Source organism: Mobula birostris, chromosome 6 (genome assembly GCF_030028105.1).
Source record: "Mobula birostris isolate sMobBir1 chromosome 6, sMobBir1.hap1, whole genome shotgun sequence".
In the NCBI taxonomy this organism is placed as follows: domain Eukaryota; kingdom Metazoa; phylum Chordata; class Chondrichthyes; order Myliobatiformes; family Myliobatidae; genus Mobula; species Mobula birostris.
In genome coordinates this window covers 136,607,569-136,848,592 of record NC_092375.1, presented here as the reverse complement: position 1 = coordinate 136,848,592, position 241,024 = coordinate 136,607,569, and the positions used below count along the sequence as shown (strand labels likewise).

The 241,024-nt window shown below is 40.4% G+C and overlaps 1 protein-coding gene across 8 annotated transcripts; it reads left to right on the top strand.

Annotated features, from left to right (window-relative positions):
• The first annotated feature begins 33,294 nt into the window (after positions 1 to 33,294).
• On the top strand, positions 33,295 to 239,783 carry raph1a (Ras association (RalGDS/AF-6) and pleckstrin homology domains 1a). Of its 8 annotated transcripts, none has more exons than XM_072261415.1 (16): positions 33,295 to 33,416; positions 134,522 to 134,641; positions 140,892 to 140,994; positions 149,837 to 150,384; positions 160,964 to 161,041; positions 171,238 to 171,312; positions 178,923 to 179,000; positions 183,791 to 183,950; positions 191,603 to 191,724; positions 193,860 to 193,925; positions 198,717 to 198,860; positions 202,121 to 202,231; positions 216,486 to 216,584; positions 216,899 to 217,019; positions 227,321 to 227,472; positions 230,874 to 239,783. In XM_072261415.1, the coding sequence occupies exons 2-16, from the start codon at positions 134,522 to 134,524 to the stop codon at positions 232,836 to 232,838; spliced, it is 3,942 nt and encodes a 1,313-aa protein (XP_072117516.1). In that variant the 5' UTR covers positions 33,295 to 33,416; the 3' UTR covers positions 232,839 to 239,783. The 8 variants fall into 8 exon arrangements, with proteins under 8 accessions (XP_072117516.1, XP_072117513.1, XP_072117517.1 ...); XM_072261412.1 differs by having other exon boundaries at positions 171,238 to 171,348; XM_072261414.1 differs by lacking the exon at positions 33,295 to 33,416 and adding an exon at positions 94,514 to 94,532 and having other exon boundaries at positions 171,238 to 171,348.
• The last annotated feature ends 1,241 nt before the right edge of the window (positions 239,784 to 241,024 follow it).

Below are 241,024 nucleotides of genomic sequence, written 5' to 3'. Positions count from 1 at the left end.
ACTGCTCTAATCTGAGCTTTAAATTCCATATTTTCTTTCACACAGAGATCAATTCTGCCCAGGTATATAACAGCTCTTGTTTCAGCCATGCTTTTGTTAACTGTGGACTTGACTATTCTCTCTTGTGTAAACTTGAGTGCTTTTAAGTCTCTGCCGTTATTCTGCTTGTACTCCTTACCCAAAACCATATGGTTACTGACATAAGATGACTCCCAGTCTAAAAATCCATTAATTTCAAAATTCTCCATCTTACCAGGCCTCATTAAGTTTATCCCTTCCTTCAGTACAGCCTCGTATAGTCCTGTGAGACAGCCCTGTCCTTCCAATTCAGTCCAAGGAAACGTTTGAAATTTTAATTGATGGTTGGTTGTGCCTCCAACTGCTGGGTTTCCTTCTCTAAAGTGTGCTTGAAATTGCTGCTAAAACTTAGCATTAACCAAACTTTTGCTTACCTGCCCCAGAAAGTTAAAAGTTCTCCTTTACATGTGGCCTTTTAGGGCATCCCAAGCCACCTAACAGAAGTAGTGTTCAGGTATGGTCGCTATCCCAATGTAGGGAATGCAACAGCCAATTTACACACTGCAAGTTCCTGTAGGATGGTGTAGACTGGAGTCAATTCCATGGTGTACTGCATCAACAAAGTAGAAGACCAGGAATGTTGGTAAGTGGAGGATTTTGACACGTGGGATGGAAATGCTGGTGTTGTTTTTGCTTAGTGAGATTAAAAGAAGCATGGCTGGCATCACAGTCCTGTGGAATGCATATCCTGTGCCATGTTGGAAGTCCGGCTGTTGGAGTTGGAATCGCCGCTAATGTCATTGCTGATCATCCAAGAGGCTGTGTTTGATGGATAGCATGTTTCAGAAGCTGCTCACCCTGCAGCTCTCGATACCACAGTCATATTTCCTTTCAACGTGGACTTGGTGGGTGAAGTGGCTTCCTCCAATGCTCAGTCTCAGATCAATCCCTTTCTTCCACTTAATTCTCTGAAACTCACTCTCTCAAATTAATCTCTGGTTCTCCCGCCACTGAGCACACTAAGAATAATTTGGAATAATGCAGAGAGAAACTGTATGCAGTCACAGTGAACATGTGAACTCCACACACACCTGATGTCAAGATTGAGCCAGGATATCTGAAGCTGAGAGGCAGCGGTTCCCAGAACTGGGCGACGGTTAGACAAAGTAAAAGCGGGATGTATTTCAGAAGACTCAAGAGGGTATTTTGTTCTCTGGCCAATATTTGATACTGAATTCTGATGAGAGGATTCCCCTGAGGAGTGCAGCTACAACCCAAGACCGTTCCAATACAGGTAGCTTGGGTGCACAAAGAGAGAAGAGAATGGTTCAGAGAACAATGATTATAGGAGATATAATGGTTATGTGAGCAGACTGGTGAAGGTGTGCTATCTTTGATCCTCACACCATCACTGACCAGCCGCTGAACATTCATCTGCAGGGGTCAGATGAACAGGTTGTGTCTGGTGACCTGGGTGGATAAAGGGTTGAGATCCTGCAGGCTGAGTTTTAGTTAGTTTAAAAAAGTGATTACAAAGCAGAACCCGGGCTGGGGTGGGGTGGGGGGGGGGTGTAGAAATCGATGGACTAACCTTGTTGTTACACATCAGTGAGTATAGAAGTGCAATGAAATATGAGGCTGGAAAGGTGATGCAGAGGGGAGAGTTTCATACCACTGAGGCTTTGGGAGCAATTGTTGGGAAAGCTGGGTATCAGCCAAATGAGTTGCACTCAATAGGACTGTGGCCAATATCTTCATGAGTAGGCTTGTTAATACTGTTGGCTGAGCAGAAGAGTGAAAGCTCAGACATTGAGCAAAGAATCAAGTGAGAAAAGCAATGCTGGCAGTGGAAGGCAGAAAATGAGTGACAAAAATAGGGAAAACAAAGTCTATCCTGACTTAATGGTATATACCTAAATACAAGGAGCATTTTGGATATGTCAAATGAGAGTACTGGTGAGCACCTGTAGGGTTTGATATTTAAGTCACTATTGCAACATGGCTTAGGGAGGTGGGACTAGAAGATTAACCTTCCTGGTTACAGGTTTTTCTGATGAGAGTTGTGTTTTTTTTAATGTGCTAGTTGTATTATTGGTTAAAGCAGAGAGAAAATAGATATTTCAGAAGGATCAAAAGAGACTGTGTAGGTTGAACTAAGGTGAAGAATGTCGACAGTGACCTCTAAACAATCCAAAGCAGATGGAAGAGTAAATTTGTAAATTAATTATCAAGAGCAATGCACAAGGGGAACAATGGTGACAGATTTGAATTACCCTGGTGTTAACTGGAGTGCATTCAGTGTAACTGCTATAGAGACACAGAATTTGCATTGCCAGGGATCTTTCTTAGCCAGTATGTAGCAGGCAGAAATGGCAGTGGAGAGGGACAGTGATGCAGAATACAATTCTGGGTTTAGGATTTAGTTCAGGGATTGAGGTAGGCGGAAAGTGTAGTTCTGTGATAGTGATATTAATTCAGTTAGAATTAGAAGTTTTAGTTTACAGTTTAGGGTAAATGTGTTCACATTCAATGGGTGGGACGGCAAACCTACAGCCCCTAAATGATGTGTGTAGAAGTTCAAATGAAAAGGGAAACTTATGTCAGATAAGGGAGAGTATAAATAAATATTGAGAAATGAAACCTATTTGGTTTTGATTTTACAGGTACATTAAGAGTTTTGAAAAAAGGAAAACCAACTGGGAAACTTTGTGTTGGAGCATGGATGTGAGCCAGGTTCATAATGCATATTTTGTGTCTTTCACTTAAAAAAGGAGTTGAAGCTGATGCGGTAGTCATGCAGTTGAATGAAATAATGGATGAGATAAACATGATGAAAGAGGAAGTATTAAGGGATTTAGCATCTTTGAAAACGGACAAATGACCAGATTCAGGTGAAATATATCTCAGTCTCTTAAAATAATCAAATGTGAAAATTATGAAGGCTCTGACTCTAATTTTCAAATCCTCCCTGGTTACGTGTTTCATGCAAGTTATTGGAGAACAATTAACTTAGTACCACACACAAAATGCTGGAAGAACTCAGCAGGTCAGGCAGCATCAGTGGAAATGAATAGATCGTTGGCATTTCAGGCTGAGACCCTTCATCAGGTCTTGTGATTTGGAAATCTGCAAATTTCAGATCAGGTCATCTGCAGCTTTCTTGTGTTTAAAATTAACATAGTACTGTCATTAAAAAATGAACAAAGGGGTAAACAATCCTGGGTGATGAATAAACTGCTGAAATCCATTCCAAAAGGCAATATAAGCCTTAATGTAGAAGGATGTGGTTAGTGAGGAACGGTCAACATGAATTTGGTGAACATGAGAAACAGAAACAGGAGTGGGTCATTCAGCTCCACCATTGGATAACATCATGGCTGATCTTTTACCCCAGCACCATTGTGCTGCATGAACGACGTAACTCGTAATGTGTAAACACACACACACACGCGCACCCCTACCCTGCCAAGTACTGTGTAAATTTTGTACATTTTACTGTGATTGGTTCTCAGCTCAAGTATAACACTCTACTTTCAGCACAACATCCCATCTTCCTCCAGCATCCCGGAGACCACACTTAAACACAGTACTCCAGAGCAATACACACAAAATACTCTCTAGATTCCAGAAAAATAAGAAGTGATGTTGCTAAAGTGTACAAAGTTCTTATGGAACTTAGGGTAGATGCAGGAATGTTCCCCCTTGCTTAGGTTATCTCAAGCCTAAGTGGGGGAATAGTGGACAAATGAGTGTTTACTGATTTAGGACAAGAAGAGAAGTTGTTTCTATGGCTGGGGTTTTGGAATTCTCTACCCTAAATAATGTTGAAGACTCAATGGCCCAGAGGTAGATTTTTGTATATTAAGGGAATTGAGGGACATGGGGTTGGTGTAGAAAAATAGCACTGGAGTTAAGAGAAAAATCTGCTGTTATTCCAATGGATGACAGAGCATGCATGAGGGGCTGAATGGCCTACTGCATTTTCTGATGTTATTTGGTATGAGTAATGCAGTTGATGTGAAAGAAGAAGTAGAATATACAAATGTCAAGATATTGACTGATGTAGAGAAACAAAGGGACCTTGGAATGCATGTCCACGAGTCCTTAAAGGTCAATAAGGTGGTCTAAAAATAGGTAAAGATAAAATTAGTTTTACTTGGCACGTGTACATCAAAATGTAGAAACATGCAATGAAATGCATCATTTTGCGTCAATGACCAAAGCAGTCTGAGGATTGTGCTGGGGGAGCCCACCAGTGCTGCTACGCTTCCCACAAAACAACTAACCCTTTCCACATTCCACATTCTTTGGGATATGAGAAAGTGCACAGAGTCACGGGGAGGATGTTCAAACTCCTTACCAACAGTGGCGGCAATCGAACCCTGATCAATGATCGCCCGTGCTATAAAGTGACTGCCCTAACAGCTATGCTACTGTGCTGCCCTTACTGGTATAGGGGATGTTTTACTGGCCGAGGTAGAGGTAAGAACAGGAAGGCTGTACCACAGCTTGAGAACTGGTTACATTATGGGAAAGATGTGAGAGCACTGAGAGGATATAGTGGGAATTTACCAGTATTTTGCTGGGACCAGAGAATGTTTAATTGTTAGGAAAGATTGGGTAATGAAAGTCAGTCTGAAATGTTAACTCTTATCTATCAATCGAGATACAGTGTGGAATAGGGCGATCCAGCCATGCCGCCCAGCCACTCCCAATTTAATCCTAGCCTAATCACGAAACAATTTACAATGACCAAGTCACCTAACAACCCGTACGTCTTTGGATTGTGGGAGGAAACCAGAGCACCCAGAGGAAACCCATGTGGTCACAAAGAGACCATACCAACTCCTTACAGGCAGCGCAGGAATTGAACCCGGGTCACTGCCAGTGTGATAGCGTTATGCTAACCACTACGCTGTCATGCCACCTTCTCTCCCTGGATGCTGCCCTAGCTATACTTTGCCGACATTTTCTGCTTTTATACTGTGGATAACTCCTTTGCTCTCTTCTGAAGCCGTGTCTGGCAGTCTCATGTCACTGCAAGGAGCTCTCAGCTTAACATATGCCTGTAGGTTAACTCCTCTGATGGTGCAATCATTGTGTGGGTTTCTACATGCTCACACTTGCCAGCTTCAACATAGCACCTTTTGAATTGAATTGACTTTATTACTTACATCCTTCATATACACGAGGAGTAAAAATCTTTTCATTACATCTCTGTCTAAATGTGCAATGTGCAATTTATAGTAATTTATAATAAATAGTATGCACAACAGGATAGTCAATATAACATAGAAATACAGTTGTGTCAGCATGAATTAATCAGTCTGATGGCCTGATGGATGAAGCTGTCCTGGAGTCTATTGGTCCTAGGTTCAATGTCCATTTAGGAATTGGATGGCAAAGGGGAAGAAACTGTTCCTGAATCACTGAGTGTGTGCCTTCAGGCTTCTGTACCTCATCCCCAATGGTAACAATGGGAAGAGTGCATGTCCTGGGTGGTGGGGTTCCTTAATGATGGATACTGCCTTCCTAAGGCATTGCTCTTTGAAGGTGTTTTAAATATTATGGAGGGTAGTACCCATGACAGAGATGACTAATTTTACAAGTTTCTGCAACTTCTATCTTGTGCAGTAGCCCCTCCATACCAGATGGCAATGCAGCCTATCAGAATGCTCTCCATGGTACATTTGTAGAAATTTTCGAGTGTTTTAGTTGACAAACCAAATCTCTTCAAACTCCCAATGAAATACCGCCACTGCCTTGCCTTCTTTATAGCTGCATCAATATGTTGTGTCCAGGTTAGGTCTTCAGAGATATTGACACCCAGGAGCTTGAAATTGCTCACTCTCTCCACTTCTGATCCCTCTATGAGGATTGGTTTGTGTTCCCTTCTTTTACCCATCCTGAAGTCCACAATCAGCTCTTTGGTCTTGCTGATATTGAGTGTAAGGTTGTTGCTGCGACACTACTCAGCTAGTTGGTTTATCTCGCTCCTGTACGCCCTTTCGTCACCATCTGAAATTCTGCCATCAGCAAATTTATAGATGGCACTTGAGCTGTGCCTAGCCACACAGTCATGGTAGAGAGAGTAGAAGAGCTATTGCTGCAACAGTTAAAACTGAAGTCATAACCACCATGATCTGTCATCATCTACATTGTGAAATTTTAATAGTAGATTTTAAGGACATATACATTTTTTGAATGAGGCCAGACTGTATCTTATCAGTCTGGTTCTTTGTAACCTTGGTCATTTTCCATCAGTTGCGTAATGTTGGGAAAATACTCCCTTAGATCAACAGGCTATTTAATTAATTTATTTATTGGGATACTGTGCGGAATAGGCCCTCTGGCCCTTTGAGCCGCACTGCCCAACAATCCCCAACCCCCGCCCCCGATTTAATCCGAGACTAATCACGGGACAATTTTCAATGACCAATTAACCTACCGACTGGTACGTCTTTGGACTATGTGGGGAAACCGGAACACCCAGAGGAAACCCACATGATCATGGGGAAAACGTACAAATTCCTTACAGGCAGTGGCAGGAATTGAACCCATGTCTTTGGTACTGTAAAGCATTGACCTAACCACTATGCTATCATGCCACCCCTGTGTACTATTGTAGTGTATAGTCTCCAAAGCAGGTCCTCAGTTTGTGGTTTTGTCAAGGAGCCTTTGGTATTGGTATTGGTTTATCATTGTCACATACAGTGAAAAGCCTTTGATTTGCCTGCCATTCGGATAGATCATGTCATAACACACACACACACACACACATACATATGCTGGAGGAACTCAGCAGGTCAGGCAGCATCTATGGAGAGGAATAAAGAGCTGACATTTCGGGCTGAGACCCTTCATCAGGACTGGAAAGGAAGGGAGAAGAGGCCAAAGTAAGAAGGTGGGAGGAGGGGAAGGAGTACATGCTGAAAGGTGATAGGGTAAGCCAGGTAAGGGGAGGAACAGAGGTGGGTGCAGGAGAGGGAAGGAAGTGAGAAACTGGGTGGTGATAGGTGGAAAAAGTATAGGGCTGAAGAGGAAGAAATACTGTGATACTAAAACTACTTGGGAATGAGATGGGGTTGGTGACAGAAGTCTGTGTAGGGGAACACTTTGCATCTAGTGACCATAATGCTATTAGTTTCAAGGTAGTTTTGGAAAAGGATGTGTCTGGTCCTTGGGTTGAGATTCTAAGTTGGAGAAAGGCCAATTTTGATGACACCAGAAAGGATCTGGCAAGTGTGGATTGGGACTGATTGTTTTCTGGCAAAGGTGTACTTTGTAAGTGGGAGGCCTTCAAAAGTGAAATTTTGAGAGTACAGAGTTTGTATGTTCCCGTCAGAATAAAAGACAAGGATAATAGGTTTAGGAAGCCTTGGTTTTTGCGAAATGTTGAAGCCCTGGGTAAGAAAAAGAAGGAGGTGCATAGACGGTCTAGCCAAGCAGGTTGGAATGTTATCTTGAAATTGTATCAGATGTTAGGCTTAATGAGGAGTATTGTGTCCAGTTTTGATCACCTACCCACAGGAAAGATGTCAATAAGATTGAAAGAGTGCAGATAACATTTACAAGAACATTGCAGGGACTTGAGGACCTGAGTTATAGGGAAAGCTAGAAAAGGTTAGGACTTTATTTCCTAAAATATAGACGATTGAGGGAGATTTGAAAGAGGTATACGAGGTTATGAGGGAGTAGAGATAGGGTAAATGAAAGGCTTTTCCCACTGAGATTGGATGAGGCTACAACTAAAGGTCATTGGTTAAGGATGAAAAGTGGAATGTTTAAGGGGAACGTGAGGGGGAACTTCTTCACTCAGAGGGTGGTGAGAGTGTGGAATGAGCTGCCAGCGCAAGTGGTGGATGCTGGTTCGATTTCAACATTTAGCAGAAATTTGGATAGGTACATGGATGGGAGGGGTATGGTCTGGGTGCAGGTCAATGGGACTAGGCAGATTAATGATTCAGCATGGACTAGACAGGCCAAAGGGCCTTTTTCTGTGCTGTATCGTTCTATAACTCTGACTCTTAAGAAATCAGATAGGAGAGGAAAGTGAACCATGGGTGAAAAGGAAGGAAGAGGGGCACCAGAGGATGGTGATTTGCAGGTGAAGGGAGAAGAAGGGGTAAGAGGGGAGGCTGAATGAGGAATGGAAAAGGAGATAAGGGGGGGGGGAGAAATTAACAGAATTTCTAATAGAGGTAGTAAAAGAAAATGCAGAATACAGAAAAAGCGCAGGTTAACAAATAAAATGCGATGAGACAGACTGGGAGATCAAGGGTTTATCTTTTAACATATGAGAGGTCCATTCACAAGTCTGATATCAGTGGGTTGGAAGCTGTCCTCAAGTCTGTTGGCACCTACTCTCAGACTTTTGTATCTTCAAGACACGGAAGAAGAGAGAATGACAGATGGGAGGGGGTCTTTGATTATGTTAGCTACTTTAAAGATTCAAAATTGTTTAATGCCATTTCCTGTACACAAGTATTAAGGAGAATAAAATAAGAGTTACTCCGGATCTGATGTAACACAAAGGAAACTCAGTAAGATAAAGAAAACTTTCAAAGTAACTTTATTATCAAAGTACAGTACATGTATCACTATACACAGTCCTGAGATCCATTTTCTGGGTATACTCAATAAATCCAATAACCATAATAGAGTCAATGAAAGACTTACCAACAGGGCGGACAACCAGAGTGCAAAAGACAACAAACTGTGCAAATACAAAAAGGAATTGAAGTAAAAATAAATAAACAATAAATATCGAGAACATGAGATGAAGAGTCCTTGAAAGTGAGTCCATTGGTTGCAGGAGCATTTCAATGATAAGGCAAGTCAAGTTATCCCCTTTGGTCCAAGAGCTTGATGGTTGATGGATAATAACTGTTCCTGAACCATGTGGTGTGAGTCCTGAGGTTCCTGTACCATTCTTCCTGACGGCATGATCTGGGTGATAGGGATCCTGCTTTCCTGTGACAATGCTCAATAGTGGGGAGGGTTTTACCTGTGATGGACTGGGCTGCATCCATTACCTTTTGTGGGATTTTCCATTCAAGGTGTTTCCTCTCTGGGCTGTGATGCACACTCCACCACCTATCTATAGAACTTTGTCAAAGTTTTAGATGTCAGGCCAAATGTTCACAAACTTTTAAGGAAGTAGAGGCGCTGCCATGCTTTTCTCCTAATTGTACTTACAGATACCTGTATGTGCTGGGCCCAGGACAGGTCATCTGAAATGATAACACCAAAGAATTGAAGGTTGCTGACCCTCTCCCCCTCTGATTCCCAGATGAGGACTGGCTCATGGACCTCTGGTTTCCTCCTGAAGTCAATAATCAGCTCCTTGGGTCTTGTTGACATTGTTGAGGCACCACTCAGCCAGATTTTCAATATTATGTTGCAATGCTCAATAATTTAAAAAACCACAATAAATATAAATACATAAAATATTGCAAGTTTTCACAATAAAATTACGTTGTTGTGCTTTAAGTTTAAGAAAACCATAACAACACATTTATTGAACTCCAAAACCTGAACACGAAGCGAGCCAGAAGTCCTTTACGTAATTACCTCATCACGTCAGACCAGCCCCTTAAAATGAACCCCATCCTAACATCAGTAATTGTGAATTATGTATGTTTCCATCAATTACATTACCCTACAATAGCTTATATACAGTACTTTGTATGTCCATAAAATTATGCTAGACACAGGAGTGTCTGTACATAAGGTGACTGACAGGATATTAGAAAGTAGTGGGTGGGTGGAGGTGTTGATCAGCCTTACTGCTTTGGGAAAGTAACTTTTCAGTATGGACTTGGTGTGGATGCCACATAGCCTCCTCCCTGGTGGGAATGGGACATACAGTCCATGAGCAGGGTGGGAGGGATCATTCATACTGTTACTGGCCCTTTTCTAGCACCTTTCTGTATATATGTCCTTGATGGTGGGTAGGCTGGTGTCAGTTTGCTCCATTGTGGAGCCTTCCTGGCTGCCATGGTACAGTTTCTGTACCCTGCAGTGGTTCAGCATGTTAGGATGCTCTCTACTGTGCATATGCAGGATGACATGAGTATGGCTGTGCACAGTCCAACCCTCTTGCCTCTCAGGGAGTAGAGACATTGGTGAGCTTTCCTGATTGTGTAGAATGTGTTCTGAGACCATGAGGCGTTGTACAAGATGTGCACTCCCAAGAGCTTGAAACCATTTGTAGTTTCCACTGCTTTGCTGCTGATGTAAGGCAGAGTGTGAATGATGCGGGTTCTGCTGAAGTTCATGACCATCTCCTTTGTCTTGTTGACATTGGGGAAGAGGTTATTTGCCTGGCACTCGGCTTTGAGCTCTTCCACCTCCTCACTGTAGGCTGGGAAGTGGGAAGTGTAGACGGACCCAAAATGTTCTTTGGTGAAACTGAATAGTCTGTGTGTTTGCTTTGATATTGCCATCCTGGATATGTGGATTGAGTGGCTGATAATGCAGACACTTGCAGAATATGAACACAAGATGCCGAGCAACACACACAAAACGCTGAAGGACTCAACAAGCCAAGCAACATCTGTGGAGGGGAATTTTCTGTCTGGGTAGCCTCCGGCCTGATGGACTAAACATTGATTTCTCTAACTTGTGGCGATTTATTTCCCCTCCCTCCCTCCCTCCCTCCCTCACTTTTTCATTCACCATTCTGGTTAGCCTCTCACCTCTCTCTTCTCAGCTGTCCATTATTTTCCTCTGATTTCCAACCTCCTTCCCTTTCTTACGTGGACCACTGTCCTCTCCTATCAGACTCCTTCATCTTCAGCACTTTACCTCATTCAGCTAACCTCCCAGTTTCTTACTTCATTATCAGTCCCCGTCCCCCATCCCCCCGCTCACCTGCCCGTTAATACTCCTTCCCCTCCCCCTTCCTATTAATCTGTTTTCCGTCCCCTTCCTTTCTAATCCTAACTAAAGGTTTTGGTCCGGAACGTGACTATTTATTCCCCTCCACCGATACTGGCTGACCGGCTGAGTTCCTCCAGCATTTTGCGTGAAGGACACTTGCAGGAGTTGCTTCTGAGGAAGTCACATTAAAACCAGCAGATGGAGCCTTCCCCTCGACTGCAGAGCAAGCGAGCGAGCTCGGGTTTACCGGCTTGAGCGTCTTCGTTTTCTTCCTCTTTCTGTTGAGTGGTGCCTATGTGATGGCGAGGGGAGGAGGACTGTGACAGCAATATATATATATATATATATATCCTTGTTAAAAAAAGGTATCCTTGGTTGGAAGAATTAAAAACATTGTAGGTGCACGAGTAGCCCATTGGTTAGGTTACTGGAATAGCGGCTAGAATTTGATCCCGGGACACGAGTTGAAATCTTGCTGTGGCAGCTGGGGGAATCTAATATTGAGCAAATAAAAAAAATTGTGTTTTATAAAGGTGATTTTAAAAAACGATAGAAGTAATAATGGATCTGCCAAATGGTTGTTAAATTTAATCTGGTTCTCTCGCGTGCTTCATCGAATAAACATCCATATCTGGGCCAGCCTATACTGTACTTGACTCCTGTGCGGTTGACCCTAAGATGTCCTCAGTTTACGATGATCAGGGTTGCACGTTGGTATTCCCGGCAAATGGCATGAATGAATAACAAAACAAAATGGCTCCGTGCGGAAATCAGTATGCACCTGAATACTGCATACTGCATACAGATTGGCATTGGTTTGGGATTTCTGATCAACTTTTGTGATGTTGAAAGATATAACGGGGGCAAAGTATAATCACAGGCTTATTATTGGGAAGAGTTTAACAAAGGAAGGCTTTGAGAAGTTGAAAAGCAAGACACTTCCGATGTTGGAAATCTGAAATGAAATTGATTAGTTCTGAAGAGGGGTCATTGGTGTTAGTTCTATTGCTCTGTCCACAGAAACTGCTTCATCCTGCTGAATATTTCCATTATGTTCACATTTTGTGCTTAAGTTGGTCTTCATTACTGCAGATGGCCTAACAGAGAGAGGGGGACATTTTGAAGGTGAAATATTGATTGTCGTTCCATTAGAAACCATTGTTGGAAGCACTGTCAAAAGATTAGAGAAGTGATTTTTCAACTTCTGACCCATTTTCTCAGATTCTTGTGGAAAATTCTTTGCTTCAGTCCTTCCCAGAGTGCATTCCTTCACTTTAACTGTATGTTGGTTAATATATTGTTGAGCTAAAGAGTTTTGTTGCTTTTGCTGTAACTCTCCAGTCTGCTCTCACCTTCACATGATCTTTTCAATTCCACAATCTGTAGCATGTGTTACGTGTACTACTATGTTTTACACCTTGGTTGGAAGAAATATTGTCTCATTTCTATATATAGTTTGGTTATGTACATGTACTGTATATAGTTAAATGACAATAAATGACTTTGGGAAACAGGCTTTCCACCACAAGCCCATGTACTCCCACACCTACCCTGATCATACTTTCTACCATTCTACTTTCTTTAAAGACTTAATTCTGTTCTCTTTCTGATTCTCTGTCATATCTGCCTAATTTTTTATTCTTTTTCTCAAAAATGGATTCCCTTCAATTAATTGAATTGATAAAGTCCCAACTCTTTTGCTCTCTACTAGCTTACATACCTTGGCTCCCTCCTCACTCCAACACCACAGAAACAGGATGAAATTCCCTTCGTATGTGCTGTCCACTTACCACTCCCGACAGTTAATGCAGACATCCCAGAAGTTCCGGGAGTCTCCCACATATTGATAGCGGCTCCCTGACACCCGGAAATTATATACAATATCCTGGAAATCGATTTTTTTGAGGGGGACGGCGAGCATCCTGATTGGTCTCTCTTCGTGCTAAGTAGACCAGTTTTCTCTGTGGCGGGCTTTACAGTCGACCTCAAAAATAATGACAGTGTTGCTCACTGCACTGTTTGCAACAGTGTCTTTTCTATTGCCCATGGTGGGTTAAGGCTGTAAAAGACATGTTGAGGTGAGTTTAACAGGTGCCATTCGTTCATTAGCATAGCTAACGTTATTTTAACTATCTGGCTGGCTGCTCAGGAGCTACTCTATTGATGTCCTATGTGAAGAGGCCAAACTCCCTGTAGACTTGCTTAAAGTTGTAATAGAATAAGCATGATAATATAATATAAGTACATATTTTAATGTCACATTTTCTGCATATACCCAATCACTAAACAAAGTATTACATGCACCCTTGGAGATCAACCGGGTGGGGGGGGGGGTGCTACCTCCCTGAAATGAGTTTTTGCAGGGTGGGATGTCTGGTTAATGGATTCTCTAACAGTTTCCAACAATCTCAGGTGATGTGATTTCATCTTCTGTTCTTCTTCTCTTTCACCATTTCAGGATTCTTACAACCCTGCTGACATCCATTCCTCCCCCTACCCCCTTCCTCTGCCATGTTCTTATGCAATTGCAGGAGGGACATTACCTGTCTTTTCACTTAATCTCTTCCCAGTGTCCAGGATCTCAAACACTTGACAACTATGAATTTCTTATATTGTACTTAATCTTCATGACCTGATACACAGTGAGAAGACCAAATCTTGTTTAGTTTCATCTTTTCAGAGCCTTCAGTCTGTATATGTGACTGAAACTCCACCTGCTGGTCATTTCAATCCTCTGTCTCACTACCCTCTGCAGTTGGCCACCCACGTGTTTATAAATTCAAGTTTTGGTATCTCTTCCTCCAAACAAGCACTTTAGTTTTCTGCTCGCAACATTAAGTCAATAACTGGAGATTATAAGTAATTACAACATTTTATTTCAAGTTTTCAGTCATAATGTCGCGCCTTCAGAATTTCAGTTATTTTACATATAATCTCCATCTTGATCTTTTTTTAGTTAACTTGCTTTGTTCAAAAGTTTAAAGGTTCATTTATCACCAACGTATACAACTTTGAAATTCTTCTTCTCCAGATAGCCACGAAACCAAGAAAGAAAAGAATGGAGGCATGATCATCAACCCCCAAATCCCTCCTCCCCGCACAAAACACCCATAACAGAACAGGCACATGGACCCCCAAATCCCTCCTCCCCACACAAAAAACCCATAACAGAACAGGCACATGGACCCCCAAATCCTCCTCCCCACACAAAACACCCATAACAGACAGGGACATGGACCCCCAAATCCTCCTCTCCACACAAAAAACCCATAACAGAACAGGCACATGGACCCCCAAATCCTCCACCCTGCACACAAAAAACCCATAACAGAACAGGCACATGGACCCCCAAATCCTCCTCCCCGCACAAAACACCCATAACAGACAGGGACATGGACCCCCAAATCCTCCTCTCCACACAAAAAACCCATAACAGAACAGGCACATGGACCCCCAAATCCTCCTCTCCACACAAAAAACCCATAACAGACAGGGACATGGACCCCCAAATCCTCCTCTCCACACAAAAAACCCATAACAGAACAGGCACATGGACCCCCAAATCCCTCCTCCCCGCACAAAACACCCATAACAGACAGGGACATGGACCCCCAAATCCTCCTCCCCACACAAAACACCCATAACAGACAGGGACATGGACCCCCAAATCCTCCTCTCCACACAAAACACCCATAACAGAACAGGCACATAGACCCCCAAATCCCTCCTCCCCGCACAAAACACCCATAACAGACAGGGACATGGACCCCCAAATCCTCCTCTCCACACAAAAAACCCATAACAGAACAGGCACATGGACCCCCAAATCCTCCTCTCCACACAAAACACCCATAACAGAACAGGCACATGGACCCCCAGATCCCTCCTCCCCGCACAAAACACCCATAACAGAACAGGCACATGGACCCCCAAATCCCTCCTCCCCACACAAAAAACCCATAACAGAACAGGCACATGGACCCCCAAATCCTCCTCCCCACACAAAACACCCATAACAGACAGGGACATGGACCCCCAAATCCTCCTCTCCACACAAAAAACCCATAACAGACAGGGACATGGACCCCCAAATCCTCCTCTCCACACAAAAAACCCATAACAGAACAGGCACATGGACCCCCAAATCCTCCACCCTGCACACAAAAAACCCATAACAGAACAGGCACATGGACCCCCAAATCCTCCTCCCCACACAAAACACCCATAACAGAACAGGCGCATGGACCCCCAAATCCTCCTCCCCACACAAAACACCCATAACAGAACAGGCACATGGACCCCCAAATCCCTCCTCCCCGCACAAAACACCCATAACAGAACAGGCACATGGACCCCCAAATCCTCCTCCCCACACAAAACACCCATAACAGAACAGGCACATGGACCCCCAAATCCCTCCTCCCTGCACAAAACACCCATAACAGAACAGGCACATGGACCCCCAAATCCTCCACCCTGCACACAAAAAACCCATAACAGAACAGGCGCATGGACCCCCAAATCCTTCTCCCTGCACACAAAAAAATCAAAAACAAATCATGCAAAAACACAGAATTTAAAATCTATGACTGAAAATAAAAGTCCATAGTCCAAGCCAGTCTCTCTTCTCCAGCAGCAGAGCGATCCCACCGGAGATCAAATGGCAGTCTCCCTTCTCCAGCAGCAGAGCGATCCCACCAGGGATCAAATGGCAGTCTTTCTACTCCAGCAGCAGAGCGATCCCACCAGAGATGAAAAGCCAGTTTCCATTCTCCAGCAGCAGAGCGATCCCACCAGAGATCAAAAGCCAGTTTCCCTTCTCCAGCAGCAGAGCGATCCCACCAGAGATGAAAAGCCAGTTTCCATTCTCCATCAGCAGAGCGATCCCACCAGAGATCAAAAAGCAATCTCCCTTCTCCAGCAGCAGAGCGATCCCACCAGAGATCAAAAAGCAATCTCCCTTCTCCAGCAGCAGAGCGATCCCACCAGTGATCAAAAAACAGTCTCCCCTGTCCAGCAGCAGAGCGATCCCACCAGTGATCAAAAAACAGTCTCCCCTCTCCAGCAGCAGAGCAATCCCACCAGAGATCAAAAGGCAGTCTCCCTTCTCCAGCAGCAGAGCGATCCCACCAGAGATGAAAAGCCAGTTTCCATTCTCCATCAGCAGAGCGATCCCACCAGAGATCAAAAAGCAATCTCCCTGCAGGTATGATATTGTGGCCATCACTGAGACCTGGCTAAAGGATGCATGTCTCTGGGAGCTGAACGTCCAAGGATACACGGTGTATTGGAAGGATAGGAAGGTAGGCAGAGGGGGAGGTGTGGCTTTATTGGTAAGAAATGATATTAAATCATTAGAAAGAGGTGATATAGGATCGGAAGGTGCAGAATCTTTATGGGTTGAGCTAAGAAATAGCAGGGGTAAAAGGACCCTGATGGCAGTTATTTATAGGCCTCCAAACAGCTGCAAGGATGTGGACTACAAATTACAACTGGAAATAGAAAAGGCTTGTCAGAAGGGCAGTGTTATGGTAATTGTGGGGGATTTTAACATGCGAGTAGATTGGGAAAATCAGGTCAGCACTGGATCTCAAGATAGAGAATTTGTAGAATGTCTGCGAGATGGCTTTTTAGAACAGCTTGTTGTTGAGCCCACTAGGGGATCAGCTGTACTGGATTGGGTATTGTGTAATGAACCAGAGGTGATTAGAGAGATTGAGGTGAAGGAACCCTTAGGAGGCAGTGATCATAACATGATTGAGTTCACTGTGAAATTAGAAAAAGAGAAGCCGAAATCTGATGTGTCGGTATTTCAGTGGAGTAAAGGAAATTACAGTGGCATGAGAGAGGAACTGGCCAAAGTTGACTGGAAAGGGACACTGGCGGGAAAGATAGCAGAGCAGCAGTGGCTGGAGTTTATGCGAGAAATGAGGAATGTGCAAGACAGGTATATTCCAAAAAAGAAGAAATTTTTGAGTGGAAAAAGGATGCAACCATGGTTGACAAGAGAAGTCAAAGCCAAAGTTAAAGCAAAGGAGAGGGCATACAAGGAAGCAAAAATTAGTGGGAAGACAGAGGATTGGGAAGTTTTTAAAACCTTACAAAAGGAAACCAAAAAGGTCATTAAGAGAGAAAAGATTAACTATGAAAGGAAGCTAGCAAATAATATCAAAGAGGATACTAAAAGCTTTTTCAAGTATATAAAGAGTAAAAGACAGGTGAGAGTAGATATAGGACTGATAGAAAATGATGCTGGAGAAATTGTAATGGGAGATAAGGAGATGGCAGAGGAACTGAACGAGTATTTTGCATCAGTCTTCACTGAGGAAGACATCAGCAGTATACTGGACACTCAAGGGTGGCAGGGAAGAGAAGTGCGCACAGTCACAATTATGACAGAGAAAGTACTTGGGAAGCTGAATAGGCTAAAGGTAGATAAATCTCCTGGACCAGATGGAATGCACCCTCGTGTTCTGAAGGAAGTAGCTGTGGGGATTGCAGAGGCATTAGCGATGATCTTTCAAAAGTCGATTGATTCTGGCATGGTTCCGGAAGACTGGAAGATTGTAAATGTCACTCCGCTATTTAAGAAGGGGGCAAGGAAGCAAAAAGGAAATTATAGACCTGTTAGCTTGACATCGGTAGTTGGGAAGTTGTTGGAGTCGATTGTCAAGGATGAGGTTACAGAGTACCTGGAGGCATATGACAAGATAGGCAGAACTCAGCAGGGATTCCTTAAAGGAAAATCCTGCCTGACAAACCTATTACAATTTTTTGAGGAAATTACCAGTAGGCTAGGCAAGGGAGATGCAGTGGATGTTGTATAATTTGGATTTTCGGAAGGCCTTTGACAAGGTGCCACACATGAGGCTACTGAACAAGATAAGAGCCCATGGAATTATGGGAAAGTTACATACGTGGATAGAGTGTTGGCTGATTGGCAAGAAACAGAGAGTGGGAATAAAGGGATCCTATTCTGGTTGGCTGCCCGTTACCAGTGGTGTTCCACAGGGGTCCGTGTTGGGGCCACTTCTTTTTACATTGTACATCAACGATTTGGATTATGAAATAGATGGCTTTGTGGCTAAGTTTGCTGACGATACGAAGATAGGTGGAGGGGCCGGTAGTGCTGAGGAAACGGAAAGTCTGCGGAGCGACTTGGATAGATTGGAAGAATGGGCAGAGAAGTGGCAAATGAAGTACAATGTTGGAAAGTGTATGGTTATGCACTTTGGCAGAAAAAATAAACCGGCAGACTATTATTTAAAAGGGGAAAGAATTCAAAGTTCTGAGATGCAACAGGACTTGGGAGTCCTTGTACAGGATACCCTTAAAGTTAACCTCCAGGTTGAGTCAGTAGTGAAGAAGGCAAATGCAATGTTGGCATTCATTTCTAGAGGAATAGAGTATAGGAGCAGGGATGTGATGTTGAGGCTCTATAAGGCGCTGGTGAGACCTCACTTGGAGTACTGTGGGCAGTTTTGGTCTCCTTATTTAAGAAAGGATGTGCTGACGTTGGAGAGGGTACAGAGAAGATTCACTAGAATGATTCCAGGAATGAGAGGGTTAACATATGAGGAACGTTTGTCTGCTCTTGGACTGTATTCCTTGGAGTTTAGAAGAATGAGGGGAGACCTCATAGAAACATTTCGAATGTTAAAAGGCATGGACAGAGTGGATGTGGCAAAGTTGTTTCCCATGATGGGGGAGTCTAGTACGAGAGGGCATGACTTAAGGATTGAAGGGCACCCATTCAGAACAGAAATGCAAAGAAATTTTTTTAGTCAGAGGGTGGTGAATCTATGGAATTTGTTGCCACGGGCAGCAGTGGAGGCCAAGTCATTGGGTGTATTTAAGGCAGAGATTGATAGGTATCTGAGTAGCCAGGGCATCAAAGGTTATGGTGAGAAGGCAGGGGAGTGGGACTAAATAGGAGAATGGATCAGCTCATGATAAAATGGCGGAGCAGACTCGATGGGCCAAATGGCTAACTTCTGCTCCTTTGTCTTTGTCTTATGGTCTACTCCAGCAGCAGAGCGATCCCACCAGAGATCAAAAGGAAGTCTCCCTTCTCCAGCAGCAGAGCGATCCCACCAGAGATCAAAAGGCAGTCTCCCTTCTCCAGCAGCAGAGTGATCCCACCAGTGATCAAAAGGCAGTCTCCCTTCTCCAGCAGCAGAGCGATCCCACCAGTGATCAAAAGGCAGTTTCTATTCTCCAGCAGCAGAGCTATCCCACCAGAGATCAAAAGGCAGTTTTCATTCTCCAGCAGCAGAGTGATCCCACCAGTGATCAAAAGGCAGTCTCCCTTCTCCAGCAGCAGAGCGATCCCACCAGTGATCAAAAGGCAGTTTCTATTCTCCAGCAGCAGAGCGATCCCACCAGTGATCAAAAGCTAGTTTCCATTCTCTGGCAGCAGAGTGATCCCACCAGTGATCAAAAGCCAGTTTCCATTCTCCGGCAGCAGAGCGATCCCAACAGAGATCAAAAATCAGTCTCCCTTCTCCAGCAGCAGAAATTAACATCTCTTTCACATTACACAATCATTACTATAATTATTTAATCTCTCCTCACCTCCTTCCTTTCATACACATTCCTGTCAGTTCTCTACCATCTTTTTCCTCTTCTTTTCATCATATAAATTGCTTCATCTACAATTTTTTCAATTTTTGATGAAATGTCATTGACTTCAAATGCCAACTTTGTTTCACCCATAGATGTTAACTAACAGGCTGACCACTTCCAACATTTTCTGGTTCTATTTTAAATCTTTCCATGTTCTGCTCCTTCAACTTTATCCTCTTTATCCCTTAAATATAAAAAATGTTCACACCATAAGTGGGTGATCCTTTAAACTCATGAACTGGTTCCTTAAACGTCACTATAATCTTTATTTCTTCCATCCATTAAGAAACCCCCTGAAACTAATTATTACACGGTGGTTCATTTCCAACTTTTTTTCAATAACACAACTATGAAGCATCTTGGGACACTTTACCACCTTAAAGGCATTTCATAAGTACACAGCAATGCCATTTAGAAAGCATTATTATAGATCTTTGGGAGTCAAAATGAGAGGAGCATTGTGTAGGATGTTAAAACTCATCGGGAATGAGTAGGTTAGTGGAATTAAACTGGGCTGTCTACTGAAGACAAAGATGAGTGAGCTGATGGGTGAACCTAAATCGGGATATTTTTACACAGGTTAGGATAAGATCTTAGAAGGAAAGGGGTGGGGCCAGACAACAGGATATCGACATCAAAAGTTTTTACAAATATGGTAAGAGCCTGGAAGATTAAACATCTTGTACAGGCAATTACATCAGGAAGTGGCAGATTTGCTCGGGCTTCATTCCTGTCCTGATGAGACAGATAAATTTCCAGAGATATAAGCAAAAAAAAATTAACAAATAAGGAATTAATTTGACAGATAAATGAACATTCCAGATTCCTTTATCACACAGGAGGCCATCGAGTTTATTCAGACTCATTGAACAATCCTTTTGTCTCTTTAATGTTCCAGGCAATGTATTTTCCCCACATTCTCATCAATTATACCATTACCTACACTAGGGAAAATTCACAGTCTTTGTTTAAGAGGAAGGGTTAATTAGCAATCTTGTCGTGAGAGGCCCTTTGGGTAAGAGTGACCATAATATGGTGGAATTCTTCATTAAGATGGAGAGTGACATAGTTAATTCAGAAACAAAGGTTCTGAACTTAAAGAGGGGTAACTTTGAAGGTATGAGACGTGAATTAGCTAAGATAGACTGGCAAATGACACTTAAAGGATTGACGGTGGATATGCAATGGCAAGCATTTAAAGGTTGCATGGATGAACTACAACAATTGTTCATCCCAGTTTGGCAAAAGAATAAATCAAGGAAGGTAGTGCACCCGTGGCTGACAAGAGAAATTAGGGATAGTATCAATTCCAAAGAAGCAGCATACAAATTAGCCAGAGAAAGTGGCTCACCTGAGGACTGGGAGAAATTCAGAGTTCAGCAGAGGAGGACAAAGGGCTTAATTAGGAAGGGGAAAAAAGATTATGAGAGAAAACTGGCAGGGAACATAAAAACTGACTGTAAAAGCTTTTATAGGTATGTAAAAAGGAAAAGACTGGTAAAGACAAATGTAGGTCCCCTACAGACAGAAACAGGTGAATTGATTATGGGGAGCAAGGACATGGCAGACCAATTGAATAATTACTTTGGTTCTGTCTTCACTAAGGAGGACATAAATAATCTTCCAGAAATAGTAGGGGACAGAGGGTCCAGTGAGATGGAGGAACTGAGCGAAATACTTGTTAGTAGGGAAGTGGTGTTAGGTAAATTGAAGGGATTGAAGGCAGATAAATCCCCAGGGCCGGATGGTCTGCATCCTAGAGTGCTTAAGGAAGTAGCCCAAGAAATAGTGGATGCATTAGTGATAATTTTTCAAAACTTGTTAGATTCTGGACTAGTTCCTGAGGATTGGAGGGTGGCTAATGTAACCCCACTTTTTAAAAAAGGAGGGAGAGAGAAACCAGGGAATTATAGACCGGTTAGCCTCACATCGGTGGTGGGGAAACTGCTGGAGTCAGTTATCAAAGATGTGATAACAGCACATTTGGAAAGCGGTGAAATCATCGGACAAAGTCAGCATGGATTTGTGAAGGGAAAATCATGTCTGACGAATCTCATTGAATTTTTTGAGGATGTAACTAGTAGAGTGGATAAGGGAGAACCAGTGGATGTGGTATATTTGGATTTTCAAAAGGCTTTTGACAAGGTCCCACACAGGAGATTAGTGTGCAAACTTAAAGCACACGGTATTGGGGGTAAGGTATTGATGTGGATGGAGAATTGGTTAGCAGACAGGAAGCAAAGAGTGGGAATAAACGGGACCTTTTCAGAATGGCAGGCGGTGACTAGTGGGGTACCGCAAGGCTCAGTGCTGGGACCCCAGTTGTTTACAATATATATTAATGACTTGGATGAGGGAATTAAATGCAGCATCTCCAAGTTTGCGGATGACACGAAGCTGGGTGGCAGTGTTAGCTGTGAGGAGGATGCTAAGAGGATACAGAGTGACTTGGATAGGTTGGGTGAGTGGGCAAATTCATGGCAGATGCAATTTAATGTGGATAAATGTGAAGTTATCCACTTTGGTGGCAAAAATAGGAAAACAGATTATTATCTGAATGGTGGCCGATTAGGAAAAGGGGAGGTGCAACGAGACCTGGGTGTCATTATACACCAGTCATTGAAAGTGGGCATGCAGGTACAGCAGGCGGTGAAAAAGGCGAATGGTATGCTGGCATTTATAGCGACAGGATTCGAGTACAGGAGCAGGGAGGTACTACTGCAGTTGTACAAGGCCTTGGTGAAACCACACCTGGAGTATTGTGTGCAGTTTTGGTCCCCTAATCTGAGGAAAGACATCCTTGCTATGGAGGGAGTACAAAGAAGGTTCACCAGATTGATTCCTGGGATGGCAGGACTTTCATATGAAGAAAGACTGGATGAACTGGGCTTGTACTCGTTGGAATTTAGAAGATTGAGGGGAGATCTGATTGAAACGTATAAAATCCTAAAGGGATTGGACAGGCTAGATGCAGGAAGATTGTTCCCGATGTTGGGGAAGTCCAGAACAAGGGGTCACAGTTTGAGGATAAAGGGGAAGCCTTTTAGGACCGAGATTAGGAAAAACTTCTTCACTCAGAGAGTGGTGAATCTGTGGAATTCTCTGCCACAGGAAACAGTTGAGGCCAGTACATTGGCTATATTTAAGAGGGAGTTAGATATGGCCCTTGTGGCTACGGGGATCAGGGGGTATGGAGGGAAGGCTGGGGCGGGGTTCTGAGTTGGATGATCAGCCATGATCATAATAAATGGCGGTGCAGGCTCGAAGGGCCGAATGGCCTACTCCTGCACCTATTTTCTATGTTTCCAACCTACTTGTCTTTGGGACATGGGAGGAAACCAGGTACCCACAAAGAAAGTAGCAAACTGCAAAAATATGCATCTAAATATAGGTAGGATTTAATGGTTTTTGTCCAGAAATTGTTAAAGAAAGATATAGCAATATTTCAATGAAAGCCTTCCAAAATACCTCATTCAAGAATCGTCCTTACGATTTAAAAAAACCTCGCCAATAATCACGTCCATTGCTTTATTCACAGATTGTCATCTTTTGCACACTGGTTGATCAGTCAGTTGGCATGGTCTTTCATTGATCCTATTCCTACTGAGCAGGCCGGCAACAATAACTCTGTATATGACATCATTTGAATCCCCACTATCTGTCTCTTAGCAATTGAAATAGATGAGAGAGAGATTAGAAAACTGTGGACAATGTTCCAACATGTTGTGATTGCGAAGTGCATACAAAGACCAAGCGAAGTGTGCACTTTGAAAATCAGAGAATATTTTAATTGGTGAGGAGTCAAGATACTTAAATATCTAAGAATCACTGTAAATATATAAGAATTTGACAAAAGGAAAGTCAGTGGATTACAAATGCTTTCAATTGAATTCTGGTTAAATGTAGCAAATAAAAAAAAGAATCTCAGTGGGTGAGGCAGCCTTTATGGACGGTAATAGACAATTCCACCTCCCACCGCAGATGCTGCCTGACCTGCTGTATTCCTCCAGCAGCGCGTTTTTTTACTCTAGATTCCAGCATCTGCAGTCTTTTCTGGCTCTAGTTGTGTAAACCTCTGGTCTAAATTGTTGATGAGGCTTGCGTTTGCTTTCGTAGACGATTGACTGTCCTAATTATGCTCAAAATTATTAAAGGTGTTGATTGATTCGATAGTCTGAGGAAGATGGAATTGGATTAGTTGGAATGCAAGGATTATAGGGAATGGTTTAGCGAGTGAGGTTAACCTAGGCACGGCGGGCTGTAAATGGGTTTAGACCAGGCTGATCATGAAAAATAATACAGTGCACATTTTGAATCAAATTCCAATTCCAATGGAGTGCTGCAAATACGAAATTATAACAAAAATGATGGAAGTACCCACAATTCCAGACGTGCTAAGTGTTTACAGCATTTTCTGTTTGTATTTTAGTTTTACAGCATTTGCAGTTTTAAATTTCACCGACACAGTGCCAATGTAGTTCTTTCTATGACCACTTAGAGTCGCCAGTGAGTGGCATGGGCGTGACTGTTCTTGGGGCATGCGGAATCTGTGCTGAGCAGAATGCTCCCAATTATTTTTAAAAAGGTTTGTTTCGATCGTAATCTGGAACTAATTGCTGCTCAGTTGCAGTCGTTTGCAGAAGTTTGTGCAGACTGTCCGTTAGGCATGAGTAAAATCTTGAAAACAATTATCTGCAAGTAACACGCACAAAATGCTGGAGGAACTCAGCAGGTCAGGCAGCATCTATGGAAATGAATAAACAGTCGACGTTTCGGGCTGAGACTGGACTGTTGCTTTGGATTTTCAGTTTCTGCAAAATTTCTCATGTGTATAATTATCTGCAAGGTGTGAAGTTGATAAAATTGGTTTCTGGCTTAAAGAGAATGAAATCAAGTTAGGAGGAGATAATAAAAAGAGTGGGTAACGGAAGTATTGGGGTGGGAGAGTTTGAGGGCGTGCCTATGTTCTCTCAACTTAAATTTAGAAAGAAGATACTAAAGGACGGAAGTTCCACAACTTGTGACAGGAGAAAAACTGCCTTATCATTATTTATAATAGGCAGAATATATTTAAATGTTTTAATTCTGAAGGCTTTGGTGTTCTGAAGGATAACGAATGAAACTGTTTAGAAATATTTTTAACTTCCATAACTTGTTGCTGTTAGTCCAATTAGATTAGTAACTTCACAGGCCAAATGTGTTTGTCTCGTCAGTCATGTCATTGAAATGCTAAAAATGCTAACCTGCGGAAAGACTGAGCACTTAGAATGGTTTCTGCTGTGGCCAGGTGTGTCAAAAAGTGACTCAGCCTCCTACCAAAAGACTGCAGTTCACGTAGGCGTGATTCATCCCAATTGTCCCGCTGGTTGAGAAAGAAGCTGTTTGATCATCAAATGAAAGCAATGTGCTGGGAGCTTGCTGCTATTGCACAAGGGAGGACAGTCATACTTAAAGTGGTCTGTTACTGATGGGGGACTACACCTTAGATTGTTAAAGGTAGCAAGGCATCCTTTGAATAGGACAGCTCTGAAGCTTGAAATATCTGGGGACAATTTTATTTAGCCCTCCCGTCTCCCTCCCCCCCCCAGCCCAAAAACAGGTTGGTATTGAATGAAAAGTGGTGATATTTGAAGCATATTCAGAGAACAAAGCAGCCACATCTGGGTTCAAACAATGGGATTCTGGATCATCACAAATAACCAGGTCATTGAACTCTGAAAGAATTTAACACGGAAGAGGTAATGGTGGGGATAAACAAATGCTTGGCTGTTTCAAATTGTATTTCATCTTCCTCAAGCTTCAACTTGAGCAGGTCAGGGTTGGAGTAATTGATGCCAAAATTGATAGGCGAGGATGTGTTTAACTCGGCTTGGACATGGAACATTAAATGTTTCTTTCTTCCCAGATGTTACCTGAATGTTGTCAGTATTTTTTTCCTGGATTTCCAGCATATGCAATTACCTATTTAAATTAGTCATTGTCCCATCTGAATAAAACTTGTCGTCTGCAGCTGTTGTTTCATCTCCCTCTGCTGAACAGTGCACAAGGGGGAGCTTGTGTGGATACCGCTGTTACCTTCCTGGTGCTATCTGTAAAATGACACTCTAAAGAGTTATTGTGCTGTACTGCTCAGAAGTGGGCCCTTCGGCCCACCGTGTTTATGATGACCCTGTTGCCATTCTACACTTACCCTTTCATGCCTTGCCTATTTCAGTATCTGTCTCGATGCTTCTGAAATGTATCTGATTCCTCCACTCCCTCCAGCAGTGCATTTCAGATTCCAGACCCTCTGATCCTCTTCGAAACTCCTCCCTCTGATCTTAAACTATGCCTTTTTGTTTTTGTGAAGCTGCGGCTGCGCATGTTGGAAGATCCATCAGGGTGAGTCTTGCGCAGGTCTAGTAGTGGGGCAGGTGAGAGGGGCTAATGTCATGGGGGGGATATTATGGTTTCTGTCACAATAGTCAGATTCTCTGCTGCTTTTAATTCTGGGGAGAGTAGTGTGTTCCTCCCAGATGTCATATGATCAGAGATGCATCAGATAGCTAGGAGCAAGATTGCTACGAGGAGAGCTAGCTGATAACCAGGTCATAGACGGGTACAGAATGCACATCCGTTATTCAGAGCCATCTGTAGGCAGTCTTGGGTTCATGTTGGTGAGGGTGTCCAGAATCCCAGTCTGCTGCAATTTCTACGTCGTTGTACAGTGGGAAGTACTGCAACAGGAGAGGGAATCAAGGAGATTCATGCTGGCCTTCATAACAAGGGGAATTGAGTATAGGAGCAAAGAGGTCCTTCTGCAGCTGTACAGGGCCCTGGTGAGACCACACCTGGAGTACTGTGTGCAGCTTTGGTCTCCAAATTCGAGGAAGGACATTCTTGCTATTGAGGGAGTGCAGCGTAGGATCACAAGGTTAATTCCCGGGATGGTGGGACTGTCGTATGTTGAAAGATTGAAGCGACTGGGCTTGTATGCACTGGAATTTAGAAGGATGAGAGGGGATCTGATTGAAACATATAAGATTATTAAGGGATTGGACATACTGGAGGCAGGAAGCATGCTCCCACTGATGGGTGAGTCCAGAACCAGAGGCCACAGTTTAAGAATAAGGGGTAGGCCATTTAGAACGGAGTTGAGGAAAAACTTTTTCACCCAGAGAGTGGTGGATGTATGGAATGCTCTGCCCCAGAAGGCAGTGGAGGCCAAGTCTCTGGATGTTTTCAAGAAAGAGATGGATAGAGCTCTTTAAGATAGTGGAATCAAAGGTTATGGGGGTAAGGCAGGAACTGGATACTGATAGTGGATGATCAGCCATGACCACAGTGAATGGCAGTGCTGGCTCGATGGGCTGAATGGCCTACTCCTGCACCTGTTGTCTATTGAGATTTGTGACTCTGCTCTACATGTTTTATTTATGATGTACAGGCATTGATTATTTGTTCGTTCCTGAGGATGAATTTCTGCCTTAACTTGCTGTAGGAAGTTTGTTGAAAGTACCTCCTCACTCTTGTTGGGCAGGGAATTCTGTTTCAACCCAGTGTAGTTCCAAGTCAGGATAGTATTTGAATTGAAGATAACTTGGGGTGGTTCAGTAGCGTGACACTATCACAGTGCGAGGGACCCGGGTGCAGTTCCGCTGCTGTCTGCAAGGAGTTTGTACCCTCTCCCCATGACCATGCGGGTTCCCTCTGCATGCTCCAGTTCCCTCCCACCCCCACAATCCAAAGATGTATGGGTTACTAGGTTAATTATTGTATGGGTTACTAGGTTAATTGATGTATGGGTTACTAGGTTAATTGGTTACCAAGGTGTCATTGGGCTGCGCGGACTAGTTGGGCTGGAAGGCCCTGTTACCATCCTGGATCTCTAAGTAAATAAACTAAAGGACCTGGCTGTTGGCGTTCAGGAGTGGCGTGTGAGGCCAGTGTGGAACCTGCAGATTCAGCAGGAGGTGTTCAGTGGAATAGTTGAGTGGGTGGGTGATATGGGAGGAGGTGCATTCCCATATCACCCACCATTTTCACTTGGCTGCTCTCGAAAGCAGAGGTTCACAATGCCACTGTTGCATCTCCTCCTCCGCTCTGAGCAGTCGTGGGCCAGGAGTTCCCACCATTTGGTGGCAGTTTCCCAAGGAGGCTGGTAAAGGATGCGCTGGGATGCAGCAAGTGCCAGCAGCACAGTGGGAGACATCTCACTGCCAGCATCAAACAAGACTAGGCAGTGGCTGCAGCCTGATCTGATCTTGTGAGGAGGATCCCCATCAGACCCCTGGACAGTCTCCACAATTGGAAACTTGGTTGGCCATGTACTGTGGCTGGTGGAGCAGATCAAAGGCTGTGACTCCTGTGGTGAAACCAGTTGCTCTATCACTCTCCAGCCTCACTTCCCCTCACCTGTTACCCGTTCACCATCAGTTGTTCAGCTACCTTGTCTGCAGCCTTGGGCGGCTTCACTGTCTGAGGAATCTAAGGCCAGTGAACATCTCCACTTCAGGCAATATGAACCAGCTGAAGATTGTCAAGTTGGGTGCTACCTCAAGAAACTCCAGCAGCAATATCCAGAGACTGGGATGACTGCCCAAAAATGATTATCAACTCCCTTCGTGTTAAACTATGACTCCAGGTATAAGCCAGTGGAGATATTCTGCATCACTCCCATTGGCTTCCTGTTTCACTAAAACCCTTTGAAGTTGCACTTGCTTAAATTCTGTGTTTGCTGCCTAGAACAGTCATTCTCACTCAGTTCAGGAACTCAGTTCTTTACTGCCTGTTTGGACCCAGCCTAGAGTATGTTCTGGAGCCACAAGGTCCTGGTGAAACCCAGACTGGGTGTTAGCGAGTGGCTTGCTGATGCATTACCTGCTGCCTGACAGCTTTGTCAACAAAACCTTTATTGTGGTACCTTTCATACCTTGCTGACGTTTCAGTGAATGGCTAGGAGCCCACATCCACACCTGAATCCAGCTCCTGACTGGTGAAACCTACCCAGCTCAGTACCTTCCCACTGAAAGTGGCGAGCTCTGTCTGAGAAAACACTTTGACAGCCAGCTAAACCGTGCTCTGAGGCTGAGGCTTACTGTCTGTCGAAACCGTTACGAGGTGGAATGTTTGTGAATGTGTAAGTAGTTGAAGAAATATGTAAATTGGCGTGTAAACATGCCAAACATGATTGAAGTGAATGGAGTGACTGAACTCTTGGTGTCTTAACATCTGCAACGTTGGCATCTGGATTTCCCAGAGTTACTGCTGAAAAACAGGAGGAAGTTGGTGACCCACCAGGAATCCAGAGACAAGTCAAGGTCAAAGTAAATTTATTATCTAAGTATGTATATGTCATCATAAACTGCCCTGAGATTCATTTTCTTGCAGGTATTTACAGGAAAATAACTGCAATAGATTTTATGAAAAACTATACATAAACAAGGACTGACAAACAATCCATGTCCAAAATAAGACAAATTGTGCAGATAGATAAACAATGCTGAAAACCTGAGTTGTAGAGTCCTTGAAAGTGAGTCTGTGGGTTAAGGCGAGTGAAGTTATCCATGCTGGTTCAGCAGCCTGATGGTTGAAGGGTACTAACTGTTCCTGAACCAGGTGGTGTGGGACCTGAGGCTTCTCTGTACTTCTTGTCAATGGTAGAAGCAAGAAGAGAGCATAGCCTGGATAGTAGGGGTCCTTGATGATGGATACTTCTTTCTTGTGTTCAGTGGTGTGGAGGGCTTTGTGTGTGATGGACTGCTCTGCATCCACCACTTCCATACCTGGGCATTGGTCGTTCCATATCAGGCCGTGATGCAACCATCCCAATCGTGCATCTGCAGAAGTTTGTCAAATTTTTGGATGACATGCTGATCTACTGTACTGAAACTCCTAAGAAAGTGGAGGCACTATCACACCACCTTTGTGATGGCATGACTGTTGGTGAAAAGCTGGAAGTCCAGATAGGGGGAGGCTGTCAAAGTATATCATTTAAAAAGTCGTGGGCAGATATGTCGAATGAAAGAGCGAAATAAAACGTTGACCTTTCTATCTGGAGACCTTAGGCAGGAGTAGAAATTCTACTGAAGGGCATGTCTAGAGCAAGCTGAGGAACTGACAACAGTCTGCGTAACACACATTATGAAAGAGTTGAGCATAGCTTCACCTGATAACTTGATGCAAAGGATAAAAAAAGTGTTACACAAATATGGCTATATCCATTGGAATCTAAAAGATGGAATTATGTCCGTCAAGATATTGACTACAAACATAGGAGCAGAAACATACTCTCCATGTCCACTCTATCTAGGCCTTTCAACATTTGGTAGGTTTCAATGAGATGCCCCCCTCATTCTCCTGAACTCCAGTAAGTACAGGCCCAGGGTCATCAAATGCTCCTCCTGTGTTAACCCTTTCATTCCCATAATTCTAGTGAACTTCCTCTGGATCCTGTCTATCCTTCCTTTGATAAGGGCCCAAAACTGTTCACAACACTCCCAAGTGTGGTGTTGTTAATGCCTTTTTAGAACCTCAGCATTACATACTTGCTTTTATATTCTAGTCCTCTTGAAGTGAATGCTGACATTGCATTAAGTTATCTTCAGGAAGTCCTGCACTAGGACTCCAAGTCACTTTGCACCCCTGATTTCTGAATTCACTCCCTGTAGGTAAAAGTGATTTTTTTTTTTTTTTTACGGAATCTGTAGTTTAGAACCAAGAGCTATAATCTAAAAGCCAGACTGTCCATGAAGTGCATGTGCAAAGTTTGGGACTGTCCAATGCTAAGGGAAATTGATGCCAGTTCAATTGTTGGTTTTCACCATGGGTTTGATGGTAACTGCTCTGGAACAGGGGTTTGCAACCTGGGGTTCATGGACCCCCTTGCTGAATGATATTGGTCCATGGCATGAAGAAGTTTGGAACCCCTGCTGTAGAGCATGTGGTGGGGTGGGGGGGTGGAGGTTATCTGGAGATAAACCACTGAGCAGCTGTGATATCAACTCGGGCTGAGTGTAGATCCCTCCGGACAGCTATATTCACTGGTTTCTCTGATTTGCAACATAGTGTTGTTTATGCTTCTGTTCAAAATGAATAACCTTGCAATTTTCTACATTAATTCAGCTTCCTTCTTGACCTTGTGCTTCACCAGCCATCCCTTTGCAGCTTTACAATGCAGAAGCATCTAAATGCAGGTACTAACAGCAATTGGGAAGGCAAAAGTGAGATTAGGAGGAAGCAGGGGCAGAGAGAAGTGGGTGTGGAAAATCAGGTGGAATAAGGAAGGTTTGGGAGAGCAGAGAAAGACACGAGGGTGAATGAAAAGGGACGAGGAAAAGAGTGCAAGTAAAGAGGGGAAGGTATAAAATGCAATGGGCGATGGGAAAGGCAGATTGAAAGAGGAAGGTGAGGGAATCTGAGGGTTCAGATTCAAGGAAGAGGGTGTGAGCAGGAGTATATGTGGTCAGAGTGCCTCCGCATGTGTGCTGAAAGATTCATACGTATATTTAGCCTGTCCATCAGAGTTTTTGAGCCCCTCTGATATTGGACAGAAGTCTCATTGTGTCAAGACTATGCAATAACTAGAGGAGTTGGGGGCAGCACCATAACATAGCAGTTTGTGTACTGCTTTACAGCACCAATGAACCAGGTTCAATTCCTGCCTCTGTCCGCATGGAGTTTGCACATTCTCCCCATGGCCATGTCTATTTCGTCCGGATGCTCCGGTTTCCTCCCACATCCCAAAGACGTACCAGTCAGGGTTAGTGAGTTGCGGGCATGCTATGTTGATGCTGCAAGTGTGGTGACACTTGGCAGCAATTCCTCAGACTGTGTTGGTCGTTGATGGAAATGAAGCACTTCACCGCCTGTTTCGATGTACATGTGATAAATAAAGCTAATTTAATCTTTATATTAATTTGTGAAGGGATTCACAAACAGGCCTCAACCCCAAGCACAAGTGATGGAGAGGCAACATAGCTTTCTTCTGTTCTCACTGGACATCAGTTGTTCATAAAGATTGTGGTGTTGGACCATTGATGGCTTTTCCTGTAATTTAATGTGGCTACATTTAACCCTTCATTTTTGCCTGTGTATAGACAGAGATTTTTATTGAACTGAGAGGAGAGTGGAATTGATGGATTGAAAGTATGGTGGAAGCAGATTTTCAAAAAAAAACCCACGCAAAATGGAATTGAGTAAATGAGGAATTATCAGGTGGGCAGTGGGGAAAGAAAAGTGGCACTAATCTCAGAGCTGGCCTTTTGTTTTGAGGATTACTCACAGGGCCAGCATTTATTGCCCATCACTAATTGCCCTTGAGAAGGTGGTGGTAAATTACTGCCTTGAAGGGTGGGGGGGGCGGGGTTCATAGTTCCAGTGAAACTGCTTCACACTTTCCATGGTCCTGTCTCAGTGTGGAGATTCTCTTTGTGACAGTGCGAGCTCTCTCCCTAGGACATACTTAAAGGCACATTTATGTGGAATACATGTTGCATTGATATCTATTACAAGAAACCTGGCATCTCCACATAATCCCTGCTATGGAATGAGAATATTAACATCAGTTTGAAGAATCTGGGTGAAAATGTCTACATACAGAAATGATCACAATAGAATCCCAGTAGTAAAAGAAGAATTGGATTTTTTTCACTTCACTTCTATATTTCTTATGTAGAATCATTGATAACTAAAGACCTTAGAGCTTATAATGGGTGGTGTTAGGTACAGTTTCATTCTTAGTAGAATTTAATCTATTCAATATACATATACTGTAATTTATTTTAACTTTTTTCATCTAGATTATGTATTGCATTGAACTGCTGCTGCTAAGTTAACAAATTTCACGACACATGCCAGTGATAATAAACCTGATTCTGATTCTCCTCTCTCTCTGTATTTGAATGATTCCCTTGTTGGATTTCATCAGTTCTAGGTTAATGATTGATTAACAGTTATGTACTCCAGCAGTTTATTGTTAAATATTGTTATTCATTCTACGGAATCACAAGGTTAAAATTTCTTGCAGCTTTTCTCTGTTGATTGCCAAAACCATTTGGAATAGATAATGAAAGTTCAAATGATGTTTATCAGTATCTGATGGACGCCTGTGTCTTGGAGTAGTGAAGCCTAAATAATTTTTAAATACTGTTTTATCGCTTTGGTGAACGTACCGAATGTTCCCTATTGATGTAGTTTCAGTGAGATTTGACGATGTTGTATTTTCAAGTTGGGCATTTTATAGTCTGGCAATTGCTCTATTCCCCGCCCTGCCACTGGACTTTGCTTGTTCTTGGCGTCCAATTGCCTGAAGACCTTCAGCAATCAATGGCTTTCTTCCTATTGCTCCAATGTGGCTTTCAGTCCTGTCGTGAGCTGTCTGCTCCTCCCGCCGCCGCAAGCGTGCTGGGACTTGTTAACACCGTCTGCAGGTACCAATCGTCACGCAGATACAGCATACCCTCAACCCTTCCTATCTCTCCAATCTCCTGCGCTCCAACTGCTCCCTCGGGCATCTTGATGCAGTGTCTCGATCTGAAATGAGATAGCCCCGGAGCTGCTGCTCGACCCGCCGTGTTCATCCGGCAGCTTTTGTCTTATTCCACATTCCAGCATCTCCAGACCCCTGTGCGTTCTTGACTGGTGCGTAAATCCGAAGTGTGGCGATCACGCCCCAGGCGTTTCCTTCCAGCAGCTCCCCACCCGCCCATAACCAGCGCCGTGGCGGCGTTGCCGTTTTAAGGGGGGAGGGGGCGTGGCCGGGCGGGGGCGCGCCGGTGGCGGAGGGGTGGCAGACCGGAAGTGCCGCCACACAATAAGTCACTTCGGCCGGAGCGCGGCGCGGCGCGGACTGGACCGGACCGGACCGGGGAGAGCGAGGCGGAGGCGGCGGCGGCGGGGACAGGCAGGCGGTGAGTGGAAGGGAAGAGGGTGGCCGCCGTTTGGTGGTACGGGGGGTGGCAATGGGGATGTGGCGGTGTCTGTGGCAAGCCACACATCCCACCCCACCCCACCCCACCCAAAAGCCAGTCCCTGGGTCACCGTGGCACAGATCTACCGGCCCTTGGCGGCTGTGGGACGGAGATCCTCCGGCCGTCGGACACCGATATTTCTCCCCGGCCGCGATGTAGTGACACCTCTCCCTCCCTACGTGGGCCACTGAGGGACGGAGACTGCGGCCTCTTTCCCGGCTCACCGAGAGACAGACTCACCGTCCCCGGTCCGCTCCGGACACCACAGATATTTCATCTCCCACCCTACATCCCCCCACCCCCACCACCACCTCCTTGGGCCAGTTGAGGGTCCTAAATCCCGCACCACTGACAGACGGAGACCACGCCACCCGTCCCCAGGCTACTGAGGGACAAAGATTTCCCCCTTCTTCCCCGGTCACCGAACTCTCTCCAGTCGCATGGGGCCTAAGTTCTATCTCTTTCCAGGCTGAGAGGCTTCCGTTCTCTGAATCACTGAGGGACAGATTTCTTCTTTCCTAGTTTCCTGCACAAAAGAGATTTGTTTTCCTCCAACACCACCCCTTCCCTCCGGCAATGAGAAATATTTCACTTCTTTTTTCACTCCCTTTCCCCCCATTCTGAGCTCTTGTGGGACAGTGATTCTTCCCACCCTCTCCTAGTTTTCTGGCTGCTAATGATCAGTTTCCCCTCATACACCTCTGAAAAACAGGGATACTACTTTTCCCCTTGCTACTCACCCACAGGCAGCTGCTGTGGGGCAGAGGATTGTCCCATCCTTGCATCACTGAGCTGCCTCCAATTACTGAGGGCCAGAGATGGTCTAGCCCCACCCCTCCGGGCCATTGGGAGGCAAGGGATTCCTCACCTCCACTCCCTGGGGTACAGAGGGACAGATTTTTTTCCCAGCTCACGTCTCCCTCACGTGGACAAATATTTCTTCACTTCCTGGACCACAGATGGGTGACTTCCTTTTTTTCCCCCACCCCTCCCCCCACTCAGGCAGAGGCTGTTTTCCTTCTGTCCACGGAAATTTTATTTATTTATTGAGATACAGCATGCGTGGAATAGGCCCTTCTGGCTCTTTGAGCCCATGTTGCCCATCAACCCCTGATCTAACCCCTAGCCTAATCACGGGACAATTTGTAATGACAATTAACCTACCAACTGTGGGAGGAAACGGTCACAGGGAGAACGTACAAACTCCTTACAGGCAGTAGCAGGAATACAAGAGTTTCTTCTCTCATTTCACTGAAGGGCAACATATTGCCCTTTTCATTTCCCCCCACGCACCCAGAACTGAGGGGCAGAGAATACTCACAAAGACAATGGTGGTTGAGGTGATATTTACAAATGCTCTTTATCAGGAATCACTGGATATCATTGACCATTCTTTGGGGGTGCTAATGCACATCTTTTGCACACCCTTCCACTAAAAGCCAATGACAGAGTGAGCTCTGCCTTCCTGACACCACAGAGGAACTTGTCTCAGTTGATTGAATGAGGTCACTGCAAACATGCTTCTTAAATTAGACAACTGCACAACTCCAAATGCAGTCGTAATTGTTGGAATAACTGCGGTAGGAAATGGCATGGGGTGTGTATCTTTGGCAGCCCTGGAAGCAACTGTCTTTGGTCACAATCTGCAAGTCACAAATCTATTGAGTACAATAATGTCAAACATCTGTTACACATCCAGAAAAAGTGATTCCAATTTACATCTGGTCCTTGGGGTTGTTGCTTGGAACAAGAAACACTTCAATTGGCTGTGCACTTAGGCTAGAGGCTCAATTCTGCTAACTGCAGATCCAAGAGTTTTGGAACTGTTTTGGCTCTGTGGGGGTGTGGGTGATCTAATATTTGCAGTGTTCATTATCATGATTGCTTAAATAGAACTTTTTTTGTCAATTTATTCTTCAGGTTTTGAGCTTGGGTTGCATAGTTTACTTTGAAAATAAGTTTGATGTTGTGTTCAAGTTATTTTCTTAATATTGTCAATGTCAATTTTGTTCCTCCCTCATTTGAAATCATGGCCTCAAACTGAGGTCCAGTTTTTCAATTGCTAGTCAATGTAGTTTTGTTTTGTGCTTAGCAAGTTACTGGCAGCGCTAATCGCAATCTATCCCGAGGTGATGTTTACAAATACTCTTTACCAGGAATCACTGGATTTTATTCAGGAGTAGATTGTGGACTGACTTTCCTCCAGTATTATCATAAATCTTCAGTGGGAGCGTAGTATTTATATCATTCTAAAATCTATAAGGAAAAGAAATTCTATATATTTAATATGTGGTCAGCTGTATTCAACTTTGGCTCAACCGGAGTAGCAAAAGAGTGGTAGTCGATGGGGTTGTCTCTCCGAATGGAGGTCTGTGGCTAATGTATGATGCAGGGGTGTAGTGAACAGCAAGGAAGACTATCAAAGATTGCAGTGTGATCTTGACCAGCTGGGAAAATGGGCTGAAAAACAGAAGATGGAATTCAATGCAGACAAGTGTGAGGTGTTGCACTTTGGGAGGACAAACCAAGGTAGGACTTACACAGTGAACAATAGGGCATGAGGAATGCTTTGGAACTGAGGTATCTGGGAATACAAATCCTTAATTCCTTAAAACTGGTGTCGCAGGTAGATGGGGTCCGCCTATGCTTTTGCAATGAGGGCACGGACTACATGAATTGGGAAGTTATATTGAAGTTGTACAAGGCATTGGTGAGGCCAAGCTTAGAGTATTGTGTGTAGTTTTGTTCACCCATCTACAGGAAAGATTTTAATAAACTTGACAATTTCTAAGGATGTTGCTTGGACTTGAGGACCTGAGTTACGGAGGAAGGTTGAATAATTTAGCACTTTATTCCCTTGAATGCAGGAGAATGAGGTGAAATCTTGGAGGTATACAGAATTATGAGGGATTATATATGGTAAATGTATGCAGAATTTTTTCCTTCTGAGGATGGGTGAGACTGGAACTAGAGGCTATAGGAATAGGATGAAAGGTGAAATATTCAAGAGGGAACTTCTTCACTCAGAGAGTGGTGTGAGTGTGGAACAAGCTGCCAGCGTAAGTGGTGGACATGGGTCCATCTATAGGTGTACTGTAGAGAGCATTCTGATAGGCTGCATCGCTGTCTGGTATGGGGGGGCAGGGGGGCTACTGCACAGGACTGAAAGAAGCTGCAGAGGGTTGTAAATTTAGTCAGCTTCATCTTGGGTACTACCCTACAAAGTACCCAGGACATCTTCAGGGAGCAGTGTCTCAGAAAGGCAGCATCCATTATTAAGGACTTTTCTCACTGTTACCATCAGGTAGGAGGTACAGAAGCCTGATGGCACACACTCAATAATTCAGGAACAGCTTCTTCCCCTCTGCCATCCGATTCCTGAATGGGCATTGAACCCTTGGATACTACTTCACTTTTTTTAATATACAGTATTCCTGTTTTTTTTGCACATTTTTAAAATCTATTCAATATACATATACTGTAATTGATTTACTTTTTTTTTCTTCTGTATTATGTATTGCATTGAACTGCTGCTGCTAAGTTAACGAATCTCACGTCACATGCCGGTGATAATAAACCTGATTCTGATTCTGAATTGTAACATTTAAGATAAGTTTGGATAGACACATGGATTAGGGGCTTGGACAGATATTGTCCAGGTGCCGGTGGATGAGACAAGGCAGAATATTGGGTTGGTATGGACTAGATAGGCTGAGTGACCTTTTCCTGTGTAGTATTCTGACTCTAATAATGCCCTTTATTTATTAACAAGATAGAAGTTGACCAGATAGAAATTTTATTTTGGTTTGAGTATTTCCATTGGGTCGAAGTTAATGTGCCTCTGATTTTAGAATTTATTATTTGTGTTTCTAATCTTTAACTTTCAATGTGTCTAACCTCTTGAGAAGTTTCCCTTTAATAGCTTCAGATTCTGATTTGCATTTGAAAAATTACTTTTTTTCAGGTCGCATAGCAGCAGTTTTTGTATTTGAGAAAATGTTTTTCCTATATTTAGCCTGTACTCTTGCTTATTTCCTCTTGTAAATTACACTCCTCATTTTCTTTCTTCCCCTGGAGGTGGTAACTGGTCCCACAGGGGACGGCTGTTGCATTTTCCCTCAGCAGTTCATGTCTCAACCTGGATGATGTGTTATTGGGATATGTGGGTAAAAGCTTTTCTTATAATTGTCCTATGAGTTATTGATATGTTTTATGTGCCTTTTGAATGGAGAAGGATATCTTTCCCATTTCAGAAGGCAGTTGAGAATGCATCTGTAGATACTTAGTCCAGATTGGGTAAACAAGGCAGATATACATAAGGCCATAGCGATCCAAATTGGTTTTTACAATGGTTCTGGTCTGTGCTGGATTTTTTTTATTCTAGATTTTGCATTTAATAAAAAGCTACATTGGAATGTGAAATTATCGAGACCTCTGGTTTTCTAATTAGTATAACCCCAGTGCTGTCATACTTTAATAAAGTTTGAACTATGATTTTTTATTTATCCTTTTTTTTTCAGTCATGGCATTAAGGTTAGTTCCTGAGCATGTAAAACCTTTATTTCTGACTGTAACCAACTTGATTAAAGTAAGTAACCAAAACCTGGACATACTATGCTGTTCAGATATTTGTGAAATTGTGGCTTTGGTCCCAAAATATCTTAGCCAAAGAGGAAACGTTTTGCATTAATACAGCATCTTATTATTGACTATGCTTGCTCCAAAGTTCTTAATAGAATGTAAAATAGTGTGTAATTACTGTTGTGGAAATGCAATTGGTCACTTGCAAGTAACATTCTGATAACGATCAGGCAATCTGATTTTGTGGTGTTGATTATGGAGCAAATATTTGCTAGCTCATCTGGATTCTGTTCCCCATGATACCTGAGAGGGTAGAGGGTTACGTGTACTTCAGCGGACAGGATTCTGAATATTGTAGCATTTCCTCGTAAGTGTCAGTTCAAACTTTGTGGGGAAATTAGTTCTGTATCAAGTAGTGGATTATGATTTTTTTAAATTGGAACATCTAGGAACAGTGCAATTGATTTCTTGCAGAGTTTAGTTGGGTAGATGTGGAACTTTCTTCTCCGGTAGGGGGTGTTTAGAACCCTGGGGTTCACAGTCTCAATGTAAGGACAGAGCTGAGAAAAACTTATCTACCTAGTAGAGTTTAGAAAACTCAGTTACCAAGTATTTTCAAGACAGATTACGGATTATTAGATATAAAGATGTATGTCATTAGTGCAGGAAAGTGGTACCAAATAAAAGATCAGCTAAGATCTTGCTCAATAGCAGGGAAAATGTGAGCAGTCTGATGACATCTTCTGTTTTTAACGTTGCATGGTGGAGCACGCTGTGACTTTAAAAACTTATTGTGATGGGAGTGAGTGGCTAATAGAACATTCTTGCAGACTCTTGGAGGTGAATTCACCAATATGCTAAAAATATGGACTTTAAAAATCAACAGAAAATTTTCCTTAGTGTCATCACTGACTTGTATATGCTACTGATAATTCAGTCACTCTTATTTATGAAAAAAATGTGCTATTTCTAAACCACTGGCAATTTCCCACTGTCTTTTCTCAAACAGTCTCAATCCATTTTAGTATAGCCAGATTTGAAATCCAGAGCAACTCAAAGGCCTTTCCGATTTTTGGTATTAACTTGCACAAGGATTATCTTGGTTTGTTTGTAGTGCAAACTGTATTTGTATTCATCCTCTTCTGACAAAGTGATGAGGTAGAATTGCTGAACGATGAGGTCTTGCAATGTGCTGATCGACATTTGGTTATTAAGGGTGATTGGTGTTTGGGGAAATTGATAGGTAATATATTAGATTTATAACATGATGTATTATTTTATACCTTTATATAAACTAGAATGAATTTTATGTTTCAGAATGGATTAAAGGAGTTTGAAATGACAGGAAATTTTCTTTAAGTAGGAAATACCACATTACTACAAAGGATAGTGACTTTTGAGGCATCATTATTGGTGTTTTGCAGTGATGCTGAAGAGCTCCAGAATAAGTTTTTTTAACTTTGATGTCATTGACTGGGGTTTACAGTTGCATATAATTGGTGACCGAAAGTTCATATTGCAAGATATTTGAGCAAATCTCAAGATTTATCACCCATATGTAAATGCCACTATCTTGCAAACTGTCTTTTAAATGTTTTATGCGCTGGTAAATTGTAGTGATTTTGGGCAGTGATTGTAGCAAATAGACTGAAACTACACTGGTAATATTTTCAAGACCGAGTAGTCTATTGCTTGGAAGTAATATGCAAGTTCCCATATGCTGGCTAACTATGCCAGCTTTGGGGTAGGACATTATGACTTCGAAAACTGCTAAAGTCTTAATAGGATATTGATAGTGGGGACCTAGCAATGGTTAAATATTGAATGTCAAGAGACATTTGACTGTCTTTTGTCAGTGACAGACATTGGTTGGCACTATGTATCATATGGCTACAATTGTGGGTGATGCTCACAAACTATCAGGTTGTCGCTCTTCGGCAGCCCGTCAAGGTTGAAGGTGACTTGCTTCTGAGCCAGTTCTGTGGGATCCAAGTTAGTGGAAGAATCCATATGGGATCACAGATTCTGCAGTAGATAGGGGAGGCAGTGCTTGACCAAAGGGTTGAATTGTTTGGGATAATGTTCGCATGTTTTCACGCATTCTGTATGGCCTCTACATGCTACTGTTGCCACAATTTGGTGTTTAGTATCAGGCATCTTTTCTACCTTGAGTGATCACGCAACAGGGAGTTCCACAAGTTAGATAGGTACTATATTCATCCCAAAGGAAATTACAGTATCACAATAGCATTAAAAGTGCACCGATATAAATATTAGAAGTGAAGTAGTGAAGTAAAAAAATAAGTTACCACAAACAGTCTAACAGGAGGGGTCATCGCTTCCCCATCTGTAGGTTGACTCGTTATAGAGCCTATTGGCTGATGATAAGAATGACCTTGTATAGCGTTCTTTGGAGCAGCACTATTGTCTTAGTCTATTACTAAAGGTGCTCCTCTGTTTAGCCACGGTGGATGCAGAGGGTGAGAAACATTGTCCAGAATTGTTAGGATCTTCCGTAGGACCCTTTGTTCTTCCACAGCCTCCAGTGTGTCCAGTTTGACTCCTATAACAGAGCTAGCCTTTCTAATCAGGATGTGGAGAGTTGCATGGAAGCAGTGTAAGTGGTACTTCTGCAGTGCTATGAAGTGACTACTTTAGGTTATGTCTTTGAAGCGTATAGGAGGATGTGGATTACTGCCACTGATAGGCCATGAGATTGGCGCTGGATTGCATCTCTGGGAGGAGTTAAAGATGATTAAGGATCTCTGCAATGATTGATTTCTTGGAGAAAGTAAGAAACTTGTTTGTCATTATCCCAGTCAGTCTTGTTTCTTTAGCTTTGTCATTGTTTTTGTATCTTTGTAATCCCCTAGCCTACTTTCTTCTCCAGATTGGAGAGATGAGATAAAAATTTGTTCCAGAAGTACTTTTAGTACCATGTTCTAGTACTTTAGAGATTTTGTTAGCTCCATGTTCTTTGAAGGTAGCAAGATTAGTAAGTAAGAGAGTTAAGGAAAAATATGTGATGGCTGAGCTATAAATTATTAGAGTGGGCAGATCAAGCTTGAGCTCCATAAAGCATTGGGTAGACTGACGCAGGAGCGAAGTGTACAATTTTTTTTACCACTTTATAAGGTGTTAGAATCTAATTCTTCTGAATAAGTATGGGCCTATTTTAGTCAACTCTCTGCACAATTAATCTTCAGGAATTATTCTGAAGAATATGTACAGCTATTGACAATATCATTTTGGAGTGAGGGCCTCCATCAGCCAGAGTTGACCATGGATATTGTGTCCTAGCTGTCTAGATACACAAGCCTGTGTCGTACGATATGGAGAGCAAGCTGTTGCCCATATAGCAAGCTCCTTCTCTGCATGCATCGGATGAACCCAAAGGAACGGCAGAAACCAATACAGTTTAGTACCAGCAGTGTCGCAGGAGTTGGCAGTCAGCTTTGAACTCAATGTAGGATTGCCGTAGGGACTCCAGCTCCGGCCTCCGGGGGAAGGCTCAGGAGCTTGAAGACTCGTACGGCCAGATTTGGGAACAGCTTCTTTCCAACTGTGATAAGACTGCTGAATGGATCCTGACCCAAATCTGGGCTGTACCCTCCAAATACCCGGATCTGCATCTCGGTTTTTTTGCACTACCTTACTTTCCATTTTGCTATTTTCTGTTTATGATTTATAATTTAAATTTTTAATATTTACTAATTTTTACTATTTTTAATATTTTGTATTTGTAATGCAGGGAGTGGGAAGCGCAGAATCAAATATCGCTGTGATGATTGTACGTTCTAGTATCAATTGTTTGGTGACTATAAAGTATTTTTCCTTTAGTTCAGTGTTTACTCCTGAAGCCTTCCCCATGAGTGGGTATAGCCACAGAGCACTGGAGTTTTGAAATCAGAGTTTTCCTTCAAAATGAACTGCCAACCACAGCTGACAAGCCCCATCTGCCAAAGCAACTGGCTTTAAGGTGCCAGTAATCCGCTTTTGCCCCATCTCCTTTTAGTAGAAACTATTTTAGTAGCTAAGCCATGCGTAAAGGCCAGGAGCTGGACTTGGTTGTCAGAGGCTATTTGAGGTGCCATGGAAGCACTTAATAGGTAGTGGGAGCTTGTCCCCATTACCACCCCTGGCTATAATAATCTTAAGGAACCTTTTGGGGTGAAGACCAAGGAATTTACAGAATACAAATGGCTTAACATTAGTACTCTTAACTCCCTTGCACTAAAAGGCCATCATACTGCTTAAACCAAAAAAAAAGATCAATAATGATTTATTGCAAATCTGAAATAAAATTTGTGCTAGAAACACTCAGCAAGTCAGATATCTTTGGGAAGAGAAGCAGCATTTTTGATTGAACATTCTTTATCAAATTGGTGCAAATGAGAAAACAAGCTGATTTTAAGTTGTAAAGAGGACGGAGATGAATAAGCAAAGGACATATCTAAAGTTAGGTGAGGCCACAATTGCTTTGGGAATAAGTTATAAATGAGATCATCTATTTGATCATTTAATGGGGGCAGGTCTGAAAGAAGAATGCAAAATTTCTGAAATGAGGGCACAGAGAGTGAAAACACAAAGGAATGAAAAAGTTGAGAAATTCTGTAACGTAGGATAAATTTGGCAGGTCGGACTATGGTGGTGGAGAGAAAAAAATAGCTGGTATCACAGATGGGCTGATGAGTTCTCACATGAACAGGAAAGTGAATTACTTGAAGTAGTAGAACTCACAGTAGAGCTCCATCTTGCCTGGGTAGAAATTTGAGGTGATTTCTTCAAGCTTACATTAGGCATTGTAAGGAGAATGCCAGAGGGCACAAAAAGATGGATCTGAATGAGTATGGGAAGGAGAATTAAAGTGTTATGCATTAGGAAGCTTTGCAAAGCAGTCCCTCAATCTGCATTTGATTTCTCCACATTATGACTATTGAGTGCTGTGCACAAGATTCGGAAAAATGCAAATGAATTTCTGCTTCAACTGTTTAGGTCCCTGGACTGTCTGAAAGGCCAAACGTAAACAGGCAGATGTTGCATGTCCTGCAGTTGCATAGGAAAGTTACAAAAGAATGTGAATGAATGGTTAAGATGGAAGAATGGGCCAGCATGTCACAAAGGGAATGGTTTCTTTGAAAATTCTCTCTGTTGGTATCTAAATTGCATACTTTTCCAATCAGTTTTGTGTTACCAACGATCATAAGTGAGTTGCACTCAGTCCTTTCATTTATTAACATAGATTGTAATTTGCTCAGGCTCCAGCCCATTAGGATCGAGACAGACTGCCAATTTGAAACTGAACTATTTATTTTCAATTTGTATTCTGTCCAAGAGGCAGTCCTCTAATTATAGTCCCCCAATCCTAGGAGTTCTTTTGTGCAGTCTCAAATCACTCAGATTATTTCTAGGTTGGGACATCTTAATTAGATGACCATTGAGGCAGAGAGTGAGTGAGAGGGCACTTATGAACATTGAGAAGAATGAGATGTGATATTATTTCTTTTGACTTGGAGAGTGAAGAACTTGAATGTGATGAGTTATTTAGTAATGAGGTAAGGTTTTTACAATTTTTAAAATATCTTCAGAAATCTCATCTCAGAGGGCTGTGGATGCTCAATAAAATATTCAAGGGCACTGGAGGAATGGAAAGTTAGGGGACTGATGTAGGGATGTTGGAAATTAAAGATTGCAGGTTTGAGGGACTACATAAATTTAAAATGTGAAATTCCACTCATCTAGACTTGTAGAGTTTAGTTCCAGAGCAAACCAAAGAGAAATTATTTATGAGTCTGGATAATTTCTGTCAGCAGGCGTTTCAACAATGATTTGAATTATGCTGCCTCAGCTAGTTTAGTGTTGCCCAGAATGCTCAGCTGAGGAAAAAAAAGTACAATGAAAGTAGTTAAAGACTAAAAATTCACTTGATAAGTTTTAATATTTTGTTGTGTATGATCTTAAATGTTTGAAAAAACTAACTGGTGATTCATCACATAGAATTGTCTTAAAATATTATCCATTTTCTCCTCCTGCTTGCAATCCCAGGTATTTTTAACTCTCTATCTGACTCTCAAGATGTGCTGCTGTTTCTCCAAGACCATATGGAAAATAATATTCATTTATGTAAAATTGTTTTTAGAATATAATGATTTAAATGCAACTTAGAAGCATTGAACATTAGTAGTTTGTAATTTTGTACACTGTCTACTGTGTTGAATAACAGTACTTAGAAAGCTAGAGAAGCTTTGGTTGAGCAGTAAATAGAATGCAATTGGTGTTGAGACCAAAGTTCATTATAGTTATACTTCAGTTAAATATGCAGTCATCAAAGAATGGAGATTATTGTTCTTAAGTAAAGACATTCCTTCATTAAGAAAGAAAGGCTTTACAGAAAAATGTCAGTGAAAATTTTGTAAATCAAAGCTTTGTAAATAGAGAAATAACTGAAAAAGGATCTGGTGCTTTCCCAGTGTACATGACACGTAACCTCTTCTTGGGCTTCCAGCTGGGTACTGGTATTGATTTTAACTAATGTATCTAATCTAATGTATCGATGATAAGCACCATCATCTTCATTGGGTATGGTGCCAAGGCACGCCAAGTCCGGTGGTATATATACTCAACTCTCGTCCATTCCTCCTGATTGGTTAGTCCTCAAACAGTCAGGTTTCCGCTGTCCCGCCTTGTTTATAAAATTGTATTCCAGTTCTTACCCAGAGCGAGACCTTCATCTTTGTTAAAATTTTTATTCTCTAGTTTTATTTCAATGGCTTCCTTCACCAGGTGGTCCCAAAAGTCCTTGGCACAGCGCAGTAGTTTTGCGCTGTCAAAATCAATCCTGTGGTCATTGTATATGCAATGTTCTACCGCTGATTTCTCCAGATAACCCAAACGGATACACCTCCTGTTCTCCTTGATGCTGGTTTCCACTATGCACCCTGTCTGGCTGATATACACTGCTCTGCATTCATAGGAAATCCCAGGTCATCTTTGGTGTAAGCTGGGATTTAAGCTTCCTTATGGTTTTGTGGTTGGTATTAATCCGTTATTTATTCAGAATCCTGACAATCCTTCCAGAAACCATGGGAATATAGGAAAGAAGGGCAATAGCTATGGGTTCTTGATTTTTCCATCGGTTCTTTAAGGGCCCCAAATGATTTCCTTTGCCTTATAGCCATTCTGTAGGAACGTTGTACGTAATTGTCTTTTTTTCCTCGTGGTGATTCTCCGGGTCAGAAATAATTTTCACATGGTTAAAAAGAACCACTCTCTGTTGGGAGACGTGATGGTGACTGTTATTGTTGAGGTACAAGTCTGTGTGAGTGGGCTTCTGATAGATGTCGTGCCTAAGGCTACCGTCCAATTTACTTTGTATTAGAATGTCCAGGAACAGGAGGTAACCATTCTTCTCCATCTCCATGGTAAATTGAATGTTTGTTTGGAAAGTCCAATAGATTCTGGACAATCCTGCCTTCAAAGTTCTACAGCAGGATCCCACGGATTTGATTGTGAGGATGACCTCTGCTTTACTGAAGAAATTCAGACTGCCAACAGACATATGCAAGACCCTTCTACTTCAGGTACTGGTGCCATCAAGACTTTACAGGCTCCATAAGATACACAAGGAAGGACCCCCCCCCCCCCCCCCCCAAAGACCTATCATCAGTGCAATAGATTCTACGATTTACTCCCTTTGTTGGGGGCTGTGAGCATTACATCATGAATTCAACCGACTTTGTAAAAACGGTAACCAACATGCAGCTGACCCTGGAGGACTTGATGGTCAGTTTTGAGGTGGTGTCCCTGTTCATGAGAGTTTCCATTAAGGACACCTTGGTTCTCCTGCAGTTAAGGTTTGAAAGGGTACTGTTGATCTTTTTGAACACACCCTTACATCGACGTACTTCCTCTCTGGGGAGAACTACCATGAACAGATGGAAGGAGTAGCCATGGGGTCGCCATTGTCGCCAGGTATTGCTAATTTCTACAATGAGGACTTTGAGGAGGGGGCACTGAACATATCGCCTTAATGCCCCAAATGCTTCTTTGATGACACCTTTGTAGTGTGGCCACATGGACTCCAGGCACTCCAACAGTTCCACAACCATCTGAACATCCAAACATTCAATTTATGATGGAGATGGAGAAGAGTGGTTGCCTCCCGTTCCTGGATATTCTAATATGACGGACGCGGGACACGGTGCCTTGAAGAAAACTAATCACACGGACTTGTACCTCAACAATAACAGTCACCATCATGCCTCCCAATGTAGAGCCGTTCTTTCTACTTTGATTAACCATGCGGAAACTATTTCGGACCCGGAGTGTCTCCACAAGGAAATATGATTACACATGATGTTCCGACAGAATGGCTACAAGGTGAAGGAAATCAATCAGGTCCTTAAAAGGGCTGACAAAAAAATCAGGAAACTTAACAACTAGCAGGAGCCCGTCACTACCACCTGTCTTCCCTGTACTCCACGGTTTCTGGAAAGGTTGCCAGGATCCTGAAGAAATAGCGGATTAATACAATCCACAAACCTGTAACCTCAAATCCTAGCTTATGTGGATCAAAGATGACCTATGACTCAGGACAACTGGCGTTTACAGGATTCCCTGTGAATGTGGAGCAGCGTATATCGGCCAGGCAGGGCGCACAGTGGAAACCCGCATTGAAGAGCATAGGAGACGTATCCCTTTGCGTTACCCAGAAAAGTCAGTGGTAGCAGAATATTCCATACGCAATGACCACAGGATTGACTTTGACAGCACCAAATTACTGTGCCGCACCAATGGCTTTGGGACCACCTGGTGAAGGAGGCCATTGAGTAAGACTAGAGAATACAAATTTTAACAAAGATGAAGATCTTGCTCTGAGTAAAAACTGGAATATGATTTTAAACAAGATGGAACAGTGGAAACCTGATTGGTTTGTTCCGCAAATAATCAGGAGGGATGGACGACAGGAGTTGAATATGTATACCACCAAACTAGATGTACCTAGGCATCATCCCTGGTGAAGAAGTTTGTCATGGAAACGTCAGTTAAAATTGACACACGTATCCAGCTGGAAGCCTGAGAGGAGTTTATGAGAGAAATAACTATTACAATTTTGAAATAACTATTACCTTTTTTAGCTAGAGTCATTTCAAAGGTTCTAAGGTACAATTTAATGTCAGAGAAATACAATGTACATTCTGAAATGCCTTTTCTTCACAACCATCCACGAAAACAGAGGAGTGCCCCAAAGAATGAACAATAGTTAACTGTTAGAACCCCAAAGTCCCCTCCCAGCTCTCCTCCCTCCCATGCGTAAGCAGCAGTGAGCAACAATCCCCCCTCCCCCCACCTGCAAAAAAAAAAGCATTGACACTGCCATCGAGCACAGAAGTGTGAGCAAAGCAATAGCAAAGACACGGACTTGCAGTTACTCCAAAGACTTTGCGTTTCACCCGGTATTCAACATACCACAGGTTCTCTCTCTTCCCTAAAAAGGGAGGAAGAGGTGTCTTCATTTTCCCAGCGAGCAGGGAGACATAACAAACAACTTGCTGGTTTATGATGTTAAAAGTCTGTTACGTTGCTTTTTTTTCGAGCTCCGTACCTGAAGATTGCAAAGATCCAGGGTCTCCAGCCACACAGTCGCAGATAACCCGACTCTCCTGAAGACACATGGGTCTACTGTAACTCCTTCAGAGGCAATTATGTGCTTTTACAATGTGGGAAAACCCTTATAGACAGCATAGTGATAATGGTTTAGTTACTTTTCTGTACTTGCTCGATAGGATCTTGATTTGAGTCCTATATATTGGTCTAGATCTTGTGTCCCTTGAATGTGTTTGTAAAACAATGGTGTAAGTTGCTGAAAAATAGGGAATATTAAATTGACCCTGAAGTTTTTTCTTGCAAGCTTCTGTTCCTTAATCATTATTTCAGAGTCTTGTTGGTTGCTTGTACATTGAGTCAGTTGCTTTCTATAGACTTTTGACATTGAAATATATTTAGGATTAAGAAAATGGCAAAATATCAAAATCCTTATTCTCCTTAGGATTGAGAATGATTTGCCTCTCCTCCTGAGCATTCTGAGGCGAGTGTTGGGACCAGCAGTTACTACAACAGATGGGCCAGGAGATGCTTTGTAAATTAGAAATAAAAACAAAAAATGCTGGAAATACTCAACAGGTCAGGCTTCATCCATAAGAGCAACAGCTACTGTTTCAGATCGCAAACTCTTCATTAGAACTGGAAAGGAGACAAAAAAAACTTAAGCTGCCGAGGAGGTGTATGTGGGTATGATAGTGTAAAACCAGGGTGACCATGGGATAAGCTGTAAACAAGGTTTTACCTATCAGAAACCTTTTCCCTCACCCACCCTCCGTACAGTTTAACAAATTTGCTTTATTTTCTCTTAGTTCTGATGAAGGGTTTGACTTGAAATATTAACTATTTTTCTTCCCACAGATGAGGATTGGGCTGCTGAGTATTTCCAGTATTTTCTGTTTATATTTAAAATTTCCAGAATCTGCAGTTTTTATATAAAAATCTTACTCATTTTAAAATAAAACTGCTTTAAAACTCATTTTCCTTTGAGAACCATGGCTTCAAATCATGTTTAAACCTGGTTGGACTTAAAGAACATTTTAGCCGAATTAACAAAAAACCTGTTGTGAATATTATTTTCTCATGTTGTTCATGTTCAAGACAAAGCAATCATATTTTGGATATGTATTTATGTGAAGTAAAGGTTGAGATTATATTTTCTGACAATGTGTTATTATTTTCTTTTCACCTTTGTTCTGGTATTTTGTTTATTAAAGTTTAATCAGCTTTTTAGTTGGTGGCAAAATTTTCCTTTTCCATTGTGTGGAACCAAGTCTCTTAGAGCAACAAGTTTCCAGGTTTACATAAGAATGTAAGAAATAGGAGCAGGAGCAGGCCATTGAGCCTGCTCTGCCATTCAATAAGATCATGGCTGATCTGTCCGTAAACTCAGCTCCATCTATCTGCCTTTTCCCCATAACCTTTAATTCCCCTACTATGTAAAAACCTATCTAACCGTATCTTAAATATATTTGGTGAAGAAGCCACAACTGCTTCCCTAGGCAGAGAAATCCACAGATTCACCACCCTCTGGGAAAAACAGTTTCTCCTCATCTCCGTCCTAAATCTTCTCCCCTGAGTCTTGAGGCAATGTCCCATAGTTCTAGTCTCACCTACCAATGGAAACAAGTTTCCTACTTCTATCTTATCTATCCCTTTCAAAATTTTGTATGTTTCTATAAGATCCCTTCTCATTCTTCTGAATTCCAGAGAGTATAGTCCCAGGTGACTCAATCTCTCCTCATAGGATAACCCCTTCATCTCTGGAATTAACCTGGTGAACCTCCTCTGCACTGCCTCCAAAGCCAGTATATCCTTCCTCAAGTATGGAGACCAGAACTGCACACAGTACTCCAGATGCAGCCACATCAGTACCCTGTATGGTTACAGCATGACCTCTCTGCTCTTGAATTCAATCCTTCTAGTAATGAAGGGCAACATTCTGTTTGCCGCCTTAATAACCTGTTGTACCTGCAAGCCAACTTTTTGCGATTCATGAACAAGCGCTCCCAAGTCCCTCTGCACAACAGCATGCTGCAATCTTTCACCATTTAAATAATAATCTGCTTTTCTGTTATTCCTTCCAAAGTGGATGATCTCGCATTTGCCAACGTTGTATTCCGTCTGCCAGACCTTGTCCCACTCACTTAACCTATCTATATCCCTCTGCAGACTCTCCACATCCTCTGTACAGTTTGCTTTTCCACTCAGTTTAGTGTCATCAGCAGATTTTGCTATGCTACACTCAGTCCCCTCTTCCAAATCATCAATGTAAATGGTAAACAGCTGTGGGCCCAGCACCGACCCCTGCGGCACCCCACTCACTACTGACTGCCAACCAGAGAAACACCCATTTATACCAACTCTCTGCCTCCTTTTCTGAACAAGTTTATTATTTTATATGCTATTTAAAGAAATTCAATGTGATGTCATAATTGAATTTTGAGTTTGGACACCATTTAATATCACAATTTATTTGTGTTTCCTGTATAAATGTATAGATTGCATAGTTATTTACATATTTACATGGAGAAGTAATTTTCCATAAGGTTACTTTCTTCTGTCATTATTCCTTTCATTTTTATCACTCTACCTTTTGCTGTTTGAACATGATTAATGTGACTCAAAGCAATGTTAAACCCACTTAATTCTTGCATGGAGGTTCAATTAAGTACTTGGGGCATCATGGGCTATTCAGCTTTCAAGGTAATGCATCCTCGAGTCTTTGCATAACTACTTCAGGATTGTGGGAATTCAGCAGGCTTGGTGTACATTTGATGAACTGGTACATTTTTGAGGGAAGTCAACTAAGATTGTGCTCTATCTAGTCCACTCACACAATCTTTTCATGGGTTTTCCCATGATTACCTTTAACTTTTGAGATTTAAATGATTAATTGATTTGGAGGTTCAGCTTCCAAGACAATGTTTTAAGATGGAGCTCTGATTAGGTCTTACCAACATCTGAGACAATCCTCATAAAACTAGATTGGTTAAATGGCACTTTTGTAGGTGTTTTTAAAAGAAAGTTAACAAAATATTACGTTAAAATATATTCATTCTGTTAGTTTAAGGTAGTTAACTGAAGATGGAAAAATTAAAAAATTACCAACATACATTTAACACTTTCATCAAATATCAAGTTCTTCCAATGAATGAGGCTCTGCTACTTATGCCAGACTTGGCTTGCATAAAGTTGATGACTTAATACCAAGTGCCTCTGACCTTTAGTCCTGCATGTCTGTTTTCTGTTGCTGGACTTGGATGCACTGCCATCTAGCTTCCAGCTTATCACTTGCTCTCAAGTATCTCAAAAGTTCAAAGTATAGAGTAATATTTATTATCAGACTACACAATGTCAGCACATATAACCCTGAGCTTCTTTTTCCTGTGGGCATACTAGACAATTCTATAGAATTGTAACTATAAGCAAGATCAATGAAAGAGCAAGTAGAGCATAGAAGACAAATCCTGCAAATACAAATATAAATAAATAATGAGAACATGAAGTAGCAAGGTAAAGAGTCCTTATAGTAAGATCATTGGCTGAGGGGTAGTAACTATTCTTGAACCTGGTGCTGCGAGTCCTGAGGCTTGTACCTTCTACCTTGATGGCAGCAGCAGGAAAAGAGCATGGCATGCGTGGTGAGGATTTTTGGATGCTGCTTTCCTACAATAGCATTTCACGTAGATGTGGTCTATGGTTGGAAAGGCTTTACCCATGATATACTGGGCCAAATCAACTGCCTTTTGTTGGATTTTCCATTCAAAGGCATTGGTGTTCCCATATCAGGCTGTAATGCAGCCAGATAACACACTTTCCACTACACATCTATAGAAGTTTGTCGAAGTATTTGATGTCATGCTGAATCTCCATAGACTCTGAAGGAAGTAGAGGTGCTGTTGTGCTTTCTTTGCAATTACATTTATATAATGGATCCAGGGCAGGTCCTCTGAGATAACGACACACAGGAATTTCAAGTTACTGACCATCTCCACCTCTGATCCTCCAATGAGGACTGGTTCATGGACCCAGATCTGGTTTCTCTCTCCTGAAGTCTATAATCAGTTCCTTGGTCTTACTGACATTGAGTGTGAGGTGGTTGTTATGACACTTCTCAGCCAAATTTTATATCTCCCTTTGGTATGCTGATTCATTACCACATTAGATATGACCCACAACAGCGGTGTCATCAGCAATCTATACACATGCATCAAATTTAAGAGGTGAACTACTCTGCAGGAAGGATGTTGTTTGTGGTTTTCTAACACTGGCCAGGGTAAATGTGAGTCAGACCTTGTAAAACACTGGTACCTATGGTGTAGAATTAAGTAGGCTCCTGCTCATTCTCAGCGCCAGTATTGGTTTTATTTTCTTCTGATGGTTCTCACATGAAATTCTCTTGACCAATATTCAGTTGCTGATATAGATACTTTATTGATCCCAAATGAAATTACAGTGTCACAGTAGCATTACAAGTGCACAGATATAAATGTTAGAAGATAAGTAAGAAAGAATAAAAAAAAAGTTGCCTTGAACATTCTAACAGGAGGGTGTCATCCCTTCCCCGGCTGCAGATTGACTCATTATAGACCCTAGTGGCTAAGGGTAAGAATGGCTTCGTAGTGCTCTTTGTCTGTTAATAAAGGTGCTCCTCTGTTCAGCCAAGGTGGCATGCAGAGGGTGAGAAACATTGTCCAGAATTGCCCAGATTTTCCATAGGGTCCTTTGTCCTCCCACAGTCTCTAGTGTGCCCAGTTTAACTCCTATAACAGGGCGAACCTTTCTAATCAGTCTATTGAGCAGGAGGTTGAGCCTGAGAGGAAAAATGGTGGAGCAGACCCAATGGGCCAATTGGTCTAATTCTGCTCTGACATCTTACGGTCTTATTATAGGAAGGTATCTTCATGAATTTGTAGTTATTAAATGCAGTTATGTGTCATGTGTTTTATAACATAGGACAGGGGTCCCCAACCTTTTTCGTATTGCAGACCGGCTTCATATTGACAATATTCTTGCTGACCGGGGGGGTAGGGTTGCCAACGTACAAGAGTAGTAGTCAAATATGTTGGGTTTACCCCGAGAAAGACTACAATGACCATGAAGCCTTGCGCGGGCACCAGTACGCATGCGTAACTTGCGCATGTGTTTACGTGCCAATTTCTTAAAAATTGTTTTTGACGATTCTGCTGGCGGCGGCGGCGGTGGGGTGTGTTAATCACGACCGGAATATAGGTGAAAAGTGACTAATACACTCAATTTCGTTTCTAAAAGGGTTTATCTAACAAATTTAATATTAAACACACAGCGCATATTTTCCTCGCATGAATATAGCGATAAGACAATTATCAGGGGAGGACGGGAGCTTGAAGTGTTGAACGAACTTCCAGTAGAAGTGGTAGAGGCAGGTTCGATATTATCATTTAAAGAAAAATTGGATGGGTCTATGGACAGGAAAGGAATGGAGGGTTATGGGCTGAGTGCAGGTTGGTGGGACTAGGTGAGAGTAGCGTTCGGCACGGACTAGAAGGGGCAAGATCGCCTGTTTCCATGCCGTAATTGTTACATGGTTATATAAGTCACTTATAATAGCATCATAACATTTTAAGTAACGTTTGGATATCAAACACAGTGCATATTTTCCTCATATGAAAATATAAAATCATTGCAATGCACCAATATCGCTGAATCAGTGGGAGCCCTGGGCTTGTTTCTCTGCAACAACACGGTCCTATCGAGGGGAGTTGGGGGACAGCGATACTCGAAGGGGGTTCCTTATGTCCAGTCTATTCCGCAATTTAGTTTTCGTTGCATTCATTGCAGAGAATATCTCAGGATATTCGCCCTTGACTTTGATCCAGAATGCCCGCAGAGATGTTATGTCAAACATATTTCTCAGCCTGCCGTTATTTGCAAGCTCGAGGAGTTGATCTCCTTCCTGCGCTGACATGGATGACGCGCAGGTAATGACCTCGCGTGCGTTCAAGCTCAACAGTAAGCGTGACAGAGAATGAGGAAAGGTGCAGCTGACTCCTATCGCCAAGTCATATTGTTTCTTCGCGGCCCGGTACCGGTCCACGGCCCGGTGGTTGGGGACCGCTGACATAGGACATAGAACAGCACAGCATATTGCAGGCTTTTTAACCTACTCCAAGATCAATCTAACCTTTTCATCCCACAGAGCTCTTCATTTTTCTTTCATCCATGTGCCTATCAAAGAATCTGTTTTCCTTCAACAGCATTGTTCATAGTTTTGGAATTCATGACTAACCCTCAACAATTACCACCCCTCAACCACCAGGCTCTTGAACAAAAGGGGATAGCTACACTCAGTTAAGGACTCGTACATTATTATTTCATGCTCATTATTTATTGCTATTTATTTATATTTGCATTTGCACAGTTTATTTACAGCTAGTTCCTAATGTTTACAGTTCATGATTACTGCTCTATAGATTTGCTACGTATGCCCACAGAAAAAGAATCTTAAGGTTGTATATGATGTGTATGTACTCAGATAATAAATTTTACTTTGAACTTTGGCTGGTATCGTTTTCACTCTTGATTTGCAGTCAGGCTGGGCTAGTAATATATGTGGAAAGAACAAACCAATAAATTTCATCATAAAACCTTGGTATTCAATGGAGCCCTTCCACAACCAATTATGATAAGGCAGCCTGCAGTACTTGGGAGTGTAAAAGTTGTACAGGGCGGTGTAATACATTTGAGGTGAATGGGATAACAAGTACCACCTTATTACAATTAGAGGTGTTACAACACCCTACAGAAAGCTTCATAAGTCATTTCACATTGATTTGTTATAATTTTGAACAAATATATACAATCTGGCAGGACCAAAGGTGGAGCACTGTGGAAGAGCTGTAGGGCAGGTGGCAGAAAAGGAGTGCCGGGGCAGGAGGTGGCATGGGTGCAGACACACTCAGTCCTGAGACATCAGGCAGGGTCATTTAATTCCAAACAATTGGTTTATTGATCATTACAGAATGTCTCTCCCAATCCCTCCCCTCTCCCTTCCCCTTTTCCCAACCACGATTCCCTTCTCCCTGCCCCCTTCCCCCTTCCCATTCTCAGTCCACAAAAGGATCAGGTTTATCATCACTCACATATGTCATGAATTTTGTTGAGGCATCAGTGCGGTGTAATACATAAAATTACTACCGTACTATGCAAAAGTCTTAGGCACCCTAGCTGTATACATGTACCTAAGACTTTTGTACAGTAGTTTTTTTTTGGAAACAAATAAATTAAATGTTGCAAGATTAGTGATTTAGTTTGTGGACTGATTACATCTTCCATTGGCATTTAATTCTCTGATTTGAGCCGAGCAATATTTGTTTATAGGTTGAGTTTTTAATCACTTAAAGATTATTTCCCTCTGTCTCCCTCCCTTGCCTACAGCGTGTAATATGTAAGCACAGAATCAACTTCCACAAGTTTTAAAGGTGGACTTCTCATCACCATTTCACGTGATACCTTTGTGGCCTATTTGTGATCAGTTTGATTATGATTTAAGAGTGAATGAAAACTTTGTGCAGTTAGAAATGTTTTAAATTCTGAAGTATAATCACTAATTCCATGCCACGTCATTCTAATCAGGAGTGGAATTTCATTTGAGTTGAGTCTTCAGTTCTGCATCTAATCCATCATTAACGTGGATTAATTTTAGTTACATGGCATTGCTCGTCTATAACCGTAACAATATTGTTCTATAATTGAAAGTTAAATGTTTCTTTTTTACCTTCTTATTTGGAAGCTTAGTTAATGTAATCATTATATGTGGACATCTAAAATTCTCCATGTATTTCATGTAGTTGGACAGAAACCTTTAACGTGTATAACAACACATTCATATTGTTGAAGGAACTTGTTAGGTCAGGTAACACCAATGCAAATGAATAAACTGTGATGTTTTGGGCCTAGACCCTGTATCAGGACTGGAAAAGAAGTGGGAATAACAATGGGGGGGGGGGTAGGGAAAGGAGAACAAGCTAAAAGATGATGGGTGAAGCCAGGTGGGTGCGGGGAGGAGAGATGATGGAAGAAGCTGCAAGGTGATGGGTAGAAAAGGTAAAGGGCTAGAGAAAAATCTGATGGGTGAGGGGAGTGGATCAAAGGAGAAAGGGAAGGAGGAGGAGCACCAACGGGGAGCTGAAGGCAGACAATGATAAAAATTAAGAGACAGATGATGAGAAGAGGTAAGAGGCCAGGGTGTGGAATTGAGTGGGGGGGGGGGAACTACTGGAAGCTGGAAAAATCGATGTTCATGCCATCAAATGGACGCTACCCAGACAGAAATGAGGTGTTGCTCCTCCACCCTGAGAGTGGCTGAGTGGCTTCATGGTGGCAGAGGACATGTCAGAATGGGGATTGGAATTAAGATGGTTGACCATTGTTTAATTCTGCTTTTTTGTGGACGGAGTGTGCACAATTTTCATTGCTCTTCATCCCAAAACTCGTAAGCAATAATTATAGCTGGTAAAAGTAGTTCTTTCTGACAAAAACATTTATTTAGTTATGGAAGTGTTGTATTCCATTGCGAGTGGGAATGCACCTTGTGACCCTAAATTTCTAGCTTCTAGGAGCTGTGGAAATTGAAAATGTGAAACTCAACCATCTTTCACCATTTGAACAGGCATAGTGTAAAAATCCAATTAGATTACAGCTGATCTGTATCTTAATCTCCATTTGGTTCTATAATTCAGTAGGGAAAATTATATTTTCCATTGGCCTTTAAAGTGAATATTTTTGTCTTTGATTCTGAAAGGAGAATCTCACTGCTTCCTGCATGAAGCTTAATCAGAAATAGAAGTGGGCCAAGCTCTTGATTCTCTGTTATTCAAAATGATAGGCTATCTTGGGTTTCAAGTTTATTTTTCCCCACATAATCCCTCCTTTTAAAACTATCATAACCAAGGCAATATTTGAATTAAGCAGAGCTTATTAACTCATGATACAATGCTGGTTTCATCATTAGAGTGGTAGGCTGCAGCTTATTTTCTCACTGATTTGCTGTGATGTGTTTTGGGAGTGCATTGGAACATCTGAGTATTGAAATAATGGAAGAGAATTACTCAGTCAAGTTTGCAGATAGTGTTAAGTGGCACGGTAAGTAATATTGATAGGAAGTAGATGTGCCAAGGTCATTAATTGTGCATCAACAAAATTGCAGATGAGATTGCATGTGAATAAAAATTGAGATTAAATAAGTGGAGTTTAGAATGAGGTAATCTCATTGAGACACAAGACACTACGAGTAACTGACATTGTGAATACTGGAGGGACTCAGCAGGCCAGGCAGCATCCATGGAAAAGGGCATACTGTAGTTGACATTTTGGGTCGAGACCCTTCATCAGGACTGGAGAAAATTTCTAAGCATACTAAGAAGCTAGAGAGGTTAGGATTGGGGACCAGTCATTTAGTCAGTGTTATATAGCACAGGAGCAGGCTCTTCAGCCCATTGAGTCTGCACCCACAATTAAGCCCCTATGCATACTAATTCTGAATTCATTCCCTTTTATTTTTCCCATGTTTCCATCAACTCCCCCTCCAGGTTCCACCATTTGTCTACACACCAGGCACAATTTAAATTTGCAAATTAATCTCCTGACTTGCATGTCTTTGGTATGTGAGACGGGGTGGGGTGAAATCAGAGCGCCCAGAGGAAACCTATCCAGTTATAGCTAGAATGTACAAACTTCATGCACAGCCATGATTCAACCCAGGTTGCTTGAGTTGTAAGGCAGCAGTTGCACTAGTTGTGCAACAGTACTGCCCTATGACTGAATTAAGGAGGAAATTTCATTGAGGATTGTGAGTCTTTGGAAGTTTATCTAAAAAGGGCTGTGAACGGTGAGTCATTCTGCATATTCTGAATCTGTCTTGCTAAGACTCTAAGATCTGAGGCATCGTCTAAAAGAAAACGAACATCCCTTTAAAACTGGCATTTCTAAAGCTAGACGGTGCTGTATCCGTGGAATTGATTGCCATAGAGGGCTGTAGAGACCCAGTCATTGGGTGTATTTAAGGTAGAGATTGATAGGATCTTGATGGGTAAGGGGATTAAGGGTTATAGGAAGGCAGGAGAATGAGGTTGAAGAATATTAATTATAATTGAATGGTGGAGAAAACTCTGTAGGTGGGATGGTCTAATTCTGCACCTATATCTTATGACCTTGTGGTAGATTTTTAAGAATATAAGAAAATAGGGGGAGGGGTTGGGGTTATAGGAAAGGGCTTTGAGGCCTGTATTTAGATTAATGGTGGAGCAGGCTGGAGGAACCATAGCTATTCTTTTATTTTCTTATTCTCACTTAATGATTAGTTTGGCATTGGGAAGGCATTTGCTGGTTTCAAAGATCTATTAAAATGTCCTCATTGATTTTATTTACCTTTTATAAAAATTGTATGTATTATTCTCAATGATTGAGTAATTGTATGCACTGCCTACCTTCAAATTTCACAAGAGACATGCAAAGCCTCGTGCTAATAATTTCACTTCTTCTGATGCTTGTTGAGTTTAGAATATAGAACACTATAGCATAGTCTTGGTCCTTTGGCACACAATGTTGTGCCTGTATTTTATTCTATTTGAAAATCAACCTAGCCCTTCCCTCCTACACAGCCCTCTTTTTCTATTTTCCGAGTGCCAATTTAAGAGTTTCTTAAACGTATCTTGATGTATCTGCCTTTATTTACCACCAGCCCTGGCGGGGAGTTCCATGCACCCACCAGTCTGTTTATTTAAAAAAAACTTAACTTCTGACATGTCCCCTAAACTTTCCTCCATCACCTTAAAATTAAGCCTCCTCACATTTGCCATTTCTGCCCTGGGAAATATATCAGGCTATTCACTCAATCTATGCCTCTTATCATTTTGTACACCTCTGTCTAGTCAACTCTTGTCCTCCTTCACTCCAAAGAGAAAAGCCCTAACTTACTCAAGCTATCCCCATAAGACATGCCCTCTAATCCAGGCAGCATCCGGGTAAATCTCATCTGCACCCTCTCTAAAACCTTCTCCATCCTTCCTAAAATGAGGCGATCAGAACTGAACACAATTTTCCAAGTGTGGTCTAACCAGGGTTTATAGACCTGTGTACAACACGGCTTGTGAACTCAATCCTCTATTAAAGCACATGGTATTGGGGGTATGGTGTTGAAGTTGATAGAGAATTGGTTGGCAGACAGGAAGCAAAGAGTGGGAATAAACGGGACCTTTTCAGAATGGCAGGCAGTGACGAGTGGGGTACCGCAAGGCTCAGTGCTGGGACCCCAGTTGTTTACAATATATATTAATGACTTAGATGAGGGAATTAAATGCAGCATCTCCAAGTTTGCGGATGACACGAAGCTGGGTGGCAGTGTTAGCTGTGAGGAGGATGCTAAGAGGATGCAGGGTGACTTGGATAGTTAGGTGAGTGGGCAAATTCATGACAGATGCAATTTAATGTGGATAAATGTGAGGTTATCCACTTTGGTGGCAAGAACAGGAAAACAGATTATTATCTGAATGGTGGCCGATGAGGAAAAGGGGAGGTGCAACGAGACCTGGGTGTCATTGTACACCAGTCATTGAAAGTGGGCATGCAGGTACAGCAGGCGGTGAAAAAGGCAAATGGTATGCTGGCATTTATAGCAAGAGGATTTGAGTACAGGAGCAGGGAGGTACTACTGCAACACTCAAACACTCACAACACACTGGAGGACCTCAGCAGGTCGGGCAGCATCTTTGGAAAAGATCAGTTGATGTTTCGGGCCGGAACCCTTCGTCAGGGCTGTAGAGGAAAGGGGCAGAGGCCCTATAAAGAAGTCCGTGGAAAAGATCAGTTGATCGGGTCATCCATTGCATCCGGTGCTCCCGGTGCGGCCTCCTCTACATGGGTGAAACCCGACGCAGATTGGGGGACTGCTTCGTCGAGCACCTCCGCTCCGTCCGCCCGCCACAACAGATGCAGACAGAATCTGCATCGGGTTTCACCAATGTAGAGGAGGCCGCACTCGGAGCACCGGATGCAATGGATGACCCGATCGACTGATCTTTTCCACAGACTTCTTTATAGGGCCTCTGCCCCTTCCCTCTACAGTCCTGACGAAGGGTTCCGGCCTGAAACATCAACTGATCCTTTCCACGGATGCTGCCCGACCTGCTGAGTTCCTCCAGCGTGTTGTGAGTGTTGCTTTGATCCCAGCATCTGCAGATTATTTTGTGAGGTACTACTGCAGTTGTACAAGGCCTTGGTGAGACCACACCTGGAGTATTGTGTGCAGTTTTGGTCCCCTAATCTGAGGAAAGACATTCTTGCCATAGAGGGAGTACAAAGAAGGTTCACCAGATTGATTCCTGGGATGGCAGGACTTTCATATGATGAAAGACTGGATCAACTAGGCTTATACTCTGGAATTTAGAAGATTGGTGGGGGGGAATCTTATTGAAACGTATAAAATTCTGAAGGGATTGGACAGGCTAGATGTAGGAAGATTGTTCCCGATGTTGGGGAAGTCCAGAACGAGGGGTCACAGTTTGAGGATAAAGGGGAAGCCTTTTAGGAAAAACTACTTCACACAGAGAGTGGTGAATCTGTGGAATTCTCTGCCACAGGAAACAGTTGAAGCCAGTTCATTCGCTATATTTAAGAGGGAGTTAGATATGGCCCTTGTGGCTAAAGGGATCGGGGATATGGAGAGAAGGCAGGTACAGGGTTCTGAGTTGGAAGATCAGCTATGATCATACTGAATGGCAGTGCAGGCTCGAAGGGCCAAATGGCCTACTCCTGCACCTATTTTCTATGTTTCTATTCTGCCTTCAAATTCAACCTTCCAGAATCACTTCACATTTTTCCAAGTTGAACTCCATCTGCCATTTCACAGCCCAGCTCTGCATGCTGTCAACGTCCCATTGTAACCTTCAACACTATCTACTACTCCACCAACCTTTGTGTCATCTGCAAATCTGGGGGTCATCAGCTTTAGTTAAAAAGAATTGTTGGCTAGATTCTTAATTACAGTTGATTCTGGTCAGTTGGGCCATTGGTTAATTTGGGTAACCACTTGTTTGAGACAACTCTCAGAGAACATAAACCAATCGAGAAAGTACCCTTTGTTTATTTGAGATAATATACCACTCTACTGGTGTCAGGAGATTTTTGCCTAGCAGTTTCTAAGTCGCATCAGATGCTTGCACTTGTGTGGCTGTTAAACACTAGAGCATGCTTACGGTGAACAGTTTTTAAAGTAGCATAGGTGCGTGCACATGCGTTCAAAAAGCAGTGATTTTTATCACTGATAGTTGGCGAGAAATAAGCAGCAAGACAATTCAGAACTGTTTTGTTCATGATGGTTTCAAGCATTCAGGCTTGGTGATGCCAAAATAGCTGGGAGTGAAAATCAAATAATTTCACTACTTTAACAAGTTAGGAACTACAAAGAATTTAAAGGTAATGGCAATCATCTTGAATGTTACAATGAAAATGAAAATTTGGAGGATGCAATCATCAATAGCATTGTATGAAGGTATTCCATTATCTACACGAGGTGCCTGCGCTAATTTTGTTCATTTACACTCAATCAAAAGAACGCGGCAGAGTACAGGTACACTGGATATATTCCTTCAATAACAATTAGGAATTCATACAGTTTAACAGTACCATAGTAGTATTGAGAGTGTTGTAATTTGTTCTGTATTTCAATTAGATACATAATTTGTTATTCAGTTAAATAGTAGTAGTTATACTTTTTAAACTATTTCCATGAAACCTTGGCTAATTAGGCAGCCGGTTAATTGGGCCAAAATATACTGGTCCCAATGTGTCCCAATTAACTGGAATCCACTGTACTTTTCCTTATCAGTAGATTTCAGTGTTGAAGTTCATTAGTAAATTGTTCTTAGAACTGCAATTGCACAAGCTGAGTTCCTACATACTAACTCTGTTCCATTGATTAAGAAGGAGTGATAAATTTCATAACTGTGTTGCACTTATTTCAATAGTGTTAGCTGTAGCTAAGTGAGCAGTCTGAGAACACCGAAGGTTTAAGTTCCAGTTCTTAAACTTGAATGTGTTTAAAAACAAATCTCTCTCCACACATATGCAGAACTAATTGCATATGGTCAGAATGTCTATCTTCCAAATGGCCAAATTTCTCCTACTATCTATCTGTCTACCTTTGATAAGGATCTCAGCACACTGTCGAAGGACAGGAGAGTTATCCCTGATATCCAACCAATAGTTTTACTTTCCAATCAACATCACTAAAACAGATCTGATATGAATAGGAATATGAATATCACATGACAGTCATAAACACGAGATTCTTCAGATGCTAGAAATTCAGAGCAGCACACATAAAATACTAGAGGAACTCAGCAGGTCAGGGAGCATCTGTGGAAAAGAGTACAGGCAACATTTTGGGCCGAAACTTCAGCAGGACTGGAATTTTTAAAAAAGCTCAGGAAGTGGGGTCGAGCGTGCATGTCCAGGAAATGGGGGAGATGTGGATGAAGGCAGCATCAATAGTGTGGAGTAAGGGAAACCTCGTTCAGTAAAGAAGGAGGGATATGTCTGATATCCTGGAAAGGAAAGCCTGAAGCTGGGAACAGATGTGGTGGAAATGAAGGAACTGAGAAAAGGTAATAGCATTTTTACAGGAGAAAGGATGGGAAGATAGCTGTAGGAATTGGTAGGTTCCTGAAGGTATCAAAAGACAATTTGTCTCCAGAGATTGAAAGGAGGGAGAGAGGTGTCAGAAATGGGCCAAGTGAATTTAAGGGCAGGAAGTTGATGAAATTGATGAGCTCGGCATGGGTGTAAGAAGCAGCAGCAATCCAGACATCAATGGAGAGCAGAAATGGTTGGGGAGCATTACCAGGGAAGGTTTGGAACATAGACTGTTCCACATAGTCAGCTAAAAGGCAGGCATAGCTGGGGCCCATGTGGACCTTGAATTTGGGGAATCTGGGAGGAGCCGAAGGAGAGATTGTTGAAGATGAGGAACTTTTCCGCCAGATGAAGGAGAGTGGTGGTGGGAGGGATACCGGTTGGGTCTTTTGTCAAGGAGAGAAAAGTTTCAAGGCCTTCTTGATGGGGGATAGAAGTGCATAGCAACTGGACATCCATGGTGAAAATGAGATGGTTAGGGCCAGGGAACTAAAAGTTGCTGTGGAGATTGAGAGCATGTTTGGTGTTGCAGATGCTGGTGGGAAGGGACTGAGCCAATGGGGAGAGAATGGAGTCGAGGATCACATGACAATGTTGTACACAAATGTTCTGTTATGTAGGTTGTCAGTTGTACACAGACAACTTTGTACATCAGGACTTTGAACCAGTTAAGGAAATAGAGTACTGGAGCAAAAACTGCAACATTTGGAAGTCTGAACAAAACTTGAAATGTGAAATAAGAACAGAAAATGCTAGTAGCATCTAGCAAGTCTAGCAGAGTCCTTAGGGAGAGAAACAGTCACGTTTCAAGTTAAACTTTGTCAACTTGTTCAAAGGTTCATATATTATCAAGTTATACAACTCTGAAATTCTCCTCCAGATAGCCAAGAAAGAAAAGAACAGCTGTACAATCATCAACCCTCAAATCCCTCCTGGCACAAAAAAAATGAACAAAAATGGAACAGGCACATTGACCCCCCCCCCCCCACAATACGCCTCCCCCACACACAAAAAATGAGAAAGATCAGGCATAAAACACAATATTTATTTTAAAAAACCTATAAGACTGAAAAAGAAGCCTCTAGTCCAAGTCCATATCCAAAAATCAGAAAACCTGGGGAGCATACTCCGTCTCAATAGCAGAGTGATCTCACCAGCAATAAAAAGGCAGTTAACCCTCTCCGTAGCAGAGCAATTGCCCCTCCCCCTGCCCCCAACGATTTTTTAAAAAGGCAGGCAGCTGGCTTTTCAACCTCCCTCGTCTCTTTAGTCGGCGAAATGGGAAAATGGAGTCAAACATCGGCTCACATCCTTCTTGCCACAAGGTTACCGTATGCTGCTTCTGCCTCCCGGAATCCTCTCGGAGACCGCAGAGCACTGAAACACCCAAACGATGTCAAAACTGCAAATCACAGACTCCAACAGTTCCAGCATCACTTTCAAGATGAAAAAATTTAAAAGACATGAAAGAAGTGAAATATATAGTTTCATGATCTATCCGGAAGATGTGGACCGAAGGAGCGTTGCACACAGGCACCATCTTGACTAGTGTACAGTATCAATGTTCAGTCTTATAGATTTCTTGAAGTTCATGAATCTGTTGTTGAGAAAACAATAAAGTTGAAAAACTGATATCCTTGCTGTCACTTCAGTTAATGTTGCTCCATGGTAAAAACTAAGGCATTTCAGATTTCCAGACCGATCAATGAATTCCATCTCTGTGGGCCAATGTGCAATACAGTTTTTCATTGCCTTTAGCTTAGTTCATGGAACATCTAGGAAAATGAGTAATGCTAGTGCTTTGTGAAATTGTTCATATTTGATAATTCCATCCCTGAAATAAATCGGCGAAAGCAAATATTACTGCTATTTCCTCTTTTGTAATTTCCTGTAAAATACGAGACAGGATGTCACTGATTTCATTGTAACTGCTGATTAATTCCTTGGATTTTGCTGGTCAGGGGTGGTTAAAGGCAATCCATCATCTTGTTCAGTCAGAGACCAAGGTTTATGAGAATGAGCTGATAACAGTTGGTGTTATTTAAAGCCTAGGTGACTTGCTGAAGTGGCAGGTGTGGTGAAATTGGCAAGGAATTGTTGAGAGCAAAAGAAAATTATTGCATGAAAGCTTTGAAGCCAATGCAGTATATATTATTAATATATTTCTACTCTTTATAATTTAAGCAATTAAATTCTTTTGAAATTTGGGCAGTTTATGCACTTGAGTTTTCAATGTGTAGCATATAACCATATAACAATTACAGCACGGAAACAGGCCATCTCGGCCTTTCTAGTTCGTGCTGAACTCTTACTTTCACCTAGTCCCACCGACCTGCACTCAGACATAACCCTCCATTCCCTTCCTGTCCATAAAGTTATTCAATTTAACTTTAAATGACAACATCGAACCGGCCTCAACCACTTCTGCTGGAAGCTCGTTCCCCACAGCTACCACTCTCTGAGTAAAGAGGTTCCCCCTCATGTTACCCCTAAACTTTTGCCCTTTAACTCTCAACTCATGTCCTCTTGTTTGAATCTCCCCCACTCTCAATGGAAAAAGCCTATCCACATCAATTCTATCTATCCCCCTCATAATTTTAAGTACCTCTATCAAGTCCCCGCTCAACCTTCTACACCCCAAAGAATAAAGACCCAACTTGTTCGACCTTTCTCTGTAACTTAGGAGATGAAACCCAGGTAACATTCTCCATAATTATATTGAAACTAATGGCATTGCGATCACTGGACCCGAAGTGCTCCCCAACACATACCTCTGTCGCCTGACCTATGTCATTCCCTAACAGGAGATCCAATACTGCCCCTTCTCTAGTTGGTACTTCTATGTATTGCTGCAAAAAACTATCTTGTACACATTTTACAAACTCCAAACCATCCAGCCCTTTTACAGAATGGGTTTCCCAGTCTATGTGTGGAAAATTAAAATCTCCCACGATCACAACCTTGTGCTTACTACAAATATCTGCTATCTCCTCACAAAATTGCTTCTCCAATTCTCGCTCCCCATTAGGCGGTCTATAATACACCCCTATAAGCGTTACTACACCTTTCCCATTCCTCAATTCCACCCAAATAGCCTCCGAAGACGAGTCCTCTAATCCAGCGGTCCCCAACCACCAGGCCGCGGACTGGTACCGGGCCGCAAGGCATGTGCTACCGGGCTGCGAGGAAACGATATGATTTGGTGATAGGAGTCAGCTGCACCTTTCCTCATTCTCTGTCACGCCCACTGTTGAGCTTGAACGCACGTGAGGTCATTACCTGCGCGTCATCCATGTCAGCGCGGGAAGGAGATCAACTCCTCGAGCTTGCAAATAACGGCGGGCTGAAAAGTATGTTTGACATAACATCTCTGCCGGCATTCTGGATCAAAGTCAAGGGCGAGTATCCTGAGATAGTCAGGAAAGCACTGAAAACGTTGCTTCCATTTCCAACATATCTCTGCAATGAATGCAACGAAAACTAAATTGCAGAATAGACTGGACATAAGGAACCCCCTTCGAGTATCGCTGTCTCCCACCACCCCTCGATAGGACCGTGTTGTTGCAGGAAAACAAGCCCAGGGCTCCCACTGATTCAGCGATATTGGTGCGTTGCAATGATTTTATATTTTCATATGAGGAAAATATACGCTGTGTTTGATATCCAAACGTTACTTAAAATGTTATGATGCTATTATAAGTGACTTATATAACCATGTAACAATTGGTTGGTGGTTGTTCGTCCATCGTTGACGTCGATGAGGACCTGGACACCATTATGATGGTGTCGAGACTAGCGTGTGATTTGGATTTAAGTGAGGGAGAGTTGCGCAGCGTCAGCCTCACTCTCTCTTCCCAATTCCCATCTGGATCCAGTGGCAAGACAGAGTCTAGACGGCTGGAGATGGGACTAGGTGCAGTGGATGACCAGGACGTCTTCTGTGTCTTGTTCTGCTCTACACGTTCCACGACGCTTGCAGAGACCTCCTTCTTGACAGTTGGACCTTCCATTGGTCTCATCCGCTCAATCCGCCGGAGTCTATCTTCACATGCTGGGATAGACAACTCCCTATCACACTGAGGGTTTGAGACCCGTCAGCTACCCTCACCTGGTTTAGCCGGCTTGTCGAAGCCGTTGCCCGGGGTGTGGCCGCTGTCGCATGCAAACAGCTACGGGGAGCCACAGGTGAGAGCTGAGTGCCAGGTGGGGACCAAAGGTGGACTAACCGCCCTGAAAAGGACGCGACATGTTCCCCCACCAGAGGTGCTACCCCTCCCTGACACCCCATATACCCCAATTACGGCATGGAAACAGGCGATCTTGCCCCTTCTGGTCCGTGCTGAACGCTACTCTCACCTAGTCCCACCGACCTGCACTCAGCCCATAACCCTCCATTCCTTTCCTGTCCATATACCCATCCAATTTTTCTTTAAATGATAATATCGAACCTGCCTCTACCACTTCTACTGGAAGTTTGTTCAACACTTCAAGCTCCCCTGTCCTCCCCTGATAATTGTCTTATCGCTATATTCATGCGAGGAAAATATGCGCTGTGTGTTTAATATTAAATTCGTTAGATAAACCCTTTTAGAAACAAAATTGAGTGTATTAGCCACTTATCACCTATATTCTGGTCGTGATTAACACAGCCCCCCACCGCCGCCACCAACAGAATCGGCAAAAACAATTTTTAAGAAATCGGCAGATAAACGCATGCACAAGTTACGCATGCGTACTGGTGCCTGTGCAAGGCTTCATGGTCATTGTAGTCTTTCTCGGGGTAAACCCAACATATTTGACTACTACTCTTGTACGTTGGCAACCCTACCTGCCCCCCCCGGTCGGCCAGTCTGCAAGGATATTGTCAATATGAAACCGGTCCGCAGTACGAGAAAGATTGGGGACCCCTGCTCTAATCTATCCTGCCAAAGCACCACTGTAATATTTTCTCTGACAAGCAATGCAACACCTCCCCCTCTTGCCCCTCTGATTCTATCACACCTGAAGCAATGAAATCCAGGAATATTTAGTTGCCAATCACACCCCTCCTGCAACTGTGTTTCACTAGTAGCTATAACATCATACTTCCAGGTGTCATCCATGCTCTAAGCTCATCCACCTTTCTTACAATGCTCCTAGCATTAAAATAGATGCATTTAAGAAACTCTCCACCTCTTACTCTCTGTTTATCCCTAATGGTGCAAACAACTTTGTTATCTTTTTCTTCCTTCTCCCATACATTTTCGGTCTTAGTGCTCCCGTTCTCTGCCCCCTGCCTATCCTCCCTCACACACTGTCTACTAGCTTTTTCTATTTGTGAACTAACCTCCTCTCTCCTAGTCTCTTCAATTTGATTCCCAACCCCCAACCATTCTAATTTAAAGTCTCCCCAGTAGCCTTCACAAATCTCCCCGCCAGAATATTGGTCCCCCTAGGATTCAAGTGCAACCTGGCCTTTTTGTACAGGTCACACCTGCGCCAAAAGAGGTCCCAATGATACAGAAACTTGAATTCCTGCCCCCTGCTCCTATCCCTCAGCCATGCATTTATCCTCCACCTCATTCCATTCCTCCTCTCACTGTTGCGTGGCACAGGCAGTAATCCTGAGATTACTACCTTTGCAGTCCTTCTCAACTCCCTTCCTAACTCCCTATAGTCTTCTTTCAGGACCTCTTCCCTTTTCCTACCTATGTCATTGGTACCTATATGTACCACAACCTCTGGCTCCTCACCCTCCCACTTCAGGATATCTTGGACGCGATCAGAAACATCCCGGACCCTGGCACCAGGGAGGCAAACTACCATCCGGGTCTCCTGACTGTGTCCACAGAATCGCCTGAAGGACCCCCTAACTATCGAGTCCTCAATTACTACTGCCCTCCTCTTCCTTTCCCTACCCTTCTGAGCTGCAGGGCTGGACTCTATGCCAGAGGCACAGCCACTGTCGCTTCCCCCAGGTAAGCTGTCCCCCCCAACAGTACTCAAACAGGAGTACTTACTGTCAAGGGGCACAGCCACTGGGGTACTCTCTAGTACCTGACACTTCCCCTTCCCCCTCTTAACTGTGACCCACTTGTCTGCCTCCTGTGGCCCCGGTGTGACCACCTGCCTGTAACTCCTCTCTGTCAACTCCTCACTCTCCCTGACCAGACCAAGGTCATCGAGTTGTAGCTCCAGTTCCCTAACACAGTCCCATAGGAACTGCAGCTTGGCGCACCTGGTGCAGATGTGGACGTCCGGGAGGCTAGGAGACTCCAGGACCTCCCACATCCGACATAGAGAGCAACAAGCTGCCCTCACACTCACACTTCCCCCTTTCCTCAAATAACAGGAAAAATTGAAAACCAAACCTACTTTGCCTCGCCCATTTCTGACTAAGCCCATTGAGCCAAAGCCCTTAAGCTTTCACTCTGTTCCCAGCTCACTCTGCTGCCCGCAAAATGACGCTGCCCGCTGTATAAGGCTGTGTTCCTTTTAAACCTTCCGTGCTTCACTGCCCGACGTCACACGCCTGCGCAGTCCCGCCTCTCTTAACTCCGATGATGATAAGAAAAAATCAAAATGGCTGCCGCCGCACTCACACTCCGATGCTCAGACTTCCTTCTCCGAATACATTACTGAAAACTTGTTTCTTTTGTCTCCACCCTTGTGAACTTGCTTTTCACGCCTGTAAGAATAGGATTGCCACCTCGTTTCATAGCTTTCTGTTTAAATGGCAGGGGTCATAACTCTGTGCTGCTTAAATTCAATGGACAGATTCTTTATGAAACCGAAAATGTGCTCCATTTTAAAGTTTTAAACTATTAGTTTTCCTTCTCACTTAGTCCTTCAGTGTGCATTGGGGAGAAATGGGATCAAAATTTCACCAACGTTACAGCTTTCCCATTTTTCTTGGGGCTGTTGATTATAACTATTCGAGAGCAAGAATTAAAATACTTCTCTTGTGATTAAATACTGCCCTTATTGAAGTTTAAATGCTAAAACTAGATGACATAGGGATTAAATTATATATTTGTTTTGACTTAATATTCAACTTCAAAAGTTTCCAGTGTTAAATTTGTACCTGCTTAAAATTAATATGGTTCATAAAAGCCAAATATTGCGGTTGCTCTTGTGTTCCGACTTTTTTCTAAATGCTTTTCCCAGCTTTCTCAAACTACAATAAATCTGACTCAAAATCATTAGATTATTATTGGTCATTTTGAATAAATTGGAAGCTATTGTCATCTTGTCCCATTGAGTGGCAAAATTTCTAAGCAAGTTTATAACTCTTTTAGATAATTTTGATTTGTAGTTACTACTAAAATTACTATTCAGTCAGCTCTTTATTTTCCCCCACCCTCTAGCTTCCATTCCAGCCAGTTATTTTACCATTTTCATTGAATCGACATCCTAAGCTAATGTTCCTGTTAAGAATCCTTGTGATGGAATTAGTTATATATTTGAATATTTTATTTGCAGCAAAAGAATTGAATTCCTGGGTTGTGTTTTTGAACGTGCAAAAAGAATAATGTAGATTTGTTAATATCCATCAAAGATAAAACATGATGAATTGAGGTCTGCATTTAATTCCCCTGCGGTGAAACATGCATTCTTTCAGCAATGAGTACATCGTGCTTGTTGCATGGTTTCAGAAGAGAAATTAGTGATTGGACATCTTGGTTGTGCTTCTATTGAGAACACTTATTCATGGGTTCAAGAAGGGTCATGTGAAAAAATAAGCAAACTTCCAGTGCTAGAATGGAATGTGAAGCCTCAGTTTTTTTTCTCATATTTATTGTTACTGATATTATAAGCATTTGTATAGGGTATGCTTCCTTCATGTTTTAGGTGCCTGCAGCACATTGCACAGATTGGGATTGGTATGATCCTGTGGGTTTTTGGATCAGAGCACAAACGGGGCTCCCAGGGTTCTAGTATGGCTGTGAAACTGGCTGCCAGGAATGTGAAAAATGCAGAGCATATTAGTTTGAGATTAGCGGTCTAATTTTTTTTTTTGCTTTACCCTCCACATTCCATTCTGATGTATTTCCTTTGTGAGGCAAGACAGTTGATAGTGGTGGATGTACTTTATGATTACAGAAAACTATAATAATAAAGCTTGATTGTTTCCCTGTATAACATTGCAGGTATGTGTATCTTGCACGAGTGTTAGCATGGTCATTTTTAATTTGCTGAATTGTAAAAAATGGTGTTGTGGCAGTGTGTGCAGGGAAGTTGAAGAGAGAGCTAAGCAAATCTATATTCTCACTTTTAATCGATATCAGTTAGGAAATGAGAACCTTATTTAATAAGAATCTTTTTCTTATTTAAGATTTCTAGCATATATAGTTTTCAAATCTGTAGAGATAATGAAGAACCAATAGAATGGTGTTTTTTGAATTTTCACAATGTCTTCCAAACAGTGCTATTCAAGATTATTAAGCAAAATTCTAGATTCATAGTATTGCACAGCATGGAAACGGTCCATTCAGACCAACTGGACAATGGCAACCAAGATGCCAATCTCAACTCATTGCATTTGCAACTTTCCTAGTTGATCTAGATCTAATTGCAAAGTTAGGCAACCTTCTTCCCTATGATTATGCCACCAATTTTGGTCTCCTCTACAAACTTACTAATCATTCCATTTGCATTCTTATCCAGATTATTAATATATATACGACAGACAATGAGACCCATCACCAGTCCTTCTAGCACAACACTAGTCACAGTCCTCCAATCTGAAAATCAACCCTCCGTTACTACTCTCTGCCTCCTACGCAATTGGCTAGCTCACCCTGGACCCTTTGTGGATTGGTCTACCATGCAGGACCCTGTCATAGTCTTTGTTAAAGCCCAGGTACTCTTGTCTGTTGACCCATCCTCATTAACCCTCTTGGTACCTCTGCAAAAAAAAAAAAAATTCAATCGCATTTGTGGAACAGTATCTCCCATGCCATATCCCAAACCCATACTGAGTATCCCTCATCAGTCCTTGTCTTCTGAAATGCAATTAAATCCTGTTCCTCAATTCTTTCCAGTAACCACTGACATTAGATATTAGAGCAAAGAGGATAGGATTAATCAGAGATAATATACTGGTATGGATTGATGGACTAAATATGGATAGGATTAATCAGGTCACCATTTTTGGGAGGGGCGGATAAGACAAGTGAGGAGTTGGAGGGATTTGTTCTGGAACTCCAGCAATTCATTTTCTACCAAGGCTTTGAAGGAAGGGATCAAGGTACAATTTATCCACGTTTGTTGACTGAAGTGGATTGGAAACAAGAATAGGATAAGACTGTTGGTTAACTGATTCTCTCCTATTGTGTTCGTCATGAGATATGTTGGAAAAGAGTCTACCGAATGAAGAACATTTCGGCTTAAATTGGGCTGGGGTTATATGATGACAGTTTGGGATTGGTTTAATAAGAGATATAGCACAGTAACAGGCCCTTCTCGCCCAATGTGCCTGCTTTGCCCAATTACACTTGTGACCAATTACTTAGTAACCTTGCCATCTTTGCAATTTTGGGAGGAAACCTGAGCACCCAGAGGAAACCCGCGTGGTTATGGAGAGAACGTGCATGCTCCTGTGGACAGCAACGGGAATTAAACCCTAATCTTCTAGTGATGCTAACCACTACACTACAGTGTTCCTGGTTTTTTTTTATAGTTTTTTTAAAAATATTGTGGAGATCTCCAATAGAACTTCAGTTTTCTTGGAACCAGTGAGAGCACAGTGCCATAATTGGACCAAAAACTGGACATTTCCTTTGGTTGGGTTTAGGGGCAGTGGGGGGATGGAGTTGGAGAGAGGAAAACATAATGAAAGAGTTGTGATTATGGATTATGAGGAAGGGCAAACTAACCTTGTGCTTAACCTGTGATTCAGGGCATGCTGATAAGGAATGGGAGTGTTATTAGTGCAGGCTTGCTGCCAGGAATGTCTGACAAATACTTCTATGTTGTATTCATCTATCCTGAGTTTTGCAATAATGTTTAAAGTTGAGCAGTTAAGTAACTTTACATTTTCATCCAAAAATAATCTATTGCTTTCCAGACTTTTTTGATTTGTCTTACTGATTGTCAGGTCTTTTTAGCTTTTAAACTTTTTTGTTTCAGTAAGGTTTCTTTTCACTTAAAATTCTGCCTAAATTTATTTTATGCCCTCACAGAATCACTGACTGGTGCACTGCTTCAGATTAATGAGCACGCTTAAGTTGTTTCACCTTTGAGACACCATGGCAAATTTGATCCAGTCTATGTAACCTCTATGCATTTTCTGAAAGAGCTCACTGAAATGGGGTGTGTCTTGAATGCAAGCTGACTTTATACATTTCTATTTAAGAAGAATGAGAACTGATTCCATTGAAATGTACAAGGTTCTGAGAGGAAGTGGAGGGACTGCTGCCAAGGTCCAGCACTTACCCACTGTTTTATGAAATATTTATTTTAAACTTGTAATGGCTGATTATTGCTAAATGAGAATGAATGATCAAGTTCTTGGATGATGTTCACCTTTTATTTTCTGCGTGTGTGCAGAAATTTACAGGAAGTAAATAGATTAGTATTTTGTTTCTATAGTTGGTAATTAATTTGTGTTGTCATATGCGCAGTAGTGAGGGCGCAAGTGTCGTGATATAAAAACAAAAACGAATGTGAGGAGGTCTTGTGACTCCTTACAAACATTATCCACCATTTAATATAATGGCTAATCAAGTGCGTCACCCAGTTTTTGTCATTATCTCGCTATCTGCTGATTTCTTGACTTTTCTAAAAAAAAAACCTGTTGATCTTGACCTTGAATTGAGTTGGAAAATGCCCAAGAACTACTTACTGTCTAGTGCATGGTCTTTTGCCTCAGTGATTGCCCCTCATTTCACTTTATCTCATGTTGCTCTAAATACACACTTATCTTTGAAACAACACTGACAGAAGATCACAGATGTACTTGATATGATTCAAACTCTTATTTGCAAACACAAGGTACAAACTCAACTCACACAGTATGCTACCCTTGAGAACACAAGTCATGAGGTCATCACTTCCATTTTCTCGACAAATTGTATAGCATTGGTTCGGAGCCATTCAGGAACAGGGGTATGTAGAATTGATTGCACCTGACAGTTCGAAGACCTTGGTCCCTATGTGGGTCTTTATAATCAAATCTCATCATTTAACCAGGCCTCTTGTCATTTCTTACTACCATGGTAACGCCCATCCCTTCTGCCCATCATTGGGACCCTAGATAACATTGGAGATGTCATAGCAACACACACAAAATGCTGGAGGAACTCAGCAGGCCAGGCAGCATCTATGGAAAAAAGTACAGTCGACGTTTTGGGCCGAAACCCTTCGGCAGGACCTGTACTTTTTTCCATAGATGCTGTCTGGCCTGTTGAGTTCCACCAGCTTTTTGTGTGTGTTGCTCGGATTTCCATGTGCAGATTATCTTTTATTTGTGATTGGAGATGTCATAGTGTGTACCCTTTGTTCCTTTCTTGTAACAACCAGAGTGCCCAATTAAGCCTGTGAAGCTTTAAGAGTTAGTAAAGCCAACTGACTTCCCAATTTATCACTGCTGCTTTCAGAAGCCAAGAGAATAAAAATTTTTAAAAAACTGCAGATGCTGGAATCTGAAATAAGAGCAGAAAATTTGGAAACAGTCAGCAAGTCAGGCTATATCTCTGGACAAGAAGTGGTTAGTTTTCAGTTGGAGAAAAAAAATGGTATTCACAATATGGTGTACGTTTACATTGGAGAAACCAAACCAGATTGAATAATCATTTGTAGAGTGCCTACATCCAGTCTGCTGGAGTGACCATGAACTTTTGTTGCCTTCCACCTTAATTCCCCATCCTACACCCACTTTGATCTTTCTGTCTGTGGCTTCCTGCACTATTATAACTAAACCCCACAAAGGCTTGAAGAACTATACCTCAAATTCTATCTGGGTACAGTGTAGCCAACTGAACTTGATTTGAATACTCAACTCGGGTCTTTCTTTGCTCATTCTTTCTTATTGGAACTGGCCACTTCTATCTGCTATCATTTTTGTTCAGTTTTCCTTATTTATATAGTCTGGCCCGTTGGGTGTGTCTTACTGCCTCACTATTAACACACAACACAGAGAAGTCATGGAGTAATACAGTAAGGAAACTGGCTCTTGCTACACACTAATTGCAGCATCCTCCCTATTAGTCTCAGATCTCAGCATTCAACTCTGCAAGCCCCTTCACTAATGTACCTACTCAAATGCCTCTTAAAATTTACGATTAGACTCACCTGGAGACTTTGGCAGCACATTCTAACTACTCGCGATTCTTTGTGTGATGAGCTTGCTTCTTGGTCTGTTTTAAGTTTTTTTTTTAACCTTGTTTCTGTGCTGCGTCTAGCTGTGGACTCCCTAACTCTGAGGGTGGGGAGAGAGAAGATTATCATTGTTCACCTTATACCATTCATTTTTATAACAACAACTTGAATAATTGCAACATAATGTTCCTACTCTAAAACTCAATGCCCTGACTGATGAATACTAATCACCTTCTCCACCGTCTATCTCTGGTTACTTTCAGTGAACTGTGCCCTTGTACTCCCAAGTTCTTCTGTTCCACACCACTCACCAGTGCCCTACTATTCAATGTGCAAGTCCTATGCTGATTTGACTGTCTAGAATGCATCACCATTCACTTATGTAAGTGGAAATCCATTTGCCACTTCTCAACCTGTATTCCTAACTGATCAAGATCTCTTTACAATTCATTGTAACCTGCTTCATTACCAATAAGGCCCCCTAATTTGCTATCACCAGCAAACTTGCTAATGAATAACAGAGGTCCCAACTCTGCCCTGGGGTACCCCACTAGTCAGAGAATCAGCATCTAACCGTCATAGTTTCCTATCACTGAGCTAACTCTGAATACACCTCGCTAGCTCTTTCTGAATCCCATGCATCCTGACCTTCTCTTCTTGACTTGTAAAAGGCCTTACTAAAGTCCATATAGACAAAATATACTGTCCTACCTTCATCTTTCCCTGAGTTACATCATCAGAAAATAATCCAAAAGATTTGTTAAACATGTCCTCCGACGCACACAACTATGCTGACTATTCCTGATTAGCCTAGACTATCCAAGTGATGATAGATATTGTCCCCCAGATTTTCTTCCAGTAACTTTCCTACAACTGAAGTCAGGCTTGCTGGCCTGTAGTTCCCTAGCCTGTCTTTGCTACCCTTCTTGCTGCTTTCCTGTCTTCTAGCAACATTAGTTACCCTCCTGTCTTCTAGAACTTTGTCGGTGGCTAATGACGGAGCAAATATCTCCTTAAGGTCCTCTGTGGTTTCTTCCCTGCCTTCCTGTAAGATATGAGGTGCACTTGGTCAGCCCACCTTAGTGCAATTCAAGGCTTAACAAGTTTGTAAATGTGCCCATTACCCAATTTGGACTTGCCCTATTAGAGATATTCCCTTTGTTCCACCCTTACTCCCTTACCTATCCTACTGAAAAGTAGCTTGTTTATCTCTTCAGTTGTGATGAAGGGTCTTGGATCTGAAATGCTAACTGTTTCTCATTTCACAGATGCTGTCTGACCTGTGAAGCTGAAGGAATGTTTTCTCATATTTCATGCTGGATTGGTTTATCTTGTAGTTGTGTCTATTTCATGGTTTTTAACAGCCATAGATAGCTTCTCCAAACAATTCTGCATGTGATCAATTATTGCAGCAGATTAACTCTTGTCAATTAACCGTCCTTGTAGGTGGTTACTTTCAAGTGTGCATATTGAAAGCACTGTCCATTTTCCTGTTCTCAGATGATGCTTTTATCCCAGGAATCAAAGTAGTAGAAAATAAACTGCTGGAGGAACTCAACAGGTCAGGCGGCATCTGTGGAGGGAAATAAACAGTCAATACCTCGGTTTGAGTCTCTTAATCTGGACTAAAAGATAGAGGAGAGAGAGCCAGTATAATGAGGAAAGCATGCAGCAAGAGTGATCAAGCGATAAGTGGATGCAGATGAGAAGCTGTGATAGGTAGATAGAGAAGGGAGGAATAGTAATAGTGATAGTCGCTGGAAGGAGAGAGGTGAAGGCAGCAAAGGCAAGATTGATGGAATCTGATAGGAAAGGTGGGCAGATGGGAAAAGTAGATGGAGGGGACCCAGTGGGATGAGTGTGTGGATTATGGGTAGATGGGGTCGGTAGAAGAGGGGTAAGCAACAGGAGGTGGGGTTTGTTATGTTGGATGGATGTAGGAGGAAATTGATTGTTTGCGGGGGGGGGAGAGAAAAGGGATGGATGGGGCAGATTACCTGAAAGTGGAGAATTCATTATTCATACCATAGGGTTATAGACTACCGAGGTGGAATATATTAGGCACTGTTCCTCTTGTTTGCTTTGAACCGCACTGTTATGGTAGAGGAGTCCAAGGACAAGACAGGTTGTTGTTGTTCTTTCGTTGGGAAGGAGAATTGAAATGGCTAGCAGTTGGGAGCTGCTAAAGGCAATGATGGATGGAGCACTGTAGAGCTTGGTAAATCTGTGGCCTAGTTTTCACTTTGCTCAACAATTTAGAGGAGACCACACAGAGAACATCAAAAGCAATAAACAGGGTTGGAAGAGATGTATGTGAATTTTTACCTCACCTGGAAGGACTGTAGTAAATTTGTGCAGTATTAACATTAATGGAGGCTAGAACTGCTGAAGAGGCTCAAAATGAGAACTCAAAATCTTATAGAATTTGTGCTGTCTGTCAGCCTCTAATAGTTTAAAGGCTGTTCTTTAGAATGAATGTTGCAGGATTTTTTTTGTTTCTCTTTAGATTACAGTTACAGAAATCCACTTGTGAAATGTTGGTCTAGGCCAGGGATGGCCAACCTATGGCGCATGCACCAAAAGTGGCGCATTGGATGATTAAAAGTGACGCATTGCACTCCAGTGATAATAATAAAAAAGTAAGCCTACTCATGCAGAAAGTATTAACCAAAAACCGATTTGTAGAAAAAAATCTATAACAAGAATTCAAGTAGCTTAGAGCTAGAAATGGGTTTTACTGAGAATAAATCTAAAATTTAGCAATGATTTTTAGCGATTTTATTATTTCGTGCTCATCTTTTGGCGAATGTTATCTTCTTTCACATTAATGTTTTTAATTTTTAAAAAATGTTCATTGAGTCAAACTAGGAAAGAAGGACTTTTGTTCTGCAGTCGTTCAATACACGTTTGATACCTGTTTGATCCTGAGGTGCCAGGCGTCTGCACCAGCGGTGCGTCGCGGGTTTTTGCCAGTCAGTTTACAATTGACACTCATGCACTAAGGAGTTGTGCTTTGTTTGTCCTTTGTGAACTTCTGCAGTTTTTTACTTTTTTTGAAAATTAAGCCTTGTTTATATATTCAGTTACCCATCACAGTGCAAAAGAAAAGCAGAAAGTGATAGCATGAATTCAATGAACAGTGGGAAAATGAGTTCTTATTTATAGCCGGTCCACCAGGAAACCGTTGTGCATTGTTTGTGAAAACACTTTCTCACATAATAGAAGACATGATCTTAATAGACAGTATAAAACACAACATCAGACCGAAATAGAAGGAAAACTGAAGCTAGTGCTTGGGTCTGAGTTACGGAAAGAATATGTGATTAAGAAAAAGGAAGAAATCAAAGAAAGTCAAGATATATTTGTTAAAAGTGTCATTAAGGTAAGTAATGTTTATCTTGTTTTTATATTAAATCAATATATCATGTAAAAATGCTAAATATGTCGAAATTAACATTTTTACAAGAATTGAGTGAGGGTATAGGAGTTGTATGGCGCATCTGAACTTATGCGTGAAAAAATTGATACGTGGAATGTAAAAGGCTGGCCACCCCGGTCTAGACTCATGGATTCTGAGTACATATGAGTGCTGGCAGAGCCAATTTCAGGATTTGTACTATAATTTATATTGCTCTTTGGTCGTTTTCTCTTTGTAACTAATTGAATTTGGGTTTACGTTTTTGTTTATTCAATTTAATTAATATTTCCATTGGAAAATTGGAAGACTTTTGAGTGAATGTATCATAAAAGTTTATCAGGTGTTGGTTGTTAGCTCTGGCATCCAATGATGTTGATATTTTGAAGTTTGCAGAGCAAGTTAATTGTGTTTAACAATTCATTATCTTCAAACAAAAGACAGAAATTTTAATTATCATTTCAAGTATCTAATAGAGCTTAAAAGGTTGTGTGACACTCAAGGGATTGTTATTTCAATTTATTGTAACAAAAATTATCTCAAAAGAGATTTTCAAAATTGACAATTGAAATCCACAATTTTTATGAAACCTTGGGATCTTGTGAAATGGTAATTATTTATTTGCACTACATGGGACATAAGAGTAGTTTGTAAGTACTTGAAGTTGTCATATCAGTGATTTTTAAAGATTATGCAGGAGTAGGTTTCAGAATTGCTTTCTGTGCAGAATCACAAATCATGCATGTTAACAGATTTTTGTGGTTAACTGCTTGTGAGCTGCGGAAGTTTCTGACTGTCTCCTGAAGAAATGGTGATTTTTGCCTCATTACTACCATTGAAATGGCAATATCTTGCCCATTGTTTAAAGAAATTCTTTAATAATCAAAAGATTGAAATCAAAACTGGATGTCACAGAAAGTACTTCCTATTAACATCGTAAACCAGCGAGTTATTTGTTGTCTCCCCTCTCACTATGAAATGGAGACATCTTTCTCTCCCTAATAAGGTTTGTGGTATGTTGAATACTGGGTGAACGAGCAGTCTTTGGGGTACTGCAAGTCTGTGTCTTTGCTGTTGCTTTTCTCACGCTTGAGTGCTCAGTGGCAGGTGCCGATGTTTTTTTTTGGGGTGGGGAGGGCGATCGTTGCTTGTTGCTGCTTATGTACAGGAGGGAGGGGAGCTGGGGGAGACTTTGGGGTTCTAACATTTAACTGTCATTCATTCTTTAGGAACACTCCTCTGTTTTTCTTTGATAGTTGTGAAGCAAAAGCATTTCAGGATGTATATTGTATACATTTCTCTGACATTAAATGTACCTTTGAAACCCATTACTGCATTTGGCTACCTGAAAGTATAATACTCTGGCATTTGGTAACCACTAAACAAAGTTTGTTTGCAGTCTTATGACATCATATGAATTCTAACTAGCATTAATTATTTTTATCGTTTTTTATAGACGTCTTTGTTTTTCTCTTCTCTGTATAAAGTTCTCATTTATCAAAACTGTTCAACAAGGTTTAGTCTATAATTTTTTGTGGGAAGTGACGTGTTGTCTGCTGCTTTTGCTGGCGCTTGCTGCAGTTGTGGCTGTTGAAGTGCATGTTTGGCAAAAAGTTCCTAATTGCAGGTATGGAATCCCTAATGAAAAGCTTTAGAGAGATGAAGGCATAACTGTTTGCATTCAGTGTTGAATTTAAAAAGTAACTTTTCTCTTTGCCAGATTTTTGTCACTTGAGAGCATCTATTTGTAAAGGAGATCTTGTGTTAGGTGAGGACAGATTTCTGTCAGTTTAAAGAAGTGTTGCCCGTTCTCCAGTAAATTAGCTGTTCAAATGCTAGGGTTAGAAGTTTTAACTATGGGAGGGTTAAGTGCTGATACTTTGTGGTTTAGATTATTGTATAGAGGAGTGTGTACAATAAGTTACGCATTTACTTTGCATAATAATTTCTTTAATCTTGGAATACAGTACAGTACAGACCCTTTGGTGACCCTTTAACCTGCTCTAAGATCAATCTAACCCTTTCCTCCCACATAGCCCTCCATTTTTCTTGCATCTGTGTGGCAAGTGCCATTCTTTCTTGTTGCAAGAATTACTAACACTTGTTCTTGGGTTCCAACAACCTAATTCTAGAATGGCAGAGGAGAAGTGGAATGTTCTAATTTTCTAAGAGTTCCATCAAAAATTCCAAAATAAGGAAATAAGTTGAATCTCTCTTTAATAAGGGATGGTTCATTCTTTTGTCATGGAGACTAACTTGTGACAATGTGAATATATACACATTAAAATAAATGCACAATGTCAAATATAATGGTTACAAAAATAAGAAAGGGTATGAAAAATGATGGCATGTTATCTGTGTCGTCTGCTTTGACTAGGATTTCTTTGCATCTGAGGAAAGAGAGTTTGTGCAATCAAGAGATGAGTATGATGCAAGGTTCTTATGCAGGAGCCCTGATTCAGGGTCTCGACCAGAAACATCATCAACACCTTTCACTTCACAGCTGCTCAGCCCACTGGGTAACTCCAGCAGATTGTTGCAGATTTTAGAATCTGCAGTAGCTCACACCTCTTGAGATGATTATTCTCTAATCGGGGAAAATAGTTGCTGTAGACCATACAAGTGACCAAATTCTTAAAGTATCTAGTAGCCATTGCTCTTTGTGTTCCAGTAGCTGATCGCCTCCACACAGTAAACGAGAGACATAACTGAAAGCTGCATTTGTTTAAAAGAGCAGCAACGTCATGGCACAGCAAAATAAAACTGCAGACACTGGAAATCTGGAAAAAAATGCACATGGAAACATAAACATGTCAGTTGGCATCTTTGGAGATGGAAATAAAGTTAACATTTAAGATTGGCAGACCTCAATATACTGGCAGTTTATTTTGTACCATGGGGAACTCTGGGTTGAAAGGCTCTCTGATTTAACTTGAACAGTTTTTACATTGCTGCACCCATTTCAGGTACAAATATAAGCACATTGTGCCCATGGTCAGCAAAAAAGGAGAGCTTTTTAGATCGTTGCTGTATTCTAGATCTTAATACTTACTCTTCTACAACGCTTCAGGTGTTCATCTGAGTAAAACCTTTATAGAAAACAATGCATAGGCCACCTCCAACTTTTTCAGCCACAAGTTGCAGGCCCCCCCCCCCCCACCTCCCTGTGGCTGGAAAAATGTTTCAATGTCCCTTGAATCCTTCAATTGTTTATTTTAAACCAGTGGCCTTTTTAATTTCACTGTAACTATATCAGGATCCAAATCACATGGTGCAGAATATCAAATTTCTCATTTGGCTTGTGTTGCTCCATTTATGTTGTTGTTGGTCGAATGAAGATTGATGGAGGGGGACTCAAGTGGCTATGCATTTGAATATTAAGGATCAACAGATGAATCTTAGTTCCTTAGACTGTATGGTACCAGTACTGCTTGCCACTCACCAGGACATGATCAAATCCTATTTTGCTCTATGTAGACATTTGGTATCACCTGAAAATGTAGCTGTTGCATCAAAATCTAATTCAGTGATAATACATCACAAAAGCAACGCACCAGGCTCTGATCCACTTCATAAAGCTTTCCAGATGATAAGTCACTTAACCTTCAACACTTATGCCTTCCCAGTGCTTTTGGAAGTTGCAGATAGGTCTGTTCTCAGTTATGCACTGGTGATATTGTCTTCAATGATGGTCAGTTGGCACACCTGCCAGCTCTGTGCCTCCACTCTGTTTTGATCTCCAACATGGTCAGCCTGCATTTTTTAAAAAAAATCATAAGTAGTTGTGGGCTGGCTGGTGACACAATGACACCGGCGTTGGACCCGGGAGCGGAGGTTCGCGGGTTCGAAACTAGTCGGGTTCACCCCCGCGCATGCTTTCCATCCGTGCTGGGTTGAGTGTCGAGATCACAACTCGACCTCGTAAAATAAAGGGAAAAATATTGCGAAAATGTCTGTGTGAGGAGTGGTGCACCACACAGTCTGTCTCTCTCTGTGTCTCTGTGTCTGTCTCTGTCTCTCATAAAAAGCCATGAAAAAGACATAATCAAGCACGCACGCACACAGGCACACGCCAAAAAAAATAATAAGTTGCAGTTTTCACGCATCATTAGGAATACTGAAGATGTTTACTTTAGTCCTAGCCAAAATTTTCATACAATGACACTACTTCTCTTTCGTATCACTGTTTCAGACTTTACCAGCCTAACTGCAGTGTTAGCCCCAACTTCCAATACAAACATTCTGCTATCTGTGCAGTGTTTCTGCTGTTGAAACCCTCCATCTATCTTGATTGACCCAGCTGGTGGCGTAGTGGCATTAGTGCCGGACTTCGGGACGAAAGGTCCCGAGTTCGAATCCAGCCGGCTCCCCTGCACGCTTTCCATCCGTGCTGGGTTACGAGCTGGTGATCTCTTTGGAAACTCACCTGGCAGAAGGCAATGTCAAACCACTGCTGTAACTTGTCTCGTACGTGGTTCCCCACTACGTCAGAGAGGAGTGGAGGGAAATCATCCACTAACCGGAGAAACTCCGGATGTGACGTACCTTTCCTATTTGATTAATTCATCCCTTCTTTGCTCTCCAAAGCCGTGAATTTATCTAAAATGTTGACTAAATCACATTCACTATTCTATTCATCTGATTTGTATTAACTAGCCATCACATTTTTTAAACCTACCATTTGCAGCCATTTCCTTTAAATATTTCTTGCATTTGATTTGCATCTCTGCCATCTGGTTGAAATGAAATAGGCTATGTGATATTTTTTTTCAGTATTCACATTATGAACAAAGGGCATTTAAACATAACAGATCACTACTTGTAACATTGAAATAATCCTCGGAAGTTAATCAGTATTTAAAAATAATATTGTACTGTGATCTCCATTATGTTTGAGGAGGGGCTGAGAATACAAATTTTTTTGCAGCAAACGGTCAAATGTGTATTTATATGAGAGAAAGTGTAAAACAGAGCTGCCTGGTTAACTGAAAATCAAATGAATAAAACATATTAACATTACGAGAAGTTTCAAAAGAGAGGCCAAGAGTAAAGATGAGCAAGAAACACAAAGAAAGCAGGATAAATTCTGCTAGGGCCTATCATGTACAAAAAAGAAAATTTACTTGTGGAGGTAAAGGGCATGTTGATGTTTACATTAGACATCTAGAAAAGAGATGCTGTTGTGTCTCAGCCAAGGAAGAGATCTTTGTAAGGCCCAGCAAAGGGCTCTTCCTTTGCTGACACCAGGTAGCATCAAGATAGAGGTTCAAGACACACCAGCTGCTCTTAAAAGGAACTGTAATAGCATTGAAGAAAATTACAGAACACTGAGTGATGAAGGATAGTTTTATAGATTAATAGGATGTCTACAGTGGAGTTCCCTAGTGGTCATTACTAAAAGCTGTAGCTGATTTGCACATTGGTGTACAAGGTGCAGTTTCTAAATTTGCTGATTCAGTTTCCCTGAAGGTGTTGTAGACTGAGAAAAAAAAACTGAGCGCAAGGAGATGCAGACAAGCTTATGGAATGATGGGATAGGTGACAAGAATGGTGGTACTGACAAATATTAAATGTTAAATTTGGGTCGGAAAATTATTATCAACTAGAAGGTGCAGTTGTAAAAGGAGTTCAGGAATAGATCAGATGGTGTATATATAAATGGTTTATTGATAGTGTCTAGACCAACTGACAAAGTGGTTTTTAGGAAAAAATATACATCATCCTGGGTTTCCAATAGTTGTAAAGTGGAAATGTGTGTAGGCTTGGAAAATGCAAAAGAAATTTACCAGATTAATTCCAGGGATGGGGTGTTTAGTTATGTGAATTGACTAGAGAAGCTGTATGCACTTTCCTGGGAGTAGATCAAGTCTGTTAGAGGTATTTAAAATAGTTAAATTGATTATCAGAAGGAAGATGAGGGGAAATGAATTTTATGTTATCCTCTCAGCAACCAGCTGTAGCAGCTGCATGAAAACTTCCTTTTTTAAAAAAAAAAGATCTGTCTGCTCGAGTAATTCAGGAAGCATTGATTGTTGTGGTTGCTCTTGACTTATCATTCCTGGTCCAGTATTACCAGAAGTGGTTAGAACTCTTCAGAACAGTTACTACAATGTGACCAAGCTTATCTGTTGCAGAAGTTTTGAAGAGTAATTCAAACCAGTAGAACTGCTGTCTCATTGTTCCAGTGACCCAAGTTGAATCATAATCTCCAGTGTTGTTTGTGTGGATTCTGTACATTCTTCCTCTGATCATGAGAGTTTGCTCTGGATACTCCACTTACTACCCCTCCCAAATATGTTCTGTTACAGATTAACGCCACTTGTGTATAGGGAAGTGGTAGAAGTAGGGAGTGTTGATTATTGTGAGGTTTTTAAGTGAGCCAGTATAGATTCACTCTGCCAAATGATTGTGTGCTTTGTCCTAGGGTAATATGAAATACAGCACTTTTTATTCTGTCAGAACTGAAGAGAAAACATGGGGGTGGGGGAGCCTATGGAGTTTTTTTAAAGTTTGGTTTGAAGCAAATGCTGGTGCACAATGTATTAAATATAACTACTATGTTAATGATTGAAAGTTACTGGGGCTGTAACATCAAAATACTTGACAAAAATGGATTTCATTGTTAGCAAGAATGTGAATTTAAATATTTCAAAAAGCTTTAAGTTCTTAGTTCCCTCAAGTGAGTTATGTGTGTTCGTCCATCATTGACGTCGATGAGGACCTCGACATCATTATGATGGTGTCGAGACTAGTGTGTGATTTGGATTTAAGTGAGGGAGAGTTGCTCAGCGTCCGCCTCACTCTCTCTTCCCAATTCCCATCTGGATCCAGTGTCAAGACAGAGTTGAGACGGCTGGAGATGGGACTAGGTGCAGTGGATGGCCAGGATGTCTTCTGTGTCTTTTCCTGCTCTAGAGCAGGAGTGAGTTATAAGATCTGATTCAGGACCTCAGCATTCATGGATTTGTTTCCTTTGAAGTTATGCAGATCACAAGTCAGCTTCTATAGGCAATCTTATAATTCACTCCAACAACCATTTGTATCTCAAAGGCAAGAAGGGACCAGAAGTGACAAATTTTAAAGTAATTGTAAAAACATGAAATGTAGAAGGGGGGATAAGTCATTTGATTGTTCACGCCTGCAGTAGTTTCAGATATTCAATTCTGCCCAGAGAAGAAATTATTAGCTCTTTCCTAAATGGCTCACTTCTTGAGTATGTGACCCATCATTCTGGACACCTGAGCAAGGGGAAACGTCATCTTTTCATCTACCCGGGTAAGCCTGTTTAGAACTTTATACATTTTACTGCTATCACTTCCTGTTCTTCTGAGCTCAAAGATATGGGCCCAGTTTACTCCATCTCTCATACAACAAACCTACTGTTCCAGGAATCAATTGAGTGAAGCATTGTACTCCCTCTTATGCAAGAATATCCCTCCTTTGATAGGGAGATCAGACCTATATGTAGTTATCCAGGATCTGGTCTCACCTGTGCTCTTGTCACTGGAGCAACAAGTCTTTCGGTTTGGACTCAATTCTCCTGCTATAAAGGCTAATGTACCATTTGCTTTTCTAATTGTTTGTCATTTTCTATGTGTTAACTTTCACCAGGTCTCTTTAAGCACTAACACCTTCTAATTTGTCAACAATTAAAATTAGGGTCGTGTCTTTCTTTCAAACCGAAGTGATGACCTCGTTTTCCTTGCATTGCATTCATCTGTGTATATTTGAAAATTTCAATTATGTTTTAATTGTATGCTTATCCATTGAATATGCTGATAAACTTGTGACTATTTTTTATGTTCTGGTGTTTTATAATGATTCTGTTGAAAAATGTGTTGGAAGTTCCCTTTGAGACTACTGCTCTGTGACCCCAACAGCAATGTAATATCTCTGAATGTAATTATAGTTTGTATATACTGTATTTGTTTGTTTTTCTTCATTCATTTTAGATGTCAAGTTTGAAAGTGGAACTTCTTAAGTACTCCCTCCCTACCCCTTAGTTCAGTAATAAATAAATGATGAATATGAAACTTGATAAATTATGAATATGAAACTTGATGGATGGTGGGCTTCTGCCACTGGATATCCTGAATACTGTGGAAATGAGAGAGAGTAGAATTAGTACAACCAAGTCTTGTTCTTAACTGAATAAACAGGAAACCCATAAGATTATACACTAAATGCTATGAGTAATGGCTAAAATTAAGGAAGCGTCATACTAGGAGGTCACAGTCTCTCTGGAAATTCCTGTGAGCTTAGAAGCAGCAGTCTCACTCACATCCTCATCATATCCTCATCCTGTTCAGAACAGGATTATTTAAAGTAAATGTGCTAAATTAATATAAACCAGTCTTGAATCAATCTTGTTGACACCTTGATGTCTGTTTGTCTTCAAAGTGAACTTTGGACTACAAATCCACTCTATCATTAAGACTACCAATTTCCACCTCCACGACAATGCACTTGACTGTTCCAGCTCCAATGGGAATCAACAAATATTCCCCTGTACTAGTCAGTACAGTTGAAATCCAGTCACAGATATGGATACGTCAGTAAGCAACATCGTTTCAAGATGTTTTTTTAAAATTGTGTCGATACTCAAAATCAACAAATCTCAGATGGCAGACTCGGGTGCCATTCTCCTTTAAGAAAGTGGGAAGTGGGGACGCCACACTGGTCAATAGGTATGCTTGAAGCTTAGAGACCATAGACTTCCACTCCTGAATCTCTGGACAATAAAACTGAAGACCTCAGATCGTGATTAGAGGAACATCAGGGAGTGTTGGACGCAGTATTGCAGCCCATTAGCTTCACCATTCTCCACAAAGACAGGACAGCTCAGTCTTAAAGGCAGAGGAGCTGGAATATGGTGTTTGGTTAACTCTTCATGGTGTACAAACTTGGCGGTTCTGTCTTAATCCTGCTTGTCTGCCATGGAACATCTAATGGCCAAATGTCCATTTTATCTGCCAACGGATCTTTCTGCTATCTTCCTATTAGCAGTGTACATTCTGCCTCAGGATATCATCAGGCAGGCACTGAAGGAGCTGAGTAAATTAATCAGCAGGCACAAAACTGTGCACCCTGATGCCTTTCCTATCATTGTGGGAGAATTCAACCAGGCCAGCTTTAAGTGCCTGAATAACTACCACCAACCTATCACCTGTGGAACCAGAGGAGTCAACACACTTGACTATTGTTATACCACCATCAGGAAGGCTTACTGTGTCATCCCATGTCCACACTTTTAAAAGTCCGATCATGACGCTGTACTTCTACTCCCAGTGTATAGGCAGAGACTAAAGACAGTAGCAACAGTGGTGAGGACTAAGAAGGTATGGTCAAGGGAGATGGAGGAGCACTTACAGGAATGCTTTGAGTTGGTGGATTGGACAATATTCAGTTATTCACCTTTGAGTCTGAATGAATATGCCACAGTGTCACCGACTTTATCAAAACCCGTGTAGAAGAGTACATGCTGGACATGCCCAAACCAAAAGCCATGGATGAGCCAGGAGATTCATAGACTGCTAAGGGCTAGATCTGTAGCATTCAAGACTGGTGATCCAGAACTATACGAGATATCCACGCATGATCTATGAAAGGCTATCTTAAGAGCGCAATAGGAATTCTGATTGAGGTTAGAGATGCAATAGGATGTATGTCCGTTCTGGCAGAGTTTGCAGGCCAGTACTTCATACAAAGTGATGCTTCACTCCCAGATGAGTTCATTGTCTTTTATGCATGCTTTGAAAGGGAGAATAAAACTACACCTGTGCGAATCTCTGCAGCATCTGATGACCGTGTAATCTCTGTCTTGGAGGACGATGTCAGAACATCTTTCAAGAGGGTGACTCCTCGTAAGCTGTCAGCCTGATAGGGCTCTGAAAACCTGTGCCAACCAACTGTGAGAGTGTTCAAGGTCATTTTCAATCTCTCACTGCTGCGGCTGGTGGTTTGCACTTGCGTCGAAAGGGTGATAAGCATACCAATGGCCCAGGAAGTGCAGGGAAAGCTGCCTCAACGACTTTCACCGATTTGCTGTCACATCTACTGTGATGAAGTGCTTTGAGGGGTTGGTCATGGCTAGAATCAACTCCTACTTAAAAAGAACCTGGACCATTGCAATTTGCCTATCGCCACAATAGGTCTACAGCGAATACAATCTCACTGGCTTTCCGTTCAGCCTTGGCTCACCTGGACATTAGTAATACTTGCGTCAGGGTGCTGTTTATTGATTACAGCTCAGCATTCAATACAATCATATCCTTATTTCCAATCAGCAAACTCCAAAACCTGGGCTTCTGTGCCTCCCTTGGCAACTGGATCCTTGGCTTCCTCACCAGGAGACCACAGTATGTGCAGATCGGAAATAACATCTCCACACTGGCAATCAATACTGGCACACCTCAAAGATGCGTGCTTAACCCACTGCTCTACTTTCTCTATACTCACAAATTTATGGCTAGGTAAGCTCAAAAGGCATCTATAAAATTGTTGATGTCACAGTGATTGTTAGCAGAATTTCAGATGGTGATGAGGAGGTATATAGGAACAACATAGATCAGCTAGTTAAATGGTATCACAAGAACAACTTTGCATTCAACATCAATAAGACCAAGGAATTGATTATGGATCAGGAGAGGGCACTGGAAAGATCATACACCAGTCCTCATCAAGAATTCACCAGTGGAAAGGGTAAGCAGTTTCAAGTTCCTTGGTGTCAGCATCTCTGAGGATCTATCCTGGGCCCAACATACTGATGCAATTACAAGAGAGTCATGACACCAATTATATTTCATTAGTATGAGGAGAATTGATATGTCACCAAAGACACTTGGTATGTCACAAATTTTTACAGATGCACGGTGCAGAGTATTGCAATGTGCTGCTGCCGTAAAACAACATCTTTCAGGAACAGCTTCTTCCCCTCTACTGTATGATCCCTAAATGGACGTTGAACCCATGTACACTACCTCACTTTTTAAACTATATTATTTCTGTTTTGCACTATTTTTAATCTTAAGTACTTAATAAACATATACTTACTATAACTGATACTTTTTTCCCTTTTATGTTATGTATTGCATTGTACTGCTGCTGTTAAGTTAACAAATTTCATGCCACATGCAGGTGATGCAGGTGATAATAAATCTGATTCTGACATATTTCCCAACATATGCGAGTGATATGTTCTTAAAATTTAATACCTGATTCTGATTGCTACCTCTAATAGGTGAATCAATATTTATCACTCAACCTGTAACTAAAGACCTTAACTGTTGACAGATTTGCATTTATTGGTGCACCCTAATTAGTATTTCCTACAATACTACAGTAATTGTAATTCCCAAGTCGTTTTATGGCTGTAATGCACTTTTGGATGTTCTGTGGTTGTGAAAGGTACTGTGTACACATTTTTTGTGACTTAGTATTAAATTTTAAGAACTCTGCAAAATATTTTGTGATGTTAAAGTCACAATAAAGTTTACCATTCTTCAAAATATTTTCTTTCTGTCCTGGCACCCAAAATGCATGTACTTTCATTTAAGTTTGAAACTTTAAAATGTAATGTTGGCACCACCTTATTTTCTATTATGGGAAAATAACTCCAGGGAATGTGCTGTTACACTTTAGTTAATCCTGTACAAGTTAGTTTAGAGGTACGAGAGAGCTAAAGTACCTGTATCTATTCCCTGAGCAGTAAATATTAAATAATGTTCCTTAAATGATTTTTGAAATGAAGAGTAAATGTACAAAAGAACATTTGGGTGTAAGATATGTACCACCAAAAAGGCAGGCTGTGTCCTTACCATCACTGAATTGTCCATCAGGAACAATTTGGTGTTACCATTGACCAGAAACTCTACAGAATCAGAAGCGCAGGTACTGTGGTTACACGGACAGACTAGACATTGGTTATCCTACAGTGAGTGACTTGCCCCCTGACAGCCCAATTACTTTCCACCATCTACAAAAGGCAAGTCAGAAATGTGGCATACTCCTTATTTGCTTGAGTAAGAGCAGTTCCAGTAACACTCAAAAAGCTGAGCACTCTCCAAGACTCAGCAGTGTGCCTGATTAGACTTGTCCCACCACTCAAAATTTATTACCGTCACTACTGATGCAACATTACAGCAATGTGTTTTCAACTTTCCAATTGACTAACTTTAATCAAATGATTCACTCAAGCAACCTAATAGTATTAGGTTCTGGTCTACAGATGCACAATTATTAAAGCAGTAGAGATGGTCATTGAATTTTGCATCATCATCTGACCCATTTGAGTGTCATTGGCCAAACTTTAAAAGCCATTTATCTACAGTACAACTGCATTGTAACTACTCACTTAGGTGAGTCTGACTGTACTTTGCAACCAGCAAGGCAGACAAGGACTTCAGGTGACTGGAAACATAAACACTTGCCATTCTGTTCCTAACATTATGAAAATCTCATTATCGGATCATCAGGTCAAGGAATAGCTCACCACCACTTCTTTCAAGAACAAAAAGAGATGGGTAATAAATACAGGGCTTTCTGGCAAGCCTTTTCTCAAAAGTTGATTTAAGACATGTATTTTTGTGCTATCTTCTTCCAGGTACATATCACATTTTAAAGGCTTTTATGTTTTTTATTGCTGATATTCATCTTTTCAGCTCAAATTTAACAGGCTTATGACTTGTGAAATTTCAAAATCTTCTCTAATTTGTGATCTAGTGATGCAAACGTCCTTCATTGCACATAAAATCTGCTACCAGTGAGGTGTAAGAGGTTGCAAAGCTACGTTTTTGTGCCCTGAATTTGTTATGTTGATGTCTAGAATGGAGTCTAGGATTTTCTCAATATTGGATTAACCTGATATATAAATAACTTGCTCTCCCCATATCCTATGATGCTCAAAAAACTACAATTGACACTTTCTAAAGATTTCCAAACTTCTACTGTTCTTTATAACAAGAGTATTTAACAACTTAACTCTTGAAAGCTTTGTCCTAATTTTTAGAGTGCTGGTATCTCCATCTGCAAATATTCTTCCATCTCTCCTCATTTGCCTTATCAATGTCATTAAATGTTTTCAAAATTGAAATCACTTTTATTCAGGCCCTGAATGGATGTCCTCACACTTACCAGCAGTGAAATTAACTAGTTCTGCCACAGATTTTGCTGTTTGCCTCATCTAATGGTATCTCTATAATTTTATACAACCTAAAGTGGTGCGTACTGATGTCATGAACAAATGTTGATTTCTCTAATATCAAATAGTCCATTTACATATATAGTGCTATTAGTAGACCTAACACACATTCTTGGGCATCTTGATTGGAAGATATTGCTAGCTAAGGAAACTCTAGAATTAATAATTTGGTGGCAAGGAACGTGTAGTTTAAGATAGTGATATAGCAATACGACAAACCTTACCTAACTCTGAGAGATCCAGAGATCCCTGGTGGAACCCAACACTTTGATCCAGGGTTGGGTATTAGCTTTATTAGGTTTGGAATAGTCTTATTCAGTAAACAGCCTAAATATTATTAACATCTATCTAGAGTGATCAGAATATTGAGTTCCATTGCAGTTTTCGAAAGAAAAAAAAGTGAAGTTTCTCTTGACTGGATTACTGTATGGATACCAAATTATCTTGAAAATTCACAAATTTTCTCGGATGCAGAACTGATTTTTTAAAAAAAAAGTAAGTTAGTTGTAATATAATGTAGACACAAGATTCTGCAGGTATTGAAAATCTTGAGCAACAAACAAAATGCTAGAAGAACTCAGCAGGTCAGGCAGCATCAATGGGGGGTGATAAACAGTTGCTGTTTCTGGCTGAGATTGAAGAGGCTTAATGAAAGGTCTCTGCCCAAAATATTAACTTTTTATTATTTGATTTTGTTAGCTGTCATGCTGAACTGATTTTTAAAGAAAAGGTGTTTGTAATATGCAGACGGCAAACTGACTGCAGTTAAATTTTTAAAAAACTTGGTACTTACCATTTGCTTGTAATAGCTTTTAAATTGCACTTCATAAAAGTAGCTAGATTACTCAGCAAATGCTTAGATGAACAAATGTGGTATTCCTTTAATATTTTCAGTTCCTGTTGCACAACATGGAGTATGGCAGATTATTTTAAAAACTTGAAGGAAAACTTTCTTCCTACTTTCTGTTGAAGGAACTGTTTGCTCATTTTGGATTCAGAAAGTGCTGCTGTTGTGAGAAATCACATTTGAAAATCTTGCCACACTGGGCTATTTCATAGTTTTTTCCTATGAGGTTTGAAAATCTCAAACATCACATAGGAAATGCTTTGAAAATAGCTTTTTATAATTTTTTATGAACTATGATATCATTCTGGCTTCATGCAATAGATTGAGCACCATTTCTGTCAACACCTCCAAATGATCAAAGGTATATACATGAAGGACAATGGATTCACAAATCTGGTGCATAGTAGTTTTGATTGGTGGTCTCCTGTTGTTGGTGTCTTTTTTTTCCCTTAATTTTTCTTCTGATTTTTCTCAGGGCAAGAGCAAATTTATTGACAAGGTGATGTCATGCTGCTTTTTCTGATGTTGTAGTTTAATAAAATAGCTCACACACATGAGTCAGCCACATTCATTTGAAAAATAGTCTCACTTAGGCCAGAGCTGTTAAAATGCTGTCTTTTTTTCCGTAATAACATGCTGTGTACATATATTTCTCACTCCCCACCCTCCTCAGCACTTGGCACATTAGGTAGCTTTGTAACGACAATCTGACAGGTTCAAAGCCACTTAAAGGCACTTCTCCTAAAACTTAACTATTTTTTCTTTTTTTTAAAAAAGGACTGAATTTTGTATGTCTCATTGTGGTTTAATTCGTGTTCTCTGGTCATCTAGGATACCAACACAATATAGTATCATAACCCCTTGTTCAGTGAACCAGCAGTTTCTTTTACCTATTTTGCATAAGAAGGCTGTATCCAATCATATCCTCCCTGCTTCTAGTGGCATTTTTGAACTTCGAAGTTGTCATGTGAAGGTCGATTATAAAGGTGTTGAGCTGACCGGCTCCTGTGGGAAGTGTTTTATTAGTGGATTTGAGAGATGAAGCAGCTGGCGGAACTGCTTCTGAGAAATTTAAAAGTTTTCACTGTATAGTGTTTATGAACAGAAATTTATAATGTTCTGTGTATTGTCCTCTCAGAGAAGTAAAGCATGAGCTTTAAGATTATAATATGAATCCTTGTCAAATTCATAAGTATACTGCAAATATATTTGCCCTCTGTTAAATTCTGAATCCTTCTGAAATTTGATTTATTGTATTGTACTGTTTTGACTATATTGATTTTGTTGCCCACCATGTCAGCAGTGTCTTCAGGAAAGCTTTGGGAAGTTAATAATCTTGATTTATTGCCTGTCGTTTTGCTGACAGTCATTTGTCAATTTGTTTCTGCAAGTGTTTTTGACCTTCATATATAAGCAGCATTTGATTTAAGTGTAAAATGAATGAATTAGCTTGATAGATTAATTGAAAGGATTCCGGAACGCAGTTTGAGATTTTTTTCCCCCTGGAATGCTGTGTACTCTGAGTGACCTAATGTGTGCACTGTATGGCATCTGAAGTTGTCATAGATTTGTCTCATTAAATGCACATGCACACATACTGCATCTTTATCTTAAAAGTAACATTATGGCATCCCCTTGTGTTATGGCACTTATTTGCTGTGTTTGTTCATGTTGCTGTAGAATCACAAGGTCCATCACCCGGGTCATGCTGTCTTCCCACAATTGCCATCAGGAAGAAGTTAAGGAGTCTCTGCATTCGCACCACCAGGTTCAGGAATAGTTATTAACCCTCAACCATCAGGCCTTTGAACTGGAGGGGATAACTTTACTCAACTTCACTTGCCCTATTACTGAATAATTGCCACAATCTATAGACTCACTTTCAAGGACTCTTTATCTCAGGTTCTCAATATTTTATTGCTTTTTTTTCATTGTTCTAATTTTTTTTTGTATTTGCAGTTTGTTCTCTCTTTCACACTGGTTGCCTTTTTGATGTAGCCTTTCATTGATTCTATTATAGTTATTGGATTTATTGAGAATACCTGCAAGAAAATAAATCTTGGGGTTGCTTATGATGATATATATGTACTTTGATTATAAATTTACTTCAAACGAGCTTGAATAAGCGCAGAATTTAGCTGGACAGTTCAAGGAAATTCTGAACGCACGTTCGAGCATCTGTTGACTTCAGCCAGATGTCTTCTATTAAAATTAACAGAGACAAAATGGCCAGGATTCCTTCACCAAATATTGTTTCCTGCTGGAACAGGGGCACACACTGATGTGGGAAAATTGTTACTGTGCAAAGCAGTGAAAAGCATGAAGCGTTTTTGTAATTGAATCCTCATATGAGTCAACTCCGCTAGAGGGAAGATGTTGGAAGAAAGCAGGTCATTATTTGGCCCATGATGCCTTTGCTGACTCTTGGGGAGTACCATAAAGGTAATCCACTTTAAAAAAAAAACTTCTAACAACTTAGTACAAAAGATTTATTTTCTCCCTTATTACCAACATAGTAAATGGAAGTATTTTTCTTGTACTTGTCAAGACAGTTCAATTTGTATAAGTTCTATATGACTATTCTTAACATGTCTGGAGTAAAAAAAAACTGCAGTGTTTCTAGTTACTCCTTGCAATTAAACCCCTTCATTCATGCTTTTACTCCTTGATTTATGAAAGGGATGCATTCCTGACAAATATTAAGTGAAGTTCACAAGTTGAAAAGTCTAGCCAAAATGCATTGTTGGAATTCTGGCATTAGGTATTTCTATTAATTTTAATGTCAAATATCTTCATAAGTGGAAGACCATTCCTCTCAAAGTATGACATAGCGAAAGTTTATAGATCGAACATTCGTAAATCAAGGAATACCCATATATCCAAGTAAATCTTCTCCAAGTTTATCCTCTCCTTGGCTTTGATGTTTTTGTACATTATTAGAGTCAGATTACTTCAGCACAGAAATAGGTTGTTTGGCTCGACTAGTCCATACCGACCCAATCTTCTTCGTCCCATCTACCTGCACCCAGACCATATCCTTCCAAGTCCCTTCCATCCATGTACCTATCCAAACTTCTCTTAAACGTTGCAATTGAACCACACTTGTGCCACCTTCTGAGTGAAGAAGTTTCTTTCCGATTCCTCTTGAATATTTCACCTTTCACCCAATTCCTATAACCTCCAGATCTATTCTTATCCAGCCTGAGAAGGGAAGAAAGTCTACGTGCATTCCCCCTATCTATAACCTTCATAATTTTGTATACTCTATAAGATCTCACTTCATTCTCCTGTGCTCCAAGGAATAAAGTCCTAAACTACTCAGCCTTTCCCTATTACTCAGGTCAAGTTCTGGCAACATCCATGTGAATTTTCTCTGCATTTTTTTTCAAGCTTATTGATATCTTTCCTGTAGATAAGTGAACAGAACTGCACACAATATTCTTAAACTCAGCCTTGCCAATGCCTTGTACAACCTCAACATGACATCAGAATCTGGTTTAATATCACTGGTATACTGTATGTCGTGAAATTTTGTTGTTTTGCGGCGGCAGTATATTGCAATACATAAAATTATAAACTACAAAAAGAGAAATGGGTAAAGTAGTGAGGTAGTGTTCATGGGTCCATTATCCATTCAGAAATCTGATGGCAGAATGGATGAAGCTGTTCCTCTCCCCGGATCTCCTGTCCCATGATCCTCTCGTAGCCCCTTTGCCAATCACCTGTCCAGCTCTTGGCTCCATCCCTCCCCCTCCTGTCTTCTTCTATCATTTTGGATCTCCCCCTCCCCCTCCCACTTTCAAATCTCTTACTAACTCTTCCTTCAGTTAGTCCTGACGAAGGGTCTCGGCCTGAAACGTCGACTGTACCCCTTCCTAGAGATGCTGCCTGGTCTGCTGCGTTCACCAGCAACTTTGATGTGTGTTGCTTGAATTTCCAGCATCTGCAGAATTCCTGTTGTTTGCATGTCCTGGGGGATTGGTTGGGGGGGGGGCGGTGCCTCAATGATGGATGCCACCTTTCTGAGACATGTCCTTTTGAAGGTGTCCTGGATGCATGATGAGTTAATCCCAACTCCTATACTCAGTGCCCTCATTATGAAGGCCAATGTGCAAAAAGCATAGGTAGACCCTATCTACCTGTGACACTAGTTTTAAGGAATTAAGGATCTGTATTACCAGATACCTCAGTTCCAAAGCACTCCTCATGCCCTATTGTTCACTGTGTAAGTCCTACCTTGGTTTCTCCTCCCAAAGTGCAACACCTCACACTTGTTTGCATTGAATTCCATCTTCCATTTTTTCAGCCCATTTTCCCAGCTGGTCAAGATCATGCTGCAAGCTTTGGTAGCCTACCTCGCTGTTCACCACGCCCCCAGACCCAGCACTGATCCCTGCCTCATTCACTAGTCATAGGCCTCCATTCGGAGAGACAGCCGCATCTACTACCACTCTCTTGCTTCTTCACTTACGCCAATGTTGGATCCAACTGACGACATGTTAATAAAATAAATGGAATTTATTTTGTTTTTCCTCGTAGATTTAAAATGATATAAATGCTACATACCCATTAAGTGTTATGATAATGCTGGAGGAAAGAAAGTCCACAATCTACTCCTGAACAAAATCCAGTGATTCCTGGTTTTTAAAAAAAAAAGTATTTGTAATCATCTAGGGATAGAATGTGATTAGCCCCTGCCAGTAATTTGCTAAACACAACTTCTAAGCTCAAAAAAACTACACGGTTGAGATGCCCATTGACTAGCCATCAAAAAACTGGATCTCAGTTGGAGGCTGTGATTTCAAATCAGCAAGGAATAAAACTGGCATGGACAATATTATTGTTCCCGTTGATTTACAAAGAAGTGTGCCTGTCTAAATAATGCAAGGTGACTAACATGGTTGGAGAGGATTAATATTATGTAAAAGTGCACCTTCAAAAGATTCTTAATACATTTTTTAAAACACCTCTGTTGTAAATGTGATGTATAGATCATATCTTATTTCTTCAATGCAATCCAAGCAGATGTTTCACCGGAACTTTAACCACTATTTAAGCAATCTAGCAAAAAAAAAAACAATCTTACTGACCAAAGTTGGGGAAATGAGAAAGTGTTCACTTTTCTAAATTGTACTATGCCAAGTTTTACTTAAATGATCAGCCATAGGTGAACTATCCCCAAAACCATATGTTATGGTCATTGAAGAATAATTTGGAAGCTGTGTTTGGAATCTGTGATGAACTTTATTAGGATAGATTTAAGGGTAATATTTAAGGATGCAAATCATTAAGAAATTGGATATTCTGAAAAGATGGCCTTTGGATAGGATAGAAGGATGGACTACTCATTATGAATAAAGTAAGTTAACTATGGAAATCATTGATACATAAGACACACTGTAGGCCACTGTAGAAGGTTCTGGAAGCCTGAGGAAAGTGACCAAGGTTATGGACTACATCCATTCACATCAATGGATCCTTGTAAAGTTGGTAGATTCTGGGGAAGGGTGGGTTGATGGTGGCAAGAGCAAGTATTTCCTCTACCAAAACAAATGAACATCAGCAAGATCTTGGATTGACCAGTCTTGCATTGTATAACTAGGGATTAGTTTTGATAAATCCTGTAAATTCACTTCTTTTCTGCACAAGATGTGAAATTGATGATTGTGCAATCTCCAGTTCCATTCCTGATACCTCTACATCTGAAGCAGTTGCCCCCTGGGAGCAGCAGGGTCTAGATGACATTCAGGGCTGCTAAGAGACAAATGAACACTCACACAACTAAAGTGACAGGCAAGCAACATTAGCATTTGAGAGCCTTTGACACTCAGCATCAATATCACAAGTCCCCATTGTTACAAACTAGAAGTTACCATTGACCAGAACAAAATGGCGTAATTTTGTTATCAACACTGAAGCCTGCAGCACCTTCAACTTGGTCAGTTCTGACCACAGAGTAGTGTCAATGCAAGTGAGACTGAGACTGAGCCTGCGGCAACCCAAAGCCACAGGTCCCAAGGAGAAGGTAGACTGGAAGGCGTTCTCCTCTCAACCTGTTCTTCAAGACCAGTACACAGTGGAGGTGAGAAATCGCTTCAGCCCACTGGAAAGGGAGGAGGAAGAGACTGCCACGGACCGCTATCAACAGCTCATAGACGCACACACAGATGCAATAAAGAGTTTGCCTACTGTGAAGCGAATCAAGAAGAGCTGGATCTCGAAACATCCTGACGTCGTCACAGCAAGAAGTGTGGTCAATGCTTGTCATGCTGAACTTAGAAGGAGCGAAACAGAAGAGCTAAGAGACGAGTTCAAGACAGCAAAGAAGAATCTCTTTGCCACCTACGACCGACTAAAGGAAGAGGAACTAGCTGAGAGGATTAGAGAGGTAGAGGCTGCTAATGAAGACAAGCAGCATGGAGATGCATGGCACCTAGTCAACAAGATCAGCAGATGGAAGAAGTCCCCATCAGGTCAAATAAGTGGTAAAACAGCAGAGGACTGTGTCCAGACATGGTTTACCCACTTTAAGAACCTGCTGGGAAGCCCTCCAACTATCACGGAAGAAGAGGAGGACATACCCACGATACTAACACAAGTCAACATCGATGATGGCCCATTCACCATTGAGGAACTGAAGAAGGCCAAATATGCACTCAAACAGGCCGGGAGTGCTGGACCAAATGGGATACCACCAGATGTCCTGAAGAACTGTGACCTGGACGACATCTTGCTGGACGAATGTAATATGGCACTGATGGTCACTCTCAAACATTATCCCAGTCCCCAAGTCTGGATCACTCATGAAGACAGATAACTACCATGGTATCAGCTTGCTCTGCATCTCAGCAAAGCTATACAATCAGATGATCTTGAATGGGATTCGCACCGCCATTGACCCTAAACTAAGGTTCAATCAGAATGGTTTTCAACAGAAGTGCACACAGTAATGCAAATATTTTGCTCTCCATAGAATCATCAAGGAAGTCAAGAAGAACAACCTGCCAACCGTGCTTACTTACATCGATTTTCACAAAGCTTTTGACTCCATTCACCAAGGTAAAATGCTGAAGATCCTGAAAGCATACGGAGTTCCAGACCATCTACTGAGAGCAATAGAGTCCAACTATACCAAAACCATGGCGAATGTTGTATTACCAGACGGAGAAGCAGCAGTGTTCGAGCTCCTAGCTGGAGTGCTGCAAGGAGACACTCTGGCACCCCACATCTTTATAATCATCCTTGATTACGCTTTACATCAAGCTACCAAAGATCATGACAAGCTTGGTTTTACCATAAAACCAGGACGTACCAAAAGGGTCAGACCAGTTACGCTCACAGATCTCGATTTTGCAGATGACATAGTCCTGCTCTCTGACCAGATGGAGGAAGCACAGCAGCTACTGACAAAAGTGGAAATTGAGTGCAATAAAATTGGACTTCACCTAAATGCTAAAAAGACAGAGTACATGCTGTTTATCTGCGATGAAGGTACTCTCAAGACCGTAAAGAATGATACCATTAAGAAAGTCTTTGACTACAAGTATCTCAGGTCAGGAATGATGAGTTCGGAGAAGAACATAAAGATACGGAAGGCGCTGGTGTGGAGGGCTGTGAACAACATGAAGGAAATCTGGAAGGCGAACCTGACCAGAGGGCTTAAAAAGAGGATCTTCATAGTAGTCATTGAGTCCATTCTCACGTATGGATGCGAGACGTGGACACTCACCAAGACTATGAGAAAGTCTCTGAATGGTTGCTATTCATGAATGCTCCGGATGGCTCTTGACATGAGCTGGCAACAGCACATGACGAACGTTGAGCTCTATGACGACCTACCGATGCTTACCACTAAAATCAAGGCGAGAAGACTGCAATTAGCAGGGCACTGTCTATGCCACCCCGAGCTACCTGCCAGCCTAGTCATCATATGGGAGCCCAAGCATGGGAGGATGAATCCTGGGCGCCCCCCCCCCCCCAAGACTATGGTCAACACGCTCCTAGAAGACAGAGGCGCAGCTAATGTAGATGAACTGAACACACCGATGAGGGAGAGGGAGAAGTGGAGAGTCCGTCATCGTGCCCAATGCTGGCCCCCTAGGCCTGAGTCGACATAGTAGTAGTAGAAACCCAAGCAGACCAGTCACATAAATATGGTGGCAACAAGAGCAAGTCTGAGGATGGATATCCTTTGGTGAATGACTCGGGTCCTTACAGCCCAAAGTTTTTTGAAGGACTTCCCCCTGATGGTATATGGAAATAACTTCACCAGGACTGTCTGCAGCTCAGAGTTGCTCACCATACCACCTCAAGGGCAATTTAAGATAGTCATTAAATGCCAGCTCCTCTGGCAATGTCCAGATTGTGAAAAAAACCAATTCAGATTATCCTTGCAAAATCTGAATGGTTCAGCCAACAGTATAGGCAGCTGGTAGTGAAGTGTGAGACTGGAGTACAGAAAATAGGTTTTGAACTAACTCAACAGAATTGCTGGTGATCGTTGACAACATGGTCAGCATGAGGGTCTGATTATATTTTCTCTCTGTAATTATTTACTAGTGCCAATCTAGTGACCATTCTTCCTCATCTCTCCAGTTCAATCCACCCAGCTGTTCCAAAAGATGAAATAGTACTGCACACTGTGTGGGAATTCCTGGTACAATTCCCACCCACATCATAGATTGCAGCAGTAATGCAAGGTAGGGGTCAGGAAAACTGGAAAGACATGGAGTGTACTGGTTTTTGTCTGTGCAAGTGGATAAAAGAGCATTGCCTGATGATCACTGACCAAGTGAGTTGTGGGCACTTACCAAGTAGGTGGGTTTATTGCTAGCTTCTGAAGATCCATAAAGCTATTTATGAATAGCTCCACTGTTGTGGTTTAAAAATAGAAATGCAAGCTGTTTTCTTTAAAATTTCATAACCAGAACACAGCTTGCTTTATATAGGCAGGTGACAGCTTTTCATAAATGTACTCCAAGTATACGTTTAATCTGTGAACTATTGTTAAGTCCCTATCAAGGGATAAGTGAGTATGATTATTAGCTTTATTTTCAGTCATGTTGTTGTAGCATGCTCTTTAATTTTTTGACCCAGATGAGAACACTGGAAATTTAACAAAAACAGTAAACTGGAAGCTATAATTGAATTTCAATTTGGTGTTAAAGGGCTGAAGGGGAGAATGATATATTTATTAGTTGTTCCACTGGGCAGCTGTTTAAGTTTTAACATGAAAGGTGTCATCCAAAATGTTAACCATTGCTTTGGGATATTAACAAACCAGCAACCTTAATTTCAGCTCTTCAGCATTCAGTTTGTTTCTTAGTATTTATCATTTAATATTGCCTGGTGCCTAAAATCAGTCATGGTTAACCAGTGGTGATCTTTGCCTTTCCTTTGGGCAGCAATGTGTAGCTACAAAGACATACTTTGAGTGTCCTTTCTCTCAAGCTCCCCACGTAGGATGAATGATGTAGCTTTCCAAGCACGTGACTTTAAGCAGTCTGGAGAATGCTAAAAGCAGTTATATGGAATGCATCTTTCAGGAATCCCTCTGATTTCTTCACAATTGCCAGAAATGCACATTGGCGACTTAGATTTTTTTTGTCCTCTTCTAACAAGATGTATTTGGATTTGCAGAATTTATTGATCATAAGCCACATTAATCCTTAATTATGCTGTCACAGGAATATAAAATGTTTTTGAGATAAGATGGTGGGCCATTTCTTTAAAGGTACTATTCTCTTCCCCTGTTTTAGGACATTGGGCAGTATCCGAAAGAGTGCTCCTTGTTAGATTCAGAGGACAACCATTTGATTTAGCAATTATACAGGTATATGCACCAACAACAGAGGGAACAAATGAGGATATAGATAAATTCTATGAGGAGGTTGAACAAGCAAAGAATGGATGCAAATCTCAAGATATTGTTATTGTCATGGGAGATCTAAATGCTAAAGTAGGACAAGGTGCTGATGGAAATACCATAGGAAAATTTGGACTAGGGGAAAGAAATGACAGAGGTGAGAAATGGGTAGAATGGTGCAAGATGAATAATCAGGTCATTATGAATACCTACTTTAAAAACCATCCAAGACGCTTGTGGACCTGGAACAGTCCAGGTGATAACACCAGAAATCAAATTGACTTTATTACTATAAACCAAAGATTTAGAAACTCAGTGACGCAATGCCAAACATATCCAGGTGCAGACTGTAATAGTGACCATAACCCAGTAGTATGTCATGTAAAAGTAAAACTTAAAAAAACTAAAGAAGCAAAAACCTGAACAATCCCTTGACTACTTGCAATTAATTAAAGGAGAAAACTTAAGACATAAATTTACAATTGAAAAGTAAGGAACAGATTTCAAAGTCTAGAAATAGAATCTGTTGCAGGTGATAGCAATCATGTAGAAATGAAATTTAACTATCTAAAAGATGCCTTGGTAGAATCAGCAAAGTCAGTGATTCCTAAAAAAGAAAAAAGCACAAAGAATAAATGGATGACAGATGAAATCAAAAATCTAATGGAAGAAAGGAGACAGAAGAAAGCAAATCCTATAGAATACAAGTCCTTAAATAAAAAAGTTAAAAGCTTATGTCAAAAAGCCAAAGAAGAGTGGTTAAACCAGGAATGTGAGCAAACAGAAAGAATTCTAATTACTGATCCAAAAAGGTTACATCAACAAATCAAGAGTATCACTGGTAAAAAGCTCCTCTGTTCTTCAGGTGGATGTTTGAAAGCAAAGGACAGTACCATTATCGTCCTTATGAACAGATGGACTGAGTATATTCAGGAATTGTTTGAAGACGATCGAGGCGAAAAACCAGAAATTAAGAAAAACATTGAAGATCCAAGTATTTTAAAATCTGAAGTTCGTAATGCTAAAAAAAAGATGAAGAAAAGAAAGGCAGCAGGTCTTGATGAATTAGTAATAGAGCAAATTATTGCCCTTGAAAATTATGGAATTGAAAAACTTACTGATTTAATCAATGACATTTATGAGATGAGATGAAAAAATCAGTGTTTATCACTCTTCCTCAGAAACCTGGAGCAATAGAATGTGAATTACATAGGACCATAAGTTTAATGAGCCGTATCACCAAGATACTTCTAAGAATTTTGATGACGAGCTAAAAGTAAGATACAAACTGAAATAGGTAAAGAACAATGTGGTTTTGTGAAGGACAAAGGTACAAGAAATGCAATATTGATGTTAAGGATACTATCAGAACGAGCTATTCAAGTGCAAATAGATTTGTTTGTTTTATTGACTACACAAAAGCATTTGATAAAGTGAAGCACAATACGTTGTTTGAAACATTACAGAAAACTCTAGATCTAGATTCGAAAGACCTCTGCCTAATCAGAAATCTGTACTGGGAACAAACTGCCGCTGTAAGAATAGATGGAGAAGTGAGTCAGTTTACGAAAATCAAGAGAGGTGTTAGACAAGGGTATGTTTTCTGCCCTGATTTATTTAATGTGTACAGTGAAACAATATTACAAAAAATAGACATCTTGAGAATCAAAGTTGGTGGTGGAAACATAAATAATTTCAGATATGCAGATGACACTGTGTTAATTGCAATACGGAGGAAGAACTACAAAACTTAATTGATATAGTTGTTGAAGAAAGTGCAAAAATGGGTCTATCTATCAATTGCAAAAAGACAATGTATGGTGCTATCCAAAAAGAAGGAGAATCCTGTCTGCAGGTGGAGAATAATCGGGGAAGACACAAAACAGGTGCAGAACTTTTGATACTTAGGAAGTTGGGTGACATCAGATGGCAGGTGCGACATGGACATCGAAAGAAGAATAGGGATGGCAAAAGACACCTTTACGAGAATGAAGAGTATACTGACCAATACTAAACTAGGCATGACAACCCGCCTCAGAGTACTGAAATGTTATGTTTATCCAGTTGTTATATAGCTCAGAATGTTGGACAGTATCTAGTAACATGAAGAAATGAATTGAAGCAGCGGAGATGTGGTTTTTGAGGAGGATGCAAAGGATATCATGGACGAAACGAATATCTAACGAGGATGTCATGAACAGAGCAAGCACAAGAAGAGAAATAATGTATGAGATCATGAAAAGGTAACATAACTTCATTGGATATGTGATTAGGAAAAAGGAGTTAGAATGCACGGTAATTATGGGAAAGATTGAAGGGAAGAAAGCAAGAGGAAGACAAAGACATGATGATGGAGACAGCAGCCAGAGAACTGGAAATGGAATACCAACGAATTGATCCACTTGACCCGAAACAGGAGTGTGTGGGCCATGGCAGTCAAAGCTCAAACTGGGCATGGCACCTGATGATGATGATGATGATGATTCTCTTCCCCAATATTCAACTTGCATTGCATAAATGCAATATTACAGAACTGGTTAGATGTGCTGGTTAGTTGTAAAATATCCGCTTACTCCATATAAGTGGCCAATAGAATCAAAGGAGAATTGGTGGGTGTGTCTGTGATGGAACAAATTTCTGGGAAACAAGGAAATAAAGAGTTGGGAATGACACTTGGGGGAATGAGTAATTCAAGTGAGGTTTCAAATTGTGATAGATTAGGTTGGTATTGATTCAGGTAAAGATGTTAATATAGGCTTCTATAAAGTAGCAACAGATTTATTGATAGAAATTCCACAAAGCAAACAATTCAATGCTATTGCTCTTAGAGGAACAATATCCTCTTGTGTTGCTGGGTACCTACCATAGTAACTATTAGAACTATAAAACATGGCTAAATACTATTGAAGGGCAGTTTGTAAGAGGCTTAGGTGGATGGAGGTAGACGAAGAAATTAGAGATGGGGAAATATGAGAGGTTTTGTAAGGATTATGTTATGTAAGGGAAAAATCTTATTGCAGCAGCATCACAGACACAGCATCCTATCAGTGTTCACAGGAACAACTTAAACATACATTATACACAATTTTTACAAGAAAACACAATTAGAACAAAAAAATCAAAGGCCATTTTAGTGTAAAGTGGATATTGTGTTGCTTAACTGTAGTGATTAGGGTTTTTCCTGGATGCCAACTTTATATCGTAGGGTATTTAACTATGAGAGTGTTAAAAACAATCACCAGGATTGGTGAAGTTGTGGACAGTAAAGGACTATCAGTGAATACTGTGGGATATAGATCAGTCACCAGATATGGGCAGGAAAGTGGTAGATGGAGCTTTGTTCATGCAAATGTGAAGTTGCCCAATAGGAGGTCAATTAAAAGGAGAAAGTGTACAATAATAGCAGGCCCCTTAATAGTACTGCTGCGGCACAGAAAGATCTTGGAGTCCAGGTCCATAGTTCAGTGCAAGTGGATAAGATGGTAAAAGTGGTGACGTTAAGTATCAGAGTAAGAAAGTCATGCTTCAGCTAAATGAACTTTAGGTAGACCACTCATGGAACATTATACAATTATTGGTCATCCTATTATAGGAAGCATGTATAGGAAGAGGGTGCAGAACAGGATTACCAGGATACAGCCTGGATTAGAGGGTGTGGCCTATAAGGAAAGGTTAGACAAACTAGGGTTGTTTCCCCTGGAGCAGGGGTTCCCAACCTGTTCTATGCCATAGACCAATACCATTAAGCAAGGGGTCTGTGGACTTCAGGTTGGGAACTCTTGCCCTAGAGTATCAGAGGCTGAGAAGAGACAGGGTAGAGTATTTCTTAAGTTGAGAGGCATAGGTAGAGTAGGCAGTCAAAATCTTTTCTACAGGGTAGAAATATTAAACACCAGAAGCATGCTTTTAATTTAGGAAGGTTAAAGGACATGTGCGGAGCAGTTTTTTTCTTCCCTTGCAGAGATTGACAGGTGCCTGGGATAGGTTACTAGAAGTAGTTGTGAAGTAGACAATTTGGTGGAGTTTGACGCTTTTAGATAGACACATGAATATGGAAGGATATGGATGAAGCACAGGAAAAGGACATTTAGTGTAAATTGGCATAAAATGAACCAAATGGCTTGTCCAGTGTTCCATGTTCTAATCTTAAATTTCATTGTGCAAGTAGTCTGGCTTTTTCCTACTCAAAGCTATTCAGTGTGACTTCAAAGTGTGCATGTGTGGGCTGTGGATGAAGAAAGTATTGTGCTGTGAAATGTTAGCTACCCCTATGATTTACTGAATATTTGTTGTTTCAAATTGCATAAAAGAAATGGTTACTTGAGTGTATTACAAGAGGGTATTGTAATGTCCAAGTACCAATATTAGGGCATGTAAGAAAAAATAATGCAGTGAAAAAGAAATTTCACCAACACTTTTGGGAGACTCAAGATGACAGTGCTAGTGGGTTTTCACCATGGAAACAGGCCATTTGGCAGAACTTGTCCTTGCTGACCAGTGGGCATCCTTGTTTATTCACAGCATTGTCAAGCACATGATCCATACCATTTCATGCCAAAGCAAGTCAAATATTCAAGACTTTGCATAAATTTCTTGAGGCACTGCATAGATGCAAAAACCCCTTATACTAAATCTTCAATTTAGTGTCAATATATCACCAAAAATAAAATTATTTCTTCTGATGTTACTAAAATAGATTATCTACTTAACACGTTGTGAGGACTGACCATTTTACCATGGTTTTGAAACACGTTTTTTTTTTGCATCTGATTCAACTATAAGACCTTATGACATAGGAGCAGAATTAGGCCAGTCAGCCCATGAGACTGCTCCACCATTTGATCATGGCTGATTTATTTTCCCTCTCAACTAATTTCTGTTGTCTTCTCCCTGTAACCTTTGCCCTTAACGAATTAAGAACCTGTAAACCACCGCTTTAAAAATACCCAGTGACTTGGCCTCCACAGCTGTCTGTGGGAATGAATTCACCAACTTTTGGCTAAAGAAGTTCCTTCTCATCTCTATCCTATAAGGACATCCTTCTATTTCTGAGGGTATGCCCTTTTGTCAGAGACTCTCCCATTATTGGAATCATTCTGGGGTCTAATTTGTTGTTATCAGTTAGTATCTCTGCAGATGATTTCATAATACTGCCTGTAAACACATCTTCTTTTGGCATTTGAAAATCTGGAATTTGTTTTTGATAGTATTTCATCAGATAGCCTGGTGTTTTGCTCACTTTGACTGTCAAAACATGGAGGCACCTTCATGAACTCCCACAGCCCCGATGACCCTAATGTTTCAGTCTCTGAGGTCAACGTGAGAGCGTCCTTCATGAGGGTGAACCTGTGGAAAGCATGTGGCCCAGATGGGATATCTGTCAAGTACTAAAGACTTGTGCTGATCAACTGGCTGGAGTGTTCAATGATGTCTTTAACCTCTCCCTTCAGCAGTCTGACATACCCACCTGCTTCAAGTAGGTTTCAATGATACCGCTGCCTAAGAAGAACATGGTAAACTGCCTCGAAGATTGTCTTCCAATAGCACTTGCATTCAATGTGATGAAGTGCTTTGAGACATCATGGATGAAACATATCAACTGCTGCCTGAGGAGTGACTTGGATCTGCTCCAGTTTGCCTAACTCACAACAGGTCAACAGCAACTGCCATTTCATTGGCTTTTCACTTAACCTTGGAACATCTGGACAGCAACAATGCATACATCAGGATGCACTTCATTGACTACAGCTTGGCATTCAATACTATCATCTCCTCAAAACTGATCAATAAACTTCAAGCCCTATGCCTCAATACCTCCTTGTGCAACTGGATCCTTGGATTGGGAACAACATCCCTTCCACAATTTCCAGCACAGATTCTTTTTGTATTTGCAGAGTTTGTTTTTTTGCACATTGGTTGTTTGTCCTTTTGGGGGCATTCTCTCATTGATTCTGTTGTGTTTCTTGTATTTACTGGGATGCTTACAAGAAAATGAATATTAGGGTTGTATATGGTGACATATATGTACTTTACTTTAAACTTGTACTTTGGAGTTTTGCTTTGATACAATAGTTTGTAATGTTTGATCATATCTGAAGGAGAGTTTGGAGAGGGATTGGATTTTTTGTATTAATCACTGTATGGCTTCCTAATGAAGAGTTCAGGTACCATACCTGGGGATATTTGCATAAAAAGTAAGATTTTTATAAGTCAGGTCTCCCATAATCTGGAGGCACCTGTTATGAAATTAAGTTCGAAAGAGATGTACGTCAATCTGAGAATGAGGCTTTCAAACTAAACAATGGAAACAATGAAGGTGTTAGAAGAGGTTATTGTGGCAGGTTAGGAAACTATTAAAGTTTGTGACAGTAGGCAAAATTACTGAAGTCATATTAAATGAGGAAAAGGTATAAAATTGTTTAGTTGAAGCATTAGGCTTAGGATAGCCAAAAAAATTGATAAAAAATAGGAAAATAGAATATGAAAGGAACTAAAGTGAATCAAAAATAGAGTGCTTCCAAAGAACAATTGTGATCCCTTTCAGAGAGAGACTTTTTTGATATAATGGGGAGTAAAGAAATGGCTAAGGAATTAAGGAGGCATTTCAAGTATGAACATTGATTTCCCTAACTTTTCGGAACCACTTTTCCCTCCCACCACCCCCCTTTCCATTCCCCATTCTTGTTGCCCCCTCTGCCCTTGTTCTGGCATCTAGAGGCACTGTTTGTGTGGTATGCAGTTAGTTTTGTATGAACATCACTTGCTGTTTGTAAGCAAGTTTTTATATCATTTCCTGCGTGGGATAATTTGGAATTCAACTTGAAGCACGCACAGTAGAAAGACATCCATCTCCATCCACTCTTTATTTGCCCTTGAAATAGCAATATCTGTGCGTCTTAAGCTTTCTTAATATTGGGAAACATCTAGGAGATCTACTTTGAGGTACTATTTTTATCGTTTATTACTATTAAGCTATCATTGCACCACAAGTTCACTGTGGTCTATATGACATAGTTACAGAATGTTGGTTAACACTGATTGTGAGAATAATCAATATTATCAGTATATTCAGGTGTGCAGCCATTCTTCATTGAATTTAATATGTGTCTTATCTTTCTGCAGTTTCTCAAGTTTTTTCATTAAAAGCCCTGAAGAAAGATTCCGTCTGGGTGTTAGGAAGTTGTTTAACCCCCTGCCTAGCTTTGTACAGTAAACACCTTCTCTTCTCAACTGCCCATCACTCACTTCTGGTTCCCCTCCTCTTTCCTTTTCTTCCATGGTCCATTGTCATCTCCTGAGATTCCTTCCTCTTCAGACCTTTACCCTTTCTACATATCATCTCCCAGCTTCTTACTTTATCCCCCTTCCCCTTCCCCTTCCCCTGGTGTCGCGTATCACCTGACAGATTCCTACTCCTTCCCTCTCCCAACCTCATTATTCTGGCTTCTGCCCCTTTTCTTTCCAATCCTGATGAAGAGTTTTGCTTGAAACCTCATCTATTTATTCCTCTCCATAGACTTCCTGAATTCCTCCAGCATATTGTGTGTGTATTTTGTATTCGTGGAAGAAGCCACAAAGAACTTACAGAATATTGCATAATCAAGAGTACAATGAACTTGAGAAAATAATATGGGTGAAAAGATTTATTGTACAGGTCGACCTTCACTAATCTGACTACCTGTAATCTGGTTCCTTCGATAATCCGGTGCTGATTTCAAATTTTCTACGCAACTGTTAATTTCAAATTTCACGGGCCACCATACCAATCTGCTGCTCATTGTTTTGGTTGCACTAGATCTGTTCATGTGTTGGCGTGCTCTTTTAAGCACAGACAGGCGATTCCTGCTTGTTTTCCTGCATTTATTAATATCATTGGCTCTTTTTTAGCCCCAATTATGGGCCCAGTGAGCAAAAGAAATGCATCTCGTGCTGTGAAGCACAAACACTGCACATTATTCATTAAAGATAAGGTTGAACTCTTGGAAAAAACTGGACAGTGGTGTATCGGTGAAAAGCTTGTGCAAGTGTTACAACATTGGCTCTTCCACAGTGTACAATATAAAGAAACAGAAGAAAAACTGCTACATTTTTTTGCTGATAGTAGCTCAAAGAAACAGATGTGTGTAAGAAAAACAATGAAAGATAGAAGTTCGGAACTAGATAAAGTGCTGATAACATGGTTTTTAACCTGAGACTTTCTATTGACGGGTGAATTGCTGAAAGGATTAGAGCAACGATGTTTTATAACTGAGCAAGAAGTAATGAGTGTTTATATGCTGCAGGATAAGCTAATCAGAGACAGACCAAAATATATGGAACAGCTTACCTTGGAAGATATGTTAAAAAAAATGGCTAGAAAAAGTGCAAATTTTCGACTCCAGTGCCATCAACTTCTGCTCACCCAGATGTGCTGCCACCAACGTAGACAGTTTTTGAAGAAACTGTTGTGCCAGTTTCAGCACCAGTTCCTGATGCTTCACTCATTTTTCAAGATGAAGATGTTGATGATCCTGACAACCCCACACTTGCAGACATGTAACTTTGCCTGAAGGTTTATTAAACATCTCACTTTAGAAGCAGAAGTGCTCAACTTTTCTGGATAAGATAATTCCTGCACATTTACCTATATGCTTTACTTTATCTGTGCCTGTACAGTATATTACTTTATTAAAATTTCACTTGCTACTTATTTAATATTTCTGTTTCATTATTATCTAACTTGTACTGATTTACATGATATTTTAAAGGTATGATGAAGCAGTTAGCTATTGCTTAATGTGATCCTTCTGTAATTCGGCATTTCCACTAATCCGGCACTCCTCAGGTCCCAATGGTGCCGGATTAGTGAAGGTCGACCTGTAAAAACGAATTAATCTTAAAGGTTCCATGTTCTAAAAGTTTGAAAGGCACGGCTGTTAGCAAAGTTGGTGCCCTGATTATCATCTTCTAAATTCTTCATGTTCCAAAATGGCTGTTGCAGATTGCATGCTAGTAAATGTGGCTTTACTATTCAAGAAAAGGCATAGAGAGAAACTGGATAATTACTGATGTATTAGCCAACAGCTGAACAAAAGAATGTGAGCAGAGTTCAAAATTAAATTTAAGATGAAAAAAAGTTTGACCCATCTATTTACATTTGTTGAGGATGTATCTCGTTAAACAAATGAAGAAGAACTAGTGGATATAGTGTAGTTGGATTTTCAGAAGGCTTTTGACAAGATCCCACATCCAAGATTAGTGAAAAAGTTTACAACACCTGGAATTTGGGTAATATACCAACAAGAATTGAGAACTGGATAATATGCACAAAATCTTTGAAGTTGGTTATGTGCAAATCCTGCATGACCATAAGACAAAGGAGCAGAAGTTAGCCATTCGACCCATCAAGTCTGCTCTGCCATTTTATTATGAGCTGATCCATTCTCCCATTTAGTCCCACTCCCTTGCCTTCTCACCATAACCCTTGATGCCCTGGCTGCTCAGATACCTATCAATCTCTGCCTTAAATACACCCAATGACTTGACCTCCACTGCCTCCCGTGGCAACGAATTCCACAGATTCACCACCCTCTGGCTAAAAAAAAAATTTCTTCGCATCTCTGTTCTCAATGGGCACCCTTCAATCCTTAAGTCATGCCCTCTCGTACTAGACTCCCCCACCATGGGAAACAACTTTGCCACATCCACTCTGTCCATGCCTTTCAACATTCGAAATGTTTCTGTGAGGTCTCCCCTCCTTCTTTTAAACTCCAAGGAATACAGTCCAAGAGCAGACAAACGTTCCTCATATGTTAACCCTCTCATTCTCGGAATCATTCTAGTGAATCTTCTCTGAACCCTCTCCAATGTCAGCACATCCTTTCTTAAATAAGGAGCCCAAAACTGCACACAGTACTCCAAGTGAGGTTTTACCAGTGCCTTATAGAGCCTCAACATCACATCCCTGCTCCTATACTCTATTCCTCTAGAAATGAATGCCTACATTGCATTCGCCTTCTTTACCACCAACTCAACCTGGAGGTTAACCTTAAGGGTATCCTGCAGGAAGACTTCCAAATCCAGCTGCATCTCAGAAATTTGAATTCTCTCCCTATTTAAATAATACTCTGCCCGTTTATTTCTTCTACCAAAGTGCATAACCATACACTTTTCAACATTGTATTTCATTTGCCACTTCTTTGCCCATTCTCCCAATCTATCCAAGTCTCTCTGCAGACTCTTGTTTCCTCAGCATTACTAGCCCCTCCACTATCTTTGTATCATCAGCAAACTTAGCCACAAAGCCATCTATTCCATAATCTACGTTTGTAAATCGTTGATGTACAATGTAAAAAGAAGCGGGCCCAACACAGACCCCTGTGGAACACCACTGGTAACGGGCAGCCAACCAGAATAGGATCCCTTTATTCCCACTCTCTGTTTCCTGCCAATCAGCCAACGCTCTATCCACGTATGTAACTTTCCCGTAATTCCATGGGATCTTATCTTGTTAAGTAGCCTCATGTGCGACACCTTGTCAAAGGCCTTCTGAAAATCCAAATATACAACATCCACTGCATCTCCCTTGTCTAGCCTACTTGTAATTTCTTCAAGAAATTGGAATAGGTTTGTCAGGCAGGAAACCATGCTGAGTTCTGCCTATCTCATATGCCTCCAGGCCTTTGTGCTGCAATCTACCATGAGGCAGCCACATGATTTGTTTTCTTCCCCTTTGTTGCTTGAAGGAAGAAGATTTGGACACTTAACTTCTCCCTGAGCAATACTAAAGAGACTAACCAGTAAAATTTAGCTGGTTGCTCACTGAAGGGATTTTGGCTTGTACATTGTATAGTATTCATTTGGTATTGTACTAAAATGTGTTTCACAAGCAGCAAATTAGCAGCTTCTATTTGTTCAGTAGCTAGCCCATGGTCAAAACTTGTATGAATTCTGTTGAGGACTGTCCATTTTCTTTTAACTGAGGAGTAAGTAATGAGGTGTTTGTTGTCTGAATTGGATGAATTCTACTGTTTTTACCTGGACTGAAGTGTTTTTTTGCCACAGTACAGATGTTAGCTGCTATTTTGTGGTGCGGCCGGTTTGTTTCAAAGTGTTTTATGTCTTCATTTTTGCTTTTTGAATTGAGATTTTCTTTGCTTGTGATTATTTTTCTAGTAGAATTGCACTGAATGGTAGATATGGGCCTGCATAGTTAGTTAAAGTGGCTCAAGGTTCCCTGTCAGAGTCAGTTGGATATGGATTTAAGTGCATGTCTATGAACTTTGTATGTCAGCTGTAGGACTATACGAGGGAGTAGTTTTCAGCAACAAAGCGTGTAAGAGTTAATATTGCATTGTGGAATATTTAGCTGTATTCCATGATATAGTAGTGTTTCCCTCTTTTTTTATTTCTAGGTTAGGAACAGTGCAAGAGATATGGGAAGCATCCTAACATATTCAGCTGTTGACAAGAGGTCAAACGGGAGCCTCTAGGTCTTTCCCAATATGCTTTCTATTCAGGTAGAATATTAACACAGCTGCTTCATTTTTCTCCTCTTCATATTCCTGCCAAGTCTCCATTCCCCTTTCAAGCTAGTATATAATGTCTTCCAAGGGTACAAGATCTAAGTTAATCTATTGAGGATTAGTTATTGAGGGATATGGATATCAAATTCTTCATAGCACAGAACAACAAATTTATTTTTTGTTGTTCAATAGCCTTAAATCCACCCACCACCACTTCTTAGTTCGCAATAATCATTGTGTTTGTTCCCTTCAGAACGAAGGATAATGAAATATTGACTGCATATTGTGTTGAGTAACACTGTAGGATTTGGAACTGCTGTTGTCTCTTGCAGTAGTTATCTATTGTAACTTATAGTAATTTTTATATCTTGTGCTGTACAGCTGTCACTAAACAGCAATTTCACGACATATACCAGTGATAATCTTGATTCTGATTCAGAAAGGGCCTGGGCAATTTCTGAAGTTCATCTATTGATGGTTACCACTGCAACCACAATGTGCTATTGCTGGAGGGAGTGAAGCTCAGAAGAGGTGGCTGGTGTTAAATTGGCAAGGTAACCAGAGGCTCAGGGTCACTCCTACAGACCGAGCATAGATACTCGGCAAAGCAACCTGCATTTAGTTACTCCAATGAAGGGAGGGCCATATCCTGAACACCAAGTACAGCTTTGACTGCATTCCATAAATTCTGGGCAATATTGGAGAAGGAATTGGTTGCCTTTAATTATTAAATTGAGGGGCAAGGTTGCATAATTCAACTGCACAAAGTATATAATACGTTTTATTTGTAGTCCTATTCCCCAAATTGTGCATAGTTTAGTTCAAAATTTTAACTGCATTTTATCTGAAGCAAATTCCTATATATTCAGTATAATTTTCCTCTTTCTTGCAACTTTGATTCAGTAAGCGAACGAATTTTTAAGAATCCAACACCTGTGAGCATGCTAGATATTAGCCTATGATTAATTCCAGCTGTTAGAGCATAGAAAAGAACAGAAACATCTGATAGGACAGAACAAAGATAAATGATCTTAAAATCTACATTTGAAAAATAACTTGTTTCTCCATATACAAGTGAAAATATTCCTGGCTAAAGTATTTCCCCAATGTTCCAGTTGACGCAATGCGTTGTGCTTCTGGGATTTGCGCCAGGATTCTGGATGAGGAAGTCGTTTATTTCTGTGAATAAAATCATTTTAGGGAGCTCTGGCAATCTTTTGAGAGAATTGGCAGAAATTTGCTGGTTAACTATGTTGATTATAAAGTGTACGTGCTGGGTGGAGCTAATTCTGAGTTTCCTGTGAAGAACACTGAGGATGGAATTTTGAAACTCAACATTCTGTAGGTGGGATCAAAATGCGTTTGGAAATGGTGTTATAAACCAGATTCTTCAGATACTGTAAATCCAGAGTAATACACACAGAATGCTGGAGTTACTCATCTGGTCAGGCAGCATCTATGGAGAGGAATAAATAGTAAATGTTTCAGGCCAAGACCCTTCATTGGGACTCTTGTTAAATAATTTAACCATTCTTTTGGTGCATCATGTTATATCTGGTGCTCATCTCTGTTGAAAGTGTTACAGCTGTGCACTGGCTTTGAAATTTACAGCATCTTGTGAGAATTTACATCATCTTTCATCCTTTGGCATGAAAAGTCTTACACTGAGATATCCAGGCCACAAATGCAGTCACTAGTTAGAGATGACATACCTTTTGCACCAGATTCTAATAAGCAGGTTGATAGGATAGGTTCCATGACTTAGGGCTTGTAGCCATTGTTGCACTTTGTCCTTTGAGATATTTAATAACTTTGATTTGTATAGCACGTGGCCAAATAATGCAAGGTCTATGTAGATTCTGTTAAGGTCTGTCCATTTTCTTCAGCAGTAAGGTTTGTGATGAGCTATTTGTTGCTTGAACTATTCTTGTCTAGATAGAGTGTGTATGTCTACAACATACTCTTTTGTAGGCTGCTCTTTTGTGGTATAGTCAGTTTGTTTCAAATATTTTTGTGATTTTACCTGGTCTTTTGAATGGCAAGATTGCTGTTGTTCAGAATGTTTCCATCTTGAATTGCAGTAATTTGCAAATACTGGCCAGCAAAGTTAGCCACTCAGTTAAAGTGGGCTCAAGGCCCCCTATCAGACTGCATCGTGGCATTTAGCTGCTTATCTACGATATTAGTGTGTCAGCTGCAGAACCGTGGGAGAGAATAGTCTTCTGCAACAGAGTATTGCAATGTGGAATATTTGGCTGAGTTCCGCATGATTAACCAGAAAAATTCTGGACCATATTTTACCCTTTGTTCTTTCATTTTGGAATGGAACAGTATATAAGAGGCCCATTTGGGATGTCCCCCATGTATTTAGATGTTGATTTGAGGGCAGATGGGAGCTCAAGTTCTTTCTCGATGTGCTTTGCATTCAAGTAGAATGTTGACTCTACTGCTTTATTTGGGTCGGGCCACAAGCACCATGTTTGGAAATAGTTATTTCAATAGGTGAAAGTCACTTGTGAGCATTCTGCTTGCTTTTTGTGACTCAGACTGATGCTGTTGTTAACAGCACAAAATTGTTAGCATTGGTGTATGTACTGGGATATAGTCAAGGCATATCCACTGTGTAAATGTTGAAAAAGAGTAGCATCGGTATTGATCCCTTAATGAAGCTGTTGATTTTTTTTGGAGTTTTTTTGCCAAGATAGGGATGGAATTTGCAGATATTGAAGCTGGATCACTTTTTATTGAAAAGCAAAAGAAAAACTGCAAATGGTTTAAATCAAAATATGAATAGAAAATACTGGAATTATTGACCTGAAATACTAAGTTTGTTACTCTTTTCACAGAAGCTGCCTGATTTTTCTGAGTAACTCCAGTATTTTCTGTCGTCTTTCAGTCAAAATTGAAGCCTGTTTATTTCCTTTAGTTTTTGTCGAAGTATCACACCAATATAAAATCAAGAATTGAATTTCTATCATAGTTCTCTCGAACAGAAGATATTTTGGATGATTTATGAGATTGAGTGTGGACACTTGGAAGATCAGAAAGTAAAAGCACATTACAAAAGGACGGGAATTGGTAAAGGAAACTTTGATAGCCAGGTTGTAGCGAATAAGAGTAGATGAAGGGGGTTGTATGAATATGACTTCACCACTGGACTAAAACCCTCTTGATACAGATTAACTTCAGTACCAGGGCCCCCCAATGCCACTTTCAATCAAATGCTACCTTCAAGCTGGATTCTGAAAGTGTCATCTCACTCCAGAATTCTGTGTTTTTGTCCATATTTGGGCCAAGGCAGATCTAGACAGAAATGATCATGATGAAATCCAAACTCTGCATCAATGGCAGTTATCATTGATACTATTGTTAGTGACACCTTACATCACGTTGCTTATAATTGAAAGTAGGCTGATGGGAAGATAATTGAATTTGTCCTGCTTTTTGTGATTAGGACAGAACAAGGGCAATTTTCCACCTTATTGGGAGGTTGCTATTGTAGCTGTTAGAATAATTTATTTAGAGGCATTAATGGAGAACAAAACAGCTTAAATGTTGTCTGAGCAACACACACAAAATACTGGAGGAACTCAGCAGACCAGGCAGGGTCTCCGACAGAAACATCGACAGTTTACTGTTTTCCATAGATACTGCCTGGCCTGCTGTGTTCGTGCAGCATTTTGGGTATGTTGTTTGGATTTCCAGCACCTGCAGATTTTTCTCTTGTTTTTAAATGCTGTCTGGCCCTCTTGGCTTTGTTGTATCCAGTTCGCACAGCTGTTTCCTGATTAAATGTAGCCTGAATTAAATTTGTTGAAGATTTTCAAATCTCAAAATAAAATGCAGCAATGGAGGATTGGTTTTGTTTACATGCTAGCCTATTTTAGTTGCCGAAATTTGTCTTTGCTTAATTAAATTTTAAAAAGCTGAAGGCATTGAATTCTTAATTAATGTGTTGAGAAAAAAAATCTGATTTCATATCATGAGACTTTATGGCTAGAGCTGTTTGACTGCATTGACTGATTCATTGAGTGGAAGACAGTGGTGTGAAATCTCTTCTCACAACCTCTAGTAAACTGGTTGATGGGTATTTGAACTCATGCCAATTTAGAAATGTTCTGCTTTGTGTGAAAGACTGCTATTATTGGTCCACAGACATTGATCATAATCCTACATCCTCTCGTCCCTGTTTCCAACCATCTACTGATGTAAGAATGTTCAAAGCAAGTCCAACTGCTGCACTGCCAGTTGAATTAGTTGCATAGTCCTGAATGTTGGTTTATATCATCTATAATGAGGTAGAACAAGAAGCTTGTTGTGCCTTGGTTTGGCTGGTTATGATTCAGAAAGCAAATAGATTTATGCATTATAGCTGACACGCAGCCAAGCTGCTGGCAGTTAGCAGTGAGTTGAGCATTGCTTTGTGCCAGAATGAACAAGGTTGGTGTCTCATATGGCGTGACTTCTCACTTTTTTAAACCCACGTTGAATTTTTTTTACTCAGTTCAAGGAAAGTGGAGAAATTTTACAAAACGCCTCTTCATTGGAGATAAAGGAAAAAATCTTTCACTTCCCTTCCCAATTACTTATTTTCAAAAAGATTTGTATTTGTATGGTTTATTTCACACCTTCAAGAGTTAGCAAAGTTGTATTTGCCTAGTGAAGTATTACTGGTGTATATTATTTTACTGGGGAAATTTAGTTATTTCCCGTAGAGCTGTGCAACTGTCAGTGGCCAGTTAAATTGATTGGGGGATAAAGATTCAGAGAGTTCCTTTGTTGTCCTTTGAATAGTGGCATCTTTTCATCCACCTCAGACTGCAGATTGGGTTCAGTTTTATGTCTTGCCCTCTGGTGGTGCTAGATTTATCCTAGACAGTTTTCTTTGATCATGTAGTGGATCCTTAACCCCTGATCTTTAGACTTGGAGGTAGGGATGCCAGCACTGAAGTAAAGCTGCTGATTCTTACATTGAACTTCTCAGCACGCAGTTTACATGATTTCATTTAGCATGTATTTGAAAGATTAAATTGTGTTGACCTTTCCTTTCCATAGACTTCTCTTTTCCTTAGAGGCATTAATTGGCTCAATGGGTATTAGGGACTGTGACTTTTTATCCATGAACTTAATGATGGCATCCAACAGTCTTGATGTAGAGATCATTATCCATTTTGGTGTTTGTCTTGTGGAGTAACAGATGCTCAGTTACCAGTTAGTTATCGATACTGTATAGCAGTCGAGCAGAACTTTTTTTTTTACTTTGCCCATCTCATCTTTTCACTCCTCCCTCCCCTTCCCACCCATTTCCCACCAGCTTTCATTGTGGGTTGAATTCTTAGTTGATTGAAATAAAGGCAGGTCTGGCTTTGTACTGCAGCTTCCGAACAGTAGCTTCCATGTTCTTCAGTACAGTGAGTATTCTTATTTTTGAGCAAAAGGCTGAAATATTCTTAAAATCTTGAAGCTACATTTAACTATTTGAAGGAAAGATCAAAATAAACCAAGGTTATAAGCATTTAATTCTAAACTCTATTATACGTTCCTCTTCATTGAAGATGAAAGAAGCTGCCTGTTAGGCTAAAAGGTTATATATTTCACTGTTAGTTCCAAACCTTTATGTTGTCTCTTCCATTTTAATGGCTTCCTCTACTAGCCCATCTTCCAATCATGCCCATATTTAATAAACAGTTTCCTTTAATTCCTCTGCCACTTTGGAATAGAATCTAAATGGGATTAAAGATTCCCGTTGAATACTAGCATTAACAAGTTTATGGTTAATTCAAAGCCTGTCAACTCATTTGTAGTTCATCACAAAGTGCATTGGAAACAACTACATTTGAAATTTAGAGATGATTTTTGCTAATACCAATTCAATTGTGAATGATAGCATCACAAAATATCAATTTGATTTCTTTATGACCTCTGAGATGGCGTTTGAGATCAAACATTCCATTGTCATGAAGTTTGAAAATAATTGCTGTTTTAGGGCTGGTTATTAGGAGTTCCACACATGTTAAACTACTTTGTCAATCTAATTCTATACCACTCCATGCTGTCTCTGTTCATGATCAGATATGAGCTACGGGAGACAGCAAATGAGGTGCCCCATTACAATGGGAAAAGTGAGGTTAGGACCTAGAGGATTTCAGCTCACAATAAATAAGTAATAACCCCTGCAAGGGCTTTCAGACAGTGTTATAAATAAATACAAACTAAAAATACGAAAGGATGTACATTGTTCAATAAAGTATCCTTGGGCATGTATTAATAGAAGTGATTCCTTGTCAATTTCTAGTGGCCTCTTGCAGTGAAACTAGCAGTCTGTGTTCTTAAGAGCAACACACATCAAAGTTGCTGGTGAACGCAGCAGGTCAGGCAGCATCTCTAGGAAGAAGTACCGTCAACGTTTCAGGCCGAGACCCTTCGTCAGGACTAACTGGAGATGCTGCCTGGCCTGCTGCGTTCACCAGCAACTTTGATGTGTGTTGCTTGAATTTCCAGCATCTGCAGAATTCCTGTTGTTTGTATTCTTAAGAGACAATGTTTTCTGATGTTTTCTGGAAGTGGGATTTTTCCCACTGAGAGCATTTTTTCTGCTTGTCAACTTTTAAAAACAACCCCTTAAGTGGTTCTTTAGTTCCTCACTATGTAATGCAAATAGTGTTCCTTAATTCATCAATCATGTTATATCCCATCCACGTCTAGAAAATGCATTATAGCGGAGCTACCCTCTGTCATTCCTTTAGTCAAATATCATTCCTTTAGTCATTCTTGTAAATCCTTTATGGGTGTTTCCCTTCCAGCATTTTCATGTCTTTAAAAAAAAACAGTACCCGATATTCAGTGCAATTATTGTTGTGCTGAAAGCATTGATTTAGAAACGTTCATTATAATTTCTTTTTTTCATTTCAGGACTCATGGCTTCTTGTTCTCTGCCCATCTGCAACATTCTGTATCTTTATTGCCATCTATTTCATCTGCCATTTGTTGCTGTGCTGTGTGTTAAAGTTTGAAATTGTCCTAAATAACTATAACTTATCAATGTCAGGAAAAACAGTGTTTCTAACGCTGATCCCTGGGGGAGCGCCACTCTATTATCATATGGGAAATAAAAAACTCTCCTTGATGGCTTCTATGAAGAATTTCATACTGTTGTAGATGGCAATATCTTCAGAAAGCTCCTGAAGAACCTTGCCTAATAATTAGGTTTTAGTCATTTTGCACACAGTTATGATTTTATCTATCATTTCCATGGCTGTGTAATTCCCAACTGGATCTCCATTTTATATTCTGCATCCCGTTCTTCTGATGCATGCTGGGGTTTGTTTATCCTGGATTATTTTATTAGATGTCTAATGCTTGCTGCTGCTTGTGTAAATAGCTGTTATTTATGTGTTAATGGTGGCTTGCTATTTAACTGTTTGGCTCCACAGATGGGTCCAATTTGATCATTACCCACCATTCTCATATAAATCCTTTGTTAATGTGAGTTTACAATCAGGAGCAGGGCTGCTGAAATTTTCTGATTTTTGGTCCCCACCACTCTTTTAACGTGTGACACAGTTCTTCCGTTGATGCTTTTGTAGAAATTACAAACTGTTAATAGATTTGGGAGATTGTTGCCTGTGCATTGCAGTGCCACACTGGTTGATGAATACTATTGGGGACAATGTTGTGAGCAGGAAATAAGATGCTGCATGATTTATAAATAAACCACATTTTGCAAGTGAAGCTGATGCTTTTTAATCTGAAATTGCTTTGTTTCCAGTAATGTACATACTTTAAACTCTGCTGAGTTTTATTAATACTCTACAAAATATTGTGGTATTAAAATATTTAATAGGATGAGTCCTCAGGGCCAGATGAGATATACCCTACGTTACTATGGGAAGTGTTGGAAGAGGTTGTGATGATCTTTGTGTCCTCAATGTCCAAGAGGAGTAGTACCAGAAGACTGGAGGTTGACAAGTGTTGTTCCTTTATTCAAGAAAGGTAATAGGGATAATACTAGGAATTATAAACTGGTGAGTCTTGCATCAGATGTGTGCAAACTATTGGAGAAGATCTTAGAGACAGACTTAAAAGCCTTTGTAGAATCACAGTCTGATTAGGGTTAGTCAGCATGTCTTTGTGAGGGGCAGATTGTGCCTCATAAGCCTGATTTGAATTCTTTGAGGAAGTGTATGTTGATTTTAGTAAGGGGTTTGACACACATGTTCCCCATGGTAGGCTTACACAGAAAGTCAGCAGGCATGGGATCCAGGGAAATTTGACTGTGTGGACTCAGAATTGGCTTGTCTACTAAAGACAGAGGGTGGTAGTAGATGGAGCATATTCTGCCTGGAAATCGGTGACCAGTGGTGTTTGTTCAGGGATCTGTTGTAGGACCCCTGGTTATTGTGATTTTTATAAATAACTTGGATGAGGTAGTGGAAGTGTGGGTGAGTAAGTTTGCAGATGATGTAAAAGTTGGCAGTGTTGTGGATTCTGTTGAAGGTTGTCATAGGTTACAACGGATGTAGAGTTGGGCTAAAAAGAAAAGGTAGATGGTATTCAGTCTGGAAAAAGTGTGAAGTGATGAGCTTTGGAAGGTCAAACTTGAAGGTAGAGTACAGGGTTGATGCCAGGATTCTTGGTGTGGAGGAACAGAGGGATCTGAAGGTCCACATCCATAGATCCTTCAAGGTTGAGGTGCGTGTTGATAAGGTAGTTAAGAAGACATATGGTATGATGGCCTTCTTTACTCAGGGGACTGAGCTCAAGAGCCGGGAGGTAATTTTGCAGCTCTATGAAACTCTGTGTAGATCACACCTGTGTTCAGCTCTGGGCACCTTGCAGGAAGGATGTGGGAGCTTTAGAGAGGGTACAGAGGAGATTTACCAGGATACTGACTGTATTAGAGAGCATGTCTTATGAGGAAATGTTGAGCAAGCTAGGGCTTTTTTCTTTGGAGGATAACAGATGACTTAGTAGAGGTGTATAAGATAAATAGCATTGATAAAGTGGACACCCAGTGCCTTTTTCTCAGGATGGGAAGAGCTAACATGAGAGGGCATAATTTTAAAGATGATTGGTAAAATTGAAGGATAGAACATAGAATAGTACAGCACAGTACAGGCCCTTCGGCCCTCAATGTGGTGCCGACCCTTAAACCCTGCCTCCCATATAACCCCCCCACCTTAAGTTCCTCCATATGCCTGTCTAGTAGTCTCTTAAATTTCACTAGTGTATTTGCCTCTACCACTGACTCGGGCAGTGCATTCCAGGCACCAACCACTCTCTGAGTAAAAAAACCTTCCTCTAACATCCCCCTTGAACTTCCCACCCCTTACCTTAAAGCCATGTCCTCTTGTATTGAACAGTGGTGCCCTGGGAAAGAGGCACTGGCTATCCACTCTATCTATTCCTCTTAATATCTTGTATACCTCTATCATGTCTCCTCTCATCCTCCTCCTCTCCAAAGAAAAAAGCCCTAGCTCCCTTAATCTCTGATCATAATGCATACTCTCTAAACCAGGCAGCATCCTGGTAAATCTCCTTTGTACCCTTTCCAATGTGTCCACATCCTTCTTATAGTGAGGCGACCAGAACTGGACACAGTACTGCAAATGTGGCCTAACCAGAGTTTTACAGAGCTGCATCATTACCTCACGACTTTTAAACTCTATCCCTCGACTTATGAAGGCTAACACCCCATAAGCTTTCTTAACTACCCTATCTACCTGTGAGACAACTTCCAGGGATCTGTGGACCTGTACCCCCAGATCCCTCTGCTCCTCCACACTACTAAGTAACCTACCATTTACTTTGTACTCTGCCTTGGAGTTTGTCCTTCCAAAGTGTACCACTTCACACTTCTCTGGGTTGAACTCCATCTGCCACTTCTCAGCCTACTTCTGCATCCTATCAATGTCTCTCTGCAATCTCCGTCAATTCTCTACACTATCCACAACATCACCAACCTTTGTGTCGTCTGCAAACTTGCCAACCCACCCTTCTACCCCCACGTCCAGGTCGTTAATGAAAATCATGAGAAGTAGAGGTCCCAGGACCGATCCTTGTGGGACACCACTAGTCACAACCCTCCAATCTGAATGTACTCCCTCCACCACGACCCTCTGCTTTCTGTAGGCAAGCCAATTCTGAATCCACCTGGCCAAACTTCCCTGGATCCTATGCCTGCTGACTTTCTGAATAAGCCTACAGTGTGGAACCTTGTCAAATGCCTTACTAAAATCCATGTAGATTGCATCCACTGCACTACCCTCATCTATATGCCTGGTCACCTCCTCAAAGAACTCTATCAAGCTTGTTAGACATGATCTGCCCTTCACAAAGCCATGCTGACTGTCCCTGATCAGACCATGATTCTCTAAATGCCCATAGATCCTATCCTTAAGAATTTTTTCCAACAGCTTTCCCACCACAGACGTAAGGCTCACTGGTCTATAATTACCCAGACTATCCCTACTACCTTTTTTGAACAAGGGGACAACATTCACCTCCCTCCAATCCTTTGGTACCATTCCTGTGGACAACGAGGACATAAAGATCCTAGCCAGAGGCTCAGCAATCTCTTCCCTCACCTCGTGGAGCAACCTGGGGAATATTCCGTCAGGCCCTGGGGACTTATCCGCCCGAATGAATTTTAACAACTCCAACACCTCCTCTCCCTTAATATCAACATGCTCCAGAACATCACCCTCACTCATATAGTCCTCACCATCATCGTTCCCTCTCATTGGTGAATACCGAAGAGAAGTATTCATTGAGGGCCTCGCTCACTTCCACAGCCTCCAGGCACATCTTCCCACCTTTATCTCTAATTGGTCCTACCTTCACTCCTGTCATCCTTTTGTTCTTCACATAATTGAAGAATGCCTTGGGGTTTTCCTTTACCCTACTCACCAAGGCCTTCTCATGCCCCCTTCTTGCTCTCCTCAGCCCCTTCTTAAGCTCCTTTCTTGCTACCTTGTATTCCTCAATAGACCCATCTGATCCTCGCTTCCAAAACCTCATGTATTCTGCATTCTTCCACTGACTAGATTTTCCACCTCACTTGTCACCCATGGTTCTTTCACCCTACCATTTTTTATCTTCCTCACCGGGACAAATTTATCCCTAACATCCTTTAAGAGATCCCTAAACATGGACCACATGTCCGTAATACATTTCCCTGCAAAAACATCATCCCAATTCACACCTGCAAGTTCTAGCCTTATAGCCTCATAATTTACCCTTCCCCAATTAAAAATTTTCCTGTCCTCTCTGATTCTATCCTTTTCCATGATAATGCTAAAGGCCAGGGAGTGGTGGTCACTGTCCCCCAGATGCTCGCCCACTGAAAGATCTGAGGTTATAGGGGAAAGTCAGAGGTAAGTTATTTTTTAACGCAGAGCGTGGTGGGAACATGCTCCTAAGGATGGTGGTACAGGCATTTAAGAGGCTCTTGGGCACATGGATGATAGAAAAATGGAGGATAATGCAGAAAGAAAGAATTAGACTGATCTTGAAAGATCAGCACAACATCGTGGGCTGAAGGGCCTATAATCTGTTGATAAACAATAGATAAAATAGTGCATTTAAACCAGAAAATGTATTAGAAATCTGCTGTCACAAATGCCTTTAGGTTACAATATTTGCAGTAATCTGATGCCTTTTTTGTAATGGGTATCAGAGTTCTGCAGTTGAAACTAGTAGGCAAAGGTTTCCAGGTTATTAAAAGCTGTCATTTACTCTTCAAGAATTAATTTCGTTCTCTTAACGCCTGCAGGTTTCACTTCTTATCATACAGGTTTCAAAAACATTGCTTTTATCTTCAGTTAATTTGCCACATGACCCGGTGAGAGGCGGGTGGGGGGCAGGGAGAGAAGCAGGTTGATGGGATAGATGAAAAGCTTGTACCATATTCACGGGGGAAATGTCAAAAAGTCTAGTCTACTTCAATATTGAAGGAATTACAGTGAACTCATAGTGGAATTTGCAGGTTGTTGCCTTTGGAAATTAGAACTAGTCTACAAGTAATAGATTTTAATAAGTGGAAAAGATTGCACTTTTCTATCATTCCCTGGTTCACACTTATTTTCATTTAATATTGTCACTTGGCGCAATAAATGGCATGAAACTTTTAATTTGCTTTTTCTGCTGTCGTGATTGAAATGGTTTAAATTAGTTCACTACTGGGCTGACAATTTCACACTCAAAGAAACTAATCATTTAAAACGAGGAAAAAGAAATAAATCCACTCTCAGAGATCAAAAATATAGAACATGCTAGAATGATACGGAGAAGAAAGAGTAACATTTTAAATGAAATTTAGCAATATAGAAGAACAAAAAAGAGTTGAATTATGTATATTTAAAAAAATAGTTTATATACAGGAATTGATGTTCATACAAAATGGAATGCACACAAAACGTATACTGAGCCGCTAGAAGCCAGAACAATGAGTGTGCCCAAACTGGTGATAATCTGTTTTAAAAAAAATCTCTTGGCTGCCGTAGTAAATTTGAGAAGAGATTATCATTGATAAATGAAATAGTAACAATAATTGTGGACTTCTGTTTTAAAGGAAAAGGATGTTCTGTTGCTTACTTACTGTTAATAAAAATGAGACAGATTGAAATAAATGAAGTATTTTAGAAAACCTATTGAAATTATTAAAATTAATCTTTTAAAGTCAATTAAAAATACGGCATTTAAAATAGTTACTGTTATAGTTACCTTTTACTATCCAAATACTAAGGTATACAGCATATCTGCATGGATTTCAAAACGTATCATCCAACACGTTCTTGCATCCATCTAGTTTGCGTCAAGCTGGTGTGTGACGTTTCCGGTGCAAACATCTCGCCGCTCTTGGATTGCTTTTTAAAAGAAGTCCTTTGGCAGTAAAGATATAATCATTATGTATCTTATTACGGGTGGGGTTTAAAGAACTGGGCCGGAACTGCATACCACGTGTGAACAACTTTTGCACATGTCATAGGTTTGCCATCCATGATAGATGTTGGAACCCATTCTTCTTTAATTTTGTCCTGCACTGCAGGGCTAATGTTGGTGTTCAGTCCTGTTCAACTCCTATTTATTTTCTATTATGATATAATATAACTTGTGAAAGAATTAGGGATATTGCTCCTTTGGCCAGCTTTTTTTTAAAGTTGCCATATAATTTCTTGTGAAGATCTGCTTATCCCAAGTTACCCTGAAAAGGCGCTGGTGAGCTACCTCCTTGAACTGCCCCAGATGAAGTACTTTGAACTTGATGAGCAGCTGAAAATATTTAAAAGGCACAAAAGCAAGTTGTCCCAGTATGAGATTAGTGCTACTTATAGGGCAGATCAAATATGGACATTAGCAGTGGCTATGTAGGAGATTTTGCTGATACCAATAGTAAACAAAAAAGGTAGTGGGCAATTGAATTTGTGTATCCTGAATTATTAATACAGGTATCAGGGTCATTAGTCCAGAAATGGTACCATTGACAAAATCTGTTGGTTAACCATAAGACACTCTAGTGTCTCAATTGTTAAGATGATACAGCTAAGCCATTGGTAGTTAGTTATGTTATGTTCAGTTCTGTTCTGCACTGATTCAATTGGTTGTGACTTGAGTTTCAGAAACAGAAGCATATTTTCCAATACTTCTCAACTGTGAACACTAAATCAACCTAGGTTTTTTTTCTGCCAAGTAACTCGTGTTATAAAGTATTTTATGTCTGTAGGTGAAATTGAGATTTGCCTTCAGCTACCTGGGCCCTTATCTTTGAACTTTTTTTGTTTAAACCTGTTCATCCATCCACATTTATTTCCATTTGAAGTTGTTTCCTTAAATCTATCACTATGATTAAGTACTTCACCTATTCAGTTGTCTCCTCTATGGATCCGTATCTTTTTGGTTTAATTACATCTCTTTTTGATGTGTTTGAAGTAGTATACAAATAAAAATTACTGTTCTAGGTCTGTGATTTGATACTTGAATGCCAGAGGGTAATAGCTGCCCCTGGAATTAAGCTCCTACACCCGTCATCAGTCCATAGCTTTGACGTGGTTCAGGGCCAGGACTAGAGGAGAAGTGGTAATGGGGTAAATGTGCGAAGGACTAAAGCCTTCCTCGATGCTGCTATTGAGTCATATCTGTTTACAACTACTTTTATTTACAATGTGACACGGTTATTGACCTTTTCTGTTAACTTTGTTTCTCAATACTCAGCTGCTAAATGTATTCATCACTTTCTGCTTTGTTTCAGTAGTCCAGTGTTTTGGTTTTGAATGTGAGAAGTGTTTTGTCGATCGTAAAAGAGAAATCTAATCAAACGTGTTGCTATTATACTGATGTTGCTGTTCATTAACTTTTAACTCTATATTGTGGTAAATTTAAGAGATTTGTGCAGTATTATCAGCTTTTACGACTTGGTATGTCGAACAAATGTTCCTTTTGACCACATTATTTAATTCCCTTTGCAAGTCAGGTTGTACGTTATGAATATAATAAACTGAGGATTAAGGCTATCGAGTATTTTCTTTGAATCCAATGTTTTTCAACAATTTTGGAATATTTGCAATTTACCGTTACAATTTTGGAATGGATTATACAAATGACTAAAAGCAGGCCACATTTGAGAAAGCCAAGCAACTGTCTTCTGAACTTTGTGAGGAATTTAGAATGTTTGATGGAAAACTCCAACTGTTGCCCACCAAGCAGTCACATTTATTTAAGTAAAGATTCAGCTCAATCTGTGATGACAACTTAATAGATTCTTGTAGAAATTAGACATCAAAATAGATGGTGATTAATTTTGGACACAATAAAGTTTTGGACAAATTAGGATTTCCTCCTCCTTGCTACCTAAAGTTCAAATACCAGTTGCCAAAATAGTTTAAAAGATGGGAGTAGAACCATATATTTCATGAAGTTCAGCTGTTGGATTAATTGTGCCTCAAGTATCAGCTACTTATTATTAGTAGGACTTTGTTTTTCTATGATTGAAGGCGCCACCGTAGCTTAGCAATTAACGCAACACAATTACAGCTCAGGGTGTTGGAGTTAGGAATTTAATTCCAAAGCTGTCTGTAAGGAGTTTGTACATCCTCCCCGCAAACCCCTGGATTGTATGGTTAACCTGTGTGGAATTCCTTGTCTGATAGTGCATATGATGAAAACTGAAATGCTGCAGTAAAAAAAAAGGTAATATATGGGCCAAAGCATCTCTGGAAAGAAAAACAGGGTTAACATTTTGGGTTGATTGACCCACCATTGTGTGCATTGACATGGAGCACTGTCGCAGGAAATCCGCATCCATCATCAAAGACCCTCACCATGCAGGTCAAGCTCTCTTCTCATTGCTGCCATCAGAACAAAGGAGCCCCAGGAGCCACGCCACCAGATTCATGAATAGTTATTACTCCATCACTTAGCTCTTGATCCAGAGGGTATAACTTCAACTTCATTCACCCTATCAATGAACTGTTCCCATAACCAATGGGCTCGTTTTCAAGAATTTTCCATCTCATGTTCTCAATATTTACTGCTGATTTATTTATTATTTTCTTTTTGTGGTTGCACAATTTATTGTCTTTTCCACATTGATTGGCCTGTTGAGGGCAGTCTTTCATTGATTCTATTATTTGTATTTTTTGTGAATGCTCACAAGAAAATTAATCTCAGGGTTGCAGATGATGATGTGTACTTTGATACAAAACTTACTTCGATCTATTGTCAGCACTGAAGAAGTTAAAAGCCAAACTTATCAGAAACATTTGTACATTCTTCACCCTTCTCACTCTTCTGCGTCCTAAAACTTGCTTTATCTCTTAACTTCTAATGTTGATGAATTGAAATTGCTTTGAAACATTAACTTGGTTTCTCCTGCACAGACTTTGCCTGAAGTTATATTTTGTGTTTTATTTGGCAGAGGATTCTTGAATTAAAATCTTTTCAGCTAATTAGTTTCCTATCTGGTTCATGTTCCCTCTCTGACTTTGATGCATTACCTATCATTACGGGCAGAACCAAATTTGGTAACCTGTGAAGTCACTAAGTTTGAGCCACTTTCTGTCCATTGATGTCATGCTTTTCACAGGATTAGCCCAAATGTCCTTGATCTTTATTTATTTATTTACTTGCTCACTCATTTTCACATATGGACACAGTTGCGCGTGCACACACTCACACAGAGACAAATATGAAATATTGTAACTTTTTGCTCATTAAGTGTCGGCATCTCTTTGAGAGGAGGACTGGTAAATTTTGTTTTGATGACATTTGGATCAGGCTGACATGAAGAGATTCCCAAAGGAGTTTGTGGTCTTGTTTTCTTCATAAGGTGCTGCTTTACGCACCCATGCTGAGTTTGAGTTCATCAACTTTGCCTCTTAACTTCCACCTGCCCTTAAATTCAGTTGGTCTATTCCTGACACCTCTCTCCCCTTTCTCGATCACTCTGTTACATTTCTGGAGACAAACTGTCCACTGACATATTTTATAAACCTACCAATTTCCTATGCCTATCTTATACCCCCTTCCCACCTGTTTCCTGTTTAAAAAAAAATCCCATTCCCCTTTCTCACTTCCTTCATCTCCACCACATCTGTTTCCATGATGCCTTTCCCTTCCATGACATCACAGATGTCCTCCTTTTTCAAAGAACTGGGTTTCCCTTTCTCCACCATTGATGCTGCCCTTACCCACATCCCCTCTATTTCCTCGACATCTGTGCTCACCCATTCTTCCCACCTCTTTAACAAGATAGTTCTTGTCCTCACCCCATGAGCCTCAACATCCAACTCATCATTCTCTGCAACTTTCACCATCTTCAAAGAGATCCCATTACCAAACATAGCTTTAATCCCCTCCCCCACTCCCCATTTTAATTCCTATCCCCACTCCCGTTTGACATGTTGGCCCGTGGTCTCCTCATCTGTCACGATGACGCCACTCTCAGCGTGGAGGAGCAACACCTCATATTCTGTATAGGTAGCCTCCAACCTGTTGGCATGTACACTGATTTCTCCTTCCAGTCATTATTATTTCACTTTTTGTCTTTTCCCCTATCCTTTCTCTTTTATGTTCCCCATTCTGGCCTCCTACCTCTTTTTCTCACTTGCCGGTCATCTTCCCCAGTGCTCCTCCTCCTCCCCTTTTTCCCTCTCATCTCCTATCAGATTCTTTTTTCTTCATCCCTTTACCTTTCCCACCCACCTGGCCTCACCTATCGCCTTCTTGTTGGTCCTCCTTCCCCATGTTTTACTGGTGTCTTTCTCCTTCCTTTCCAGTTTTAATGAAGGGTCTCGCCCAAGATGTCAACTGTTTATTTTCATAGATGCTGCCTGACCTCCAATGTTTTGTATGTCTTTCTCTGGATTTGAGGCATCTGCAGAATCTCTTGTGTTTATGGTAAATTTGGTCTTCCCTTTGAAATTGTTCATTTCATTGGCAACTTTTTAACTGGAATGATGTGGTAGAGATGGACCTTTGGATGTATATGGCCAGTCTTTCTGCAAAGTGCAGGGTTTAGCCCTTGTTGATTAGCCTTCAGTTCAAAAGTGATTTCACAGCATTAATGATTTTAATTTACTATGCAGCCTATTCTGTCCATAAGAAATAAGAACAGCTAGAGTAGAGCAACTCACTTCTGATTTTCTATGGCCATTCTTATCCGAGAAAAGGTGGTCTAAGAGTCAGTTGCTAGTCCCTTGTGTAAGCTGTCACTTTTCAGGTATGAGCCTAGCCTGTAAGTAACAACCTAATCTGAAACCCATTCAAGGATATTTTGTGTAACCCGTAGTTGTTGTCTCCTGCTTAATAAATCTTTTTTTTGAAGTAACATCAAAAGCAAATAGCAACTGTTTCTCTGATGTCTCTTGAAAGGATGTCTTCAATTTTATAGTGACTTTCATGAGCTGTGCAATGTCCCAAAGCAATTTACACTCAAAACAGTAAGTATAGTCACCCGTGTAACCTAGAAAATGGAATGGCAGGAAAAAGCAAGAAATTCCCACAGCAAAATGTGATCATGAAGGATGAAAAAAACATGGAGATATTCAAAATCTTTCTTTTTCAACCTTTTTTTTAAGTTTCAAAATTAATAAACATAAGCAATAATAGTAATGATACAAAGAAATTGGGGATTACATTAATAACAGTTAACATGTACAAGCACAGATTCCAAGTAACAAATATAGTTTAACCTCCCAATCTCATAGTAACTAACCATGAAAAAGATATTTTATAAAGAGAGAAAACCCCTTAAACTAAAAAAAAACAAAGATTGGGCTGTCATATTACATCGACTAAAATTATTATTTGTCGTTAACTCCGCTCCTCTATACATGAACAAAAAATTACTACAAAGGATTCAGAAAGGGTCAACTTACATCATATGGAAATATTGAATAAATGGCCTCCAAGTTTCTTCAAATTTAACCGAAGGATCCATAGTACCACTCCTAATTTTTTCCAAGTTTAGGCATGCTATTGTTTGGGAAAACCATTGAAATATAGTGGGGGAATTAGAATGTTTCCATTTAAGTAAAATGGATCTTCTGGCTATTAATGTGACAAATGCAATTAGACAACAGGCTGACAAGGATAAATGATTAGAGTCTATCACTGGTAGTCCAAAAATTGCAGTAATAGGATGAAGTTGTAAATCAATATGAAGAACAACTGCAATAATATCAAAAATATCTTTCCAATATTTTTCTAGAAGAGGACAAGACCAAAACATGTGTGTCAAGGAAGCTACCTCAGAATTACATCTATCAGAAACAGGATTTATATGGCAGTAAAAACGAGCTAACTTATCCTTGGACTTATGAGCCCTGTGAACCACCTTAAATTGTACCAGGGCACGTCTGGCACACATTGAAGAAGTATTAACTGGTTGAAGAATTTTCTCCCATTTCTCTGTAGATAAAGATATTTGAAGTTCTCTTTCCCACTCATTCATAATTTTATCAGATGTACCTAGACGTATTTTCGTAATCAGATCATAAATAATTGCTTTTAAACTCTTCTGATAGGGGTTTAAACCTAAATTTTTTTCTGTAACTTCAATTTGATGCAATATCGGAAAGGTAGGTAAAGTAGCGTTCAGAAAGTTTCTAATCTGTAAGTATCTGAAGAAGTGTGATCTAGGCAAATTATATTTATTAGACAACTGTTCAAAAGACATAAAACAATCATCCATGAATAAATCATGAAAACATGTTATTCCCTTTGTTTTCCATAGAAGAAAAGCTTGATCAATTCTAGATGGTTGAAAGAAAAAATTAGATATAATAGAACTTGACAGGATAAATTTGTTCAATCCAAAACTACTAAACTGAGCAAATAGTCTTATTACTGCAGGAATGGATTTCTCTGGGTTAGAGATGTATAGTAACAGGTCATCTGCATATAGTGATACTTTATGCGTCCCATTCCCATGCATAATGCCAAATATATTAGGTGAATCACGAATAGCAATTGCCAAGACCTCCAGGGCAATATCAAATAGTAAAAGGCTTAAAGGACAGTCTTGTCTAGTACCTCGAAAAAGCCTTAAAAAAAAAAGGGGATCTCTGATTGTTGGTAAATATAGCAACCAGAGGTGTATGATATATCAGTTGAATCCAGGATATAAATTTTGTGCTAAAATTAAATTTCTCAAGTATATTAAATAAATATTCCCATTCAAGTCTGTCAAATGGCTTCTCGGCATCAAGCAAAATAACACATTCTGGAGTTTTAGCTGAAGTAGCGTATACAATGTTCATTAGGTTCCTAACATTAAAATGTGAGTAACGATTTTTAATAAATCCTGACTGATCTTCGGAGACAATTTGTGGTAGTACCTTTTCTATTCTAGTTGCTAATAGTTTGGAAAAGATTTTAGAATCCACGTTCAACAAAGATATAGGTCTGTATGATGCACATTAAGTGGGATCTTTATCTTTTTTAGTAATTAAAGAGATGGATGCTTCATAAAAGGATTGTGGTAATTTACCTACAGATAGAGCATCTTTAAAAATTCTACGTAATCAGGGAGAAAGTAAGTCTGAAAAAGATTTTAAAAATTCAACTGTATACCTATCCGGGCCAGGTGCTTTACCAGAGTTCATTGAAAAAATTGCTTTCTTTATTTCCTCTTCAGTAATGGGGAGAGATTCAAAATCAAGAAAGAGAATTTTAAAATAATGATGTTGTGTAATTGGGAGTTAAAAATTAATCTCTGTTGTTAATGGTGCAAAGTTTACATTGTTGGCAGTATTTAGACGACATGACGTATAAGCAGGGTTGCAGAAGCCATCAAGGGGAAATAAAGAAGTGTTTTAGGGATGGAATCCTTGAGCTGTGAACTCGGCAGTGTAAGATAACTATTACACTCAAGGCCCTGACTCCAGCCAACAAAAGCTCTCTGGGTTATTGAGGCTCACAAGCCTTCAAACCCCACGACAAGATTGTGGTCCTTTTAAGGTAGGTAACTGGTAGCAGAATAATTAAAATCCAGCATACAAAAAAGGTCAATTTAGTAAAGCACTTTTGATCAAACAATGTTTCTTAAACTGATTTGGCTTTTTGAGAAGATATCAAGTTTGACCATGCATTCCCAGCCCCTTATGTACAGGATTTTCATAATGTAGTTTGATTAATAACCCAGATGTATTTCTAAAGTTGTTACTGAATTTGGTACCATCACACGTTTGGGTTCTTATTCTAAATGATCATTTTCTGCACTTGTTTATGATCAAGTTCTGTTTATTGCATCTCTCCTTAACTTCCTGTGCTCTAAAGGGAAGAATCATAGCACTTACAGGATCTTGATATTTGTGAACCATGTATGTTAGTGTGATGAGTTTGAAACTGTTGGCCTTTTTCTGCATTTATCCGTGGTTGAGCGTATGAGTGAGTTAATTCTAGGTTGATTTGTACCTCTCAACTTCCTTAAAAACTGCTTGTAGAAATGGTAGGTTTCAACAGCATTTGGCAATATAATTAATCAAGCATTTAGTTCTTTGATTCCTTGTCGAGCATAGAATTGCATTTTTACATCTAATTGTTGTTTTCCCATCTGGTTACAGATGGATCAAACGTCCGATGAAGATGTGGACCATGCTGCAGAGGAAGATAGTGATAAAGAGGACCAGGACTTGGATAAAATGTTTGGTGCCTGGCTCGGTGAACTTGACAGGCTCACTCAGGTAATTAGATGGCATATAGCTGAGGGTCTGTGTACCAGTTTTATTTCTGAGATGCAAACAATTATAGTTAGTTGTATACCGGTAGTATCATAGAAACATATAGGAAAGAAAACAACCCTTATGGCTCACCTCATCCATGTTGACCGTGATGCTTATCTATGTTAATTCTAATTTCTATGCTTTCTGTAAACATACCTGTCATACCCCTTGCATTCGCATATGCCTTTTATAACACTGTAAGACACGGGAGCAAAATTAGGCCATTTGGCCCAACAAGTCTGCTCTGCCATTCCATCATGGTTGATTTATTATTCCTCCCAACCCTATTCTCCTGTCGTCTTCCCATAACCTTTGATTCTGTCTCCTTCCCGGAGCCTATCAACCTCCAGTTTAAATATATTCAGTTTGGCCTCCACAGCTATCTGTGGAAATGAATTCCATAGATTTGCTACCCTTCGGCTAAAGACATTCCTCATCATCTCCGTTCTAAAGGGACGCCCTTGTATTCTGAGGCTATGCCCTCTGTCCCTAGTCTTACCCACTATAGGAAACGTCTTCCTTACGTTCACTCTATTTAGACCTATCAATATTTGATAGGATTCAATGAGATGCTTCTCTCCCCCCTCCCCCTGACCTCCTTCTAAACTCCAGTGAGTACATTCAGAGTCATCAAATGCTCCTCGGGTGCTAACCATTCCATTCCCGGAATCATTCTTGTGAACTTCCTCCGGACTCTGTCCAATACCAGCATATCTTTTCTTGGATAAGAGTCACAAGTGCCGTAAACCCTCAACATTACATTCTTGCTTTTATATTCTAGTCCTCTTGAAACAAACACCACCTCTGATTTTTAAATTTTCTCCGTTTCGAAAATAGTTTATGCCTTTATTCCTTTTACCAGAAAAGCATGACTGTATACTTCCCTACACCATATTCTATTTGCCACTTCTTTGCCCATTCTCCCAATCTGTCTAGGTCCTTCTGCAGACTCCCTGCTTCCTCAATACTACCTGCCCTCTATCTATCTTCGTATCGTCCGCAAACTTGGCCATGAAACCATCAATTCTGTCATCCAGATCATTGACATAAATGTGAAGAGGAACAGTCTTAACACCAACCCTATGTAACACTAGTCACTGACAGCTAATCAGAAGAGGCCCCCTTTATTCCCACTCTTCGATTCCTACTAGTCAGGCAATCTTCCATCCATTCTAGTATCTTTCCTTTAGTACTGTTTTCTCTCATCTTGTGAAGCAGCCTCATGTGTGACACCCTGTCAGAGGCCTTTTAAAAATCCAAGTAAACAACATCCACTGGCTCTCCCTTGTCTTTTCTGCCTCTTATACCCTCAAAGAATACAACAGATTTGTCAGGCAAGATTTCCCCTTAAGAAAACTTCAACTTATTTTACCATGTGCCTCTATGTGCCTCAAAGCCTCATCCTTAACAATGGACTCTAGCATCTTCCCAAGCACTGAAGTCAAGCTAACTGCCTATAATTTTGTTTTATCTGCCTCCCTCTTCTTAAAGAACAGTGTGATATTTGCAATTTTCTAGTCCTCCAGAGCCGTTCCAGAATCTAGTGATTCTTGAAAGATCTTTATTAATGCCTCCACAATCTCTTCAGCAAACTCTTTCAAAACTCTTAGGTGTAGTCCATTTGGCTCAGGTGACTTAACTACCTTCAGACTTTCAGCCTCTCAAGCATATTCTCCTTAGTAATAGCAACTACACTCAATTCTGCCCCCTGACACTTTTGAATTTCTGGTATACTGTTAGTGTCTTCCACAGTGAAGACTGGCGCAAAAGTGCTCATTAAGTTTGCCCACCATTTCTTTGTCCCCCATTACTACCTCTCCAGTGTCATTTTCCAGGAGTCCGATAGCCACTCTTGCCTCCAACAACAAATGCCGCGCAATCAATCTCTGTACATCACTTGTTACAGATTTGCAGTCAGAAATCACCCATTCACCACTAACTTTGCCCCCTGTTATCCAGTCAAGTTTAGATCCAGTTCATCAACACACCTCGAATCTCGTGTCATGACCTTCTAGACCAGGATTTCCCAACCTTTTTATGCCATGTCCAATACCAATTAAGCAAGGTGTCAATGGTACCCAGGTTGGGAGCCCCTGCTCTAGACCCATCTATGATGCGGCACCTTGTCAAAAACCTTATTAAATTCCATTTAGCCAACATCTACCACCTTGAGTTCATAAATCTCCTTGGTTACCACTTCAAAATCAAGGAAATTTGTATGACGTGATCTCCCCTGCATAAAACTACACTGACTGCTGATTAGTTCCTGTCTTTCCAAGTGAGCATTAATCCTATTTTTTCCAACAGTCTCCCTACCACTGTGTAAAGCTTACTGGCCTTTAAGTTTCTAAACTTTTTCCTACAGCGCTTTTTAGCCAAGAGAATATCATTACCTAGTATGTCACCCACGGCTGTTGAAGAAACTAAATTTTTGTGTCAAAGTCCCAGTGGCAGTCTCTTCCCTTAACATCCTGCGATAGATCTGGTATGACTCTTGAGATATAACCACCTTAATTTGCTCTAGTATTTCTAGCACATTCTCCTTTCTTATATACGAAGGGTGATTGATAAGTTCATGGCCTAAGGTGGAAGGAGTCCATTTTAGAAAACCTAGCACATTTATTTTTCATCCTAGTCCCCTCCTGCATGTACACACTTAGTCCAGCAGTCGTGGAGCATACGGATCCCTTATTTGTAGAAGTGGTCCACAGCAGGGGTGATTGATAAGTTTGTGGCCTAAGGTAGAAGGAGATGAGTTATACAGCTCTCGTTACATGCGCATGCAGTTCAACTCTGTGTGAAAATGCAGAAAGTTTGAAGTGAATAACTCATCTTCTACCTTAGGCCATGAACTTATCAATCACCCCTGCTGTGGACCACTTCTGGAGGTCCAAGACCCCGACTTATACAAAGAGGGGATCCGTATGCTCCACAACCACTGGACTAAGTGTGTAAATGTGCTGATTTTTCTAAAATTGACTCCGTCTACCTTAGGCCACGAACTTATCAATCACCTTTCGTAGATCTGTTCCAGATTATGAGCCTATGCCTTCTCTTTACTTTCTAACTTTTGCATTCTTCTCCCTGGTGAAAATTGATGATAAGTATTCATTTAAGATCTTGTTCATATCCCCTGGCTACATACATACCAAGTGACTTGTCTCTGAGGGAAGCTATTCTTTCCTTGGCTCCCAGTATTCTTTCCAGTAGAATTCGCCTTAATCCTGATTGTCAAATCATTTCATGGCCCCCTTTTTTTTCCTGCTAATTATTTAAAGTTTTTTCCGTTATCCTCTATAAGCAAGTGACTTGCCTGATAACAATTTCCTACCTCTGACAAAGGTTTCCTTTTCCCTGTTCAAACCTTCAATCAAGATTGCCCAAACTTGATGTCTTTAGCTTCCTACCCTTACATGGACAAGCTGGTTCTGATATCTTGCTATCTAGTTTGAAAACACCTCCCATCTATCAGATGTTCTTTTCCTCCAGCAGCTGCTTCCAATGTCTTTCCCCAATTTAGGGCCCTGGCTCAAGGACCAATTTTACTTCTTTACACAAACAAGAGAAATCTGCAGATGCTGGAAATCCAAGCAACACAAAATGCTGGAGGAGCTCAGCAGGTCAGGCAGCATTTGCAGAAGAGTACAGTCGATGTTTCGGGCCGAGACCCTTTGAGACCCTCTTTACATGGTTACCTTGAAGTTCAACAAACTATGGTCACTATTCCAAAGGGTTCCTCCACAGACATTGCAATCACTTTCCCCTTGCTTCTCTAAATAAGATCTTGTAGAATCTTCTCCCTAGTTTACTTCCCTGTATGTTCTCCATGAGAGTTTAGTTGCCAATAATCAGTAATTTGAGTGATGGGTCCTCTACTCAGGACATAAGATTTCCAAATAAAGTACAGTTCCTATAAACTAAAACGACATACCAATGATGCAGACAAACAAATCGTCCATCATTGAAACCAAAACAAAGAAATGGATTTCAGTTCACCCTATGTTTCTTGATGTTCCTTATACCATTCCTGATAAGTCTAAACTGCTCTCAACATTTATACTCTTTTTCTACCACTTGAATGACTTCAAACACCTATGATATTTGCTCAGATACATTTTAACACAAAAGATCTAAAAGCATCTTGGAGACATAGATCTCAATGCTGTGAAGCTACTTCCTTGAGTACATAAAACTCCCAGCATTGATAGATCAGTTATTGACATGCTAAATGATATTATCCATCTGGTCTACAAGCTTCTTTGAACTAAAACAACCTGGAGTCAGCTTGACTGTTTTGAAACAAGCCAAATTAAACAATCCATTGTCCTGTACTGCATCTTTCAGCAGCAAAAAGCAGCTGCATTGAGTTACTACAGATAGAGCACATGTGCTATAATCAGAGGTTTTTTGAAAAGCTGTGTTTTTAACTTCAAGCCAATTACTGCTTACAATTTGCATGTTAAGAACTGAAGACTGACTTCCATTTATGACCAGAAGTCAAGCAAAGCAATATTAATTAAAAGTTTACTCATCTGTTTCTGATCTTTCAAGTGGCAGTTGCTGTGTTTAGAAAGTGAGATTAGCAAAAAAAAAGTAAATATCCATCACACCAGCTGGAGAATTTGTTGCTAATCACTATTTGGGGAATTCAAAAAATCCCAAACAGGATGTTCTGGTAGATAGTAAATGTATAAAATATGGTTATTAAATATAATGTAATTGGTTATCAGTTACATTCATTACAATTTTGTCTCCAGATAAGCTAATAAAGTGAAATGTCTTTTAAAGGCATTTAAAAGACATTTGTTCTATGTTTAGCTAATATACGCATTAATGTTATTCCTTCCCAATTAGTAATTAATGTGCAGCATAATCAAGCTTTTAAACTTCCCATTTGTACTTCAAAGACCCTGTACATGTATAATATGTTTTAGAAGATAATTTGACATTAGGCCTAGAATACTGTTCAGGTAATACTACTAGGGTGAGGAGATGGGTGGCATCTAGGTGGGGTGTTCTGGGCAATTGGGGAGAGAGTTGTTGGGGAAGAACACTTTATAAAACTCGATAAAGGTGGACCATTTTGGATTAGTCCAACTTCTGCAAATTAAACACAATTTCTGGCTGTCTCTCTTCTGTACTTTTGTATTCTCTCGCCTAGGCTTGCTGAATTTACTTAATGTCCTTCTAACTGTTGCTATGTTTTTGAAGTCCAATTATCTGCTTTCCAGTTGTTCAGAGATCTAAATGGTTTAGCTTTTGACTCATGAGGTGCAGATGGCCACCTTCCCCTCCACACATCGGGGCCCAGGGTTTTCGCCGTGCACCTGGATAGAAATACAAAGTGGAAAATCTTTTGCTGATCAGTACTCAGAAATACAAAAACAAATTCAGAACTGTAAGTTCTGATTTGGAATTGGAACTTTGGGCTGAGATGCAGTTTTAACAGTATTGGGACAATCCATAACTTCTAAGTGTGAGATGAGTAAAATTGTGCTGGCAGGTTATTCATGGAGTCATAGAACACCACAGCACAGAAACAGGCCCTTTTGGCCCATCTGTCTGTGCTGAACCATTAATCTGCCTAGCCCCATCGACCAACACCCAGACCATATCCCTCTCATCCATATACCTTTCTAAATTTCTCGTACCATATCCTCTGAGTGAAGAGGTTCCCCTTAGATATTTCAGCTTTCACTCTTAACCCATGACCTCTAATTGTTCTTTTACCCAATCTCAGTGGAGGGAGAAGCCTACTTGTATTTACCGTAACTGTACCCCTCATAATTTTGTGTACTTCTATCAAATCTCACCTCAATCTTCTACGTTCTATGGAATAAAGACCTAACCTATTAACCTTTCCCTATAACTCAGATCCTCAAGTTCCACCAATATCCTTGTAAATTTTCTCTGCATTCTTTCAATCTTATTTACATCTTTCCTGTAGGTAGGTGACCAAAAGTGCACAACACTGATACTGGTATATTAAGCTGTCTAACATCTTTCTGTCTTGAGTTACTGAAAATTAATCATGAGTCAGAATTTTGGTGTTGTTGAAACAATATCATCCCTGCGCTGAATTAAGTTATGTTGTGATTCTTCAGAAGTAAGGTTTACCTTTACACAGCATAAAGCAAAATCCCTTCAGGATTATTTCCAATACCTTATAATATTGATACTAACATTCGCCCCCACCTCTTTTTCTGATCAGAGCCTGGACACCGGGAAGCCTGAAGAGCTAAAGAGGTCCCCACTTCGACAGGAGACCAATCTAGCAAACTTCTCCTATCGGTTTTCAATGTACAATCTGAATGGTAAGGTTTTGGGGGAGAAAGCAATTCAGAATGGAATTGCTATCTTGGTTTTGTTTGACAGTCTTTAATTTTGAGAGTGGTTTGCTAGATTATATAAAAGAATGATGTATGACTGAATTTATTTGCACTATTCCTGTCTGATGATATCCTTACTTGAGTTCAAACAGTGCACAACTATTATGGTATGCTGACTGAATGTACATTTCAGCTTAATGCAGTAGATAACATGACAGTTTCTCACTGATGTTTCTGGACATCCTGAGTTTTGCTCTTGGAGTTGACATTATTGCTACTTCCACATTTTCTCAAGAACGGACAGTACAGTAATGCTCATTACATATGGTATCAGATCCCTTTGCTTGAGTTTGAACGGACTTGAATTTTATGTAACTATTTTGATAAACATGGGGGCGCTATGGAGCCACGAACCAAGATGGCAGCTTAACATGGAAGCTCTGTACAACCTTGCACTAAACAACTTTAAAACCCTAAGTTAACGATACCAACTGAACTTGGGCTATGGTCAAAAACAACTACAATCAAGGACTGTGATATCTTCACCCAAAAGCGCGGCTCCAAAAAATCGAAAATCAACACTCCATTGATGAAGCAAGACTAGGAAGTTTCCAGCAACATGGCAGAGCTAACGGCAGTGCTAGCTGAACTAAAGTTACTTTGCTCTGAGTTTGGATCCAAATTGGACAGTATAGATGACCTCCTGGGTAAGCTGGCCCCCTCTGTCGGTGCCTTGGAAAACAATATGTCAGAGGTGAAGCGAAATGTTGCTTCTAATACCACACGGATGGTAGAAGTGGAAAACAGAATAATGACAGCAGAGAAGCACGTGGAAAAGAACAAGGCTGAACTAACCAACGCCATGAAATGAATCGCCTACCTGGAATCCAAGACTGAAGACCTGGAGAATCAGAGTCGAAGGAAAAACTTGCAGTTGTTTGGCCTCCGGGAGGGTGCTGAAGAAAACCAGCCACTGCTGGAGTTCATGCAAAACATGCTACCGCGCTAGCTGGAGCTGGACACCGACAGATCCTTCATTCTAGAAAGAGTTCACCGAACTCTAGCACCGGTTCTCATTCGGTTTCTGAAATTTCAAGATCAGGAGTTTGTTTTCCGCTCCACTAAACAGCGTAATATTACATATGAGGGGGACAAGCTTTACTTCACTCAGGACCTCTCAGCTGAGACCATGTAACAGCGAAACGAGTTTAACATGGTCAGAAGAGTGTTTGTCGAAAAAGGAACTTTCCGCTGATTTCAACATAATCCATGCAAGATGAGAGTCCTCCACAATGGGAAAATACACCTGTTTTCATCACCAAAAGAGGTGGAAGATTTCTATCGAGGACACGCCTGAGGGGTCTGATTAAGGCAGTGGTGAGACTTATTTACTTCCATACCCATGAGAATCAGCTGATACTGACTGCTTAACAGGTATAAGCCGACACTGAGTCCCAGAAGACATCTTTCTTTTTCTTCCTTTATTTTTCTTTTACTAGAACTGCCACTTCAGCCTCTTTTATTCGATTCTTGAAAAGATACTGTATTTAAGAGGATGTTTATACTGCCAGAATAGCTTCATTATTTTGCCTATTTTTATTATTTACAACATTTTTGTTTGTTGAAACCTTAATTCTGTTGAGATGGGACTCCATGGACCTGAATGAACATTTATAATAGGCAATACTGGCATACAGTTCAGTGGCTACTTTGATTTTATTTTTATGCTAAGTAGGTTGAGTATATGATGTTCAAGACATAATAAGGTGCATGGTTGATGGACATCACTAGTTGCCTATGGAGTTAGGTTTGCGTAGTGTAGCTGCTCCTCCATAGAGTGGATCAGCACAAGCTCTATGGTTCTTTGTTTTGAGTAAGGGAGGGGGAATTCAAGAGTTCAAATGTCTGTGTAAATGTATATGTGTTTTTTGTTTTTCTGTATATATGTCGTGCACCCAGCACAGCAGTAATATTCCTTACTCCTTTTTCCTGGTATAATTGACATGTACTATCTATAGAACAGACGAGCACTCAGAATATCTTTAATATAAAAGTCACGAGCTGGAATGTTAGGGGATTAAAGAAGTTAACCAAATTGAAACAGGTTATGAATAGGATCAAACAGCTGAAATCCAAAATAATTTTTCTTCAAGAAACCCATCTGACAGTTTCAGATATTAAACTGGTGCGGAATAGATGGCCTGGCCAACTATGCGAGAGCTGTATTTATTCTTATCCATAGAACAATACCATTTCAAATTATGAAAACAATCCAATACTCAGTTGGAAGGTATGTTATTATGCAAGGTAATATCCTCTCTTTCACATTAAACCTAGTCAGTATATATGGCCCAAATGAGGACAATCCTAAACTTTTTGAAGAATTCTTCCTTAATTTGTCTGCTTTACGAGGCTTTTATATCATTGGAGGAGACTTTAATTGCACTTTAAGCCCAGAAATGGATGGCTCTACAGGCTGAGATACCTGTAAGGCACAAACTAGAAAATTACTAAAACAATACATTGTGGATATAAATTTGGTTGAAGTATGGAGCGAACAAAACCCTGGCAAAATAGAATACTCTTGCCATTCAAGTAAACATAAATCTGGGTCTGGTATTGATTATTTTCTTGTCTCAAGAGAGCTGTTATCAAAAATTAAAAGTTGCTGGTATGATAGCATAGTAATAAGTGACCATGCTGCTATTTCATTAAGTATTCATATGGAGAAATTCATTCACAGTTCCCCTAACTGGCGATTTCAGGTGAGATGGCTATAAAACCCAGACCTTGTTAAATTTGTGGGAACTAAAATAAATAGTTATTTTGAGTTAAATACAGATCAAACTAGTGCCAGCATGAGATGGGCGGCATTCAAGGCATATATTAGAGGAGAAATCATCAGTTATACAAGCTCCAAGTCCAAACAACAAAAAACAGAGCTGGAAACTTTGGAAAAACAAATTAAAGCTTTAGAGATAGAATTAAATGAAAGGGATGATCCAACAAAACAGAGATCTGCTATTTTTGAGAGCCAGATATAATAAATTATCTGCTGATAAAGCTACAAAAAGTTTAATGTGAAGCAATCTTATTACGATCAAGGAGAAAAAGCTGGGAAACTTTTGGCATGGAGCATTTAAAAAAATACAGTCTGATAGAGCATAAATAAAGTAAAGGCATCCGTTAGTCTTGCGAGACCATGGATCTGCGCCTGGAAAGTCTTCACCCTCCTGGGCAAGGTTGTATGGAAGACCAGCAGTTGCCCATGCTGCAAGTCTCCCCTCTCCACGACACCAATGTTGTCCAAGGGAAGGGCATTAGGACCCATACAGCTTGGCACCAGTGTCGTCGCAGAGCAATATGTGATTAAGTGCCTTGCTCAAGGACACAACACGTTGCCTTGGCTGGGGCTTGAACTCACAACCTTCAGGTCGCTAGTCCAATGTCTTAACCACTTGGCCACGTGCAATTAGAGCAATTAACAGTATAATAACCTCTTCAGGAAGCCTAACAGTAGACCCATTGGAAATTAATAACAGTTTTAGAGAGTTTTATGAAAATTTATATAGATCAGAATGCCCCCAAGCCTCAGAAGAACGGGACATATTAATCAGTTTCAATTCCAGACACTGACAGAAGATGCAAAAAAGGAGTTAGAGGTTAAACAATTGAAGAGTGATTGCAGGCTATCCAAAATATTAACAGTGGTAAAGCGCCAGGGCCTGACAGCCTACCAATTGAATTCTACAAAATATTCCAAGAAAAATTACTAGTCCCACTCTTAAATATGTATGACGAATCTTATCGGAATGGAACTCTCCCACCCTCTTTAAGGCTGGCAATGATAACGCTGATCTTGAAGCCAGGCAAACCTCCTACAGAATGTTCCTCATTTAGACCGATATGTCTAATTGGATCGGACACAAAAATACTTTGTAAAGCCTTAGCAAGAAGATTGGATCCTTATATCCCATATCTAGTTCATAATGATCAGAATGGTTTTGTGCAAAAACGCCAAGGATTCCATAACATTAGAAGAGTTCGTAACATAACTCATGAACAATTTGATGCTAAAGATACAGCAGTATTATCACTGGATGCTCGGCAGGCCTTCGATAGAATAGAATGGCCATATTTATTTAATGTATTGCCTAGATTTGAATTTGGAAAGAACTTCCTTAAATGGATTCAGATTTTATATACAAAACCAATAGCCAGTGTCTTAACAAATAGTATAGTTTTTAAACCAGTCATCTTGGAGTGATCTACTCGCCTTTGTCACCGATATTGTTTATACTGGCCATAGAACCCCGGCTGTGGCAATAAGAACACAGACAGGCCCATCGGGCATCAGCTAGGAGAATGGGAACATAGAAGACCCTTATATGCTGACGATGTGATTCTTTTCTTAACAAATTTATCCATCAGTATTCCAAACAATGCAACAGATTGAATTGTTTGGGCAGTTCTCTGGTTATAACATTAACAACTCAAGATCATCAATACTATTTTTGAACAAAGAAGAAAGACTGAAACCAGTCATTAAAAACCCCATTTATAAATGCAAAGGAAGGATTTACCCACCTTGGTGTCAAAATTACCCCTGAAATTAAAACGATCATCCCAACAAACTATGACCCACTAGTGGACGAAGTGAAAGAGACGTTGGATCGATGGATAACAATGCCCATATCAATGATTGGCCGTATAAACATGATCAAAATGAATATATTACCAAAATTTCTCTACTTTTTTCAATCACTCCCTCTCCCACTGCTAAAATCATTTTTTGATAAGTTTAATAGTATTTTTAGTAAATTCATTTGGAAAAATAAAAAATCTAGACTGAGATTTAGGTTGCTATACCTGCCTTATGAAAGGGGAGGGCTACGGCTCCCGAACCTGAAATGGTATTATTGGTCTGCTCAGTTATGTCCTGCAATGTTTTATTTCTCAATGGAGGCCCTTCCAGCCTGGGTGAATATTGAACAGGTATGAGTACCAAACCTCCCATTAAAGCTCTATCTGTACTCTGCAGACCCAAGAAATCTGGAAAGAACAACCGAGAACCCTTTCCTCAAAAATCCTATTGACATCTGGTGTAAAGCACATCAGCTTATTAAAGATACTCCTCCCATCTCTCGCTTCTCCCCAATATGGGACAACACAAACTTCAGGGCAGGAAGAGCAGATGGTGGCTTCAGAATCTGGCCAGACAAAGATGTGCAGAAAATAGAGGACCTTTATATGAATGGTAATCCATATTACACTTGATCAATTATGTCAGAAATACCATATTCCTAAAAAAAACTTTTAAAAATATTTGCAACCGAGACATTTCATATTATCAAAATAGAAGCATTTAATATCTGAACCAACATTATCACATCTTGAAAATCTTACACATCTAAACCTAAAGGGGAGGAGTCAGATTTCTTTATTCTATACAGCTTTGATGTCATATGATAAGGAGTCCACCATTGACAGGCTAGAGGCATGGAGACTGGATGTTCAAGAGGACATACAAGAAACTGAGTAGTAAATGGTATGCTTAAAAGCCCAAAAAACAATCAATTAACACGAGAATGAAGCTATTACAATATCAGTGGTTAATGAGAATTTATATTACCCCAGTCAAACTAAACCGTTGGACCCCTGACATCCCGGACACTTGTGTTAAATGTTTAGAAGAAAAGGGTGCTCTGTTTCACTGTGTATGGGGCTGTCCTAAATTTAAAAAAATACTGGAAAGCAGTTGTTCAGACTATATCTGAGATTGTTGGAGTAAAGGTGCCTCACCAAGCAAAAATATGTGTACTAGGAACACAAGTCCAAAGAACTTTACTGTTAGTCCAAAACAGTCAACTTTAATTGACTTTGGACTCCTACAGGCCAGGAGGATGATAGCTTTATCTTGGAGAAAAATGGATATACCTTCGATACATGTATGGGTGAAGGAGATGGCATCTTGTATTATATTGAAGAGACTGACTTACATAACTAGGGGAAGGGCAGGAGAATTTGAAAATGTGTGGAAACCTTTATTGGAGTTTCTTGGACGTCAAGGTGCACAGTCATTTTGAAATAGCTGTGTGTTGGTGAGTGCTTCTACGGTTTTTTTCTGATGTGTTTTTATTTTATTTCTTTATTAAGTATGTGAAATGATATCTCTCTTTTCCTTTGATTGTGAAAAACATGAAGACATGTTTCACTATTCAGTTTAATTATTATTATTGTTTATTTGTATATGTGAAATATATGTAAAATTCAATAAAAATATTGTTTTAAAAGTTTAAAAAACTATTTTGATAAATGTAATTTTAGCTACCCTTAGCTGCACAAGTAGCATCACACAATGTCAATATCTTCTCTGTTGTTGGTTAGTTGAGCAAATCAATGCAGAAACCATCATTAGTTTCCCACAGTCCTGGACAAGGGAATGAAAATGAGCATAAATCTGAACTATACATTGGATTCTAGATGAATACAAAGAGCTGATCAAATAACATTTCTTTGTTGCTTCATCTAGATCCCAGAATAATTTTAACTTTGAATGATTCCTCATGTTCTCTCTCTTGTGTTTGCTTGCAGCGTATACATAACATATCTCTTGCACAGCCAAGACTGCGTAAGGAATTTTCCTTTCATCTATTTGCAAGTGCATTTTGCTGTCAAATTAGGGTCTGGTCCTCTGCTTTTGCCTCTGATCTATTTCCTACTACTTTTTTAATTTTCATCATTTTTTAAATTTATTGAGATGAAGTGCGGAATAGGCTTTTCTGTCCGTTTGAGCCACACTGCCCAGCAGTCTCCCAATTTAACCCTAGCCTAATCATGGGACAATTTACAATAACCAATTAACCTGCCAACCAGTACTACTTTGGACTGTGGGAGGAAACCAGAGCACTTTGAGGAAACCCATGTGGTCATGGGGAGAACGTACAACTCCTTACAGGCGGTGGTGGGAATTGAACCCGAGTTGCTGGTACTGTAAAACATTGTGCTAACCACTTCCCAAGCCTTTGTCAATTCAGTGCAACCATTCTTTGATTCCTGCCTCATATTTTCATTGGAATCTGTTCTTTTTCTCCCCCCTTTTGTCATAATTTCTTAAGCAGGTAATCTGGGTGTGATCATGTTTCAGCAAGAAAGATGAAAGTTATTGTAAGTTCTCAGCAGATCAGGCAACATTTGCAGGTGGAGGAACAGGCAAACGTGGTGGGAGTTGGGTGGGTGTAGGATCTCACCAGTTTCTCTTGAAATCATGGAACTAAAATACTTTCTGCCCCTTTGCTATATGCTATATTGCTGAATATTTCAGAAGCTTTTACCTTTATTTCAGCATCCATAATATTTTACTTGTATACTTGAGAAGGACCATTAAATGTAAAGCATTCTGGGGTGCCCTGAAAGATGCAGTGCAAATGCAGGATTTTACTCCTTTAAATGTCAGGAAAACCCATAACCTTTCCCTTTGGTGTCTGAGGTAAACACCAATCTTTAGCTGCTGATACAAATCTGCATTTCATGTCTTTCCTAGTATTCTCAAAGCATTTGCCTTTGCTTGTGACATAGCTATTTGGAGCAATTTCACATAGGCTGTCTAGTGACCTCTACTGAAAGCTGCCTGTATTTGTACCTACTGCAAATATAAAATGAGCTTTGGCTGTCAACCTTTCTTACCTTTGTACTTTAGTCTCTGTCCCCATTTTGAGCCACAGACTGAGAATGTTGATATTTATCTAAGAAAAACTGGCCAGATGACTGAACATGTGCCTCCACTGAGCAAAACACAAGAATCAAATAGTGTGAGGAAATTGAAGATGAGAATAACTTATTGTCAATGTAATTTTTGAGGCACAGCATTGAGGTGGATGGATGCTTCCCTACACAGCTTCCCTAGGGTTCTCCCCGCTTGTTTAACCTGAGGTAATTCTGTTACTACTGCCTTGTGATATGATGCTTATTATTGGGTGGGGTAATGAGCAACTTTCTCTCCTCATTCTATAAGCTTTGTACAAACATGGGCTTGTTTTCCTAAGCCGCTACTTTTCTACTTATTTCATATAAGATTAAAAACTCTGTGACATAAATGTCAGCCTCTGCTTCATTTACCCACCCCATCCTACCCCCATTCTCTGTGCTTGTCGAGATAAATTCCCTAATTGATGCAGATCCCCTAAAGTTTCAAGGTTAGAGGAATATAGATTTAAGAGCATTATTTTTCTCAAAAGGGCACAGTTCGAATCAGTGTCCAGCTCACTTCTCTGTGTCAGCCAAGTATCCCCCACCTGAGCCTGTCCCATCTGCCTGGGTTTGACTCGTCTCCCTCTCTTCTCGCTGCCAACATTGGGCAGGTGGTGCAGGAGTGCTGGGTTTGGGAGTAGTTGTTGCCCTTCACCCATGGAGCTCCTGGATCAGCTTCATTTGCCATGGCTATGGACTCATTTCAGGGACTCAGTGGTTCATGTGCATTATTTGTTTCCTACTTTTATTGTTTGCACAGTTTGTTCTTTTTTCACGCACTGGATGTTTGTCGGTCTTTGTTCTGTGGGGTTTTTTTTTGAGGATTCTATTGTGTTTCTTTGTTTTGTGGCTGCCTGCAAGAAGATGAATGTTGAGGTTGTATATGGTATACATATTTTAATAATAAATCTACTTTAAACTTTGAGCTCACTCCAGAAAGGACTTGTCCAATCCAGACGCCACATTTCTACCTCTTGTTGAAGTTTGTCAGAAGTCAGCATAATTTCTGAGGATTATAGAAACTTACAGGAGCATCTTTTTTCTTTGTCTAATTTTGTATGTGTTGTGTTTCTTTCAGAGGCTCTGAGCCAAGGTGATGGAGTGGATCTGGATGCACTCATGGCAGATCTCTGCACTATGGAACAGGAACTCAGCAGTATCAGTAAGGAACCCTCCAGACAAGACAGTATGAGAAAATCCCTCAAGGAGGTGGTACCTGGTCAAGTGCACAGCAAAGAAACCAAACCAGCTCAGAAACAGTCCATTAATCAAGCAACTTCTAAACATGGAAGTTTGAAAGGATCTTCAGCCAGAAGCCCGAAATCTTTGCATTCCAACCTTTCTCTGGATGATATCACTGCTCAACTGGAACAAGCCTCCCTCAGTATGGATGAAGCAGCACGCCAGGCCAGCACCATGACACTCGAGATTAAGCCCACTGTAACCAGTCAGCATCGACGAGCAGGCTCAGCTGGCACCGTCAGTGATGTAGATATCCGCTCAACTAGTACTTCATCTCGATCCAGTATTACCTCTGCTACATCAAGCCAGGATTCGTTGGACATTGACAAGGTTACTCGACCACAGGATCTTGATTTGAACCAGCGAGGACAACCGGCAACAGAGGTATTGTCATGATAATTGCTTCTGTTTATTTTGTTATGCCAATTTGTTACATGTAAGTTTGAATAGTAATTCTTTTTTGGAACTATATGACATTTATAAGGAAAAACAAGTTAAGAGTTCAGGCAGCCTGCTATCCTTGGTGTTACCATCTCTAAAGCAAGATAATTTTTTTTTAACCTAATATTTCTGTTGTCATACTGCTTTTCCTGTATCCCAGTCCCTTCAAGTTTCTGCAGTTTCTCTTTGTTGCTAATCATATGCTTAAAAATCCAATTAATCAGTCTACAGAAATTGAAAGAAGTCACTGATACAGGATGTTTGTAACATGGATTTGAATGTATACATCAGCTGAGTTTGTGCCATTAAGGTAGAGCACAGTTTTGTCTGGAGATGGCATATCACTTAAGTTTGAAGTTTGCATCAACTTAGTTTCCCATGTCTTGGTGCAACTAATGTGCCTGGTTTATTTGTCGGTCTCTGCCTCAATGAGTGCAGAGCACTATGTGTAGCTGCATCATGAATGGGGAGAAATTAGCTAGTTTGTAATTATGATCATGATTCAATAATACCAGGATGTCAAGCTGAGGACAGATCAGACTCGGCATTGATACCTGTATGATTAATTGTAAAATTACAAAATCATAGAATAAGCCAACATAATAGCTGAGATTTGGTTCATTGTGCTGGCAACTTGAAACAACTATTTCTTTGCTCTTTCCTCAAAGACCTACACCATCTTCCTTTTCAAGTAAATATTAAGCTCCCTTTGGAAGATACTGCTGAATCTTTGTCACTTCATATCATTTCCAAATTGCAAAATGGTGTCAAAAGAATTCTCCTGTGCCTTTTAGTTCATTCACTATTTACTTTAAACCTTTGTGCTCTGATCACTTCTCATATGCCACTAGAACTAATAAATGCGAAACCTGTATCAAACCTTTCCTTAAGCTTTTGTTCCAAACAAAATAGACTCTAATTCTTCAGCCTTTCCATGTTTTTCATTCCTGGTATTAAATATACTTTGCAGCTCCACCAGTGCCTTTGCTGTCCTTCATAAGTATAGGCCCTGGACTGATGTTCAGCTGGGAACAAGTGAATGATTTACCAAGATTTAACATAGTTTTCTTGTGTGCCTGTATGTAGCAAGACATGAACAACATGTAGACAAAGGCTTGTGTCAGGCAATGACCATCTCCAATAAGAGACATTTTATTGAATTGAATTGACTTTATTAGTTACATCCTTCATATACATGAGGAGTAAAAATCTTTACGTTACTTCTCCGCCTAAATGTGCAATGTGCAATTTATAGTAACTAATAAATATTATGTACAATTGCGTCAGCATGAATTAAGTAGTCTGATGGCCTGGCAAAGGAAGCTGTCCCGGGGCCTGTTGGTGCTGGCTTTTATGCTGTGGTCCCATTTCCCAGATGGTAGCAGCTGGAACAGTTCGTGGTTGGGGTGATTCAGGCCCCAATGATCCTTCAAGCCCTTTTTACACACCTGTCTTTGTAAATGTCCTGATTAGTGGGAAGTTCACATCTACAGATGTGCTAGGCTGTCCACACCACTCTCTGCAGAGTCCCGCGATTGAGGGAAGTACATTTCCCATACCAGGCAGTGATACAGCCAGTCAGAGTGCTCTCAATTGTGCCCCTGTAGAAAGTTCTTAGGATTTGGGGGTCCATACCAAACTTCTTCAAACATCTGAGGTGAAAGAGGCATTGTTGTGATGTTTATGCCAAAGAACTTAAAGCTGTTCACCCTCTCAACCCCAGATTCATTGATGTCAATAGGGGTTAGCCTATCTCCATTCCTCCTGTAGTTCACAACCAGTTTCTTTGTTTTTGTGACATTGAGGGAGAAGTTGTTTTCTTGACACCACTGTGTCAGGGTGATGACTTCTTCTCTGTAGGCTGCCACATTATTATTTGAGATTAGGCCGATCAGTGTAGTATCGTCAGCAAATTTAATTAGCAGATTGGAGCTGTGGGTGATGACACAGTCATGGGTATACAGAGAGTAAAGAAGCCCTGAGGGGCACCTGTGTTGAGTGGCAGAGATGAGGGAGCCCACTCTTATCACCTGCCACCGATCTGACAGGAAGTCCAGGATCCAACTACACAAGGCAGGTTAAGGGCTGAGGTCTCTGAGCTTCCTGCTGAGCCTGGAAGGAATTATGGTGTTGAATGCTGAACTGCCAGTCTTCCATACAACCTCTTCCAGGCCTGTGCCCTGGAAAGAGACTGAAGGAAAACTTTCCAGGCGCAGATCCATGGTTTCGCGAGACTAACGATGCCACCACCACCACCACCAGTCCAAGAACAGCATTCTCACATAAGCATCCTTCTCCAGATATGTAAGGATGATATGTAGAGCATAGCTATTTTGTTGTCTGTCGATCGGTTGTGTTGGTAGGTGAACTGTAGGGGTCCAGTGTGGGCGGTAGCATGCTGCAGATGTCGTCCCTGACCAGCCTCTCAAAGCATTTGCTTATTATTGAGCTGAGTGTGACAGGATGCCAGTCGTTCAGACATGTTACCTTGGTCTTTTTAGGTACAGGAACAATGGTGGATGTTTTGAAGCAGGAGAGCACTCTACACTGGGAGAGGGAGAGATTAAAAATGGCTTTAAATACACCTGCCAGTTGTGCTGCGCACACTTTGAGTACCTGTCGCGGGATGCCGTTTGGCCCCACAGCCTTGCGACTGTCCACTCATTGGAAACACCTGCATAATTGGGCCTCAGAGATGATCAAGCTGTAGGTCACATCAACAGCTCTCCTCAGGGGCTAAATGTTGGCAACATCGAATCGAGCATAAAAAAAATTTAGCTCGTCTGGGAGAGAGGCAGCGATGTTGGAAACTCCACTGCGTTTAGCTTTGAAGTCTGCGATGGTGTGTAGAACTTGCCATAAGCTGCGTGTGTTGTTGGTGGAGAGTTGTGTCTGAACCTTGTCCCTGTATTGTCGTTTCACTGCCTTGATGACTTTGCACAGATTGTAGCTGCATTTCTTGAGTGCCTGCTGATTACCGGCAATGTAAGTGTGTCGCACGGTAAGTGCTGCTCACACGGAACTGTTGATACAGGGTTTCTGGTTTGGAAAGACCCTGACCGATTTCTGGGGGACAACATCCTCAATGCACTTCCAGATGAAACTGTGACCCTATCCGTGAACTCAGAGACATCCTCAACATGGAAGACATTCCAGTTGACGTCATCAAAGCAGTCCTGTAACATGGAGGCTGATTGGACAGACAAACAGTGGATGGTTTTAACTATGGCCGCCTCGTGTTTCAGCTTCTGCCTGTATTTTGGCAGCAACAAGATGGAGGAGTGATCCGATTTTCCAAAAGGGGGGGGGGCGCGAAGGAGCACCTTGTAAGCGTTGCGGAAGGGAGAGTAGCAGTGGTCGAGTATGCTTTCTCCACGTGTGCTCACCTGGATGTGTTGACAAAATTTGGAGAGACTTTAGTCAGCGATATTCTGTTAAAGTCACCAGCAACAATGAAGGTAGCCTCCAGGTATACAGTCTCCAGGGTGCTGATGGTCTTATACAATTCCTTGAGAGCCAAGTCAGTATCAGCCTGTGGTTGAATATACACAGCTGTGATAATAACTGCCGTGAACTCCCTAGGCAGCCAGAAACGTGTACCCAGCAGCACCAGGTACTCCAGATCTGGGGAACAAAGGGACTTGAGGGCATGCACATTCTGGGGGTTGCACCAGGCATTATTGACCATTAAGGAAGCCACCCTTCTTTAATATTCACTGGAATTACCACCATTAAGCTCCCCCTCTATTAATATCCTGAAAAGATGGCCATTTATCGGAAACTCAATGGGACCAGTTACATGAATATTGTGATTTATAAGACCAGGTCTGTGGCAGGGTATCCTTTGATAAATGACTCATCTCCTGGCTCTGAAAGCTTTCCATCATCTGAGACATGTCAGAAGTGTGATAGAATATGCTGAGTGCTGCTCCAAGAGTATCCAAGAAGTCTAAGATCATCCAGGTCAAAGTAACTCTCTTGATTAACGCACCATCAACTTCCTCAAATATCGATACTTTTCTGAAAAGGGATCCAGTGCTTTCCTGACGTATATGACAAAGAAAAGATGGCAGAGTTTGTCATCGAAATGTCAGTTAAAATCATTACCTGTACCCAGCCGGAAGCCCAAGGAGAGTTTATTCATTATTTTTTTTTGTTACGAACATCCATTAGTGTGCACATTCACAAGATGCATCATAAAAACAGCAACAATAGGATTCTTCACCAGCACCTCTGATACCCATAACTCCTATTCCCTAGGACAGTGGCAGTAGGGCACATGGAAATTTGTTGCCTTTCCTTCATTACCTCTGGGTCAAAGTCCCAGAACTTCTGAAAAAGGTGATCACACAAAAAATGCAGATATACAAGAAGACAAGCATTTTCTTCAATGGTAATTAGAAATTGACATTAAATGATGGCCTTGCCAATGATACCCACATCCTGAGGTTTTGTAACAAAAAAAAATTGCCACTACTTTTTCACTGTTTGCTAAATTCTGTGTTGCATTTTCTGAATACATTGGAAAAATATCTTGCATTCCGTGAACCAGATCTCTTGTTTGTATCAAAAAATACAATTATTCCTAGTAGTGAACCCCATGGGCCTGAACACTTCCCTCCAGTTTGAGAAATATGCAGTCACCATCACAAACAAGAGAAAATCTGCAGATGCTGGAAATCCAAGCAACGCACACACAAGGCTGGAGGAACTCAGCAGGCCAGGCAGCATCTATGGAAAAGAGTACAGTCGCCGTTTCGGCCCGAGGCTCTCAGGAAATGCTGAGTTCCTCCAGTATTGTGTGAGTCAGCATCACTCTTTGCTTTCTATGCTGTTGCCAATGTTCAGTACACAGAACCATTGTCTCATGAATCGCATGGGCTTCAGTTTTGCTAACATGTCTAGTTTCTGTTAAGTTGAAAGTCCAAACACAGCAGCTTAATGTGCTTGATGGAAAAAATGAATATATGGACAGTCAGTATAAATATCTATGAACACTGACCAAGCCTATCACTGCATCATTTCTTCCTGTGATAACAATACATGTGAGTCTGCTCACCATGAGCTGCTTTCTTTGAGCTGTGTTCAAGAGAGCTAGACAATTTGGATTTCTATTCCTTAGAGTTTAGAAGAGTAAAAGGTGACTTTATTCAAACATATAAGATCCTAAACATTGACTTAATGTTGAAATGTTTTCATAATGGGGAAATCACTAACAAGGAGACATAGCTACCAAATATGGGGCCAGTAGTTTACAACTGAGTTGTGTAGAAATCGGTGTAGATGCCAGTGAATCTCTAGAATTCTCTGACACTGTGATTGGTGGAGGCCAGGTCATTTGACGTATTTAAGGTAGAGATAAGATTGAAGGAAATGTGGAACTGACGCAGAAGAGGAATTGAAGTCAGCAGAGATCAGCCTTGGTCATATTGTATAGTACGAAAAGTGACTTACTCGTGGCTCCTGTTTTCTTGTCGCAAACACAAGGAATTCTGCAGTTGCTGGAAATTCAAGCAACACACATCAAAGTTGCTGGTGAACGCAGCAGTCCAGGCAGCATTCACCAGCAACTTTGATGTGTGTTGCTCCTATTTTCTTGTGTTTGTTTTCATGTGAAAAGTGGATCATGTTCTTTGTGTGTTAATGTGATAAGCCTTTAAAATTGTTATTTACATTATACAAATAGACTATAGCAAATCAATGACATTGAAACAGTTTTATTTAAAAAAAATCCCTCCACTCCCCTCCTTCTATTCCCCACTGTGGCCTCTTACCACTTCTCACCTGCCTATTACCTCCCTCTGGGCCCCCCCCCCTCCTTCCCTTTCTCCCATGGTCCACTCTCTTCTCCTATTATACTCCTCCTCCTCAAGTGCTTTATCTTTCCAACCCACCTGGCATCACCTATCACCTTCTAGCTAGCCTCTTTCCCCTCCCCCCACCTTTTTATTCTGGTGTCTTTCCCTTCCTTTCCAATCCTGGAGAAGGGTCTCTGTCCAAAACATCATTTCCATGTCTCCATAAATGCTGCCTGGCCTACTGAGTTCCTCCAGCATTGTGTGTATGTTGCTTTGGATTTCCAATATTTGCAGACTTTATGTCTATAAATTAATACTGGCTCACACCCAGCTGGTGATTCGTGGACCTCACCCTCTTCAAAGCAGCAAAGCAGAAATTGAAGAGTCATTTCTCAAGTACACTCCATGAGCATCAAACTTGAAAGTCTTATTAATTGGAGTCACAGATAATGTAACTACTTTACCCCATTGTGCTGTTTATTTTTGTTAAAGCAAGTGATTCATCGTGCAAAATTATGTTAACTTGATCTTCTACTTAAAAGGGAGAAAGGCAAGGAGAAAGAATTGGTGTTTAGTTGTGAAACAATTTGTTCTGAAAAGGGCATTTGCAAATGTAACTATTCTGTGGTGATCTTTACTGGGTTTTGTAATTTAATCTGACCCTGCCCCCTTCAAGGCAGACTGAGTGTTGTGCTCTGGTTTATTTTCAGCAGAGAGGATCATCAGATTATGGACTGAAGTCTAGCTGTCTGATTTTGTCTATTTTTTCTCTCCCTTTCCTACCCAGAAGGAAAATGCCTTCTATAATTTTGTTCATTCAGAGTTAGCATCAAATACTGCCTGGTCAAATTCACTGCGCTACTTTTGTTTAAATACTTCAATCTGTCAATTTGTTTTTGGATCAAAATTTACCTTGTTTATGGAACCTGGCTATGTGCAAATTATCTGCATTTCGTTTTTATTTATACCTCAGCATTATGTAAGAACTTCCTGGGACTCTGTTGCATGACATGTAGGATACAATATCTTAGCTGAGTTGAATACATAATATCATACTTCTGTTTTAAAAGGAGATTTTTTTTGTCCATGTTGCGTAGTCATAATAACTTGATGGCTCTTTATCTCAGTGTGAACAGAAGTGTAAATTGTCCTTTCACTTTATTCATTATCTTGTCTTTTCTACAAAACAAGTAATCTGGGCAAAGAAAAATTCATTTATGCTAAGGGAGCTTGTAAAATAGAAATCTGCTTATAATTTAAAAAGAATACTATCTACAAATAAGTAAATCTAAAATTTTCTATGATGTCATTACTTTGACAGAAAAATGGCAAACTGAGATGCTTAGGAGGAGGAATATTTCTATGGCCCATACCAACTTGACTGAGCTTTAAACCCACTGAAATAACCAAGCAAGCTACTCAGTTTCATCAACCTCTAGTGCACGAGTTCCCAACCTGGGATCCACAGACCCTCAGTCCATGGCATAATAAAGGTTGGAAACCTCTGCTCTCAAGCAATGGTTAAGAGTAACAGTCCATCACCTCTACAGGCCAGTGAAATGGACAAAGAATGGCAAAAGCTACATCCTGAATATAAAGTTTAATAAATGACATTGTAGTCTCTTCTGTCAGTGCACCCCTCTTCAAAGCTGTCTGGTAGGAACATGGAGTAAAACCCTGGTAATATTGAAAAAACAGAAACATTTACTGCTATCTTTTTGGCTTGCAAACATTAAACTCGACAACAGCAAAAATTATTGATATCTGACTAAATTACCTTTGAGCTTTGAGAGGGTGGTAGTGAATCTAAATTAATATCAAGTTATTTCTTTGAATTATAGTTCTGCAGTGTATTTCCTGGACGCTAAATGGTGGTTGAATACATGACTACAAACTGTATTCAAGATTATTTAATGTCATTTCCAGCACACAAGTGTAAAGGAGAAAGAAATCATTGCTATTCCCCGTCATCCTTCGTTGCCCACTGTCTATATTGTCCATACAAATATTAGAATCCATGTTGATTTTCCCCTTCTTGGTATTGGAATAATGTTGTTTGTGGCACTTGGGTTGGGATAGAATAATGTGAGGGGAAATTTGGAATCCATATGGGACCTCCTTAGCTAGCGATCAAGCTGCTGTGTATTTTGCCAGATTGCATATCAGAATTTGAATTGGACATGGCTGCCTCTATTGATTTAGTCAACCATGGTGGTACTTTGATAAATCCTAAATGCTGAGAAGAGTTTAGAACATTTTGGATGATTCACTCAGAGAGTTCCCAACCTGGGGTTCACCGTCTCCTGGTTAATGGTAAGGCTCCATGTAACCTCTGCTCTTTAGAAATCAAGTTTTGTGCTGAATCATTGAATGATCAATGAAATTTATGCTGAATCATTGGAATTGGGCAGTCTGCAAGGGAGCTATAAGCCCAAATATCGAAATGGGAGAAAAAGAATTGTTCACTTGGAGTGATAAATATATAGCAAAATTATGCAAGTTGGTGGTAGCGAATAATATGGGAGAAAATTGGGGAAATTGGTTAGATATTGAAGGAGATATTACAGTTATCCCCTCAATAGTTAGATATTGCAATTAAGATGCCTAACTTTGTCATAGTTCAGAAAACTATCAAGACTTCTGCATTCTCGCACAGTATATACTAATAAGGTGAGGGACATTATCAAAGAATGACTTGTAAAGTAAGAGGAAGTCTGTGACAGCTCAGCTGGATCTGGCAATTCAGGGCTATCCAGCTGTGGCAAGTAGCAACTGTGAAATGAGGTTTTGGATTAGTGCCACAGCCTGAGATGAGCCATTTGAATAAACCATACTACATATATTTAGTAGAATAGTTCCTGGAGCAAGGGAATTCTGATCTCCAACAGAGAAAGCTAGGCTGTTTTCCTTGGAGTAAAATAGATTGAGAGATGATTTGTTGGAAATGTATTGAGGGGATAGGGATATATTTTTTGTGAATGAAGAGTATTCCCAGATGATTCAGATTGTAGGAGGTGAAGACTTGTGAAGGGCAAAGGTAATTGGGATGTAAGGAAAAACATTTTTTTACATAAAGAATGATAATAACTGAGAACTCTGATTCACTGAAATAGTGTAATTAGATCAATCCAAAGAGAATTAGAAAGGTAATTGAGGGAAATTAACCTATAGGTTATGGAGAAGGAACAGGTAAATAGGACAGAATGAAATACTCTGCAGGAAACTAGTTTTAATTCCCTCTTGCCTTTCTGCTTATCCTGGCCTCCATCATTCCCTATCCTACTATGCCCAACAGGCACCTTAGGCGGTCCCAGTTCTCGCACCCCAGAAGGCAGTGCTATCATAATAAAAAATTGGACCAATTTAGCCTGTTTTCTCTGGGGTTCAGCAGAATACAGGGGGATCTCACTGAAATGCTCCAAATTCTGACAGGACTAAATGGGCTGGATGCAGGGTGAATATTTCATTTGACTGAAGCTGTCAAAAACTAGGGGTCATTATCGGTTATTTAGAATTCAAATAAGGTTTCCTCCATCAAAGGGTGGTGAACTTGTGAATTATTCACCACAGAAAGGTGTCACTGTATGTAAGAAGGAATTGAATAGATTTCTAGACATAATCCTGAAGCATAGGTGAAGAGAGCAGGAATTGGACAGTTTGATTTGAATGGTGCAGTACATTTGAAGGGCTAAATTGCCTCCATTCCATTTTCTAACACTCATTCATCTCCTTCCTTCTATTTCCAGTATTTACTTGCTTTCTCTGGAAGCCACTTGCATACCATCTTCATTTAATAAGCAATTGTTCTGTGAGGAAGCCAAGGGTTTTGGATTTGTTCATCACATGTTTGCATTGTTGAATTTTTCATTTGTTTTGTAACCTGATATTTTAAGTGTGTCAAAAAATAAGACTCTAAGAACTGTCACCATCTTCCTTAAAGTATATTCCAAACACTCATGTAACTGGAAAGTATAAACATTTCCTGAAAAAATAATTCCAAAGAACCAAGATAAGAATGTTTCAACTAGCTGTTTTATTGACTGGTAAATAATGCTCATACCTTTATTTCATAACAGTCCCCAGAGAAGTGAGAACTTTGATTCTGTGCGTGGAGCAGACAGATGGTTGGCAATAAATTAAATGAGATCATGGGGCCCTTTGGTGCATATACAAAGTGAAGACTATGAAACTGTTCATGCATCAACCCTGTACATTAGGGGGTATATTCACCAAAGAACAGGCGGAGCAGAGATGTAGAATATTGGCACTCAGGATATGAGATGCAAAACTATATAGAAGCATTCTGCTCCGACAACTGGTCACCTTGTCATGAAGACAGTTGCGGGCAGAAATCTTGAATCTACCAAACCTTAAATAAAAGTGTCTTCTATGTTGTGTGATGTCCACATCTGAGTTAGTGTTAGACAAGTTAATTGCAGTCTTAACACTTTAAAACATTTTTGAGTTGCACTGTAATACCTAAGGAAGGAATATTTGATGTATTTTTCAAATTCATAGGTATATAATTGTAATTATGTATTGTGATTGACTCATACAAATACACGCTTGTTTAAGGAGCAGCTGACTGATTCAGAAATTATCCCCTTTTCCTTCTCCTCTGCACCCACAGTGTAAAGAGTCTTGATTTGTTTCCTTTTGCATGATTTTAAACAAATTTCCTTCCCTGCTTTTTTTCCATTCCTATTTCCCTTGCACCTCCACAGCATGTTCCCTCGAATCGGCACAGTAAACAGGTCAGACGTCATCTTGACTTTATGGAGGAAGACTTGGAGCTAAGGACTGTAAGTCATTACTGTAGTGCATTTGTGCATGGTTTTTCTGTAATTTTCCTTCCTCGCATGCATTGGCTTTTCTACTGTCCCCAGCTTATATTATTTGTTATTTCACACAGCTCCTTTCTTACCTGGTATGGTTCTCATTAAATAAATCAGTAAAAGTTATCAGCATCTGAAGGAGAAATTCACAGTTCTGACATACAGATGCTTTCTCAGGCTCACTTAAATTAAAAGCCCCTGCTTTTAGAGAGCTACAACATTGACAAAAAATTAGAATCTCTGAAACTTCTCCAAAGAATAAACAAAGGGGATAAACATCCCTTTGTTTATTCTATGGAAATGCACTAATGTAGAACCTTGAGTTTAATCTTTCAGAAGAGTTATCTGAAGAAACCTCTCAATTTATTTGGATTTCTCTTTCACATTGGTAAATCTCCTGGCTGCTTTCTTCAATTATGCATCCCTAACTTAGTTTTACAGATGAAGAATAGCCACAAAAACAGCAGCAGTAAATTCATGGCTTTAGTAAGGGGCAAGAGAGACAAGAAGCTCACTGCCGTAAATAAGTAAAAATATTTGTAGCTGCATTATTTTTATGATTTTGTATTTAATGAAGTGGCATGTACACCTAGGATTTTGATAATTAGCAAATAAAAGATGATGTGATCATTTTGTTTCTGTGACTTGTCCACAGTCATCTTTACAGTTTAATTAGTTGCTATTGGTGTAATTTCAGAGATACTGTGCCAATTTGCACCTGACAGCATTTTTCTTGTGTCTCAAATCACTGTTTCTTAGCCAAAAATGTAACCCTTTTTTCAATGTCCTGAGAGGCAAATCCAGTTCAGTGGAAGTGATGTTCCAGGTGTTCCTGAATGCACAGCCTTTCCTCATAAGTGTGCTGAGAAACTTTGCCGTTGTACCAAAATAACTCCTTGCTGCATTACATTGTGAAAACGGAGAAACAAGTTCAGCCTATCTTAACTCCTGATCAGCAAGCACTGATTTCATTCACCAGTTCAATTGGAACTGCATATCCTTCAACTTAAACCCTTTGAGATTCGAAGGTACAAATTGGAACAAATCCCAAGTCCTTTTGTAAAAGCCGGGCTCAGCAGAAATAGTTTTTTCCCATCCTTGTAACAATTTTGTTCAATACAGTAATGAAAGCCACTATATGCTGCTTAGCAACAGTTTGCAGCCATAAAGCCAATTTATAAATGTGCCATAATTCCTTTCTCAATAGAGAGGCTCTGAAATGATCTGCAAGGGTAATTTATGATGACAGATTTAAATCATTTTTTGATTTATTATTTACTTAAGTGCATATTTCTGTTTTCTTCTACTGTGCATATTGATAACTGACAAACCCCACTTAGGTACCCTGCCTAAGGAACAAGATTACTCTGAAATTGATATCAGTAAAGCCAAAACTCAGCCTTGTCATGTCTATGTATGCAGTTTATTCAGACAATATCAATTTGCATTTATAAAATAACAATGCTGAAAAACATGATCAATGCATAACAGGCAAAAAAAATTAGAAACTAAAAGGTTTCCCTTTAGGATCATTTGAAGGAAGGGGTATAGGGAGAAAACACATCTTAAAGCCTCAGTGGTTATATCCCTGGCTTTTAGTGATTAGAAATGGAAGATTTGGAGAAGAGTGGAATGGGAGGTTGTAGGTCAGGTGGAAATTACAAAAACAAGTGCAGAGAAAGCAATAAGGCTTTGAACACAAGGATAAGAATTTTCAAATATACTTTTGGTGGACTATAACAGGAACCAGTGTAGAAGACTAGGCTCACTAATGATTAATGAGTGCAGATTGGCACATTTACATAGGCTAGAACAGTGTTTCCCTACCCTTTTTAGCCCTTTTATACTATGCACTTTCATACTTGCCAATGCCTCTGTAAAGCTCCTTCATACTTGCCAACACCCCTCTTAGGTACAATATACTTTCCGGCACCCCCATAGTGTAAAAACATGTCTACCATATGCTAACATAAGAATGATTCTGCTTTAAATTTGTATTTGTCTTTAAACCTAGCTTACACAGTACCTGTGCACTGTACAGCAGCTTCAATATCAATTTGATCCTTGAGCTTGATGGTTTTTAGCAAGAGTTGAAATATCTGGTTCAAATTATTAAAGCAAAAGCCTCAAGTCCCTACACAACAATATCCAAGTGGTTTCCATTTTTTGTAAGTATGTCGCTCACTGCACTGAAGCCTCTTTCAACAAGGTAGGAGGATGGAAATGTAATGAAGAGCAGTTTGGCGCTTCTCCAAAAACCAGGAAACTTAATATGACAGTGTAGCCACATACCACAAAAGATGACATTTTTGAAAAGCGTTTTTGCTTCTTCATTCTGAATTTTGGTAATTTCTTCTTACAAGTTCCCTTCCTGTTCTTCCACCTTACAAAGAAATGGTTTAATTACCCAGCCTGGATTTCCAGGTCATTCAAATCCTTGAATTGATTCTGGAAATTCTTCTTCAGCGATTCCAGATGTAAGCAGTACTCTTGCAAATCACTGTCTGTGAAAGAGAGTGCCATATTTTCCATAAAGGGGAACTGTGAGAACATTCTTCCTTTGATGTTTTGCTTATATATTTCCAATTTTCTGATAAAAGTGGACACTGTACTTTTTGCCTGGATTAAATTGGTATTCTCACCCTGCAGTTTCATATTTAGATTATTAGTTTTGTCACACATTTCGGCTAAGTATGCCACATCTCAACTAAAAGTTCAATCTTGTTTCCCACGCTCTTGTCCACTGAGCAAAAAATCAACCACAGTGTCATAAAGATCAAAGACATGTTTTAAGCAGCAGTCTTTTGACAGCCAAATGCACTTCAGTGTGAAGAAGCAAGTGTTCAAACTTTACATCATTATCTTGACATAACTGGTGAAATATTCTGCTATTTAATGAATGAGCTTTAATCTTGTTGATAGCAGATATTATAAGTCATTCTTGAAAACAGTCGCTTTCCGAGGTTTTTGGATGCTAGGTGTTGACAATGACACAATGGATTGCAAATAGACTTGAAAATTCTTTCTTCGTAAATGCATCTAAACCAGCATGATGACCCATTCTATATGGTGCTCCATCTGTTGCACAAGAAATCATTTTCCTAATCAAAATACTTTTATCCTCAATATACATTTTGAACATGTTGTAGATTGATTCTCCGTTGGTAATCGTTTTTCTCTTTTTTACAAAAGAGAATCTCCTTGAACATCTCAAGGAATCGTCAGAGTCGGCAAGTTCACTGATTGGCTCTAATTCACCGTTTTGTTCTGGCCAGTGCTTTATTGTTCCACGACTTGTTTTCTGTGGATCTGTAGAGAAAGTTGAGAGGGTGTACTTGATTTACCGACTGTTAAATTGCATGAATTTATTCCATGTCACAAGTCAAGAGGAACTGTTGGGCATCCTGGTTGCCAATTTATGCATCCCCAATAATGTCTGTTTGGTTGGTAAGGGCAAATGAGATTGCTGAGTTTCAGATGCGTTGTGATGACATGTGCTCACCATCTGCAGAGCTGTGATTCTTTGTGTTCCAGTGACTCATCCTTTTTTTTGGGAAGTGTCTGCTCTACTAACGGTCGGACAGATCTCGTGTCCTAAGTCAGGGTGCCGCTTACTGCCTGCACCCTGCCACATCCCCCCCCCCCCCCACAAACATCCCCAGGAATCTTGAACGCAACTGGCCTACAGATAAAGTTGATAAGCCTTGTCTGTCAACAAAGCCATACCTGAAAGGAACTGGATAAGATCTGAAACCTTTCCACACTGTATTTTGGTTCTTCTTTTTTTGCTTTTACGCTCATCTGCTGAATCTCTAAGGAAAGCTTGGGAACAGGTTTTATTTTGGTTTGTGTTGTAGCAGTGTGAAGTAATTTGTTTTCATGTGCAATTTTAGAGAAAAGGTAAGCCTGAACTTGGGGAAATGATGGCAGTTCTTTTTTATTGGTGCCAGAAATATTTAGTTTTTGAAGAAACTTGGGTGAAGGGTCAAGGCTCATTATTCAGAAAAAATACTAAAGATGAATTCAAGATGAGAAGTGGTGATATGAAGTGAAGCTAGGATTGAATATTAAAATGCTACATACTGCAGGCTTGATGGGCTGAGAACAGAACACAGAGCGGTACTGCATAGTACAGGCCCTTCAGCCCACAATGTTGTGCTGAACTTTTAACCTGCTCCAAAATCAATATAAAGTGCAAAAGGAAAAGATGTTTCTTCACGTAAACACGAGGAATTCTGCAGATGCTGGAAATTCAAGCAACACACATCAAAGTTGCTGGTGAACGCAGCAGGCCAGGCAGCATCTCTAGGAAGAGGTATAGGTGACGTTTCGGGCGGAGACCCTTCGTCAGGACTAACGGAAGGAAGAGCTAGTAAGAGATTTGAGAGGGGGAGGGGGAGATCCAAAATGATAGGAGAAAACAGGAGGGGGAGGGATGGAGCTAAGAGCTGGACAGGTGATTGGCAAAAGGGATATGAGAGGATCATGGGACAGGAGGCCCAGGGAGAAGGAAAGGGGAGGGGGAACCCAGAGGATGGGCAAGGGGTATAGTCAAAGGGACAGAGGGAGAAAAAGGAGAGAGAGAGAGAGAATGTGTGTATATAAATAAATAACGGATGGGGTACGAGGGGGAGGTGGGGCATTTGCGGAAGTTAGAGAAGTCAATGTTCATGCCATTAGGTTGGAGGCTACCCAGACGGAATATAAGGTGTTGTTCCTCCAACCTGAGTGTGGCTTCATCTTTACAGTAGAGGAGGCAGATCAGAATGGGAATGGGATGTGGAATTAAAATATGTGGCCACTGGGAGATCCTGCTTTCCAGTGTGGTCTCACCTGGAAGTACTGTTGGGGGCCCTGAATGGTTGCAAGAGATGAGGTGTAGGGCCTGGTGTAGCACTTATGCTTACAGGGATAAGTGCCGGCTGGGAGATCAGTGGGGATGGACGTGCGGATAATCGGGCAGTTAAGTATGCCACAGTACCATATAGACCAGATCAATTAATTGCATTTTTCCTGTGAAAAAGGAATCACTGAAATATTTTGAGTATTTACAGTGATCTGACAGCTTGGTAGTATGTGTTTGGAATTTTATTTTAAATTCTCATTCCTAAATTGCTGCTGGGATTTTAATTGTGTTCTTTTGATGATTGGTCGGTGAGCATGTTTGCATATATGCTCCTTATGAAAACACTGCTTTTGAGTTTAAACTGCATTTTATTTGTCTTAAGTGTATTTTCTGCCTTGATTGAACTAGAAAATATTTACTTTCCAAATACTAAAATGACTTCTTTTTAACTATTCTGAAATGTAAAAGTCATAACCATTGTGTTGAGCAGTCCTGTAATCCTATTGTCAGACCTAATTGCCTTACATTTATTTAATAAGTGCAGTGTGAAATAAGCAAGGTAATTATAGCTAATGAGCTTTGCATCAGTGGTAAGGGAATTATTGGAGAGAATATAGAGATGCATATTTTGTGGGCAAATCCCATTTGAGTTTTTTGAGGAGGTACTGAGAAGATTGCTAAAGACAGGACAATGCACATTGCATGGCATTGGGAAAGGCACTTCATGAGGTCTTGAATGGCAAGCTGATTCAGAAGATTAAGGTACATAGAAAGTAAGGTGAGTTGCTGAATGGATCCGTAATGGGCTTGGTGATAGGAGACAGAGGATAGAGACCAAAGGATGCTTTTCTGATTAAAATTTTGTGACTAGTGGTGTACGGCAGAGATTGGTGCTGGGATCCTTGTTGTTTGTGATGTGTAAATGAGATAGAATTGAATGTAGGAGGTATAATTAGTAAAGTTGCAGATAATACAAAAGTTGGTGGTGTTGTGGATAACAAGAAAAGTTTTCTAAGGCTGCAAACAGAATATGGATGAGATGAAAAGTTGGATGGAGCATTGTCAAATGGAATTTCATCCCAGCAAGTGTAGTGTTGATGCATTTTGGTAAATCAAATCAGGGTGGGACAAGTATCATAAATGACAGAGCAGGAAGGAATGTTGATGAACAAGGTGGTTCACTATTGTTTAAGTCCATAGTTCCCTGGAAGCGGTAGATAGAATGATAAGGAATTCATGTAGCATGTATGCCTTCATAGATTGGGTCCAAGATTATAAAAGTTGGGAAGTTTTTTTTGCAATTTGCTACGATACTGGATGGACTGTATTTTTGTTGTATTGTGTGCAGTTCTGGTCCCTACTATAGGAAAGACGAATGCACAGGAGATTCACCAGGAGGTCTTCTGTTATGGGGAACAATTGATTAGATTGGTGATATACAAGAAATCCAGGTATGACCTATGGAAAGCTGTTTTTTTTGGGGGTGGGAGTGGAATACAACAGTTACAGTTGAGGTTTGAGACGGAATCGGGTGCACATCAGTTCTGGCAGAGTTTGTAGGCCATTACTTCCTGCAAGGCAAAAACCAACATGAATGGCTGTGATGCTTCACTCCCAGCTGAGCTCAACGCCTTTTATATACGTTTTGAAAAGGAAAATAAAACATCTGTGCTAATACCGAAACATCGAGTGACCCTGTGATCTCTGTCTTGGAGGACAACGTCAGGATATTTTGCAAGAGGGTGAACTGTCTCAGGGCATCAGTCCCTAATGGTGTATCTAGTAGGGCTCTGAAAACCTGTGCCAACCAACTGGCACGAGTGTTTAAGGACATTTTCAGTCTCTCACTGCTGCAGTAGGAGGTTCCCACCTGCCTCAAAAGGGCGCAATCATACCAGTGCCCAAGAAAAGCAGGGTGAACTGCCTCAATGGCTCTCCTAGTGGCACTCACATCTGCTGTGCTGAAGTCATTTGTGAGGTTGGTCATGGCTAGAATCAACTCCTGCCTAAGCAAGGACCTGGACCTGCTGCAGTTTCCCTATTGCCACAATAGGTTTGCAGCGGATGCAATCTCACTGGCTTTCCATTTGGCCTTGGATCACCTGGACAGTAGTAATACGTACGTCAAGTTGCTGTTTATGGATTACAGCTCAGCATTCAACACCATCACCATCATGCCCTCATTTCTAATCAACAAGTTCCAAAACCTAAGCCTCTGTACGTCCCTCTGCAACTGGATCCTTGACTTCCTTACCAGAAGATCGCAGTATGTGTGGATTGGAAGTAACGTCTCCTCCTCACTGACAATCAACACCAGCACAGCTCAAGGATATATGCTTAGCCCATTGCTCTACTCTCTCTACATCCATGATTGTGTGGCTAGACACAGCTCAAACGGCATCTATAAGATTGCCGATGGCACAACTATCGGCAGAACTTGAGATTGTGACGAGGAAGCGTACAGGAGTGGAATAGATCAGCTGGTTGAGTCGTGTCGCAGCAACAACCTTGCACTAAATGTCAGTAAGACCAAGGAATTGATTGTGGACTTCAGGAAGTGGAAGTTGAGGGAATACATGCAGTTATCATTGAGGGATCCAAGTGGACATTGTGAGCAGTTTCAAGTTCCTGGGTATCAACACTACTGAGGATTTGTCCTGGGCCCATTGAAACAATTACAAAGAAGGCACACAGCAGTTATATTTCATTTGGACTTTGAGAAGAATTGGTATGTTGCCAAAGATGCTTGCAAATTTCTACACATGTACCATGGAGAGCATTCTCACTGGTTGCATCACTGGCTGGTATGGAGAGGCCACTGCACAGCATCGGAAAAAGCTGCAGAAAGTTGTAGAATGTGATATCTCAAAAAGGTGGCATCCACCATTAAGGATGCTCATCACCCAGGACGTGCCCTCTATTCATTGCTACCATCAAGGAAGAGGCACAGGAACCTGAAGAGAGACACTCACATTTCAGGAACAGCTTCTTCCTCTCTACCATCATATTTCTGAATGGACAATGAACCCATGAACACTACTTAAGTATTTTTCCCCTCTTTTTGCACTGCTTAATTTTCCTTTCTTGTATGTGTGTGTGTGTGTGTGTGTGTGTGTGTGTATGTATATATATGTGTATTTATATGTGTGTGTGTAGTAATTTATATTATTATGTGTTGCAATGTACTGCTGCTGCAAGACAACAAATTTCACAACGAACAGTATGCCAGTGATATGATTCTGCTTCTCTTTCCCATGGTAGGAATACCAAAAACAAGAGGTACAAGTTAAGGTGAAAGGAAGCAGCTCAAAAGGGAACCTGAGAGGAAAGTTTTTATTATACAGAGTGGTTGATGACTGGAACTCACTGCCAGAGGAGGTGGTGGAATTAGATACATCACTTTGTTCAAAAGACATTTAGTCATGTATTTAAGTAGGTAAAGCGTAGAAGGTCATGGACCTGAAGCTGGCAAATGAGATCAGTGTAGCTGGGGGGAGGGGGCAGGTAAGAAAGTTTGCATTATTGTGGTTGGCTGAAGGGCCCATTTCTGTATTGTACATCTCTGTGACTTAAAATACTGGAATAAGTGTTAATTTTTATCAGTTTGCCTTGTCACAGTTGGATTAGGTGTTGGGTTATAACTGGTTTGCAGGGTGAATCATTGACCATAATCTTTCCTCTTTGCAATTCCTGGAAGGGCAGAGTAGAAAATGTGGGCACTGAGCAAATAGAACCTTTTTAAAGCTTGTAACTATTTTAGACTCTAAAACTATATCTAATATGGTGAAAACAGTTTTCTGCTTTGCTCATAACCTGATTTTAAGAAGTAATGATGAGCACAGCATTCTTCAGAGTTTTGATTAAGCAGTTGGTGTCTTTGCCTTGAATGTTTAATCAAAATTCTGAGGAGTGTTGTGCTCATCATCACTTCTAACAATTAGGTTATGAGCATATGTGCAGATATTGAATTATAATTTGTTGGGCGTTACTTAATGATTCTGTGAAAGGAAAAGTACAAAAATACTATGTCACAGCCTTTGGCTGCAGCTTTGTACTGTGTAGTTTTTTAAAAATATCCCATACAATAGGATCTTAGCCTCGTTATTCAGTTTTATATGTGGCTTGGCTGAAAAAAATTAGTTTTAAATGCTCAAAGAAAAAATTGTTAATTATTCAAACTCGACACTCAGTCAGTTTATTTCTCTGACACAATAACTACATCATAGGCAAGATGAAGAGAGGATTGTGATTATTTTGTTTGTGTTTTTTTGTGTTTCATAAGTGAGGTAAATGGTCCTATCTTTCCCATAGTTTGGTTCTGTTACAACAAAGGGACACGAGCTAATTTGAACTCCAAAGCCAAACATCAAAAGGGCTGCATTGAACATTTAGGATAAGAATTATGCAATATGGAGCAAATTCCCAAGTGTATTACATGTTAAATGTAAACCATTAATCTTCTCCTTGGTATATAAATGTGTATTTTTGAAACTGCATCAATTTCTGCCCCCACTATCCTTATTTCTCCATGTGTGGCTTAGTCACAAATCCTTAACTATCAGTTAGTCAACAATTATTCTTGGAGTCCATCATATTAACATTACCAAAGCATTGTAGTTGAACACATCATTCACTTGTTGGAGTTTCCACTAAAGACTTTTGAATGATGTCCATTCCTTACTAGTAATAAAGATACGTGGAGCTAAAATAGGTTCTTGTATGATGTATATGTTTCAAGTTAAAATGTCTGTGTTCTACAGGTTGTAGTGCAAAGCTTGTGAGTAAGCCAAAATGAATATTGGCAGTTTCGCTCAAATACTTGGCTAATGATTGTTTCTCATTAATGTTTTAAAAATAGTACACCAATAGATAAAATTACATGCCAGATAAATGCAGATGTTTCATATCCTAAAACATCAAAATGGCCTTCAAGTTAGCCACCAATATACTCAAATCTTGATCCCTTATCTTTGAAACAATCTAATGTACTTCATCTTTTGTTCACATCCTTTTCCAAAGTAGGATTATGACCCCCTAATATACTTAACTGAATAACATGTAAGGCTCTATCTGAATCTTTTGGAAGAGTGTTAAATATTATGCTGTATATTGTAATGTTCTGGTAAAATGTATGTTGAGTGCACATGATGTTTAAGGAATATATGAATGTGTTATAAAAAGTTGATACCAAGTAGTTTGCTGCTGAATTGCTTTTCTGTAATGAGTAGATTTCTTTTTATTCTATGCTTGCACACTTCATTTTTTTAAAAATCACTGCACTGATTTATTTCTCTCTTTCTTTATTTCCTGCAACAAGCATTCCTATCTGGACAGGGAAACGTCAATCATTTTGAGAAACATAGCTGGAAAACCTTCTCATTTGCTGACCAAGGTGAAGCGTATCTTCCAACCTGCATGTGATAAACCTGTAGGTAGAATGAATAACCCTGTGGACTTGTCACCATCCCTTGCCCTCCTTAATATATAACTATCAAAGAATCCTTTGATTTTCCATTTCCTCAGCCCCATGCAATTTATTGATCAAGCTGTTGAGACTGGTTATACCCAGCCTTGTGTTCTTGTGTCTCTACTAGTAATTGACTTATTTGTTAACTCTTTCTGTTTGTGAACACCCTTCCAAAAATAATGTGAAGCAGGCTTTGTCTTGAATTCCTTTTTGTATATGTGCATTTTGGGAACGTGCTACTTAATTGGGTAGCTGCATGAGAACATCATGAGTACCTTGCATGCAATCCCTTTGCAACATTTCAGTGAACTTTCTAGATAATTCAGAAAGAAATTTTTACGTGGTCTTTGTAATCTCTTCAGTCCTTGTTTTACTGTTCTTCGAACCTATGTTAAATTAAGTGCAAGCTAACAATACCAAGGAAGTGACAATATGCACTGCCCCAATGAAAAGAATCAATGTCCAGCCAATATTTTGCAGCATCATTTAAATTGAAAATAAGCTTAGCTGACTGTTGACATTCTGTGAAATTTATTATAGCTAACAAATTTGATTCTCACTTAACAGAGCCTATTTTTTTTAATGACTACAGGAGAATTTTAATAATTTTGAAGCTGGTGAAGATATGTAGATTGTTTATTGGTTTGGCATGTTTCACCAGAAACTTGGAATTGGTAATTTTTGTATGAAGTTATATCAAATATTTTGATAAGAAGGCTGCAGAAATGCGAATCCAAATGGAATGTGGTTGGGCAAATATTTGACATTTTCTGACAGCAACTTCATAAGGTGTCCCTAATGAAATTTAGAAATCATGAATTTTCACTCAGTTATGTAATTGTTTTCTTGCAATTCCATTTCTTATTCACCAGGATTCCTTGAAGAATGGGCATTGTGAAAGAGATCCATACACTGATGAGTATTTATTGATTAGAGAAGTTTTAACTTGAATATAGATGATAGATACAGAACCAGGTGTTTTTTTGTTTCAAGCAACCAACATGGCTACCTTGATTGCCTTTTTGGGTAAAGGCATTGTGTTGTACTGCATCAGACAGACCAAAAGCTCAGGTTTGACTCCAAGTGTGTAATGAGTTAACTGATACAGCTGGAGAACAATTCTGATAGATTAGCTGGTCCAGACTAATAAAATAAAATCAATTGAGTCTTCCAAAAGAGGTTGCACATGCCGAGGTATCAAGTGAGGTTAAGACTTGGCTCAGTCCTATCAACCCTATAAATATGTTTTAGTTTCCAAATGACCAGTAGGTTGAGACATTAGAGGATAGCCAGCCATTGTGGATGTGTGTGTGGTGGTTGAGGGAGAGAGGAAATTAGAGAAATGTCTCTTACACAGGAACAGGCAAATAAGCTTGTGGATCTTGTGCAGCTCTTTACATTCAATTTACCCACTGTTTCCCATGGCCCTGCAACTCATTCTCTCTCTTACATACCAATCTAATTTCCTCTTGAAAGCACAGATTCTGTTTCCACTAACCTTATGGTAGTGAATTCCAAATTAGAATTATTGCTTTCTTTTACCTTACATCTTTCTTTTAATCTTTTGCCAATTTTTAAAAAAATTAAATTAAATTAGATAGGACCAATTGAAGACAAGTCTCCCAGAGGAATATCTTCACAGCAGGTTAAAATAATCCAAACCTCAATTTAACTAAAGGGTTCTGATGTCTCTGAACCTTTGCATGATTTCCTTTTACTTCCCTGTGGTTCATTCCCTTGTGTGCATTACACAAAAATATCCGATGCCAGTCAGCAACCTATTCCAAAGCTTCTGCTGAATATTCCCTTGGATCTATTGCTCAAAGGTAATTTGCCTGGTAAGTAGACTGTGCTTGCAGTAAAGCCCTTGCCTTTTAGTGACTCACCTGGCTACCATATGAGCATCTGTGGATGTGGAGCCCATATTTTGGCTCCAGAATAATATTCAAAGCAATTAAAAATGATTTGATAGCTTTGCATAGAAACCTACAGAGGACCATCTTTTGAAAATTGTTTTGTTTGAGCAGAGTACTTAGTAAATCTGATTGCTCATAACAGCTACCATAGCCAGTTTAGTTAGCACTAGAAGAATTCTCTGTATGTACAGTTGATTAATTTGTACTACTGGGCTAGGGAATGAAGTGCTTTGCAAAGCTGGTGATGTTGTACATCAGTCTCCCAACAATCTTGACTCACTGCAATACACCTACTGCTGAAACAGCTCCACAGCATGCACCATCCCCTGGCCCTACATTCATTCTGTTGCGTCTGGATAGTAAAGTCTATGTTAGACCATTGTTTATTAACTGTAAGTTCACCTTCAATACAATTATTACAAGCAAACTCATCTCCAAGCTCCTTGACAAGGGACTCAACACTGCGCTTTGCAACTGGATCCTTAACTTCCTGACCAACAGATTGCAAACAGTAATTCCTCTGTCATGATTATCCTTAACACTGGTGCCCTCCAAGGCAGCTTCATCCTCAGCCCCTTACTCACTCCCTGTACACTCATAGCTGCAGTGACAGCATGGACAAGTCCTGCTCTAACTCCATTTACAAGTTTGCTGGTACCACCATAATGGGAGAATCTTAAATTACAATGAGTCAGAGTACAGGAAGGAGACAGAGAGCCTAGTGACATGCTGTCATGATAAAAAACCTTTCCTTCTATATCAGCAAAACCATAGCTGGACATTGGCTTCAGGATGTGGGAGTGGTGCAGAAGCTCTTGTTTACATCAGTGCTGCTGAGGCTGAGAGAATTGACAGCTTCAAGTCAACACGCACAACACGCTGGAGGAACTCAGCTGGTCGGGCAGCATCCGTGGAAACAAACAGTCAACGTTTCGGGCCAAGACCCTTCATCAGGACTGAAGAGGAAGGGGGCAGGGACCCTTCCCACCCTCCCCCCACCTTCTTTATAGAGCCCCTGCCCCCTCCCTCTTCAGTCCTGATGAAGGGTCTCGGCCCGAAACGTTGACTGTTTGTTTCCACGGATGCTGCCCGACCTGCTGAGTTCCTCCAGCATGTTGTACGTGTTGCTTTGACCCCAGCATCTGCAGAGTATTTTGTGTTTACGACAGCTTCAAGTTCCTAGGAATGCACATCACCAATAGACTGTTCTAATCCACTGCATTGACGATGTGCAAGGAAACACTATTTCCTCTATTATTGCTGCCTCTATTGTTTTTCTTTGTATTACCTGAATACACTGACGTAATAAATTGACCTGTATGGATAGCAGATAGGACAGCTTTTCACTGTTCCTTGGTACATATTTAATTTACAAACCAATTTACCAATTTTATCTTAACATGTGGGAATAAAGATTTTACAGATCAGAGTTTACCATTTTTTCTTTGGCTCCTTTATAAGATCCTTGCCTCTTTGTAGGAGCTTGACAAATCTCTAGACGGCTTTCCTTGTTCCCTTTTATTTAATCGTAAAGAGGTGCTGCTTTGCTGATTTCATCAAGATTAGGAACACATCAGAAGAGATTTTCCCCCCATCTTTAACTCAAAGGTGTCCAGTCAAGAACACTAGAATTTTTGGTGAAAAGTCATCTGTATGAGGCTTTATTAGCCTTGCATTGACAGTGTTTCATCTGTGAGTAACACAAGCCTATTTGTGTTTTTATTACAGTGTTTCACTTCCTTCAGCATTCTCTTTGAGCAAGTTTGTTATGTCTCCTTTCCTCCTCCAGCATAGTGAAAATAGTCTCAGCCAATAATGATTTCCCTAATCTTGCCTTGTTATTAAGGCTAGCAGAGTTGTGCCAAGGAGCACACACTGGGGGAGCAGAAATTTGTTACACAATAAGGGGAAATGGATTATGATGCAATTTTATATTGGTGATAAATGTTTCAGTTAGGAAAATGGGATAGTTATCTCCAGAGATTCTGTAATTGTTAGCACAGCAGGACTTGAGTGTTTGCATTTTCCTGATGGAATAATTCAAGTTTTTCAAACTGTACCTCTGTTCAATGAAATTAAATTTAAACAAAATGTAAATTAGGTTAGATTTAGATCATGCAACTAGCTGTGTGTTTGCACCAGCTGTTTGACTTGTAAAAACTTGCAGGCAGTAGTTGGAAGGGAGTCTGTGGCTGGAGTTCTGCTCCAGAATTTAGCTACATAATTTTAGAATAAGTTATTATTTTTGAAGCAGTTGGTTTCCATCGTCCATTACGTTGACTGACTTTCAAGTTGGCTTAGAAGTTAGCTTCGGGACGTTTTCGACATGCCACCCCCCCCCCCCCCCCCAGTTACTAGATCCAATTCTTTGCTCTTCATTTGTTTAAATTCAGGAAAGATTAGGATTGAACCCACTGTGGATTAATAAACATGGTTGATTTATGTTCAGGTTATTTGATCTCAACTTAGATGACTGTGGGGTTGCTGAAATAAGCCTTGCTGTCCTTGTACTTACTGGTAAGGGGGGATGTAGAAGCCCTTTGGAAAGTGGAACAAGCTCAGTTGTATTGTGCTACTAATCAAAGAGTATGCCAACGCAGTGAATAATACTATGAGGTATTTAAAAATAATTGCTCACGAGACCCTATCCAGCTTGCTCAGAGGAAAAGGAAGAAACTTAACAAATCATTAAGATTCTGTGGGTTGTGGTATCTTTCCACAGTAAAAATCTTTGAACTGGAAACATGTTTTAAAATGAAGTCACTATGATTCAATTGTGTGAGCATAAAATCTGAAGTACAAAATTTAAATTGCAGTATAAAATGATATAGGCTTCTCTTTTGTGAATATTTTTTTAAATGGTGAAATTAGTCATAGTCATACTTTATTGATCCTGGGGGAAATTGGTTTTCGTTACAGTTGAAAGCATCAGTAGGTCATCATACGTCGAGCTCTCTGACAACCTACCAATACAGAGACCCTTTCAGTGGAAAGGTATACTTCTCACCTGTTACCTGATCTTTCTTGTGTCCCCTCTGTGTTTTGCTGATGCTGCAGCCTAGCTCAATGGATGACAGAGCTCAGCCTTTAATCCTTACGCAAGACAACCTAGTCAACAAGTCAGACATCCCACCCTGCAAAAACTCATTTCAGGGAGGTAGCACCCCCGACCCCCCCCCCCATCGACCTCCAAGGGTGTATGTGTTACTTTGTTTAGTGATTTCGTCTAATCTGTAAACCAAGTTGGGTATATGCAGAAAATGTGACATTAAAGTATGTACTTATATTATCATGTTTATTCAATTACGACTTTAAGCAAGTCTACAGGGAATTTGGCCTCATCATGTAGGACATCAATAGCGTAGCTCCTTTGCAGCCAGCCAACTAGTTTAAATAATGTTAGCTATGCTAATGAACGAATGACACCTGTTAAACTCACCTCAACGTGTCTTTTACTGTCCTAACCCACCATGGGCAATAGAAAAGTCACTGTTGCAAACAGTGCAGCGAGCAATACTGTCATTATTTTTGAGGTCGACTGTAAAGCCCGCCCACAGAGAAAACTTATAGGTCTACTTAGCAGGGGTCCAGAATCGTTTTTGCACCGCAGACCAGTTTAATATTGACAATATTCTTGCGGACCGGCCAACTGGATGGGGGGGGGGGGGGGGGTGTTAATCACAACCGGAGTATAGGTGATAAGTCAATCGCAACATAACATTTTAAGTAACGCTTGGATATTAAACACACGGCATATTTTCCCCATATGAACATATAAAATCATTGCAAAACACCAATATGGCTGAATCACTGGGAGCCCTGGGCTTGTTTTCCTGCAACAAGACGGTCCTATCGAGGGGTGATGGGAGACAGCGATACTCGAAGGGGGTTCCTTATGTCCAGTCTATTCCGCAATTTAGTTTTTGTTGCATTCATTGCAGAAAACCTCGCTTCACAGAGATATGTTGGAAATGGAAGCAACGTTTTCAGTGCTTTCGTGGCTATCTCAGGATATTCAGCCTTGTCTTTGATCCAGAATGCCGGCAGAGATGTTATATCAAACATACTTTTCAGCCCACCATCATTTGCAAGCTCGAGGAGTTCATCTTTTTCCCGCACAGACATGGATGATTCACCAGGGACCTGCACTAATGGGTCACGGACCCATTCCTTTGCTTGTCTCGGGTCACTGATGACCTCACGTGCATTAAAATTCAACAGTGCGTGAAAGGGAATGAGGAGAGGTGCAGCTGACTCATAGCGTTTAATATCGCCAAATCACATTGTTTCCTCGCAGCCCGATGGTTGGGGACCACTCTTAGCACGAAGAGAGACCAATCAGGATGCTCACTCTCCCTCTCCCTCTCAAAAAAAATTTATTTCCGGGATATTGTCTATAATTTCTGGGCATCAGGGAGCCACTACCGATATGCGGGAGACTCCTGGAACTTCTGGGAGAGGTGGGATGTCTGACAAGTGGTCAGGGAAACCCCGCCCCCTTTGCACTTCTTAAGAACTCCAGTGAGATAGGTCAGCATAGTAATCACTTTAAAGATCGTGGAAAGGATAATAGAACTATTGCAATATTCTGATCCTGGTTAAATTGTTGCCTTACCTTATCTGTTTGGCGCCAAAAACTTGTTGACAATTCTCATTTAATCTCCTTTGAGTGTTGAGATTGGACTCCTTAGAGACTTCTGGTCTTAAGCAAAATGCACTGAAGTTAACAGTTTACAATGTAAAAATATAAAATTCCCATTGTGCTGCAAACTGCCTGCACCTGCTATATCATAGGGTGGCTAACCGGCAGGTGATGATTGAATGTTAACAGTTATTTTTTAAAGCGGCCAGATTTTATTATTTCTATGAGTGACGGTGTTAAGAAAGCAATCTGTTGCTGAGGTTTTTATTGTTCTTTGCTTAATTAGGTTCTCAGGTAAGAGCTTGAGTCATGTCATCAAGGTAGCAGAGCAGTCTTTTGTGACCTGGGATTACTCATTATGATGGGTTTATCCCTGAATTATCCCAGCTGTTGCTGTCAACCATGCATAACAAAACTGCTTTAAGCCAAAGCTCTGTCGTTATACCTCTCTGGAACATGCAGGTAAGGCTATGCTGTGTGATATAAAAGATGGTTTACAAGAAAGAAAATGCAATGAAACTGTTTATTCTTAATGTATTTTACATATTTTATTTGAAGGGCATTTAAAAAAGAATCAGATTACAAAATAGCACAGCTTTTTTTCCTCTTAAATGTGTATACTTTGGTTAACAGCAATGAAATTTGTTCCCTTAGAGTTATTGATGGAACAAAAGAAAGCGTTTTGGCAAAATTTCTCCTCTTAAGTATTTTGTTTTCCAGTATATTTTATACAGGGGGAAGCCTAGAATCAACGTAATGACCATTTGAGAGAGAGAGAGTATACAGTTTCGTGTCATCCCATTCAAGTTCTTGTCTGATGCTGCAAGATTTGAGGATGTTGATTAAAATGACTCCTAGCATAGTTATGACCAGTCACAGGAAGTTATTTTCCCTTCTGTTGTCAGTTTGTAGGGTTCATTCTGCAAGGAAATTATGGTGACTTGGTTTGTCTTCATTTGCTTATTCTATTTCTACAGGAGGAGCAAGCTGCAAGACAAAAAGCAGAGAAAATCAGGGTGGCACTGGAGAAGATCAAAGAGGCACAAGTCAAAAAGGTAAGGGGTGGTAAAGAGCAATGAAAAGATCTGGTTGCAAAGTATTAAAGACAGAATTTTGAAATGATCCAACAGGTTGTTCAGCATCAGCAAAGAAATATTTAACAAAAATTCTTCTTACAGATACTAATTGTAAAATAATTTGGGGATACATGTTGTCTGAACAAACTTTCATAATTCCTAGACCCTCTGATTGTTTGGGATTTTAATTTCAGAAAGTGAATTTGATTTGATAACATGAATTAAAATTGAAAATGTGAAAATAATATTGATACTAGAACATAAAAAATGTTGGGTTATTATCTTGGATTATCATAAAAAATTCCTTTTGGTTCACCTTGAGGGAAATCCACCATCCTAATGCAACTTTGTCCACGTGTATCTTCAATTACACGCCAATGTAGCTAGTTCTTAACAACTCTGTTAAGTGGCCTTTGAAGCCACTCAGTCTACGATCATTATTTTCAGGACAGGAATGAAAATATTATTCTAATCTACCATGTTTGATCTTTTGGCAAGGGTATTTAACATTCAGCAGAGGGAACAGTTATTTCTCTTTTCCCGAGGTAAAACCACTCATTTAGGGTGGTAGGAGAAAGTACTCATGAGGTAAATTACCACACCAGCAATTAAGAGCCTGGTGTGATAAGAGTTCAAAGCCCACTGTGATAGCTAGGTCATTCAATTAATTAATGGAGGCTTTTGAAAGGATGCAGAAGAGATTTACTTGGTAGCAATCTTGGGCTAACACTGCTCCCTCCTGAGGCATCAATTTGGACAAGGAATCTATGTCAAACTCTGGGCTCTAAATGACAGGTGAAGAACATCTGTGGGTTTTAAGGGCTTGAAAAATGTTTTCACACTCACTTGTCCATGTTTCTGGGTGCTTACAAGCCTCCCAGTAACATTAGTCAGTGGTGCAGCCAGAGTGACGAATTAGGGAATGAACCTTTGAGGACTTCATTTCCTTCTTGGTGTGAGGTCGAGAACTGTTGCATATTGCTTCCTGTTTGTCCACCTGTGCTCGAACTTCTCCATGGCCCAGCTGGTAGCCAAGGTATCACTCTTGTCCATTCACATTTTTGTAGATTGAAGGTGAGACCGGCAGCAAGAATATTTCCCAAGATCCAGCGCAGATGGTCCAGGTGCTCTGACCATGTCTGGTTTTAGACGACCATGTCATCTAGGGAGGCCACACTGCAGTCCTCACAGCCTTGGAGCACCATGAAGACCAAAGGACATCACAGTGAACTGAAACAGACCCAGAGGTGTGCGGAAGGCATTGAGGGGTTATGATTGGTCATCCAGGGAACCTGCCAGTAGCCCTTACAACGGTCTAGTGTAGTAATGCAGTTTGCCCATCCAATCCTTTCTAGTAGATCGTCAATGCGGGGCATAAGATAAGCATCAAAAAAATAAATGGCATTCAGCTTCTGGAAATCAATGCAAACTATCAGGGTGCTATCCTTGGGCTTGATAACAATAGGACGGCTCCACTCAGTATACGAAGACTCAATCTGTCCCAGCTCCAGCATAGTCCAAATCTCATGCTTCAGGGTCCCCCACAAATTGCTCTGGCATTCTGTAGCAGTTTTGACGTACTGAACCTTGGCCAGGTCTGATCCTGTTGGAATGTTTTATGACCTTTGTCAGTCCTGATCTCTGCTGGAAGAGGTGTGAAAAATCAGTAAATACTCTCTGCAGCTCTACTGGTTGGTGGCTATCGAGATGGGAGAGGTCAACCTTTCACAACCCCTTCCGAGTCATCATCAATGGGTACATCATCTGTACAAGTATCAACAGAGGCAGGAGAGCCATATGTTTACCATGGCACCATTGCCGACGTGACTCTCGAGGCCTTTTGGTTCCTCACTCACACAGACTAGCATCATAGTCAGGCAGTGATTGCAACCCAGTCATTGCTTTGGTTTTAGCTTGAATTATGACAAAATAAGGAACAGCACTATCTATTTCTGGAGTAACAGATGGATGTGATTGCCTATTTTCCTTCCCCAGTAACTCCTGTAACATAGGCAAATCTCTCCCCAGAATCATGTCAATTGGTAGTTTCTCTAGCACCCCCACTTTAATCAAATACTTGTCATCCAGCTCAATAATGAGGGGCTCAGACTTCCAGTCACCATCTACACATCAAACAGGTGTTTAGTGACTGTTGTCCACACCAAAGGCTTTTCTTAATAAGTGACAGTTAGCTACCAGAATCTAAAAGTGCTTTTACAGGTTTTCTATTTACTTGGATTATTATAAACATACGTTCTTTTTCCTCACGTTCTGCTTGTTTTCCAATACCATACTCACAGTCATTATTATCATCACTGCATTCTCCCTCTCTTAGTACATAGCACATACCTGACGATTTGGGCTTTTTGAGCAGACATACAATGGCTGCTGATAGTGGTAGCAAATAAGTTTTAGAAGAAACTACCAAAAGTTCTTTGCCCTTGTTTCTTTTACAAAATTGCCCTGAGAGTTCCTTGGAGGTTTAGTGTCTCCGTTGCTTCTGAATGATGGGCATGATGGCACCCCCTTGTGGGCACTGAGGTATTGCAGAGCAAGTAGGGGTCAGGATAGTCGTTGGACCTGTCTTCATCCATTGCAGTGTAGGCTTCCAGAGCTTTACCCATTAGCGGTGGCACTACCTGGTAGGCCCACTCCTCCTCTGGCCATCACTATATCCAGGGCATCCCCTCAAACCTGAGGAGAACATCATCACCTTATTGATAAGAAGGCAACTTGGAACCCTTTCACGGGCTCTGGAATTCCTTTTTAAAAGCATCATCTCTCCTCTGCTGGGCAGACAAAGTGCCTCTGAACAGATTTTCCAGGGAGGGTTCGGAGGTGGTGCCTCATGAAAGCCCTCCTGTTTCAGACCTGAATTTGGCCCTGGGCTGAAGTTCTTCCTCCTCTGAGGTCTTCGCTGTTTCCAGATATCTGCTTTATTTTTTAACCTCCGGATTTTCTTAACTTGGAACTGCAATCCTGCTCTCCCTTGAGTTGAACGCATGCCTTTGCGAATGGTCATCCCACCACCGCCACCAAATGTTAGGTACGTGGGTTATGACCGAAGGAACAATGTGGCTGGAGATACTTAGCCCTTTAGTGCAAGGGTGTTTATTAGGTGCACCAAAATTCAAACTTACAAAACTTAGCGAAAATAGTGAAAAGGAAACTGACAATACTTACAAAAAGATATCTACCAGAAAACACAAAAATAGCTCTGTACTTATTCTTCCAGTGTGAACTCAAGGCAACCCCATCTTTCCCCCTTACAGAGGGCAAATAGCTTTTTTTAGGAACTGGGACATATCATCTTTAATTACCAACAAAGTTAATACGATACATGAAGTAGAATATGAAGCACCCCACAATGTAGTTTCAATCTAAACTGAATAAAAGGATCTACCTTAAATATAATATACAAATAACATGCACAATTACATATCACTGCCACTAAAGAAATAGTTTACAGGAAAGGCACCATAAAGCCCCCTGAGTGCATCAGCTTGATTTAGGACCCATCATGTGACTATATCGGGGAAGACATTGACCTACACACACACACAGCGCAATGACAGTAGAATGACAAGGCAGTGTTTGTGTGCGTGTGAATACGCATGTGTAAGGAGAGCATTTACCAAGAACTCGTTTGTCACAACAGGTCAAAGGGCCTGTTCCTATTTTATACTTTTTTAAATGTTTCTAATGTCTGTAAGGTTTCAAAATCTACTGTTCTTCTTGGTGGTCCAGTTTTAAATGGTTCTGCAAGCTGTTGGTTCAAGGGAAATTAGAGTTGGACATTAAGTACTGATCTGCATCAAATATTTTGTGCTAAGAAGAATAATAAAGTATGGGAGTGATGAGGGGATTGAGGGGTGCCACTGTTGCTCAGCAATTAGCTCGACACTGCCACAGCTCAGGGCGTCAAAGTTTGGAGTTCAATTCTATCATCCTCTGTAAGCAATTTTTTACATTCCTTCCCGTGTGAGCGTGGGTTTCCTCTGGGTGCTCCAGCTTCTTCCCGCAGGTAAAGACTTACTAGTTAGTAGGTTAATTGGTTATTGTAAATTGTTCTGTGATTAGGCTAGGGCTAAATCAGTTGGTTGGTGGACTGGAAAGGCCTGTTCTACACTGTATCTCTAAATAAAGTAAAATATGTAGTTGGAATGAGAAATCAGAAGATGATGTGATGCTTTCCTGAGATGTGTCAGTCTACATTCATTTTATCCAGTCAGATCACATCTCTTTTTCAACCTAGCAGGTCGAAAGAGCTGTTGAGTATACCAGATTTAACATTGGTGACAATCTACATTTAAAACAGTTTTTGATCACCGAGGAATTGCATATCATACTTGGCTGTAATTGGGCAACTTACTATACTGCCTGTTTTGCTTGAAAACTTGTAAGCCAATAAACCTAGAGTAGCACAAGCAAGAACATTATTGGCAATCTGAGAGAAAGTCCTTGTGAATTTGAAAGCATACGTGTAACTGCAGATACTGGGGAGCCAACTTGAGGTCTGTCATTCTTAATCTTTCATTTCACAAAATATGTTGACATGATTTGTTATATTTTTTGTATATTAAAAATGGAGATGATCAGAAATGTATCTGTTGCTGTGAGAATAAGGTACAATGCAAAGAATTAGCAGCATGACTATCACTTTAGGTTGACTTTTTTACTGGAGGGTATTTTTCAAATGAGTTGATATTTGGAGGTAATGAAATAGAAATTCTAACTTTCTGATTAACTATTTAATTTCATCCTTGCAGCTGGTGATACGGGTCCACATGTCTGATGAGAGTTCCAAAACTATGATGGTTGATGAAAGACAAACAGTCAGGCAGGTGCTAGACAACCTCATGGATAAATCGCACTGTGGATTCAGCTCAGATTGGTCATTAGTTGAAACAATTCCAGAACTTCAAATGGGTGAGTTAGTTGTGTTCAGTGACCAACTTCAGTGTTCAACTTTCTAATTAGATAAGTGATCACTTTTCTCAAAGCTATGTACTCATCTGATGCTTGAGTCTTTCAATATTCAGAGTGCCATCGGAAATCTGAACAACTGACCTTGATTGACGTATGAACTCAGTTCTAAATGCTCCAGCCAGTAAAACGAGTCTCTCAAAATTTACCTGTGCAGAATCTTTTATGTCGGTGGCCCTTCCAAGAATCTACACTGGTACCTCATGTCGTGCTCAGGATATTAGCCAGGAATGAGAACTGTAGTTGAATTCACACTTAATGGGGCCTCTATATCATTATAGATATAGGGATGTAGTACTGACAGTGGTACTGTATCAGTTATGAGTGCTGGAAAGTTGGTGCAAATTCCTGCAGTCTTTGTTGCTGTGTAGGGAACCTGGTACAAATAATCACTCATTATATATTATGGAAGAGCTGCCTGTCAGATCCATTGATGAATGATCTGGCCACTCAGTACTGAGATGTATGTTGTGGCTGGTAACTTGCAACATCTGCCTCATTATAAGATTGTTTGAATCTTGCAGTCTTTCATCACGTGTACGTGATGAAACCTGCTGCTGACCCCACCATTCCTGCACAGCTCTCTGCAGCCCAGAGATTTTTCTCTGGTAACCAGATCAATGGTGATCACTGGCTGTTGAGCGTTTATGGCCAAACAAGCAGAAGAGGAAATAGTTTCCATTACATCCAGCAGGAGGTGAATAGAGCAATTGTAGAATCTGGGCAGTTTGTCAACATATGAAGCAAGTTCTGCCAGACTCTAGCAATGGCTCTCATTCACCATTGTTGGCCAGGATATGGACCTGAGGCCCACATCTTAGTAATGAACAACTAAACCACTTGCCCTTATGAACCTTTAGAGGCAGATTCTACATACTTAGAAGCTTATTGCTGTGTGTATCCAAATACATGGACTGGAAGATCAAGAGCCCTTTTAGCAGAATTGGTGCCAAGTTCAAAGTCAATTTATTATTAAAATAATTATATGTCACCATATACTACCCTGTGATTCATTTTTCTTGCAGGCATTCATGGTAAATAGAAAGAAACACGATAGAATCAATGAAAAACTGTACATGACAGAGGGACAAACAACCAATGTGCAAAAGATAACAATCTGTGCAAATACACAAAAAGAAAATAATAAATAAATAAAAATAAATATACACTGCTTGTAAATGTGCTCAGTAGTGAGGAGGACTTTACCTGTGATGGACTGGGCTCTATCAACTATTTTTGTAGTTTTTGTTTCTGTTCAAGGGCAGTGGTGTTCCCATACCAGGCATTGATGCAACCAGTCAATATATTTTCCATTGACCATCTATTGGAGTTTGTCAGTTTTAGATGATATGCTGAATCTGTGCAAACTTCTTAAAAAAATGAAAAAAAGAGAGACCTCCATGTGCCATGTTTGTAATAGCAGTTATATGCTGGACCCAGGACAGATCCTCTGAAATGATAATGCCAAAGAATTTAAAGTTGCTGACTCTCTCCACCTCTGATTCCCTGATGAGGACTGGCTCATGGACCTTCAATTTCCTCCTCCTGTAGTTACTAATCTGCTCTTTAGTTTTGATGACATTGAGAGGTTGTGTTGTGGCACCAACCTCCCTTCTGTACGCTGATTCGTCACTACCTTTGATTTGGCCGACAGCAGTGGTGTCATCAGCAAACTTAAATATGGCATTGGAGCTGTACTTAGTTTCACAGTCATCTGTATAAAGTGAGTAGAGCAGAGGGCTAAGCATACAACCTTGTGGTGTTCCTCTGGTGATAGTGATTGTGGAGGAGACGTTGCCAATCCGAATTGACTGGGTTCTGCAAGGGAGGAAATCAAGAAACCAATTGCACAAGGAGGTACTAAGGCCAAGGTCTTGGAGGTTATTGATTAGTTTTGAGGGGATCATAGTATTGCATGCTGAACTGCAGTCAATGAAGAGCATCCTGATGTTTGCATCTTCACCGTTCAGATGTTCCAGACCAGAGAGCCGATGAAATGGCATCTGACGTTGACTTGTTATGATGGCAGGCAAATTGGAGAGGACCAAGTCTCTCCTCAGGCAGGAGTTGATGTGCTTCACACCAACCTTTCAAAGCCCTTCATCATAGTGAATGTAAGTGCTGCTGGATGATGGTCATTGAGGCAGGTCACCACATCCTCTTGGGCACCGGTATAGTTGAAGCCTGCTTGAAGCTGATGTGTACCTCAAACTGCTGAAGCGAGAGGCTAAAGATGTCAGTGAAGACGCCGGCTAGTAAAATGGCACAGGGCTTCAGTAATCAGTCTGGTATTCTGTCTGGGCTGGATGCTTTCCATGGGTTCACCCTCCTGAAGGATGCTGTCATGTCAGCCTCAGAGACTGAAATCATAGGGTCGTCAGGGGCAGTGGTAGTTTGTGAAGGTGCTTTCATGTCTCGATGGTCAAAGTGAGCATTAAAGGCATTGAGCTCATCTGGGAGAGAAACCTAGTGATCACATATGTTGCCTGGTTTTACTTTGCGGGTTCCACTACCTGCCACAGCTGTTGAGCACCCTTCAGTGATTCACGTTTGGTCCGGAATTTCCTCTTCATATGTGACATGGTTTTCTGGAGGTTGTACCTAGACCCCAAAATCTGAGAACTTTCTACAGGGGTACAATTGAGAGCATCCTGACTGGCTGCATCACTGCCTGGTATGGGAAAGGTACCTCCCCTAATTGCAGGACTCTGCAGAGAGTGGTGCAGACAGCCCAGCACATCTATAGTTGTGAACTTCCCATGATTCGGGACATTTACAAGGACGGGTGTGTAAAAGGGCCCATGGGATCTTTGGGGACCCAAGTCACCCCAACCACAATCTACTCCAGCTGCTTCCATCCGGGAAGCGGTACCGCAGCATAAAAACCAGGACCAACAGGCTCTGGGACAGCTTCTTCCACCAGGCCATCAGACTGATGAACTCACACTGATTTGATTGTACTCTATATTACATTGACTGTTCTATTTATTATAAATTAATATAAATTACTATGATTGCACATTTAGATGGAGATGTAACATAAAGATTTTTACTACTCATGTATGTGAAGGATTTAAGAAATAAAATCAATTCAATTCAATTCTTGCATTTTACTTGGTTGCTAGACTTGAAAGTCACTGATCATTTTCTTGTGAGCATACTCAATAGATCTATAGAATAATAACCGTAACAGAATTAATGACAGACCACCCAGAATGCAGAAGACAACAAACTGCGCAAATACAAAAAGAATAAATAATAATAAATAAGCAATAAATATTGAGAATATGAGATGAAGAGTCTTTGAAAGTGAGTTCATTGGTTGTGGGAGCGTTTCAGTGATGTGGCAAGCGAAGTTGAGTGAAATTATTCCCTTTGATTCAAGAGCCTGGTGGTTGAGGGGTAGTTGATGGTTGAACCATTCTGAACCTGGTGGTGTGAGTCCTGATGCTCTTGTACCTCCTTCTTGATGGCAGCTGATTTTCAACCTCTCTCCTATAAGCTGATTCAGCCTACAACAGCAAACATTGGAGCTGTGCTTGGCCTCACAGTCATAAGTGTGCAAAAGTCTTAGGCACCCTAGCTTATATATATGTGCCTGAGACTTTTGCACAGTACAGTAGCTCTTAATGTTGTTGCGTAATTTTCAAAACCAGTCTATAAATGATAATGAAATGAAATCTTAGTTTAAATTAGCACATTTTAAAAAGCTGTGGATTCTGAGATCTTAGAGCAATATTGCTCATTTATTGTCAAATTCATATGCACACTCCACTGGTGGGTCTTAAGACCGATCAAACTAAATATTTTTGAAAATTACTTAACATGGGGAATGATGTGTGAAAGGATATTACTTAGTTTAGATCATAAATATCCTCATCACTCTGCTATGCAATAATGCACAATCATCACCGGAGCTGCAAGGCTGCATTCCCGAAAACAGGCTACTCAGATTGTTAATGGATGTTCCTAGCTATATTTTGGCTAAGAGAGTTTCCAAGACAGATCAGTGTTGTTATAATAAATCTTGTCCTTGGGATTCAGGACATGATTATAGTTTTATAATTTAGTTTCTAGGAGAGACAGTTTGTTTTTACTCAAAGCTAAGATTCTATCTTTCTTTACTTTGTAGGTCAATGTTGTTCAGCCTGTTAACATTTTTAAACACATTGCAGGTCTCTATTATGTCATGTGTATACCAGAAATCCAGGGCAAAAGGTGGTGGATTTCCATGTCTTCTCCAAATTTAATTACAGAGTGACAAGGGAAGTTAAAGATTGAGAAACACATTTTGCAAGAGAATTGTAATAAGCCAGGTTAATACTTACAACCTTTTGGGAATGTTTTATGGAAAGACAATATAATTTACAGACTTACTTTTGCCTTTTAGCCATATTCTTATCGGTCAGTGATGGTCAGTCTTGCTTTCCCTGCTGCATTCTTTCACTTCCCAGTAAGCTAGAGTCGTAGAGTTCAGATGCAGTTAATTCAAAATAATTTAGCAACTGTGGTTCTCCTAATAAAAACCAATGATTTAATAAGGAACCATATATAAAACACCTGACATCATAGTGGCAATGGAGCTCATGCAATAATTCATTGAAGTAACCTGGTGTCTGTGTACCAGATACGTTGCATTAAGGGGAAGAAAGCATACATTTAAACAGATTAACGATTTGTAATGGTCTTATTCCATGGTGCTTCATTCAGTCTTCAGAAGTTATAGCAAATGCATGTGAAGGTGATAATGGGAAAAGTCTTTACAAAGTTGGACCACCTTGTCTATAATGGACGATATGACCCCACTGCTGAGTGTCAGGTTGCTTGGAATGCTCAAGAGAATCACCAACTTTATCCAAGATACCAAGGCAAACAAAACTGAAACTTTATGCTGTACTATATTCCTGCCAAATAAATATAAAACTTCAATGATATCCCCGTTATCCATGATAATGTTCTAGTCTATACAATGAATATCCAATAATCAGAACTGTCTGTCTAGGTACCATATCCGATGCGGACTTTGGTGACCATGGTTTTCCATATAGATCTATCCTTCGTTTTTTGGATGACTTCCATTTCCTCCATGTGTAGCCACCTGGCTATGCTTTTGATGTACATAAGCCAAGGTCTTCCTCTAGGTTTGCTCCCCTCAATCTTTCCAGGGAGTATGAGTTTTTCTAGTTCGTCTTTCCACATAATGTGTCCTAGGAATCTGAGTTGCCTTTCTCTTATTGTTGGTGTGAGTGATCGAACTGCTTGGGCTCCTCTGAGAACTTTTTCATCTGATGTGTGTGTGGTCCATGGTATTTTTAACATTCTCCTGTGGAACCATAATTCAGCTGCTTCTAGTCTCTTTTCCATTGCTGGAGAAATGGTCCAGCATTCACTTCAATAAGTCAGGACACAATAAATGTAGCACTGCAGCATTCTGTTTTTAGTGTACGTGCTCATCTTTCTGTCTGTTAATATGGTCTTCATTTTTTGGAAAGCTTCTTTCGCCATTGCTATTCTGTATTTAATATCTGTGTCGCACCTGCCATTACTTGTTATTAGGCTGCCAAGATATTTGAATTTGTTGACTTGTTTGATGTTTGTATTTCCGATCTTGATCACGCATTGTGGGATGTTTGTCTTTCTGGAGATGACCATGCTTTCTGTCTTCTTGGTGTTGATTGAGAGGCCTCTGCGATTACTTTCTGCTGCCACTATAGTGAGTAGTTCTTGAAGTTTTGTTCCTGATTCAGCTATTAGTACGATGTCATTAGCATATCTGATGTTATTTATATTCTGGCCTCCAATTGTGAACCCTTTGTCTTTGATACTTCTCAAGATATTTTCACTATACAGGTTGAGTAAATCTGGCGAAAAGACACAACCTTGCCTGACTCCTGTAATGATATTCACATACTCACTCGCTTCTCCTTCTATTCTAATGGATGCTGTCTGGTCCTAGTATAAGTTTCTTAAGAAACGTATATCTTTCCCATCTATGTCAAGATCCTGAAGTATTTCCAGAAGATCCTGCTGTCTGACAGTGTCAAAAACTTTTGTATGGTCAATGAAACATAGGTAGATGTCTTTTTGTACCTGGATGGCTCGTTCACAGATCATCCATAGCATGAAAATTGCATTTCTGGTTCCAGTGTTTTCCACAAAGCCGCATTGTTCTTTACTGATTTCTGGTTTTACGCAGCGTCTTGCTCTCATCATGATTACTCTGAGAATAATTTTTGCCACGTGGCTCATCAGGCTTATTGTACGATGTAACTCACATTCTGTTGCTCTCTCTTTCTTTGGAAGTGTGATGAACACTGATTTACTTAAATCATCAGGTATCTCCCCACGATCATAGATTTCATTTGCTATTTCTGTTATTTTCTCTATTCCAAAATCTTCTAAGGCCAGTATCATTTCAACAGCGATTGTTGTCTGGACCAGTTGCTCTGTTATGTTTTGTTTTATTTATGGCTGCTCGAATTTCTTCTTTATGTTCGGTTTTTCTCCTCTTTGGTCTTCAAAAAGTTCTTTTATATATTCTGACCATCTGCTTAGGATTTCCTTTGTTCATAATTAAGCTGCCATCTTTTGCCTTGATGCATCCACTTGCTGAGCAAGGTAATTTCCCCGTTAGTTCTTTAATTTTATTGTGCATCAACTTTGTTCCAGGGTTATGGGCTTGTAACATTTCTATCTCTGAGCATTTCTCATTTAGCCATCTGTCTTTAGCTTCTCTGCATTTTCTTTTTATTGTCTTATCAAGTTATTTGTATTCTTTGCTGTCTCTTAGTTTGCTTGTCTGTTTCTGTTGCATCAATTGTATTATATCTTCAGTTATCCATTTCTTCTTACTTTTCCGTTCTTTTCGTGGGATGGTTTCTTTTGCAGCTACAACCATGGATTCCTTCAGTATGTCCCAGGAAGATTTGCCTCCTTCATCCTGCAGCAATCGAAAACGGTTTTTCACCTTGATTGTGTATTCTGTTTTCAGATGAGGGTTGTTTTGTAGTTGTTGATAATCCAGTGGTTCTGATTTTACATTTGAACAGATTAATTTTTTGTATCGGTCTTGTTCTAATGTGCTTTGGAGGGGGGGACCTTAATGCTGCATTTGTGGTTCATATTGAGACCAGTTTGCTTCAGTGAATTCTTGCATGAGCTCTTTCTAGTCCAGATGAAGGGTCTCAACAAGGAATGTCATCTATCCATTTCTCTCCATTGATACTGTCTGACCTGCTGACTTCCTTCAGTGCTTTGGATGTTGCTGCTGGTTATGCATTACCTATTAAAAATTCACTGTGTGTAAAGTAACCTGAAAGCTGAGTACAGGATTGCTTTGCTGGACAAGAAAGGCAAGAGTTTCACTTTAACCTGACCTCAGGCTGGGACAATAACCATTGGTATACAGAAGCCATTGCACTGCAGCATTTCCAGACAATTTTAGTTGTGTAAGTTTGAGAAATGAAATTGATCCCCAGTTTTTTGGACAACCTCTCATGTGCAAAATGTAACATTGTGTTTAGGATGGGAGATTTAGATGTAGACTTGTGCATTCTCTCGGTCTCCATATAAGACCCTTATTTTTTCAATTATAGAAAGGATCTTTGAAGATCATGAAAATCTGGTGGAGAACTTGCTGAACTGGACTCGGGACAGCCAGAATAAGCTCACGTTTACTGAACGCATTGAGAAGTATGCTCTTTTTAAAAATCCACAGGTATGTAAAGCTTCTAAGGAAAATTTTAGGCCTCAATTGTTCTGTAGTATTACATATTTTGTTCTTGTTTGGACCACTGCCATTTATTCTACAGTCCATTTATCATCCGATTGATGGTCCTAAATTATTTCCAAGCTGCTTGCAAATAATTTTTGTATTACTGGTAAATCTAAGTCTTGAATTGTAGAGTTTAGATGATTTCTATAAACCACATGGGCTTTGCATCCTCTTTTTACATACCACTGTCCAAAAATTTTGACTGTATGCCAGTCCCAATGTGAGGACGTGCACATGGTTCTCAGCAGAAGCTTCAGTTTCCAGTGCTGCTTTACACTAGAGTCCAGTTGTGACTACTTCTACCAGCTGTGCTGCTGAGCTCTTCATAGGTAGTCTCAGGCTGGGAAGTCTGCATGATTTGCTTGCATGCAATGGGCATAACAGACTCCATATCTGGTGAATAGGAAGCATTGGCTGAAGGAAACCCTATGCAGTGACAAGGACATGCAAACTGCACACTGATAGCACTGGAGATCAGAATTAGAATGCAGTCTCTGAAGTTGTGCCACTGCACTGACCCTGAACTAGACCATGCACTGACCCTGAACTAGACCACCAACAGCAGACCGTACCTGGGGCCTCACTGGAATTAACAATGTGACTTGGGGGCAGGCAGCCAATTTTTTATGGGGCAAAAGGCAAGTGATCTTTCACTGTGGCAATTGGTACTTTCTCTCTCATCTCAAAGTCCATTTAATACTCTATAGATCTAAAACCATTTTAGTCTATATGCATAGACGTGAGCATATAGAAGTGAGTACTTCAGCATCATGAAAGCTGTGATTTCTTGAAGTGGCCAAGACCGGTGCCTTGCCTAATTGTTCATTTTTGTTTTACTTTAATAGCTTGCGCTCAGATACAGTGGGACTTAAACAGTATTAGCTCCATTGCGACAAATGTCATTAATGCTGCTCTGTGTGGAAAATTTGTTTTCAACAAAACTTGCTGCTGTTTCACCCTCATGCATACTGTCCTCTTTTCTGATATAACAATTGACATAAAACACACTAAAAATGTACATTTGTGCATCTTGCAAAACATTCCAGCCGATTTAGCAGCTGCAGTGTTGAATGGAGTCCAATTTCACAGTTCAAGAGATCACACTAGCATTTATACAGCAGAACTCTGACACACTGTACTCATGATGCTCTTCAACTTCAGTCCAAGTAATTCCCATTTCAGTTTACTTTTTGAAGTACTTATCTCATTGGTATGCTGTATATCCAATTGAGAACTGTATTTAATTACACAGATTCATTTCAGATGACCGAAGTACACTGCACCATTTGAGAAGTTAACATTGATACTTGGGACTCCAGGTGCATCCTGTTGTTATCTTATTAATATGCTTTCATAAACCCTAAATCACTTGAGGGTGAAGGAAATCTAATTCATCTGTGCAGCCCCTCGAGAACAGACTTGTGTGTTTCCAGATATTCAGCTCTTTTCCTCTCCTTGTCTTCCAAATACTGTACATATGTGAGGCTTGTCTTGTGTATCACCAAGCCTCCATTGTATGTCAAATTTAAATTTCAAACTTACTAATTTGCATACATTTCAGTGATGAACTTTAAACTTATTATCGAGTAATATGGGAGCAGCATTGGGAATTAATTTTTTTTCAAACCTTGAGGACCTCAGAATCTGCAAGAAAGAAATGTGAGTACTAATAGGACTGAAAGGTACGATTGTTCACTGCCAAGACTCATGCTCCAAATTCCTCATCAGTCACTCTTTGGACACCCCAACTATGTCCACTCCAGAAGGCAGTCAGGAAATTCCCTTTACAAATGCATCACTGCATTTTATTCTTCTCTGCTTCCCTATCCTCATGTTCCAAGATGCAGAGCAGTGGATGCAGGCTAGGTGTGATATCACTGTCTTTCTCAGACCAAGCTCGGAAACCAGCTGAATATTGTGGTCTCACTTGGTACAAACCCACTTTGTCAACTGTTCTTGGAGCATGGGACTGCACTGGGTACAGCAGCAGGTAATGGGTCTCAATGCATTAATGAACTGCATTGTAGAAATGTTTCACGTATGTTTGTATCTGCATTAATGAGTTTTATTCATAACAGAATTATCTACTGGGCAAGAGGGAAAACTCTGAAATGGGAGACAGAAATAAAGAAGCATTACTTGAGGTAAGTCAGGAGTATAAGTTAAGTTTCTGAATTATCAGGGTAATTGACGTTCATTTTGTAACTGACAGTCAAGGATTGATCTTTTTAGACGGTCAGACCTATGAGCAAAATTAGGCCATTTGGCTTCGCCCATTCCATCATGGCTGATTTATTATCCCTCTCAACCCCATTCTCCTGCATTCTCCCTGTAACCTTTGTGCCATGATTATTCAAGAGCCTATCAACTTCCACCTTAAATATACCCAATGTCTTGGGCTGCACAATTGACATTAAATTCCACAGATTCACCACCCTCTGGCTAAAGATATTTTTCCTCATCTCTGTCCTAAATACTGAGCTGTGCTGTCTGGTCCTAGACTCCCCTACTGCAGGAAACATCCTCTCCGTGTCCACTCTATCCAGATCTTTCAATATTTGATAGATTTCAGTGATAATTCCCCCCCAATTCATCTAAACTCCAGTAAGTACAGGCCCGGAGCCATCAAACTCTCCTCATATGTTAACTGTTTTATTCCTGGGATCATTCTTGTGAACCTTCTCTGGACCCTCTCCAATACCAGCACGCTGTTTCTTAGATAAGGTGATAATACTGCTCACAATACTCCAAGTGCGGTCTAACCAAAGCCTTACAGAGTATCAGCTTTAAATCCTTGCTTTTGTGTTCTAGTCCTCGCGAAAGAATGCGAATGTAGGATTTGCCTTTCGTACCACCAACTGAACCTGCAAGTTAACCTTTAGGGAATCCTGCACATTGACTCCCAAGTCGCTCTGTACCTCTGATTTTTGAATTTTCTCTCCACTTAGAAAATAGTCCACAGCTTTATACCTTCTACCAAAGTGCATTATATTTCATCTGCCACTACTTTGCCCATTCCCCCATGTAAGTACTTCTGTAGACACCCTGCTTCCTCAACACTACCTGCCCTTCCCTCTATCTTCGTATCGTCCACAAACCTGGCCACTAAGCTATCAATTCCTTCATCCAAATCATCGATATACAATGTGAAAAGAGGTGGCCCCAACACCAACCCCTGTAGCACATCACTAGTCACCAGCAGCCAACTAGAAAAGGCCCCCTTTTTTCTCACTTTTTGCCTCCTGAAGGTCAGCCAATCTTTTATCCATTCTAATACCTTTCTCATAATGCCAAGGGCTCTTGTTTTGTTACACAGCCTCATGTGCAGCATCTTATCAAAGATCTTCTGAAAATTGAAGTAAACAACAGCCATTGGCTCTGTCTATCCTATTTGTTATTCCCTCAAAGACTTACAATATATTTGTCAGGCAAGATTTCCCCTTTAGAAAACCGTGCTCACTTTGGCCTATTTTATCATGTGTCCCCAAGTATCCTGAAAACTCACACTGATCAACAGACAACGACCCTTTTGGGTCAAAGTGAAAACAGATTTCTGCAAAGTGATCTAAATTAATTATAAACATAAAACACAAAATAATTGATTGCATAGATTCACCCCCTTTAATATGACACACCAAATCATCATTGGTGCAGCCAGATGATCTTAGAAGTCACATAATTAGTTAAATGGAGATCACCGTGTGCAGTCGAGGTGCTTCAGTTGATTGTAGTAAAAATACATCTGTATCTGGAAGATCCAACTGCTGGTAAGTCAGTATCCTGGCAAAAACTACACCATGAAGACAAAAGAGCACACCAGGCACTTTTACAACAAGGTTATTGAAAAGCACAAGTCAAAAGATGGATACAGGAAAATTTCCAAGTCACTGAATATCCTTTGGAGTACAGTTAAGTCAATTATCAAGAAATGGGAAGAATATGGCACAGCTGTAAATTTGCCTAGAGCAGGCCGCCCTCAAAACCTGAGTGACCGTGCAAGAAGTGGACTAGTGAGGGAGGTCACCAAGGGACCAATGCTAACTCTGGAGGAGTTGCAAGCTTCAGTGGCTGAGATGGGAGAGCCTGCACATATAACTGTTGCCTGGGTGCCTCACCAGTCATAGCTTTATGGGAGAGTGGTAAAGAGAAAGAAACTGTTGGAAAAAACTCACATGAAATCTCGGGTAGAGTTTGCCAGAAGGCATGTGGGAGACTCTGAAGTCAGCTAGGAGAAGGTTCTATAGTCTGATGAAACCAAAATTGAGCTTCTTGGCCATTGGACTAAACACCACACATAATCAAAAGCACACCATCCCTACTGTGAAGCATGGTGGTGGCTGCATCATGCTATGGGGATGCTTCACTACAGCAGGCCCTGGAAGGCTTATGAAGGTGGGGGGTAAAATGAATGCAACAAAATACAGGGAAATCCTGGAGAAAAACCTGATGCAGTCTGCAAGGGAACTGCGACTTGGGAGAAGATTTGTTTTCCAGCAAGACGATGACCCGAAGCATAAAGCCAAAGCTACGCAGGAATGGCTTAAAAATAACAAAGTTAATGTCCTGGAGTGACCAAGTGAGAGTCCAGACCTCAATCCACTGAGAGTTTTTGACTGGTCTTAAAAAGGGCTGTGCACTCACGATCAATCCCCATGCAAACTGACAGAGCTTGAGCAGTTTTGTGAAAAAAAAATAGAGACCTATCCACGCAGACTCAAGGCTGTAATTGCTTCCAAAGGTACATCTACTAAATACTGACTTGAAGGGGGTGAGTAATTATGTAATCAATTGTTTTGTGTTTAATAATTGTAATAAATTTAGACCAATTTGTAGAAATGTTTTCATTTTGACACGAGTCTTTTCTGTTGATCAGTGTCAAAAAGCCAAATTAAATCCACTGTGATTCAATGTGGTAAATCAATAAGACATGTAAGGGCTTAATACCTTTTATAGGCACTATACCTTCAGACTTCTCAGCTTCTCAAGTATCTTCTCCTTAGTAATAGCAATGACACACCTTGACACTCGCAATTCTGGCATTCTGCTAGTGTCTTCCATAGTGAAGGCAGACGCAAAATGCTGATTCAGTTTGCCTGCCATTTCTTTGTCGCCCATTACGACGTCTCCAGTGCCATTTTCCAGCAATCCAATATCTTGTTTTGCTTTTACTGTTAAATATCTGATGAAACTTTTTGTGTCCTCTTTTATATTATTGGCTAGCTGAATCTTAATATTTTCATCTTTTCCCACTTCATGGCTTTTTTAATTGCCTTCTATTAATTTTTTAAAGCTTCCCAATCCTCTAACTTTCCACTACTTTTTCCTCTATTATATGCACTCCCTTTTGCTTTTAAGCAGTCTTTGACTTCCCTTGTCAGCCACGGTTGCCTTATCCTCCCTTTAGAATATTTCTTCATCATTGGATATATCTTTCTTCCGCCTTCCAAATATCCCTCAGAAACACCAGCCATTGCTATTCTGTCATCCCTGCTAGTGTCCCTTTCCAATCAACTTTGGCTAGCTCTTCTCTTGTGCCTCAATAGTTCCCTTTATTCCAATGTAATACTGATGCATCTGATTTTAGCTTCTCCTTTGTAAGCTGCAGGATGAATTTTCTCATATTATGATCACTGCCTCCTTAGTGTTCCTTTACCTTAAGCTTCCTCATCAAATTTGGATCATTACATAACACCCAAACCATGACTTTGGAGATGCCCACAACATCATACCTACCTTATTCCTTGTATTGAATGCATTCAAATATAGCACCTTCAGTCCTGTATTCTTCACCCTTTTTGATGTAGGCCTCCAGTTACACATTAACTCAGCCCACTAACTGCAATTTTGCCCAGTAATCTGCCTGTCCTTCCTCACAGTCTCACTACATACTGCACCTACTTGTATACCAACTGCCCCATCCTCAGCCCTATGAGTCCAGTTTCCACCCCCCACCAAATTAGTTTAAACTCTCCCCAACAGCTCCAGCAAACCTGCCCATGAGGATATTTGTCCCCCTTGGGTTCAGGTTTAACCTGTCCTTTTTGTACAGGTCATGCTTTCCCCAGAAGAGAACCCAGTGATCCAAAAATTTGAAACCCTGCCCCTTGCATCGGTTCTTCAGCCACACATTCATCTGCCATGTCACCCTGTTCCTACCCTAACTGACATATGGCACTGGCGGTGACTCGAAGATTACCAACCTGGAGGTCCTGCTTTTCGGCTTTCTGCTGAACTCCCTATTTTCTCCCTTCCCATCTACCTTCCTTTTCCTACCTTTGTCATTGGTAACAGTACGCACCATGGTTTGTACACCCATTAGTCCACTCAAGCAATAGACTTTCCATTTTATCCATTATTGGATACTGACTAAGAGAGACCACTTTGCTACGAGCAGAACCAACAGTAACATCGGCAGCTTTCAAAATTCTTTCTCTCTGTGTATAAATAGTGTGAATGGTGGACGCAGGCAAGTTCAATGCGCGGACAATGTCCTTACTTCATTCACCACGATAGAAACGCTTAATTGTGTCTAGTTTTACGCTAAGTGTAACACCCTTACGAGCTCTTTTGGGCTTTTCCGATACCTTAGAACTCATCTTGCTAACGGATGCACAAAATAAATCCAGATAAAACACGTGTTTAAGCATTGCCGGCTAGAATGCAGTTCTGGAGGAGGAGCTTGGCTGTTTGGGCGCGCGCTGCCTTCTTTCATAACAGTGAAAGCACCTGTTAACAGGTAACTGTTAACTGAAAACAGGTAACAAATGTAGGTCTTTCGTAACAGCGAGGTGTCATAAAGCGAACGTTCGGAAAACGGGGGCCACCTGTACATGTTAAATTTACATGCTTCTAGCAGCCAGACTAGGTGATTTGCTGTTCCTGCATTTTGATCTTTGCTGTGCATGGATTACTCTGATTTTTTTTTTGAACTACAGGAATTTTTCTGTGGAAGTTCTGTGACTGTTCCAGAGATTGAGGGCTTACTTTGGCTGAAAGAAGATGGCAAGAAATCATGGAAGAAGCGTTATTTCCTACTCAGAGCTTCTGGAATCTATTATGTTCCAAAGGGAAAAACAAAGGTAATTTTTTTTTAAACTGACGTTCATCTTTGTTAATTAAAGATGTGGCAGCTGATTTTGGGAATGCTGCTGAAAACACTGCAACAAATCCCACCATGCCTTGTGTTGTATTCTGTGATGTTCTTGACTTTAGACATTACACCTCCACTGGTAATTATTTGGAATTATCTGACATCCGAGACTGCACGATCCTGAATTTATTAACATTAACCATTTTCAGGAAAGGTGAAAAGAGGTGGGAGGGGCTTGTCTGATCTGGGAAAGGAGTATAGTTTTAGAACATGGAATGTGGATATTATGAAGTACAGACATCCCACCCTGCAAAAACGCATTTCAGGGAGATAGCACCATCAATTTGCGGGAGACTCCCAGGAGAGGTGGGATGTCTGCAATAGAGCAGCTCCTGAGCAGCCAGCCAGCTAGTTTAAATAACGTTAGCCATGCTAATGAACGAATGACACCTGTTAAACTCACCTCAACATGTCTTTTACTGTCCTAACCCACCATGGGCAATAGAAAAGTCACTGTTGCAAACAGTGCAGCGAGCAACACTGTCATTATTTTTGACCCCTATTAGGCAGGGGTACACTTTAGGGTAGTCTGGGGTGACGTACATTTTATACTTTCTTTGGAACACTCTGCCATGGCGCGCTCTCGCTCGCGCTCTCGTCGCTCGTGCCCGCTCGCTTTCCCTCCTGCTCGCTTTCTCTCTTGCGCTTGCGCTCTCTCGTGGTCATTCGCGCGCTCTCTCTTGCTTTCTCTCGCTATCAAAAAAATTGATTTCAGTGATATTGTATATAATTTGCGGGCATCAGGGAGCCACTATTAATATGCAGGAGACTCTATATGCGGGGAACTTCCGGGAGAGGTGGGATGTCTGGAAGTAATTACCTTAAGACACTTCATGGTGTTACAAGTTAAGGATTTGATTAAAAGGAAGATAAAGGGGAAGAAAAATATGCAGGAATAATGGGAAAATCAAGGGCTAATTTTAACTGAGGTAATTCTTCAATAAGAGTCTTGCATAACATTAGAATGAGATATGTGTTTTAAAATATATATTAGTCCAATATGTGGAGCTCCCTACAAGTAAATGAATGGTGCCTCAATTTCAAATTTCCCTGTAGCTCTATAATTCTACTCTAAAATTCATTTCTTCCCGCACAATGATGCTCTGAATAGTTGGCCATTCACTGATAGATTGGAAAGGAATATACTAGTCATAGAAAAAAGTACATTTAGAGGGATACGGACAGTTCTCTGTACTTGTGAGCAAGAACCGTGATGACTGTGTTGTTTGCCTGGGGCCACCTTTGTGGAATCTGCATGGACTGAAGAGCATTTTGGAATGGGAAGGGAAATCAGCAATTGTAGTGTCCTGTCTTTGGACCACTGACATAGGTAGGACACAGAAAGTGGTTCTGCTGAAATAATGTAAAAGGCCAGAGTCCAAATAAAAAGGTAGGATCACAATGAAAATCTCTGGTTTATTACATGGGCCATGTGCAAATTGGCGTAAAGTCAGAGAATTGAATGCCTGGCTTAAAAACTGCGATGGGAGAAGCTGGTTTCAATTTTTGAGGCACTGGCAGCAGTACTGGGAAAATGAAGATACTTTCCTCTGGGATGGGGTTCATTGGAATTGGGATGAGATCAGTATTCTGACAAATGAAATAATCGGGGCTCCAGATAAGATTTTGGTCAAGGGAAATTTAGAAACTTAAAAAGAAGGAACAAAGCAGTAGTGAAGCTAAGCAAAATGGTCAAGGAGAACTAGAGTCAGTCAAAAAAGGATAGTGCATGGAAACACAAGAATAAAATGGAAAAGTTGCAAAACTATCGTTATCTAAATGCATAGCAGCAAGGGAGTAAATTAATAGTACAAGCATTACTGAATGTGTATAGACATCCCACCTCTCCCGGAAGTTCCGGGAGTCTCCCGCATATTGATAGCGGCTCCCTGATACCCGGAAATTATATACAATATCCCAGAAATCGATTTTTTTGAGAGGGAGAGCGAGAGAGAGAGAGAAGGAGAGCAAGAGCGAGCACCCTGATTTGTCTCTCTTCATGCTAAGTAGACCTATCGATTTTCTCTGTGGGCGGACTTTACAGTCGACCTCAAAAATAATGACCGTGTTGCTCGCTGCACTGTTTGCAACAGTGACTTTTCTATTGCCCGTGGTGGGTTAAAATGTAAACAGCATGTTGAGGTGAGTTTAAAAGGTGTCATTCGTTCATTAGCATAGCTAACGTTATTTAAACTAGCTGGTTAGCTGCTGAGGAACTACTCTATTGATGTCCTACGTGATGAGGCCAAACTCCCTGTAGACTTGCTTAAGGTTGTAATAGAATAAACATGATAATATAATATACAAATACATATTTTAATGTCACATTTTCTGCATATACCCAATTTGGTTTACAGATTAGACAAGATCACTAAACAAAGTATTACATACACTCTTGAAGGTCGACCGGGGGTGGGGGGGGCGGTGCTACCTCCCTGAAATGCAGTAACAAGTCTCAGCAGTGTCTTTGAATATTTTAAGGCAAAGGTAGATAGGTTCTTCAAGTTCAAGTTTATTGTCGTTCAGCCATACACATGTATACCAGGAAACGAAGCAACATTCCTCCAAGGTGCACAGTACAGTACATAACTCACAAATAGCACGTAAAGTAATATTACCACAAATAAATTAACAAATAATAAGATATATTCCAGAATAGCGATATTTAGTATAATGTGCATTTATTACACAATCCAAAATGTAAACAGTATAGCACTGCCCAGCACCTCATACATGATGAGATCTGGGTGGTGGCATGGTAGTCTTGTGGCCTGGGGGAAGAATCTGTTTTCCCTTCCTAACAGTCTTTGTCCTAATGCTCTTGATAAGAGAAGAAAGGGTATTGTAGGTTAACTTGGAACAAGTTGAGGTTCCAATCACTTTAGCCATATTCTTATTATCAATACTCTTAATCTGTATGTTAAAAAATACTTGTGAGAAATGACCAGCAAAGTAGCAACAGTAACTGAACATTTGGTTGTTACGAAGCTCTTCATCAGTGACCTCTTAGAATAAGTTTCAACCACGGATCTCCATTTAACAAAAATAATCATTCCACTTAGGAATATGGAAGCTTGTTTTCTTTTTCCTTTTCCTTGCCCATATAAGCAGAAACAATTATTATCGAAGTGTTTTCATTTTATATTTAAGAAGTAATATTGTAGACATTGATACAATTCTGTTTTTCAGACCTCTCGGGACTTGGCTTGTTTCATTCAGCTAGATCATGTGAATGTGTACTATGGCCAGGATTATCGAAGCAAGTACAAAGCCCCCACGGACTACTGCTGTGCACTCAAGGTGAGATGAGAATCTGAGGTTGAAATAGTTTCAGACTGTGGAGAAACACAGTCAGCTCTTTTGAGTTTATACAGTACATCCAGTAATGATTATTCTGCACCTTGGCATCTGAGAATGTTCAGAAAAATATTTAGGCTGAGATCCAACCTTAGTCCACTAATGTTGTTATTGGGCCATTTAGAACATGAACATGAAATCTCAGTATTTGAATTCCATCAGTGATTTGGAAAAGAGTTGGGGGGGGGGAGTGCTGAAGTTAGCTGTAAATTTCAATTTGATCTTTAGGATTGGAGCTGAATTGCTATTGTGACTTGTCATCACTGTTAAATTGAACTCTGAAACTCACTCATTCTTTAATCGTACGGTGGTGAGCATTTGGTCCATAATGACAGATGAGAAAACTTGTTAAACTAAACAACTGTTTTATTGTGATAAACACCAAAACAGACCGGGCACCATGACCCGGTGAGAGAAGAGCTCAGTCTCACGTAGACGGGAGTGGTGACCATCACACACCCCAGTTACAGTCAGGGTGACCCACAAATACACAAGCGAATAACTGTACAACCCACGCTAAAATGTAAGAATAAATGAACTTGAACCTCCCACCATAATCCCACAAAAGCATTTTAACACAAGAACGATAAACAGCATTAGTCATTGAAGTGCAGGGCAGGATGTCGCACCCCCCCCCCCCGCCCCCCAGCAGAGATATCACAGTACTTCATTTTACTTGTGCACAAGGACAACAGCATGTCTCCTGTCACCACACTGCTCTGAAGCTAGGACAGAAAAATGCTATTTTTATACAGATATTGGCCACTTGGTAAACTGTGCATGTTTGAATTGCTTACTTGCAAGATGAATCGCCATTCACAATGTAGGTATTAAAAGTCAGTAGAAGCTACAAGCTGACAACTGATTTTACTTTGAAGTTAGTAAAGGAAACTAAAGGACCACAGTGCAGATTGCCAGTATCATGTAGCGCTATAGCAGTGTTAGCAGCTGTTTTCTCCCACTCTGACTCCTATCAGGGACAAGGCAGCGTAGCATCAATGCCAGGGCCACCAGACTCAAAAACAGCTACTGTCCCCAAAAGTAAGGTCAATCACCCTCTAACCTACCCCTCCACACCCCCAATTGCCTCTACTTGGTCATTTCCTGTCAGTCACCTTAGGTACAGACACTTCTGTGCCTAGTGTCACTTCTTGGACATACAATCAATCTATGTATATAAGCTTTTTTTTTATTATTGTGTTCTCAATATTAAATGTTTTGCTTTGTGGTACACTGGATCCAGAGTAGTAATTATTTAGTTCTCCTTTCTACTTGTGTATTGGAAATGACATTGAACAATCTTGAGTCTGTGCTGAAGCCATGTAAATGCTTTCACATGCCAGTCTGGCAGGTCCCCAGAACGGGAACACCACAATCCAGAAACGCTCAGTCTCCATAGTCCTTCAACAGCAGACCCATGCAGTAGGATTTAGAGAGCGCGTAGGCAGGTGGTACATTTATGGTACTATGTAGGCCAGGTAACAGCAACTTCTCCATGAATTTAATTCGGGCCAAAGAGCCCCTTTGATTTAAGGGCTACTGCTCCTGGCAGCCAGTGATGGGCCTGGCAGCTGCACACATAGTTAATACCATTAACAGGATTCAGATGCCTGGCCTGCTGAGCTCCTCCAGCATTTTGTGTGTGTTACTTAGGAGTTCCAGCATCTGCAGATACTTTTGTGTTTATGGTTTATTGTTACCTAAATCCAGTCCTGTGCTCTGTATGTAGTTCTACTTGTATAAATCTCACTACAATTCAGGGGTATAGGCCACATTGCAATCCACCTTTCGAATGTGTAGGCCCTCTCGAGCATGCCCAAGAGCCTGACCGGTTTGTACACAAGACACATTCATAACTAAGGTGAAGAAAGGTGTTTGGAGTGTTAGTGTTATGGGATACTTCTGCATTTAGGCAGAAAACAGATGCCCAAATTACCCAAAACTTATAATGCACAGTCATTACTTCAGATGACAAATAACAAAGATCAAGATTTCAGCCCATCAGTACTTCTCATCAAGGTTCTTTTGGCCTGATCTGGTGGCACCACTGCCTAACGTGTTAGGCATGTATCCACGTCAGCTCTCATTTGGCCTTTCTAACACTTCTTAGCAAAGGAGTCAGTTCGTTTCTTCCCTGTGGTCATTTCATCATTCCAATTAGTACCAGCCTTTTGTTATTAACATCTGTAGTAAGTAATTGAAAAGCAGGAAAAGATTCACTGTGTTTTATCGGCGTTCCAAAGAGGTGAGAAACCCACATTTTCATAATTGGCCATTGTCATGTGTTACTCCGAAAGCGTAAAGCGATACCAACTGCAAGGTGCAGGCTTTTGTTAATTTAAACGCTTGAGCAGAACAGGAAGGAAAATAGCTGTGCTGCTTTAGCTGCTACTGTACATGAATTGCACACCACATATCCACTAGGATTTTCCCCAAAGAAAATGACATAAAACTTACATCACATGGCATTTTACAATCGGCATTCTGATCGCTGCATCACTGTCTGTTTTTTGGGGGGGGGGGGCTACTGCATAGGACTGAAAGAAGCTGCAGAGGGTCATAAATTTAGTTGGCTCCATCATGGGTACTAGCCTACACAGTACCCAGGACATCTTCAAGGAGTGGTGTCTCAGAAAGGCAGCATCCATTATTAAGGACCCCCAGCACACAGGGCATGCCCTTTTCTCACCGTTACCTTCAGGAAGGAGGTACAGAAGCCTGAAGGCACACACTCAGTGATTCAGGAAAAGCTTCTTCTCCTCTGTCATCCAATTCCTAAATGAGCATTGAACCCATGAACACTACCTCACTTTTTAAATATACATTATTTCTGTTTTTGCACGATTTTTAATCTATTCAGTATACGTATACTGTGATTGATCTACTTATTTATTATTAATTTTCTCTTCTATATGTATTGCATTGAACTGCTGCTGCTAAGTTAACAAATTCCACAACACATGCCAGTGATAATAAGTCTGATTTTGATTAAAATACTGCAATCTCTTAAGTACAGTTCAGAAAGAGATATTTAAAGTAAGATTCAAGATTGTTTAATGTTATTTCCAGTATGCAAGTGTAAAGGAAAGCCAAGTAATTGTTACTCTAGATCCGATGCAGCACAAGAATAAACATAGTATGATTTTTAAAAATAAATAAACACAATAAATATGTATAAATACATACAATAGCTTATGCATAGCCCAGTTGTGTGTCCATAAGGTGACTGACAGGATCTAATAAAGTATTTGAGGGTGTGGAGGGATGGGTTAGTGGGTGGAGGTGTTGCTTGGATAAAGTAGCTATTTTTGAGTCTGGTGGTCCTGGAGTGGATGCTATGTAGCCTCTTCCCTGTTGGCAGTGAGACAAACAGTCTATGAGCAGGGTCGGTGGAACCCTTCATGATGTTACTAGCACTTTTCCAGCACCTTTCTGTATGTGCTGCATGTCCTTGATGGCAAGTAGGCTGGTGCCAGTGATGCGTTGTGCCATTTTGACTACCTGTTGTAGAGTCTTCCGTACCATGCAGTAATGCAGCTTGTCAGTATGCTCTCTATTGTGCATCTGTAGAATGATGTAAATATAGATGTGCATAGTCCAGCCTTCTTCAGCCTCAGAAAGTAGAGGTGTCAGGGAGCTTTCCTGATTGTGTAGAATGTGTTCTGGGACCATGAGAGGTTGTGCAAGATGTACACTCCTAGAAGTTTAAAATAGTTCACAGTTTCCACTACTGTGCCGCCAATGTAAAAAGGGGTGTGAATGGTGGGAGTTCTGAAGTAAATAACCATCTCCTTTGTCTCGTTGACATTGAGGAAGAGATTATATGCTTGGTACCTGGCCTCAAGCTCTTCTACTTCTCTCTGTAGTCTCACCGTTGTTGGTGATAAGCCCCACCACTGTCATGTCTTCAATGAACTTGACAATGTGATTACTTGGGTGTTAGGCCGTGTGGTTTTGTGTGAGCCAAGTTGCAGCCCTGGGGAGGCACCCATGTTGAGGATGATGGGGAGGGAGAAGTGGTTGTTTCAACTGCATAGTCTATGGTACTGGAGTCTACAGTGGAAGCGCAAATTGCTACCAAAATTGCCTTGACACTGAGGAATCTTCGAGCCCAGTGGCCAGGCTACCCACAAACAAAACGTACCTCTCATGGACATCCCCATGTTTTTACCCCCACCGTGTCTCCCGTCCCATTTCCATGTATGTTAACATGAATCAAAGAACTATATAATCATCATTTAGTATAGCTTTATCTAAGATATATCGATGCTGTTCAAAACAAAAATAATACCAGTCACAAGTGAGTCACATGAACCATATGGTGGAGGAGGTGTTGGAGTTGTTAAAATACATTAGGACAGATAAGTCCCCGGGGCCTGACGGAATATTCCCTAGGCTGCTCCACGAGGCAAGAGAAGAGATTGCTGAGCCTCTGGCTAGGATCTTTATGTCCTCGTTGTCCACGGGAATGGTACCGAAGGATTGGAGGGAGGCGAATGTTGTCCCCTTGTTCAAAAAAGGTAGTAGGGATAGTCTGGGTAATTATAGACCAGTGAGCCTTACGTCTGTGGTGGGACGTTTACACATGAATTTTTAGATGTTCATTAACGATGAGACTACAGAGGGTGTGCCTCAGGGATCTGTTCTGAGACCCCTACTCTTCGTGATTTTTATAAATGACCTGGATGAGGAAGTGGAGGGATGGGTTAGTAAGTTTGCTGATGACGCAAAGGTTGGAGATGTTGTGGATAGTGTGGAGGGCCGTCAGAGGTTACAACGGGACATTGATAAGATGCAAAACTGGGCTGAGAATTGGCAGATAGAATTCAACCAAGCTAAGAATGAAGTGGTTCATTTTGGTAGGTCAAGTATGATGGCAGAATATAGTATTAATGGTAAGACTCTTGGCAGTGTGGAAGATCAGGGGGATCTTGGGGTCCGAGGCTATAGGACATTCAAAGTTGCTGCACAGGTTGACTCTGTGGTTAAGAAGGCATACGGTGCATTGGCCTTCATCAGTCGTGGGATTGAGTTTAGGAGCCGAAAAGTAATATAGGACCCTGGTCAGACCCCGCTTGGAGTACTGTGCTCAGTTCTGGTAGCCTTGGAGTGACGGAGGATGAGAGGTGACCTGATAGAGGTGTATAAGATGATGAGAGGTACTGATTGTGTCGATAGTCAGAGGCCTTTTCCCAGGGCTGAAATGGCTAGCATGAGAGGGTACAGTTTTAAGGTGCTTGGAAGTAGGTACAGAGGAGATGTCAGGGGTAAGGTTTTTATGCAGAGAGTGCTGAGTGCGTGGAATGAGCTGCCGGCGACAGTGGTGGAGACAGATTCAATAGGATCTTTTGAGAGACTCCTGGATAGATACATGGACCTTGGAAAAATAGAGGGCTGTGGGTAATCCTAGGTAATTTCTAAGGTAAGGACATGTTTGGCACAGTTTTGTGGGCTGAAGGGCCTGTATCGTGCTGTAGATTTTCTATGTTTCTATTGTCTTTTTTTTATGAATGCCAATCTGCAGTGCAAGGGGAAGTATTTTCTTAGAATTTCTACTCGATCAGTTCCAGGTACATTTAAATTAACATATCGCTCTTCCTCTCTATACCTCTCTGCCTCCTGTCTCCCGTAGTGCTGTTGGGAGCTGTGGCAAGTCATCGGCTGAAGCTGGCTTCACTGAGTACTCACGAGGCACCACTTGGCTTGGCTTTGTGATAACTGTGTCTGGGGAGGTCAGGGGTACAGCAGGTTCTCGTCATTCTAGTTCATCCTCAGACTTTAGTGCCAATTGTTTTTACTTCAATCACTGAAGTAGGCACTATTATACTTGTATTGCTGTTGAGCACCTCCGTTTATTCTGCCAAAGGCAGAATTTCCTCATGGCCAACAATTTTAATTCCTATCTCCATTCCTGTTCTGACATGCTAGTCCATGATCGTTTGGTTTCTTTTGACACGATGAGCCTATTCTCAAGGTGGAGAAGCAACACCTCATGTTCTGTCCAGGTAGCCTCCAATCTAATAGAATTTCTCCTTCCGGTAATTTTTCCCCCTCTTCCTCCTCTTCTATTCCCCACTCTGGCCTCTTACCTCTTCTCACCTGTCTATTATCTCCCCCAGTGCCCTTCCTTCCCCATTTCCCCTGGTCCACTCTCCTCTCCTATCAGATTCCTTCTCTACCCCTTTCTGTTTCCCACCCACCTGGCTGTACCTGCCATCTTCTTGCTGGTCCTCCTTCCCCTCCCCCCACCTTTCTATTCTGGCATCTTCCCCTTCCTTTCCAGTCCTCAAGAAGAGTATCAGCCCGAAACATCAACTGTTTATTCATTTCTATAGATTCTGTCTGACCTACTGGGTTCTTCCAGCATTTTGTGTGTGTTGCTTTGGCTTTCCAGCATCTGTAGACTTTCTTGTGTTTGCTATTATACTTTGCCTATTCTTTCTGTGTCTTTTCCTTTAACTTTTGTTCACTTTCTCTGCCTTTTTATAAGATTCATCTGTTTTTGCATTTCACATTTACACTGAACAAACAGAAATTCTGCAGTCTTCTCTCATTTTCCCTTATCTAGCAACACATCTGCAGACACTCACTTAATTCATTCCACCCATAAAATATACTTCTCAGCATACTTAATGCTTTCTGATCCATAATGTACAAACGTGCACCCTACCTGAGTCCTTTGGAAGTCTGGGGCTGGGGACTTTCACACTACTATTCATGCACACACACATGCAGGAATGCACACAGACTCTCACATTTCAGAATTCCTTTTTTTACTCAGACATTTATTGAATTTGTGTGGGATCTGACCTGGACCACAGCAATTTTATCTTGTGCTTCCTCTGAGATTCGTCCCAGACCAGGGCAACTTTTCTACGTCGGCATCTAAAGTGTTGGTATACCTTGACTGCTCCATACAAGAGGAAATGTGGATTCCAACAGCAGACTCAGTCCCTTTATCAATGCGCAGCCTAGGATTTAGAACTGATCAGATACTGGGTGAAAATTCCTTTTTCCCATATAACAAAGTCAAGGGTTAGCCATCTTGGTGAAACTGCCAAGTGACTATCATTGCTGATAAACTGGACTCTGAAACTCATTCATTCCTCAATCATACTTTATTTTACTTGTGCACGAGGAGAACAGTCACCACACTGCTCCGAAGCCAGGACAGAAAAAATGTTATTTTTTTTAGCCATAATTGGCTTATCAGTTACCGCAGCGGTCCCCAACCACTGGGCTGCGGACCGGTACCGGGCTGCAAAGCATGTGCTACGGGGCCGCGAGGAAACAATATGATTTGGCAATATGAGTCAGCTGCACCTTTCCTCATTCCCTGTCACGGCCACTGTTGAGATTGAACGCACGCGAGGTCATTACGCACGTGTCATCCATGTCAGCGGGGGAAGTAGATCAACTCCTTGAGCTTGCAAATGACGGCGGGCTGAAAAGTATGTTTGGCATGACATCTCTGCTGGCATTCTGGATCAAAGTCAAGGCGAAATATCCTGAGATAGCCATGAAAGCACTGAAAACGTTGCTTCCATTTCCAACATATCTCTGCAATGAATGCAATGAAAACTAAATTGTGGAATAGACTGGACATAAGGATCCCCGTTCGAGTATCACTGTCTCCCATCACCCCTCAATGGGACCGTCTTGTTGCAGGGAAACAAGCCCAGGGCTCCCACTGATTCAGCGATATTGGTGTGTTGCAATGATTTTATATGTTCATACGGGGAAAATATGTGCTGTGTGTTTAATATCCAAACGTTACTTAAAACGTTATGATGCTATTGACCTATAAGTGACTTATATAACCATATAACAATTACAGCACAGAAACAGGCCATCTCTGCCCTTCTAGTCCATGCGGAATGCTGCTCTCACCTAGTCCCACCGACCTGCACTCAGCCCATAACCCTCCATTCCTTTCCTGTCCATATACCTATCCAATTTTTCTGAAATAATATCAAACCTGCCTCTACCACTTCTACTGGAAGTTCATTCAACACTTACTTCAAGCTCCCCTGTCCTCCCCGATAATTGATTTATCACTACATTCATGCGAGGAAAATATGCGCTGTGTGTTTAATATTAAATTTATTAGATAAACCCTTTTAGAAACGAAATTGAGTGTATTAGTCACTTATCACCTATATTCTGGTCGTGATTAACACCCCCCCCCCCCCCGAACAGAATAGCCAAAAGCGATTTGTAGAAGAAAAAATTGGCACATACACGCATGCAAACACGGGTGCCCGCGCAAGGCTTCATGGTCATGGTAGTCTTTCTCGGGGTAAACACAACATATTTGACTGCTACTCTTGTCCGTTGGCAACCCTACCCCCCCCCCCCCCCTCGGGTCGGCCGGTCCGCAATGCAAAAAAGGTTGGGGACCCCTGGGTTATGGATATTGACCATTTGGTAAAACATTTGAACGCCTTACTTGCAAGATCAATTGCTATTCACAAACGAGGTGTTAAAAGTAAATAGAAACTTCAAATATACCAACCAATGATACTTTGAAGTTAGTTAAAGCAATTGTCCCCTGGTGTGTGTGCCTTGGGTCGCCTATCTCATTTCCAGACTCCCTTGCCTTGTTGCAACTCCCGTAGTCCCAGCTGCATTCTACTTCCATTATAACTCCGCTGTGTTTTGCATGTTAGTTATTTACCCAGGTTTACACAAAAAAATTTGCTTTGCTGTCATTTACATGTACTATTTTGGATGATTTAGATTCCTCTTAATCCTCAAACACTATTATGTATTTCTTTCTCCTTCTCTGTACCTTGCACATATATCTTAACCCGCCCCAGCCTTTGAGCATTTGCCATACCCCCATTTTGAGTTGCTCGGTAAATCTCAACATAGTTCTCTCACTTAATGGGACCAGATTATCATTTCATTAAATTCAACCCAACTCCCCCACCTCTTGGCATACCATTGAAGTTGGAGAATAGTCCTACACTTTGATCTCTGCCTCTGATTCAATTCAAATTCCATATCCCATTATCTTAATGTAAAGTGCTTGTGTGATCTATTCAAAGAACTCGAGAATTAAATATTGTTGAATTGCAGATTTTGGAAAAAATAATCTGTTGAGAAATTGTATTTGTGTGTAATTCTATTTCAAAGCAGAAAAAGACTACCTGAGAAGTTCTGGCACAGTCGGGAACAAGTGATCAGCAGTCGTGTTTTGAGGACAGATTATATTAATTTTTGCCATATTTATTCTTCTGCGTCTCTCCAAAGCTATAGCAGGGTTTCCTGCTGATCAGAGGCAAGCTAAGGAACAGCAACTGCCTGAAACCTTTCAGGATAATAAAAAGCTCTTTTTATTTTCTTTTAATCACTCTGGGAAAACTGTCTCTCAGCTGGTCCAGCACCACTGGCTCACAAGAAAACAGGAACAGCAGCAAGCAACTCAAACCTGCCCCACCATTCAATTTGACCATGGCTGCTTCATGTTGGCCTCAACTCCTTTTCTGTGCCAGTTCCTGTAGCCCCCAATTTTACTCAATCTTTCAAAAATGTATTCATTTCCACCTTCCGTACCAACGATCTAGTCATATGAACTATAGCTCCTCTGCCCTGTCACCATGAGGGTATACCTGGAAAACTTGAGCTGTGATTTTAAGTCCTCTTTTTCATAATATTCCTAATAGTTACTGACAATCTTCTTTCTTACCCAGTTTCCTTACTTGCACTATTTAAGACTGCCCCTTCCCCCACAAACCCAGTTCTGGTTTTAGCATGCAAAGTAAATTTGAACTACATTGAAAGTTTATCAATCCAGTCTGCAGATTTAATTTGTGCTTCACCAGGAAGATTTTGCTACTTTGACCCATATGTGCTCTTTTTCCCCTTTTATCCTTTTTATTTTCTTTACCACCATTAGACCTCCTTTCCTTGACAGGCCTGTTTCATTTCATCACTCTCGATCCCACTGGTTCTCCTTGGCCTTTCTACTTTTCACCCAAGCTAGATAACCTCTTAGATAAGTCTGTAGTTTATCTCCTGAAAAACTCAACTGAGGCTCTCATCTGCCTCCTCCCCCCCCCCAACCAGCAGCAATACCTTTGCCTCTATACTTTGTATTTGCCAACTCCTCCGAGTCCCAAAATGGCCACAGTGGCTAATCGTGCCGGTTTCCTTCCTATCCAACTCCCCACACCACGTGCTGATCTCTGCAGTAAATACCAGTGGCCAGTGATCATTGTCTGCATTTCTCCCCATGTTACTCCCAGAAAGCCAATGCAATGTGGCAGCTGCGGTGTCTGTACATTTTTATTCAAGTTGAATTGATTCTAAGCAGGTTGACTGCCTGCCTCTATTTGGTAGGGGCAAGTTTAGTAGATGACTGCAGGGATAATATTTGTCCTGTAGTTCCCGAGCATTATCCTTTACTGACTCAGAAGAGGAGGGAGCAGCAGGAGGACCGTTATTCTGGAGATGGTCATTACTGGCACAGTGCCAAAACAACATCAAGCACAACATGCTAACGGGAAGTGAGCTCAGGCAGGGTTCTGATAGCATTGGGCTGGAGAGATTGTCTTGCACTATTTGGAGGGAATGAGTGGGATTAAACTGGTTGGATTGTTAAGGAATGTTAGGAGTGAGTGGAGACTGAAATTAAACTGAATTATTAAAGGACAAGGGGATAGAGAGAGATTCAGAATGAGGTTAAACATCACCGACATATGTTGTGAGATTTTATTTTGTGGCAGCAGTACAATGCAATACATACTGAGAGGAAAAAAATGTGTGTGTGTGAGTGTACGTACACACACTCACTCTCTTCCATGTATTCTATAGCTATACATTTGATTTAAAGGAAGTGAATGGAGCTGAAGTATTTCATTGTAATATGAAGTTCAGGTAGACAAAAGGTGACAGATAAATGAAACTGGAGGAATATAGTGGGTCAGGCAGCAAATGTGAAGAGAAAAAACGGTCAGCATTTTCAGTCCAAATGAAGAGTCTTGACCCAAAATGTCAACTGTCCATTTTCCTCTACAAATGCTGCTTGACCCACGAGTTCTTCCAACCTCTTGTTTTTTTGCATTAGATTCCATCATTTGCGCTTCCTTATGTCTCTAAAGAGGGACACAGGTTCTCTGTTTAAGAACAGGTTAAGGAAAGCCTTCTGTAAAATAGGATGGAGATGTGGATTTTTATAATAAGCCATTAAAATTGTGGAGGGCATCAGAGATGTTACTGAAATATATGGGAAGAGACTGAACATGGGAAGAAAGACTAGAGTCAAAGAAGGAAGAAGTAAGTTCTTGGCAAAAGAACAGTGGAGCTACCTACTTTTGTCTCTGTAGAAAAGGTGCATAGAAGTGGGCTTTAATGCTTTTAGAGTACTATGAAGGTAGAGAGTATGAAGACTGTGGTACTGTCTACCTTGCATCTCTGTCCTCATTTCCCCTCAAGGTAATGAGGTCAGAGATACCAGGTAGACATTAGTCTGGTATTCAGTGGTGGCATCATGGCCCAGAGAAAGTTTTGAGAGAAGAGTTTTGGCCTCTGTAAAGTAGATTTTATTTCATAAAGCACAATACCAGCATCTTTAGCAACATGCATGATGACAATCTTAGGAGTAGTTCTTGCTGAATAGAATTCTGCAAATTCAAGGAAAGAAACCTAGAATTCGATATAACACCTTACAGTTAGGGAAGGAAGGAGGAGGTATGGTTCTTCCTTGCCTGAGAAATTATTTTTATGCCTCACAGATAACCTCTCTGTTATGTTGGTGTAATAGCGAATATAAGGCTAGATGGAAGGAAATAGAATTTGGATTAGTTGACAGTTTTCCTTTACAGGCCTCAATAGCTGACAAAGGATTGATGGCCCAGTTGGAAAAATTTAAAAACAGTTGGATAAATCTTACATTAAAAGTATGGCAGAAGGTGGTTAATTCATGTGGAATTAATAACATGTTAAAACTCTTTAGGTGGTGTGCATATGATACCGAATTCCTTCCCAACAGAGGAGATAAAAGATTTGAGCTATGGATAAAGAAAGGTCTTACAACCTACCTCTCATTTATAGATAAAAGAGTATTACAAAGTTTCCAAATCCTGCAGGACAAACATGGCCTAGAACATAATGACTTTTTTAGGTACCTTCAAGTACGAAACTATGTTAACCAGAGTTGTAGATATACAGACCTATCAACAGTAGAATTAGAATTTTTCAAGATTCTGAATTCGGCTTGCAGTTCAATACCTAGTAAATCAGTTTCTCGATTATATAATGCACTCTCCCATGCTAAAAATGTAAATACACTGTATATTAAAGAGAAGTGGGAGAAAGAAGCGGGGTTGGTACTTTCAGAGGAGACTTGGGGGAAAATCTGCAGCTTTCAATGGTCGTCGACTAATTCTTTGACTTGGAGAGAACATTGTTGGAAAAACATTGTAAGATTCTTCAAGACCCCATATCAGGAAAAATATAAAGATACAAACATGATGTGTTGGAGAAGGTGCGGCTCCAAGGAGGCGAATCATTTTCATATTTTCTGGGATTGCCCTAAATTAAGTCTATATTGGGAAGGTATTCATAGAACATTAGTTAAGGTACTTAGGTCCCAGATACCTCTGAACTTTGAGATGCTCTATTTGGGGCATATATTGTTTCTTGAACAGAAGGAAGATATAAAGTTGCTGCAGGCCCTCTTAGCAGCAAGTAAGAAATCAATCGCTAGAAAGTGGCTAAATCCAATACCACCTACATTAGAAGATTGGCACGAAATTATCTTGGAAATATTTAAAATGGAAAAGTTGACTTACTCCCTGAGAATTCAAAAAGAAAAATTTTATCAAATTTGGAATAAGTGGATTGAATATATAACCCCAATGCGAGCAGACTTTAGATGACTATCCTAATGATTTATACTGCTCTTCTCATCAACGCAGTAATATTGCTAACGTAAGCACCCCAGTCTAAATGTCTTTTTTTGTTGTTTTCTTTTGGAAAATAGAGAATTAACGCAAGTAAAGGGAAAGATTTGGGAAAGGGATAAAAAAAAATGAAAAAATTAAGTAAATAAGTACATAGAGATTGGATAATTATGTCTGCAGGCAGGAGCAAGCATGAACAAATTAGGATATAAACACCTACAATGGTTGATACATAGGCTTATATACAACAATTTTGACCAGTGGAAATGGTCCAGAAGGGTTATATGGAAACTATTATTACCATTTTTCTTAACAACTAATACCATTACTTAGCTTAATAGATTAGAATTACCACAGTACATAATTATTTAAGTGTCTAATTTCCTTTTATATCATCTCAATGTGTACTTAAGAATGTATGAATAATTATAGTTTTATACATATAAAAAAATGGAAAAGGTTATATGTGTGAAAAAAGTACATGATATTTGTGAATTCCTTATCCAAATAAAAATAAAATTTAAAAAAAAAAGAATTCTGCAAATTCAGTGCAGAGTAGATTAGACTCAGTAAGGACATTGAAAAAATTGAGTGGCAGTATCACATCAGCAGTTAAAGATAAATCCATATCTGCAATCAAAACTGTATTCCTGAAAGCTTTTCTAGCTCTCTACACAATTTGTCAAAGTTACTTTGTCTCTCAAAATTTTTCAAAAGTAGGAAAGGTTTAATGACACCATTTTTTGCAAAGATTGCCTTGAGAAAGTGACCAACATAATCAACCACTCTTCCCAACCCAATCATTCTCTCTTGTTCCTCCAAGCCCTTCCATCAGGCAGAAGATACAGGGACTTCAAAGCACATACCACCAGATTTGAAAGATGAATACTTGATCTCACAATTTCTACCTCAAAGTAGTCCTTGCACTTCATTTGTTTACCGGCACTGCATTTTCTTGTATCTGCACCACTGTACCTAGCATTCTTTTTTCTTTTTACTACTTTGATGTATTTACAGTACTGTGCAAGTGTCTTAGGCACCTTAGTAATATAAGTGTGCCTGAGACTTTTGCACAGAACTGTACATAGGGCATGATTTGACTGGATTGCATGCAAACAAAAACCTTTCACCAAATGTATCTGTGCTATATGTGATAATAAGCCAATACTTTAATATAAATGGATAATGCTTGTTATGTAGTACTAATGTTTCTAGCTTAATTGGGGAATTTTTTTTAGACATTTTTGTTTATTGTGATGAATAAGAAGTTTTTCTTTCTCCCTGTGTAGCATCCTCAGATACAGAAGAAGTCTCAATACATTAAGTACCTCTGTTGCGATGACCTCAGAACCCTTCACCAATGGGTGAATGGCATTCGCATTGCCAAGGTAACTAGCTGATAGGATGAGTGACATGCTTTTTTAAAAAATCTTCCAATGGAGCGGAGAACTTTAGTTATTTGATAGAATATTCCTCACCTGACCTAAAATTATGAGTCTGGCAATTACCACCAAAATAAAAGAATATTTCTTTAGTCTGTAGTGGCCTTGTTAAATCTCCCCAGTTGTCCTGGTGAGATTTGGTTGTATTTGATTCGTCTGCAAGCTTTTGGATTGTCAGTCCCGTATTTTATTCACTGTGTATGTACCTCTTTGGAAATGCACAATGAGATAGTAATACTCTTTATATCTCTGTTCATCAGTATGGGAAACAGTTATATGACAACTATCAAGATGCTGTGAAACGGGCTGAAGCTGCATATGAGTGGTCATCCCTGTCCAGTGCAAGTATGAAATCTGGATCCAGTTCTTCCAGTCTGCCAGGTAAATTGGTCTTTCTGCTTATCTTTAATTTTTGTACCATCTACTCCTTACTGCAACCTCCGCAGAGGTATTGATTTTCATGGGGTGTGGGTGTCAAGAGCTAGGTGCCACACAATTTCCTCAGTTTATTTTGCTGCTGTTATCAGAAATTCCACCACTTGTGCAACAAAAGTTGTCTGTTGCTATTATTAATTACTAACCAGATTGAAATAAATCAAAATTGATAGATACAGAAAGGATGTTGCATGGAGACACACTATACATGTTAATCTACTGTGACTATACCACATAGAAAATAAATTCTACAAAGAAAGATTTTGAAGAGATGTGTTATGCATGTTTATTTGCATAGGTTCTGAACAGCTCATTTGCTGGCTCTTTAGGTGATTGTAGGGTATTGTCAGCCGATGGATGGTGGAAGGAAAGTGTGTTCAGCATTGCATAGACTTAAGAAAGACTGCACACAAAAATAAGGCTTCCAGATACTTCTGGTTAAAATGTTTCTCTTTGATTGAGTTGACATCTAGCAGTTCACTTGGGACCTGGAATATTGTTTATGTATGCATTCAGAAATGGATTGAGCATGAACTGATAATAATAGACTGGGAGCACTGGTTTTGTAATTGGGGAAAATACTGCACTGAAAACCAAGTTGGCTGAGAAATGAAAGGTGTCAGTTCTCTGGAATTGGCAACAAGTGGGTCATTTTTTGTTTATATTTCCATAGATGATGCAAAGACATTCCTGTAAGGTGGCAACAAATCATTGTGCCAGGTGTCCACTGTAGAGACACAGCAGATTCCAATGGACAGGATCACGGAATAAGAACTAGACAATGCAGGACTTGTATGCGGTGTACATTAGCACAAGGTGTTACAATGACTTTACATAAGAGTTTGTTGACGAGTGTAAAAAGAAAATCAGTATATGATTATCCATTGAAAATATCTGCTCAGTGCTATTAAGCAGGTAAATAAGTCCTAAGGGGCAATATTTGCATTTAATAACAAACAAATAAGATTGAAGTTGGAAGATTTGATAGTATGGACAACTGAAGGTTACATGGATAGATTTAGGCTGAGTTAATTACAAGGTGCTGGAAGTCTGAAGTACAAATTGAAAATGCTAGTGAGGCATCGCTTGCAAAGAAATAATCAAAGTTAATGTTTCAATATGAAGATCTTTCATCAGAACTGGAAACATGAGAAAACAAGTTAAAATGTGGGGCTGCTTGGGTGGAACAGAGACAGTGCAAAGCCAAGATGGTGTGTGTTGTTGAAGCCGTCTGGCTGGTAGATTAATGAAGGCAGTTAGAGATTATTTAAAAAGTAGCAAATGCCTGCAAGTGAAACTGTACCAGTGGGAAAAGGAAAGCTAAGTCAGTGTTGCAAGTGGATGACTTTCAGCAGAATTGGCCAGTCCTGATATACACAGAAAAAGCAGGCTATCTGAAGTTGTTGAATTCAATATCGAGTCTGGAAGGATATGGCGTTTCATATGTTCCTCATGCTTACATTGAACTTCATGATAGCAGTGCAGGAGGAGGTAGATAAGTCATTTTGGATGAAGAAGTGGCAAGCATCTAGAAGCAATTACCTTTTGAGGTCATTGAGAAGCTAAACATGAAGGCTCTGCAAATTTGTGACCTAGCCTGCTTTCAATTTCTGCTATGTCAAGGAGGCCACACTGTGAGTACCACATGTTGAAAGAAAAGCGTGCAAATTGCCATTTCACCTGGAAGACTGGTTGGATCCAAATGATGGGAAAGTTCGAAGTTCAAATTTAAAATCAAAGTATGTATACTATGCAGGTTTCCCCCGCCATCCGAAGGTAGAGCGTTCCTATGAAACGGTTCGTAAGCCGGAATGTCGTAAAGTGAAGCAGCAATTACCATTTATTTATGTGGAAAAAATTTGTGAGCATTCGCAGACCCAAAAAATAACATACCAAATCATGCCAAATAACACATAAAACCTAAAATAACAGTAACATATAGTAAAAGCAGGAATGATAAGACAAATACACAGCCTATATAAAGTAGAAATACTTTTCTACAATCACTGCCACGCTGTCCACCACAGCGAAAATCTCATGCAAACACTCTCTGATCTGGGCCGACATTTACGTGCCGGGTGGCACCTAATTAATTCGCTTGTTTATTTTGGTTATTTTCTTAAAGATGTGCTGGGTGCATGCCGGCTACCGCTGCATTGCTGCATTCTTCATAGCAATGTATCGATCCGCGGCCTGGAGGTTGGGGACCCTGGGGTGTCATCTCATCATCGTCTGTTTCCATCAGGGCAGGCAGGTCATCTTCCTCTATGTCTGCCTGCCTCAATGCCGAAGGTCGAGGTTCGTCGTCTGCTGTGGCTGATGTGGAAGGCTTGAAAAACAACAGTATGCTTGACTGCTTAGCCTCACACATTTTTCTATCAAACAGTTCTTTGTAAGCACTCAAACCATCCTGCAAATATGCCCTAAACCTACGTACCCTTTCAAAATTAAAATCATACTTTTCTGCAATCATTGTAGCGAAAATCTCATGCAGTTGCTTCACGTTCAGTTCCTGGACGACTTCACTTTCAGTCCGTTCGCTACTGCATTTGGTTTCAATTGTTATCCTTTCTTCTTCCAATTGCATCAGCTCTTCACCTATCAGTTCTTGGTCATGGGATGCCAAAACCTCTTCAACATCATCTTCGTCAGCTTCCACAAGACAAACTCACTTTGTCCTTACTTCGTTCACCACAATCGAAACGATTAATTATGTCTAGTTTTACGCTAAGTGTAACACCCTTATGAGCTCTTTTAGTCTTTTCCGATACCTGAGAACTCATCTTGCTGGAGGACTTCTGGTAGAGCTCATGGAGTGAAGTCGTGTTCTTGACTTGCTCCATTACCTCTGAGTTTTTCTTCTTATGATCAGCTATATTTTAATTAACCATTAAGGCATCGACTAAATTGGGCTCTTTGATAATCGGATGCTTTTAAGGTCTGCTATGTCTAAGAATGGAAAAAACGGGAAGGACGGCAAACCTCCGGTTAGACTGAAAGGTACCGATTTTCCTCCAACTGAACCACCGGTGACTTTGAAAGCTATATCGGATCTAATTCAAAGGGAAATTTCAACCTCTATTACGGAGCTGATTCGTGCGGAAATTTCAATTAATTTCCAGAAAATTGCCGATTCAATGGATAAAATACAAACATCTATCACGGAACATCAGTCGGCTATATCTAATGTTCAAAAATCCACGCAACAAAATGAACTCAAGATGGAGAAAATCGAAGAAAATTAATTAATGAAGAAGAAACTTGACTTCCTGACCTTTTAAAAACTCTGACTTAGAATCCAGAATGCGATGGCAGAATCTTCGAATGATTGGTGTGCGTGAAGCTATGGAATCTGACAACCCTATGAAGTATTTTTCTCAACTTTTAAAAGATGCATTTCCGACCAACCACCGTTACTGGATCGTGTTCACAGAGTTCCATCATACTCATCTAAGTCAGATAAACTTCGACATGTCATCTTACGTTTTCATTACTTTCAAGGCAAGGAGAAACTGTTTCGTTTCGTTCGATCTAAAGGTTACATTGCATTTTTGGATCTTAAGTTCCGATTCGTGGAGGATTTCAGCAAACCAATTCGGGATCAGCGGGTTCGTTACAGATCTGTGATGTCGGAACTCTACAAGATGGATTTAAAACCAGCGCTGCTTTACCCAGCACGTCTAAGGATTCGTACGTTGGATGGAGCCCTCCGTTTCTTTGAATCTCCATCGGATGCCCAGAGTTATCTGGATCAATTTTCACCTTCAACATCTTAATCGTAATTTTTAACTATCTCCGTTTGATCGGAGGTTGTGAATTTGTCGGCCTTAATTTTTTTTTGCCTTATATGGGCAGAAAGGTTTATTTTTGATTAATTAATATGGTTGCTAAACTTTCTTTCTATCTGCGTCATTCCTTTCTTTTTCCCAGGGGATTCTGGGTGGTTATTTCCTCAGCGTCATTCTACGTATTTCCTTTGAGGCCTTAAATTTTGTAGTTTCTAAATCTACTTTTTTTTGTAGGTTTTCATAATTAGTTTATGTTAATAATTTCATTTCTTTTTTTGTTTATTCATAGGGTCTGGGGTTTGTTGTGGTTTTTTTTATATTTTCTGGCTTTTTCTCTGTTATATTAGGTGTTTGTTTTAATTGATTTACTTTTTTTATTTTACTGTTTTATAACTAGCTGATCTTTTTTATATTTACACTTTTTTTTAGTGAGTGTCTATCGGAAGTCATGGGGGTAGTTTTAGTGCTCGCTTCTTTCTGGCTGGTCTGTTTTAGATTTAGCCTTGGGGTCATGGGGTGGGGGGTGGTGGGAGGGGCTTCACGTTTTAGTTTTTTTCTTCTTGGGCTATGTACACTATTGAAGTATTGGTTGCGTTCTCCTTCCCGGTATCTCTTATTTGTTCTGTTCCCTTTCCGGGTTCGTGGGTCGAGCCTATCGTCAATCATCCTTTTTGCGGGTTTACTTTAGGGTTTATGGAGTCTATTGTTAATTTTGTCTCCTGGAATACTAATGGTCTTAACCATCCTATTAAAAGGAAAAAAGTTTTTAAAGTGTTCCGGAGACTTAAAGCACAAATTTTATTTTTACAAGAGACCCATGTGCGGAGGGGGGACAGACTATGTTTTTTTTAAATTCTGGAAGGACCAACAGTTTCATTTGAACTCTAACGCTAAGATTCGAGGCGTCTCTATTTTTATAGACTCCTCAGTTACTTTTATACAACATGATATTATCTCTGATCCAAATGGAGATTTCTACTGGTTAGTGTCTACTATTTAATAAAAAGGTAGTTTTGGTTAATGTTTATGCTCCCAATATGGACTGTCCGGAATTTTATAAATCATTATTCAATCAGTTTCCGAATTTGAATGAGTTTTCATTGATCTGGGGCGGAGATCTTAATACCTGTTTATCTCCAGCTTTGGACCGTTCGGCTCCTCTACAGACTTTACCTAATAAATCTGCAACTTAGATTAATTCATTCCTCTCTGATTCTGGGTCGACGGACATTTGGCGTTTTTTGCATCCTCAGGAAAAAGATTTTTCTTTTTTTTCACATGTTCACCAGTCCTATTCAAGAATTGATTATTTCTTTATTGACTCTCGTCTTATTTCTTCAGTGATTAAATGTGATTATGACTCTAACCATTTCGGATCATGCTCCACTTAAGCTTTCTATTAAAATTCAGGCCAATACACAAAATAATAGACAATGGCGTTTTAATTCACTGTTGCTTCAGGACTCGGACTTTGTTAACTTTATGAATGAACAGATTGATCTTTTTTTTACAATTAACTATACAGAGAATATTTCTGTGAACATTCTTTGGGATACTTTTAAAGCTTATATTCGTGGTCAGATTATTTCGTATTCTGCTTTGAGGAAGAAGCTGAAGCAGGAGGAGTTGGTAATTGTGGACAAGATTAAGGAAATTGATAAGAAATATGTTACAGCTCCCTCTGAGGAGTTATATAAACAAAGAACTGAACTTCAAATGGAACACAGTTTATTGCTTTCGTCCTCGATTGTAAACCAATTAAAGAAAACAAGAAGTGAATTTTATGTACACAGTGACAAAATTGGCAAACTGTTGGCTAACCAATTGAAGTCTAATTATGCTAAATCTCAAATTAATCAGATTTATAATCAAAATGACCAACTGATACTTGATCATGCGGGGATTAATCAAACCACCTTTGATTTTTATTCTTCCTTATATCAATCAGAGTCTCCTCGAGACTCTAAATATATGAATGATTTTTTAAATAACCTAGACTTTCCTGAGATTTCACAGGATATGTCTTCTATGCTAGATACTCCCATTACCACTGATGAGATTAAGAATGTTATTTCCTCTATGAACTTGGGGAAAGCTCCTGGCCCTGATGGGTTTACCGTAGAATTTTATAAATGTTTTGCACCTTCATTAATCCCTTGGTTCTGTAGGGTTTTCGAGGCTTCATTAAAACTTGGTAAACTTCCTGAATCTTTCAATAGAGCATCAATCTCTTTAATATTAAAGAAGGATAAAGATCCTGCTCAATGTGCATCTTATAGACCAATATCTTTATTAAATGTTGATTCTAAAATTTTTCTAAGTTACTAGCAAACAGATTAGGAAAAAGTACTTCCTTTTATTATTTCAGAAGACCAAATGGGTTTTATTAAAGGTGGTTACTCTTTTTATAACATTCGCACACTGTTAAATATAGTTTATACCCCCTCACAAAATGTTCCTGAGTGTGTTATCCCTTTAGATGCTGAGAAAGCTTTTGACAGAGTAGAATGGCCTTACTTATTTAAGGTGCTTGAAATGTTTAATTTTAGCTTGAAATTTATGTCCTGGATCAAACTGTTATATCATTCTCCTGTGGCCTCAGTCCGTATTAACTCTCTAAGCTCACCTTTTTTCCCTCTTTTTCGAGGTACTCGACAAGGTTGTCCTCTTAGTCCGTTATTATTTGATATTGCATTAGAACCTCTTGCAATTGCTATTCGAGAATCTCCAAATATTACTGGGATAACTCGGGGCTTAAAGTCCCATAAAGTATCACTCTATGCTGATGACTTACTTTTATATATTTCTAATCCTCAAAAATCCATCCCTGCTGCTTTAGAGTTATTAGCACAATTTAGTCTCTTTTCAGGTTATAAATTAAATCTTAGTAAGAGTGAACTTTGCCCGATTAATAAACAACTTCCCTTAACTTTGTTTAAATTGATTAATAATTATTTTTCATATCTTGGGATTAAAATTACTTGTAAATACAAAGATTTATTTAAGATTAACTTTTTACCCTTAATTGACCATATTACTCAACTTTCATCTAAATGGTTTCCTTTATATTTAACTTTGATTGGTCGTATTAATGCAGTTAAGATGTTTTTTCTGCCAAAATTTCTATATATATTTCAGGCATTACCGATTTTTGTTCCAAAATCTTTTTTTGATAAAGTTGACTCAAAAATTTCTTCATTTATTTGGCAAAATAAAAACCCGAGACTGGATAAAATACATTTACAGAAAGCTAAGAGAGATGGAGGTTTAGTATTACCTAACTTTAGATTCTATTATTGGGCAATTAATATTTGACATATGAAATTTTGGTTACTTGACCAGGATATACTATCCATTCCTAAATGGGTAGCATTGGAATTACAATCTGTTCAGGGCTATACACTTGGCTCTATTTTAGGTTCCTCTCTCCCTTTTGATTTGAAACGCCTCAAACAGGTATCTAACCCGATAGTTAAATATACCTTACGTATTTGGTTTCAATTCAGAAAATTTTTTGATCTTAACCAATTCGGGCTAGCGATTCGTATTTTAAGTAACATTTTTTCCTCCCTCTTTTACAGATCGTGCTTTTCAAATTTGGAAGACTAAGGGTATTTCACGGTTTTTGGATTTATTTTTAGATGGTTCCCTTATGTCTTTTGAACAATTATCTAATAAATACAATTTATCAAGAATACATTTTTTTTTTAGGTATCTACAAGTTAGAAATTTCCTAAGTACTATACTTTCTTCTTTTCCAATGCTTCCTCCTACATACATTTTAGATACTATAATTAACCTTAATCCATGTCAGAAAGGTGCATCGGCTATGATTTATAATATTATTATGAAACTTAGGAAAGCTCCATTTGATAAGATTAGGGTAGATTGGGAACAGGAATTGGGGCCTATCATTTCTGTGGATGATTGGGGGCAGATTTTACAATTAGTCAATACTTCCTCTATCTGTGCTAAACATTCCCTAATTCAATTTAAAGTTGTTCATAGAGCACATATGTCCAAAGATAAATTAGCTTGCTTTTATTCTCATATTAATCCTTTTTGTGATAGATGTCCGGGGCAGATAGCCTCTTTAACTCATATGTTTTGGTCTTGTCCTACTCTGGAAACTTTTTGGAGAGACATTTTTAATATTATCTCAAAGGTATTGAATATAGATATCGCTCCTCACCCTATTACTGCTATCTTTGGACTACCTAAAATTTCCAGTAATCTTTCTCCTTCAGCGCGTAGAATGATTGCATTTCTTACTTTAATGGCGAAAAGATGCATCTTACAACATTGGAAAGAGCTTAATGCTCCAACTACCTTTTTTTGGTTTTCTCAGACGATATTATGCTTGAATTTGGAGAAAATTAGAAGCAACCTTTATGATTCCTCACTTAAATTTGAACAGACCTGGAGATCTTTTATTCAATATTTTCATTTAATGTAATTTTTTTTCCTTTTTTTTGCTCCATATTTATATACCCTTGTTTTTTTTTACTGTTTTTAGTGGAGGTCGGGTTTGAGGACGTGATTTTAAGTTCTTTAACTCTACTTGGTTCCAAGTTAGCCCATTGCTTTGCTTTGCTTTGCTTTTAGTTAGTTGCACAGTGGGTTTTTTTTGGGGTTTTTTTTTCCTTTTCTCTATTGATATATATGTATATATATAAAAATTAGTATACTATTATGTTACCTTAGTATGTTATGTTTAAATTACATTGTATCACTTTTTTTCTGTATTAATATCTTCTGTAATTTTATTATATTCTAACAGTGTATTAGTGGCTATATGGCTTACCTTTTTGTATACTTATTCAATAAAAAGATTTAAAAAGAAAGAAAGAGAACTCATCTTGCTAACGGATGCTCAAAATAAATTGACATAAAGCACAGATGCTCACAGGCACATGTTTAAGCAATGCCGTCTAGAATGCAGTTCCGGGGGAGGAGCTTGGCTGCTTGGGGCGCACGCTGCCTTTTTTTGTAACAGTGAAAACACCTTCTGTTAGCAAAAACAGGTAACGTAGGTCTTTCATAACAGCGAGGTTTCGTAAAGCGAACTTTCAAAAAGCGGGGGACATCTGTATACAACCTTGAGATTCATCTTCTTGAAGGCAGCCACAAAACAATGAAACAATAGAATTCATTAAGCAGGTGCGAGCTCGCTCACTCACCCAATTGCAAAAAAAAAGGACGAATCTCGCAAATAGTAAAAGAAATACACAAAAACAGATGGAACGTGAAGTTCAGAAAAGTTGGTGGAAAAAGGATAGGTATTCCATCTTCTGCATTTACATAGATTTACATGGCTTCTAGATATTTGTTCTGTTTTGTAACCTACCACAGTGCTGGCATTGTGCTGAGTGAGGTTCAAATGCTGCATGGAGCTTCTCCATTTTGAATGAGGGTGCCTTTAACCAAGTTCAGATCGCCAGATAAGTGTATACTCGGGAATGGTTGGGTGGTCAATATTTTTGTGTTGTTACCATTGCAAGGTAGATCTGATGAAATATGTATGAAGATAAAAGCAGCAAATGTTGGAAATATTACACATTTTGGATAGGTTCTGTGGAATGGAAAATATATTGGGTGTGCTAACTCACCAGTTCTTAAAGATGATCTCTCTGAAATACTAACTTTCTTTCTTCATGGATGCTGTCTGACAAACTAGATCTTACCAACATCTATTGTTTTCAGATTTGTGACATCCACAGAATTTTGCTCTAATGGACATAATGATACAGACAAAAGGAATAAGCAGTGTCTGCCAGTAAATAATTTAAATAAGAACCAGGCTCAAAGAATTTAAAATAAGAAGGAAAGTGAAATGGAAATGACAGGGAAAGAGAGAACAAGAGAATGGTAGTTAACAAAACTGAACACAGGTCTTCAGTTGGCAAGTAAATAGTCAGCAGATTCTGAGAGGACCTTAATAATTTTGAAAAAACAGTTGGGAAGGTACATGGATTGGAAAGGTTTTAAAGGCTAAGGGTCAAATTCTGGCAAAAAGGACTAGCTTAATTGGATTACTTGGTTGGCATGGAGCAATTGAGCCAAAGGACCTGTCTCTGTGTTGCATAACTCTGATTCTTTGATATTTTAGAGGAAAACTACTGGAGTTAGAATGTGAACAAGGAATGAAAGGGCTGCAAGAATTACTCATTTTTTCCCCAATGTTTTTATGAAACAGGAGGGAATGCAAAAGATGAGAGAAAATGTTGAGATAAAGCTACCCCTAAACTTTCTAGCAGCAGTGTTTGCTTTACAAAGTTTGAAGTAATGGGAATTTGATAAACTCTTTGAAATATTTGGGTAGACAGTTACTCTTACTTAAAGTGGATTTTAAATAAAGTATCAGCAGCAGTAGGTGTGATGATATATTTAACATCTCATGCTATTTGCAAATCAGGAAGTCAGTGATATAATTTGAATTTATCTTCCTTATTTTCGCAGAATCCCATTCAAATCATTCGAATCAGTCAGACAGTGGTGTTTCTGATTTGCAGTCTACGGGTCATGTTCGCTCCCAAAGTATTGTCAGCTCCATCTTCTCAGAGGCTTGGAAAAGGGGCACTCAATTGGAGGAGCAGCAACAACACTCCAAGGTAAGAAAAAAGTAATCTATCCTCCTGAGCTCGAAAGAAAAAGTACTTGAATCTGTCTTCAACTTTAAAGATGAGTATTTTTGGTTACTGAAACACAAGAAATGGGGGGGAGGGGGCCGGTGGGAATCTACAAGTTGATTCTTTCTGGCATGTAGTGAATTCATGGGAATAATTGGAGAAAGCAAAGTTTACAGTCCAGGCCATGAGAATTTAGCATTTCTGCCAAGGTAAAGTTCTTTCTTTGGCCTCCTGCAATGAAATTCAGTATAACATTAAGGAATAATTTTTTGACTAGATGTGCTATCACCTTACAAATGCATTTTTCAGTTCTACAGCATAATTTCTAGACTTCTCCATATCCCTTCAGCATCCCAGTTTTTGAGATTAATCATTCCTGCATTCCACCTTACTGCCTCTACATTTTTCATCCCCAGCTCTTCCATCTGTACAATTTAAACTTCCTTTAATTTCAAAATATTTTCACTGAGTGAACATTTCAGGGCAATGACAACTTTATACGTCCCTCTGTATATGTTGCCTGGCCTGTTTAGCAGCATTTTCACTATATTTAGCTTTTATTTCATATTTTCTACCTTCACAGTATTTTGCATTTTTTATTTTTATAGTATGGTCTGCCATCATTTTATCTCATTTCTTCCTCATCAAATGTGGAAGAAAGGAAGAAGACTATTTAAAATCCCACAGCTAACATAAAGGAAAAACACACAATGTTTTAAAAACTGGCATTGAAGGAAGGAAAAGATGAGAACGAGAGGATAATGCATTATTCACATGTAACTAGTTCTGCTGCCTGTCTACCATAACCTATTTCCATGAGCATTGTCTGATTTGAATCCTTCAGAAGATGTAAAAACATAGCTTATCATCGCAGCCTAAAAGTGGTTCATCTTTTGTGTTACCTTTGGGAAATATCTTATGAGGAAAAGGGCTTAAAGGGAATATGGATTGCATAAGTTCATTGGCAAGCAATTCAACTCAGCAGTGGTCAAGCAATTGGACTCAGCCACTTAAAAGCAGAATAAATACAGTTTCACACCTCTAAGAATCATTTTGGCTATCTAAGAAACCTAGCAATTGGACAACCCCTTCTATATTGCCATGGCTGTATGTATATTGAATTATAAATTATATAATATTGAAAACCATCCTTTCATTCCATTTTATAACTCAGGCCTTTTCCTTCCAAGTATTATTTATCTGTGTTCTTTGAGCATCAATGGTTCTACCAATTGGAAAATTTTCTCTTATCTACTTCCTATAAAATCCTTTTTGTATTTTGTCTATGATTTTCTACCCTAAGAATAACCATCCTGCTACTTGTAACTAATTCCTTGATTGATGGTATTTTTCAATTGAGTTTTCTGTGTAAGGCCTTAACATTCTTTCAATTCCTCAGCTGTGGTCTAACTATGATTAACAAAATATTTTGTAACTTTCCACCTTCTGTACTGTTTGCTTTCAAAAAGCCAAGGATCCCACACCTTTTGGAAATCCTTATTGTCTCATTATGTCACCTTCGAAGATTTGTATTTGCAAACCATCAGGTCTTTTCTGTATAGCACCTCCTCCCAATTAAACCTACAACATCAAGGTTGTATCATTTTTTCTCATTGTTTCTTTGTAAAAATATTATTTCACACTTGACTACATTAAAGCAACACACATCAAAGTTGCTGGTGAACGCAGCAGGCCATGCAGCATCTCTAGGAAGAGGTACAGACCCAGGGTCTCAGCCTGAAAGGTCGACTGTACCTCTTCCTGGAGATGCTGCTTGGCCTGCTGTGTTCACCAGCAACTTTGATGTGTGTTGCTTGAATTTCCAGCATCTGCAGAATTCCTGTTGTTTGACTACATTAAATTTCATTTATCAAGTGTACTATTTCATAATATATCAGTAATTCAAACAGCATATGCTTCCATTTTAAAAGAATATGATCAGGGTTTAATTAAGCTCATGATTATTTGATTTTATTTATTATTTTTTATTCAGAGATGCTGCACGGTAATCAGCTCTTCTAGCCAACAAGCCTATATCACTCAGTTACACCCGCGTGACCAATTATCATACTTGCTGTGCCTTTGGACTGTGGGAGGAAGCCCATGTGTCACGGGGAGAATGTGCAAACTCCTTACAGACAATGGTGAATTGAACCCAGGTTGCTGGCACTGTAATAGCATCACACTAATGACTACACTACAGTGCTCTCTAATTATTTTTCATTGGGAATGTACTAATTTTCCTAGCTAATAGGAAAGGGCCTGAGATTGCATTCAGGCGTTAAGTTTTGCTGTCAGCAACTAATGTAATTACATTGTAATGTGTTAGGATGATGTCCTCTAATAAGAATTTACCTTGTGTTCCAACAACAGATAAAACACTATTTAGCATTTGATCATATCCAGCTGTAATTATTCTTTTTATCCCTAAGTCAGTTTTAACAAGTAACCGATAAACACAAATATGGAAAAATATAAAGCAAAGGAAATCAGGAAGTTTTAGTTTCCTGAATGAGATGAACTAACCTTGCAAAAAAACTGTAATTATCCTGGTGCAATTTAACCTCTTGATGCTTGAACTGGTACCACCGTTGACGGTCAGCTATGAATGTAATTGAACTTTCCAAATCGTTTTTTTAAAATGGACTAAGTTGATATTACTTTGCAGAGAATTAGTGTCTAGATCAGTTACACAGGCAAGTTGTTCAGGGTGGCTTAGTAATTAGCCCTTAATGTTATTTGTGGCATTATCTTGAAAGTGAGTATCACACACAGTTTAATTGTCATTTGTGTTGGAGGTAGGTTGAACAATCTGTTCTGGTTGCTGTTGAGCTTCTGTATACTATCTGATAACAGAACAAGCAATTGGCTTGACTTCCTTCCCATCACTGTAAGTGTAAATGTTTATTGCCTCTGACGTTATTATGCCAGTGTTTGCCGGGTACAAAATAAACTACCACCAAGAAGAACAAGTATGTCAGGTACAAGGTTGTCAGCAGATTGCCATCCGAGTTGCACGGCATCCTGACCTGGAAATGTAACACAACTTTCTTTATCATCACTGGATCTAAATCCTGGAATTGTGTTACCTAGTAGGAGAAGAGGTTAAACAAAGATTTCTCACCTTGGTTCATATCTAGTAGGATCTGCTGACAGGAGATACCTTTGGAAAGTCTTTGATCCTGACATGTTCCCTCAGCACTTGCAGGGATCAATTTAGAGCATCATAACGATTATGCCACTAGATTGGTAATCCAAAGATCTAGACTGGTAATCCAAATACCTGAACTGGACTGAGGGAATAGGGTTTCTATTGAAAATGATGATTTTGGACTGATGTTCTGGAGAATTCTGGTAACTTTGTATTTATTTTCTTTCTACAGATCAGGACAGATTCAGTCAGATCCTACCCTTCTGTGCCACCGACTTCCCCTCAGACCAGGGTCAGTGTGCCTCATGTGGCACCACAGCCCTCTCCTCCCCCTCCACCACCCCCTCCGCCACCACCTCCACCTCCCCCACCTGCTGCCACACTCAACAAATACAGCACAATCAGCAGAGAGCAGTCAAGCAAACGGCCACCTCCGCCTTCTTTTGCAACACTGCCCGTGGGCCAGCAGGTCCTCCCCCCACCTCCACCCTCACAACTTGTGAAGCCCCAGCTGCTGATGGAAAGTGGTGCTCAGAGTACTTCACCAGTCTCCTCAATGCCACCACCTCCATCACCACTTCAGGCAGCCTCTACTCCATCTCCTCTTAAACCAGAACTGCCTAGCCCTACTCCCATGGTTCCTGCCTTCACACCTCCACCTCCACCACAGAAGATGCAACAGCAATGTGTTCTCTTACCTTCCCAGCAGTCCCTAGCTCCTCCTCCACCACCTCCGCCTCCACCTCCACCTCCACCACCACCACCTCCTCCACCACCACCTCCTCCATTACCTCCACTGCAGGGTACTGTCACCAAAAAGATAGGTGTGCCTTTCGAGGCCCCTCTAAGTCATCAGCCTGAAAAAGCTTCCAAACTAGCAACACAAAGTGCTATTCAAATGGACCCCCCTCCAGCACTTTCCCCTCCACCACTTTCAGTAAAAGCATCTAGGTTCTCAGCTGCACAGGTCTCACTGCCCCCACCCCCACCCTTGGGTCCCCCTTCTCATACAACCGCAACAAAGCAATCAGCTGTGTCTGCAGACCAAATGCCAGTCATTCCATCTCCTGCTGTTTCCATAGTGAAACAGACCTTAAGCCAGTTCCAGCCTCTACCCGCAGCCTCAAGTGCAAAGTCATCACCTGCCCCACTTCAAACTCCTACATCTCCCCCAGCTGTGAAAGCAAAACCCAAATGGCAACCAGGTTCCCTCCCATCACCTGAGTTTCCCCCTCCACCTCCTGAAAGCAGTCTACCCCAGCCTCCTCCCCTTAACCCTACCCCCCCTCCCACCCCAGTCAAATCAACTTCAGTCAAAAAACCTCAGAAAACATCCAGTCCTGGTGGAAAGAAGCCGCCTCCCACACCTCAGAGACACTCCAGTATAAAAGGACCCAGTTGTACAGATGCAAAAGAATCCAGAAAACCCGTGGAATCTCTCGGTAATAAGTCTGAACAACCAACAATACCTTCAGGACCTCCCACACCAGATATGAATGCCTCTCCACCTGCCCCTCCGAAGCCTGGTAAATTAAATTTGGCTGCAGTTAACTTGATGTTCCCACCAGGAGGGCCGCCAAGCAAAGGACCAGGAGTTCCAGCTGTTCCAAAGGAGCCTGTTTCTGAGTTTCCTTCACCACCTTCAGATTCAGATTTCCCTCCCCCACCTCCAGATCTAGATCTTCTACCCCCTCCTCCATTGGAGATGGCACCTCCTGGCTTTTCCAATGCTGTCCCACTCAAGGTAGCAGTAGTAAATCCTCAGCCTCAGACGTGGTCCAAATCTTCAATGAAGAAAGCACCACCTCCAGTACTTCCCAAAAGGAGTGACAGCACTCGCTTAACACAGGGAGAGTCTTTGGAACACCAGGTTCCTCCCATTGCTTCAGTACCGGTGTCTCCTAAGCCTGCCTTGTCTGTGCAGCCTCATTTTCTGGCTGACCTCAATAGGACTCTGCAGAGAAAGTCCTTCACTCGACATGGCTCGCTGGCTTCCACACGACCATCCAAGACGGAACACATCACCACCATGGACGACATGGCACTTCCTCCTCCTCCTCCTGAATTGCTTTTTGACCAGGAGTCAACCAGTTCATATGCTTCTGGCAACATCTCAGGCTATGCAACGTTACGGCGTGGACCACCTCCTGCTCCACCCAAACGGGGTGACAACACCAAGTTGAGTAGAGACTGTTAATGAGTCAGCTGCCTGAGCACTGTTTACATGCTGCCCTATACACTCATAATCTGCAGAATTCGGAGCCGTACATTAACTGCTTTTCTTAAAACCCTGGCTGCGTACACCTTCCAACCAAGTTAAATCAATTACCCTTCGTAGGATTGCTTGTCCTTGGATCAGTGGAGTGTTGTGTTTCATTTGTAAAGTCAAATTGCTCTACTCGTGTAAATATAGATGCTTTGATATATAATGGGACCTAGTGTTGGGATAGATGCTGAGTTTTTGTGCTTCAAAGCTTCCCAGTTAGTAATGGCGGGGGGGGGGGGTAGGGTGGGGGATGCGTGGTTCTGTCTTTATTAACATTGGAAGATGTCTTAATTAGCACCTTTCCAGTGTAATAATTTCCAATGCAGACTTTTGTAATAGGAAGCTCAGGTTTAAAGAGGGATTATCCCCTTGAATTGTAAGGGAAGTACTGTTGTGTTTTTTTTCTGTTGAACTTCAACATTTGCGTGTTTCGTGTCAAAATAAATCTGAGAGTATTCTGAGCTCCTCAATTTCACATTTTCTGATCACAGCAGAATAAAGAAATACTACAGTTTAAAGGAATGGCAATGATTCTGAAAAATATTAGTTATCAGTTGGAATCTGATTTGTCTAAAAGTAGGACAGATTGAGAACTAGATTGCATAGGTCTGACTGAACCTTCTCCAAACCAAAGCGTTGATGGTGTAAACACACTAAATTTCTAAGTTGGCATATTGAAGTCTAAAAGCAGGGCAGCAATGAATTTCAAAAATGTTGAAATTTCTTTGCACTCTAGGGAATAGCCATACAGGCGACCCCAGCATTGTGACTGTGCAACAGAAATTCACTTGTACAGCATTGAGAAATCACTACCAAAAATGAATAGAATTTGTGTAAGGAAAAAGGAACTATTTTCTAACTTGCATATTTTGACATTTGAACAGATCACATGGCTTCAGGTTATGGAAGGTCACAATGCGGACTATTTTCTAGGAATGCAACCCACCTGTAATGTCAGGGTCATCTGTATTGCTTTGTACAGGTCAAAGAACAGGATCAGGATTACAACCACATTGTTTTTTTTTTTTTTGCAATTGTCTTACTTGTTTTCATTAATCCTTTAGTTGAAGATGTTTGCAGATGAGCCCAGTAGGCAAAAAGGTTCTGAGATTCAATCATTGCTTTTCTCAGCTACAACTACATCAGAGTGGTATGGGAAGAAGTCGTCCGCTAACTGGAAAAATTCCGGATGAGACGTACCTTTCCTTTTCTAACCAACTGAGGGATGCAGTTGGTTTTGTGCCTGTCAGCTGAAGAAGTCAGTAGTTGCCTGAACATGTAATAGCAAGAAAATATGTGCAGTAGAAGTGAAAATTTGGCTGGGTTATGATGCCCTCTTCCTGACATTATAAAGAAGGTAATAGCTCGGAAAATATTGCTTGTGCATCCAAGTGCAGCAAGGCACTTGAGAGAAAAGGGGGACAGAAGTGGGGGATAAAGAAATTGCCTTAAACATCCAAGGAAAATAAAGTTTGATTTAATGACAGACTCAGACAGAATTTTTTTTCAAACCAGTTAACTAATTTGCCTCCTTGTAGAAATGTCAGCTAGATCAAAGAGCCAAAAACTAAAAAAAAACTTTTTTTAAAAAAAAAATCTGAGGTTCTAGTCCACTGCTCTGTGACCTACAGTTTATGCTGTATGACAAGATTGTATCTCAGTTTCTTAGGCAGGTTTCACCCATGAGGACACCAACCCTGTTGCCTTGCAGAATATAGTAAGACAAGGTTGGAGGTCAAGTGCAATTAACAAACATCTACCATCCCTCTGGCATATTTGCATTCTATATTCATTCATGCTCCAGGTAACAAACTGATGACTACAGAAAACCATCCTTCCAGTATGCAATGCATTGTGTTTTGTTGCATGGAGTGTAACTAATAGCAGAGAAACTCAAATTTCTGCTAAAGGATTGCATGAGAGATCTTCCTTTAAATTTCAATGAAACTTAAGAGTATTCAGCCCATTGGGACTGTACCAGCTCCTTGTTTTTGCAATTGGCCATGCATTTTTTTTTTCCTGGGAATGGAAAATAGGTATCTGCCCTATTCCTTTTAAAATCCAATCCTGCATCATTTCAAGCACAATAACAGATCACCAAACCTCACTGTTAAAAGAAAATATTTCCTCATTCGCTTCCTTTTAACACCTATCTTAATTTTGTGTAAGCCAGTTACCAGCAATCCTACCAGTGAAAATAATTTCACTTTATTAAATGCCTTAATAATTTTGAAGATCTCTATTAAATCTTCATCTCTTTGCTCCATGAGCAATCACAGCTGCTTTAGTCTCTCTAAATAACTACGCCCTCTTCACTGGTGTCTTCTTCCCAGTACGAAGTACAGTGACAATTCTGTTATACGTATCAGCACTTTATTTATTGATTTACAATGAACAGTTCTATATCCACACTACTTATAGTGACAAAAGTTCAGCCAATATTAGTGTGGCTTAAATATTACCAGCTGGCATCAGCTTTTTGAGTAAGATTGATAATAGTGATTGTTTTAATTGCTACTTGCTGTGAAAATTTTGCACGTCTGCCAGTACTCTGCACTGAGTTCCAGTGACACATTGTATAATGTTTCCATTTCCCACAGTAAAACCCGGTGTATCAATATGTTCTCATTCCTACAGTCCATCTTCTGTAGGAAGATTCCAGTACACAACAGAGCACCCCACATACAGTCTTTGGTGCAGCACATTCTGCATTTACTTCTGAATACCTAGTGTCTAGTATTCCCATTTACTACAGCAAATCTCCCATACAGTGTTCTTATTCGCTGCAGAATGGTGGGTACAGATCATTTTCGTTCTCTGCGACACCTAGTGCTCTGGTAGAGTATACCCATTCATTGCAGCATTAACTGTGGACAGTATTTGCATTCATTAAAACATTTGTGCTGTATACAGTATCCCATTTCACTGCAACACACCCTACCCACAGTATTCCAATTCATTACAGTGCTTCCTGCATACAAATAGTATTCCCTTTCATTAAAGTGTACCCTGTCTACAGTCCTCTCATTCACTGCGACAAATCCTGGTAGCATTCAGTGCTTTCCCATTTACTGCAGAATACTCTTTCTATGCTGCTCCTATTCACGGCAACTTTGAAAGCACTTCATCCAGATAGTATTTTAGTGCCCTGTTCAAGCTTGATAGGTGCTCATTGCATGGGTGTGAACTCCGGTGAATCAGATTTTACACTTGATGCTATTGGCCCTTTTTTCAATTTGTATATCACCCAAGCATTAAAAGACAATGATATGATACCTGGTCTCCTTGAAAGGGAGTTCTAAATAGAAGCTACTGTGATAAATGCTTTCTGCTACATGTTGTTTATTTGTGATTTATACATTTTCCTTAACAATGAAAGAATAATCAAATTTAATTTTCTGGTATCTGATCGGTTCACATACAATTTATGATCACTGTTTTTATAAATTTCTGGATGGAAACGAGAGTATGGTTTACAGGGAAAATACAGGATAGCACAAATAACCTAATAGTAACATCTCTTGCCATTTAGCTTAAATCTTTGATTACCTGCCTTTCTGTTTTCTTTATGTACTCTAAATTTGTATTGATATTAACCCTCCCTTCAATCCTTAAGGCCTAAGAATAAACCTGTAATCTCAGTCTCTCCATATAAATAAGTTCCTTCATTGCTGGTATTCATTCTAATAAATCTCCCTTTTTCCCTCTCCAAGGCGTTGACATTCTTCCTTCTTTGTAGTTCAAAGAAGTTGAACAAGGCCCCTAACAAAGTACTAATTAATGAATTAGAAAGATTTACTAGACTCCCTTGTTTTATTAACTCCTGTTTATAAAACCAGGGATACCAAATTCTGCGACAATTTGTTCTAGTACCTTCAGTGATTTCAGTACATTGATGTCTGAGTGGCTGCCTATTCTACTTTAATATTACGCCACTTTGTTCATATTGTTTCACCTCATTCGTAATTTAAAATGTCCTTGTATTAAATGTAATCTGACTTGAATCTATGCTCCTGAAATTTGCTGCAACCTTTCTCATAGTGTACTGTTTTTAAGTTTCTTGCCATCTACAAGTCCTGATGATTAATATTTATTGAAGAACAGAGATCCTAAAACTGAAATTGAACGGCAAAATAGCACTTTTTTGAAGACTGAAAAACCGCTGCCACCAACTTTGTCCTTTTACAGAAATAAAAAGGAAATGACAATTTGATGAGGAACAAGGATTGGTTAGGGTATTTGTATTTTTGTATTTTTAGGAATAAGTGATTTAAAAATAATGCCATTATATCATAGAGTGCTACTGCCATAAAAGCATTTCCTCTGTCCTCCTTTAGATGTAGATAGTTAAAACAGCTCCATCATGTAATTCACTCCCAAAAGAAAAGGAAAGTAATTTGAAAATCTCTTAAGCATGTCTTTTTTTTATCCTGAGGACCAATCAGTCTGGCTAGGAAAAATTTTAACTTTGGTCTGAATGCCTTGGCATTTGATGATTAAAAGGAGAAAATCCATAGCCATTTTACAAGTTGGTTGAAAAGTAAATAATTGGATACTGCTGGATGAAATTGTGGAAGAGGTTTGTAACTTAGCGAATCCCATATCAACAAGTAAGAAATGCAGATGCTAGAAATCTGATGTATAAGCAGAAAACTCTGAAAATACTCACCTGGTTAAACGGCACCTCTGATCAGGGTTTGTATTCTGGCAACAAAACAATCTCCTGATGTAGAGTATTTTCACTGGATTTTTTCAGTGTAGTTTGGAGCATGATCAGGAAGCACAGGAGAAAATTCTATTTTATTCATAAGAAAATCAAGAGCAAAATATGAAGTCTGCTGATTTATTAGCTTCCATTACCACTGATGCCAAGAGTTTGGTCATGGATTTTGTCTCTGTTTGTTTGATGTTATTTAAGAATAGAGCTCTGATATTGGATCTGAAGTAACATCAAACATCAAGCCTTTTGCAGAGGACCTAGAAAATGATATCATCTCCTCTACTTTCCTCGTTCACAGGTTTGGGATTATTGCTGAAAAGATTTGCCGATTTGCTCCAATTGACTAATACGAATTGCAATCACACTATCCTGGTGATGGAGGGAGGAAAAGGAGACTGATCTCATGATTAGATGTGTTGTAGATAGTGTTCAGTTTATTGTGTATTGTAGATGGAATCTCTGAGGATCCAGATAGTGAGCAGAGACTTATTGTTGTCAGTCATGGGTAGCCTTTGTTGTTACTTTCCCATCCACATTATAGATGGTTTCCTTCTGATAATTCTCCCTTGCTTCTTATGGACCACATTCATGCATTTTGTATTGGTAGAGTTGTCTGGTGGACTGGGGAAGAGGACTCGAGTGGTCATTCAAACCTTCATGGGGAAAGGTGGCTTTTGATTCCCAACAGCTGTCACTCAAAGGATCAAATGGGAAATTGTTTTTATTGTCAATTGTCTGTTGCACACTTGGTACATAAAATCCTCACAGAAAGCTTGATGTTATCAGTATGTGGTTGATGTATGCTTTGGAGAAGATTTAATACAATGAGTGAAGAGAAAGGAATTTGTAATCCATTGTAAGTATCCATATCTGTTTTAAATCATTTTAAAATAAAGTATTGAGATTTTAGAAGACCATCTTATCCATGCTTCTGTTCAAACACATTACTGATATGGGGAAAGGGGTGAATGGGGAAGGACAGTGGTAATAGGAGTGAATGTGAAAAAGGACAAGGTTTGTACCAAAGACAAAAATGAATTATTTTTAGCCAAAGAATTAGTAGTGGTTGGTGAAATTATTGAGCTGGAAGATGCTCATGGGCATTGTCCTTTTAGGACTGTTTCTGGTTTTGCCATTGTTAATATGGTTATATCAGCATAGAGAAAAATATGTTATCAAAGGACTTGAGTTAATGCAAAGGATTTGGATTGGTTTCTGATGTTTATGATTCTCTCTTTGTCTCTCTCTTCCCCCCCTCCCCTAGGTTTAGTAGGGTAGCTCAATTTTCTAATAAATGAAACACAGACTCAGATGATTGTTCTGCTTGTCTTTCCACTTCAGTAATCATGAACCCCATTGACCAACCTTCTAAGCGCTGGAGTCAACTGCAGTTCTGGCAAAGACCAGTGTTAGTGTTGTTGCTGTGTGTATCTAGGAAGCTGCAATGTCGTCTTCTCTTCTGTCATTTTGTTGATACACAATTCTCATTAGAATGCAATCAAATCATTATTTAGCTATGGTTGATTCTGTATCACCTTCTGTAGTATTGCTGGAGGTGGTTTGTGAGGATAGATGAGAGGTAGGTATGTGGTTGTTCCAAGAGGTCCAAGATGGGTGTAATTCATAGTTTAATGTGGGCTCAGCTCCTCACTGGTATCTGTATAATTCTGGGAGACTGGAGAATGTTTTGCCTTTAAATGGACACAAGTATCAGCCTGAACCCTATCTGAACTGATTAAAAATGTTGCAGCCATTTGCAACCTACCATGATCAATTAAAGCCATGTTTCTATATTATATTAAGGTAAACAGTGCTGATTTTTGTTTTGTTGTATACTTTATGAATGCTGCTGGTTAACTGTAAGGGCTGTTGGCTTTGTTCATCAATGTAAACCAATTGCCACAGCTTACAAATAAAGGCCACTCTCATCACTTCTCTGGGAGTGGTCAGCTGGCTGGCCTCAAGGGACTGATCATGTGTCAAAGTGGGAGTGTAATATTGTATATAATTTCTGCCCCCCTCCATGTTCACTTTAAGAGAACATATGCAAGTTCATTTTTTAAATGTAAACTCTAAAATGTATTAATACTGGAGACTGTAATTAATGCATGACAAACTTATAACAGTTTTTATGACAATAAATTGATTTCAACTTGCGTGTGTATCTTTTGTTCCATGTAAACTCACTCAGGCTTGGATTTTCAGAAGGCTTTTGACAAGGTGCCATACATGAGGCTGCTTAACAAGAGCTCATGGTATTACAGGAAAGATACTAGCATGGATCGAGCATTGGCTGAGCCAAAGGGTGGGAATCAGGGGGCCTCTACTGTTTGGCTGCTGGTGATGAATGGTGTTCTGCCGGGCTTGGTGTTGGGACTGCTTCTTTTTATGTTATATATCAATGATTTGGATGAAGGGATCAATGGCTTTCTGCCCAAGTTTGCAGATGATTCGAAGATAGGTGGAGGGGCAGGTAGTCTTGAGGGAGCAGAGGGGCTGCAGAAGGACTTGGACAGATTAGGAGAATGGGCAAAGAAGTGGCAGGTGGAATATAGTGTAGGGCAGTAGAAAAATTAAAGAGTAGACTATTTTCTAAATGAAGAGGAAAAATTCAAAAGTCATAGGTGCAAAGGGACTTGGGAGTCCTTGTGCAGAATCCCCTAAAGATTAACTTGCGGGTTGAGTCAGTGGTGAGGAAGGCAAATGCAATGTTAGCATTCCTTTCAGGAAGACTGGAATATAAAAGCAAGGATGTAATGCTGATGCTTTATAAGGCACTGGTGAGGCCTCACTCAGAGTATTGTGAGCATTTTTGGGCCCCTTATTTTAAAAAAAAACGTGCATTGGAGAGGGTTCAGAGGAAGTTCAGAAGAATGATTCTGGGAATTAAAGAGTTATCGTATGAGGAGTGATTGATGGTTCTGGGCCTTTATTAGCTGGAATTTAGGAGAATGAGGTGAGATCTCATTGAAATCTATTAAATCTTGAAAGACCTAAATAGAATGGACATGGAGGATTGTTCATATCTAGAACCAGAGGGCACAGCCTCAGAATAGAGTTATGTCCATTTAGAAAGGAGATGAGGAAATTCTCTAGCCAGAGGGTGGTGAATCTGTGGAATTCATTGCCACAGGTGACTGTGGAGGCCAGGTCATTGGGTGTATTTAAGATGGATATTGATAGATTAGTCAGGGGATAAAAAGTTACAGGGGAATGGTGTTGAGACAGAATGGATCAGCCATGTTGAAATGGCAGGGTAGTCTTGATGGGCTGAATGGCCTAATTCTGCTCCAATGGCTTATAGTCTTGTATCAAACTATCCAGTGAAGGCTCTAGTTAGATAGAGATTTCAAGGAATGGGAATCTTGGCTGACTTTACCACCCTTCCCCTTCAATT

Bases quoted from the DNA above. Each gene is read 5' to 3' on its own strand.
- raph1a (XM_072261412.1), top strand. From the start codon at position 134,522: ATGGATCAAACGTCCGATGAAGATGTGGACCATGCTGCAGAGGAAGAT. The intron at 216,585-216,898 runs GTAACTAGCTGA...TCTGTTCATCAG, and splicing joins ATGGCATTCGCATTGCCAAG to TATGGGAAACAGTTATATGA. The intron at 227,473-230,873 runs GTAAGAAAAAAG...TTCTTTCTACAG, and splicing joins AGCAGCAACAACACTCCAAG to ATCAGGACAGATTCAGTCAG.